Raw genomic sequence first — 288,358 nt, forward strand, 5'->3', positions numbered from 1 at the left:
CTATTTATTGGCTTTGTAGCCGTGGGCAAGTCATTCAAACTCCGAGCAGTTTCCTCCGCTGTAGACTGGGGCAGAGGGTGAACTATGATAGTGGCTGCCATTAACCCAGGGCCCTCTCCTGGGTAGGCGCTGTAGTCAACATTATCCACGAGGTATTTCCTAAATGACTGAGCCCAGTGCCGGGAACATGGCTAATATGCAACAAATGGCAGCTGCTGTTACTTTATTAATCCTCAGAGCAATCCTATATTTAATGACAACAAAGAACTAATAATAGTTGCTAGCATTTCCTGAGCACTATTTATGTTGCCAGCCATTGTTTTTAACTTATTTAACTTATTAACTGAATTAACTTATTTAATTTTCCTGGCTATCCCCCGAGGTTGGTTCTATTTTTAAGCCCATTTGACAAATGAGAAAACCTGAAGCACAATTAAGTTAAATTTATTGCCAAGGACACATAGCTAGAAAGTGACATAGGTGCTTTCACTCTTTCCTTAGAGACGGTAACTGAGGCATGAAGAGGCTGAGTGCCATGCACAGGGTCACAGTGGGCAGAACCCTCCCCTGGGTTGTTAGGCAGGTGAAATGACATAATGAATTGGAAACTGCTTTGTGAGCTCTTGTTTCGTCTGCTTCAGCCAGGAGTGAGTAAGCTTCACATGTTCTGTCTTTTCCAGCTTAGACCCACCAGCTGGCCTGACACCACAGGGCCCTTAGGAAGTCCTGCTTGGCCCTAGCTAGTTATCTAGGTGTGTATCAGAAGACAGTTGGGTGGATAGGCCCTGGACTTACCATCCCTTTGAGACAGCCGGCGAGCCACTGCTTGTCTGACTTCAGAGCTGCTACCCAGCTGGAAGCCGCCAGGAGGAAGCCAGCTGGCAGTAGGCCACTATCACATGCAGCTGGGTTACTAGCGGTCACCCTGTGGGCTTCCTCCAGCTCACTCACTGTCTCCAGTGGCTGAGCCTTCACTGCAAGCAGCTAGGCAGGGGGAGGAGGGCTTGAGGCCCCCAGAGGAGTGGAGATAATCAGGGCATCAAGGAACCTCTCTCTGCTCTCTCTCACCAGCTAGTGCTCCCCATTTTCCTCCTCTGCCACCTGGGAATATTCCCCCTTCCCAGGTTCCACTTCCCAGGATGGAGTGGGGATAACTGTTGGGTCTTTGTGGAAGGATTTCAGAACCCCCAAACTGTGGTCCTCTTTGAGAGCGGGTCACTGACACACGCCTCTAGGACTGTTTCCTCACACGCCAATAGCTCCTGTGGGCAGCGGCTCAGGCTCTCCCCTTCCTTGCGCCTGCTCAGGGCCAGGGCAGGGATGGCACGCAGTATAATCACCTTTACCAAGTGAAGGATACTTCCAGCGATTGGGTCGGAACTTGGTATTATGTGTGTGTGTGTTTGGGGCTAGGGAGGGACTTTTAGGGGAAAGGGAACCAGAGTCAACGTCAACTCAGTCTGGAAAGGGCCAAGCATGCCAGGCCTGGCTCTCCTGCTCAGCAAACAGGTACATTGCAGGTGTGGCTGGAAGCCCTTGACTTTCATACTCAGATGGATGTGGTATTGACTTCTTGCTCCCTCTCATACAGTCTGAAAGAGATGGCATGCAAACCCTTCCCCTGAATCTCTTCACCCCTAAAGGGAGGGCAGGTTTCCTCAGTGTGCCAACTGTCCTTGGTAGAAAGGGTGAGAGTCCTCCTCCTGTCTGTCCTGCTGCCAGTGTCTTTCACCAAACCAGGGAAAAAGGAGGTAGGGGAATAAGAGACTGGTCCAGCATCTGACTGGGGCTGGCATTTGCTACCCCTTAATCCTCTGTGCCTGGAAATCCTCAAGGGTAGCAGGGCAACTTCTGCCAGGAGATTAGGTACAGGTGAGGCCCAGCTTCCTAAAACAGTGCTCCCTGAGTTCTGCTGGAGGTTTGAGCTGTTCTCTAGTAAAGGCCATATCAATCCCTGCAAAGAGCCTCAGGATGGGAGGCAGAGATTTGGGACTCTGACTAAGTCATCCCTTGAACTGCACCACGGGGTGGGGACAAGTTTCACTGTTAGGGCACTTGAAGGAGGTCTCACTTAGGTGCTCCCTTGTTCCCCCAACTTTATATCCCTAACCTTCACTTGTCCTCCTTCCTCAGCCTCCTTTTTAAGATGTCCCCTGTGTGGCAGTCACATTCTTCTCCTTCCGGATCCTCTATTCCACTCCACGTGACAGAGTCCCACTAGTTTTTCCCTCATGTCTTTCAGACTCTGGACTGCAGGCTGCAGCTGTATGTGAACACAGGTTTTCTCTGCCCAGTTCCTGCTAATGCTAAAGGAAATAGCATGGGTGGGAAAATGGTCTCATTTTCCTCCTGATTCATCTTAAGGCAAATGTGTATTTAGAAGTATTTTGTTATGAAGGTCATACAGTCTAGCACAACATGAAATTCCTCTAATTGAGGTGACTTTCACCCCAAATGTTGTGAAAGATTAACCTTGACATTATCGTGCTGATGGGACATTCTCTTCCTTCCAGGGCCTATTTTCACTACAGAGGGACCCTGAGTCCATGACGATGGATGGAAACTTACACAAAAATCACCTCCATGATCCCAGGTCTTCCCTGGGAGGAGCTGGAGGCGGGTGGAGAATCTCAGTTCACGTAACCACAGATGTTAGTTCCCTTCACTCCCCTTTCACGTGCATTATGTGAAATCCTTAAAGCACATGCTTGGCGTAAGTGTTCTCCCCATCACCAAGTTGTAGATAAAGAATTTAAGACTCAGAAACAGTAACTGAATTGCTTGGGGGTGGGGAGGTCACAGCCAATAAACAGCTCAGGACCCTCACATGCCTTGTGTGCCCTCTTCCCTAAGCTCCGCTGCTCTAGCCTCCCCTTTCTGTGGGAGGCCACAAGCCACCAGCCTCCAGGCAGCAGAGGAAATACTCAAAAGATGCCCAGCTGTAGCTGGCACAGGGCTCAGGGTGGGGGCGGGGGTGGCAATTCTTCCTGCAGCTGACAGGATGGGGGAGGAACAAATGTCCTGTAGGCTGAGAGCCTATCAGTCACCAGGGCAGCACAGGAGGGCTAGAGGGAACCGACCCATCAGCTGCCCCCACGCTTGTCTGAAGTTCTTTCTGTGCCTCACCAGAGGATGGCCACACCATACAGCCCACCTCCGCTTAACTTTGGACCTGCTGTGATCCTGGTCCTCAAATCCTCACTACGATCCTTGTATCCTCTTGACTCACTTGCCCTGTGAGTCACCAGCTTGTGTCCAGTCCACCTGTTCCAAAGCTCTCTAATCGTCCCCTCTTCTCCATCTTCATGGACAGCCCTCTGGCACTGTGAGTCTGCTCCCCAGTCCGTGGGCTTGGGGACTCTGCCTCCAGGGCCTCTCCCCTCTATCCATCCTCAGTGGGGTCCTTGAATCAATTTTTAAAAACAAAAAGCATTCAAATCTATTTGGGTTATCCTTTAAAATCCTTCACGGACTCCTTGTTGCTTTCCGAATACAGTTTAGCTGAGGCATTAAACCTCTTGGGTTGGCCCTGCTTGCCTCTCCAGGTTCACTTCCACACATGCATGTTCTGCTCTACAAATGCTCAGTTTGCCAGGCCCTGTGGGATATTCCATCACCCTTCACCCTCTCACCCCTATTCCTCCTTTAGTTGTCACTTCCTCTGTAAGCCGTTCTCCCAGCACCTCCTCCAAGGCTGGCTTGGGTGCTCCTCCCTGGGGCTCTTCCGTGTTTATCCCCACAGTAGGACCGATACTGTGATTACCTGGTGTAACAAAGACAAAAAATGTATCAAATAGTTGGTACCATGAGCTTGGTTCCAGGTGACACTTTTCTAGAAATGCCTTGTGGATCTGGGTGGAATGTGAAGTTCAGGCAGCGGGACCCCAAGCAGTAAAAGATGCTAGCCAAACTGCTCTGCGTGAGACAAGGAGAAGAAGGTATTCTTTTGTGCCTGAGAGCAAAGAGGCAGGAGGGATGAAGTGAAGAAAAGAGAAAGTAGGGGGTAGGCTGGGGGGAGGGAGAGACGGAGAGAAGCTGGGGAGATGGTATAAAGGACTTGTGGGTGACGGGCCATAGAGAGACCCCGACAGTGGGTTGCCCAAAAGTCACTTAAAATAGAGAGACCACATGTTTGATGTCAAGTTTGTTTGTTTTTAAGTGAGGAAAACCGCTTCGACCTCCTTGCCACCGGTCCCTCTTCGGTAATGTTAATGAATAGTCACAGTCATAGTGCGAGTGGGTTTGTGTGGGTGTGCACCTGTGGGGAGGGCTGCACTATGGGAAGGACTTTGCTAAACACCTGGGTCAAACTGGAGGTCACAGGTGTGGAAATAAGAACCAGGAGAGAGAGAGACCTTTGGAGTGCCGGGAGCCCTTGGGGGAGCTAGGGAATCTCAGGGAGGCCATGGAACTGACACAGGGCATTGAGTTGGGATTTGGGGGCCAACTTAGTTGGAGGATTTAACCTACTATGTATGAATTATATTAAAAATTAAAGTAAGTCTCCAAGGGGGGCTGTAGAAGTGAGAATAAGGTACACTTCTGTGTCTTAAAAATTTAGCTGGTAGGCCAACGGTTGGGGTTGGAGGGAGGGTGGGGGGCTGGACACCTCCAGATACTTTGGCCCCTCCCTCACATCATTCAGGTCTCTGCTCATGTGTACCTTCCTCAGAGAGGTCTTCCCCGACCAACAGAACTACTAAAGCAACCCTTCTTCATTCCTCCTGATCCTGAAAATTCTATCCCTGAATTTCAGTGAATGTAAAGTTATGTTCAGTTCAACGTATTTGGAGAAAGTCTTGGTCCTGAACGTCAGGCCTTTATTCATCCCCCCATTCAACTAATATTTATTGAGCCCCTACTATAATCAGACACTGTTCTAAGCACTTGGGGGTCCATCTGGGAATAAAACAGGCAGAAGTCACTGCTCCTGTGAGTCCTGAGCATTGAGGCAAACACAATCTAAATCCCAATAGTCCTAGCCCTGCACCCCAGGAGTTTGTCCTCTCGGAACTCAAAACACTCTAAGGGCTTGCTAGTTAGGTTGCTTCCTGGTAATGGATACATGTTCAACTGCCAACACAGGAAGTATTAAAAGTATCAGTCAACACAATAGTTCTTCTAAAATGTTAAGGTTATGGATTTCGTGCTTGCAAAAAGAGTAGTTTGAGGAGTCACATTTCAAAGGCTTCTATCTTACAACTGTAACACTCTGAATCGTATCTTTTTATCTATCTATTGATCTGCCAGTCATCTACCTCTAATGGGTCATTTGATTCAAGTAACACCAAACCTAGCTAATTCAATTTATTTGTTATAATTAAAATCCCCCCTCAAAAAACCCACCCCACAAACCTAGAATATTCTATGAAGAGAGATCAGGTCAAATCCAGGTTGCTACCTGTTTCGTTATGTACTCCAACCATCGTCCATTCAGCCAGGCAGTAAGAGCTCAGCGAGTGCCTGAAATTGAACCAATGTCCTTAAGATGCTTGTGATCTAGAGAAGGGCCATGCATGGAATCAAGCCAGAAACACACTGCAAAATGGGTGCAAAATGCTACAAATACATAGAGGAAAGAGTTCCATGTTCTCTAGAGGAAGAGAGCTGATGACACTTAACCTGGCCGAAAGTGAAAAGGAGGGTTTTGTAGGTGGATGGGTCTAGGGCAGAACTCCGGGCAAAGGAAACCAAAGGAAAGCAAGTGTGAACAAAAAGCACCATGAGGGTTCTGCTGAGTTCCCTGTGACTGGGGCGTGTGCCGTCTACACTCAGGGGGATATAGGCTGTGGCAGCAGATGAAGCTGGAAAGATGGGCAGCGTCTGCATGCTGTCCTGTGAGTGACGGGAATCACTAAACCTTCCCGGTAAGGTTTAGTGATTCAGACATGTTTTACAAACTTTTTGGAGCAATGTGGGGAATCAGACTAGAGGTTGGGAGACCAGTTAGGTGGTTGTTTCATCAGTCTAGGTAAGAACTGACAAAGGCTTAAACCAGAGCAGAGGGGGTGGAGACAAAGATCACAATAGAGAGAGTTCAAGAGTAAAACTGGCAAGACAGTGTGGGAGCTAAGAGGAGACCAGGTGGCAAGGAATATCCTTGTCTGGGGAGCTGGGTAAAGGGTGGAGCTCCCAAATTGCATCCCCATCTCCCTTACTTCTTCCTGGCAACATAAGGATGATAATTAAACTAAGTTTATTCTTTAAAATCTAGACATTCTTAATTTATATACTTACCCAACTTGGAGAATTCTTCACCTTTTAGGCCCATGCCAACCCAAGGTTAAGGCCAGAAACTTGTTTTTCCAGTCTCCTTTGCTGGTGGGATCCAGACACAGTAATCCAACTTCACTAATCAAAGATACTGGAAATGTTTTTGGAGGCTGGTGCCACGAAGAAGGGGTGCCACAAAGTCCACTTTGGCGATGGTGGTCCAAATGGATGCAGTTTCCATAGCAGTGTGAGAGATGACCTCCGGACCCTGCCTGGGTGAATGAGGTGAGCTGGGTGTCTCTGCCCAGTGGTGCAGCGGTTATGCCTCTCCTGGGTAGCTCTGCGGCATGATTTAGGGGTTATTTCTGGAGACATAACCTTTAGCCCTCCCAGGCATTCTGTGAATTTCCTAATAGCCTTTACTAAATCTCTTTTCTGCTTAAACTAGGTCAAATGTTTTTGTTTGTTACTAAAATCCCTGACTAATGTACCACTTGTCCCTGCAAACAGCAGAAACCTCTTTTCATTTTAAATGGCTAACTGGTTACCTCAAAGTAAAGGTTATGTAACGACAGCACCATCATTATTACAAATGTATAGGAAACCTCACTTGGTGTCAGGCGCTTTCCTAAGCGCTTTACACAGACACTTCATTTACTTCTTGTATAAATTGTCCCAATTCTACCAGTGAGGAAACAGAAGCTGAAATATCGCAAGATCACACAGTCTTAGAGCTGCTGTTTGAATCTTGGCAGTCAGACTCGAAATCTAACACTCGTTGTATGTGTGTGTGTGTGCGTGTGTGTGTTTTAAAAAATATGTTTAATTACTACCCAGCAGCCTGGGGTGGTGGGTATGCTGGACTCAGGGTACGTGTGGTGTGTGAGGAGATGGTGATAATTGGGAAGCTGGAAAGAAAGGGGGTGCATCTGGAAGCCAGCACCAAGGGTTCCTCAGATATACTTCTGGCAACGGCTAAAGGATGACAAGCTAACGCCAGGCCACCAATAAAATTAAGATTAATCTAGCTTCCCATCACAGTTGATGTCCAATTTCTTCTTCATGCGGTCAAGGATACCGGGATCCTTCTGGTTCTTTGTGAAAGCAGCCAGTTCTGTTTTCATGAAGGTTAGAGACTCAGTCTGGGAGCGTGCGTAGCTGTCACCATCCTTTCCAGCATACCTGTGGAAAATGAGAATCAGAGACTTGGTGAGCTCCTCAGGCTCCACAGAGCTGGACATTTTTGCCATGTCAGAATGGAGCAAGGCACGATGAGCTCTCAAATCTAACACCCCTAGTGACTACCTTAAACTGTCTTGAGGTTAGAGAAGCTCCTTGTTTGTACAGCCATAGAGTTCACTCAGTCCAAATTGTATCCCATACTCAATGTTCTCTATTGCACCCCCAAATGAGTGGAAAATGATTAACTCTCACTAGGGGAAGAGGGGTTAACTTCCAAACTGAAATTTTAAAGATTAAATAGAGCAAGAAGACATCCTTGAAATCACTCCAGTACCAGGTGGCAGGTACCAGGAACCAGGTACCAGGCTGTACTAGTTAGAATGGTTTGGGATGCAAACAACAGAAAGCCCAATGAGGAGTGTCTTAAATCTTACGGATATTCATTACATCATTTACCCAGAAGACAGGAGGTAAGCAGTTCCAAGTCTACTTAAGCAGCTCCATGCTATCACAGAGCCAGGCTTTGTATCCTTCTATTCTGCATCTATAGTGCATTGGAGTTGGGGCCTCAGGCAGACAAAGTGGCTGCCTTAGACAGCTGCAGGCATCCTGTCCTCCCAAGACTGCTGTCAAAGTGGGAAGTGGGGTATGAGAGCAAAAATGGGCCTCCTCTGCATGAAATCAGTCACTTTTATTTATTTATTTTTTAATTTTTGTTTGTTGATTTTAGAGAGCGAGGGGGGGAGAGAGAGAGAGAGATACCGATTTTGTTGTTCCACTGAGTTAACATCCATTGGTTGATTCTTGTATGTGCTCTGCTGGGAGATCAAACCCATAGCCTCAGCATATTGGGACAAGCTCTAATCAGCTGAGCTACCAAGCAGGGCTAAAATCCCTCTCTTTAAAAAAGGATTTATTTTTATGAAGGTAACCATGATTAATAACATTATATAAAATTTTAGGTGTGCAACATTGTGATTCAATATCTGTATACATTATAGTTTGCTCACCACCAAAATCTAGTTGTCATCCACCACTGGCCATAGCTTTGTTATGGGTCCTCCCCAACACCAGTCACGACAAATGGGAAGGGGATTACCACGACCGGCTTAGATGATTCATCACCTGGGGGAGGCCTGCCTTCCCGGAGCTCTCTGCTGTCTACTTGATACCTGAACGAAATCTGGGTTACGAGTCAAGGAATGGGGTGTGCGGAAGTGGTTGTTGGGTAGGCTTTTGGTCTGGGCTGATTTGTTTATTTGTTCAAGAAATAGTCCTTTAATTAGTGTTGAGCGCCATGTGACCTTTGGACTTGCTGTGTGTTTTTGACTTCTCTGGAGTTTGGCTTCCTTGCCTCTAAAAGGAGAAAGATTTATTCATTCTGAAGAGAAACCAGAGTATATGGTTCCTTATCTGTAAAATGAAATGGCTAAAGTAGATAAAGTAGATAATGAAATATGAGGTCTTTCCTCATATTTCACTCATTTATCTATTTTTTCCCTTTATAACACTTTCATAGAGCTATAATTATTTTCTGTCAAAAACCTTTAGGAGATGGCTAGTTTTGCCAAAAAACAATGTATTCCCTTTCACCACCTAACGCCATGCTTTTTTTCAAGGTGGGACTCCTACATTTCTGGGATATGAGTGGTGAGTAGGTGGATATGTGAAGCCATAGGGTAAGCATGGAGTGTCTTCCAGGACTTTAACTAAAGATTTGGGAGAAAAACCTTTGAAATCTATGCATTATTTTACATAAATGTGGACATATTATGTAACACAGTGCAAAATTCTCAGACTTGGACAATGCCCGTGTTCCTTTAGGGAATATATTCTTGTCTGGGGGTCTGTAGATAAAAAACTCTGTGTGTTACAATGACTAATATTTACTCAATTTAAAAAATTGACACATAATTTGCATAGCAGTTGGGTCTACCATCTGTATTAGGATTTCTCACCCTCAGCACGTTGACATTTTGAGCCAATAATTCCTTGTTGCCGGGGGCAGTCTGTGCATTGTAGGAAATTTAGAAGCATCTCTAACTCTTATCCACTAGGTGCCAGTAACAATTTCCTAGGTGTGGTCGCCAAAAACGTCTCCCAATGTTGCCAAATGGCCCCTGGGGGCAAAATCGCTTCAGCTGAGAATCAGCGATGTAGATGGGTTAATATCTGAATTCTTACTCTGTACCTTGCTTAGGATTAGTAGTCGTGTTGCCTTGAGATAGGTATGTAATATCTGTAAACATTAGCTTGTTTACCTGCCAAACAGGGCCAGTTCATAAGGTTATTGTCTACATTAAATGAGGTCACAGATGTGAAGAGTATAGCATGATGCCCAGTGGGTATTGTAATAGGCCTTCCATGAATTTTAGTTCTCTTCTCTTTTCCCTTTGTTTTTGTTTGTTTGTTTTTCTGTGGCTTACAGGGACACTAGATGTCATCTCACCAGAATTCTTCATTTTATTAATTAAGAGACTGAGGTTGATAGAGATAATCTGTCTTTTCAACCCTAAAGCTATCTTTATACGCAAGAAATACAAGAGATGTTGAAATGGAATTGTGCCCAGTGGGTGAGTTCAGAGGCCCTTTCCTGTCAAGGCTGATTTGCAAGACACTTGCTCCTGTAGGCTTCCTCATGATACATTACCTCTGAGAGAATTCCTGAAGCACTAAATCCCTTGTGCGACTCAGACTGAGTTCAAATGTTTGGTTTTAGGGACCATCAGTTATCTCTTTAGAAGCACTTGTTCCATGCAGCTTGGATGTTGGGGAAAGTACACGTTGAAACAAAATGTATGGAATAGGAGAGTTAATGCTCAAAGTTAAAAAATTTTTTTTTACACTCACCAAGAACACATGACAGCTGTTCAAGAACCAGAGACTAATAGGTGATTCCAATTTTGCTGTTTCTTCTCTCTCACAGACAAGGCTGTTCCTACTAAAAAGATGGAGACTAACTGATAAAAGGGACTGAAGCCCCTGAGAGGGGCAACATGGGGGAAGAGCTGTCCTAAGGGAGTCTGTGTGTCCTGGGCTAGACAGATCACTGTACAAGCAAGCTATTAGGAGATTTGCTGGTGAGATCACAGTACCTCTATAACACTTCCCTCTCCCCCACTTCTACCAACTACGGATTCATGAGTTTGGCAGCAGTTGTAGGCAACATTCTGTAAAAAATTATGCTACTAATGACTGACGAGTGTTTACAAATTAAGCAGCAGTCCCACTAAGCCGGTAGCATTCTAGTAAAACAGGTCATGCCAAAGTAATGTCATTTCCCCTTTTTGATTAAGGCTATTCGAATGGCTGAGCAGAAATGGAGTGAGCACAGATATCCAGATGACAGCAAGGCATGTCTCTTGAGACATCCTTGGCGGCAAGATGCAGGGCGATGGGCTGGATACAGACACTGTGTGGTGACTCTAACTGTATCCAGTGGGTGCCTCGTGACAAGGAAGCAGATTCTCCGTGGCTGCCACAGGGCTTTGACCCTGGATCTGTGCTCTCCACATTTTGTAGCGTATTAACCAGGCCAAGCAAAGAATGTGTCATAGTTTTGGCTCTTTTGGGGTCTGCTTGGCCCATAGTCCTTGAAGAAGAGATAGAGGTACGCAGGCATGTGCCAAGTGACCCCATGTTCTAGGGTACTTACTACTTATTGCACACATTGCCTCAGGGATAAGTATTCCATGGTATCGAAGATCCTTATAGTTCTGGCCCCTGACTACCTCTCTAGTCTCACTTTTGCTACCCTCTTCCCCATGCTCCCAACCTTTAGCCACACCAAAGTGTGGTGCCCTGCATATACCATGTTGTGTTATGCTCCCATGTTTTGCACCTTTTCCTGTATCTGACTTGAGTACCCTTCTTTTTTCATCTGCCTAGTTCTTCATCAGCCTGACATATTCCTACTCGTACTCAAGACTCAGCTCAATCTTCCTATCCTCTGTAAAATCTTTTTTTCCTTCCCATGCTTTTCTGGCACCATCGCTAATAAATTCTTCCCCATTGGAATTTTGGTAGTTGTGCCCACCACTGTTTTAGTAATCATTACACTGTCTGAATAACTTATTTGCTTGTCTGTCTTTCTTGCCCATGGCTCTCTGCCCCTACCAACAGCTCCCCAAACAAGCACTTTCAGCTCATTGAGGGCAAGGACTAGTTCTATTTCAGAGCCTGGTACATAACAGAGACACTCAGTAAAGAAGATAATGAATAAAAAATGAATGAATGGATACATGGCACATATAATACCCATTATTCTGGCTCTGTGTCACTGAGTCTCAGCCTGCTGAGAATCACAATTACATTTCCATATAGCCTGGCTCCTTAGATCCAGCTTTCCAAACGATTTTTTAAAAATACACCAAATAGGATTTCTTTCCCCTCTAGGTATCCGCAGTCTCAATAAGGGCTTATAAATACATTGCCGCAGCAACAGAACCCTTTATCACGGCACAAACAAACCACACTGCCACAAACTTATGGAGCCTCGCAGGGCTATCAGCGTCTTGATTCACTGGGAAGCACACACCAAAGTCCAATTTTCCAAGGCTCCCCTCCTGTGGCATCCAAGGAGCTATATCTGTATCACCTAGACAGCAGGAGGCATTTTTAGAGCTGTTATCTACACTTTTGAAAAGGAATTTGAGCCTCACTCATCTCTTTTCTTCTAATTGACTTAGAAAGTAAGTCCTACCTTGTTTAAGTACAACCAGATCAGGGAAGCACAAAGAATAATTTAACCTTCCTGGTGCTCTGGGAAGAATCTAATTATTATGGGTCTTTCAAAAAGGTGCTCTGTTGTGTAATGAAAGAATTAAAATTCGAATGGGGCACCAAACATAAGCCAGCGGGCATTTATGTCTACCAATTCTTCAGTTCTAGATAGCTAGATCAGGCAGTCATTGTTGCAGGTTGGCTGAGTCACCTGACCAAAAGACAGTCAGCCTGGCACGTCTCTGAGTCCATTCTGGTCCCCAGGTAATGGGAATAGGCATTTGGGACCCTCCAAAGTCAAGGGGTGGTGATCCTTCTCACTCACAGCTAGGTCTGGCATCACATGCAAACTTCTGCCTAACCAGGGGGCGAAAGCCTGGGGTTCTGGAGCCAACAGAGCAGAATGTGAATCTTTAATGGCATCACAAAGTCATAAGAAAGAAAACTCAACTCAGATCTGATTAATCACCTTTGAAAGGGCATCTGAATTTATTAATAATGTATATATATCAAGACGTTTCTGTTTTGATCACAAAGCAAGAGTGAACCACTTATAAGCTTATAATCCTTATTATGTGGCCTGCTTGTGAGGCTTTCATCTGAAGTTTTCAAAGTATTTAAATGGCTAGTACTTATTCATAATAATAATATTACATGTGTAGGCCAAACGTCACCCGGCCTCCTTATCCTCACAATGCCCTGGCTGAGAAACTCTAGAGCGCTTGGATTCTGCTTTGCAGTTGAGAAACAAGGGTTAGATGGCTTGCGAGAGTGAGACAGTAAATAGAAACTTAACATATTTGTGGCTCTTTCCAAAGGGAAAGTGTCATGGACAAAGGTCCCCCCAGATATCAGGATCAGGCATGCCTTTTATCTGCTACCGTTCAAGATCTCCACTTTTGGAGACAAGAAGACAGTGGATCATACCCACTGCTCTTCTCAATTTGTGTTTCGAGGTCTAAGGGCCTGAAAGACAGGATCTAGAGATGGAAAGGCTGGGCTCAAAGAGAGGAAATTTGTCGTAGATCTGCTTGTAGACCCCTCAGCATAACAGAAGAGAATATGAAGGTATTGAGGCTTCACAGATCCTACTTTCAGAGGTTAGGACAAAATTAAAGTTAGATTTCTGACTCACACTATGATGGTTAATTTTATATGTCAACTTGGCTCAGTCAAGTTGGTCAACCACCAATCTAGATGTCTCTGTGAAAGTATTTTTTAGATGAGATTAATATTTAAATTAATATACTTGGAATAAAGCAGATTACCTTCCATAAAATGGGTAAACCTCATCCAATCAGTTGGCAGCCTTAAGAGAAAAAAAGACTGAGGGCCCCTGAAAAACAGGGAATTCAGCCAGCAGACAGCTTTGGGACACAAGCTGCAATGTCAACCTTGTGGAGGTTTGCAAGTGCCAGCCTCTTCTACAGAATTTGGACTTACTAACCCCCACAATCACATGAGCTGCTTCCTTAAGTCAACGTCTCTCTTTCTCTCTCTCTCTCTCTCACACACACACACACACACACACACACGCATACACATACACACCTCCTATCGGTTCTGTTTCTCTGGAGAACACTAATACACACACCATGTACTAGAATAAACTCAGTTGGATTAAAGATTTAAATGTAAACAAAAGGATAAAAGTACCAGAAGGAAATATTGCTTAAATATTTCGGTAGGCGTGGAAAGGAGTGGAGGCCATTTAAACAAATGCACACCACAGGCAGAAACCATGAAGGGAAAGATGGACGGATATGACTAGGAAGGCTGTATCTTCTAAATGCCCAGTGCACTATAAGTGTATAAGATGGCAAATGACAAACTGGGGAAATTAGCAATATGTGCATCAGGCTGAAAGTTAATATACTTAGTACTGTTACAAATAAACTGACCATCCCACTAGAAGAATGGGCAAAAACAAGCAAGTCACAAAAGAAAAACAAGTGACAAACACATGGAAACATGTTCAATATCAAAGAAATACAAAGACAAATAAAATGTAATTTTTGCCAGTTGGGTCATCAAATACTTAAAAGGATGCTCACATTCAGCCTTAGCAGTGATACAGCAAAGGAGGCCACTGTTAGTGGGGGATAAATTAGCAAACCTTGTCTTAGACTTCCTTAAATTTTCACGTTTAACCCTGTGCAAGTCACAGCTGATCTGAGAGATACAAACTCTTTTCTTAAATGTTGTTACATATGTAGGGTGCATAGGTTCAAGGTCATGACTAGCTGTGTGTTTGTCCATGACTAATGTTAAACCATGACGTTTAAGCCATCAGTTTGGTTATAACATGTGTTTCGTAAGGGTGTGTGATATTAGATAGTAAATTGTATCAGAATATTTTGCAAGTGCTGTGAAAAGTGTTTATGCCTTGAGCACAGCAGCATTGTTTGCGATGATGTTACAAAGGTTTGCAAAGCCAGCTATTGAGGATTCTGATTAATTAATATTAAAGACACTTTTTTGGTTGTATTTTTTAGCAATATCCATGTTTCTGTTATTTGAAAAGAGACATTTTTATTCTTTATGTTTTTATATTTCTTTAATAATTTCTAGATTGTAACTGAAAATAAATAAAAATCATGTATTTTATTATATAAATATAACAAATGCAAATTTCAAGTGTTTTTAATTTCTTTCTGCATTTCGGCACATAGTAGTGATGACTGTATCTCTCGGATATGTGCGACTTATGCTATTATTTTTTTGACGTGACCTCTGCAGGGTTAAGGTTACTGCCAGTCAGACGCAGACCTTTGGAAGTGTGCTAACCCTGGCGATATTTATGACAGTGCACAACTGAGAACAGCTTCAGTGCCCATCAATACGGTGGTAGTTAGATAAAGTGTGGTAAATCCACATAATTAATTAATTAAATTGCCATAATTATGGTAGCAGATAAAGTTGTGGTAAATCTATATAATTAATTATGTTTATTTACCTAAGCAGATGCCAATTCTATATTAAGTAAAAAAGGACAGTTACAGAAATATGCACAGTGCAATTCCAGTTATGGAAATACGTGTAATATATGTGGGTAAGTCAACATTCTTGAACAGAAGAGAGTCTGGAAAGGAATACATGGACTGTTAACAACAGTGGGTGGAGGGATTGTGGATGACTTAAATTTCCATCTGAGTGTGGATATGTGGTGGGGAACGGGGAATATTGTCTGTAATATTTCCACTATAAGTTATATTGCTTGTATAATAAGAAAAAAGCCATTCTTATTATTTTTATTTGGTTAGTTCCACAGTACAGTATGTATGGGGTGAAGGAGGTGGCGAGGTGGGGGTGGGGCCAGTAGAATTGCGAACCCAAAATGAGGGGCGACAATGTACCAAACGTTGTTAAGAGTTCAGAAACCTCTGTCCTAGTTTCACATTTGCCATTCTTCTGCTTCCCAGAATTGATTAGCATTATACTTATGAAAAATAAGGCTTACTTTGGGGAGCAGATAATGGGGAAGCAAAAGAGACTGCATCCCATTCCATAACCTGTGTGAGGGGGTGAAAGTAGGAGGCAGCCCTAGAGTGGGGATACGCAGCCTTTCAAGAGTGTAAAGCAGGTGGTCCCAGCGGCCACAAGAAGGGGATGAGTGTGCCAAACTGCCCTGGAGGAAGCAGGAGAGGTCTGCCCATGGAAGCTGGGAGTTTGGGGGCTGGATACCTTTGGGTTAGACCCACCCCAAACACTTGCTGGCCCAGGGCCATATACCCTTATATATATCTCCCCATGTGCACTGAAGTTTGAAAACCACTGCCTAATCTATTCACAAAAATCCCAGCAGCCCTGAATGTACCAGGAGAAAATGGAAAGATTCTTCTCTGGAGACACTGTTTCCAGGTGAGAGATTTGTACACACTGACACCCCCTGGGAAGAAAGCCAGCTTGCCCAACAGTCAAGCCCACCGTTGACCAAGCCTTGGCCAGGAAGATGTAGCTTCCATCAGCTTTTACATCCCCCTCACTAGCTATGAATGGGCAATGAAGTATTATGAAATAGTTAAGGAAAGCCTTCAACAGTAAAAAGAGAGACCAAACCAAGTAGAGGGGGGAAAAACAATATATGGAGCAATACCTACAAAATTAGGCTTAAAAATTCTCCAAGACAGAGGAGAAGATACTGCATTCCTTAAACAAAAGCAGAATGGTATGTTTTTTAAAAAGAGGGACCATCAGAGAACAAAATGGAACACACAGAAATAAAAAAGCTGTGGTAGATGAAAGTTTTGAGGGTTCCCATGACTACTCACACATTCAGTGATTCTCCAGAAGGACTCGGAGGCAGTTGCAATCATAGTTATTGTTTATTACAGCAAAAGGCTGCACAGCAGGATCGACAATGGAAAGACACTTCCCAAGTGTTCCCCCTGGGCCGTGCAGGGTTGTTGCTCAAAACTTGCTTTGGTCTTCAGCAGTGAACTGTAGAAACATGTGCAGTGTTGTTGCCCAGATAAGCCCTTTAAGACTTAGAGTTCATATTTACTTTCTACTTTAAAGAAAAGGAAGGATTTTCAAACATTGGTATTTGAATTTTTAATAATGAAGCATCTCTAACAAGCCTCTACACCTGAGTGTACTGGGACACTATACTGTGGAGAGTTATTGGGCTAATCAAACAGCTCAGGAATTTTTGCTAAACTTTGTTTTATTTTCCTATGTGACTATTTCTTCTTTTTTTTTTTTTTCTTAATCTTGAATTATTGAGGAAGTCTCCTCAGCTCTTCAGTTGGCTCATAAGCTCTTTATCTTCAGACTAACCATTGATGTGTACGTTGTTCATGGGGTGTGACTGGCCTGTTTTTGGCCAACACAATTTAGGGACTAGGGATGTTCATCTGACAAAGGCTTGGATACCAAAGACCCCAGGGTTTTTTTGTGGAGACCCCAAAAAGAGAGTGCCAGTTACAGTGTAAGTGGGCATGGTTCTTCCTTTCTTCAAGAACTGTGATTCCTCTCCTTTGTCCTGGAACTCAAGTGGTTTTATAGCTTATTATTTAAGAGAAGTTATTCAGATATTTTCTGTTTAAGACATCTTCCAGCGGTCTGAGGATCAGGAAGATATTAATAAGTCAGTCATATTTTACAATTTTATTCACGAAGATTTATTGTGGTGTGTTGGGTTTCTGTGAGTCTCTCTGTAGAAAATGAAGAAATCGAATTCATATGCTATATGATTCACCCCCTCAAGCATGCAATTCAATTGTTTTTGGTAGATTACATTGTTAATTTTTTTTAGTTGTGGAGAGATATACATATGTATCTATATACAACAGAAAATTTGTCATTTTATCATTTTTAACCATTTAGGCATGTAATTCAATGACAATTATATTCACGATGATTTCCAAAAGTATTTTTTATTATCCCAAACAGAATCTGTGTAACCACTAAGCAATCCATTTACTTTTAACATGTTAGAAATTATTCTATTTTAGATAAAACTCTTCAAAGCCCGTCAAGTCCAAACTGGAAAAAGACTAATTTTAATTCCCAGTCCCAGTGTTGTTAGGTCTGTTATGTGCTATTGCACGTTTACACACACTCTGCGCGTTGTTCTAAGCCCCATCTTCGGCACAGTAATGGCTCTGAGGAAAGTCAGAGCCAAAGAAGTAAATGAAATGTGGGGTTTTAGTGGGATATTATAATTATGAGCCACCAGAGAGTCTTCATATTCCCATCACCAGGTTTCAGTTAACTCTCAAATTAAACCAGATGGCTTTCAAAAAATATTCACTACGTACTGGTGAATTTGGGAGCATTTGGAGGCAGCAGCCACCCATTCTCCCCAGGAAGTTACGGGAAAGTTGATACCGACACCCACTGCCGAGAAAAGCTCCATGTGTCCTGGATATTCCTTCAGGGTTTGTGAACTATTGGTTCTGGACACAGGAACTGGCTATTTACTTGCTGGTCCTGAGGAGTTCAGATATCTTTACACATTGGTTGCTTTCCTTGTATTATTGCTGGATTAATATCTGCATGAGATGAGGGAGAAATAAACCTGGCAGACAGGTTGCGTCTGTTTGCATATTGAACACATAAATTAAACACGCTGTCCTTGGAGTTGCCATCTTTTTCCTTTCCTTGTTCTTCCGAAGTTGTTTGGTGACACTGCTCCATTATTATCCAGAAAGTGCACCAGCGAGTAGAAGACTTGGGGAAGTGAGCTTCACTACCCTAAAATAACAAGTAAATTAGACGGTAAGCTTTCTACCACTAGATGTTCAACTTAAGATTGGATCATTAGGTATCAGAGATGGAGAAGATCATTCCTGGATGCAGTAGGGGATTGAGAAGGATAATCAATAAGTTTCGTTCAAATTCTGAAATTTTATGACGTCTTCAGCAACATCGCATTATGGTAAAGAACTTGGACTTAATCACACAGACCTGGATTCAAATTCTGGCTCATTTACTTAACTAGCTATGTAGCTGTAAGTGAATTATTTAACCTATTTAACACTCAGTATCTTCATCGGTCAAATGAGTATAATCATGGGATTAAATAAATTAATGCATGGAAATGCTTAGAATAAGTGATTGGCAGTTTGATATACACTTAGTAAATGTTAGGTACTATTATGACCTGTAACTACATTAGGGGCAATAAAACCATTGTGTAATGTCACCGGTGAGAATGGGTAGTTAGTTGGTGAATTACTTACTATCTGCAGAGTACGAACCTAGAAAATTTAAGATTTCTGAATTTGGGTGTCTAAACTACACAGACATTTATTTAATTTAGTGCTCTGATTGCAAACATAAATTTTGGGTTATAAGGAATTAGGGTGGTAGAGTAATGCCTCTTTGCCACATTTATAGGCCCTAGTTGGGTTCTTCCACCATCAAAGAGAATATCAATGATCATTTCATGAAGTCAAACAATGTAAATAAGCCATTATTATTACAGAAGTCCACCCTTATCCACAGAGGATACATCCCAAGACCCCCAGTGGTTGTCTAAAACCATGGATAGTAACAAACCCTAGATATACTGTTTTTCCCTATACCTACATACTTATGGTAAAGTTTAATTTGTGCATTAGGCACAGTAAGAAATGAACAACAACTAATAATGGAATGGAACAATTATAACAATATACTGTAATAAAAGTTATATGAATGTAGTTTCTCTCTCAAAATATTTTATTATGCTGTACTCAGCTTTTCACTTGAAGGAAGCACTTTACAGCTTCTCCTTGGCATATTCAAACTGCCGGCATCACTGGTCTTGTGCTCTGGGGCCATTGCTAAGCAAGATGAGGGTGACTTGGACACAAGCACTGTGATATGGAGACAGCTGATTTGATCATTGAGACTGATGGGTGCTGACATACAGGTGAATATCCTGCACAAAGGGATCACATCCCAGGTGGGATTGAATGGGACATCATGAGATTTCACCTTGCTACTCAGAATCATGCAATTTAAAACTTATGAATTGTTTATTCCTGAAATTTTCCACTTAGCAGTTTTGGATTGCTGTTGACTATAGGCAGCTGAAACCACGGAAAGCTAAGTGGTGGAACAGGAGGGACAACTGTAATTAGGAAATGCTGGTCGACAACGAGGGCCGTGAACAGCAAAGGGAGTGTTGAGCTCCCAGATGCTAGAACCAGCAGAACCTTAGTGATCATCCAGTCCAAGCCTTTCATTTTAGAAAATTAGGCAGGGACCCACCCAAGGTCAAGTAGCTACTTCATGCCAGAGCCAGCATGAGAGACGCCAGCCCTCGATTCTTAGAAAAATGTTCATTTTGCCTAAATTCCCTTTGTAAATCTGAAGGTAGCTCACAGCCAATCTGGACATATGGGGACAAAAGTGTACTTGTTTTCTTAAGTAAACTCACGTGCTTATTGTCAAGGATCCTCTTTTCCTTAGGCCTCACGCTCTCATCTGCAGATGTCAAAAACTAATGGATTTTATACCCCGATCTATGCAGAGACACAATTACATTGTATGGATATACCAGGCTAATTTAGCTATTCTCGTATTGATTGACATTCAATTTGTATTCAGTTTTAAACATTGTAAACAATGCATACGGTGGACTTTTTAAAGGTTAGAATTTTAAAGTTTTCAGCTTACAATTGATTTATTGATCAGACATTTGTCAAGCATCCAGTGTGCCTGGCACTGTGCCTTTTTTTATGACATTACCAGTTAGAAGAAAAAACTCTGCCTGTCAGTTCACAAGGTAAAAGTGGATTTCTGTAGAAACTGCCTAGCCCATAATAACCTTCATCAGGAGAGCTGTAATTCCAGGAGAGCCTGCTCTGTGCGGCTGCTGTCAGACATTTTACAATCCCTTCTCCACAGATAAGTCACTGGTGTTCTCATGGTACAGATGAAGCGACTGAGTTGTAGAGAGGTTAAGTGAACTGCGCAAGGACACAGTGAGTAAGGGATAGAATTGAGTTCACTCATTCATTCAACAAGTTTTTTGTTTGTTTGTTTCCCAGGAGGGTCTACGAATGTCAGACATTCTTCTAGAGTCGCACTGGGAAGTAATACAATGGTAAGTGAACCAGATATGGGGCTCACACTCTGGATGGCCGATGATAAACAAGTAAACAGAGGTAAAAATGCACAGTCATGAGCTGCATAACGATGTTTCAGTCGACATGGACTGCAGAGTGGTCCCATATGATTATAATGGAGCTGAAAAATTCCTATCGTCCAGTGACATGGTAGCTGTCATAACACCATAGCACAATGCATTACTCACATATTCGAGGTGGTACTGGTATAAACAAACCTACGGGGCTGCCAGTCATTATAAAAGTATAGCACACCTGGCTGGTGTAGCTCAGTGGATTGAGCGGGGGCCCGTGAAGCAAAGGGTCTCAGATTTGATTCCTGGTCAGGGCACATGCCTGGGTTGCAGGCCAGGTCCCCAGCAGGGGGTATGCAAGAGGCAACCGTTTCTCACCCTCTTTCTCCTTCCCTTCCCCTCTCTCTAAAAATAAAATAAACAACAAAAAAGTATAGCACATGTAACTATGTATAGCACATAATACTCGATAATGATAATAGACAACTATGTCCCTGGTATGTCCTGCACTATACTTTATCATAATTTTAGAGTGTGCTCTCTCCGATTATAAAGAAGTTCACTGCGAATCAGTATGCCGTGCTGTGCTGGCAGCAGGCTCATACGTCCCGTGTTTACTGCATCTCATGATTGCATCATCTTCTCTTGTGCTTGATCTGATCTAGTGTTATTTTGTCCAGTAACGTGCAGTACAGGTTTGTAGCCTACAAGCAATCGCTATATCACATGGCCTGGGTGTGGAGTTGACTACACCATCAAGCTTTATGTAAGCACACTCTATGTTGTTCGCCCAGCGACGAATCACCTAAGGACACGTTTCTCAGGATGTATCCCTATTATAAAGGGGCATACGACTGTCATTACAAATTGTGCTATGAAGGAAATGATGGGTGTGGTGATAGAGAGTATTGGGGGCAGGGGCAGGAGGAGGATTGCTGCTTCGATTGAATGGTCAGAGGCCTTTCAAAGGAGATGACCTTTAGCTGAAACCATGAAAAGGAAAGACAGAGTTCCTGCAGCAGTGTCCACAAATGATCTGCAGGTTCTGGAGTGGGAAAAGGCGTGGCGTGCCTGAGGCACTAGCTAGAAGGACTCTGATGTGGCTGCAGGGAAAGTGGTGAGGTGAGGGTGATACAGGATGAGGATGGAGAGAGGGCAGCTCTGAGTCTGCGGGATTTCCTAGACCCTGGAGAGGAATACAGATTTTATTTGAGGAGGTGAAATGGTCTTATTTACGTTTTCAAATAATCACTTTGGCTTTTCTATAAAGAAGGGTTAGAGAGAGGAAAGAGTGGAACTGTGGAGACGAGTTAGGAGGACACAGCAATTACCCAGGTGCAAGATAACCAGAGCTCAGGCTAAGTGGTCTATTGAGGAAGGCAGGAACGAGGAAGATCTACCTGTTTTTTTGGTGTTAAAAATGACAGGAGTGTGTGACACCCTTCCCTGCATCACAGAAACCTCCCTGGCTTGGAATGCGGGAAATCTTATGGAAGATTCTTATTTCTGAAAACGTTTAAGTCTTCTATTTGGCTTCTGCAAGTTGAATACTCTTTCAAAAGACTTGAAAATTTCCTTGCCCTCAGTCACATCACCCACCTTTATGATGCACTGGTGAGACATTTCTGCAGACCAGGGGTAATGCTCACACTGACTCCTGACTTCCTGCTTGTTGCAAACGCACAGCTCAGTGAATGCGACTTCCTGCTCTTTGTGGCTTACAGTGCTGCAAGGGATGACTTTCCGTGAGGCAAAAACTGATAATGGTCTATTATTTTAAGTCACAAAGAATTGGGTGGCAAAGAAGGTGGGGACGGAAACCCTAAAAGCTTTGAATGAATTATTGGACTTAGAGAGTCTGAAGGGACATTTCTGTTTTCTTCTTTTTATTTAAAAATGTTTTCTTTTCTCAAAACAATGAATATTGATTACCAGAGAATAAGAAACTACAAAGAAGAACAAAACGTAAAATTCCACTCACACTGGGTATCACCATAATGCTTTAAGTGCATGTAAAGTTAACTTCTGAACAATCAATTTGTCTTATTTTTATTAATATGAAAAATCAATCATTCTCATTATGGACAGTTAAGAGAATATAGAAAATTACAAAGAAGAAGGTAATTTCCTATCCAAGGGCAGCTATTAGTGACATTTTAATATGTTTCCAACTCCTTTTGAGTGCAGGTAATATACACAATTGATATCATGCCATCTATTTATTTTCCACCTAATATTGCTATCTAACAATTTCCTATGTTATTACAAGCTTTTCATAATTATCACATTTAATCATTACATAGAACTGAATTCAGTTTTTGCTACAATGTGCCTTGAATTCCTAACTGTAAGACAACAAATACATGTAAATATAACACCAACCTCACCGGGCTGCTGTGAGAATTACACAGACTGGATGAGTTGACGAGAGCAGCACCTGATGCCTGGCGAGTATTCAACCAGCGTTCACGGCTGTCATCATTTCCTTCCTACAAATTAAGTCAACTTCATTTTTCATAATTATATGTAAATCCTTAAAGAAAATCTTTGTGTATAAACCTCTTTCTGTGTAGATTATTCCCATTTCTTTTAGAGTTAGTTCCTAGAAGTGGAGTTAGTGGGTCAGACAGTGGGCATCATGTCAAGGAGCTGAACATTGTGTTTGCAAGTGTCCCCATAAGATTATGTTGGACATATTGAGATCTGATGTGTTATGAGTGGCTGCCTTGTTGACAATAGCCATGAGCAGACAGGTAGTGTCATAGGAGATGACCCACGGGTTAATATTCTGTACTTAGAACAATATTTATTCTCAGTTACCACATAGGGGAGAGGGAGAAACGCCTTTGTAACTGGCTGTAGCAGAATCACCTAGGAGGTTTCTAAAATATTTAACTCTCTCTTTTGCCTCCTCAGCATCATTATATCCCTGCCATGACAGCCTAGGGCATGCTTTTTTCTCCTGAAAAACCCACCATCTTTTCCCCCAGAAATCACTGTTGTAATAAGCACTTTACAGATAGAGGTGTATCATTTCCCTCAGATGTGTTGGATGGGAAATTTTTGAGCAGCAATCACTGGGTTAGGTGATAGCATATAGTTGTTAGGACTCAGGGTCTGAAGCAAAAGGAGGAATTGCATCTGTCAATTTTGAGAAAGACTGCTTGGTGCGTTCCTGAGGCTGCCCTTAGTGGTCCACAGCTTTGCTCTGGGCTCCACTTTAGATGCCCTGGGAGACTATCTGCTGAATTTAATGTGTATGGCACTTAAGTCTGCCCTGGAAACACAATGTTCTTTTCATTCAACTCAGATCAATTTTCAGGCCCTGGGCTGTTCCCTTTTAATTCCTGCATCCTCAGCCTAGTGAACTCAGCTTAGCTGCTTTTTCCTTTATCAGAGCTGCTATTCCACATCTACCTCCTCATCCTCTCTAGCCTGACTATGGATGGCACACAGCTTTTTGGTTCCTCCTTTCCATGTTGTTTGGGTGGGGCTTAGCTTACCCCAGCCCCTGATCTGGCCAATCAGACTATTTCATCTCCTTGGCCACGATGATTGGTGCAGAGGCAGGAACAGGTCGCAAACTATCAGGAAAGACAGAAGAGACTTCCTCTGAGGTACAAGCTGTACAAATGATGTAAGACCAGCTGCTGGAAGCCGTTGTGAAGCTTTCTGCCATAGGAGAGAATGAGGCCAAATGACAAAGAGAAGCAGAGCTGAGGTGTGGAAGGAGAGATGGGGAGCTCCAGGACATTGTTTAAGCTCCTGGTTTTAGCTGTAGAATCTGGAGGCTTCTTTTGAGTCTCCTCATGTAGTTGTTTGTTTCTTTGGTTTTGTTTACAGTCAAAAGCAGTGGTTCTCCCAAAGAGGACTGACCCATGGCTGAATACATGTTCACATTAATTTACTTCATTAATTTTTTTAATTGAGGTATAACTGACATATAACATCATGTGAGTTTTAGGTGCACAACATAATGCTTTGACATTTGTCTATATCACAAAATGATCACTACGGTGAGTCCAGTTAACATCTATCGCCATGTGTAGTTACAATGTTTTTCTCGTGATGAGAACTTTTAAAATCTACTCTCTTAGCAACTTTCAAGTAGGCATTACAACATCATTTTTAAAAATTGTATTGAATTTATCGAGGTGACATTGGTTAATAAAATTATATAGGTTTCAGGTGTATAATTCTGTAATACGTCCACTGTATATCGTATTGTGTGTTCACCACCCCAGGGGAAGTCTCCTTCAGTGCAATGTTATTAAGTATAGTTACCAAGCTGTGCATTACTTCCCCATGACTTATTTATAGCCCTAAGTTTGTATTTTTAGACCACCTTTACCCATTTTACCCACCCCTTACTGCCCCGCTCTTTCCCCCAGTGCCTCCTCTGGCAGCCACCAGTCTGTTCTTTGTATCTGGGAGGTTGGTTTGTCGTTGCTGTTTTCAGATTTCACATACAAGTGAGTTTATACAGTATTTGTCTTTCTCTGTCTGGTTTACTTCACTTAAGGTAAGGCCTTCAAGGTCTGTCTGTGTTGTTGCAAATGGCAAGATTCCATTTTTTATGGCTGAATAGTACTCCAATGTGTATATGCCACATTTTCTTTATCCATTTATCCATCAATGAACACTTAGGTTGCTTCCATATCTTGGCTATTGTAAATAATTGTGGTCATGAACATGGGGTGCATATATCTTTCTGAATTTTTGCTTTCTTTGAATAAATACCCAGAACTAGAATTGCTTGATTGTAGGGTAGCTCAATTTTTAATTTTTGAGGAACTTTCATACTGTTTTCCATAGTGCTTTTACCAATGCCCAACAGAGCATATAAGAGTCCCTGTTCTTAACATTCTCAACAACACTTGCTATTTCTTGTGCTTTTGATAATAGCCATTCTAACAGCTATAAGGTGATATCTTGCTGTGGTTTTGGTTTGCACTTCCCTGATACTGCAATATTGAGCATCTTTTTATGTACTTGTTGGCTATCTATGTTTACACTATTTTACTTCTTGATGAGTAGAGAATATTATGCCTACTCATAATTCCTGGTGGGCATGGGCACAGGGATCTGGAAAATTGTAAGTGCTCAACAAATATTGGGAGAGTAAGTATTAAATGAATGAATGAGTCAATGACATAGTATCCCTAAGTAATTCGGTTTCAGAGTCAGAGTTTTAAAAATGAGATCGTTAACCAAGAATGGGCAGCAGAGGTTTGATCCATGACACTCAAGAAGTTCGTCTGGCTATTCAGAGCTCTAGACAGTCAGGGTCAGGAGAACCGAAACACAGAGCTCCATGTAGTGAGTGCGCCGCAGCTCACGGCTGGCTTTGCTGTGCGTCACAGCAGCACCTCCATACAGCTGGCACTGTCCACGTTGTCAGGACTGAATCCTAGGAGCATGCCTGTTTATACCTCCAGGACACAGTCTCTATTTCGCTCAGACTGCCCCAGCCGTCCTGGACTGGGGTGTCCTCATATATGGCACCAAGTGAGAGGAATGAGAATCCCAGGACATGCAAACCATAAAGCTCTTCAGAGACTAAAGCTGATAAAAAGCATTTGGACATTTAACCCACTAGTTATATTGATGAGGGTCCTAAGCTCCGGAAAGCTAAATTAACTCACCAAAGGTCACACGCCTGGGAAAGAACTAGGCATAAACCTACATTCCATGACTAACTAGCTGTTCTGAGACCTGGGGACATGCACATATCCTCAGGTGCAGCAGACCTATTAATCTCAATGGGGGGGATGGGCAGGATTTCTCACAAAGTTCCCCATTTGATTGCAATATGTTGCAGGCTTTGGAACCACTTCAATATCCTGTGTTTTGCTCTTTAACTTCCAAGACCCTTTGTGACATCAACCCAAAGTGTGAGACTCAGTTCCAGTCTGAATAGTGCCCCGATGCGGGGCCAGCTCGGTTTTCCCTTGTTTTATGTTTAGACGGACAGACACACGGAAAGATTTTATTACTGAGAAGCAATCTTATACTCCGTATCTCATGTCCTCCCAGTAATAGTATATTACCCCTACATTTCCCCACAGAAAACAACACCCAGCGAGGGAAAATCACTTGTTTGAGGTCACCCTGGCTGTAGACAGCAGTTTGAACCCAGCCTCTCACTCCAAATTGTATATTGTTCCACACTGAGTTTTCTTTTTAAAAAATGTTATCATATTTTTTGAACAGGTAAATCCCACAAAGGGTAAAAATTCAAAAGTTACAGTGGATTAAAAGTAAAGAAAGTCCCTCATGCCCTGTCCCAGTATCTCTCTGTTCAGTTTTTCTCTGCAGAGATAGCTGTTACCTGTTTCTGTGCTTTCAGAAGTGTCTGTGCATTTTGAAATGCCTACGTATGTATTTCTTCACTCCTACCCCTATAAGTGCTAGCTTAGTGTTCATGCACAGCACCTTTATTTTTATTTTATTGTATTATCCTTACCTGAGGGCATTTTTCAATGCTTTTTTACAAGAGAGAAACATCGATGTGAGAGAAATATTGATTGGTTGCCTCCCACTCACGCCCAGACAGGGGATCATATGCACCAGGGCCAGGGATCGAAGCCACAACCCAGGTATGTGCTCTGAATGGGAATCACACATGCAACCCTTTGGTTACGGAACAGTCCTCCAACCAATAGAGCCACACCAGCTAGCATGCACCTTTGTTTTTTTTAAAGAACACATTTTGGAGTTCTTTCCACCGTGGTATACACAGAGCGGCCTCATTCTTGTTAAATGTTGCATAGAATTCATTGTCTGGATGTGTCATATATTACTTGACCAGTTTCAGTTTGACATATAAGTGAATGTTGTTTATAAGCTTCCATTTATAAACAATGCTACAATAAATATCCTTATACAGTATATATATATATCGTTTCAACATGTGGGAGTGTATCTGTAAGCTAACTTACTAGAAATAAACTTGTCAGTAAAAGGATATGTACACTTAAATTTTTGAGAGAGCTTGTCAAATTACCCTACGCAGAGGTTGTGCTGTTTTGCACCGCCTACAGAATGTATGTGAAATTGTGTGCGTTTCCACATCCTTGGCTACAATGTGGTTAGTCGTTTGATCTTTGCCCGTCTGATGGGTGAAAAACTAGTAACTCATTAGAATTGTATTGTTTTTAAATTTTTTATTATAGTTGACATACAAGATTTTATTAGTTTTATGTGTACCTGAATTTTAATTTGCACGAAGGAACTTTTAAACTTAAAAAAGCTTTAGGAGATTGGATTACAGTGTGCGATTCTGAAAGTCAGAACACTTAGACTATCTCTTGCTTCTATTTTTGGGAAACAGTTAACGTAGTCCTTTCCTTAAGCTGGAATGATCTTTGAAGTTTAGAATCTTGCAACCCTAACGTGCTTTCTGGTGTGGGTTAGTTCTAACGGGAACTGTAATTCAGTAGCTATTATGTGTCAGATCCTCTATAGGTGCTTTTATGCATGTGATCTTATCCATCTAGAATACTCCTTATAGCCTTATGTGATAGATATTATGACCCACAGGTTTCAGTTGAAGAGACAGAAGTCAAAATAATACTTGCCCAAGGTCCCAGAGCTAGTAAGAGGCAGAGGCACGTGCAGCCTGTACAACCTGATTAGAGTCTGCACCTATTTTCCTATTACAGCATGGCACGTCTTGAATAGGATTTAAAATTTTTTATTCAAGTCTGTTATGGAATACCGAAGAGCTCCCAACTCTGAGTCCTGAACTATACTTGTCAAAACCCTTCCCCACCTCAATTATTTTACACACTTAATTTGCTCTGGAGTCTCTCACAGGCCAACCTGCCATATTTCTCCTTTAACCCCAGCTGCATTTTCTCCTCCTCCTCCTAGTTGTGATAAAAAACAACAATAACAAGGATAACAGCAACACTCACACACAGAGCATGAGATCGGGCCTCCTCACAACTCTTAAGTGTACAGTAAAGTAGGAACTATAAGCACGATGATGTACCACAGATCTCTGGTACTTTGTCAGATTACAGAACTCCAACTTTATACACATTGGATTGCAACTCTCCCCCTCCCCCGGCCTTGGAAATCATCATTCTGCCCTCTTTTTCTGTGAATTTGGTTATTTTGGATACCTCGTATAAGTGAACACAGGCAGTATTTGTCCTTCTGTGACTAGCTTATTTCACTGAGCACACTGTCCTCAGTGTCTATACTATTCCACACCCTCTCATTCAACTATTCCCATCCTTGATGTAATTCAACTTGACATCTTTTTCTTTTCTTTTCTTTTTAATTATTTTATTGTTGTTCCATTACAGTTGTCTGCATTTACCCCCCACAACTCCCCCCCACCCCAGCCATCCCCACCTCCCTCCCTTGCTTCCACCCACCCTTGGTTTTGTCCATGTGTCCTTTATAGTTGTTCCTGAAAACCCTTCCCCCCTTCCCAATTTGATATATTATTAAGTTCTTCCTATGCTTCTTAGTCATAGCTCTACCCATTCTATAGATTCTGCTTTTTAAAACAGAGGAACTGGCCCAGTCAAGAGAGGTGGAGAAACTAAATGGAAAGTAACAGAGATTCCTTTATCCAGAGTAGATTATAAACATGCACTTACTGAATTTCTTTTGTGATAGCCACTAATACCTGTCTGAGACCAAAGAGACCTACAGTTTTAATGGAGAAGATGAGAGAAAAGTCAGACTAAGATAGAGAAAGGAGGCACAATTGGAACACGTTGTATCCTGGAACAGCAATATCCAACACGGCAGTTATTAGCCACATGCAGCTATGGAGCATTTGAAAAGCAGCTGGTTCAAATTGGCATGTGCTGTAAATGTAAAGTGTATAGTGGATTTTGAATAAAAACTTAGAATAAAAAGAAAATGGAAGTATTTTACTAACAATGTTTAATACTCGTTATATAGTGAATTGATATTATTTTGACTTTAACAGCAATTTTTGCAAGCAAAGTCACATTCCATGTCTAAGGCAAATTGGTCCAAGCTTCTCCAGCATTTACAAAGCATGATAGACAGGATGCAACACAAAACCAGGGCATCAGAAGGATTTTTCCTTTATTCTCACAGATGACTGGAAAAGAGAGCTGTAACCAAAACATAGCCCAGTACAAATAGTAACCAGTCTACTTATCACACTGCTTTTAATAGAAAACACTGAAAACTAATTATCTAATTATAAGGAATGGCAAAATCAATTACAGTACCTTTATACTATAGAATAATAACCAGCTTTTAAAAATTCATGTTTTTGTAAAAAGCTTTTAAACACATGAGAACTTGCTCATATGGGGTTGAAAATAGGATACAGGCATTGTCAGAGATCATCACATTATATGTATAAAATTTTTGCATTTAACTGTATATGGCACACAATGTATCAAAAAAAGAACTCCAGTGTAAACAAATATACTCTAGTCAATAGATTTGCTTTTTGTAGTGGTATAAATTAACAACTCTTAAACTACCTTCCATGTATCCTAGGCTTAAGCAAGTGAGTTGATATTTGAGGGCAATGGAAGCCAGTTTCCTTCAGTGTTGAGAAGGGAGTTACAACTGTAACGGTGGAAGCTGAGAGTGTACGCAATAAAAGGAACTAAGGCTCCTTGGAGAAATAACAGATTCTCAGATTGGGTCAGGGAAACACGAGATGAATCATCTTGTACCAGGAAGTAAGAAATTTCTAACACAACAGTGGGAACATAAAATAATACAGAAGCCAACTCAAAGAGCTCCCACTGGCCAAATATGGCACAATGTACACATCATAATAAATAATGACCATAATGGGTTATAGCCCATTAAATAAAATTAAAATCCATGAGGTCATACTTATATCAATAAATGAATAAATAAAAAATGAGTAAATAAAAAATGAGAAAGGAAGAGCTCTGGCTGGTGTGGCTCAGTAGATTGAATGCCAGCCTGTGAACTGAATGGTCACTGGTTGGATTCCTAGTCAGGGAATATGCCTGGGTTGCAGGACGGGTCCCCAGTTGGGGCGTGTGAGAGGCAACCAATTGATGTATCTCTTGCACATCAATGTTTCTCTCCCTCCCTTTCTCTCTCTCAAAAATACATAAAAATCTTTTTAAAAAATGAGAAGGGAAAAGAGTTCTTTAAGTAATATGCCTAACAAATATTAAAGGAATGATAGAAATAGAAAAATCATTAATGGATGCTAAAACTAGTGGTTGAAGGTTTAATGAGGAATGGAATATTTACATAGTCTCAAAGTATCTCCTCATACATCACCTGTTACTTTAAATGGGGAAACAGTGATGGGAGAGTGGAGGAAACCGGCAGACTCCACTTTCAGAAAGTGATCAAAGTTGACAAACCGGTATCATTTGTCTCCTGGTGAGATGCACTGAGGACAACGCAGCATTACTTTGGTGCTGTTGCTGCCAAAAAGGCAAAACCTAAATCTGATCAGACAAACCCAAATCAAAAGACACTACAAAATAATGAGCTTGTGCTCTTTAAAACTGTCAAGGTCAAACACACACACACACACACACACACACAAGCTGAGGAACTGTTCCAAATTAAAGGAGATTAAGAGTTGTGAAAATTAAATGCACCTAAGATTTACCTTGGGTCAAGAAAAGACAATCTATAAAGGACATTTATGGGACAACTGATGAATAGAGATTGTAGGCTGTGAATTGCATCAATGTTAAATTTTCTGATTTTGATCATTGTACTGTGGTTATACAAGAGGATCGATGTCTTTATTCTTAGGAAATACACATTGATATCTTTCACTTACTCTCAAATGGTTCATACCAAATAATATGCAGAAATAGACATATACATGAATAGAATGATAAAAGAGAGGAGGTAAAACGTATTGGTGAATCTGGGTAAAGGGTTTATGAGTCTTTGTGCTGTTCTTACAACTTCTCTGGAGGAAACATTTGAAATTATATGAAAATAAAGTTATAAAAATTGGATACAAACCCCTATATGGTATGATCATAAGTTTGAAGAAATAAAACACTAAAAAGTATTTATTTACCTGATTTATATACATAGGAGAAAACTGGAAGGAAATACAACAAAATATTATCAGTGGTTATGCCCCCATTTAAGTTTTAGGGTTTATTATAAATTTCTTTATTTTTACTTTCAAAAGGTTCTGGCCTCCCACCACACTCAAAATAAAGTCCGATGCCTTTAAATGCCCATTGACCTTTTAAGAGGGAGGTCTTGTTTACTTCTGCATGTAAACAGCCGCCCTCCTCTTCCCCATTATTTCTGACCCTCTTTTTCTGTGTTAGCGGTGTTAGCTCCTTTTAATGGCAAAACTTTGGAAACAGTCAAACATCCAGTCTCAAGGGATGGTTGTACGTATTATGATACTGCTGTATTCTGAACCAGCAGGCGGTCTGCACTCTGGAAACCTGTACTGTGTGTTATTTCTTCAGAAGCACTTGGCTGTCCTGTGTGGTGTGGGTTTTTGGGTTTTTGTTTTTGTTTTCTGTTTGTTTGTTTTTTTTGCTTTGCTTATGATCAAGCTATTAAAACAAATTTCTTTCTTTTTCTAGCTTTCTTCCCTTCGCTTTTGGGCAATTAGACATAGCCAACAGGACCCAGATTTTACTCCTCACTGCTTCTTTGCTTACTAGCTGTATGACTTTCAGGCAAATTTCAAGTTACTGACGCTCCAAGATGTAGTTTTTCCATCCACATAGTGGGGAAAACAGTTAAATGCCTCAATGGTCAAATGTTGGTTATTTTACAAACTCTCATTTGCTACTTTTTTTTGTGACATCTATACACAGTCTCAAAACAAGCTGCTTAATCCTCTGTGCTCCAGAGGCTTTTTCTTCCTTTTCCTAAAAGAACATTTTCCAGGATGTGTGGGATTTTTTTTTCTTTTTATGTTTCTTTTCCTGGCCAGGCTGAGAGTGTTTCCATGAGCACAGATGCACCCCCTTTATCTCCGAATCCCGAGTGCCTGGCACAGAGTGTGGCCAACAGCAGAGTTCAATAAATGCTCATTGAAAGAGGGGAATTCCAATTCTAACATTTCTCTCATAAAATCATTTTTTTCCAGGTTTTAAAACTTTTCATTTGCATATTAAAAAAACTGTGCATTCCAATCATTAAAATCATCTTAACAAAAAAGTTGGCACTCTGATGAAACTGCATTTTACAGCCTTGGACCAGCTTGGTTTTTACTCTAGGTCTCACTGTCATCATGCCCGGCCTCTCCCTTCATCCACCACATGCAAGTCCTTTTCCTTCCCTGCCTACCAGACAGGCAGATGGGAGAGGCAGGTGCAGCCCTCGTTGTAACTAGTTCTCTGATGTGAAAAAGGCAGCACGGTCATTTACACTGATCAAGCCTCTTTGCACTTTACGAAGTTAAACAGCTGAAAGAAGGAAAAAAGAAGGCAATGCTGTGGAATATACACTGTACAGTGGTGCATCTTAGTGGTGTGTATCTCATTACGATTCACCAGCTTGCTTCTCCTCCTCAGTTGTTTCTTTGGAAGGCAGTGGATTTTTCTCTTGTGGTTCTGTCTTTTTCAGTTAGACTTATTGAAATTCTCAATCTCTTCTCTATCTGGTTTGTCAGCCATGGTTGCAGAGGAAGCGGAACAAGGCACAGGATGAGGGGAGACCCATCTGCTCAGTGACCACTGCCCAGTCTCTCATAAAAGTTTTTGATCCTCTAGTAATAATTTTTCCCTCTGGTGGGAATTGAGAGCTCTGATTGCGGGCTGCCTTGAATCATAGTTGTCTGTGAGTGTTTGTTTTTATTTTTAATTTACCCTCCCACTCCCTCATGCAGTGCCCCAGTCATGTGATTTCTGGAACTGCATCTTATTCATCTCGGAAACCCCAGCAGTGTCTGGCCCATGCATTCCATCATTTGTTTAAGATACAATTCTTCTTGAGCAAGAAGCAAGGGATATGATTCACACATTTAATGTGTGAGACAGTTTTTGCCTTTTTTGTGTCAGGCTGCTCAGCAAACCACTTCCCCATTGCACAATGAATTGGGGGCAGGGCTGCTGCCAACGTTAAAATCAGTCAGGGTTACCAGAAGTCATTCACCTTCCTCTGAATAACACATTAATTCACAACTTGACCCCGAATCCAGGCCTCTCTATTTAACCTAGAATATCAGGGTAAGAATCTGAGTTATTATATAATGCACCTTCTGAGCAGGACGGGATGGTTAGAACTGATGAGAAGATAAAGTAAAATAGGAATGCAATGATAGTTTTACAGTTCCTATGGTCACAGAGTTTTTAAAATGTTGTCTGACCACGGCAGCAATTACATTGCACTTGTACGTATGGCTATTTAAGATTAATTGCATTGGTTGGCATTATATTATATTGAACTTTACATTATGGATATAGGGCAGCTGGATAGAGATTTTGCCTGGGTCCAGCAGCACCTTGGTGAAATTTTCACCTGTTGAACAAATGATTACTGAGTTTTTATCATGCAGTAGCTCTATGCTAGCAGTGGCTGATAGGTAAATAAGAGAAACCCTACACTAGCTCTTGTTTTTTTCTTTCTCTATTAAATAATCCAAGTTGACTATATTTATCCTGCTCAACAAACTTGCCCAGTTGCTATTGGAAATGAAGAGACATTTATAAAGCAGTTCAGGTGTTCTGATAGGCCCTATGTAAGGACTCTGCGTGATTATTCTCCAGCACAATATTAATGTGTTAAAAATCAACCATGAAATTGCATTTCTAAGGCTCTTTTGCATTTGACTTTAAGGTTTTTTTTATTGTTAAGTCCACTGAACCTCATTTGCTATCAATTTTTTAAATTAAACTTGTTTGCACCATTTAACAAAGAAATAGTGTTTTGATTACTGTTGGGATATAAATGTACTACTCTGACTAATGTTTCATAGAGTTGTTTTTCTTTTTTTCTTTTTATTGAGGTAACATTGGTTAATAACACTATATAAATTTCAGGTGCATAACATTGTCATTTGATATCTGTATACTCTATTGTGCTTTTCTTTACTACTCATATTTCCTCCTCAATCTCACCAAACACTGGAACTAGAAGAGAGTTTGGGTATCAATATTGGTCAGACATTTCCATTTGTTTAAATAACATTTGAAAGTGCTTCTTTTCTGAAGACCTGAGGTTCTGGAGAATTTTTACGTACCAAACTGTATTTCATTATTAATTACTAATATTTCATTTTCTCATTTTCATTAAAGACATTATTGCCAATCAGAGCTTCCCATTATTATGAGGTAATTAGAATTAGCAGTGGGCAGTGTGGCTATTGATTTGGAATCAAATTACCTGGGTTTGAATCTTCGCTCCACTACTAACTAGCTGTAGCCTTGACCAAAGTCCTTGACTCTCTGTACCTCTTACTCTCGTCTGTAAGTTAATGATAACTATAGTACGTACTTCGTAAAGTTGTGAGGATGCCTGCATTATCACAGCCTAAAAAAGGAAAAGGGCCCCCTTTGTTATCCTATCAAACCTAATGGGCTTCTCTTTAATATTAGGGTTCTAATAAAATATTATAAATACTTTAGCTTGTGCATACTCATTACTACCTTTGAAGACTTCAGATGAAGTTCTAAGAACTCAGGTTGGGAATTTCTATTTGAGAATAAACTTCTCTTTTAAAGATAAGGAGCTCAAAACCCAGAGAAGTGAATTGCCTGAGGACTCCCACGCCAGAACCAGGGCTAGAACCTGGAACTTCCAGATTGTAGGATCGTGCATTTATCAGTTGAATCAGAACCTTGTTCCTAAAGCACCAGATGTGAGCTGTGAAACAGACCCAGGAGGAGGACCTCAGAAGCACCACTGTCCTGGGCTCTGCAGACACTGAAAGCAATCAAGTAGTGAAATTCCATTTCATCTGGAGTAGCAGAAAACTCTTGACGTGTCCAGAATTAGGAGATTCTAAACTATCAGATATTACTAATGTACATATCTTTCTCTAGACAATGCATTAAAGGAGAACTGAGAAATTGAAGGAATACCAAACAAAGTCTATAAATATTAGACAAACGTAAGTGATAAGGCTCTTAGGCAGAAAGTGATAAGGTAGAAAATAAATCTGCCGCAGACATAAACCTGATACTCTGTTATGATATAACATCATTTTTGAAACAAAGCAAACCATCAGCTTGCCCAATGTCCAAAAATTCCATTATGATGACAGGTGCCAATGACCAGTGCTGCCCATAATGTGCTGACGGATGAAGGCCGTGACGAGAATTGGTCACGCTGCAGGATGAAGTCAGCAAGGCCCTGCCGTGGAGCTTCTACCCTGACTGCTGACTCTGGGCCCGCAGCTGGACTCACTGGATGCTATGTGACCTCATCAGCCAGTCCTGAAAGTTTCCCAGTCCTGCCATGACTGCATGGCATGAGCCTTCTGGGAAGTCCCTGAGGAGCAGACATATGCAAATGAAAACTCAACAATGCCCAGGGTCTACTGTGCTCAGTGCTGGTGAAGACACATTAACACTAAATATACTGTTGGGGGGACTGTAAATGGGTACAAACTGTGGGGAGGGCAATTTGATATTTTATTATTATAAGTTTAAAAAATATCCATTTCCCTTGACCAGTAAGTCCACATCTAGAAATCTATTTTAAGAGAATAATTAGAGATATATTCAAACAGATATTCACAGCTCTCCAGGAACATCATACAGTAGCAATATATAGGAAATAGTCTCAATGGCCATCAACAGGAAAATGATTTAAAATTATTGCATATTCATGCAGTGTAAAAATAAACAGCCATTACAAATGATATTTTAGAATAAAGTTTACTGGTGTGGGAAAATACTTAGAATATAAGACTGAGTCGAAAAAGCAGAATACAAATCTGTACAAGCACGTTATGATCTCAATTATAAGAAAAATGTATACCCTCAAGTAGCAGAAAGACAAAAAGGAAATACACCAAACTATAAACAATGGTATATTTTAGAGGTGGGATTATAAGTGATTTTTACTTTTCTGTATGTTATAAAAGTTCCACGCGGAGTATGTAATACATTTTAATTAACTGGTTTAGTTAAATAATATATGTACATATTTTGAAAATTAAATCTGGAATGAAAAGGACTCCTGGTTCTTCTTCACAAAAAGAACACCATTAACAACGCCTTGCGTGTCTTTCCAGAGATTCTATGGTATAGAAGAACCAGGTATAGAATCTATGGTATAGATTCTATGGTATAGAAGTTATGTGTTACACATACATGTTTGCACGTGTTCACATTCAGTCCTTTACACATGGGAGAACACTACAAACACTGTCTTACCCTCCACTTTTTTCACTTAGAAGTACATCTTGGAAATCATTCCACATTAGTGAATATACAGCTACTTCATTTTTTTAATGGTGCATAGTATTTCCTAGTATGGATGGCACAGAATTACTTTCATCAGTCCTCTATTGATGGGTATTTGTTTCCTTTTTTTTTGCTATTATAAACAATGTTGTAATAAACAGCCTTGTATACATGTCTCTAAGAACAGGTACAGGTATATCTGTACAGTGAATGTCTTAATATCCAGTCATTGAGTCCGAGGCTTATACAACAGGAAAAAATACACACTCAAATTTTAAACATTGATTTAATGATCATAGCACACAATCCAGAAGCACAGTTTTAAAAACCCTAAATATAATATTCCTAAATAGCTTGTTAGTTTTTGTTGAATATGATTGTTTTGTCTATTTTATTTATCATGCTTTGTCTCTCCACTACTGAGCAGTATTCATTGTTGTTTGTAACAGAGGCAGTGCCTACCTAGTCCATCTCTATATTTGTAACAGTCTCTGGCTCATACTGGGTAATTCATTAAGTATTGATGGAATGAATGAATGAAAAAAATTCAAATTTGTTTTCATTACTGGCCACTCACAATAACAGCACCTTTTTAAAAATCCTCACGGGAACATATATTTATTGACTTTAGAGAGGGAGGGAGGGGGAGAGGGAGGGGAGGAGAGAAAGGGAGAGAGAGAGAGAGAAGCATCAATCCGTTGCCTCCCGTTCGTGCCCCTATCAGGGATCAAACCCGAAACCTAGGTTGTGCCCTGACAGGGAATCAAACCTGCAAATTTTGGTGTACCAGCTGACGCTCCAAGCTACTGAGCCGCTCCCCCAGGGCAACAGCACATTCTCAGGTCAAGTGTGTTAGAAGCAGAGCCTGAGCCAGGGATTTGGGTGTGAGTGATTTACTGAGGAAATGCTCACCACAGAAACTGTAAGGGAGTGAGAAGGCAGGCTGGGCAGAAAGGAGGCAGGAAAAGATGTCGCTTTAGGGACAGTCTAGCCTTGGCCTGAGCCAAGGGGAGCTCTGAAGCATAATTCACACCACAGAGTTGTTCCACCCAGGTATTTCAACCCTATTATCACTCAATTTTTGGCTGCAGGCTGAGGGTGAGAACACCCTTGTGGGAGAATCAGCTCCCATTCTTCAGAGGGCAGTTTCTACAAGCCATCAGCAGCAATCACTCGTGGCAACTGGTGGACAGAGAGGCGCCAGCAGGGTGCCTCTCACTGGTGTTTCTAAACTATTGACCCTAAATTTCCTCATTCCTTATCTACCATACAAGTATGTGCAGAAAGGTAAGCAAATCAATTCATTGTTTCCCTCAATTAATAAAAGTTGATACAGTATTATCTTTTAATAAAGTATACTTGCTTTCTTTAAAAAAACATACTCAATACATAGTAAAATAAATAAATTTAGCAAACAAAAGAGTTAAATTTAGTTTAACTTTTGGCAAAGAACTAAATAATACTTTCATTATTCTCCAGTACGTATTTTCCTGAAGTGGACTTTGTTATTGGTTTATGATTGGTGTTTGTGCTTGAATTTTAATACATGTCACATTTTAGAGGCCCTTTTTTCCCCTGAGCTTTCTGAAATACTTGCTTCTAGTTTCAAAACTCTTCCTTCAGATAGAGTTTTGGGGGCAGGTAGCACAACTTGAAATACACAGCAGAGGTGATTGAGAACTGGGAAGAAACCTAAGGATGAACTTATCCAAACCTCTAAGCTCACAGGGGCAGAAACTGAGGCTCGGAGAGGGGATATGGTTTGGCCGAGGCTGCACGTTGTGTTGAGGTGGAACCTGAGTGAGGACCCCAGTCACCTGGTTCCCCTTGCAATCTCTCAAAATGACTAATTGCTGGTTTCCCCAGTGGAGCCATTGCGATGGGATTAGCTTGAATTCAAACTTCTTGTTTCTGTTTTTATAGCCTTGACAGTTTTTCCCAGTGACAGTTAACTCTGGGGGCGGGGAGGAACCCTATAGGAATTAAAATTTTCTGTACTGACTAGTGTATTCAAGTGTGAAATGGGACAAAGAACAGAATGGGTTAGACTTGGATGCTGCGTGGGGAAATTTCTTGATACTTGAGCACTCTGGATTTTCTGAGAAATGCCTCTGGGAGTTGACTTTCCTCTGTGCTGTTGTCCTTGGAATTGCCATGAGGCTGGGCAAAGAAATTATTTACAACAGCTTTCCATGGGGATCACAGTTTGTCCTTCTTGGACGGATTTGAAGATCCCAGCCCTTCTGCATCTTCACCCTAAGGAGGCTGGGCTCTGGAAGTTTCCCCTGGGGAGCAGGGGAAGTCTCAAGGCAAGATATCTACACAGAAGGTAATTACAGTCTTCAGACGGAAATAGAGTTATGCTTAATTAACAGAGTTGCTTCTTTCCCAAGGGGTCAACACTTGCACAAGTTTTTCTGTGGATAAGAAGGAAGAAGGCAGATGTTTCTGAGTCTAGAAGGATGTTCAAATATCTTTCTTGGACCTATAATTTAAAAAGAGGATGCAAATGAATGAGCTTAGCCCTGTTGAGTTCTGACCTTCCATTCTGGTAGGGAAGAAGAAAGAAGCTACCATTTATCCAGAACTTATCAAATCCCCGATATCATGGTGGGTACTTCACCTTCATCATCTCATCCAGTACCCTCCACCACAATGCTGTGAGTTAGGTATGAAAGTCCTTATTTTATAGACAAGGAAACTGGCTACACAGAGGGTGACTGGCCAAGGCCATAGAGCTGGTGAAGTCAAACTTTGATTGTAAAGCTTTAGCTCCTCACTTTCATTGTAAGATGACCAAGATCTATTTCTAGTGTTTTCTTTTTTTCTTTCAGCCCTCTAAAATCTCTGGGTAAATCAAAGAAAGAATTCGGTATGGCCAAAGTGCAATTCTATTTGTTTTTGTTTGTTTGTTTGCCAAAAGGTGTAAACCCATTTTGCTTTCCATCTCAGGGAAAATAGGCTCCATCTTCATATCTCAGCCAAAGGTCACCTCCTTGGGAATTTCTAATTGCCCTGTGTGTTCAGTTTCTCCCCTCTTAACCTTCAGGTAATCCTCTGTTTACACGTTCTATATTTGCATCAGGCTTGCCCTGAGTTTTTAGGCTCTGGCATCCAGGAAAGGCTCAATAAATGCCAGCTGCTGTGACATCAGGCTGAAACTGAGCAGGGCAGTGGTACGGTGACCACAGTGAGACAGTAGAGTCCCCACACATTCAGCTGCTCCAGGATGCTCCTTCCTCCTGCAGCCACTGGATTCAAGCCACAAGTCCGTATCTCTGCAGGGAAGAGGAAGGCAAGCCTGAGTGAGGCTCAGACACAAGGCCCAGAGGCACTGCTGAGCTCCTACACTGCTCCTGGGCGATATGACTCTGCCCTGTGCTGCCATGTCCTTCATGCTCTGTGCTGCGTGGAAACTCTCCAGCCCAGAATCCTTCTTAGATGTCAAGTGTACAGCTCTCCACTCCCCTTCCCTGGGGAGGAGCTAGGCTTGGTGCCTGGGACAACACTCCCCATATTTGCTCTGAATAAAATTAATAGCATTTATCACTTATCAACCCCTCCCTTTTTACATAGTATATTATTCAATTATTAAAATTACCCTGTGAGGTAATATTGCACCCATTTCACACATGGGAAAACCAAGGGTTTCTAAGGTTAGGTAGTGTGCTGAAGAACAGGGGCTCACCTCTGAGACGTCGGCTCCAAACATCAGGTTTTCTCCACTGGGGAGCAAGGACCATACTTTATGCACTTCATAACCTATGTTGTGCTTCATAAAGAGTACTGTCTCTTACTGAGTGGAATGAAAGGCCTTTCCTGTTGATGGAGGCCCGCAGCATAAATCACACGCAAGAAGCACCGCAAGAGGCAGTTCAATAGGATGGGGAGTGTGGGCCAGGGCTTCACTCTATTTACTTTCTGTATCTCTACTGATAACCTCCTGGCACCAGTAAGCCTTTCACCTTTAATTCAAAAACGAATTTCAAATTCCAACATGACTACAAACTTTATCTGTGAGTTTACGTTTGGGAGATTATTTCCCTAAAATATTTGCATCTGACATTGAAATTCCTCCATACTTTAAACTTTGACTTCTTCCTCCTTTATTAATTCATTTGGGAGGTATTTATTACCTACCATGTGCCAGGCACAATTCTAGGCACTTCATCCATTTTATTCTCTGCCTGCATCCATCCATTCATTCATTCCTCTGGGAAGTCACTCATTATTTAACTGTGTGTAAGATAGGGAATTTCACTTGTTCTACATTTTTATTAAAATATCTCTAGGATAATTAGTGTGAAAGAGAGAAACCTAGGGACAGTTTCCCCAACCATCCCAAGTACCTGCCCTATAGGGGGTGTAGGGTCCAAATGTGTAGGGCAGTGAAAAGGATTGAGTTTCAGCCATGCCTTTTACTGGTAGTGTGATGTGGGGAAGTCACTTATCCCCTCAGAGCCTCAGTTTTATCCTCTGCAACTTGGGGATAATACCACTTACTGGATAGGGCTGAGGGGGATGTAAGGGAGTTCAAGTGAAAGTGTCTAGCAAAGGGCCCAGTGTGGCCAGAGTTCTCAGCACACAATACTCTCAGCAGGGTGATGATGTAAGTCTCCAGGCAGCTTTCTCCCTGCCAATACCACCAGGCAGGCAGCTCAGAGGCATCTTGAGAGCACTGGGCAGCACATGATCTCCCCCAGTCACCTCGGAGAGGCTGCGAGGCAGGGTTACATTAGGGCAAAACACAGTCCATTTGCAGCCTTTGTCTTTTTCAGCCTGAGCAGAACACAGTTTTGAGTCACAAGGCAATGAAATTCCGATTCTCTGACTCAAGGGAGGGGATTCTTGGAAAGAGATGAGGGTGGGAGGGGGCTGACCAGCCACTGTGAAGCTTTTTCTGCCTCCCTGTTTCCAAGGCCTCCTCAGAAGAGGGGAAGAGCTGCTTTTGTTTTTGTGATTCTGAGAAACAGCTGGGGCCCTGAGGGGCAGGTGGGGGTGGGAGGGGTGTGATTTGGTCCTATGTCCCTTCCTGGGTGATGATGCACTTCGAAGTTCTATGGCTTCCACATGCATGGGGGGGGGGGTTGGGGGGGGTGTGAAAACTCCCAGAATCAGGAGGAGCAAGGCAATCCTGCCTTTTGAAGCTCCCATCCTGTTTTCCAGCTGTGTACACAGCGGAGTAGGTGCTAAGGATGTTTGCTGAATGAATACAAGAACCCTAATCCAGGAAAAGTCATACACACAAGCTGTCATTTCACCACTGCCACACACAACTGAAGCTTCCCTCTGGGGTAGTCTGGGTTGTAAATGTGTTCATTCCGTTACAAACTCACCCAGCAAACACCAAGTCCAACAAACCATAAACAGTGTGTTCTGTCTCTGTTCTCAGTGAGCTAACAACTCCACTATCTCCTAGAAGGGGAGGTCACTACATAATTCTGTAATGGAAACCTGCAATCAAAGGAAACCTTCAAGATGGGAACTTCTTTTAATTTTCCTTGTGGCCTAGGCCACTCATCCCATAGAGCTTAAATCCCACCATATTGTCCAAAGGTCTCTGGGGTAGGTCTCTTTCTTGAGTCTCAGTTCCCCCGACTGCAAAAGGGGGATATTAATAATTCCCACATCAGAGGTTTCAGGTAAGGACGGAATGAGTGATGCCTACCACGGTGCCTTGTAATATGTGTTACACTTGTCAGTTATTAGCACTAGGGCCAAAAACCAAAAAAACACCAAAACAAACAAACAAAAAACTCAAAACAAAACATCTTGAATCAGGGACCATTTGTAGAAACTGCTGTTTGTTGATTGGATGGCCTTGGGCAAGTTGCATGAACTCATTGAGCCTCAGTTTCCTCTTTCGTAAATAGGAGGTCACATTGCCTCCTTCATAATGTGAGAATTAAAATAATGCAGTGACATGCCCAGCACGGTGTGGGGCATACTATGGCCTTCAGTACGTGTTTTTTTTTTTTTTTTTTTTTTTACCCTGCACCAGTCCTGGACTTAATTTCCCCATAGAGGGTGGAGTGACAAGAATTTTCTTAGTCTGCGCAATGCCCCCCACCCCCACCCCCAACCTCCTATCGCCTCATGCATGACCCCTGCCACAGCTACAGCAGGATGAAATACAGACTTGGAGAAACTTGGGGAGGACCCAACAAGCCTCTCAAGCCAGAGCCCGCCAGCCAGCACAGGCGCGCCGAAGCGATCGCCCAGTGCAACGCCTGCTAGTTACCTTTCACCTAGTTCGCCCGGCTAGCGGCGCGGGGTAACTCGAGGGCAGACGGGAGCCTTACGCGCCTGCGCGCGGCTCACTCCCCTCCGCGGCTGAGTTTTCGGACTTTTTTTTTTCCTTTTCTTTTTGTAGTTTCCCTTTCCCTCTGAAATAAACGGTGTGGGCTTTGAGAATCTGCCCTAATTTCTGAGTTTGGCGGGCTGGACACAATCTCAGGCCCCCTCAGCCGTCGCCCCCACGCGTCCCCCCTGGCCCGGACCCCCCATTACTTCTATTTCCCTTTCCCCCATTTGTTGTCTTTACATTGTCCCTTCATCCACAGCTGGCCCCTATTCAGCTCTGCTGCCTCCCCATATCTTCTCTTTTCCAAAAAGGCAGTTACGGGATGGAGCGCCGGGCTTCCGAAAGGAGCACAGGGCCGCAGAAAAGCCACGTGGACGCAAAGTTCCAGTTCCCATTTCTGCCCGGGAGGGGCCCCGACCTAATGACCAGGTTTGCAGCGGAAAGGAGCACATTCTCTGTCCTCCTCTTCCCAAACGGCTAGTTGGAGGCAGCCTGAGCGCACCCCGGGGTTACTGCCGGGCACAGGCGGGGCGCTCTGGGGAAGCGAAGGCTTCCCTGTCCTCAAAAACCGCATTCGCAGAAATGCTTTTTTTTTTTTTTTTTTTAAACCATTTGGTGAGAATTTGAGCTCCCTACCACACAACCCCCAACGATGGTTTTCAGGGGTCCTTGTTATCTCTTCTGATCCAGGGGCTCCTCCATCTCCTGACATCCCTCTGATTTAGGGATAGGAAACACGGTCTGGGGTGAATTATAAGAACTCAGTATGTGCATACAAGATACCGTTCTTCAGTCTGGTGATGATATGTGGTCTTTTGGAAAATATCTCTGTAGAGGAACATCCCTCACATAATAGAAGGGGAGAAGAGGGCAAACAGATATATATGTATTTTATGTTTATAGAAAATTTCCATGGAAGATACATGCTTAAAAGGCTTTAAAATTATTATAAAGATGGTGGGAATTAAAATGTAAAACATGAGTATTAGTTTTTTATGAAAAAAAGAACTAGATATATGCAAAGTAAACCTCTTCCTCCTCTGGCCTGTCCCCTCTTTCCTACCTCTGGTTCCTGCTGAGCTGAGTGCCTGGGCTCTGCCACTGCTTGGAGTGATTTGGGATAAGTCCTTTTCTCTCTCTAGGATCATTATCTTCACCTGCAAGATGTAGGGGTTAGTCTGGATGATACTCCAGGTCCTTCAGCATTCAAGTTAGGTGATACAACCTGAAATTTTCAGTTCCATGACGTCATGTCTTCTCCATTTCAGATGGGCGCAGCAGGGAATGCCGTTAAAGAGAATGACCATCAATGTGACAAGTTTGTTCTGTGACTGGACATTTTGAGGTTTTCTAGGTTTCTTTGAAAGGTTGCCTAACTGTCTCAAGACATTAACATGTAAGGTCAAGTACCTAGGTCATTTCACCGATGTACTAATGGACGTGTGGGGACCCACCCGGAGTTACATTTCTTTACTCTGCCATTGCCCCAGCACCGTATGCAATGCAGCCAATTGGTGCAGATTCATTCTTAATCAGTAAAAGAAAATTTGTGACTGGGAGGAACAGGGTTCCTAGACTCTTAATTTTATTATGAAGAAATTTTCAAAGCTCGTGAGCAGATAAATGTGTCATCTGAGAAAAAATGTGAAGGCTGAACATAGAGAAACCATTTAGAACAATGTCAGTCTGATAAATCCTAAATGAATCTGTACATTTTACCGGAGATTGTATAAAGTCTTTAATTTAGTTTTAAAAAAATCTACTAACATACTTTGTTTGTGGAATGGAAATAAGGTAACAGTAAATACGGAGCGTCTTTACATTGCTACCTTATGTAATCCTTCTGATAATGCTATGAGTTAAGAGTACAAAATTATAGTTTCTATTTTTAAGAGGAAGAAACCAAGGCTAAAAGAGGTTGAACATCTGGCCCAAGGTCACATAGCTAGCATGTGATAAAACTGAATCCAAGGTTTCTAAGGCCAAGCCTCCTCCTTTGGGAGAATGCCTTCCGATACTAGGGTTGTGTGTGTGCGTGCATGCACAGGGGCTCACGTGGGGGCGGGGGAATGGAGAAGCGGAGAGATCGGATTTGTGGGAGGTAGGGAGAAGATGGGTGTTTATAGTAACAATTGTTATTACAGCTAATATTTCTTGAACTTTGTAATGTTCCAGGTACTAGGTTAGCACCTTGCATGCGTAAATTCATTTAATTTTTCCAATAGTCTTATAAGGTAAATAATATTATCATCTTTTATAGACCATCCAGGAAAACTGTGGCCTAAAAAAGAAAGGTGAGTTGTCCAAGTCTCACAGGAAGTGGGGAAGCAAGGATTGACTGTGGGACTGACTGCAGACTTCAAGGAGGACCTTTGTTTTAGAGGTTTCTGTTGGCTGGAAACTCAGGATGAATCAGCAATGAAATGTGGGTTGAGGGAACCAAAGTGACCTCAGGCTGTGTGACTAGAAATCCAGAGTAAAGAATGCAGTGGAGGGTACTGCTGTCCCGTGTGCTAGTTAGATCCTACTTGGAAGGCTGGGTTCAGGTCTGGGCGCCATCTATGAAGAAAGGGACACTAAAGATGGAGGCCAAGAGCACAGCTGGGACCTGTCCAAGATGAAGGGCCCAGGGCGAAGCTGCATTTAGCTCCTCTGATCTCTGCCACCACCTTGAGACCCTAGAGTCCCAGGGCCCAGCACAATGTATGATGCAGTGTGGTACAGTGAAAATAGTGAGGGATTCTGACCCAGACCCTCATGGCCTTAACTCTGTTCAGCCCTTCCTAGCTAGACGATCTTGGGTATACTCTTAGCTTCCCCGAGCCTCAGTTTTCCCAGTTATAAAATGGGGAGAATCAGACCTACCTTGCAGCATTGCTGTGAGAACTAATTGAGATACTATGTGTTTAGTACCCACCCTCTGCCCATTTCCCTCCCCCATACAAACACAGAGCAAGGATGAGTTTAATGTTTGCCAGTAATTTAATGAAGTCCTTAAAAAGGATAATCTCAAATTGTCACCAAGGTCATGCCAAAGCAGTGGCCTTTAAGGGTTTATACACATTTTTTGATTTGTTTTTTGTTTTTTAATGCAGTGGGCCTGGGAGAGCTTAATGGATTTTCCTGCACAGTGGAATAAGAAGAATTGGGAGTTTCAGGCCATCTGAGAGTAAAGGCTGGAGGAGGAGAGGTATTAGGGAAAAGGATAGGAGAGGGGGACTAAGGAGCCTGGCAGGAGGCTGGATCCTAAGATGCGGACATGGTCAAAGGCATTACACAGAGCAGAGATGACCGATGCTGACTCTAAAAGGGATTGGGTTGTTGCACGGTAACCGTTCCTTTCCTAAAAGGTGCAGTAAAGTTTGCTACACACGTGTGCACTTGAATAAATTTTGCGTGGACATTACTTTGAGTTAAGCATTTGTGGGACACAATGTGCATAACGACAAAACAACCCCCACACAGAAACTTCTAAAGGAGCTGGCGTTTAGAGCCTGAGCTAATCAAGAAATGTAAAATACACTTAGGAATTCAAAGAATTCTTGGGGGAGATTATTAGGTTTTTCCATACCCGTGGAAAGGGAGATGTAAGCCATGTAACTACACCTGAAGGGTCGGGGTAAGTCCATCTGAGTTTCAGATGTAAATAGCCTAGGGTGGAACTGGTAGTTATAAAAAGTAGGTAGTTTTAAAAGTTCAGTTTAATCTTTACATAGTGTTTTTGAGTGCTAGGAACTGTTCTAAATACTTTACATATGTAGCACTTTTAATTCTCATTCCTACTCTATATGTATTACAATTACCCTATCTGAAGATGCATACATTAGGCCACAGAGAAGGTAAGTGATTTTCCCAAGCTACCACAGCTAGCAAGTGGTGCTGCCTGAACTCAAATACAGGCAAATAGTTACCAGCTAGTAACTCTTATGGTCTGCTTAGCTGTATTTGGCATTACTTTGCACTGCCAAGCGTAGGCAAGGGAGCTCCCTCTTCTCCGGGTATAGGCACAGTTCTAAGCTCATTGATGACTGACGATAGAAGAGGTTTCTTCAGGCCAGAACATTATCAGAGGAGGAGGAAGTGGAGAAGTAACTTCTTCTGGAGGCTTTCTGTCCACAGATGAAGGGGTATCTTTGGTGTGGTTAAGGATGACCCCCTTTCCCCAGGCTGTTTGTTCCCCATGTTGGAAATTCTCTCAAGGAGATAGTAATTTGCAGTAAGGGACTGCTCTCCTAACCACTGGCTGAGGTGCCCAGAGGGAGATAGAAGTAAGAGGGCCTTTTGAGGGCTGAGATGCATAGGATGGCTGAAGGGCAGCCCAGGGGCTCTAGGGAGACATATGAGAGGGGGCTGCAAGAAGGATAAGCTGCAGAGGAAAGTGAGGCACCAAGGATACAGGGTCCTCAGAAGCCCAGGGAAGCTGTAGCTTAGTTTCTGGTAAAGCTGCCCTGTTCTGTTCCTCTCCTAGCACTCGCCCTCATTTCAGGTCCCCCATGTGACCTCAAGTAGGCTCAGACGGGCCCTTAAGGCCTTTGAGAGATGTCAGGGCCATGGAATTGGCCTGGAGGGAGAAACATTACTGAAACCTAGTGTATGTTTGGCAGAGTTGGGTCCCCAAAAAGCCCGCTGTAGAAACTACAGCCATGGATGGACATTTATTGGAGGAGCCAAAGAGAGGCAGATGGTAAGACACAGCCGGGCATGGATAAGGCTGTCAGTTACCTTCTCTAAACTTCAGTTTTCTCAAGCATAAAATGTGCATAATGACACTTACCTCACATGGTTATTTGTAAGGTAAAATGAGATGATGCAGGTGAGCACCCTTTCAAACTATAAACACACCACATAAACGTTATTTTCGTTGCTGAGAAAAGCGGGTTTGGGGACATTGTTCATCAGTAGTCAACTCAATCTCTAGCTATTTTGGTAGTGAAGATCCAGCCTCACCACTAAGAGAAATCAGTAGCGTCTCATCAAAACAGAAAAAGAAGAACACTTAGATTTGTTATTAGTTTGTATCAGCTGGTTCACTATTATATATTCCACAATGTGTCACATGGAATCTTTCCACTGTGCTACAAGCCAAAAGAGAGATGAGGTGAGCCAGCTGGCCACTGGAGAAAATGCTTTCTCATCTATTAAAGCATCTTCCTCATCCATCCAAAGGGTGTACCTGTGATTGGATGCTTTTTTCATTTGCATCCTCTATTTTCCCTCTGGCAAGTCTTTCTGTCTTTCAGCAAAATTGTAAATAATTTCCCAGATATAGACTACCTCCTTCTCTCCAGTCCTTTTCCACCATCCCAACAGCTTTCCTTTAAGTACTGACGCACTTGCCCTCTCTCATTCTGGCACCCGTAGCTCCCAAACAAAGATATTTAATAGCCAGTCCTGTTCTATAGCAGAAAGCAATATACTAAAGGGAAATATAGATTTTCAGGGTGGAACAAAAAGGTTCTAGGATGCAGAACACCTGTCACCTTCATTCACTGTGCCGAAGTTTCTCATAAATGACACAATGAGAATTCATTGCCATTTTCCCTTGACGTCTTGCCCTTCATGACCATTTAGGGTAAAGAACTATGACTACTTGTTTCATAGTCATTTGCTGGATTCAGAATCACCAAATACATTTGTGAGAAATACAGGATTTAAAAACATACAAATTGGAAGGATCGGTCACGAATCTAGCATCATCTGAAAACAAATAATGGTAATCAGTGTGCAAAGTGTCTGAGCTGGCGGAAGAGGGACTATCCTTTTTTAAATTTAAAGCCGATATTAAGTCTATAAACTGATAAACATTGGAAGCAGTTACGTAGGTCATTGTATTCATCACTTTATTGACCATTTGAACCTACTACTGCTTTAACTTCCACCTCATTTGACTCTTCCATCCATAACCAGATTTAAGAATAGATGTAATTATTGAGCATTCATTTTCTTCTGAGCACTGGGCTTATCATCCTATATACTTTATCTCATTTAACCCTCATAATGCTACCCAATAAAGTTCTACTTATTTCAACTTTGAAAAAGAGGATTGGAATTTAGGGGGGCATTAGGTAATTTGCTCAACATCACCATTTTCTAAAATCTTCACCCAAAGATACAGTTATTGATTTTTAGAGAGAGAGGAAGGGAGGGGGTAGAGAGAAAGAGAGAGAGAAACATCAGTTGCTTGCCTCCCGTACACACCCTGACCACAGATCGAACCTACAACCTTTCGGTGTATGGGATGACATTCCAACTGAGCAACCCAGCCAGGGCCCAACACCACCGTTTTAATAAGTAGCAGTACTGCCGCGTAGACTCAGCTTGTCTGGCTCCAATGCTCTGCAGCATTGTTTAGAAGGCCTTCCCTTGTTGCTGACACAGTATCTTCAATTTTCCCCTCCATATCTGACTTCTGTATTCCTCATTCCAATAAGCTACCATTGTATTACTTTCCTCTCGAACAAAACCGTTTGTTGTAGTGATAACGACAGCATCAGTTATATTAGAGGGTCTTCTAGAGGCCTGTGACAGCGCTAGACTCTCACAGTTAAATTCAGATTCAGTGAACCCCCCACACTCCGATCCTTTTTTCATTATCATCATGTGTCAGGAAATCAGGAAACAAAAATGGGGAAAAAATTGGACTGAGAAGCAAAAGTCCTGGAATTCCTTAGGTGCACAATTACAATAGCCACTTTCTGTTTACTTCATAGAGTTATTGTGAGGACTAAATTAGATTATGAATATAATAGTGCCTTGAAAACTGGCCAGATTGCTCTAAGCATTCTTTAAACTATGTTAATATCCAGCTGTGAGACCTTGGCAAGTTCAGTCTCTGAACCTGTTTCATCACCTGCAAGGGGAATCACATAATCCCTACCACTCAGGGGTGTTGTGAGGATTAAGTATGGCTTCGTCCACAATGCAGGGCAATTAAATCCACTTACCTCCCCAAGTCAAGTCTGAACCCACAGCTCTCTGGCCCGACTGTCTTCATTTCCATAGGAAGCTTGATGAGTTTCAGTAGCCCAACCACCACTTTACCCAGAATACTCTCCCCTCTAGTCCCTGTTCTGTGCTACAAGCCTCTTCAGTTTCTAGCCTTTCTCTGTCTAGCCCTGTCCTGGGGATTGTGTTAAAATGCAGATTCTGATTCAGGAGAAATGAGGTTGGGCCTTAATGTGCATTTCCAACAGGCTCCAGGTGATGCAGATTGTGTTGGTCCAGGACCACAATTGATAAAGTGAGAACCTAGACCATGTGCTACCCCAGGAGCAGCACAGCTCTGATCCTGGAGTCTACACAGCAGCTTCCTGGGTCTTTGCAGCTTTTCATAGGCTGTTAACCCTCAGCCCTCCATGACAGAGACTCCTTGGTCCACTCTACTCCTTTCTCCGTGGTGAGAGAGCCTCCCCTTCCCAATGTTAGCTAGGTACCTGGCCCCTGGAATAAAGACGTGTTTTATTCTCTCCTCTACAATAGCTATGTATGGCCACAAGACTGCCTTCTGGATGTGAGCCAAAGTGGTTTGTGCTGCTTTTGTGAAGTACCCTTTTGGGATGTGCCCTTTTCCTCTTTCCTGTTGGTTGTGACGTAGTCATGGTGGCTGAAACTCTTAGGCCATGAGTGGGCCATGGCATGCTGAGCATGAGCAGAGCAACGGCATCGAACAAACCTGAATTCCTGACACTGTGGTGAGCCAGCTACCTCCAGACTTCTTCCACGTGCGCAGGAAATGCAAGGCTTGCTTGGTTAAACCGCTGATATTTGGGTTCCCCATTTCTCATAGTTTAATCCTGCTCACCACCAAACTGCTCTTCTTAGGTGTGTCATGCGGTGGCAGCCTGTGTGCTCCGCCCCAGCCTCTGGGATATACAATAGTTCAGTCCTCCTCCAGCCTCCACACACTGTAACTCATTTGTCCAGCCCAGAGGTCTTCTCAATTTCTGTTTTCCACTAAACTCATTTCCCCACACAGCCCTGTGCCAGTGGTCCTCTAGGAATCAGCTGGTGGCCTTGTTTGAAATACGGACTGCTGGGCCCAAGTCTGCAGATAATGGTACAAGGTCTGGGAAGGGGCCCCAGGAATCTGTGTTTTAACATTTATCTTCAGTGATTTTGATGCAGGTGGTCTGTGGACCAAATTTGAGGAAACACTGCCCAGGTTCTGTTTTGTTTTGCTAATTTATAAAATTATGAAATGTTTCAACCAAACAGAAAAACAAAATGAGCAGTATAACAAATACTCTAGTACCTACCACCTGGCTTTGTCAAATTTTACTCATTTTAACGGTTGTAAAGAATTCCACACTATATGAATTAACCAAAATTGATCTATTCTTCTGTTGATGGACATGTAGGTTTTTTCCAAATTTTGGCTGTTACATATAATTCTGGAATGAACATTCTTGAATGTATCTACTTGTGCACACTGGGAAGAATTTAAAACAAACTCTATGTAGAGTTTATCACCATCATCACAATTATACAGGGCACTTTACATATGTGGTTCCACCTTAAGACCTTAAAACCCTGAGAGATTCCATGGGAAGCTTTTTAGCACCAGCTCTTCTTCCTCTAATTGTTCTGGTCACCCCTCAGCATGCTCTTTTTTCTGCACCACACATTCCTGTGTCTCTAATTCACATCGGAAACAATCAGTATGGTGGATATTGCTCCTTCCTACCTCAACTCATATCCACTTGTTCTTTTTTTCATTATTACCAGAATGTCAGCTTTATTTGGAATGGCAGTATTCCCAGTTAAAAACAAACAAACAAACAAACAAACAAACACATTACTCTATTCCCTTATCCCCCATGCTGCTGAGTGGGAGGTAGGGGTAGGCCAGAGTGGAGAAATGTGGTCCGTGAGGCTACAGGGCTTGCTGGGGAGTCTGCTGGACAGTTACTGAAAAATCGTGTTTTCCTGTTACCTGTGCTGTCCCCCCTTCTCCTCCTCCCCCCACTCCTCTTTATCTTTTTTGTCTGAAACAAGGTTGAGAGGCTAGAGGTAGACCCCCACATCGAATCATGGGATTGAGGCCACATGTGACTTTGCTGAAGCAAAAGACAGGGGAACCTGAGTACTCACATGTGCCCCATCCTTCTCTGAGCCCTTTACTCAGCCCTTCTTTGAGTCCTGGAGCTCTCTCTCCCACTAGAACAGGTTCTTAGAGTGTGCCAATCTGAATATAAGTGAGGACAGGTGACTCTTTGGGGAAAACTCACTACCATTGGATCTTTAAAATGGTAATTTCCAGGCAATTCGAAACAATCCCATCCATTTAATCAAATAATTCAGATTCTCTGCCACAAGAGCATCTATTTTTTATCTTAATCTGACTGTTAAAAAATTGCTCTTCCAAGAATGCAAATGAGTTACCATACGGCAAATACTGCCTTAAACATTACCTTCATTAACTTAGACTTCTGTGTACTTAAGTCTGAAATAGTAACAAACCCTAACATTTAAAGATCTGATATAATAATCACTTATTTCCTTCACAACTAGGGTTTATTTCTGGGGTTAGAAATCTAATGATATGGAAAGAGGTTTTGGTAATTTTGCTAAAATGTATCTAGAAAAACTAATGTTTTGAGTATTGTGCTTTAGTGTTCATTGACATTTCACTTGGATCCTATCAGCATCCTTCCGGTAAGTGTGCACTTATTTTTATGCTTGGCTTCAGTAATGCTGAGCTACTGTACAGGAGGGCTTTGCAGAAATCCTAATGAGCATGATTGTCCTGCACTTTGGAAATATAAAGTGCCACCAAAATGCACAAAACAATAATATTCAGACTGAAGTGTGCTGTTCAGTGCAACCCTGGAAGAGGTACCAAAGTATTAGAAAACAGTAAGCTAGCTATATTCAATGGACAGCCAAAGCTAAAAATCTGAATTGCTGTTTTGGAGGCATCATGAAATAATACTGTTAGTTCTTCCTTTTTAGTTGCTACTCTTTAGTGGTATTTTGGTACAATTTTACCTGTAATTCAAACACTAATTCATTTGAGAGTATCGGATTCATATAGTACAGTCATTCATATAGAATGAACTATATATTATTACCACTGAATTAACTGTTTAAAATTGGAATTAGGTTATAGATGAGCTGTTCTGTATGAAAATTTAAGAAAACATTAAGATTCGTCTTAAAAACAGGCTCTGATCTCCCTCCAAACAAGGCATTCTTTGTTTTCCCAGCAACATGGTTCATTCATTAATTCAACCCATACGTAGATGGCTGCTACAGGCAAGGCAGGAGGAGAGGAGCCAGGGAGAGGTGGGGTGGGACTGAATGGCACGACACATGTGAGAGCATCCTGTACACTCTTGGTTGCTATTAAAGAGAACCAATAACAGAAGGGCCTCAGAAAAACAGAGGAGGCTGTCTAGGATAAGGAGGAGATGGAAATAATGCCATAGTCTGTTCTGATAGGGGCATTGAAACGGAAGCTGAGAATTTGGGGATTGCTCCCTGTAACAGTGGGCAGGTTCCTGCAGTGCCTTAGGAAGGGAAGCGCGGCCAAGGAAGACTACAACTGTAATGCTCAGAGGGATGGGGGATGGGGGTAATGGATCAAAGATGAACTTCTGCCATGGTTTGAGAACGTTTGCCCAGTGACCACTGGCTCTGATCAAGAGGACTTTAAACTGACCATGGAAGGGGAAGGGAAAGAAGTCTAGATAAACCTGTTGAACAAGTTACCATGAAATAGGAATAGGATTGAGAGCAGAAAAATAAAAAGGTGTGGGAGTTGCCAACTGAGTCACATGAGAAAATAATTGGAGAGCTGGAAATAATGCTTAGAGCTTCACAGATCCACGTGCCAGTGGCTGTGCATAGGTAATAAATGACGTGCACTTGAAACAATGATAGAGGACAGTAAATACTGTCTCTTAAGCTTCATTGAACTGTGGTGGTATGGGAATCAAGCTGCTGACAGTCCCCATTGTATCTGATAAAAGTACTCCTATGATACTGGATGTGAATCACCTAGGACAGTGCCTGGCACAGGGTAATTATTTGGAATAGGAAAAAATAGCTGTAAAGCCCATACAAATTCTTGATCTTCTCTTTACCCCTTCTCCAGGACCTCAGTTTTCAGTAAATGCACCAGAATCTATCCAGTTTTATAAGCCTAGAAACCCAGCACCCTCCTACCTTTTCCAAGCAAACACCAAATTTTGTTGATGCCACCTCATAAACGTTCATGGCACAGGTCCATGTCTCTATCTCTCCACTTTACACTCCCATCATCTCTGGGTCTTTTCCAATAGTTTCCTCACAAGGCTCCCTAGTTCCACTATTCCTCTACTCCCAACCATTCCCCAGAATACACTCAGTGCCTTCATTTTAAAACAAAATCCATTCATGTCACCTCCTAGGTAAAAACCCACCCACTGTTTCCCATCACTCAGGGTGAAAGCAAGTTAACACAGCTCACAGCAGCCACATGTCTGGCTTCCACCTGACTCTCCATCTCTGTCCTTGTCCACCAGCCTTCAGCTCTTCAAATGTCAGGTTCCCTCTTGCCTTAAGATATTCGCAGGTAGTTACTTTGTTTGCCTAAAGCCCTTCCCCTGTTATCTTTCCTCCGTCATTCTTACATATCCTTCCAATCTCAGTTTACCTGTTGATTTCTCTGGGAAAGCCTTCCTTGACCACTCACACTAAGGGAGTTCTCGTAGTATACATGGTTATAGCATCCTCTGCTTCTCCTCATCACAGTTTGTAACTACTTTTTTGTAAAATTATTTCTTTAATGGATCTCTCTCCCACTAGACCATAAACAACGTAACAGCAGAGACTATGCCTACTTAGCAAAGACAGAGCAAAATGCCTAGCAAATGGTGAAATGCTCACCATATATTTGATGAAAAAACAAAGCATCTATGTACTTCTGATTTAACGACTAGATTAATAAAAACCATCCTGGTGCAGGATGTGTGGGGGCAGGGAGTATGAGAACTGTGCACTTTCAACTCAATTTCTGTGAACCTAAAATTGCTTTAAAAAATGAAGTCTATTTTAGAAATGTAAAAATATTATAGAAAACATTGGCAAGGATAAAAATTCTGAAATGTTCTAAATTGAATTCATAGCAGCTGAAGAGTGAGAATAAGAGACAGAACAGTTAGCCTGTTAATAGCTGTGGACCGGTCCTGACAAAAGGCTGCTCACATTCCTGTGTATCTGTTGCAGCTTTGGAGTAATTTCCAGTTGGCCATTCCAAGATTATTTTAGCCAAGCACCATGGAACTCCAGGAGCCTCCACCCCCTGTTTATATGGGAGCTTTAGGAACTCTACTGTTGACTCTGCTGCAGATTCTGCGTCTTTCCCAGAAGATGCTCCACTTTAGCTCCTCCCATCCCCTCTGTCTATCGCTAATGCAAATCCTTCCAGAATGGCTTACATCTTCCTCCTCTCTACTTGACGTATAAAAACACTTGTGAAACTCTGGGACGATGAACACATCTACCCCACCTAGCCCTGCGGGCAGTGATTTAGACGCTGAGCCCCAAGACCAGCCTTCTTTTTTTTGCTAGCAATGGCCTACGAAACTCTTTCTTTTAAAAAGACTTTCAGCTGTGAAAGTTAATTTGTTTTGTTTAACAATATCAAAATATACAAAATTATAGAGAATAGTATAATGGATTTCCATGGACCTATTACCTTAGATCTTAATATAATTTGAGTGTTCAGAGTGACTAGTGAAATCATTTCACAACCGACATAAGATTTAAATGATTTACATTTATGTATCCTGTGGAAATGATAAAGGATCATTCCTTTATAAAAAAGCATGATAGGAGCCTTCCCATTTTAGACTTTTCAGTCCTGAAAAAATACTAGTGTACTTTACCAGCTTCTGATTTTACGGGGCAGCAGGGCTATGACATCGGCCACTTCACTAGGTCATTTGAACATCAGAATGCACTGGTCCCCTCAAGAGCATTTGAAAGCAACATGAAAACCTTAATGCATGTCGATAACCACTCACCTTACACTCTAGCACTTTTAGACAAAGCAATTAGCCACTGTGAACTATTTTTAAAAAGCTTTGAAAACAAAATTACTAAGATATTTAGCTAGAGAAATACTTATATCCAATGCTTTGCATATGTTGGGCTGCTTCCCACCCCTAGGCCTTCGTACTTGCTATACCTCGGCCAGATGATGTCCCTGGCTTGACCTAGCAACTGCCACTTATCCTTTAGGTCTCAATTCAAGTGATCCTTCCCCAGAGAAGCCATTGCTGATCCTCCTACTGTCCCCCACCCCACATAGACAGCCTTCTCTGTGTTCCAGTGTTGTCCTTTGCTCAACGCTGACCTTCTACTTGATTAGCTTTTACTTTCTAATTGTCTTTCTAATTGTAAGTTGTATGAGACTAGAACCATTGGACGGTATAGAGGGGCATTATAATGTAGGAATTAAGCAACAACATGTAAGCTACTGAGTTTGTGAGACCTGGGTTCAAATTGTGACTCCAACACTTACTGACTGTGAGGTCTCAGGGAACTTCTTGAACTGGAGCCTGGGTTTTATCATATTTTAAATGAAGATGCTAAGACTTACTTCACAGCGTTGTTAGGAGGGCAGTGAGAAATTACGAGTATAAAGCACTTAGAAGAATGAGTACCTAGCACATGCTTAATGCTCATAAAAACATATTGAAAGAAAGAAAAAGAAAGAAAGAAAAAAGAAAGAGAGGAAGGAAGAGAAGTGAACAACCACACAAAAAGGGAATGGATGAAAAGTTCCCACAACTGTTAATAGATTCTACACTTGAGGACTGCTGTTCTCTGTTTAGCTACGGTGAAATTAGAGGGACTTTTAAACATTTTTTAAAAAGATGTATTTTATTCTCATTCTCATTCTCATTCTCATGAGAGAGAGAGAGAGAGAAAAACATTGATCTGAGAGAGAAACAAAGGTTGCCTCCTGCATGTGTCCTGACTGGGACTCAAACTGGTGACCTTTGACCTTTTGGTTACAGGATGTGGCTCCAACTGAGCCACGCCAGCCAGGGCAGACTTTTTAACATTTTGAGGTGAAATGCATATATTGCACTCCATCTTTTATGGGAAAGAAAAGATGCTTTTCGATCTTTCTTTTTTCAACCCTGACCTGAGGATATGTTCACTGATTCCAGAGAGAGAGGAATGGAAAGAGAGAGAGAAGAATCAATGTGAAAGAAACATTGATTGGTTGCCTCCCACACACGCCCCATCTGGGGACTGAACCTGCAACCCACGTATGTGCCCTGACCAGAAATTGAACTCGCAACCTTATGGTGCACGAATGATGCTCCAGCCAGCTGAGCCACCTGGCCAGGGCACTTTTCAATTCTTTTTAAGTTGTTATCTTGAGGGAGAATGTGCTTTCCATTACTTATTGGTTAATGTGATTTTTGTCTTTCCTCTGCTCTTTTGTAGCTTTGGGCACAATTCATTCTTGCTGGGCTTCCTATCCTTATTAATCTGAAAATTGCATTCACTGGGCACCTGCTGATACAAAGTATTACAGTTAACATAAATGTGAAACAACGTGGTCTTTTCAACTTTGCCTTCCTATCGCCCAGGAGCTGGCAACACTGAACATGCATGAGGCAAAGTGCTGGGTTAAGAGAGTCCACATGTGTAGCTCATGTATTTGGGCGTTTCACTGCTGGAACAGGGGCTCTGAATGAAAGATACATCATCTGTAACAGAAAAGCTCAACTTTGAGCATCTGCCGTATGCCCAGCACTGCAGGAGATACTGCAGGAGACACCAAGGGAAGTAGGGCTCTCAACTCCTGCCTTCAAGGAACTGAGCACTGAGGAGGGGGATCAGAGACTGAGAATAGTACAAGCTAAAGAAAATGTCACAGGATAAACACAGGGAAAGTGTTTCAGGTTTCAAAGAAGGGAAAGGATATATCAGGTTAGAGACATTATAAAAAGACTATTCATTAATACATTCATTCATTCAGTGAAAAGTATTTATTGGGTGCCTATTATATGCCAGGCACTAAATTACCTATTAAGAACAAGAGATAAATGAGCCCATTTTATTAACCTCAAGGACTTAACAATAAAGTGGGAAGGACCCATATGTAAAAGAACTATGTAATTTGTCCATTCACTTACTTATTCATCATTTATTGAGTGTCTGTTAAGTTCTAAGCCCAAGGATGAAATAGACATGGTCCCTGTTGTAAAAGCATCCATAGTGTACTTCAGCAGATAAACGCATAAACAAAAAGTTTCAATACAGTATATTAGGTGTCATAATAGGTATGTTAAGAATTACAGTCACAAGGTGGAGGTTGAAGGGGCAGTTAATTTTTTTCTGGCATCAGGGAAGGCTTCTGAGGGGAACACAATGTACTACATGAATAATAAACAAGAGTGGAGACATATTAAAGATAGAGGCCAGATTGTAGAGGGCTGTTAAGCCCTCGCCTGAAAAAAAACGGAATGTCAAGAAGCAATGACTGCTCTTACTCACCTGGCCCAGGTGAATAACAACAGCCTAGGAGGGCCTGGAGGGAATGTCAGGGAAAGGCACAGTGGAGCTGGCGTCCAAGAGTCTTAAACGATGCTTAGGAATGTCCAGACTTGCTTTTAAGGCCTCCAGCTCAATAGTGACTGCTACCTGGCTTGAGGGCGCTATGATAAAAACGGCCTTGAGGCTCCACTCCAAAAGTGACCACTGGGCTTAGTCCTCCCTTCCGGCCCCCCTCCAGTTCTACCTTGCACTTCGTATGTGGAGACACTGAGGCTCCGGGAGCTTTAGAATCCACTGAAACCGCACAGTAAATTACAAGAGAAGCTGAAACTTGCCCTCTTCTCTTCTAACACAAAATTCTCCTTCAGAGCCAGCTCATAAGCCACAGAAGAAATGATCTCATAACTCTATGGTAGTGGCTGTTAAACTTTTTTGAATCATGGAGTCCTTGGGCAATCTGATACATGCTAAAGACATGATCCATCAGGAAAATACATATAGTCAAAACTTCCACACATTCCAGGATGAGAATCCCTGCCCTATGTAAAACACACACACACACACACACACACGCACTTCCTGAAATTTCAGCTATTATGCAGCATGATTGTCTTCCTCATCCAAAATGACTTCTGGCTGTTCCCAAATAGCAAATCTCCGAAGGACGAGATGTTCCACTGCTGAGGAGTTAGAGAAGGATGTGGTGTAAGCTGGAAAAGTATTTCCACAAAGAACATTCCAAAGATGTTTGAAGAAAGCCAGGGTCCTGGGAAACTGCAGCTTCTGCAGATGATCACCTGGAAGAGGGTAGCATTTGCGTTCCTCTCCTGCTCGGCACCTAATCAGCCCCTTTCCCTCGCACACAAAGCTCACATGCAGGCTTTGGTGTGAAAACTTCCTATTTGTTAATTCAAAGAAGGACAGTTCCAAAGCTTAGCAGATACTGCTTCCTCCATGCAGGCAGGCTTCAGGAACTTCTCCAGGCACTTATGTTCTTCTTCCTTCCTGTCCCAAACCTTTATATAAATCTGCATCTCTACTTTCATTTCCACCTCTCCCAAAAGATATTGGGTGCAGACCCGAAGGCCAGACAATGGATTCACGTATTTCACCATTTGACACTCACTGAGAGGCCGCTGTGTGTTAACTGCAGGCACAGTGGTGAACCAAACAGCACCTGAGACTCTCAGGAAAGGCAGACAAACAAGAAATCCACAACACACTGTGCCTGAAGCTGTGGTTTGACGTATACAGGGTGTTTTATATTCCTGAGTTCTTCAGCCAGGCACACGCTGTTCTTTAATATACTGATGCCCCTTCCCAGAGCAAAAGAAGCTATAAAAGCCATTTGCAAATTTAAGGACAGTATTTATCCATCCATCTAATCTATCCCCCCCCCCTCCCCGAGCTGGTCCCAGCTTTGCAGGGGAAGGAAGAGGGCAGGGTAACCATAAATTTAAGAGAACCGACAAGAGCATTGCTTTGCAGGGCCTTGCTTTGCAGGGTTTGTGCCTCAAGCCTTTCGCTGTCTCGCGTGACCTGGATCTGGCAGGGAGGGGATAGTTTGAATTCCAAGCGGGCTAAAAGGCCTTGGCTGAGAAACTCTGGCAGATTTCACAACATAGAAACTCAAGGCTTCCTACGGAGAGATGGCTGGGGTAGGGGGTGGGGTGGGAGAGTGGGGGGAGGGTGACAAAGCAGCAATTCGGCAAACTGGGAAAGGGTAAGAGGTGGGAGAGTCCCGAGAGGCGGGATGAGGCAGGTCAGGAAAACCCGCCCCCCACCCCCATTAAAGGATAGCTCCCCCGATCTCTCCGTTCACAAAAACGACCTGCAAGCGGTACTATCTCAAACTTGACAGGTGCCCTTCCTTTGTGCCCCGCCCCCCGTGTCTCTGAGAATCGCGGGTGGAGCCGGAGGCCTCCCCGTCACTTGCGCATGCGCGCCGACTGTGCTCCACTAAACACTGTTTAGACAGTCATCCACGGCGCTCCGGTTTTCTCCTTTTATCTCTACTTGTGTCTCGTGCTCCAAGCACAGCAGCTTCAGAGTCCGCTGCGGTGGAAGCAGGAAGAAGCGAGTCAGGGAGCGCACGGGCCTGGAACCACAACTCCCAGTGGACAGAGCGCCGGCCCCTCCTTCTTGTGGGCGGGCCCGGGGCTCCCCGCGGCTTAAAGCGGCGAGGTCTCCGCGGCCGCCGGGACCTGTGGCCGCTGAGCCAGCGCTTTCTGTTACCCGCTGGGCAGAGTGGGACAGTGGTCGCATCTCTCCGTTTGCCAGTCTGTGTCTGACCTAGCCAACAGCCCAACACAAACAATACTTAAGCCGGTTTAGAGGTTCCTCTCGGGTTCAGCGGCTTGTTGCTTGTGTGTTACATTTCTGTTAAGATGAATTATTTTCCATATGAGGGAAAGCACCTAATAAAGGTCGGAGCACCTTTATTTTCTTTTTTGGTTGACTTATGTTTATAGTCTCACTTATTTTCTCTACACAATAAGTGAAGGAGGGAAGACTGTTGAAAGGAATCTTGCAGTAAATTATCCTGAAAAAAAAAAAAGCTTATTTACTGATTTGATAAATTTTCTACTTTAATTTTCTAGGTTTTAACTTTTGTAATGAAGTGTCTTTACAATGTAGCACACTTAAAATCCTGTTTTAAGATGTATGTGTTAAAAATCTACATTCAATTGTAACCTTATCTTTGAATAAGATGTAGAGGGGTGAAATTTAAAACTGCTACTTTATGCTTCCTGCTTTACGGGGGAAATGAGGTTCTTAGATGGCTTGAGGAAGAGCTACCAGAATCGTGCCAATAGGGTCTGTCCTAGGCCTTCCCAATTAGAGAGGGTTTCTTGAACAAAAGTAGTCCTTAGTGAATCAAGGATTGTGCAATCAATGCTTCAAAAGGCCAATAATGAAAAATTCAGAATTTGAAAATAAAAATTATTTAAATTTAAAAAAAAAGCAAAAAGAAAGCATCAGGAGTAAGAAAAAGTGTATTGTTGGAGAAGGCACCAACTTGAGAGGATGGGAGGCCTTAAAACTTCCTTAAATCCATCTTAGGAAAGCCCAGAATTCAGGCTTCTTTTATGTCAAGAGAAGGGAGGATGGATGGGGCAAGAAGTTTGTGACTCCTCAGCGCCAGCAGGGATCAAAGGAAGGGCACGGATCTCTAAATCTCTTTGTTCCCCAGTCTGTTGACCCCTGCTGATCTGAGTGCAGCCTGGAGGCTCCTGTAAATCTTTGTGGAAAGCTCAAGCCTCAAGCAGAATTCCTCTAATAAACAGCACATCTATAGCAGGAACTATTCACTTGAAGGCCGCTGGAGAAAAGCAGTCGAAAAGAGAGTGTTTTACTCTGTTACATAGATATTGTGATAAAAAACAAACAACCACAAAAAAAAACTGATTTAAGATTTTGTTGGCTTAAAGCACTAAAACTGAAGAACTTCCCTCCTTTCTTCCTAACCCTGATTTCACACAGCCACTAATAAACCACCTCCACATTCTAACAATGAACTCCTTTTGTTTTCTGCAAGCAAGTATATTTGAAAGGCCTCGAAGGGAATCCGTTCAGAACTGGAATGCAGAATAGTTTTAGAGTTGGAATTTTTTTTTCCTTTCTTGTTTGGATGTCTCAGCTTCAGCGTGTTGCATTTTGTGACTATGATGCATTCAGTCTCTGTTCAGTGTGACATTTGACAGATAATATGAAACTGGCCAACTTTGCAAAAAATGAACAAGACATATAATTTTTAAATTTGCTAATTGTGTGGGGGTAGGCAGCAATAGGCTGGAAACCATAGTGGATGTATGGGGACTTTGGAGATGCCTGAAGCAGCTGTTGTGCTCTGAACAAACCCTCCATACATTCTGAGGCATCACAAGGGTGAAAGCTGCGCTCGTGATATTTGGTAATATTTAAATTTCCCCCCGATTCTCGAGTGTTCTGTTCATAGTCATGAACAGAACAAGTTTTATGGCCACCAGCTCTTCAATGAAACATTCAGTTTATCGAATCTTCGCCAGCAGAGTAAAACAAGAAAGCAGAAAAGAAAGATAAGATATAGGAAAATACTACTGTGTACAAGGAAATTTTAAGAGAACCTACGAATTATTAATGCTTTTAAGAGAGAGCAGCAGGAAATGAGTGCAATATGTAGTAATCAAATTTATTCCTTTCACCATGAACAAAGGACAAACATCAATTTGACAAAACATACCACTTAGAGTAACAACAAAAAACATCAGGAACCAAGAATAAATCTAAAACAAGAAGTGCAAACTTTTAATGAAAGGAAGTATAAAACTTTATTGAAAAGCATTTAAATAAATGGAGGGATATATCATATTCATGCAGGAAAGGACTCTTTTATAAAACTATCAACTCTCCTCAAATCTATAAAGTTAATGTAACCTAAATCAACCTCGCAATTTTGTTTTTAGTGTATGTGTGTTTAGTTTACATACGCAAAATAAATATTTAGTGTATTTAGAGGTTATGTGTGTGTCATGCTTATTAAATAAAATTTATATTTTAACAAATAAGGTGGGGGCCCTACTAGATATCAAGGGTTTGCCCTACTAGATCTCAAAACATCTTATAAAACTGTAGTGATAAGACATTGTAGTGTTGTTGCTGGAACAGGCAAACGGAGCAGGGCAGGGCCTGAGCGTACACGGGGACTTCTGTGTTAGTTCATTGGGAAAAGGTGGACTCTTCAGTCAGTGGTGCTTGGAATAACTGACTAACTACACACACACACACACCATCTCTCTCTCTCAACATACAAAAATAAGTAAATTCTACATGAATTAGAGAATTAAATATTCTCTAAAAGTATTTTAGAAAAACTTAAAAAGAAAAACTTTAAAAGTTTTAGATGTTTTTCTACATATTTTTATGAACTAGGTCTAGGAAAAGATTTCTTAAACAAGTCACGAAAATCTCAGACAAAGAAGGAAAAGACAGGTAAATCTGACTGCATCATCGAACAGTAAGCAAGCAAGCAGACAAAACTTCTGTACATTAGAAAACAAGTGAAAAATCAAGGCACACACTGGGAAGACATTTGCAAAAGATTAGCATTCAGAACACTTAACTACTACAAATCAGTAAAACAAAGACTAATGATACAATGTAACAATATAATATAATAATAAACAGAGACAGGACTTGGCAATTATGAGAAGAGAGGAAATCTGGCTAATTGTGAGAAGATACTCAACCTTTCTGGTAATAAGGGAAATACTAATTAAAACAACAAGAAGACATCGTTTCACATTTATCTGATTGGAGAATTTAGTAAGACCAATAATATTCAGTGGTGTCAAAGATACTGAGCAACAGAGACTCTTGTCTACTGCCAATGTTAGTGTAAATTGGTTCAGTCTGACAATATCACAAAAGTGAAGATCACAAAGCAAGTCCACCTTGGGCACACAGTCTAGAGACGCTCTTGTTACACATGCATAAGGTGACATGTTGGGAATACTCGTAGTAGCACTGATCATAGCTAAAAATAGAAAGTAATGAGGTTGTTTCTCAAGAGAAGAGTAAATCAATTCATTCAATGGAATACTATAAAGCAGTGAAAATGAATGGATTAGAACTGCATTGTCAACATATATAAATCTCAGAAACATAATTTGTACAAGAAAACAAATGATAGAGTGACATGTACGATGTCAATATAATACCACTAATAAAGTTTGGAACATACAAAACATACTAGTTATTGATTATGGACACTTTCATACATAGAGAATGTATAAAAAACACTATAGGATTAATAAACACCAAATTCAACGGAAGGAAGAAAATAAAATTGGAGGGAGCTTCCAATGGGGCTAACATTTCATTTCTTTATGTCTTGAAATTAGCCATTAAAAGAAAAAGATGGGCTGATCCATTTGGTGAACTGAAGTTTCACTTGCATTTTCAGATAACTTGGAGTTTCCCTTATTATTCAACTCAATGAGTCATCGCTCTCCACAGGACCCCTTGGCACTGAGAGCTGAGGCAGGGAGGGGCCTTGCTGACAGCCATCTGCCTGGCTTTCTGTCTCCACAGGTCTACAACACAGTGGGACTAGTAGAGATAACACGGTTAGCTGGCACCGAGGAGCTGAAATCTGGCTGAGAATCCTTCCTCTAGGGGCAGGACAGGTGCGAGCTAAGAACATGGCTCTCTGCTACTGACCTGTAGTGGATGCAGATAGAAGCTGTAATTTTAAGCAGCTGAACTCCTCGTTTTTCCGTGAAAATCTTCCAATCAAAATGGGCAAGTTAACCTGTTGGAGGCCAAGATCCTAGCGGGGTGGCAACTGAGCCAAATCTTTAAACAAGGTTTCCCTTTTCCCCCTCAGCAGTTGTTTTTCAGTTTTAGAAAAGATACTTTTAGGGGTGGGCAAAATGGACGAAGGTGGTCAAAAGGTACAAATCTCCAGTTATAAAATAAATACTATAGTTAATAATACTATTTTGTATATTTGAAAGTTGCTGAGAGACTAGATCTTAAAACTTATCACACAAAAAAGGTTTTGTAACTATGTATAGTGATGGGTGTTAACAACTTATTGTGGTGATCATTTCATAATATGTACATATAAAGAATCATTATGTTAGCACAGGTGGCTAAATATTAATAAAGGGAGAGGGCAAAGGGAATCAGACATCCAGCCTAATAAACCAGGGAGCTGAGTCAGCCAATAAGCCTGCTTCACTAGGAAGTTGCAGCACTATAGTGTCCCCAGGGGACTGCAGCAGTGCCCCACCAAGGGGATTAACACCCTTACCTTCCCTGTGTAGGGAGGAAGGACGGGCTTTCCAATCTTCTCCTTGTACCACTGTTCTACTTGCCTGGACTAAGTGGTAAGGGTAGGAATTAAACAAAAAAGAGAAAATTCCTCTGCTGGGGGCATGCCCAGTAAAGGCCAGATGGCACAGGGGGGAGGTAAGCGCACCTGCAGTAGGAACTAAGTTGACAACTACAAGGGGCAGAGCCTGGCCTGCGGAAAGGATCACATTGGATAAGGGACGCAGAACCCTAGAAGATCTAGAAAACTGATTGGTTGGGGGGGGTGGGCCCCACAGCACCCCAGGAAGAATTGGGAAGTTGACTGGTTTGTTCGAAAAGCACCTGTTCTTTCTCAACGCGGAGGTGATATAATCAGTCTAACAAAGATAAGCTCTCTCTGTCTCACTGGATAACACAAGTTGGCCCCCTTCACTCATGCGTTCTCTCTCCATAGCAGCCGTAAAGGCCTAACAGCCGCCTAGGACCCTAGGCCACCTAGGCAGATGCACGGGCTTCAAGTGCAGGCTCCAAGTGTGAGCCTGGGCGCAGCACGGCCGCACCAGCTGGAGCGCAGCCGGGAACAGGACTGGGCTGGCCAGACAGGGGCAGAGGTTGAACTGAGCTTAACTTTGTCATGGCACAGCGTTTCTGCATACTGCCCGTTTTTCTGGGCCTGACGAAGACAAGGCTGGACTTTTTCCGCAGTGGGACAGACAGAGATAAGACACCAGGATCCTGGGGACTGTCACTGACTTCACCCCCAGTCCGTCTTACCACTGCTCTATGTCCTCCCATGCATGGGTCTCTGGAAATGCTTTTCTCGCGACTCCCTGAAAGAATTCCGTTTCCACTGACAACAATTACTCTATTCACCTGAACTAATATAATGTTTATGTCAATTATATCTCAATTTTTTTAAAAGGTAATTTTTATGTAATTGTAAAAGATTGCAATGGCAAGACATCCACCTGCAGAGAACATATTATATCTTCTTACTTTACTAAAGATACTTACTGGGAAAAATCAGTTTGGAGTTTCAAGTTTTAATCTGTGTTTTCTTATTATTTTGATAGTACACAGTCACTACCATAATTGACTATTGAAAAAAAATGTATCCAATTCCCAACCCTCTTCTCCCCCCCCCCCCAAAAAACCCCCACAGCACTTGGAATGAACACTTCAGAGGGCTCATTGGCTCTTTACCATCTTCACCTTTACACCTTGAAACACAGGTCCTCCTGGATTCTCAAGTGATGTGTATAGCCTTGGAATGTTTTCACACTTATCGGCAAACAAGGTTTATTAATTAAATAAACATTTAATTAATACACATTAGTACACATTTGCACAGTACTCTACTGAACACCTAATAAATAAGTTTTAAAGAGACACTGTCTCAGCCCCATAGAGTTTATAAACTAAAGTCCTCCCAGTTGTGCAGGGCTGTTCGGTCTTCTTTGGCCACTCGGCCACTGCTCAGCCCTTTGTAACCTCCAGATTGCTGGAACCATTTGAGCCCTGGACCGTAGGGTATCCACCCTCCACTCCCATCGCCCAGCCATGCTGCCGGCATTCACCACATGCTTGGGCTAAAGGTGGTAGTGAATGGTAGAAACACTTCGGGTAAAGTGTTTCTCTGTCTTTAGGGAAAATCTGCTAAATTTTTGCCTTGGGCAATTGGCTTTGACCATCTCAGTTTGTTTTAAACACTTGGTTTTCTACAGGCAAAAAGCCAGACATAATTTGTTTCAAAAGCGTTGCACACGGGGAAGAGAAAGTAGTCCACATTTAGACTGCAGTATCGAGCTTCACCAAGCAAAAGTCACCAAGGCAATACCCAAAGTTAATAACACCCACCCACATACACACTTGAATTCATTTTATTGGGCTTTTTCCCATACGTGGTAAAGCCCAAAAGCATTCACCTGCATAAACATGATAAAGTTCCAGTATAATACCACTGAAATAAATGCAGCAGTTTAGGAAAAAAAACAATTTCTCAGTCAACAGAGATATGATCAACACAGTTCAGTGTGAAGAGTCAATTTCCATCAAAACACAGTGATGATTGTTAAGACGGGTTCCTGTCTTCTGGCTTGTTCTTCAGTTAGTTTATCAATTTACGGTCCAGGCTGCCCCTCTCGGGAAGCAAGGCTTTCCAAGGCAGGGGTTTCTGACTCCCAGGGAAGTGAGGAGAGGGACTTAGCTCTCTTGGAGAAGTGCGTAGTGAGGCTTTCTCGTGTAGAGCAGGGAGTCAGGCAACTGTTACGGAGGGTCCTGGTGACTTGTGGAGCCCAGTGTACTGGGGGGTGGAGAAGGGCTGTCAGCAAAAGGCATTGGAGGCTTCATCACCTTTCCAGGAGGAAACAAATACTCTTTGTTTCTCTACCTTTTGTTGGTGGAACAATGCAACATATTATTAATCATCAAATGAATACTATCCACATAATAATGGAACATTTTGTCAATGTGGGAGGGGAGAATTGATGTCTGGATTCATTCTCCCACTTCACTGGGAAATTAGAAGTGTGTCACAGTACAGTCATTTCTAATTTCCAAGTACTCCATCCACATGATATCAAAAAGAACTATTTTCTTTCCATTTTTCTCTCTCTCTCCTTCTCCTTCTTCCTTCCCACTCATCCATCCATCCACCCATCCATCCATTGTCCGTCCACCCAGTATTTACTGAGGACTCTCTATGCACCAAGCTCCTTAGACCATGGCTGTGGTCCAGGAGTTGAAAGAGTGGAGGCTTATTTAAGGGCAGGGCTGTGGAGATAAAGAGTAGGGCAGAGAGGTGAGGGGGTTGACAACCAGTAGGAGATGAAGGATGATAAAGAGAGACCCAAGGATAAATCCTGACAGGAAGCCAACCCCCTGCCCCTACCAAATTTCACAGTCCCTGCCAGACACTCTGGAACTTGGGTGCCACCTGAAACACACAAACTGTGAAAAATATAGCAATCTTTGTACATATACAGCAGGGTCCAACACAAAAAACACCCCCCTTTTTTATTACAAAATCTTTTATTACAAAATCATGAGCATAATTCTGTAACATAACAATATCACATTCAAGCACACCATGTGACATTTTAGGTGAAATGTTCAAATTAAAAGTATAAACTATTACACCCATATTATTACCTTACCAACCACACTCAGGCAGGCCTCACTTCTGCTGGACCCTGTACTTATAATGCTTAAACATGCGGCCCCCACAGTTCTCCCTGGCAAGTTTCCACTTACTAAGTACAGTCAACCACTATGCTACTGTCCAGTGATTGTGTAGCAGTTTACATATTAAAAAGTTATAAGATGCTTAAGTGGCTAAACGGTATACTTTTAAATACATTTTTGAGCCCCCCAAAATCACATAAGAAAAACGAATAAAATATAGAACAATCAGATAGTCCAGGAAACCAACTCTAAAGACAGAGACCACGGATGAAAGAGAGAAGGTATCAGACACGAGACTCATGAAAACGCCCCGGGATGAATCACACAGAAATCCTGAGGGCAAATCATGAACACATCTGGAAAAGCATGAAAACAAATACTTGTTATTACAAAGAGTACTTTAATGCCGTAGCTAAAAATAGACACTAAAGACTGTTAAGACAGGAGGATTTCTCTGGAGCCTCTGCTTGAGACACCACAAGCTCTTGTCCAGGGGACACAAGCAGAGCCCGAAGCTGCGGACAACACGTACAGAAGGACAACTAGTATAGACATCTCTATGTCGCTACATGTTGTCACAAACAGTCATATGTTGCTCCCTCAAGAGCCTGCTTATTGAACTTGTTAAGCGCATCTAAGAACCTAATTGTTAATTGTGCTTACAATGAAATGTATGAATAAATAAATACACTAACACGTTAGTAAAATCTATTAAAATATGATGGCTCGTGGAGATGTAAAGCACCAGAGGAAGACCAGGAAGGGAGAGTATTCAGCTGGGAAGAGTGGTGGTGCCATGCTGGTCGCTCCCTCCTGTGTGCCGGGATGTGTAGGTCCCAAAGCCATCAAAACATGACACAGTTGACATTTTCCCCCTGTATGCTCTTCTTTGTAAGGCAGGCATGTCTTCTAGAATCAGTTTGTTTATTTAGTTTTCTTGAGGTTTATACATTTGTTACTGCTTCATTTCCTAAGTTAGATCAGGTGGTGATCTTGGAGCAAGAGATCTCTGAACAAAGGCGATAGTGGTGGATTGCTCTGCCACTTAGTAGGGGTGAAGCAGTTGGAGGCAGAGGAGCAATTCCTGAGGGTAGAGACGGTGCTGGTAGAGCTCTGGTGGGGGAGACGGCCCTCCATCTGCCTGTGGATGAAGTGAAGAAGTCCTGGAATTTATGAGCAACCTGCAAGTCCATATTCCTTGGTTTGATGTTGCTGGAATGGTGTTCCAAGGTCTTTCAACTTTTAGTTCTGTTTTTGCAGCTGTTTTTGAGCTTATGGTTGGTTTCGGAATTCCTCATTTTTCTTTAATGATCACCACGAACAGCAGTGTGAGATCAGTATCTGATCTTCATCTGTGCTTGAACTCTGGTCCACCCCTCCGCAGCCCGGCAGGAGCTCTGGGTCCCGCTATTCCTTTTTCTTACCAAACTCTGACCCAGCTGAGGCCATGCCCGAGGGAAAGACCAGGTCCGCTCTGCTCCTCCTGCAGGGCTGGCAGACTCCTAGAATCATTTCAGAAAGATTGCTAGTGATAAGAACAAAAGCAAAAATAACTTTTGTCTGCAGTGCTAGAGAGGGGGATGGAGTGAGTAAAAAAGCAACGTACGTCACCTGAATCCCAGTCCAGTGGCCTTCCTGTGACATCTCACGACAACCTAAAATTTTACATTCACTTATTTTTATATGAGGCAAAATGTACTCTTTGTAGTGTTCTACTGGTTTTTAAAACCACAGTCATGCAACTGTCACCAAAATGAAGATGCAGAATAGGTCTGTCACCCCCAAAAGTACCCTGCAGGCCCCTTGTAGTCAATCCTTCCTCCCACTTTTAATCCCTGGAAACCAGTGACTTAGTCACTGTCCCTTTAGTCTTGTCTTTTCCAGAATGACATGCAAATGGAATAATACAGTAAGAAACAAACAAACGAACAAAAAATAGAGCTCATTTCCTGATATTCTAGCTAAGAAAAGTTTACTGAGCCAGAAAATTCACATCGTCCTAATGCTTCTCAAAATATTTTTCTTGATTGAAACAAGTTTTGTTTCTCTTTCCTTTGGTCATCACCCTCAAGAACGATTGCTTAAGAACGTGGTGGGGGGTAGCTTTGCAATTGTTTCCTGTGTGGAGGGCGATGCTGATGAGTTTAACTGTACAGAGGAGACTTGCTTTGTAATATTCTGTCTGAGAGAGGGGCAGTATTGTGTTTTTTCTAAAAAATGTATAAATGAAGTCTGAGTTGCAGAGAACTCATTCCATGGAGTTCAGTTAGGATGTTCCTGCAAGAGAGCAGACAAGAAAGGTGTGGGAAGCACAGCTTGGCACACAAAGTTAGAGAGACTCTCAGGGCTCTCATTCACAAAGGTCATCTTCCTCCATTTGGGAATGTAAAGTTCCTGCAACACGGAATCGTGAGGCATGCAAAGGAAAACCAGAGCCTGTGGGTTTGTGTGGATGTTCCCATGAACTCCAGGCATCCACCAGACCAGCTCTAGGTACAGCACGAGTTAGTTTCCTTACTCTCCTCATCACCCTTCCTGCTCCTGCTCTTCCTGATCCAGGACCTTAAATACAAAAACAAATGGCACAAGAGCTGGATTTTACCTTGAATTTTCTTTGGCTACTATTGGTTTATAAAAAGTGGATTTGGGAATGTTGGCTTGTTCTGTGAAGTATGGAATTGATAACAGTTACCTATTGGGGGTAAGGATGGGGGAGGATGCGGGCTGCTCCCTGCCTTCTCCATCTTTACGGGTAGGGTTCCTGGTACACCCATACTTGCCTGGGGCAGTTGCTGCTTGGCTGATGCTGTCATAGTGCAGTTATTTTCTCTCTTGCGTGTCACCTGGGTTTCCCCACCAATTGCTCGATCGTTTGTGACAAACCACTGTGTAGGCCTGCTGGCGTGGGCACTGCCATTGTGCTAATCACCGGTCATAGAGAAAGGAGCAGTGAAGGCCGCTGAGGAGAACACTAGAGAAACATAATAATGAAGATAGTGGCATGGTGACTTGTGGGGCAGCATAGGCATACGATACCCACTTTTCTCAGCTTTCAAGTTATGATAAAATCGGGGCCTTGGTGAGGCATTAATATATATTTTTATTTGTGAATGTATTGTGTAGAAAGTCTTATCAAATCTGTTATGCCTAATTAATAAAAATAAAACAAAATTCAGTCTTTCACGCAGTATAGCTAACTTATATTCATTGAACCGGTGGGTTTGATGTACAATCACTGGTGTCAGGTGGTGGAACAGATGGTTTGTGAGCACATAGCAGAGCAAACGGCATGAGTCTACTGACAGCAGGCCATGCGATACTCACCTTGTCCTTGTTGGTGGTAGGGTTGACGTTGACAGAAAAGAGCAATTCCTTAAAATCAGTGTATCCTGATTTCAATGAGATTAAAGTGTTTCCTTGAGGACAAGATGGAGGAAACTCACCTGAATGTGTAAATATGTTGCAAGGTAAGCAGGCAGCTAATGGGCCAAGGGCAACGTTGAGGGAGGCATATAGAGGCATGTCAGGACTCTATGTGTACATGCCTTTACACAACATTTTGAGAGATACTGTACACAATGAATATCAGAATCAAGGGTTTTTTAAGAAGCAGAAAAAATGGTAAACTGAAATCGCACACCAAATTAATAAATGATTTTTTAAACATTTATTTTATTTTATTTTTAGAGAGAGAAGGAGGGAGGGAGAAAGCAGGAGAGAAACACCCATGTGAGAGAGAAATATCTATTGATTGCCTCCCGTCTGTGCCCTGACCAGGGACCGAACCAGCCACACAGGCACATGCCCTGACTGGGAATCAAACCGGTGAACTTTCACTTTGTGGGACGATGCCCAACCAACTGAGCCACACCAGTCAGAGCAATAAATGACTTTTAATGAAGACAAATATAAAGTCTTAAGCCTGTGTCTTAAAAAATGCACAAGTAGAGGGTAGGGGAGAATTGACTTCTTGTTGGTTCATGATAAGAAGACATGGCTATTTTAGTCCATTTTAAATGTAATGTGAGTCAACTGTCTAAAATGGTTGCTGAATAATAGAAGAATAGTACCCATATTATATGCAAATGTCCATCCCATTGTACTTTCTAAGTTCACACCCATAGTAATACTATTTCTAGAGCTACACGTTTAATTTTAAGAAAGATATTAACAAACTGGAGCAGATCCAGAGGATCTGACATGGCTGGTGAGGGGTGAAGATCCCATGACGGGAAGAATAGGGGAAAGCATCAGCATGTACCATGTGTCTGCTTTGAGCCTAAGAGAGAAGGAGACAAGGCTGGAAGTAGAAAGGAAGACAGAGTAAGAATAGGTCAGCGTCCAAGAGGTTTATAATAAGTAAATGTGCTGGAAGGACTCTGGAACACAGTTATGTAGAATAGGGAAAGAGTTAACTGCATTCCACAGCTGTTACTCTTTTGCCCTGAATAAGGGTAAGAGTTGTGTGCCTGAGTGCTTGCATGCATGTGCACACATGTATGTGTATGTTGCACGTCCAGATAAGTACGTAGCTAGGAGATGATCAGAATGTGTGTTTTAGTCAGATTGGGCTGCTGGAACAGACTACTATAGAAGGGGTGGCTTGAAAACAGCAGAAATGTATTTCTCACAGTTCTGCAGGCTAGGAGAACTGTGTGCCAGTGTGGTTCTGGTGAGAACCCTCTTCCACATTGCAGATAGCCCATTTTTTGTTGCATCCTCACATGGCAGAAAGAGGGTGAGAGAACTGTCTGGGGTCTCTTTAATAAGGGCACTGATCCCATTCCTGAGGGCTCCACCCTCATGATCTAATCACCATCCAAAAGCACCGCCTCCTAACACCAGGACATGCAGGGTTAGGGTTTCAACATAGGAATTTGAGAGGTACACCTACATTAAGACCATAACAGCGTACACTCCTGCTTCCACTTCTCCCCCAGTGGCTTCCCCCAGGAGAATCCTGTTTTTCCTCAGACACATATTTCATCATCCCATGTTCATTCTTGTCACTACCTAGTAGTCCCAGGCCCCGTGGTAGGAGTTGGAGAGCAAGGATGAGTAAACCTAGATGCCACACAAAATGAGCTCACAGTCTAGAGGGGGAAACGGACACTGGGCCTGCAAAGCGGCCCGCTGAGAGCCCTGGCAGTAAAGTCAGGAGTCCAGATTCACTCGTACTGTAGAGTCACTCAGTGACCAGTGAAGTGACCAAGTGTCCTCTTCACGGACCTTCAGAGCAGGAGGGAATTTTGCTCGTCTGCTCAGCGCATGGTTTTCCAACTATGCCTTGTGGGATCCTAGGGTTTTTCCAAAGCTTTCATAAAGGTCACTGTGTGTGAGAAGGGAGGTCGAACCAAAAGATGTTTGGTGTCCTTCCTGACTCACACCTCTACCAGAGCAGCTCCACTTCCGTTCTGTTTGTTCATGATCCATTTATGAATTACCGGGAAGAAAGGGTTCTGCTACTGCTAAGTGCTGAACCACACCCCACAGGGGAGGATCGACAGTCACCAAAAGGTGTTGTGAAGTGCTTGATATAAGTAAAGAAATGCTTTTGTTGTGTACCTAATGTGTGCTTATAAAGACTATGAAATCTATTCATTTAGTGATTTATTGAAATGCCAGATAAGCAAAGGTTCTTAGGATGGTTTACATGCTTCTAAACCATCCTAAGATTTTCCCTTGGAGTTTAGATTTTTTTCATAAGACTTCAAACTCCCTGAGGGCAAGAACGTGGCCTTACTTATTTTTGTTTCTCAAAGAATGACAAGGCATAGCACATATGGGCATTCCAATTTTTTGCTGAATATGTGAAGAAGGAATTAAAATAATGCACTAACTGGACCCAGAACAGACCTTCTGACTGATCATGGAAGACAAAATAAAATTCTAAAACCTTATTTAATTCTTATTCACCCTATATATAAATATAGTACTGCATTAGCAGAAATTATAGCAATTAAATTACATATTGATTGGTGTCAGCGAAGAGCTGAACATTTGGTTCTGGAGCAGTCTCACTTCTTCCATCTGTGCAAACCCAGTCTCTTGTCCCTTCTTAGTGAATCCTGGAATCTAAGTCATAAATAATAATAGAATCCTGCCAAAGATATGTCTCAGAGGAGGGATATGTAACCAATTTCCTTTCCTGTGATGCACTGACTCACTGAACAGCTATCCTTGTGAATTCCAATTAGCAACAGTCCCTATTCTCTCTCGTCAGACTTTCAGGCACATCTGAAAACTTCAGGATTCCTGTAGCCATTTCTGAGTGTGGGCAGGACGCATTCAGACACCCCAGAGGCGCTCAGTAACCAACTGATCTGTGACTGTCTGGCTTGGGCTTAGCCAGATTGAAAGCTGGACATTGTGGGTCTCCTCAGAGCAAGTGCTTCTTGGCTGTGAAATAAAGACAACGTGCCAGGACAGTGCATGGAGAGGGTGCTTTTTCAACCTCTACCGGTTGAAAAAGTGTTAACCGGTAAAGCTACACACATACACCATGCACGCGCACACGAATAACCACTGACGTGGTCATGGAGACAGTCTTTAGTTAAAGATGAAAGCCAAGATGCGGTGTATAGACCAAAAGGGGGGAGGGGGGATGTTCTTAGAAGGGAGCTGACAGGCAATAAGCTATAGGTTACCCCAAGAAAGCAAAAGAAAAACCCTAAAAAACTAGGAAAGTGGTTAAAGATCCTGCTTTTGATGAGTAATTCATAACCCTTGAATTTTATACAGTCTTTTAAAGATGTCCCCCCTTTATCTAGAGTAGATGGAATACTTCACGTGTTGTTCCTCACGCTCATATTCGTACATTCTGAGACCATGACTTTATAGGAGGATGTGATTTTCCTCATTCTGGTCAACCAGGTTCTATAGCTCAGCACACCGAGACCAGCCTTTGGTCAAGCATAGGAACGGGCATATGGTTTCTTTTCCCACGGACTGAAGTAGTGCAGACAGCAGAAGTCCATTTTTTAGCTGTGGGGCTTATGTCCACGGTACCTGTTTTCCTCAAAACAAGTCCCAAATCTCAAAGATGGCCTCTATCTTTTCAGTGAAGCTCATTCTTCAGAACTCGCGTTTCAAAAGCTGGAATAAGCATATTTTGTTCTTTAATCCACATTCAATACATATAAAGCATGTATCCTAGGCCAGGTTCTGCAAACCTATTAGTTACCCAGCCACTGCGCTCATCTTCAAACACATACTGGGAGAATGGACAAGTGTTCCCAATACATATTGCTGCCTAAAAAGCCACCTGAATTTAATGTTGAAAACAAAAACCAATAATGTATTGTGCTCATAAATCTAACTTTGGCAGGTTCAAAGCGCCAGCTCATCTCTGTTCCATGTCTTGTGGGCAAGTTCAAAGGCTGGGGGGCTGGAGTCACCTGATGGGTTGCTCGGTAACCTGTCTGGAGGTTGATACTGGCTGTAGGCTGACATCTTCACTGGGGCTGTGGCCACAGCACCTAAATGTGGCCTGTCTGTGTAGTCTTTCTGCTTCTTCACTGCTTGGTGATTGGGTTCCAAGAATGAGCATCCCAAGAGAAACCAGCAGAGACTGCGTGGCCTTTCCCGACCTTGCTTTAGAAGTGACACAGCACCACTTCTGTGCATCCCATTCCTCCCGGCAGTGACAAAAGCCCACCCGCATTCAAGGGGAGGGGAAGTAGGCTCCACCTCTTTGTTGAATAAGTATCAATACACACATATGTTTTAAAACTACCCCAAGAAAAAATAGACCTCTACATGCAATGGGCCAGTGCTAAGCAGAAAGGACAAGCACTGAGGTTTGGGGAAGACCTAGGACTAACACCTAACTCCATGCTGAGGGGCAGAAAAGGCTTCCTAAAAAAAAATTATACATAATCTAATTCCTGAGGGGTGAGTTGGGATTAGTCAAGAGAATAGGGGCAGCGTGATGGGAAGAATGGTACATGCAGAGGAAATTAAGAAAGAATCAAGGAACTTTACAGAAGTACAAGTAATTTGGTAGAACCAGATGCATAGTGTGAGTAAGAGCGACAGGGTATGAGGCTGGAAAGGTGCTAGGAAAGACCTTGTAATTTATTGTAGGGGTCTGGACTTTATCCTGCAGCCTTTGGGAGAGTCGTTGAAGTCATTTTAAGTAGGAAGTGACATGATCAAATTTGCACTTTATAGAAAACACTGTGGCTGTAGGGTAGAGAACTTAGTACAGAGGAGGGACAGGGGTAAGACTGGCAGTAAACAACCAGTTCAAAGGCTGTTGGAGTAAACCAAATAGGAAATGGTGATGGAGGGGGTTAAGGTAATGTTGATGGAGGAGGAAAGAAAACGATGAAATCAGGAGATCTTAAGAGTTAGAATTGATGGGATTGGGGTTGGAGGGAAGGAGAAAAAAGAGTCAAGGGTAAGAACAAGATTTCAACTCTGAGTAATCAGGTGATATTACTCACTACTGTGTGGGACACAAGAAGAGGAATGCTTTTGGGGGATGAAATAATGGGATGCTGATGAATTCTGTTTGGTGTCTGGAGTACTTGTGGGACTTTCAAATGGAGCTTTTCAGTAAACTGTGGGATATGTGATTAGAACTCATGTAGGATGTATGAGCTTTGAAAAAAAATAGAGAGTCATCAACATATTGAATTTATAGATGGTAATTGCAGAGTTGGGTGAACAGAATTAAAAAGAAAGCAGGAAGGAACCTGAGTTTCACCACTATTTAAAGAATAGGGAAATAGGAGAGAACCCCATATCATGCATGTTAGAATATGACAAAAATGTAGACAGAAAGCCAGAAATTGTGGCATCATGAAAGCCCAGGGAAAATTGTTTCAAGAAGAGAATGTGAACAAATGGAGGCTGTAGGAAAAGCAAATAACTTGAGAATTGAAGAGGCTTGTGGGTAACAGAGACAATTGGCTCCTTCATATTTTATGTTTTTCCCTGCACCCTCTAGAGGTTAATCTCAGAGCACTGGGGTAATCCAAATAGCTGTCAAAGTCGACTTCAATATTATCAATGAATAATGTGAGTTTTATTGAAGATTTTGTGGGGAGGTGGAGATACAATTGCATACCACCTAGCACAACTTCAGGAAGATCCTTTTACCCATCTCTTTTCTTTCTCCAAAATTTACCTTTTTTTTTTTTTCTCCTCTCACTCTTCTCTATGCACAAGCCTCTTTCTCCAGCTTTTTAGTACAACATTCCCCCAACTTTTGTCTTTTATCACCCCTTTGCATTTCATGGAGCCATTAGTAATAACCAATTTTGAAAAATATAACAGTTGTGTTTAGTAACTAGTTTGGAAACTAGGCCAAGAACAATTTTAATATAGTGGTTGGGATGGAGGACACGTTATCACTGTTGAGAATAAATTAGACTTCTTTGTTAAACATGTTTGATTAAACATATTCATTTGTCTCCATTCCCTTTTCAAACCCCACTAAAATGACAGCTGTGGTTTTCATACAAATGTGCTCTTCAGATTTCCTGCTCTTGGGAGCTAATTCACCAACGGCCTCAGTTGCTACCCCTCTAGATCCACCACTGCCTCCAGGCCAAGGACGCACTTTCTGCAGGCTGTTCTTGACGGTGCAAGCCCATCACTGTGAGACGTGCTTCCTCCAAAGGGAGACATTGGCAAAAAACGCTCCTCACTGGCCTGATCAGATCTTTCTTGGAATCATGATGTTAATCCTGGGCTCTTACTACTCAATCTTTAACTCCTTCCCTCCTCCCTTCCACAAGCATACTGTCTGCATAGCAGATAGGAAGGCTCTGCTTCTCTGTTTTCCCCCAAATAACTCTCTTATAAATCTAATCTAATCTAATCTAATCTAATCTAATCTAATCTAATCTAATTTGACATCTGCTTCTTAAATGACCCAAACTAACATACTGTAAAATAAAAAAGGCAGAAGTTCCCAAGGAAAAAGAGGTAAGATGGTAGCAGGGGAGAGACATCAACAAAATTCTCAAGGCTGGAAAGTCAGTGCATGAAAGGTAACAGCTTTACAGAGCAGAAAGATAAAACCTAGATGCAAACAGAGGAATTAGCCAACAGGAAGGAAGCTGACGGGAGTTGCGCAGTCTTCAAAAGGCTGAGGAGTTAGAGGCAGGAAGCACTGGGTTAGGGCTGAAAATACAAGGAAATGAGTTGAAAAGTCTACATGAATGAAAAGCAGTAGATCACTAGATTCCTCATTTCATTTAAAGAATGCAGGGGAACTGCCTCTCCTATCATCCTGTAAGGAGTCTGGAGGTGCCAATCTTAGAAACATGGGGCACAGGGAGAGGATGATTAAACGGTAAATCCGCAAAGCGGTGAGAATTACTCCCCCAATCGCTGGCAAACCAGCAGCCCTCTCCTTAACAAACGGTCTCAGAATGTCAAATGCCAGGCTTATATCTTCCCAGACAAGAGACTTAAGAATTCTTCTCTAGAGACACTGGTCTACTCAGCTTTGGGGGGTCTCTAGAAAACCCAAAGAAAATAACTAGTTCTGCTATTGTCTGGAGTCCCCCCTACACAATCCTTAGGGCCAGGTCCAGTCATCATATGGTGAAATTCACCAGTCCATTTGCTAAATCTCTAAGAGAAACAGACAAACAGAAGAGATAAAAGTAACTTAGAGGAAAAGAGAAACAGCACAGCAGCAGGAGAAACATTTAAATATAAACTTTTTGTTTGTTCGTTTTTTGTTTTTCCAATTTTTAATTATTTTTATTTCCCTCCAAAAGGATTTTCTGTTCTCAAATTATATTTATTGCTGAATATGATGAAATTAAAAAACACATTACTAATCTAAATTTGGTAAGTAACTTAGAATTTTACTTATCTTTTATTTGTTATTATTTTTCTTGTTTTTTATATTTATTGAATTTATTGGGGTGATATCGGTTAATAAAATCACACAGGTTTCAGGTGTACAATTCTGTAATACATCATCTGTATATTGTATTGTGTGGTCACCACCCCAAGTCAAATCTCCTTCTATCACCATTTACCCCCCTTTACCTTCTTCTATCTCCCTCCAACCCCCTTTCCCTCTGGTCATCACCATACTTTTGTCTGTGTCTATGAGTTTATTCGGTTTTATTTTTTTGACTTAACCTCTTCACCTTTTTCACCCTGCCTCCCAAACCCTCCTCCCCTCTGACTGCTGTCAGTTTATTCCCTGAATCTATGAGTCTGTTTCTATGTTGTTCATTAGATTCCAGGTTCATCCATACAATTGCAAAGGGTAAGATTTGTTTCTTTTTTATTGCCAAGTAATATTACATTGTGTAAATGTACCACAGTTTTTTGATTCACTCATCTACTGATGGACACTTGGGCTGCTTCCAAATCTTGGCTACTGTAAATAATGCTGCAATGAGCACAGAGGCTCATATATATTTTCGAATTAGTGTTTTGGGCTTGCTCAGATATATTCCCAGAAGTGAAATCGCTTATGTTTATAAATGTTTATAAATATAAACATTTTAGTTAGCAGGCTCAGAGAAATAAGAGTAGTTTTTGAACCATGAAACAAAAATAAGATTTCTTAAAAAAAAGAAAAAGTCACGAAACAACAGCAACAAAAATCTTTTGGAAATTAAAAATATGAAGGCAGAAATAAAAAAAAATAAGTAGAAAGTTTGATGAATATAATTGTGGAAATACCCATTAAAATATAAATAAAAAGTCAATGAGATAAAAAACAGGAGGAAAAAATAAGTAAGAAAATGGGAAGATCAATCTAGGAAATCCAAATTCGAGTAAAAACGACTTCCAGAAGAAGAACAAAAAGAAGAATAAAAAAAGGAGGAGGAGGAAAAGGACATTTATCAAATAGAAGAAAATACCCCAGGACTGAAGTCCCCGTTTCCAGAATGAAAGGGCGCACTGAGCATCCCACGCAAGGAGCGGCACACTTCTGTGAGTTTCAGAACACTGGATCACAGAGGGAATCCCAAGGCCTCCCAGGGAGAGAGGCGGAGAGATAGTGAGAAAGTGATCGCACACAAAGCATGCTCCCAACAGCAGCCTAGACTTCTGCAACCCATGATGCAGTGTTCTCAAAATTCTTAGGGAAAATGTTTTCCAACCTTATATGCTGTACTCAAACAATTCTACCAGTAAAATATGGAATAAAGATAGACAAGATTTAAAAAATTTTCTTCCAATGTGACCTTTCTCAGGAAGCTACTGGAGGATGTGTTCCGCTAGAGAGAGAGAGAGACAGAGACACAGACAGAGACAGAGAGAGAACCAAGGGAGGGCTAGGTGAAGTGACCCAATACGGGAAAGATGTGAGTTTCTTTATTCAGAGGCCACCAATGAAGTAACACCCAGGACATATCCGAGGCTCCCCTCTGCTATCATCAATTCTTTCCCAGCCCACCCTTTTGTCTTGTCCCAGCCTTGCAAATCTGAAACCCTAACCCTTACACACATTTTACTAATGTCTAAACTGAAAGGATAACGCCATCACCATTTGCTATCCTGGCACCACTGCCGAGCAGGCCTGTGACCTTGTTAAACATGACTGCCATTTTACTCTTCTCAGCTTCTGCCCCCAGGACTGCAAATTACTGGAAAGCAAGAACAGAACGTGACCAATTGCTCCCTACAGTCACAGGCAGAAGATAACTTTGGGACAAACTGCAGCCTCAAGTTACACCACCCCAACAGCCCAGGGGCCACACAACAGCAATCCCCCACCCTTTTAGTCCAATTATAATCCAATAAAAGCTCAAAGCCCCCGCCCCTCAATGCTGGTGTCTCTCTCCTTTCTTGGAGAGTGAATAAAACTTTACTCTCTCCACTTTCTTCTCTTTGTGAATTCTTTCACAACCAGCATCACTGACCGCCCTAACATGAATCCCTTCTTCCAAGATTTCTTTAATGAATTTCTTAGTTCACTCACTGAGTGCCCATACACTACAGTTGAATTTGGAAGGGAAAAGTAGAATGAACAATCTTTGTTTTGCTTCTCTTTGCATTTCTATTAAGCCTTCCTTTTTTGAGGCAGAAGTCTAATTTGAAAGAGGAACACAAAGAAGGTAGATAAAGGGATTTCTCCTGCTAGCTAAGACTTTTGCAAAAAAGAGGTATATGTTTACCTGTCCTTTAAGTTGCAGTGAAACCCACTTCAAGTGCCAAAGCCCTGGAAAGAAGGAAATACAAAAAAACAAAAACCAAAACAAACCGAAAAACCCCTTTCTTCCAGAGAAATTATCAAGACCCAAATAATGCCGCAAGCTGTGTTAACTTTTTAAAGTTTGTATTTCTGAAATCTTAGCTCTGGCCATTTAAATTCTGTACTTCTAAAGGCAAAATGTTTTTGCCTTCAGCCTGATTTGAGTTTTGAGCGATTGACTGAGTCATAGGAGGCCCAAGCATTTAGCAATACTGGGGTCTGCACAGGAGTTTTATAACGTTGACTTGTTTTCAGGAAACTGTTGGTACTTGCAGGGCATGTACAGATGCAGTGGACACTGCTCGGTCCCCTCTGTGCACCCGAGCTCACTGGCAGCATGGACAGCTTTCCATTCTGAGCCCATACATCTCTTTTTCTCTGCCTTGGGGCTTTCCTGGCACTGTGAAAAGCTTGCAGAGGCTCAGACAGACTCAGCCCAGGAAGTGTAGAGCCATCAGCACCCCGGGGACAGGGGATAATTACCAACCAATGGGAGGCAGACGTCCATGAATAAATACTCCACTCTTCTCATCCTCCAGGGTGTGATTCTGAGCAGGGCTGACTTGAACTTGGCAGACCTTGAGAGTGAGTGCCCCCTTAAATTTTGCACCCTGATTATCTCATGCACCCCACAGTGGTCCTGGCTCTGATTGTGAGGCAAGTTCCTAACAGTTTCTAAGCCCTAGTAGCTCATAGTTAATAACCTATGTTTACCGTACCCTTCACAGGATGTCACTCCTTTTCTTGTCTCACTTTCCCTACTTTCTCACTGGTGCATCCTGGGATTGTCTTTCAAATTCAGTACTTGCCCCCATTTCCTTCTCAGTTTCTACTTCTGGTAAACTAAGGCAGGCATTGCTTAGAAATGATGTATCCTCTCTGCCCACCCCCTTCCCTGAACCCACCCCAAAGATGATTTATTTAAGCTTATGACCACTTGGTGATATGATTCCCATAGCTGTAAAGGCATATCTTCTTTGCGGCGGAGCTGGGACTCAGATGCTTCTGGCACTCAGGGTTAGCCAATGACTTCCTTGCAGAGAAACACACATGGGCACTTTTTGTTTTTTGGGTGATTGAGGAAGGAGTTGTTATATGTTGTTGATCCTGGTTTTTATTATTATTATTATTTTTTTGGAGAGGCATTTGGTGTGATGTGAGGGCAGATAAAGACCAAAAAAGGATAGGAAGGCAAGAATTGTCTAGGTAATTGCCCCCAACTTTTCCCTCACTTTGATCTCATGGCTTAAGGGTCTGGTTGTGAGCCCCTGTGGGAGGGGCAAGGTGCCAGAGCAAGTAACAGAGTTTGTGTTTGTGAAAGAGATAGAAAGCTTAAGGTACACGCAGTCCTGCTTTGGGACCAAGGTAGCTAAAGGCAGCACACAACATGTCCTACTCAGTCCTTTCGCACCTTGGCCTCATCCCTGGGCCCCAGACCTCAGTACTCATTCTAGGGCAGAAGCCGGTCTGCAGAAATGTGCAGAACTCAGTGCACATCAGGGAAGAGCCAGGGCGGGGAAGACAGAGGCAGGGCAGCTGGATCTTCCTGTAAGGGGCTGGTGAGCTGCAGGTTCTCCCTGTGCAGGACAAAGCAAAGACCCTAGGTAGGCGGGACTTTGGGGTAGGGATAAATAAGTTCCTGAATGAGCAGGCAAAGGCACCAAATTGACAAAGTTTAGGAAACTGTTCATGTGACCTACTTTGTACTCACAGGCAGGTGAAACCTGGGCTATTTTCAGCTATGTGATTGCCATAAGCTCGCTGGCATCCACATGATTTAAACAACCTGTCAAGCAAGAAGTCTGGCAGTCAATTATCCAGGGCTCTAGCTCTGTCGTTAACACTAACCTTGGGCAAGTCACTTGACTTTTCTGCGCTTCAGAGTTTTTCATCTTACAATGACCTCATTGGGCAAGATGAAAACTGAGGTTCTTTTTGATGTTATGATAATGAGTTCTTTCTCCAGAAAGTATTGGTGGACCCATGGAAGCCTAGAGAATGTCCCATCCTATGGCACCTGCCTTGGAGTTCAGAAAGTGGCCGTGGCCTGGGACCCTCTTTCTGTTGGCTAAAGTCCCAGGTTATGACCAGACACTGTGCAATTGAAGAACCGTGTCAGTCACAGCTTTTGCGCAAATGTCTGCTTTGGGGCTTGGTCTTAAATGTTTGAGACACAACGCTTCAAAAGATGTTTTATTGTCCTTGAGCCACAATGTCTTTGTTGAGTCAAAAGATGTTTTATTATCCTCGAGGCACAATGCCTTTGTTGAGTTCTTCGTAGATCATAAATTTAAGCATGAAACACAAGTTTGCTAGACTGGCAACCAACTGCACTCATTTGTGGTTGGTTTGGAATGAAACCGAAAGTAGTTCTTGGAGCTGTCTGCTTATTTTCTGCCTGGCCTCTGGTTTCTCTCCCTTACTTTATACCTGACACCTTTTTATTATTTTACTTCCCACAGACTTGGCAGATTGCTGCTTTAGAAAGTTAAATGGAACGCCTCCAGTGGAGGTGTGATATCATGGTGGTCCCTGCTTTGGAGAGTAGAAAGTCCATTTCCACAGTGCCATACTCTGGGGGCCGCAGGCTGAGATTTCTCTGTTAGTGGCCCCTCCCAGCCCAGGCTGTGCTCTGGGGGGCAAGCTTAATTGGCTGTGAACTGTCCATTCATTTTTCATCAGCAGCCAGGCTGGACAGTGATCACACGAGACCAGTCTGATAATAGCAAAGGGTGCTCTGCTTCAGAAGTAATTTTGAAGGAAGGATGTTGTTCAAGGAAGGGTGGGGAGGTGGGTGGGGGGAAGGTGGGGCACCCAGCAGGAATACTGAAAGAAAGCAAAACTCACATGTGATCTAATATCAGGGTCAGTGGGAAAGTACATGATGGAAAAGAAACTTTTAAAAGCATATTATTAATTTCCGAATATGCCAGTACAATCTCATAATAACACTATTTAATATTTATTGAATGTTGACTAATTATCAGCTATATTCCATGTACTTCTATATGTATTAATTCAGTAACCCTCATTTCAAATCTGTGGGGTAGGTACTATTATCCTCACATTATAAATGAGAAAACCAAAGCACAGAGATGGAATATAATTTGGCCAAGGTCACTCAGCTACTGAAGAGTCAAGGCTGGGATTTGAAACCAGACCACATGATTTCAGAGTGTTCACACTTAATCACTCTACTGCTTCCGTCCACATGTCCAATGAGGAAAAGAGCATCAACTATAAGCAAATTTCAGGCCAAGTCAGAAGTGGAGGAGACATAAGAAAGAAAGACATTTAAGAAAATTTATATGAGATGATGGAGGTTAATAAACTTGTTGTGGCAATCACGTCACAATATATGTAAGTCATTATGCTGTACATCTTACTCTCATACGGTGCCGTGTGCCAATTACATCTCAGTAAAACTGAATGGAAAAAAAGAAAAGAAGCGGAGGGCCACAGTGAACCTAAGCCTCTGGCATGGCTTCCCTGCCTTTCCCCAGATGGCCTTGGCCAACCTTCTACCTTGTATGCTGCCACCGCCCACTGAGCGACACGCCTTGGTTCCAGCTGCAATAGGCGACTTTATTTGCACCTATCTTGATTTGCTTTTATGCCTTTATATACCTGCCATCTAAGTTGGGAGAAATCCTCAGGTTTTTAGACTCATCTCTAATGTCAACTCCTCCTTGCAGCTTTCTCAGGCCTTTCCGGCTGGGTTGTTGCTCCTTCATGCTTCCTCAACACCTGGCTTATCCCTTCACTGTATCTTGCTCAGGTAGTATTGGAATTGCTCTCTCTCTCTCTCTCCTCACTAAGCTGTGAGCTCCTTCAAAGCCCGGTAGCACCTGGCACAGTGTGTGGCACATAGCTGGTCCTCCATGAATGCTTACTGAAAAAAAAAATGCCTAAAGCAAGTGGTACCACCATCAGACAATTATGGGTATTCAGAGATTCTGTCTTCAAGCTTATGTAAAGAACTTTAGTTTTGACCCTAATTATCTTAATCATTTTTCTCAATCCGTTCACTTATTTTGACTTGTTTGCATAAATTGTTGACACTTACATGTACTTGGCTGGTGATGAGATGACACTAACATACGAATTAAGCGACATCACTCTAATGGTGATGTAGGTGACAATAAAACATACGGGGTGGGGCAAAGTAGGTTTACAGTTGTTTGTATGGAAAATAACACAGTAATTAATAAATAACAATACTAGAATAAAGTCTGTTTTGTGTACTCAGCACTGTGAATCTACTCTCGCCCCACCCTGTATATCCAAGTTACACCCTCATTTCCAGGGCCAGTCATGAAACCCTCCCTTTTCATTCTATCAGGTAGGCAGGTGTGTGGGTGGAAACTTCTGGACATGAGAAGAATCTGGAATTTCTGGCATAACTAATGAGCATCGGAGGTTCTTAAACAGTCTATACAAATGGAATTTGTTTGAGAATAGTTTGTTAATGAAGTATAGGCAAATGGTCAGTGGATTTTACTCGACAGTGAAAATCACGACTGATTGTAAATTCTGCCTTTGCGCCCGGTCTGGCTCCCCTCTTTCCCTACACGGTTGCTGACCTCGGCAAGGGTTCCTAGCTCAGTGTGGCTCAGTCCCCTCAACTTCTTCTATCTTGTTTCGGCCTTTGCCATGGAGCAAGCCGTCTCCTGCTACAGTGCATTAATATCTAATCATTTGCTTTGCTGCCAATCCTTACAGACGCCTTTCTTACCCCTGGTTTCTCTTTACTATGTTTTCTTCCCCTTGCGTGGTTTACTCTCTTGCATACTAATTTTTTCTCTTTGTGGTTTGTTTCCTTGGTTCTCCTCAGCACTTGACTAGGATTTTAGAGCCTCTGCCTCTACCTTTCTCCTGCAGTCCACCGTTGGGCAGCCCCCGATTAGCTCAATTAGGTCTGCGTTAATCCTATTTACTCACTAAAAATGTTTTCTTTGGGGTGTGTGGAGTTTAAATCAGGACTTCTAGTAATTAACGCTTGGTTTTTAGAGAGGTCATTTTCTCAGTCTCTGGGGGAAAGAGATGGAATTTTTGGCAAAGTTGCAGCAGGGAGAGTCTCTCTCCACCTTCACTTACATCCTTCCTCAGAACAATCTCCCTACCCATGAAATATCTTGGCTTATTCCCTTAAAAGCTCAGCAGAACATTTTACGTAATGTTTTCAGCTGGTTGTATAAAACTGATCCCTGCTGATAGAGAAACAGATTTGAAAAAAAGTTTTAATTTTCAAACAATGAGAATAAGCTGACTACCCTGACCCTTACCCTATTTCTGAGCCTCCCCGCCTTGGGCTATGGTGGAAGCGGTTAGTAATAATAAAATTCAATGTTTACTAATTCATGCAAATGCTTGAAGAAATCTTATTGAGTATTTCTATAATCCTGAAATGAAGAGGGATCTATAAACCTCAAAGCCAGAAGCCTTAAAGGAAAAGATTTATAGACTTAACAAAGTTAAAAAAGAAAAAAGAAAGATGGCAATCTGGGAAAAATATTTAAACACATGTAACGATCAATGCGTTAAAACACTTGGTTTAACCAAGTGCTCAATAAATAAATCAGGAAAAGATAGACACTTGGATAAAAAAGGTCAATAAACACATGAAAAGATGTTCATTCATATTAGTATCAGACATATAAATCAGAACAAAAAATAAGTTAGATTGGACATAATTTAAAGACTGATAAAATGTTAATAAGAGGGTGAAAAAATTAGACATCTTTATACCAATGTACACCTATTGGAATAGCTGAGGTAAAACAATACTGACAATATAAAATGCTGACGAGGATGTAGAGCAATTGTCACTCACATGTCTGCTGAGAATGCAACATGGAACAGTCACCCTGCAAAAAGTTTGGCAGTTCCTTGCAAGCATACACCTACTATTTGACCTAGTGCTCTCACTCCTGGGTATTTGTGCTGGAGAAATAAAAAACTTATATTCAGATACACACACACACAAACTACATGCAAATGTTTGTTGTAGCTGTATTCATAATTGCCAGGAACTGGGGAAAAAATATCCTTCAGTGGAACACAAACTGTGGTATATCCATCTAATGAAATACTACTTAGCAATTTTTAAAAATCCCACTGGAACTATTGATACATGCAACAACGTGGATGAAGCTCAGCATTATGCTGAGAGAGAGGTCAATCTCAAAAGATTGCATACGATGTGATTCCACTGATATGATATTTTTGGAAAGATAAAATTAGAGGGACAGACGATAGATCAGTGGTTGCCAAGGGTTTAGATGTGAGGGGAAGGAGAGGTGTGTCTATAAAGAAATAGAATGAGGAAGATTTGGGGGAGATAAAATGGTTCTATATTCTGATTATGGTGGTGGCAACAAATCTATATATGTGTTGAAATTCATAGAACTTTATAGCAAAAAAGAAAAAAAGTAAAATTTACTCTAAGAATACTTACTTAAGTAAAGTAGGTATTCTGATACCCTATTCACACATTGGTACCAACTTTATGGAGAGTAACTTACCTATATGTATCAAAATGTAAAGTATGTCTATTCTATTACTTGATAATGCCAAATTTGCAAAAATATTCTAAAGAATCTTTGCATCTATGCAAAGATAGTACGAAGATATTCATGGCTATATCTTTTATGCTATTAAAGAGAGCTACAAACTATACGTCTATCTGTGGGGATTAGGTTTCAAGTCATGATACAGTGGACTATTATCCATGCATTTGAAATAATATAAATCTACACTTGTTTACATGGAAAATGGTCCCTAATGTGTAGTGAAATAATAGTTTACAAGTAGCATATATGGCATGCACTTGTTTTAAGAATGGGAGGAAGTATATGTCTAAATGTATATTTATTTATAGAAAAACTTCTGGAAGAATGTACATGAGACACGTTGACAGAAGTCATCTCTCCGTCATGGGCTTACAGTGATTCTCCCTTTTCCTCTTTATACGTTTTTCATACTTTTTTTCTTTGTACATTTTTTATAGTGTGATCATTTGACTATGAGCATGTATTGCTTATATATTTTTAAAATTTATATTTTTAAACAAAAAACCCATGCAAAGTTTGAAGGTTTGGGTTTTAGACTATGGAAAAATGTTCTCAAGTCAAACAATGTTCTCAAGTCAGGTTTATTTAAGCGTCATGCACACCCCAAAAGTATTTTTCTAGGAGTGCTGAGACCAGCAATATTATTTCCATTGCTTAACTTTTCACCTCCAATATGTGCTGTTTACTAACCCTTCCTCATTTTTGAGGAGCTGCCTTTGATATTTAAAATGTAATTCTTGGGCTGAAGGAAAATAACCTCACGGTGTTTATAGGGTTAAATATCAAATAATGCACCTTATTTAGCACAAAGTACAAAATATGACTTTATGCATATGGTGATTGGAAGGATAAAATGGAAAGGTTATCTATTACTAAATTTAGAAATTATGTCCTGATAGATTTGATGGTTGATTTAAATATAACTTCTTGTCAAGCATCTGTTTTTAGAATCAAATTACTATGACTCTACAGTTTCCTTGAAGTCCCGAAGTCTCACATTTCTGTCTGCCTTTGCATGGCTTCATGTAAAGGGAGTGTGAAACTGCACAGTGAGTTTTCACTGTGAGACACACTGGTCATCTCATAGACATGCAAGGTGACAAACGATTGTTTGCAGAAGAGGTAATTGCCATTATCTCGTAGAATCTTAGATCATTAGAGACTCTCTCACACACCGGAGATTCATTTGGGGATGCTTTTGTCCTCTCAGCTGCTCGCCTGTTCCTCTGATCCGTCTCTTCTCCACCTTTGCCTCACTGCCCACCCCCAGTGGCGTGCTGCCTGTTTTTTCAATCTTACTTCTTTTGTTTATCTCCAGGGTTTAAGTCAATAAACAAAGAGTCTTGGATCCATCTTTGAACTCTTGCGGGTTTGGATGTATTTCTGGTCTCATTTGTAGTTACCAAAAGAGAGTGTTGCTTCTGACCCCTTTGACTCTTCCCTGCTGACTTTACTAGGCCTTTGATACTAGAGAAGGGTGAGATTTTTGAGAAGCGGAATCTCTTTTGGTGGAGGTGGTGATGCCTTTTGCTGCTTTGTGACTCAAGTTGTGTTCAGTTCCAATCATAACTGTATGCCTTGAAAAAATCAAATTCATACTAGCAAACTAGCAAAATTAGCAAAAAATCAAATTCAAACTTACAATCTTTAAAGAAAGATGCGATTCTTATGAATGCAGAGATGAGAGTTCAGCTACATCGTAAAGGGACTCTCAGCTAGATTTAATTTCACCAACATTTAGGTAAGTCAAGCTGTCTAAGACATGTAGGCATCACTGGGGACTTGGGCAAAGTGCAAATGACATATTCCATCTAGAGAGAATCTCTTTTCAGTGTCAGATAATTGTTACTATGTAGGAATAGGCCTCCTGTGGTCAGGCCCTCCACCTTTCCAATAGAAGCCAGAAATAAAGATTTTTGTGTGATATTTCCAAGCTTGTCAACTATTGCAAATAAAATATCAATAACTTTAATCCAAACCATGTGTCCGATTGCTGGATGCGGCCATGGGCTGCCAGGGTACAAATTCCGATAGAAACTAAAGTGCATAAACTTTGCGAGTCCAAACGTAGGGAACAATGAAAGCTGTTCTGAGGTCAGGACATAATTCCAGCAGTGAACTTTGAGGGCCCAGGTTTCAGTGGTACTGCTGTGTGCTAGTGACGGAGCAGTGGGTTGGCAATAATGAGATTTCTCTGGAAGCCTCCAGGACTCTTAGGCTATTCTGGCGGAGAGAGAGAGGGAGGGAAATCTCAAGAAAGAGATATTGAACTTCTTGCTAATAGGCAAGTGGGGATTTGAGTAATTAAATAAAAGATTAAAAAGGGATATGACCATATTTGTATTTGAACTCCAGGCTGATGAAGTAGGTTATATTCGTTTATCTAATTTAAAAATCTATGAACTGGAATTTTGGAAAGGAGTCGCATTTATTAAGTTATTATTAGGCATTCAGGAATAGTTATATTGTTTGGGATAATAATAGTAATGATAATAAATGGTAACAATAATAACCACAGCTGTCATTTGTTGAGCACTTACCATACGCTAGGCATAGGACATGCACTTCACATGTACTGACTCATTTAATACTCACAGGGTAGAGTCTACTGTTACTTCCATCGGACAGATGAGCAAACCGAGGCACAGAAAGGTGAAGCAACATGCCCACGGACACACAGGCATGTTACACAAATAAGGAAGTTTCACTTAGCAGTGGTCCCCTAGGGCGGGTTTAAAATCCTCTCATTTTATTAATTTTTTTTAACAGTTATAAAACTACTCACCAACAAGTTTTAGCTGCCTTAACCATTTTCATCTCTCCACATTTTCTTCTGTTTTTCATTACTGTGTATACATTCTTCTAAAATATTTGAGGATTTACTGTTTCCATGTGGTAATTTATGGTTTGCCTTTCGCAGTTGTAAACTTATCTCCTCCCACTACTTATCTACAAACTCTGTTCTTAATGCCGTGTTTCTTAGCTAAAAAATGGAATATGTTTATCCTAGAAAAATTGTAAAATATAGACATGTATAAAAATTTGCTTCTAATCCCACCATCCACAGAAAATAGCTATTAACTTTAGATGGCATTCTTCCCATTGTTTCCTATGCACAAACATTTCTATGAAAATGAGTGGAAATATACTACTATTTTTACCAAATGGAAATCACATGTACACATCACTACGGCTTTTCTTTTTTCAATGAACATTTATCATGAGCAGTTTCCCATATCACTACCTTTAAAAACATTATTTTAATGGCTACATGGAATTTTATCATATGGGTTTATCAGAGTTTCTTTGAGAGTTTTCAGGACATTCCATGATGAAATATTTTTAAAATGTCCACTTTTGCAGATAACGTAGTGAGAAACATGTTGAACATAAATCATTGACCACGTATTTGGTTCTTTCCTTGGCATAAATTCCTCTAAGTACAAGTAGTGGGTCAAAGGCTCTCCTGCATACTGCTAAGGTGCCCGTCTGAACACTGGACCAAGCCACATGTCACTGGCACCCTCAGATTTTACGATCTTCGTTTTTACATAATCTTCCTCTTTCTTTAACCTCTGATTTTATTCCCTTAGATGTCTTAGGACTAGCCCCTCATTTTAGCGTTCTTTCTCATTCTAGGAGTGTGTTCAGGACTGCCTCCTCCCAGTGGTGAGTAGCCAGACGTGGGGACTTCTAGCTGAGCTCCTCCGCTCGGTAATGGAGTCAATCAAGAGGAAACCAGCTCTAGGGTCAGCTCTGTGCAAAGCCCCTGGCCTCTGGGAATGGGGTCCATCCTCTACCAATTTACATACTTGGGGGTGATTCTACATGCGTAGGTTTCTAGAACAAGTAACCACCTAAGAAATTGCTCACACTTCACTGGACAATGTCAGTGACCAGAAACATGGCAGCAAAAAAAGGAGATAAAGGCCTACTTCTATGGTATGGTCACAGCACATCATTTGGGTAGCCAGTCTTCGAGGAGGCCAAACATTCATTTTGCCCCAACACACTGCAGAGGCCATGAAGGGTACTGTTACAAAGACATGTCAAAGACCCAACACAAGACCACTGAGGGGCACAACAGAGGGAAGACCCTGCTGCTTCTGAAGGAATGGTCCCCAAAGTGCTGAAGGGGAAAAGAGAAGCTTGGGCCTAAGAGAAAGGAGAAATTTGGAACATTTTCTAGGATTTCTTTTTTTTTTAATGATTTATTATCTTATTAATATGCTAGAGAGAAGGAAAGCTCCTGGCTAAGAAATAAAACAGTCTATCACCCCAGAAGTCACAGCCAGAAATACGGATTCTTAACAAGTGTCAAAGAAGTACTCTGAATAAGGAGCGGAGAATGCAGATGCATCACTTCTGTTATAATACATGCAGTTTCTTTCCAACCACAGAGTCCAGTTATGTTTTTTCTCAAACTTAAGGGTACTGTCTCCCCTCTAAATCTATTGTTACACATACTAATGGATCTGAGCCGAGGATATTATTTGTCTATTAATTTGAGTAATATTTCTCTCTCATCTACCCTCCACCCCATGCTTTCCATCTAATGGGGGAAGTAGTTTCTATATCTGTTCTCTGTTCCTTTTGCCTCCTGCTTGCAGAGTAATAGTACAGCAGAGTTAGTTAGTATTTCCATCCATCTCTTTCAATATGTACACTTAAATAGAAGGCCAGGGTGAAGATGAGAAGGATTTCCAAGCACTGGGAAACTGCAGGAGCAGAGACATGGAAAGCTTGTGGAAGGGGGATGGGTAGAGATGAGATAGGGAATGAGGACCTACATACAACTAGGCTTCATAGGCCTCCAAATGTCATGTTTTCAAAGGTCTTTGTAGGTTTTTTTTTTTTTTAAAGGATGTTTGAGCATATTTTTCTCTTTGTAAGCAATGGAGGGTGGCAGAAGGCTTTGAGGAGGAAAAAAATCTGATTAGATAGTTTTGGGGCTTGTGTTGGTTTGCTTAGCTTTTTTCCTCAAGCAAAAATGACTCCCAAGTGGTAGGGAAGATAAATAAGAAGAGGAAGAAGCTAAAAGCAGGCAGGAAGAGGCATTTGAAGGTTACTGCAATACAGAAGCCCAGATATTTGGCTTGGACTTAGGCAGTGGGGGTGAAGATGAAGGGACAGATTTAAGAGATATTTAGGTTTAATTGACCTGACTTCAGAGCTTTTTAGAATAAGAAGAGACAGATAGAGACAAAGCGATGAAAAACTAAGCAAGTATGACTATGATTTCCCCCAGTCGAAGTGTGGATGATGATGTCATTAAGTGAAATAAAAACTAAAATGCAGATGGAGGAGGGAAAATTAAAGGCAAGCTTAGAAAATTGGCTTGGGGTTTACTCGTAGAATGTCCCGTTCGGTGTTGTGCTGGCAACGGTCAACAACTGGCTTTCTGAAAGAAGAAAAGAAAAGAGCCCTGAATGGATTGGATTTCCAAGGGTATAAATATTCCCACCACTGGCTGGGTTTAAAGTAGCCTAGGGGAAGTCACTTATTGCTGAGGTGGGAAGAGATATATGCATTCAGCTCTTCTGCGTTGGAGAGAGCACATCACAGGTCCTGCTGGCTGCTCTATGCGTGTTAGGGAGCACGGAACAGGAGCTCAGCAAGGAGGTGATAGCTGGTGAGACAGGGTTTAAGTGAAGCCACGGGAGTGGAGCACGTAGAAAGAAAAAGAGAAAGCCAGTATCAGGGGATGTGTACGGAAAGAGGAGTCAGGAAAAGAACATTAACTGACAGGCAGGAGAGTCAGCAGAGAACCAGATTCAAGCAAAACAGGAGAACTGGTTTCAGGAAGGAAGGTGTGGTCAGCAGTGTCAGATACCAGAGATCAGGTGGCCTAAGGACTTAAAGGAGGTCATCGGCAATGCCAATTAAGTGGGTGTTTTTTTTATAATGATAAAAAAGGAAAGCACTTAGCCTTTCCTGCTATCTTTTTAAGGAGGTCATAAATGAATTTGGACAGCACAGACTCAGTGGTGGGGGCAAGAGTTTGCCTGAATGGGGCTGGAGAGGGAATGAATGGAAGGGGTAGAGATGAAATCTTTTCAGCAGTTTGGCTCTTTAGGGAAGACGAGTGTGAAGGGAGGCAGCTTGAAAGGATGGCTTTGAAAAACGAGTTGTAACTCATTGATGAATTAGTAAGTCAGGGACTATATCTGTTTGTAATTCAGAATAATTTGTTGGTCCCAATGATAAGCTGAACAACTTTCTTACTCAAGTCCAGAGTAGTAATGGTTTTGAATCTTGTTTCGATGCCAGTGGGAGTCACATCAGTATGAAAGGGGATTACACTGGTCCAATTAAATTGAATTTGTAGGTATTGAGAGCCTGTGGGACACATGGCTTACTACACAAATAATGGTGACTTCTCATATTTTTATTTGTTTGAACATTGATTATGTAATGATTTGTTTATGTGTCTAACCGTGTATTGGAATTAAACTGACTCAAACATGAACTGTAGCTGCTTTTATTCTTCCTTAGACAATATAAAAGAAGGATTACCTATTTTTTAAAATTTTTGAGGCACTCCTCATTATCCAGGAATGCTTAAAAAATCCAGCTATTAGGTCTTTTTAATTGTAACAAATTCAACTTGAATTTAGAAAACTTAAGTTTTTACTCTTCATTGACTGCCTGTCATACTCAATTTTTGTTTTCAGAGTTTCCCAGGACCAAACAGAACACATACCAACCAAACTACACGTGTGGTGAAAATCATTTATATTTTAAGCAATGTGTATATGTACATTTATGCCCAGCAGTTATCAGATATTGCATATTAAAGCAACCTCTAAGAGAGCCTTTTTGGTAATCTCTAACTGAAAAGCCTCAATGGAATGGTGAAATCGAGCTTCTCTGTAGCTCCACGACTTCTAGCAGGGTCTCCAAAGTCACAGCTGCCTGAAGGGCAATTCTGTGATTAGGAAACGCCGGGGTCATCTCAGAACAGAACCTCAAGCCACCTGGGCTACATTTACAGAATCAGCTTCTCCAGAGCAACAGCAACAGAGAAGGGTTTTCCTACTCTTTGGAAAGGCTCGTGTCGGGGGGAGAATTGGAGTTTTGGTGTCGGTGTTAGTAGGAATCTGAAGTCTTGGAGGAAAGTTCACTACAGTTTGCTCAGGAACAAATCAACCCATGGCATTCAAGGGAGTGAATTCACGTTCTCAAGGGACATATTTTCTTAGGCTCTAACTTTCGTAGTTCAGTGTTTTTGTCATATGAATTTGTCACACCTGCAAAGAATCAGTTTGGTGTCATCAGACTTATGTCCCTGCATCACCTGGCCAAATCACTTAGCCTCTATGGAGGCTTGGGCTCTTTTATTGTTCAAAATCAACGAGACTCATAAACAGGCCTCAAACATGACAGTGTGTGCATGTATTCATTGTAGAGGTGACATGACAGATTGTTCTTAGTTAAAAATAATCAAGTTTGGCTTTGAGGCCATTGACATATGCAATTATAATCAATGGCCTTCCTCTGTCTGGGGCTTCCGTCTTCTTCTTGGGCTCACCTTCTTTCTCCAGCATCCTAACTTTGTGTTATTTGTACAGGACTTACAGTTGCTCATTCCCCAGAAGAGCATTCTAAGGGATTACTTTCAGTAGGGTGCTCTTGGGAACAATAGGCTTCAAAAATCCAAAAGGAGTAATTTGGTGGTGGGATTTTAAGCACTGCGATAAGTGGGTGGCAGTAGGGGTGGGGGTGGTAGAGTGGGTGGAAAGTCAGGGAGACCTAATCACTCCCCCAAATCACATGTGGAGGTGCTTTACTTTATATCTAGAGGGTCAGAGAGTTACTTTTAACTTTTGCTACACCTGGAATTTTAAAAGTTTGGCATGAGAACAACGTTATAGGCCATGGCTGGTGCCTGAAAATGACATTAGTAGTCACCTAATAACACCCTCTTTCTTTACAATGCCATTCTTTCCAGAAGCCTAAATGAACAAAACTCACTTTCAGAAAACCCTGGTGAGGCAGGGAGAGAATACAAATTTTCTCCAGTTTTACAGATGAAGAAATGGAGGCAGAAAGTTGTAGATCATGTGGTTCAGTCAAATTTGACCCCAGAACCCAGTCTCTTGGCCAGGGTTGTCCTTTGACCCAGGCAAGAGGGACCTCTCTCCTGCAATGTGAGCTTCAGAAGGCTTGGCTCTGGCCCTCTGCAAACTCCACCCCTTCCTAAGTGTGAGCAGTCCACAGAGCCAAGGGACCCTGACGCCAGAGGTCTGGAATCCTAGAATTCCTTGACTGAAGATCTCTTAGTGCACTTTCTAGGGTCTGCATGGGCCTCCTCACTGGTGTACGCACCTGATCTCAAGTTGTGGCGGTGACTGTGTGCCTGGAGGAAGCTTGCGCAGCTGGGGGTCCAATGCACACAGTGGAGGTTCTTCTGGGTTAGGATGGGGCTGGAGGTGGGAAGAGAAAGGGTCTGGGGCAGGCTCTCTCATTTCTCCACATACTTGTCAAAACTCAGCTCAAACTACAAGGAGTCTGAATGTGAACTGGCCCTTCCAGATTGCTTCCAAGGTATCTTTGTCCAGGCAGGAGACATTTATTTTACAGTTTGTTGGCTTGATTTATAACTTAAATATTTAGACATAGTATGTGAGCCTCCATTTGAAATCTTACCTCTGTTTGTCAAATTTTATGGGCAGTCTTCCTCCTGGCTGTCAATGCCAAGGCTAGAGGAAGAAGTTGGAGATTGGGATGGTTACACGATTTTACACAACTATGATTCTTTAGCTGCACTTTGCAAATCTATGGAAGCTAAAATGCAAGCCTTGTGCATTTAGCACTGGAACGCTGATCAACACATTGAAAATAAAAGGGGGCTGGGCCACATGGACCTGTCATTTGGGCCTCTCTCCTTCCCGCAGTTTATGAAGAGAAGAAGCAAGACGCTTTTCATTGGCCCACCCAACGACCTGGGAGGGCCAGGGTGGAAATCCCAAAGGCAGTAAGTTGCCTATTGATTACCAAAGTCCGGGTTTGTGGTGAAAAATAAATAAGTAAATAAAACAACCAGACAATTATCTAGAGGGCTGTCTGCCTTTCTCCACACCCTAGACATTCGGAAACAAAGACTGAAGGGGTGACGTCGGTATGGTTTTCAGCCTTGCGCTCCCAATTACTGAGTAAACTGACAAACAAAAGAAGAAAATTGCTGAAAGCAGGAGTTTAGAGGAAGCGATGTTCACTAGTGCTGTTAGCTGCCAGGAACATGGATGAGACAGTCTCTAGCGCAGTCACAAGCCCCTTGTTTCCAGCTCAGGCCGGGTCACAGGGTCAAGTCGGAGGGGCGCGCACTGCTTGCGGCAGCCCCCATCCCCCTACCTTTCCCCTGCAGCTCCGCTGGGAGCTGCGGGACATCGCCCGTTTAAGGGGCGGGGCGCGGCTCCACGTGCTTTCTGCTGAGTGACTGAGCTACAAAAACAGAGGCTGGGGAAGGGGGCGGGGAAGGAGGGAGTGCGAGAACAGGCTTTGACCGATAGTAACCTCTGCTCTCAGCGCAGGCGAATCTATAAAAGGAACTAGTCTCGTCAAAAGCCCGGTAATTCGGAGGGAGAGTGAGTGGGGCTGGGACCCGCAGAGCCGAGCTGACACTTCTCTCCCCGGGCGCGAGGCAGGGCAGGGGGCGCCGCAGGACGAGGGCCACCAGAGCCAATTTCTTGGGGCGCTTTGCTCCTCTTGCCCCTAATTTCCCTCCCTTCTTCGGAAGGGTTTTTCAAGGGGTGGGGAAAAGAGACGAAAACACAAAAGTGGAAAACAGGTAAGACGCTCTCCAGTGATTTAGGCGTTACTGTTTTATTTTGGGGCTGAGGAGGTTTTGGGAAGCGCTAGGTTTGGGGGAGTTGAGTCCGAACCCCCATCTCTTGCAATGTAAATGGTGCGAGGATGGCATAATGCGGAGAGGACGTCCTAGGACAAGCTCTGGCGACCCAAAGACGCGGTGCTGCTGCGTTCCGGGATTGCCCTGCGGTGGAGCCCGGGAGCATCTGTGGGCGTGGAGACCCGGGCGCAATACCTCGGGCGCAGTGGGTTGGGGGGCTCCTGGTCGTGTTGGGGGCGCTGCTGCCGGAGTGGGAAGACTGGCAGGTCCTGCACCGAGCACGTCCCAATGTTTGGAAGCGCCTGAGCCGGCTAGAAACCCTTCTGGCTGTGGGTCGGCGGGCACCCAACGGGATGAATGCCCACACCTTGTCCCCACTCCGTTCTTAAGAAGCCGGTCTGAGTTGGGTTCCGATCTGGGGATCCGCCCCGTGCGCCCTCAGACTGGAGCGGCGCGTTCTTGTTTTCTAAGAACCCGACTGGGAGGTGTCCCAAACGGGGTCCGTGGCGGTATTGCTCACTTGAGGCCTCAGGGGCTTTGTTTGACTTAGGGGTCCTGCTTACAGTCTCTTTGCGCTTACCGGAGCTGGCGTCCCAGGCGCCGCTGGGTGGACGTTTTGTTATTTTTAAAAACATGACTTGTAGAGCCTTCGGAAACCTGGAGCTGGGGTACCCATTCCCTCCTCTTCACCACCCCAATTGTTCCTGCCCTTTGCTGCTTGTCTCTTGGGGCAGCCTAAGGCAGGACAGACGGATGGAGAAGCTGGGGCGAGATGGTGCAGCGGAATGACCGAGAGTAACCCCGGCGGGCGGCGCAGAACAGAGCTCCGCGGCTGGGCTGGGCTCCGCGGTGGGGGTGGCGAGGGCTGGGCTCCGGCTGCCGGTGGCCCCGGGGGACTGGTCCGCAGCGCCTCCTGGCCCCGTGGCTTGGGAATCGGCCCGGTGACCGGAGCGGGCCAGGCTCTGCAAGGCGTTGTCGCTCGCGGGTTCCAGTCGAAATCCTGTGAAGAAGGAAACCGGGGAGATCAGGCAAATTCTGGTTGTTTTTTGTTAGAATGTTTCCTGACTTCCAGACCATTGCTGTTTCTGAAGGTTCTTGGGGTGTGGGCTACTGCCAGGATTGTGGGTAGGTGCCTCTTTTCAGCACTTATTAGAAAGAAGGAAACAAGATTTTAAAAAAGGGTTGAGGGGGCCAGAGAGAAACTTCTGGCACTGGAAGTAATTGACCTTTATCTTTTGCATTATTTATAAAACCCAAGGCTTTTCTGTGATACCTCACAAAGCGCGTGGGTGGTATATACATTCATATAATAGAGCACAAATTTGATACTTAAAGAAAAAGTCACTATCTAAGGCCTGATTCCCTCTCCCCGCCGCCCCCGTCCAAAGGAACACCTCACAAAATTTTCCAAGTTCGAAAGCGAAGTTTCCCTGTTTCTTTTAGTTGGGGACGAAAACCTAAGTTTTGATCTTCTTTTCACACAAAACTTAAATCTCAACTAAAAAGTGCTTAATTTTTCAACTCCCCATTTATTTCAGCCCATTGTTCATACCTCCCACACAAGCAATGGAGGCTTTCTGTTGTTCATATACTGGCGAGACGCTTCTCTCGAAGCAAAGAACGGGTGAAAGTTTGGAGAATGTTCCGTAGTAGAACCTCTTCAGACGTATAATAATTTCCAAGTACAAAGTTTCCATTGCCAGCCTGTTCCCCAAATGCTCCTATAAAGCATTAACTTAATGCACGACAGGGAGAATTTGGAAAACATCAGATCCACTGAGCCAATCGTTACCTACTTGAGCAAAAGCAGTAGAATCCGAGTGACCAGCCTTGGTGATGACCACAGTCCACGTAGGTGGTCAGCCAAATTCACAAGCCCCCTTTTAAGGATGAGCGGTGTATTCTAGAATGATGTTTGTGAAGGAGACACCTGTGATAGTTGCCTCCCCTCCAGATGCTCATTTGAAATCTCAACCCTTACCAGTATTTTGGTTTACATATAAATAGAGGCCTGGGATGGACACTGGACACATTTTGACTTAGGGCATGGTTATAGTTCATGTAAGCCAATGACCAGTCTAGAATAGGAAAAGGGTGATTGGGGCTTGGTTGTTTTAAATCTTTGCTCTAGGAAGTCTCAATGTTTACATTATTAAAAATCAATGAAACTGGATGAAACAGTGGCAGCTTTTTATTATCTTCTGTATTATTTACCTTAAATAGAAGTTGTAATATTTTCTCAGTTAAATTTTTTTTTAGGGATCTTCCCTCTCATAAAGCAAGTTGCGTATTCTGTATTTGTAGTGACCACAAATTGTTAATATCTTCATGATTTCAATTTTTAGCTCCTAAAATAATTAAATGGACATTGTTTTATACTCTTTAATTATGAACCTTTTGGATATCTAGAAAATACCAGTAGACATGTGGTTTTTGCATTTCTACAATAGTATCAAGTCCAAATACATATTTATTTACTTATCTGAATACTAAAGAGATAATACATGTATAATGCTCCATACAGTCCATCACTCCAGCATCAACTTTTAAATGATCTTTCTGAAACCTTGTTTTATTTAACTCCCCTGGGAGAGGACCCTCTTCAAATCTGCAGGTGGCGATAATCTTAAATGCCCAAGTTATTGCAGTGTTTATTTAATAACCACTGTTAAATAGCATTGTGTGCTAAAGTACTGTTCCAAATACCTTTCAAACACCAATTTAATCTTTACATCAAACTGATTGATTATCCCTATTTTGTAGATTATTGAACTGAGAGGTTAACTAACTTGTCCCTGGCCACACATCTTTCAAGTGGCAGAGCTAAGATTTGAACCACGCCAGTGAGCTCCCATTGTTTAACTCTCACTCTGAGTGGTGAGGTCGGATGGTTTCAGCTGCTGCTCACAGAGGACTTTCCAAGGATGTTCTGGTATGTTCATCTGCTAAGTCCTTATCAGAATCTACAGCCTGTATCATATTTCCCTTGTTTCTGAGGGGGCCAGCCAAACTCTCTCCGGCTTGTTGGGACATTGCGTGGCTAGGGATTGCAACACCATGGAAAGAACAGACAATAAGATTTATCCAACTCAAATTCTTGGTTTAAAATGAAAATGAACTATTGCTTTAGCCAAGTATTTGTGAGTAAGTATACCCTCTCAAAATGTTTCCCTGCGTGATACACAGAAGATGGAATGACAGACTATTTGGCTATCAGAGTGTAAGGAATAAAAGAAAGAACTATCAGTTTAACAGACAAACCTAACTTTGGTGAAATTTTTTTTTTTGATTATTATACAATACAATTCCTGCCTATTTTATCCTTATTGTGTTGTGGATGTTTTTAAAAATTTTTATTTTGAAGTCATCACCTAAGTATACATTTATTGATATTAGAGAGAAAGGAAGATGGAGTGGGGGGACGGAGGAGGGGCAGAAAGAGAGAGAGAAAAACGTGAATGTGTGAGCAAAACCTGTAACCTAGGTATGTCCCCTGACCAGGGATTGAACCCACAACCTTTTGCTGTATGGGATCACACCACACTCCAGCTAACTGAGCCACCTAACCGGGGCTGTTGTGGACTTTTGAAATAAGCTATTTCTCTTACTGCCGTTACTGTCTAGGAACCAAATTTAGCCTTTTCTTAAGTCTTTTTTCTCTGAAAGTAAGTACAATTTCTAAGTCTGCTTTATAAAAGTGAAATCATATGGAAACTTTATTTGCTATTAAATTGGTGTAGCAAATTAGAAATAAACTCCTAGAAAGCATTTCCTCTTGGTAAAAACTTGGTAAGTCACATTGTTGATTTTCTGTATGCTGGTGTGTTAAGCATTTTACATGTAATAATTCAGTTCATTCTCAGGAGAACCACGGGAGGTGGCTACTGTTACCATCCTCTGAGGGATGGATGGTGAGGTAGCCTGATCACGGAGTTTGTGAATGGTGGAGCTGAGGCTGCATCTCAGGCAGTTTGGTTTCCGTGAATTTACCAATATCAGGCTAAGGACCTATCAACGTCAAGGTTCTGATGACTGAAATACCAACAAGAGGCAAAGAGTGAATGTCCTTGTGCATTGGGATTTTTTTTTTTATTTACCTAAAAATAGCTCCCTGAATAGGTAGCCAGCCTAGATGTTGTTGGAGAGGTACATTTTAGAAATACGTGAAGCCAGAGAATGAAAATCTCATAGTAAAAATGGTTTTCAGATAGAGCCTTCTGTTACTCTGCATTCCGTTGAGATGCTAAACTGTATCAAAGAGCATTTACTCTAACAAACGCGTGCAAACGCGAAAGACCTGGATCCTGAAACAAAATGAACTTTAAAATCCTGCCTTTTTCTGTTTTGAAAACCTCCTTTAAGACCTGATTTAAATGCCATCTTTCTGATAAACTCGTGTGGATTCACTCTTCCTTGCCAACAACAGAATTAAAATGAACTATCCCCTTCTTTTTACTCCCCTAAGATTGGATTACAGAGCTATTCATGTCATGTATTTAATTGTGTTTTGATATGGTAACATTTATTTATCTTCCTCTAGCGTGTATCCTTCTCCAGGAGGTCTTTGATTTATTCTCCCAGCCCTTAGTTCAGCCCCTTTGATACGGAATGTGGAGGGTGTTCACTAAATGCTGACTTAAACAACTCAAACAAAGAGAATGGGAAAGTGATGTTTGTTTTCTGTATCGTAAATAAAATAATGGGATGATTATAGAAAAATACTAGAAATAGAATTACTTGAGAAGTAACTGTAGTTAAGGTTTTATGATTGAGAACTTTCAGTACTTACTGAAATTATCTAGGCCACCTCGCTTTTGTGGGCCAAACAATTCGGGTTCCGTTCAGTTTCACTTCTCTTTTTGAGGCAGCTGCGATGTTGAGGAGCTGCTGTAGTCGGTGACACTTCACATTCATGTACTTTGATTTGCACATTAGTTTATTTTTAAAATAAGAATGAGATGATTTACAATTTAAATACTTTTTAAAAACCAAAATAATCTTTATGCATAGCATATTATGCTCAGTGAAATAAGTCAGTCAGAAAAAGCTAAGAACCATATGATTTCACTCATATGTGGGATATAAAACTGAAACTCACAGACACAGACAAACAACAGCACAGTGATTACCTGAGGGAAGGGGGGGGATGGAAAAGAGTAAAGGGAGCCAAATATATGGTGATGGGAGATTTGGCTTTGGGTGGTGGGCACACAGTGCAATGTACACATCATATTTCAGAGAAATGTGCACCTGAAACCTATATTACCCTATGACCCAATATCACCCCAATGTAAAGCTGCCACCCCCCCAACAGCCTTTTATGCATAGGACCTTTTATTCATTCTCTCCCTCTCTGTCACTCTCTCTCTCTGTGTATGTGTATGGGTGTATATATACATGTAATTCTTATATAATATATATAAAGCCAATCAGTGGTTATGTTTATTAGGTAAAGATTTTTGACTACCTTGAGAATATGATGAAAGCTATGGATTTTCCAGAAAAAATATACATATGCTTGTACACTCCAAATTTTACATATAATTAACAATTTTACATATATATATTTTGCATATAATTTTAGTAACTTACTAAGGAGCCACGCACACAACCTTAGGCAAGTCATTTTACTTTTCTGAGGTTTAGGTTCTTGGTTTCTGAAATAAAGGAGGCTGAAGTACTTTTAAGGATCCCTTCAAGCTTTGACGTCCTGCAACTCTAGGTCTGTATTTAGGAAAAAGGATGCTGACCCTTTGATTGGAGCTTCCCAGCAATGTGTCTTGAGGGAGAGTATTGTAACAGGGTTTGAGACATAGAGGGGAAACACCGGGAAAGCATCAGAGAGCCCCCAATGAGGATAATGACAGAAGAAAGGAAGAGGAGGGGAGGAGAGGAAGAAGGAAAGAAAGCTGTTGAAATTGCCTATTTATGCTTTAGGTGGACCAAGACCTCAATCATAGAACCAGAAGGAAATTCACATCTGAAATGCAAAGGGGTTGGTTCATCTCAATAAATTTCAATAGAGCAAACATGATGTAGTGAGACACTGTAAGACATTGTTCTTACCTTTGACTCACCGTTTGGAGAATCTCTCTGGAACACATTCTTCGTTTGGATTCTCCATCCTGGACATTTGGGGTGTAGGTTTTACTTTGTATACTTCAGTTGCAGTGCTGTTAAGCCAATATGTAATACAAAGATGAGCTAACCTAAGACTCATTCATCTTTTAAGAAAGGAATGTTAATGTTCCTTTAGAGCAGCGATTTTCAGCCTTTTTCATCTCTTGGCACACAGAAACTAATTACTGAACTTCCGTAGCACACCAAAAATACATATTTTTTGCCAATCTGACCAAAAATGTAGATTCAATTTTGGTTCATTCACACTGGATGGCAATTGTTGTGTTGGCTGTTGTCATTTTTTTATTTGACAATCTAAGGGAAAAGAGGTCAGTGCTCCTGGCTAAATAGTCAGGTATTGCTTTAAAAAGTCTTGCGGCACACCAGTTGAAGATCACGGTCCTAGATAATTGGACTAACCTTACAAGGATATTTCTGAAAACCTCAGAAGACTCATGGGGGGCAGATGGGCAAGACACAAAGCTTTCTAAAAGCATTGTCATACATTTGTTGTTTCAGAAGTCATAATAAATTAGGAGTAGAGGGAAGAAGGAGGGAGAAAAAGAAGCAAAAGATTTCAGGGATGGAGGAGAAAGTTGCCGCGAAGTTGTTTGGGTTTCATATCCTTATTTACACTTGTTTTGCAGAATTCCTGTAGGATGCCAGGTTGGGAATAATTGTTTGTGCCAGTAATCAAACCAAGCAAGTCCCCAAGGGTATGGCAGCTTGAGATTGATTTGCTCTGGTATTTAGATGATACAAATTTGACATAAAGGGAACACTGATGGAGGGAGCAGCCCGTTGGAAAGGCAGAGAGAAAGTGAAGACTCAGACTAATGAGTTTGTGTTGAACTGTACCCTTCTGCAGTCCCAGGGGTAGGTCCTTGTGACGGAGGTGGCAGAGTATCTCTGTTGGGGTGAGGTGTGACGTCTGGTACTGGAAAAGGGAGGGAAGAAGAAGATTGACTATTGAAAATATAAAAAATGTTATTTATATTACATGAATTATAAAATATTTAAAATATATATTAAATATATAAATGAAGTGCATTAATATTCAAAACATACCATTGAATTTTTCAAACACTATGTAAAGTACTAGGTGCTGAGCCAATGTCAAGACTTTAAGGATCTACCACCATAATAACCTTTAGTTTGACATTCAAGGCTCTTTGAAATAAGACTGACCATTTTTGACAGCTTTGTCCCAGATTATAAGAGGCATACTCGAAGGAACTACACCTGGTTTTCTCACCAGTGATTAGCACGTAGTATGGCTCAATAACTGGTTAACTGAATCTCCCTCTACAGGTTTTCTCTGACTTCTACTTTCAGAATACCTTCTTGCTGTTTCTTGGCTCCTCCTTGTTTTGGAAACTCGCATCCATCCTCTGTGGTTGCTTCTGTTTGCACACTACCCTGTGCTCACAATTCCTGCCTGACTGGAGTTGTACCCATCCGCCGTGGCCAGCTGAAGGCCCAGCGTGGACTGGGCCTTCCCTGCGTTTCCTTGTTTAGGCGTCACTGTAGCCCCGAGATAGGCAGCGTATAGGCCACTCGAGTTATTTAAATTGATTCACGTTTTCGTAAGCACCGATGTATTTTTAAAAGTTAACCTTATATTGGGCTTCTAAATCGGAAACCAGTGTCAGTTGTCTCACAGAGAAGGTCATTTTAAAAAGAATTAAAATAAAAATCACCTATTTTTTAAAGTCTGTCTATAAAATAAAATTGCCTTCCGAAGGCCCTAGCTGACCTTGAGACCTCTCTTACTTTGTTAAAAAGGGAAAGTAACTGGTGTTAAAGAGGTGTTGAAGAGAAGACCAAGCAAAAAATGTTCTCTTTAATGTAATAAAATTTTTATGAAGGCTAAAGAAGTGCTGAAAAGAACAACATTTTCTCATTATATGATGCAGTGTTTAATATTGTGCCTGTCCACTTCCTAAAATCTAAGTACCACTTGCATTCATCTTGTATAGCTCTCCCCGCTGTGGGGAAATGTACTGGGCTGGCCCCTTTGTTCAGGTGGTGCACCTGGTAGAGAGAGAAGTTAAATAACGTGTTTGTGGTTTCCATGTTTGGGCAGAGCCAGGGACTCAAACGAGGGTCTGACATCCAAGCTCTGGGCAGTTGTCTTAGACTCTGATGACCATCTACTGCAGCCTCCTCGTCACATGGGCGTGTTTTCTGTTCTGTGGCTCAAAGTGGTGGAGTGGATTGTCCAAATTCACTCCTCGGTGGTCACCGACTGGAGGTTAGTATCTTGACCTCTGGCCTTTTTAATCTGGACTTGTTTATACCAGAATTTTGGGTAATATTTACAGGGTCCTTCTAGGCGAGAAGAGATTGTGTCTACTGAAGTCTATCTTTCTCAGCTTAAAATGGACCCCGAAGCCTTGAATATGGACTGGCCTCATTTATTTATTCTTTCTGTCGGTCCAGTCTGAATCTTAAGGGGTTTCTCAGCTGGATTTCTTTTCTTTCTTGCAAATAAAAATTACTCTTTGGTTGTAGATTGGAATTGGAAGGACATCTCCACAGACGTCCTGAAGGTTGAGTCTTTCCTAGGAACTGTTTCCTTGACACAAAAGTACAAAATCCTGTGCTAATTTGGGCCAGTTAGGATTAACTGTGATTCAAGGCAAGATTTGTATCTTTTTAAAAAAAATTTTTGTGTTAATTATAGTAAGGATCTTGAATTCAAGAAAAAGAAAGCCTTTAGTCAAGTAGTGTTTATTCAGTTGTCAGTCCTGTTACAGGATTTGCAAATTTAGGGGAATTAGTACCATTTTCCAGTTTCTAACGCTAGTCACATTTCATAGGATGACAGCCTGGCTTTCTGCTCTGCTGAGCAAGGGGAGGGTTGCCTGACACTTGGTTCAAATGGCCTTCATGAAGGAGTGTGTATGCCCTGGAGGCTGCAGAGACCAGCCAGCCTCTCTGTCCTTAGGTGGGGCTTCCTCTGGGGACTCCCTGGGACTCACCTGATGTAGACACTTAGCACATGGTCCCTTGGGAGACTGAGTTATTTGAACTTTTAAAAGCCACTATAAAACCACAGTTGGAAGGAAGAGGCTGACAGGATTCCCACCCCATAGTTTAGTTTCATTTTCCCTTGAACACTTCCTAACCTGGCACAGAAAATGTTTGATTCATGAAAATAGTGCTTTCTAGAAGGATCCTCAGGATCATGATAATATTGGCACCATACAGATCTGTTTCCTCTGAGAGAATCCTCCCAGACCTCAAATAATGGAGTTCATGGTGCCAGTATATATATATATTTAAACTAACAGCCTTCAGTTTTTGTTTCTCAGAATCATAAGCATGTGGATTCAAACTTGTGATTTTATTCCTCTTCTCTTAATTTAGCAAGACAGCTAGCAAAGTGATTTGTTTTGGTTATTGTAGAGAAGCTCAGTAGTCAAGTTGGGAGGATGGGGCTTTGATCCCTGCCCCCCTGACTGCTCTGGAACCCTGACTAGATCCCCAGCTACTGAGCTAACTGGTCCATTTGGCCAGGCTGCGGAAGCAGAGGTGTCTGGGACACATGACATGCCCGCACTGCCTGAAGACCTGGCTGGTGAAAGATGACCTGAAGAAGGTTGCTGGGTTGGGTCACAAACTCTATGAGCTAGAACTGGACAAAAGCCCGGAGATTAGACAGCTGGTTTTGGCCAAAGGAGAGGGCATAAAGTGTTGAGGTAGAAGAACTGTATTCAGGTATAGATATGCTTCATTAAGCGAGTTCTTGACTGGAGCCTATGACTTTAGAGTTCACTGTTCCTGACCAATGCTGACAGTTCTGGTTTGGGGATAGAGCTTCCGGGGGGTGGGGGGGTGGGGGGGTGGAGGCATGTTTACAATGGTTCTAGAGCCCCAGTCTAGTGAATGATAGGTTCTGCTTTGCTCATATGAAGTCAATGAAAATGAATGTCCTTTCAAACAAATTACAGTGGCTTTGAGAAAAGCCAAATTAAATGCACTCCTGCTTGAACTTGCGTTTCTTTGAGCACAGCTGGAAAACCTGTCATGGTTTTAGGCTACCTGAAACCATGGCTACCCTTTACTTTTAATGAAATTTCTCATTTGTTGCTGTAGGGAACCTGTTTTAACTATTTTTTCCATCCCTGGGGTCTGACTTCAGAGGCTCTTGTTCCACAAATGTTTACCAAGCACCAAGTCATTCTGGGCACTGGGCTCAGTGTGGCAGGGAGTGAGAAGATGCTGAGGCACATTAATTAGCTGGCTTCACATAACTTACAGGGAGCACCTGATAAATTGGTACGCTGGGAAAGATTGTGGGGAGAGTCGAAAAGATGGAGGAATTATAAGGCCCAGATTGCAAATAGGTAATTGACACAGAGGCTGGAGGAAGTAGGGTGGAGAGGAAAACTGAGCCAGATACTGAAGGCTTGAAGGAAGGTGGCAGTGTGCCTGTATGGAATAATATAAGTGAGCGGTAGGGTCCCCCCCAAAAGGGGTTTTATGGTAAAACAATGGCAGAAGTGGCACCACAATACTCAGGTAACCTTTTCACACCTTCCACTGAATTGGGCATGAGAGAGATCTTCAGTTTGTTCTGGAAAGGCCCTTGGAGTGTGAGGAGCCATAGTACCTGTGGACAAAGGAGAAGAAGAGAGATTTGCCCACTCTGTGCCCCACCCTTGAGTGCTTTCTCTTGTGAAATCCATCACACTAATCATAATAGCTACCATTTACTGGATACCTACTTGGTTCCAGGAACTGGAATGATGTTTTACATACATTACTAGCTCTATTTTAATGGAAAGGATACAGGGTCTCGGAGTCCCTAGGGTCCCAGAGCTGGTGAGTAGCAGGATTCAAAGCCAGTTTTCTCTGACTCCAAAACCTCCTTTATTTCTGCTGGGCCAATTAATTCAAGAAAATAAAAAGATTAAGGAGGTTTGGGGGAGTTTGCTTCATGGTAGCACAGGGCGGAACGAAGAGGAGCTCCATGGAGGGATGTAGGTTGGCCTGTCCCTCAGATCCTTTGAGCCCTTTTATAAAAACAAACCCTTTAGGCTGGGAGGCGAAGGCCTGAAGATGACCCTTTAGAGATGTAAGCCAAACAAAATGGTTTTTGCTGATACAGTCACTAAGCCTTTTATCTTAAAATTCTCTTGGAAAACCCTCCTACAACATGGAACATTATCCAATCAATTTTTTTTTTTTTGCAGATAAAGGACGGTTTGTGGAGGCTTGTTTGCTTGTTTCTATAGCTCAGGGTGTTTATGATTTCAGTAGTTTCTCCCCTGCAGGTCCCACTTATTTTGGCATTTTGATTGTGGTTGAAATATTTTGATTTTTTTAAATGACAGGTTGATTTCTTTTCTAGGGGAAAGGTTCTTTTCCCTTTGTTCTGTGTACCCCCAACCAGGGGAAAGGCAAATAGTTGTATTGTTTGATGAAGTCTTCCTTTGAAGGTTGTTCTGTGTGTGTTTAGCAAAAATCAGCAGGAGAAGAGGAGCTATCTCTTCTAACACTTTGTTGGAATTTCTGCATAATTCTACAACGGTGCGACAAGAACTTGGTTACAGGACAAATTTGCTTTCAGAAACCTTGGCCCTTGACAATGTTAGAAGTCTTAAGACTGTTTTAGCTGGTAGAGACTGGAATGTTGAGTGTTAAGTAGGAGCTGTGGTTATACAAGTATCAGTGACATGATAGAAACAGATTTAAACCTTTTGAGTTTCTTTTAACAAACATAGAATTAAAATTTTTTTATTGACTTTTAGAGAGAGAGAGGACAGTAGGGAGAAAGAGAGAAACATCAATTTATTGTTCCACTTGTTTTATGCATTTATTGGTTGATCTTATATGCGCCCTATATGCGCCTTGACTGGGGATTGAACCTGCAACATTGGCATATTAGGACAATACTCTAGCCAACTGAGCTACGTGGCCAGGGCTAAAATAGAATTGTTGATGCCCGAGAAATTATGCTTCTCAAAGGCCGGTTACAGACTTGTACTGTATTCGTGGATCTCTTCTAACTGTTAGTTTTTGTGTATTTATTTCATAGCCCTCATTTTGAAAATGAGCCATTAGCAAATAATTTTGTCCAGGAAATTAAATAATGTATTCCAGGGTAAAAAAAGAATATGCAGTTATCTATAAACTTATTGCTACTAATAACCAAGCAAATGTGATACCTTTGGTAATTTCAAAACAGTCCCACTAAATTACCGATTGCTGGAATTGGTAAAATTCACTGGGTCTACATTACTTAACTGAGTAGTGCAATACCAGAGAATCTTTTAAAATGATAGAATTCTAGAATGGGAGAATGGTTTCATTTTATTCTTGGAGGACTTCTTACACCAATTGCCTCCTCCAATTTGAGTACTTAAATGTTACAGTTTAAGTAGAACAAAATTTCGTGGGTGACTGAGTACTAGCCAGTGGTCTTTCTGCAGGCCTCTAAGGGCAACTAAGGGTAGTTTCCCAGAAATCGTGGGGAGCATACGGGGTAGAATTTAAGGGTTAGCAAGGATAGCCTGAAGGGTAGATGGCTCAAAAGCAACCGGAGGCCAGAAAAGTTAAACTGAGGCAGTTGAATCTACTTCGGGCTTAAAAAAGTTGCTGAGTCAGCCTGGGGGAGATCACAAGATGACTCACAATCCCCCTTTACCACCACAGCAGCCACATCTTCAGTCATGGGTGGCCTGCCTTCAGTCGTGGCTGTAGGGAGACTCTTCCAGCCTGGTTTTCTGACTTTCAGCAACCTCATGAACCTTGTTCCTGAGTGTGGCTACTGATCCCGCAACATGTGCTCAGAGGCAATTAAAGAACAAACTTTGCAAAGCAAGTGTGCTCTGTTGGGTTTGCAGGTTTCATATTCTAATTCTACAGGACCCTCTGCATCTCTCTGGAGATGAGATGCATAAACATCTGTAATTCTTGCTTTTGCATCTACATCTCATGAATAGGCAATCAGTTGAGCTTTAACGCCAATACATTTTCAGTTCATACGTGATGTAGTTAAATCCTGCCTTACATCTACCTCCTGCATTGTAGGTTTCTGGCTAGCTGTTTATTGATGTAAGGCATCTAGAAACAATTTCATGTGATAGATTTCAGAAATATCAACTTCTGTCCTACTTTTGGTAACCGTGTGGAAATTAGCCTGGCAGAGAATAATACACACACATACACACTTATTCATTAATATCAAGTTTGGAGAAATAGCTGTCATAAAACCACTGTTTTGATGGATGAGAATTAGTTGCTGACCGTACATTCTGGGTATATGAACTCTTCAGAAGAACAAACTATTGTAGGCAGAACATCACAGTGGGAAAGGGCATGTAACAGTTGTTGAAAAGTTATTTCCTGAAAAACCCGGGGGTGACTCCGGGCAAGTCACTTGCTTTTTGGGGACTTCAGCTTCTCTAGCAGATTCGAGCAGGTGTGTGGCGAGAGTGGGTCTCCAAAGCCCCATCGAATTCTTTCTATCGGCCAATAGAAGATTTAACATCAAAGGGAATGTAAGAAGGAAAAAAATGCTCGTGTTTGCACTGCTTCCAGAAACTCTCAGTTTGTGCAGTAAGAAAAGGGTCAGCTAGACTTTTTCCTCCCTGCAAGAACGCTGGGGGCACCTGAGGCCGTACCCTCCAACTTCAGGGTTGAGCTTCCATCTAAGGAAGACACGCTACAAAGAAAAGGCAGTTGCAGGAAGCAGTTCCTAATTTTTTTTTTTTTTGGCTTTGCTAAATTGGGAAACAAAATCCCCAAAGCCCTCCTACCTTGTTTTTGGCATGTCTTCCTTTCCTTTCCCTTTTCTTTTCTTATTTATTTCTCTTTGACATGTGACATTCAGAAGGGCCAGATGTTTGGCTGAGAAGGGGGAAGGGGGCGGTGTGGTAGGTGCTGACTAGGGTATTCATTTCCCCTTTATACCAGCTTCCTGTGAGCCCATATGTTTGCCTTTTGTCAGCATCACTGAGTCTGTCTGGCATTTCTGGTTTTGTTTAGAAAAAAGTTAAAAATTCACAATCTTAGCCATCACTTTGTGACCCTTTTACAAACAGCATATGGCCTACCCTTGCCTTTCACTGTCCCCAAGACGCTTCACCAGAAAGGAGTTAGCCACCCCATGACTGTCTGTCTGCTTCCTCTGCTTTGCTTTTCTTTATTATTCCTACCGTACTCTGCCTTCACAACCTGCTGTTACTTGTCTACTTTCCACTTCCTTGCTAGAACAGAAGTTCCTCGAGAGCAGGAACTCTGCTGCGTTTGTTCACTGCTGAATCACCAGTGTCTAGGACGGCACCTGACACATAATAGGAACTCGATCAATATTGGTTGTGGTGAATAGGAGCCCTGTAAAGGTAAGGTTGCCGTTGTTGGTTGAATGAATAGGTGGAGAATATCTTATTCACTAGTCAGCCTTCCTAGGGAATCACATAATGATCCAACTTTACCCTCAGCGGTGCTTAGGTCGTCCCAGGTATGATTGGACTTGTGGAGTATGTTAACTGTTATAATAGAAGGCAAGGTTTTATTTTGGTGGGAGTGGGGGAGTCAGGGAATTGATGTATAATTTACATACGGATATGGTTTTCTTCTTTAAGTGTATGGTTTGATGAGTTTTGATAAATGTAAGTAGTTGTGTAACTGCTTCCCGACGAAATCGTGATGTAGACTAGTTCTGTCACTCAGGACATTTACAGTCTGTCCTCTCCCCCACCCACAACCACTGGCCACTGCTGACCTGATTTCCGTCCCTGTTGTTTCACTGCTGCAGAATGGGAACTGTGAGTGGAGTCCTACAGTATGTAGTTTTTTTATCTGGCTTATTTCTCTCAGCATAAGGCTTTTGAGCTTTGTCCATTCTGTAGTATGTATCAGTAATTCGTTCCTTTTTATTGCTGAGTAGTGTTCCGCTGTAATTTATTCACTAGTTGGTGGACATTTGGGTTGTTTTCAATCAGGCTATTCTGTGTAGCACTTCTAATAGTCACATACAGTTATGTGAACATAGGCTGTCATTTCTTTCAGATAAATACAGTAGTTTCCCTCCATCTGGGGTTTCATTTTCCAGTTTGTTACCTGTAGTCAACCACAGTCCAAAAGTATTAGACGGAAAATTCCGTAACAAAACAGTTCCTAAGTTTTAAACCGTGTGCCATTCTGATGAGTGGGATGAAGTCTCGCACCGCCTGTTCTGTCCCGCCTGGCATGCGCATCACCCCTTTGCCGAGCGTAGGGATGCGGTACGTGTTCCCTCCCCGCCTGTTCGTCACCCCGCCATCTCCATGACCAGTTTGACTGTCACCGTATTTTGGTGCTTGGGTTCAAGTCCCCTTGTTTTACTTCATAGTGCCATGTTCACATAACTTTTACTACAATACATGGTTGTAATTGTCCTACTTTAGTATTAGCTCCTGTTGGTAATCTCTTACTGTGCCTAATGTGTAAATTAAACTTTATGATAGGTATGTACGGATGGGGAAAAACATACATGTAGGCGTCGGTACTCTCTGTGGTTTCAGGCGCCCACACTGGACGATAAGGGGGCACTCTTACGCCTGGGATGGGGTGACCGGGCTGTGTCATCAGTCTGTGTAGCTACAAGACATTGCCAGGCTGTTCTGCAAAGTTGCTGTTCCAGCTTGCCTTCCCATGAGCCGTGTGTGAGGGTGCCCATGGCTTCACATTCTCTCTAACAGGTTAAAACTGAAAAAAGTTTAGTAGTTCTAGTGGGTTCGTGGTGGTTGTTCATTGGGGTTTTTACAAATTGAACTGATGTTTTAAAATTACAACTAAACCTGGTTTTGCTCGGGTGTTCTCCTCTTAGCCCAAGTAAGATCTATAGGGCTGCTGCAACAGCAATAAGAAGTGTAGCAAGATTTTGGCTGGTTTTTCTTTCTTTTCTTTTTTTTAATTTTATTTTTCAATTACAGTTTACATTCAATATTATTTTGTATTAGTTTCAGGTGTTAGGCAATCGTACTTTACAAAGTATTCCGCCCGCCTCCCTCCCGGTATTTCCAGTATCCCCCTGGCACCAGACATAGTTACAGCAATATTATTGAGTACATCCGCTATGCTGTACTTTACATTCGTGACCATTTTGTAACTGCCAGTTTGTACTTCTTAGTCCCTCCACATGCTTCACCCAGTCCCCCCAAACCCCTCCTCCCTGGCAGCCATCAGTCTGTTCTGTGTTACTGTGAGTCTGTTTCAGTTTTGTTTGTTCGTTTATTTTGTTCTTTAGATTCCACATGTAAGTGAAATCATATGGTATTTTTCTTCCTCTGAGTGACTTGTTTCACTGACCATAATACCTTCTAGGTCCCTCCATGCTGTCGCAAAGGATAAGATTTCATTGTTTTTTGGCCAAGTAATACTCTGCCACTAATGATGTTGACCATCGTTATTTAGTTTAGAAGGTCATGTTTTAGCAGGCTGTTGTATTTTCTAGATATGAATAACGTTAAAATACCAGTGGCATTTGAAGTGAAAATTTCTTTAAAAAATTGGCCCAAGTTTGCACAGGCACTCCTTCCAGGCCCACACTGTACAAAAGAAGGCTAGGGTTTGGAAACTACCCATCTGTTGAATTCAGACAAGGGGTGATCCATCTGGGTGACTGATAACAAGACCTGGAAAGAGTACACGCAGGACTTGAACATGCAGCTTGGCCGAAAGCATGTTTCATGGCTCCCCTGGCCTTGGGAGGGCCTGCTCCATGCTTAGCTACACCCGCCGATTGTGGGAAGCAGACCAAGATTCAATTAGAGTTTCCCGGGTGCCCCAGGAGTCACCGGGGAAGCTCAGCAGTCCTCTGTGGCCGACACGAGTGAGTGGTGGAAGTCCGTTGAACATAGAGCTCCCTCTCTGGGGACAATTTGTCTGAATTAGTTAATCACATGCGAGAAATCGGTTACCACAGGCCCAGAAAGGCCACCACCCTTATATTCTATAACCCTATTTCTCATCTCCATCTCTTCATTAATTAATTAAGCAGACATCCCCTAAGTGTTTACTACATGTCCCGTACTGTTTTTTTCATACGAGGGACAGGAATGGCTCCTGCCCAGACTCAGAATGTGGGAGAAGGGCAGCAAGGGGAAGCGGGCTGCCCAGGGAGTTCCACAGAGGGGCTCCTAACTGAGGTGACAGTGCAGGGGGAGGGTCCTGGGTAAAAGACAGCTAAATGGAGACCTGAGGTTGTGGAAGAGTTAGCCAGGCTGACAGGACAAGGGGCACACCAGGAAGTCCCAGTGACAGGAGAGAGTGTGGCCCATTCAGTCCCTGTAAGTGGTTTTCCGGGGCATCAGGAGGTGGGGAGAGGGGAGACGGGAGACGGGAGACGGGAGACGGGAGACGGGAGACAGGAGTGCCCAGGGACACTAGGTAAAGTACAGTGAGGGTTGGGCTTTATCCCCAGGGGGCGCTTTTAAGTGGGGGAGTGACACAGCCAGATACCTGGTTTAGTAGAATAACTTTGGTGGCCGTGTGATAAAGGGATGGAACAGGGCAAGATTGGGAGGCCAGCGACATGGCTGATGTGGGATGAGAGTGTCCTGTCGACTGGCAATGACTGTGAGGTGGGACCCTTTCCAGCCAGTGACTGGAAATGTGCAGAAGGGCAGAAGTGAGTGTGCTACTCGCTTTGAAACATTGAGAAACCTCGTTCATAGTCCTGCCTTCTTTTTCGTTTTGGCTTGTTTGCTCACTCTTTTGGAAAACTGATGTAGAAATGTCCCTTTGGTTTCAGTCACCTAGCAGAGGGGTTTGGCCTTTGCCAAACCCTCCTCAGCCCAGCATGGCTCCCCGCCAGTGATCACTGCCTTACGTATGAAGTGGGAGGAGGGGGTTACGTAGGCACCCAGGGCCATGCCAAGGTGGGTGGGGGAACTGGGGTAAGAAGCCTGGCTGTTTGCACCCAGCAAACCCAGAACAAGCCTCCTCCTGCTGCTCTGGGCTTCTTCTTGCCAGCCTTCTCTGTGTGTCTCCTGGCGGGACCCGGAGGCAGAACCTATAGCTGGAGACCCAGAAACTCTAATTTTAGGAAAATACCCTCCCTGAAATCTCCTCCTGATTTTTCTCTTCTCATGCACCTTCTATAGAGGTATGTCTTTCCTTCCTCTGAGATTTTCCACTCACATTTAGCGGAGGCACTTTTAATCTACCATGTACTGTGTTGGAAACATATGTATAGCTAATTATTTACTTCCCTGTTTCTGGAGTGCAAGTCCTGTCCTAGGCCACGTGAAAGCGTTTTGGGATCACAAACACAATGGCGTTCTGGCTCTCTGGGCTCAGAGGCCAGTTATCCTGGAAAGAACAAATTGCAAACTGACTTGCTTGTTTTGGAGTGAGACCCTTGGTGGGTCTGTGTCTTTCTATAGGTTTGCTGAGTAAATATATCCTAAGTCTTGAGTACTTCAGAGGAATTGCTGATTTGTTGGATTGTCAAGGAATGAATCTGAATACATAATGAATGAATGGGTCATTCCTTCTCCCCAGATTCTGCAAATTCCCTCCATTCTCTTTTCCTCTCTGGAAGTGTTTAATCTAAGTCCTTGTTGGGGGGAGGGACAAAAGCAAGATCCTACTAAAGTTGACCTTTGCACGAGATCTGATTTGGACGCCCGGACTTTCCGTCTACTGCTTTGTTTTGTATCCACAAGTGGTGGCTACATTCTTAGCTCTTTTTGCTGTTTCTCACGCGTAATGCCCCATTCCCACCTCTGTTCCGCTACAGACCGCGATGATTAACCGAGTCATTTTAGAAGTAAAGCTGGTTTCTGGTTTCTGCTGAGGGTTCCTGACTACGAAGTACCAGCATGGCCTTGCCTTAACCAGTGTATCCCTCTCTTTTTCCACTTCCCATTTTTCTGCTCCTCCCCCCAATTTTAACTTTAGTGTGACTACTTGGAATTATTCCAGCATTAAATAAATACAGCTGTGGAGTGGGCAGTGAGGATGCATAGAAATGTTGTATCCCCCTGTTTACGAGAACTTCCCCTCCTCTTAGCATGGCGAAACAGTCCTCCAAGGAGGCACCTGTGACACCTGACAAGAAGCAGCTGGCCACTCTGTGCAGGTGCAGATGGAGCAAGGCCAGGGGGTACAGGTGTCTGGACAGTGGGAGCTTGTCAGTTTCACAGGCGATGCTCCCCGCCTGCCTCCGCTGACTTGTTTCTCCACGGGATGCTGTTTTCTTTCCACAGACACACATCACTGGGGTTGGCCTCAACACCTGGGAGCCAGGTGTCGCAGCATTTCCTTGGTGGTTATTTCCGGTCATCTGAGGCACACAGTGGCTTTCCAGATTGGGAGACTGCTTTCCCAATGGTGCCGTTTATCATTTGAACAGCTCAACTTTGCGGCCAGGTGAGAACGTGGTCTGCAGAGAATGTCAGGGAATAGCATAAATGACTCCAGGTTTGAGGCCCAATTTGTGAATGCTGCTGACATTTTATGTGAGGGGAGGCATTTTCTCAGAGAAGGGAGGCAGGTGTCCAGGATTCCAGTATACCACTTCCAACCTCAGTGCTTTGACCACCTCAGATTGCTCACTTAAAGCTGTTTTCTTAAGGGTAGTTTTCATTCCCAAATGATCACACCAGTGGAGGTAAAATGAATCCCTGTTGACTGGAGAAGGCTGAGGCCAGAAGTCCAGGACTCATGACCTGTTGAGAAGCAGTCATGATACAGACCCAGGATTGAGGTCTCAGGTGAGGGGGCTGGAGCCACAGCCCTCATTGGCGTACGTCTGGCTTTGCAGCAATAACTGACAGCTCTCTCTCTTCCTGCTTTATCTTTCAGTTAATGACCAGCCACAGCGTCCCTGCTGTGAGCTCCGGCCACTGCCTCCACGGATTCTGAGCTACACTCAGGCTGCTGTGGGCGCCCGCTGAGGTAACATGGCTTGCTGGCCTCAGCTGAGGCTGCTGCTGTGGAAGAACCTCACTTTCAGAAGAAGGCAAACAGTAAGCTTGGGTTTCTCAGAGGTTGGGTGGCGGGGATTCTCCCATTCATTTCTTCATGGTTTTGAGTTGGGGATTGGAGGAGGGAGGAAAGAAAATCTTGGTTTTCTCAAAGTGATTGAATGAATGTGGCTCTGGTGGCTCTATCACTTATCACTGAAGGCAGGTTTGCAACCAGGCAGAAATGTTAGCTTTGGTGTGTGCTACTGCCGGGCATGAGTTCTGACCCCTGGAATCTGCTGCAGACACCCCTGACCATCCCACCGGCTCCTTTCCCTGCAGCCTCGGGGGGCATCTGGCCCCCCAAGAGCACCTGCTGGGCCCCTGTATGTCTGGGGTATGGGGATGAAGTGAGCTAATGGCCCGGCTTTTAGAAAGATGGAATCTTCTAGTGTCAATGTGGACTCTCTCAGCTTGGACTGCAAGCCTGGAGGAAGATAAGCCAGAGACTTGTTTTATTTCTGTGGAGGGTTCTAAGCTATTCACCCTCTGGATGGCATGGTAATTCTTGGGGTAATCCTGAGAAAAATCATCTTTAATGCACAAGTGAATGGTATTTTTCCCACAGAGGAGGTTTGAGGCTGAGGCACAGTGAACTCCTGGAAGCTCAGATGCCAGCTCTCTGCTTTTCTGTCTCTGAACACTCTTAGAAATCACATCTAGTCTCCTGAGTTCAGCAGTACCTCTCTGTAGCTCGCTGCTACATCTGTTTGCTGCCCTTCCTTTTTCCCTGAATTCTGAGCCTGCATTCCCACTTGGCTGTCTCAACGAAGCTTAACATGTCTGTAGCCAAAAATGATCATTGTTTTCTTAGACTCAAAGAGCTATACAGGACCTTGGAGATAAATTAACATAGTGTTTCTCAAACTAGAATAATGTGTGGACCTTTTTTTTAAAGAACAACAATGTTAAAAGAATGCAAATGTCCCTTTGTGTTCACTAAATTTCTTTTTATTATAATGTTACTTAATATATACATATCTGAAACTAGATACAAACCTCTTATTGTTATGCTATTATATAACTGTATGATTCATAATACTTATAAATTTAATGCAAACAAAATTGCAAAACCGATACAATTGGAGTGATTGTAGTAAGACAGCTCACGCTGTGTAGCTGAAACCAAATCCAAGCAATAACATGAACGTGGCAGTGCACGCTGAGGTGCCATCCCTTTGCGTTTGGACAGTCTGTGTTCTAAGCATTCAGCTCTCCAACCGTTTTTCCTGTGACCTTCATGTGATACCATTTCACTTTCAGTTGGACCACCAATTTCATCATTCATAAATCATGTCTGCATCTGTTCCTTTCTCATTAGTCTGCTACAATTATGCTGGTGCCAACACAATCAAGCGCAAATAGAAACTTAGGCTTTGAAATCTTGTGCCAAAACTTGTTATGAAGTAGGCATTTAGAAAATCCAGATATGTTTATTCTGATTTGTGTAGGTGACCATTGAAATGAAAACAAAGAATGGTTGAGATGCTCACAGGGAACTTACATAATCCATCAGGAATATGTACACATGCACCCAAACACACACACACACACAGATTCCAGTTTGAGAGACAGTATTTTGTTTAGCCCTTCGTGTTACTCGTGGGGGCCTGAATCCCAAGATCATTAATGAGAGAGTAGGAACTAGAATCTAGGTATCTAACGTCCTACCTGTCTTAGTAATAATAATAATGGTAAAATATAAAACCTGATGTTATATAGGGAAAGCAGACAACTAGAATGAGCTTCCATGTGCTAGGCACTAAATAGTGTGATATTCACTGGATTAATCTTTTTGTGACTCCATGAAGTACGCTTATTTCCTCATTATAGCTGGGGAGGTTAAGTAGATTGTCTGAGGTCCACAGAAGCACATGTAGGGTTCAAATGCAGACCATCTGACTCTGGAGTTGGTATTCTAAACCAGTATGTCAAATTGCTCTTTGGTGTTTTTTTTTTTTTTTTTTTCTTTTTTTCCTTCGTCTCAAGATCTTGACGTTTCTGACTTCTTCACCTTTTCTCCTGCTTTCCATGTGGCTTTTCCAAGGTTCTGATGTGCCAAGTCCAAATTCATCTCCCATCCTCATTTCTTAGCTACTGTGTGGTCCAGGTCTCCTGCCTCTTCTCATTCTGGTTGTAACAGCCCCTATGATAGGAAACCATTCCTTCTGTGGTGTGTCCATTAGCCAATGAGTAGTGGAAAGAATCGTCATCTTGGCAGTGATAGGAGATCCCAAGGGCAGTACAGTTCAAAGCCTCTCATTTTACAGATAAGAATATTAAGGCACAAAGCAGGGAAGGAATTTCTCCAGGGTCAACCAAGGAATCGTTCCTGGAACAGGTTGTGGGGGTTGGGCCATTCTGGTTGGGCCAGTCTCCACTGTTCTTGAGCTTGTTGCTTCTTGCTCATTATAGCTCATGGGTTTACAAAGAGTTAAGACTGGAGAGACAGGCAGGCTTGGGCAAAGGCAATTTGTTTTCTTGTGGCAGAGTTCCTGTTGAAGGAGGAAGTAGGGACACAACTTCCTGACACCAAAGGGCTTTTCTAGATGATATGTCAACTGCCTGCTAGCTTGTCCTGGTGACCTCCATTCCTGATTACTAAAGGAAATGTATGTTGCTGAATGAGAAAGAAAGGTGGTTTATTTCAGGTTGCTGGTGCCCAGATTGTCAGAGTTGGAAAGATCTGGCCTGCCCCTGTTACAGTTGACAGAACTGGGGTTTGCGGTAGGGGACAGGGGTCCAGAGTCAGTCATTCGTGGAAATAGCACTAGAATGAATTTCCTGGTGGCCCTACAGGCACAGGCCCTTCTTAGCAAGCTTTGCTTTGTCTGCTTTAAATGTCTCTGGACCCTAAGTTCTGACAAGTAGCTGCTTCCCAATGCACCTGGCGTGGGTTTCTGGATTATGCTGTTGAACAGTGGGACCTGTGAAGGGGTTTGGTGCCACTGTGTTAGCTCATATAGTCAGAACCAGCCGATGTACAGAAAATCATTGTTCATTTCCCATCTTTTGAGATCCTGGAGTCTACACGTGGCCCCAGAGCCTGGCATCTGGGATATGCTAAATAAATAATTGCTGAATGAGTGGTAAATGCATTAAATGAGCCATTAGTTTGCAGGTCTCAAGGAGGCTTCCTTGCTCCAGGGGCCAGGAAGAACAGAAAGAATTTGTAAGAGCTGGTGCCTGCCGGTACTCGGTACTCGCCAGAGTAACCCCATTGAAGGGGGGCTGTTTGGCCTTTCGCTCTGCATCCTTGTTTGTGGGTGAATTCTGGGGACCTCTCTCTGGTGCCCCCACTGTGCAGGCTCATGGGGACCATCAGCCAGGGTTAACTTTCTGCTCCTCTTGTTGGGCGAAGAATTCATTGAAACTGAGTTGCGAAAGTTAGGTGCAAAGCTCAGTTTGGGTCCAAAGTAACAGTTAACTGGTGTGGGTGGCAGTCATTCAGCACAAACAGGACAGGAAGGGCGAGGGGCTTCAGAGTTTCAGGATCCTTGTCTAGTTTTAGGATGAGCCAGAGGCCAAGGTCCCTGTGGAGCAGATGGGACAGAGTGCGGCTATTATCACTTTTTTTTCCCTTTGCTGTTAAATATTTTCTCAATTAGATCTGACTAGCCATAAGGCTGGGAAAATAGATAATTCTAATTTTTTTGCATAAATTAGAGTATTGGTATTTGGGCGTTGTTCAATGACAGGAATAAGCTGTCAAAAATTAAAACTCTTTGAAGAGCCATTATAGAATTTCAAAGAATAGATGAAAACTTCCCTCTCCCCTCCCAATTTCCATTTTCCCCTGACACACTTCTTCCCTGTTCTTAGTCCTGGCCTGGCAGTGATGGTTCAAATCCAGATAATAATTCTAATTATCTAATTCTAATTCACTTCTCACTCCAGGTTGGCCACCATCTGCCATCGGGTTTAGGGAAACACACTTCTCCTAGGTTTTAGTTTCCTCTTCTGTGGACTGAAGAGCATGAGAACAAGTAGCCATTTATTGTTTCATTTGGGTAAATATTGACTGAGCATCACTACCCGTGGGGCAGTGATCTGAGTATGTGGCGGTGAACCAGGGAGACATGATTCCTACCCTTATAGGACTTGCAGTTTAGTGAGAGAAGCATCACACAAGTAAAAATGATAACACGTTGTGATGTGTCACGAAGAAAAACAACCCAGACAAGCTGTGGTACTGTGTTAGGTACTACCAGGCTGTGGATAGGGGCTTAGTTTACAAGGGAGGGTCATGACATTGAAGCTGTGAACCCTGAAGTCCAGCAGCAGTTCGCCAGGGGAACATCAGGAGCCCCGAGATCAAGGGCACTGTATTCTAGGCAGGGCCGGATCATGCAGGGCTTTGCGTTTGGAGAAGCGCAGTTGCATTTTCTTGTATGTGCAGAAGGAGCTCCTGGGGGTCAGGTTGTGTGTGGTCCTTGGCACTGAGAGGAGTTGAGTGAGGATAGCCTGAGACAACTGAACTCATGACCTTCATGGTTTCCATTTTATGCTGTTTCCTTCTTTCACTTAACATTATTTGGTATGTTTGTTCCCATATTTCCAAATAATCTTCATATTCACAATGATGATTTTTTGTATACAGGCTGCATTCTGTAGTTGAGAGTACTTTTATATCCGTTATCTTGCTTTTCGCGGCAACCCTGAGAGGTGTGCCCTGCGGTTCCTTTCACAGTGAAGAGGGTGTTACAGGTTAGTAAGGTAGTTAGGTTAGAGGAAGTGCTGAATCTTTTGGTCCCAGATTTACTCTGGGCTGATTCCATTGACATTACTGGTAGCTTTATAGTAATATATCAATATAGTTTTTATTTTATAAGTTCATATTCTATTGATGACATGTAGATTGTTTCCACTGCTTGCTGTTACAAATAAATTACTATAAAGATTTTGTACATCTAGCCTTTTCATCCTTTTGTATTATTTCCTTAAGCCAAAATCTCAGGAGTACGATTATTAAGTCAAAGGGAAATGGCCCTTGAAGTCTGTGATCAGATGTTCTTCCAAAGGATTAAACTAATTAAAAAAGCCACCATCAATACATGATTGTATAGTTTTAGGAGGATGGCAGGTCTGATTTTAAAAATTGTTTTTCTCTCTGGCATTTCTCTGGTCTGAACTTAAAGATTTCACCTCGGTTCACTCAGACCTAACTGAAGTGCATAGTTTCAGGGATGGGCCTAAAACTAATTTTTCCTTCATTCCTAGCATGTCATTCCAGCAGCTTTTGTTAAACAGTGATTCCTTTTCTAGTTATTTTGGGGACATTTATCAAAATCTTATGTCTTTAGGGAGCTGTTTAGAGGTTATTTATTTGGTCGTTTGCTAAGTATTTTTTATTTTGATGCTGATACAGCACAGAGCGTGCTATTGCTTTGAACATTCTGAGATCTGGGGTAACTCATTGTCTCAGTTTTACTCTTTGTGACAGTATGGATGGACCTGGAGAACATTACGCTAAGTGAAATAGGCCAGTGAGAAAAAGACAAATACCACATGATGTCACTCACGCGGAATCTAATGAACAAACTGAACTAACAAGTAAAATAGAGACGGACTTATAGATGGAGAGCAGGCTGACAGCTCAGGGGAGGGTGGGTAAGGAGGAAGGGATTGAGCAAAAATGAAAAAGGACTCATGGATGTGGACAACAGTGTGGTGTCTGCGGGGCTGGGGTATAAGGGAACTAAATGGTAATCAGAAAAAATACAGTAAAAAAATAAAACTTCCCCCCCAAAAGACCATACTTCCTTTTTTGTCTCAGAATATACTTTGATAGTTTCATCTGTTTCTTTTTCCCATTGAATCTTACTACCTTGTCAAACTCCAAAAAGTATCCTATCACTACTTTAATGCCCATGGCCATTTGGTAATGTTTGGAGATATCTTCTGGTTGTCACTATCCTGGGCGGGGGGTGGTCGGTGTGGCTGGTGTCTAGTGGGCAGGGAACAGGGATGCGGCAAGCATCCTACAGTTGGTGAAAGAGTCCCCGACAACAGTTACCTGGCCCGAAGTGTCAGTAGTGCTTCTCTTGAGGAACCCTGCGTGCTCAGATTATCCATGGGATGGCTGAGGAAGGACGAGGCAGCTGGTCTGGAGTGGTGCTTCGGTGCTCCCCAGGGCTGCTCAGTGTAGCCATTCACTTCAACACCAGAATCATTATTTTAATACCCAACAGTACAAGAAGGCTCCGGAGTTTCTGACTTGGGTGGGAAACACCTTTTGAAGACAGTGGTCCTCTCTCCATGTCTCCATCCTTCTGGAGGAGAGATGGGGAGGTGGGGGGGTAGGTACCAAAACAAGATTTCAAAGAGTTTTCTATAGGGGTTTATAAGAGTAAAGCATCAGTTTTATTTCCAAACTCTTTATGAAGGCCTCTATGAAGGAAAAGTACTAAGTTTAGGGGTGGGGAGACATTTTTGGGGGGGAAATGAGTGAAGCCAGAATGGCAGGCCTGGCAGTAGTCAAGTTAGGTTCCTACAGGGAGGCTAGGAGGATGAGAAATGCTAGATCATCCCCCTGAGTTTGGAAGGTGAATTTGTGTTCAATGACAGAAGTCACTTTAGAGGTACAGGGTAAAAGGGCATGGGTTAAATTTTGTCTCTCAAGAGTTGGTTTTGGGAGTGTGAGCTTCGTAAGCAGTCTCTTCATTCATGCACACATGTTAGTGACTCGGGATAGCCAGGGCTTTGCAAGATCAATAATCTAGATACTCTGATAATAGTGCAGGGGCATAAGGAGGTTTGGGTGCACAGTGGCTAAGAGCAGGGACCCTTGAAACTGACTGGCTTTGAATCCTGGCTCTGCCATTTACCAACCTTATCGCTTTGGGTAATTTATTAACTCTTTAAGCCTCCGTTTTCTCTTCTGTAAAATGAATATAATAATAGTAAAACCTGTTTAAGTGTTAGCCATTATTATTATTATCATGCCTTTTCTTACCTCTTTTCCTGATCTGCTTCTGTCCACTCGCTTCAGAAACTGGAAATGATTTGTATGATTTTCCTTGTTCCCTTTGCTGTCAGTGCCATGGGGGAAATGCATTCACGTTTTCCAGTCAACCAACATATATTGAGCATCTCTTGCCCTACAGGGCCCTGGATGTGGGGGCTGCAGAGGGGGCCAGGACCATAAGGCTTGATTCATTGGGTCAGATCAGTGCTCGGGAGGGCTAGAGAGTGACAGGCTAAGTGGCCATCTTAAAAGGTACAGGTCCCAAACATGGTTCTGTCAGAAACTGGAGAGTATTGTGCTAAGTGAAATAAGCCAGGTGGGGAAAGACAAATACCGTATGACCTCACCTATAATAGGAACCTAATGAACAGAACAGACAATTGAGCAATATAGAACCAGAGGCATGGAAACATGGAACAGACTGACAGGGACAATGAGAGGGGGGTGGGGAGACAGGTGAGGGAGGAAAGAAGGGGAAGGGTCTAGTTAAAGAACAAGTGTAAATGACAAATGACTCATGGACATAGACAACAGGGAGGGGATTGACTGTGGTGGAGGAGGGCGGGGAGGTAGGGCAGGGGAGAGCAACAATGGGGGGGATTGGGACAACTGTAATAGAGCAACAATAAACAAAACAAATAAAAAATAAAAGTAAAAAAAAAATGAATGCAAAAGGACACATTTAGGGGTCCGTAGATCTGAGTCCCAATGCCAGTGGGCTCCCGTACCAGGCTATGGCTCATAACCTCTAGAACCTTAGTTTCTTCACTTCTGAAATGGTCAGGACACAACCTACCCCACAGAGTTATTGTGAGAATTAAATGTCAGAGATGAGGTGTATAAAAATTCCCAGCACACAGCTCAGTACTGGCTGTAACGCTAACAAATCTTCGGGCCATGAGTTCATGTCACCTGTATGGAAGGCGCTGATGTTTTTGACCGTGCCGCCTAGTAGAGTCGTTTCCCACCTGGGCCTCGTACTGCGTCAAATAGAATTTTATATGGCTTCTGGGGTCGAAAGGAACTGGGCACTAATCTCAGCCCTGCCAGTGACTAGCTCTGTGATCACCTGTCCTCCAAGCTTTGGCCTTGACCATTGGAGACAATAATGGTTCCCACATCACAGGGTTCTCCTAAGGATTTAATGAAATAATCCATATGTACCGTGCCCACTACATATTGGACTTGAAATGAGTGGTAGCTGCTATTTATCCTAAAAGTACAAATTGTAGCTTCAGAGCTTTAAGGTTGATGACGATCTTACTCATGCTGTTCATTTAATTGTTTTTCTGAGTGTATTATTCTTTTCTGAATTCATCCACAGCTAATCCATTTTAAACAAGTTTTATTCCTGCCTGTTAATATTTGTGATTTTATTTAGCTGTAAGCTGGGAATGGATACAATTTTGTGTTCTTTTTCACTTAATTTTACATGGTTAATAGTGTCTGTGTTTCATAAACATTGTTGTGATGCCTGCATTCTACATTGTGGAGTAGATGTACGATAATTTAATCATTTCCCAATTGCTGTGCAACTGTTTCCAGTATTTTTCAATTACAATGTTTCACAGAACAAATAATTTCATATATGTAGCTTTCGATATTTTGAATTTAGTTCTGTAGGATATATTCCCAGTGATATTACTTGGTCAAAGGGGATGAACATGTCTTTTGCTACTTATGGCCAAATTGCTTTCCCAAAGGGCTGAAATGATTGGTGTTTCCATCTTCATTATTTTATAAACTTCAGCTCATTCTCTTACTCAACAAGCATTTTTTAAGTCCTCACTGTGTGGTAGGTAGGCTTAGTGAGAAGAAAGGGACTGAGGGGAGCAGCTCCTGTATCAATAGGGCCCCTGCTGTGCCTAGTGCTGATAAAGGGGAGAGTGCCTGGGGAACTCTGCCCAGGAGGGACCTCTGCTCAGCAGGTAGAAGCGGCAAATGTCGTGGGAAAGCCTGGGGATTTCAGCGTGCATTGCCGCCTCTTTGGAATTATTTATAGAAATGCGGAGCAAGCCCAGTCCCATCTCTGGCCTTAGAGACCCCAGTGATGGTGTGTCTTCTTTCAGAGAGGGACGTATTTGTCTCTTGTTCTTGCCTGGTGTGCTGTCTATAGCAACCCGTTCTTCGTAGCTATATGGCAGCAGTAGTTTTTTGTTCTATTTTTGGAAAATTTAGGAAACACAGGACAGTATTTTAAAAACCACTCATTTTCTTATCACCTCAGGACATCCACTGTTATCATCCATATATTTCCTTCCTAAAAGAGGGGTTTTTTTAAAAAAGAGGTTAATGTGGAACCATATCAAACGCATTTGGAAGTTAAAAATTGACTGTTTAAAATTCTAAAAATCCAACAACAACAAATAAAAAGAAACCTCAGAACAATCTGAAGCACCAGCAATAGCAGAAAGGTTAACTTAATTATGATCCATTCCTAGTGTAGAGTATTAAGTGGTCTTTAAAATCCATATTTTGAGAGAATATTTATATCCTGGAAAACACTCCCAGTGTGATACTAAATGAAAAAGCAAAATACAAAACTGTATATGATATATAATCTCAATTTTGTAGAGAAAAAATATTTATATATACATAGAATAAAAGACAAAAATAGTAACAGAACTATTGTTAGCTCATGTTTCTAGGGATTTACCTTGGGAAGTAGGATTAGGGGTGATTTATATCTATTTTTTAATTTTAATTTTTCTACAAAAAGTATATATGGACTTCTGGATCAAGAAAGAAATTCTGTTAAAAGAAAAGGGGGGGTTTCATATCGGTGTTCTCTTGGCTTTATGGCTCTGAAGCCACAGTTGTGATTTCTCAACCACAAGGCCCCACAACTCTCTTGGGCTCTTTAGTGTTCATCCTAATTAGAACACTGGAGTCTAGAAATGAAAGGAGAAAGAGATGAGAGTCTTCAGGCAGTGTAACTACAGACAGTCCATGACTTACGATAGTTTGTCTTACAATTTTTTGACTTTACAGTGGTTGGAAAATGATACTCAGTCGGTAGAAACTATAGTTTGAATTTTGAATTTTGACCTTTTTCTGGGCTAGCAATATGCCGTCTGGTGCTCTCTTGTGCTGGTGGACGGGCGGCAGCCGTGAGCCGCAGCTCCCAGTCCGGCTGGCATTCACGAGGGTCCACAGCCCCTACTCTACTGTGTATTCATTGTGGGAGATGATTTGGCACCACGATAGGCTGATGTAAGCGTTCTGAGCATGTTTAAGATAGGCCAGGCCGAGCTATGATGTTCAGTAGGTTCAGTGTATTAAATGCATTTTTGATTTACCTGTTTTCAACTTATGGTGGATTTGGAAGTTGACATAACTCCATTGTAAGTAGATGAACATCTGTAGTTGTCTGGATACCTCTGGTTCAATTAAATTATGTCTAATGATTTCCATCCTGTCCCTGTGACTATTCCTCCCTTGGTAAATCATTGAGGCAGGGTTTTTCTTTAGAGAAACCGTATTGGTTTACCCAGTGGATTGTGTTTACTTATAAGCTAAATGATTTTCTAACCAACCAGATGGTGACCAGGCCTTGCTGGATGCAGGAGGACTTGTACTCTTCCCAGCAATTCCCAGTCCTGGTTGTGTGGAGGTCAGAATTCTGTGTGAATTTCCATCATTCTTTGGAGCCCTCTTCTCAGCCCCTCAGGGGCAACTGTGTGTGCATTTGGGGGAGCAGGGCTGGTGTGTATTTAGCACAGCAGGGCCCAGTTGCCCTGGCTCTCCTCTCTCAATAAATAAATGGTCATCACATACCTGAAACTGTGCTAAGGCTGGGGATGCAGAGATGACTGGGACCCAGTGCTTGCCTTTAGGGTGCTCGTATTGCAGTGAGGAAGCCAGTGATAGAAACAGATGATTTTAAGGGCTCGGCTACTGTGGGAGCACAGGAGAAGGGCTTCTAGCTCAGCCTGAGATTTTAGTAAAGGAAGTTATACCTGGTTGAGTCTTAAGAATGAGCAGAGATGAGCCAAATGGGGCCGGATGGGAAGCATCTTCCCTTTCTTAGGGAAAGCAGAGATATGGAAGAGTATGTTACAAGGTAAGAACTGCGAACAGGAAAGTGTTAGGAGGGCTTAGAGAGTAGTGGGAGGGGCTGGAGACGTTCATCAGTCGTTTAACTTTTCTGTGGATTTCCCAAAGCTCAATAACATCAGACACCCACGTTACTATTTAAATTCACCTTGCTCTGTCTTATTTCCCATTCAGTGTCAGCTGTTGCTGGAAGTGGCCTGGCCTCTCTTTATCTTCCTGATCCTGATCTCCGTTCGGCTGAGCTACCCACCTTATGAGCAACATGAATGTGAGTATCTGAACGTCCTGCCTGAGACTCACCACTGGCAAGTCACACCCAGGCGGTGGGCATGGGCTACATTTGGCCTTTCCCAAGACGCTGCCTTTAGGAAACACGGCAAAACGGTTCGGAACAGGAAAGCTAGGCTTCCAGTTTTTTTGATAAGGCATGAACTCAGGAAACTACTTCCAGTCCTCATGAATGGTTATAATAGTAACTGTAATAATAGCCAATGTCTGTTTCATACATTATAAATCATAAAAGTAAAATAACCTTACCGATACTTCAGAAAGTGGTGATTCAAAAAGACCCCTCGGGCAGTCCCTTCCCGCCACTGTCATCTGGTCCCTGCCAGTCTTTTTCACATGCATGATGTCTTGGTTACACAGGTGCAGATCATGGGACACGTAGTTTTAAGTGGCGTTTGTGTAGAAATTCTCAGATTGACTGCTGTTAGTTGATTGGATTCTTATAAGAACCTTGCATAGCAGACTTCATTATCATCATTTCCTTTTTCAGTAAACTGGGGCTCAGAGAAGGGCAGGGACTTGCACAAGGTCACACATTAGTAAGTGGTGACAGAGATGAAGTAAAGCCTGGACTCTCTGACTCCCAATCCTGTGTTTTGATGGCAGCTTTTACAGTGAGTATGGAAAATAGAGCAGTGGCCAAGAATGTACACTTGAGATGTCAGGTTACTTGGGTTTGAATCCTGGCTTCAGCCATGACTAGGTATATCATGCTGGGCGAGTGACTTAGCTTCGTGGTACAAACCTATGTTCTATTGCTGTCATTATCCCACAGTCACATCTTCCTCTGCTGGCTCGGCTCACTGGAAGGATTGACACTGCAGAAATGGCCCGGTCTAAATGATCAATATTCATGTAGCATGTTTAGCGGGAACCTCTGTTCCATTGCCCCTGTAATTTTTCCCACCATTAACCAGCTCCACCCACGCCCTGCCAGCCTCATACACTTACAGGATACTGTTCTTCAGGAAAGGGATGGCTCCAGGGTCACCTTTGGATTTTGTTCTTGATCTGGTCGACAGCACATAGAGGCAGTTCTTTACCTGCTAATTTGCGAGTATGCATTGTATTCAGAGGTGGGCAAAAGTAGGTTTATAGTTCTGAGTATGCAAAACACTGAGCTTATTCGTGTACTATTTATTAATATGAGAACTGTAAACCTACTTTTGTCCACCCCTCTATATTCAAGTTTTTAAAAACCTTACAAAACCTCTGGGACATTCTACCAGAAGTGATTTTCAGATTTTACCAAAAAGGAAAAGAATATAAAATGAAATACACTCAATTTGTGGGCCCAGGAGATAATTTCACCTTCCCTTTTGGAACCCAAAAGACGATGAGCAAATGCATGTTTGATTTTATTTAAAAACTCACCTGAGTTCCGCTGATGTGCATGTTTCAGGGAAAACTCAGTTTTTCATCTGCTCAGCTATTCTCTCTCTGGAATGGTCATAGGTAGGCAGCGTGGCGTAGTTGAAACAGGCAGACGTTGGATCAGACAAATTGGGGTTTCCTTGTATCCTGTCTCTGACACTTGCCGAGGCTGTCATCTCCAACAAGTTCTTGAATTTTAACCCATAGTTCTCTGAATCTAGACCATAGATTCTTAGAAATGTGGAATTGCTATACCTATACAAGGCAGATAAGACTTCTGCCTTCCACCTATGCGCTTCTTGCAACCTCGCCTCCTGTTCTCACTACCTCTAGGCACCTCGCTGGAAGGTGGATTGCTAAGGTGAATCTTGCAGAGGGGTCTTCTTTCTGGAAATAAAGGAATGGTGCATAATTCGTCCCCATAATATTTCCCAGCTTGACCCAGAGCCTTCAAGGTGCCCATTACTTCCCTGGCTCCTGGGATTCCATTATGCTGTTTGATTGTCATCCTGTGCACCCATGCCAAGTCCTTTTCCAGCTTTTCCTTGCAAATAAGGTGGACACAACATAGAGGGAGGGGTCTTTGCTTCACCCACCAAGGTATAGCCTGAAATACCTTCATTTGCTATTGTCCTGTGCTGCCTGGACCACCATCACCCTGTCCTTGGTGCCAGAATCTCTGGGAGGTTAAGGGGGAGACTCCCGTGGTCCTTCAGGTACTTGGTTGGGTTACGTAAATCTTCCCTGTATGAAGAGCATCTGACTTAGGCCAGGGACCTTGTTTGGTTTTCCTTGAACTATAAACAGGGAGATAAGGAGGTTAACTGAGTAAATGTTAAACAGACCAGAGTCCCTGCAGAGTAGCCACAGTGATCAGATCTTGTTGCATCCTTGCTTTGGATGTTGCCTCTCTGCTTGGAATATGGATAGAAGAAAAAGATTGGTAGAAGAGAAAGACGGATTGAAGTGCTGCAATACTGAAATGCTGTGTAGCAAGTCCCGGATCTGGGTTAAGTTCTGGGGTGACTCTATTAGCATATTTGCATGAAAATAGTAAGATGAGTAAAACGGTTCCTGCTTTGGAGGAAGGGTGTGGCCTTGAGATTTGGAGTGTCCCTAGCAGGACCATAGCAGCGTGAGTGCTGTTGTAGGCCCACTACCACAGGTAGCCTCTGTAACCCTAATAGGCCCATTCCTTGAGCCTTTCCAGTCTGCCAGGCACTCTGCATCATGCTTTGCCTATCAGAGCTCATGAAATATTCACAGCATCTCTATGAAGTATATTGTATTTTTATCACAATTTTACAGATGAGGAAACTGAGAATTATAGGTTCAGTCACTTGGCCAACGTCTGTGCTTAGTGTGTTGTAGAGACTGGATGAGAATCCCAGTTGGTCTGACCCCAGAGCCCGTGGAGCTCCACCGCTCTTTGCCACCCAGAGAGCCATGGTTCTCAGGGGTTGTTACCTCGCTGGGGTCACAGACAACCCGGAGAACATGATGCAAGCTGCAGCCATGGCCTTCCAGTCCGAAGGAATTCACACTTGCTTGGTCCTCAGATTAAGAGCTCCTGCTCTAGGGCACATGGGCACATGTTTTTCTTGGTATCCTCAGAAGCAGCACCCAAGGCAGACTGCCACAAACCAAACTGTGCCTTGGACTAGCCAAACACACCCAGTCATGCTCTTTGTCAGAACCTCCTCCATAATGAAGGCAAAGGAGAGAGAGCAGATGACCTGTTGAATGGGGCTCACAGTTTCTATGAGTGACACAACAGCATCAACAAATGTGGCTTCGCAGAGGACATCTCACCCCATGTTAGCATGTTTATCAGGTGCCTTTGAGGAGCTTGTGAGCTGGCAGAGGAGGTGACACTAATGTAGGTTTGGCCAGCAGAGGACAGTACAGAGGGGACTGAGAAGGGCTCAGGTATGAAGGGGGTGCTGGTAGGAGGGAAGGAGATGGATTTGGATCATGGAAAAGTGGGTTCTACCCCAGTCCTGCCCCCTGATTCCTGCCACTGACCATGGTTTCTTGCCATAGTTTGCTCCTTAGAGAATGAAGGTATTGAATTGGTTTAGGTCATCCTCCGGGTCCCTCTGTGTCTCTGAAAAGTGAGGTGGGCCGTGGCAGATGAACTACCGTATTTTTTGGACTATAAGATGTACCTACCTCCCTTCCCCACCCAATTTGGGAAGAAAATGGGGGTGTGTCTTAATAGTCCAAATGTAGCTTACATTTACATTGGTGAAATATTACATTATTTATGTTATTAAATATTTTACCACATTTTTTGTTTCAAAAATTTTTTTCCTATTTTCCTCTAAAACCTAGGTGTGCCTTATGGTCCCCAAAAATATGGTAATACATTAGGCCCTTTCTGTGTATGGTCTAATCCACCCCTCTCACCACTTCTCCAAGGTTTGTGCCAGGCATCCCATTCTACAGATGACAAGTAAATTAAGAATCGCTCTCTGATGCCAAGTTTCCCACTCACATCGGAGTAGTCAGAGGTGGCGGGTCTCTGCGATACGGGGAATGGGACAGGAAGACTTGGGCTGGGGAGTATATCGAACCAGTAGAGATAAAGATCAAGTCCCAAAACTGCTTCAAAGAACTAATGTTTCTCCCGTGTTTTTCTTCTCCTCGCTGTCAACAGGCCACTTTCCAAACAAAGCAATGCCCTCTGCAGGAACACTTCCCTGGATTCAGGGGATTATCTGCAATGCCAACAACCCATGCTTCCGTTACCCGACTCCCGGTGAGGCTCCCGGAGTCGTTGGAAACTTTAACAAATCCATGTAAGTACCAGATCAGGTTTTCTTTCCTCTATTTGCCGGTTACCTCTTTTCCTTCCCTTCTCAACCTATGGAGAATTTTGATTGGTTGGCTTTGAGTGAAGTTGCTTTTGGAAAGGTTTCTGTATGAAGTCTGCGGAACGAGGGCAGGGAGGGTTGCTGTCAGATTTAAGACCTTCCTTTCGTATGTTTCAGGAGTATTGGTGTGTAGCTAAAAGCCATGTGGCTGGGGTGAGGGGGTGGGGCATTCCTCCAAACACTGGCGGATGAGATGGGAAGGGAAGGCGAAGAGTGGGCTGGCCTCCTGGGTAGACATCTGCTCCATTCGTCAGTTAGCCCACTCATGCAGCAGACCATCACTGTGCATGCCAACTGCCTGGCCTGGGGGCTGGGGGAGGGGTGGGTAACAAGTTGTGCACAAGCAGGGGCCTGCCTTCCAGGAGCTCACAGCCAAGGCCCTCTCTGTTCTCCGATCAGCTCTCTTGCTCTGTGGGAGCCTCTCACACTGCAGTGTCCCACTGTCTGCTCTCTCTCTTCCCTGGTGTGAGCTTCCTGAGGGTCGGGATGCCACTGCCTTTGCTTTTGTATTTCTGGCTCCCGACTTCAACACCACATATAAGTATGGGCTTAGTAAGTGTTGGCCGAATGCGCCATTGAAGATTCTTGAAGTGCACAGAACCATGGTGTGAGCTAGAATGGACTGTAGGAAACATATCAAGACAGTTCTTTTTTTTAAATAAAAGATTTGATTTATTTTTAGAGTGAGTCAGGAAGGAAGGGAGAAAGAGAGGGAGGGAAACATCGACATGTGGGAGAAACATGGATTGGTTGCCTCTTGCATGCCTCCACCTGGGGGGCCTGGCCAGCAACTCAGGCATGTGTCCTGAATGGGCATAGACCAGCGCCCTTTCAGTTTGTAGGATGATGCCCAGTCCACTGAGTCACACCAGTCAGGGCTCAGGACAACTCTGAGGAAGCTGCAGCTAGGGCAGGTGGGGCCACATTACATGGATCTTGGGCTTGGTAGCTTTTGTGGGTCCCTTCTTCGATGTCGAAATACTAAAACCAGTCTAAAGATGAATATAATCCAGGTTGAATCCATCTTACGCATATCCTGAATTTTGGTTTTTATTCTGAATTTAAAAGAAATTAAAATATTTTTGTGGACCCCAAGAGTGTCCTGTGCCCTAGGTCCTGTGCCCATGGTGTCTCACGGATAAGTTGGCCCTGGGGAAGTATGTGTGTGAGTGTGTGTGTGTGTGTGTGTGTGTGTGTGAAGGAGGGCTTCCTGGGGAGGAGGCACGTGGGCTGGGTCTTGAAGGAGGTGGTAGAGTCTGGTGGACACGTGGGAAAGAGCGTTTGGGGCAGGGCTGGTGGGTGGTGGTTTAGAAGCATAGCGTTTCAGTGAAGCGGGGCATGGGGAGCAGCTGGAGTGGAGGACCAGGCAGCCAGGCTGAGTGTGTGTAGCAGGCAGGTACTTGCTTCGTGTGGGAGAAGCAGCTGGCCTAACTAGAGCTTTTGTGCTTTTCCTGTCCTCCCTGCAGTGTGTCTCGCCTGTTCTCAGATGCTCAGCGGCTTCTTTTATATAGCCAGAAAGACACCAGCATGAAGGACATACACAGTGTTCTGAGAACATTACAGAAGATCGAGAGTAACAGCTCGGGTAAGCAAAAGCCTTGCTGTGTATTGGTTTGTGATTGGAAATTGACCTGTACCATCGAGAGAGCAACTCAGGTGGCCTAGTGCTTGTCCGTTTTAGTTCTTCCCTGCTGGGATTTCCTCCTCCGAGGCTGGGCTATAAGGCTTTTCTGCAGGAGGTGTTTGAGAAGAAGCTGGGAAGACAAGTGTGCTGGCCTCCTTTGGGTTGACAGGAGAAAACCCCTCAGAGAGGAATGTCGCAGGCCCAGGTTTAGGACAGTTAGGGGTGCAGGTTGCTTCCAACTTCTTTCCTCTGGAGTTGGCCATATGGTTACAGTGGATGAGCAGTGAAAGGGGAAGTATCCCCTTTATACACGGGGATCCTTCTGCGTATAGAAGAGCAATGAAGTTGCAGTTCGATATGGATAAGTGAAAGTAAACATTTCTTTCTAAAAGGAAGGTCCTCCTAGACATTTGACTTAGTCTGATGGACAGATGAACTCTGATCTTTAAAAAGTGAACTCTTGATCTCTCATCTGATGAGTGCCAGGAATGCCATTAAGGAAGTGTCTGGGGAGCAGGCAGTCTGCTGACCCAGGCGCTGGCTGGGTAAGTCAAGGAGCAGCCTCCCACGCAGTGGCCTCCCAGGGGCCAGGGGCGTGGGAATGGTCCCCTGGGGGTAGACAGTGATGCTGTGCACGGTCTGTAGAGAATTTAAAAGCAATAATAAAGCCCACAAAAGTCAGTCTACATTCTACCATGACTGTGCATCAGTGGCTGTAAACAATGTCAGTGATAAATTACTCCCCAGCTGCTGTTGCTGCCAGCTGTTGTCACTGCTCCAGGAAGGTACTCGTTACTCATTTTGGTGTTGGGACGGCTGGGGTGGACTGGCCTTCTCTGAAAGGCCCCCCAGTTTTTGATCTACTTGGCAAAAGAAGAAATGGTGAAAAGTGTTAGTGTTTAAACCAGATTTGGATTGGAGCTCCCTCTTGGTCAGACAGAACTGTCCTTTTTCTGGGCTGGAAAAGAGGCAGTGGGCAGTGTGGGGCCCAGGAACAAAGGGAAGGAAAGACGAGTGAATGCTGGCATGGAGGAGGTGTTGCTCACATCACAGAGAGGTGTGACGGTGCTTAGGGTCAGATTTGAGGTGCCCCAGCTGGACCGCTTTTGGCTGCATGGCCAGGCCGTCTGGATGCTGCTTCCTTGCCAGGTAGGCCCCTGGTCCTGCACATGTGTGTCTGTCCCAACGCAGGACACAGAGGGGAAGCGAGCACCAAGCACAGCATCAGTCCTTCCTCATCTACTGCAGGGCACCTGCCTGGTAGGTCAGAGGCAGAGCCCAGGTAATTTCTTCTACTACAGAGAGACAGTGTGGCCCAGAGGAAAGAGGAGAGAGTGGCAGGATATTTTACTTGGTGGTTTTGTGACTTTGTGAATAAGTCACTTAGGCCCTTTCAGTTTCTCATCTATGAAACGGGGACAGTAGAAGAACCTACCCCATGGGATTTTTTTTGAGGAATATGTGAGATATAACATTTAATTGCTTAAATGTTAAAATAGCATCTGGCCCATAGGAAGCATTTAATCACTATGAGGTATGATTATTTGGGAGTGGTGACATGTTGGCTAAGCCATTTAACCCTTCTGAGCCTTAATTTCCTCAGCTATAATTAATAGGTAACTTGCAACATAAAATTTAAGTGTTGGGCACATAGTAGGTGTTCAATAAATGGGAGCCAGTATTATTCTTATGTGTCTGTGATGCATTTCTGAGCACCTGGCCTTGCTCCTCTGCTCTCACCTTCACAGCTGGAGAAATAGACTGGCTGACGGAGGAGGGGGTGTGGCGCAGTGAATAGTTAAACCGTTTCAGATCTCAGTGTGGGCTTCCTCAGACACAGAACTATGTTTTTTTCTTTGAGCAACTGGCTCTAGGAGTTAGGGTAAGGGAGAGAAACAAAAAAGGCATTGGAAAAACTTCATCTGCACAGCTCCTCCAATTTTGATGGTTATCATATCAGTGCTCACCTCTCCATTCACCTAGCGTGTTTCCTTTTCTGCCCTGCGGCTGATTCTTAAGCCTCTTTTCCCCTTTCTTTGCTGGTCTGGCAGCACAGAGCCAGGCCTCAAGGAACTGCAGAAAATGCTGCTTCTTCCTAGGTGAGGTCAGTCACCTTTTGCCGAGTTTGCCTAGCACTCTGGATTTCAGAGAGGATCACAGGCCCGGGTGTGTCAGTGCAGGTCCTGACTTAGAGGCGTGTACTCAGCTCTCTGGCTCTGCCACCATGAGGGTGGGAAGGATCCTTGGTCAGAAGCCTTGCCCTCCTGAGCCTTCTCTCCCATACACCCACTTCCCCAGCCAGAGACTTCCCTCGAACGCAGAAGCTCTTTTTTGGGTGTTGACAACTTTAAGTATCAAAAAATACCCTCTATCCTCCTATACCTTACAGAGAATGAGGCTCATTGTGTTTCCCTTGAAATATTTAAGGACAGCTCTCATTTTTTTTTCCCCCTCTCTCTCCAAAGTTTGTGATTTTTCTAGACTTCTGGAAGGATTTTTTTACCCCCTCTAATTTCTGTCTCCCCTCTGGCTGGGTGTCAGTGTGTCTCTGCCTTTCCTGAAGTTTATACAGCAGTATTCCAGCACAGAGTAACAGGGACTTGTGCCTCCTTTGTCCTGCGTCCTGCATTTCTGTGCATGCGGTCTGAGATTGCGGCAGACTTTGGGGCACGCACGTCACCCTGTTGACTCAGAGTCCACATGCCGGCAACCAAAACTGCAGAGTCTTTGAAATACTCACTATTGCAAGTTACTTGTTCTCCGTTTCTTAACTGTGTGGTTGGCTTTGTGAACCTAAGGAAAGTACCTATCTCTTTTCTATGTTACATTTTTAGATCCTCTGTGTCACCTCGTCCTACCAAACTCGTTTAGATTTCAATTGTGCCGCACACTCTACTTGCTGCTTCTTGTCATTTCCTGTCACCTAGGTTTTTGATAAATAGCTCTTTCTGTTCTCAACCAAGCCAGTGATGACTGTGGGACTGGGGCTTGCAGTTTGGGTCAGTCCACTGGAGGCTCAACAGCAGCCCCTTGGGACACCACCACTCAGCATCTTCAAGATGCACCAATCTACGCTATCATCAGTGCTCGGCTGCTGAGCTCTCGCTTCTGTGACCCAGTTGGAGAACTTACCTGGTTCTTTCCTTCAGTTTGCATCTGCTAAATCCTTTGGGCTATGCGCAGATAATTTGTGCATATGGGGAGGTTTCTACTCAAACACTGTCTTTTAGTCCATGGTTTCCTGGGCTAGAACATTGCTTTATTTTCACTTCCTGGGCAAAAGTTCAGGGGCTGTCAGTTCATTTTATAGATAAATGGGCTGCTTGATTCAGTCATTCGCCCCGAGGTGCTGGACTCAGTGCTGCACAAATGAAACTTGCCCCGTCCCTAAGGAGCTTCCCTTCTAGACAAGAAGAGGGCAGGGGCTTTCTCAGTTTTCACAGACACAGGAGGGATGACCTGGAGTGGGAAACAGCAAAACCTACGGTTTTCTTCCACCAGCTCTACCTTGTGATGGCCTGATAATCTTCCAAACAGGAAGGCCTCTCAGTTCTACAGCTTAGTCATAGACAAGTCTCATTATCCTTGAAGTCATCCTAATGAGAAAGCCACGTAGCAAGCCTTCCAGAGGGACTGTACTGAGCTTTCTCACCACTGGGACTTTTTGGAGATTTTATTACTTTCTTCCTAAACCTACAAACAGACAGGTTGAGTGGGGGCTGACTTAATGCTTGGGAGTCCCTGTGAGGAGCAAATATTCTTCGCCAGTCCCTCTCATGGCCGCAACCCAGTGGAAATATAAAAAATGTGCAGATTTCCAGAACTCTAGAAAAAGTGACAGGTCTAGATTTTGTTGCTGTGAGATGCAGACTGTTACAGGGTGTTTCTCTGAGTGAGTTTTGTGTGATTTCAGGCAGCACACAGATGACAAGTTTTAACTGTAACCCCTATCAGTGGTAATGTCATGGGTATTACTGCTTAGGAGGATGTTAAACAGGAAAGAAACTTGATTTAAAGAAGACATTTTATGTGGGTATGGCAAAACTGTGAGAGTAGTTTGTAAATGGCTGGAGATTGGAAAACGCTGGTATAAGAGAAAGATATTTGGGCTTTGTGTCAAGATTCGTTTTGGGAATAAATCCAGCCTGACTATGTGTGAACCTTGGGCATGTTTTGATTCTCTCTGACCTTCCGTCTCCCTGCGAGTGTCGATTCGCTGCCCCAGGGATGGGATCTGCAGATGACTGATGGTGGGGGCGTGGTGCTTTGTTGACGCACCATAAATCTGAGTTGGTGGACCACCCCTTCCCTTTCTGGCTGCCTCTTTGGCTTCACCAATTTGTCTGACCTCTGTGGGCCTCAACTCTCCTTGCCTCCAAATTGGGACTTTGGCAAGACAACCTGAGAATGTGTTGTCTCAGAACCTTGGTCAGTACTTGGATGGGGGAGCACATAGGACTCACTGGTGATGTGGGGTATCCCCTGCACAATGACCCCTGAGGGTGGGACTGACCCTTACTCCTGGCTCTCTCCCAAGCATCAGCACAGTAGCAGGCAGGGACTAAGCAGTCAGTGAATCTTTGTGGAATGATGGGGAAAGAAGATACCTGCCCTGCCCTGACTGGTGGTATAGCTCAGTGGGTTGGGAGTCGTCCTGCAGACTGAAAGGTCGCTGGTTCGATTCTGGTCAGGGCACGTGTGGGCCAGGTCCCCAGTTGGGGGTGTGCAAGAGGCAACCAATGAATGTTTCTCTCACGTGCCAATGTTTCTCCTCGTCTTGTTCTCCTTCCCTTCTCCTCTCTCTAAAAATAAATAAATAAGTCTTTAAAAAAAATGAAGATATCCACCCTTCACAGAGATTTTAAGGGTCAAGAGAAAGTGCTTTGAAAAGTATAAAATCCCTCTGTGTGTAGTTTCTGAGTTGATTTCCTTGTGTGAACCCATATCAACAGGACTCTACATTAATAATAATGAAAAAAGTTCTTAAAACAGTCGGGCTTTCTTTTTTCACAAGGTTTACCTTCCAGAACATTATTGGAAATGTGGCCATGAACCCAGAGGCCTGAAGTGGATTTACGGAGAAGCAAAAAAAGATTTCCATTCACAGTCCCCTTCCAAGGCCCTGGTAGGGATCTTAGCAATCAAAAATTGCCAACGCAAAATTTAAAAAAATAATCTTTTTCTTAAAGCGAGCCCCCCAAATCTGTGCCTGCCAGAGGTACTGGAGAGAGAGCTGCCTCCTTCCTTACCCTCCTCCTGTGCTCTGCCTGTCCGCCTCTCACCAGCCGGCCCACCTGACCCCACCTGACCCCACCTGACCCCATGGTGGTGGGTCCATCAGACTAGCCAGTGCTAAGGCCTGCTGGATGGGGCTGGTGCCGCTTGGTCAGGACTGGGCTGGAGAAGGAGGGATCCCTTTGCTTCTTTGTTTTTACTGCTTTTCCTTTGAGCTACTTGACTGTATCATTTTGTGTTACCTGAAGAGCTCATTAGCCTCCTTCTGCCGAACATTCTGCTCAGACATCCGCTTTGCCCCGATTCCTTGCTTCCTTCTCAAATCCTTCATCTCCAGGTAGTACCACAGGCCCAAGCCCCTCCCAAGTTTGTACCATATATAGTGGTCAGGGCTTCCTACAGGGCTGGAAGTGGGAAGGACATGTCCTGGGGCTGAGCCTCTTGCCATCCTTGGGTGGACCATCCTGCACATCTCCTCTGCGGTGTTCTCCAACTCCCCCTCTGTACCCCATTCCCAAGGTAGCTGGGCTGTTGTCCACTGCGGCATCCTGTGGCTGCTCTCTAAGCATCACCGTTGCTTAGGCTGGCCAGGGACAATTCCTGGGTGCGTGAGGGTGCTGTGAGCATTCTCTGTCTTTATCAGCTGGGGCCTGGCCCAGCAGACAGGGCTGTGGGTTCTGTGGTGGGGCCAGAATGCAGATCCCCAGTCTTCCCTGTGCAGGGAACTCAGCAGCTTTCATCCTCAGCCACGATTTTAGCTTTCCAGGTGTCAGGCCCTGTCCCAAATTATAGCTGCATCAACACCTCATAACAGAAACCCCGTATATGCTCTGTGGGAATTCAGGAGATGATTTTCCAGTCCTGCTAAATGAGGCCAGGCCAGGTAGGTGAGTAGGGATGGCTTTCAAGCTATACGCAAGGCTGCCACATTATACATTTTGGTGCTTCCATGCACATACCACGGTCCACGTGAATGGCACTTCCCATAAGAATGGTGCTTCTGAAGTTAGGTGGTGCACAGCCTATGTGGCTCTTTGCCATGGCCTAGAGTACTTTATCTCAGCTTGCTACACTGAGGACTAGGGTACAACTGGCCTCCCATAGCCCCCGAATAGGGGTTCCTGAAATACTTTCTGCCCAGGATGTAGGGTCCTCTGAAGCTTCTGATAACTCAGCCGGGAAGGAACAAGAAAGACCTTCGGGCATTTTGTGGCTTGGCTGGTGCTGTCCCTGTGGAGGACATCCCACATCACTGAGGTCAAGCATGGAAAGGGGAGGGGCTGGAGGAGAGATCCGTGGCGGCGCTGCGTGCATCCTGACATGCTGACTTGGGGCCTGGGCTTTCCCATCCCTTCGGCCGGGTTTCTGCGTGTCAGTGGTGTGCCTGCCGTTTTCTGTATTTTCATGGTTCAGATCTGGCTTGTTTGGCCTGTCTGCTCTGCTCTGTAAGACTTTTGTGAAATTAAGTCCTGAGGGTTATGCTGGAATTTATTTAGGGGAAAGGGTCATAACTTCCTGGCTGTTGGATTGCTGGCAATACTGAGAACTAACTATGGACCTTCGATTCTGCTTTGATCTTTCACAGTCAAAAAGACACGATCCCCAGAGGGCAGGGCAGGCTCCAGTGACATGGCAGTGTGGTTGGCTGTGGCGGGGTGCTGGGGGAAGGAGATGTAAGATTATCATCTTGTAAACATCCACTGGGCAGCACAAATTAGTGTTGACTTGGAACAGACTTGGCAGCCAGACTTCCTTGGTTCAAATCTTGCCCTACCGCTGACCATCAGGTCATTCCGTAATATATCTGTGTCTCAGTTTCCTCGAGATATTAACAGAGCCTCTCTTAGACTTATTGCAGGGAATGGGTAAGCTAATAACAATAAAGCATTTAGTGTGTTATCTGACACATAAGCTGTACCAGCTTGTACTTTAGTTCCCTGTATTTTCATGACCATCATGTGAAGTAGGGAATTTTGTACCTTTTTATGCACATGAAGGAGCTGAAGTTCAGAAAGGGGAAGTAACTTGCCTAAGGTAGCACAGCTGTCAAGAGGCAGGAAAAGGGCTACAACTTTAGTCTTTCATACTCTGCTACTATTGCGTCCTAAAGAGAGCAGCCCACTGTAGCCAGAAACGTCTCCAAGGTCACAGGACGGGATGGAATCAGAAAGGAGACAAGAGGGCTTCCGAAAGAGAAATGCCAGACTTGCTCCACTTCCGGGCTTCGTGGGCAACAGGCATGGGTGGAACGTTCCCTGAGGCCCGTCCGGAAAGAACACCCTGTGACTCACAGCCACGGCTCCCTCGCTGCCTGAACCCTCTCAATCCCCCGAGCAGCCGCTGAAGTTGAGGCTGCAGCCCCAGCTTTGTTTCTTGCCAGTGTGGGCCCCCCGTGTGCCATCTTGTTGGAAGAGTTGATGGCATGTGTCAATATTACATCATCCAACTGAAAATTGCTTTAAATCTTTGGGTGATTGCAGTTCATTTCCTGTATGTATGTGTCAAAAGTTCTAATTTAGGGTCATAGGGTGTCATGTTTTGAAACCTTCCCGCCTAACGTGAGAGAGTTTTCCTAGACCTGTCCCAGCCAGGCTGGACCCCGGAGTCCAGTCCACTGGTTTCCATCCGGGATAGGAGCTGCTCCCAGCCAGGCCGTAATCAGGTGGCTGCCAGGCCACAACGCTGTGTTGAAATATTGCTTGAACTAAGTCAAATCAAAGGTCAGCTTTACCCAGGCGAGAACAGAAAGCACAAGTGCGCTCGACCACAGGACAGTGTGTACCCCACAATATTGGACTGCCTTCCAGCGTTTGGATGGTTATCATCAAGAACAGTATTGAAAAAAAAAAACCAAACACCAGTATTTTATGACTCGTGTTTCCAGCTTAAGATTTATTTTCAACCTTATAAACTTAAGATTCTATGTATAGTCTTGGGTGACAAAGAGCCGTTTGGGAGTCCAGTTTGTTTCTAGAGGGGAGCTTCCTGCTTCTGGCCCTCCGATGGCTGTTGTCCCGAGGCACAAAAGGGCAGTGTCAGAGCGACACGTCATCCAGCAGATGAAGGTGCATTAGGTAATGATGTTGTTTTACATTTTAATACATTGTGCCCTTCAAGACTTACACTGGCACTAGCAGGTTGATGTTAGCATCCCCATTTTATTGACGAGGAAACAGGCTGGAAAGGCTTGTGTCTGCTGCCCAAGGTCATAAAGCTGTGAATTGAATCCAAGTTTGTCTGACTCTAAAACTCAGCATCCTCCCACCATACCATGCTCTCATTTTTATTCCAGTACTGAGAAGTAGGGGTGGCATCATTAGCTTTTGATGCCAAAATCATGATGGAGCATTTTTTAAAGAGTATAAAGAGATTTACTTAATTCCCGATGTAGAAAGAACCAAGGCTCTGTAGCCAGAGCTGATTGTGTTCAAATTTACCATTTGCTTGCTCTGTAACCTTGGGCAAGATATTAACCTCTCTGGGTCTATTTTCACATTTGAAAGATGGGAATAATACATTTCTTGTAAATTTGTTTTAGGGATTTAAAAACATAACACATATAACGGGTCTGATGATCAGTAAATACTAATCATCTTCCTCTGGCCACAAATCACTACCTTGTCTCTTCATATATTTCATTGACTTTAAAAGAAGAAAAACGAAGCTATTTATACATTATGTATATTAACACTTCTTCCTTCATCCAGTCCTGGGAAGGCTCCCTTCTCAGCCCCTAGCTGATGAACTCATTTTCCTTTTAGTTCCAGAACTCATTTGGGCCAAAGCTGTCTCCTCAGTGTTACCTTCATTTCCTTCTGGGCTCCCAAACCAGCCCTGCTGTCCCTGCTAGGCCCGCGCATCAGGAGTGCTCCTGGCCAGTGCCAGCAACTCACCCTCATCCTTTGGGGCTACAGTTTCCACTGGCTCTTTGAGGACCTGGTGACTGTTCAGGTGCTTATCAGTCGATGCGAGTCCTCATTCTAGGGGCTGCCTGCAAACTCTCTCACCTTGGCCACTTCCCAGTGAGGCATGAGTATGGTATGGCCTCACTGGATGGATCTGGGGACAGGTGTGTAGCATCTCTCTCCAGCTCCCGATTTCAACAAGGACTGATTCTGGAGTGGCAGAGGGTGCTGGAGGCTGACAGCTCTGTTCATCGACCCTCTCCCCGTGTCCACTTGGGAGGCAGGAGAGGGAGGGGTCCTGTCTTCCTGTAGCATCTCTTTTGTTACAGGCTCCTGCCTTCAGGCAGCACAGAGAAATGTTGCTGCTTTGAACAATAACACTAGTGTTTGGGCTCAGGTGCCATTTAAACGTGTGTTCAATGAATGCAAGTTCACATTACATGTAAAATATTTTAAGGACTATGTGGCTCCTAAAGTTATAGAACCGCCATTGGTTTCAAGAGAAGGCTCTGGCTTCCCTAGGACTTGCTCAGAGTCCAGGGAGCATAACCCTAAATTTTCTGGTTTCTCTTGGGAACCCTTTGCATAATTGTTATCAGGACTTTATCAGTATTTATTTTGAACTTGTTTAACGTTCAGTTTGTATTTTCTCATACATAATGAGTCAGTATTCAGGGTACTTTACATACTTAGTGTCATTAGTGCTTACCTAACCCACACCCCCAGTGGGATAGACCTTCGTTGACAGAGAAATGCAGGCTCAGAGAGCCTAAGGGACCTCTCCAAGGCCACATAACTGGAAAATTCTAGAACTGAGATTTGAGCCATGTCAGCCAGATTCTAGAACCTGAGATCTTTTTGTTATATCTCAGTATCCCTCAGCCAGCCTTCCCTGTAGAGGAGAAGGAAGGGAACCCCAGGCTCAGACGCCTAGCAGGGAGGTCCTGAGGCTCCATGCACCCCAGGATCCTGGCCTTCTTTCACCTGCCAAGGGGCCCCCCCAGGGAACAGCCAGGTCATGCTGCTTTCCTTGCTTCTCCAAAGCCCTGAACTCCCCAGAGGAACCCTGGTCCCAGAGGAGGGTCCAGCCATCTCAGTGAAACAAGTGGTATCCTTTAAGAAGAAAATACAGCCCTAGCATCCTAGCATTGAGAAAACAATCAAAAACAACAATAAGGAAAAAAAAAACCCCAAGAAGACACTTGAGTGTGTTTGTTACTAGCCCTTTTATAGCAGAGAAATGTTTCAAGGTCTTGTTTATAAAGCCAGACAAGCTTAGGCTGGTTAGAATTTGGCCCAGGTCTCTCAAGGCCATTTGATAGGGCGGGGGCTGGGAGACCCTCCTGGGGTCCTTTTAAGAAGAGTATCTGGGCCTTGGATGCTGACGTGATCTCCTTCTCCACTTCTCCTTTTTTCATTTGCCTTCTCCACCCACTTCTCAAGCAGCTGATTGCTGTGGTTCCTTTTCATGTTGAACAAAAGAGACTACAGCGATCTTGAAATCTGAGCTGGGGACTGGAGGGCGCTGACCGACAGTAACCCCAGCTCTCTGGCTGAGGGCTTCCCTCCTCCGCCTTCCTGCCTCTGCCCTCCCTTCTCCCTCCTTCCCCCTCTTGCCTCCTTACCTCGTGCCTCTCTGCTGCGCTCAGGCAGGCTGGAAAGAAGCAGAGGAACACTAAGTGGCTGTGAAAGCATCCCCCAGGTGCAGGGCCTCTCCTGCCACACCCGTCTTCCTGCTCTGGAAGTGTGTCCTTAGCTTGGTCAGAGAGGTCTGGCCCAGAGAATGGGCAAGAAATAGGATTCTGTCCTGTTTTTCCTCAGCCCACAAAATACACACTTCACTTGTTTTGTTCTTTAGACTCCAAGGTCCTAGTTTTTTTTTTTTTTTTTCCCTCCTTTCCTTTGCCCCACCTCACCACACCCAAAGAAAGCTCTTGGGAATTGGACAGGCCACCATTTGCTCCTCCAGGCAAAACGAGTTCAGTGGACCAAGTATTTTGGACCATAGTGGAGCGATTGCAGCAGGGAAGTGCTCTTGGCCTTTTGCTGGACAATGACTTTTGGTCGTCGGCAGGCAGCAGGGACTCACGATGTAGTGACCAGTCCAGCTCCCTGATGGCCGTGTTCTGTGACAGCATTCATGCCTTCTCAGTTACTGTGGAAGCTCTTGGGGCTCCTCAGCTCTTTCTCTGTAAAAGGCTCCTTTCGCATCCTTGATCTTGGTTTTTATGACAGCCTCTGAGTGTTAATAGCCCCCTTTTATGTTTAAGAAAACTGAGGTCCATGGAGATTAAGAAAAGAGGAAGAGTGAGGCTCCTGGTCCCGCAGTTAAGGGACAGCAGAGCTAGGGCTTGAATTCAGATCCTCTGACAGTATATCCAGTGCTGATTCCCTTTCACCCAAGTGTACCTTTCAATACCAGGGGTGAGAAGATCCCCTGGGATTATCTTCTCATCCCACATTTTACGGATAAGAAAACAGGTCATGTCAGTTCACTTGGGCAAAGTTAAATGGCTAAGTGCTTCTCTTTTCCCCATAGTGTTCCTGTCTTACCTCTAATAACTGGTCTTTCTCACTGGTCATCTTCCACCGATGCTAATATCCTTGTAGTGACCTCGTAGATGTGATCTTTCCCATTGATTCTCTATAAAAGGCTAGTTGTATTTATTCTATAAAGTTCTGAATAGACAAATCAGTCAGTTTCAACCTTTTCTTTATCTTATGGACATTATCAGCAGAAAGAATTCAGTAATTCTGTTGGACTCAGGAATTCAGCCAGGCAAATACATAACACAGACAAACACGCGTGTGTGGAGACACACACCCTCTTAGATCATAAATTCAGCTTCTCCATTTAGTTGGCAAAGTCCTTTCTGTATTTGAAAGTATTCTAACAGCATATGCTTTGGGGACAGTTTGCCAGGAAGCTAATGAAACCAGTTTTTCCTGAAAGCGATGATGATAGTAGCTGTCTTTATTGAGTCCCTTTCTCAGTGCCTGGCAGTATATTGGGGTTCAGGTACATTTTCTCATTTAACCACCAGCTCCTCAGCCCCATGAGATATATGCCATTGTCATCCCCGCTTGCTCTCTTGACACTTCCCCACTCCCCGATGCTGCTGAATGGGCTCAGGGAAACTTCAGAGCTATCTTGATCTGGTTTGTTTCGCCTTCATGCCCTGTTCCATTCTTCCCTAACCACTGCAGGGTGAATTTACTTCTCCATAAGTGGCCCTTTTCCAGATCATCTCAGTTCATTGGTTAATTCACTCATTTGTGTTCATTCATTCCTTCACACATCTGCCATTTACTGAGTGTCTCCTCTGTGCCATGCGCCGCCGCGCTGCAGAGTTGCTGAGTCCCGGCCCTCAAGCCACTTGTCTTCTTCTGGGGAGAAAGATGTGTGCTCAGCCAACTGCACCTTGATCTGTGCGGTGCTCGAGGGAAACATAGGATGCTGTGGGGGCACCTAACCCAGCTTGTGAGTGGGACAGTCAGGGCAGGCTTCCTAGAGGAGGTGAATCATGGCCCAAGTCATGAGTTAGGACTGTTTCAGGTATCTGACTTCCTCAAAATTCTTGGCTTCTCCACTCATTTTCCTGCCAGCCACATAACGGAGAAAACGGAGATCAGAGATACACAGATACCCGCCCCCCCCACCCTGGCCTCATACCACATTCCTTCCTCTTCCTTTTCACCCTCATTTGTTAGGTTTTGAGGAATCTCTTCTCTATGTTCATCTGCCTGTTGATAATTTATTCATTTGAAAACCTTTTTTGAGAGCCTGCTCTGGAGGGAGGAGGCTGTTCCAAAGCTCCCTAAGATGATGTCCACACGCTGTTCTGGCTTTTCACCCTCAGGAGGGATTGATGGCCTCCTAGTTAGTGAGAGTCAGCTCACGTGTGTATTCTTTTCTGTTGGGGTGCAGAGAGGTCTGACCCTCCGTGTGGTGCTTTTTCCTTTGTTCCCCAATGCTTAGCATCTGGGTTTTCATGCCAGGCCTCAGCTGAAGCCACCCGCTTTCCTATGACGATAGGGCTTCTAGGCCCTGCCTCATGAGAGGCCTTGCCCTCTTCCAGCATTTGGCATCTACCTGACTCCCCACCATGGAGTCCTTGCAGATAAACCTCATCTTGGCTGTAAGCACATCAAGTGCTTCCAGAAACTCTCTTCCTTGGGCTTTCTCATCCTGCCTTCTGTTTTATTGATCTACCTCTTCATCTCCCTTATCAGCCTTGGGCGTTCCCTGAGGGCAGGGTCTGTGTCCTTACTTTTTCTCTATACTTCGTAGTGGCACATTGGTAAAGATGAGTGAAAACCCCTTTTCAAAATGATAAATTACCATGTACTGAGCATCTACCAGGAGTCAGTTGCTTACTGTTTATATTTTACCTATGAGTATCTCTAATTCATATCTTTGAAAGGTAGATACTGTTGGCCTTACCTCTTAGGTAAGAAAACTTGGGCTCAGGAAAGCAAAATGAATTCCTGAAAGCCACACTGTTAATAAACGGCACAGTCCAGCATTAAATTTAGGTTTTTCTGGTCCCATAACCCTGAATTTTCTACCGTATTATTGTCTGGAATCACCTGGGGAGTTTTACAAAATTCTGATGCCTGGGTCTTAGCCCCAGTTCTGATTAGTCGTTGGAGGGTATGGCCTTGGCATTGGGATTTGTGTAAAGCTCCCTGTGTGAGTCTAATAGGAGCCATGGTTGAGGACTTGTGCACTGCCCCACATTGCCTTTCTGCGTCCACGATGGCTGAAGCTGCTCTTGGTGGTGTGTGAATCTAAGTGTCTACATGTGTGGTATCCATGTGACCAGAATACAAGTTCTTTGTAGCCAGGAATCTTTGGCCTCCTTGCTGCTTCCCCACCCCGTGACCTCACCACCTCTGCACGTGCACTGCCAAGGGTCCTTGACTGTTTCATCAGCTTCTTGGTTCTTATGTCTCATCCAGGGGAATTTACTGATAGGTGGTTGGAGTTTGATCACATCCAGCTGTTCTCATCCTCAGAGCCTGTTGACATAGCAGAAGAGCCTTATAAACACACTGAGCACACTTGCTGGTCTGGAGAGTGTTGCTCATGACCTAGACCCCTTGCAAGTGCAGCCAGAGCCGGCCCGCCCACACTTTAGCAGCCCTGCTCTGGAGGGGGGAGGCTGTTCCAAAGCTCCCTAAGATGATGTCCACACGCTGTTCTGGCTCTTCACCCTCAGGAAGGATTGATGGCCTCCTAGTCCGTGAGAGTCACCTCACGTGCATATTCCTTTCTGTTGGGGTGCAGAGAGGTCTGACCCTCCGTGTGGTGCTTTTTCCTTTGTTCCCCAATGCTTAGTGTCCAGCTTTTCATGCCAGGCCTCAGCTGAAGCCACCTGCTTTCCTATGTTCCTTCCTGTTTCTCCTACCAAAGGGATACTGGGACACCCCACATGTCACTTCGTGTCCCTGAGAGTATAATACTGGCAAGTGGGGATACTTTTTACTGCTGGGGGTGGGGTTATCCTGACACCTCTAGACCCTTGTTGGACCTTCTCAGCTGAAAGGACGTCTCCTGTGATGCTGCCCAGATCTTCTGGAATCTTCCTAGTCCTAACCCCATCTCCTAATATTTATTATTCAACCATCATTCACTGACCAACAATTCTTTGGCAGGCCCTGATCTGGACACTATGATACAAAAATAAAACACATATCCCATGTCCCAGAGGCATAGTCCAGTGTATATAGTATACAAATAAAGCAACATTCCTAGAAGTTTGGTCCCCAGAACCTCTAGGTGACAGGACAATGTCATATGTGACAGTGAGCACCGCGCAGTGGCCGTCTGCAGGAATATCTGTTCTGAGGAGGAATACCAGCTGAGCAAGGAACAGCAGCTACCTGAAGGTGTCATGAGGAATAACTAGATGTAGCCAGAGAATCACTTCTCTAGCGATGTGAACTGTGCCGAACTCCTTTCTGTGACTCTGTTCCTCATGTCTGCTTAAACAGAGCATGCTCGGGTCAGGCAGCACTGGTAACAGTCTGCAGGGGCTCTGGGGTCTCCAACTGTATCTCTGCACATGGCCCCTTAGGTCCAGGTTTAACTCCTGTCCTCTTTAAGCCTCATATTGTAGCCCTGTTTTCAGATCTAACCTCTATTTCTCTTCCGTTAAAAGATTTGGGTTTGCAGGGTTTGCCCCCTAGAGGTCAGATGGGGCTTGGGCCTGTGGGCTGTGGTCTGCAGGTGTTGACTGTTCAGCCATGTGCTCCCAATCAGCTGGTTTTCTCTTTATTGGAAGAAGTTGGGTGACTAAGAGTGTGGAGCAGGGGAGAAGTGGATAGTCAAATGGAACAGGGCAGGGAAAACGATGGCATTGTAAAGTCTGGGGACCATGTGCTCAGAAACCTCTCAGTTTGGAGGTGAGGAAGCTGAGGGTCAGGAAGATAGTAGGTAACACCCAGAGACACCACCATAAAAGTTCTGGGGTTTCTGGCCGGTGCCTCTTCTGCTTCACTACACTGGATAGCAGCCTTTTCTAAATACAGCTGGAGGGCTTATTTTTTAAAGGGGTCTGGATAGAACCCTGCAGCACTTCAATCATTAATAGGGGTGATTTTTAAATATATACTATATGTTTTCTGAAAGCCCGGCACACCTGGATTTTGGAGCTTTGTGTTTGGAAATAAAATGAGACCATGTCTGTGGAAGCAAGTTGATATGGTTTTTAAACTGGGGTCCCTGGACCTGCAGCATCAGCATCATCTGGAAGCTTGTTAGAAATGCACATTCTCCAGTCTCATCCCAGGACCCCCGAGTCAGAAACTCTGGGGTGGCAGCCAGCAATCTTTTAAACAGGACCTGCAGATGATTCTGATGCCCGCTCAAGCTGGAGAGCCATGGTTCTTTAAGAGGAAATCGGCCCCGGGGCTTTTGGGAATAAGACTTCACAGACCTCCAACTGTAGCCGTCTGAGATGGCAGCAGGGAGGCAGGAGCAGTGGGGTTGGTGTCATAACTCTCAGGTCGGTGGGTGAGATCATTGAAAAGGTTTGGCCTTTTCTTGAGAAGCAAGGGAAGTGTGTGTGTGTACGGGACTATCATGCTGTTCGAGTCTAGGAGCGCATGCTGAGTGTGGCTCTCCACGTCTTCAGAAAGCAACCTTTTCACGTCTCTCCCAATATGGTGAAGCTGCCGAACCTCGTTTCACTGTGTGCTTAAGCCAGAAGCCTGTGGTTGTCCATCGGTTTAAAACAAGGCAATCAATATTATGATATTTTTCTCCACTTGCACAATTAAGCTGACTTTTTTTTTTTGGAGTTACTTATTAAATGAAACTAAAATGCTATTTCTTGGCAGGTTTGACGCTTCAGGATTTCCTGGTGGACAACGAGACCTTCTCTGGATTCCTGAATCACAACCTCTCTCTGCCAAGGCCTACTGTGGACAAAATACTGGGGGCTGACGTCAGCCTTCGCAAGGTAAGCTGCAACCTGCGGCTTCCTTGGTGGGGCTGATGGCAGTGACATTGTTGGAGAGCGCCTGGAAAGAAGAGAATAACCCCCTATTTTTGTAATGGTGCTAAAATTCACCTAGTTTTACTTCCCTGCTCAGGCTGGCATTGCCACTATTCAGAGAGTGAACGTGCAACCTGCCGTCCTGGGCCAGCTGGCTGAAATAAAACTCATTTCCTGCCCGTCAATGGGCATTTGTTCCTAACTTCCTCCTAAAAGGGGCATGGATGTAAGTTAAGATGAATTAAACATTTCTTGTAAAATTTCACAATTTTGAGACGATAACCAGGATTTAGGATTATTGAACTGGAGCAGCTCTGTCAGTAGATAAAAAAACTTTATGTTTCCTATAAAAAAGACATATACGGAGACAATGTTTATTTGTTTTTCTTGTTTACATAACCAGGAAGTAATATTAGTGTTCATAAAAAATATTAACCTTATATTCTTAGGAAACTTCCTCTGGCATCGTCAGAAGTCGTATAGCTCCCATGTAGTGGGCAGTAGACCCAACTTGTGGAGTTTATTGATTTTCACGGAAGCTTCTCAAGTTTATTCTCTGGCAAGAAGGGGAACTGCTTCCTTAACCTGTCTCATGTCTACATACCAGCTTGCCTTTTCAATAAGCAGAAGTAGAGGAAATGTTTATGCCTAAAAATAAGATCTTTGCTGTACATGCTCTAGAACTTTTAAAATTAGAAAAATGTGCTTACTGCTTGCCCTTGTGACACTAGGAAAAATAGGCCTTGTGTTTAGCAACTGTGTGGTTGGGAGATGGGCCCAAGGCAGCAGGTGTATGAAAATAGTTGCGTTTAGCGTGATTTCCCATTGCCGCCTGCCAACTTCATATCTGTCACATCTGATCAGCTTAAAGTACGGGGTACCCTAGGGATGGAGATGGTCCTTGAGTGGTACGTAGGTTCTCTGTGTTGTCAGTGCTCTTAAACACAGATACTAAAGGTAAGCTGACGGCCTGAGTCAAACCGAAGTGCGCTTCGGTATCTGGCAGTAGGTGAGAACTTCACGGACAGTGTGGCAGGCCAGGTGCTCTGCGGTGTGAGAAAGCTGCATGGGTTTTGTGAAGCTTTTGTCTCATCACTCACAAAAGGTTGTACTACAAGCAGGCCAAGCTACACTAATTTAAAACAGAAGGGGAAATAGTAACGGGGTAATAAAGACTCTGCATCAGCCACTCATTATTCCACAAATATTTACTGTTTACAATGTTCCAGCACTGTGGACACAAAGTGGGCAGGAAAAGCAAGGCCCCTCATCTTACAGAACTTGCTGTCTAATGAACAGTAAAGACCGTATATGAGGCTCTGTTTATTTAGGCCCAGAAAAGCTAATCAAGTAAACAAAATAAGGTCAAGCAGAAGCTCTCTTGGGGGGTAGAGGATGCTATAATGAATAAAGAATAACCCAGCATTGACTTATTAGTGAAATGAGAAGCTTAGCTGCTGGTATTCTGCTCTGGGGCAAGTAAAACAAATAGCTCCACATTCTGAAATTGCTTGAATAGGTCTTTACATCAGTTTAATATCTGTATCTGCAAATAAATAGTATAAATGCTTTTTTCCTGTAATTCAGCCCAACCCCGGTTTGACATATTATAAAATATGTCAAAATATATGTCCAAAATAACAAGAATGTTTTTCTCTAATAGAAGTGGTTTCAGGAGTTCACATTCTAGATTCCTAGTCACTGAATCATGGGTCCCACTTTTGAGAAAAGAGTTGGACTCAGAATTTTCCTTCTCAAGGACAAGAGGGTGGGAGATGATGAGTCAAACACAACATTCAGATTTTAAATGTCCTGTCCGATCATGCCTTGATACAATCTGAAGTTCATTGACGTGGTGTCCACTATTCAAAGCTGTGCGGATGTGAAGTCCCCCAAAGGCTTCAAGGAGCCAGCTTCCCATCTTTGTAATCCAGTTTTGCCTGTCTCTCTTTGCATGAAATGCTTCCAGGTATTTCTGCAAGGCTACCAGTTACACTTGACTGATCTGTGCAATGGATCAAAGTTAAAAGAGGTGATCAACCTTGATGACCATGAAGTTTCCACGCTTTGTAGCCTGCCACCAGAGAAGCTGGAGGCAGCCGAGCAAGTTCTGCGTTCCAGCGTGGACGTCCTGAAGCCCATCCTGGTGAGTAGGCGTGCTGTGTGGAGAAGCTTCGAGCACTAATTCTTTTGGAATGTGAAATTTTTCCTTGGAAAATGGACTTTGTTTTTGTAGAAACATAGAGCTGGCTGAGAGTGTGAGATGTCATATAGCTCAGTGGTATTCTAACTGTTCTTGCAAACTTGTGGGCTGTCTCCCAAAGAGTTGATGGAAGAAGAACGAGTTGGGTGTGGCTCTGAGTCTAAGCCCAAGGTCCCTTGTGCCTGTTTCAATCAGAGAAGACTTGTTTTTTTAAAAATGTTAATTTGACATCACAAGAGTTCATTTGAAGAAGGGTTTTCCAGTTTAAAAAAAAAAAGTCTCAAAACCACTGATGAAAAGATAGATACCTATTCATTTTAAAAAGCTCTTCAGAAGGCAGACATTATGAGCTGTCCAAGTGGGAAAACCTTAGAACTGGATAGAAGCACACTCAATAATTAACTCAATCAATGACAAAACTGCATTTAAAAAAATAAATGCCAACAAAGTCCGATTGGTCTAGGAATCATAGTTCGGAGAAGCAGTCCATGAGAACACATGTTCATTCTTATTCAAAGAATGGGGGAGAACCTGAGCATTTGGGTCATTGGAGTGTTGTTGTTGTGTATAGTTCCAGAACAGGTGCATTTGGGGGAGTTTTGCAAGACCTCTGGTGAAATGCCCCTCCAACAACATCATTTAACATGCAGTGTTCTGGCTTTGTACTCACCAGATAGAGCTTTGATTTGTCAGTAGTGTCTCTTAAAACCAGGGAAAGAGGCCTGGAAGAAAGACATGCCTGGAAAGAGATGTTCCTTATTATAAATAAAAAGAATTTGGAGTCCTCTGGGACTTCGTGACAATAATCTCTTTATAGAGAGATAGGCCCTCCCAGGGAGTGCTAAATACCTCTTGACTTCCGTTTCTGCCACATCTCTCTGCCCTAGCCAGGGAAAGTTCACTGCCTTTCCAGGCTGCTCGTGATTAGATTGGACCCATCCAGATAATGCCGATTTTAAGGCTGAGATGGGTAACTTGAAGAATTTCTCGCAGGTGCTGGGGTCTGTAGAGTGAGGCCTGCCTTCCCATCCCATTTTCACCGATGACCTCCCAACAGCTCCCTGACAACAGCCTTGGCCAACACGGGACACTGTGAGCCACAGTGCAAAGAATGTGGGGTTAGCGAGGCTTGGCCTCTAGTGTGGGCTCACCATTGTCTCGGTGATGTGAAGGTGGTGTCGGGTCCTTGAGGTGAGGAGATAGAGTCTGAGTCTTGAGCTAGCAAGGGTAGGCATGCAGATTTACCTCCATTTCAGTAACAGCTTGGATTGCACATCCACGGGACTAGATGTTGTCTTGACCTCTCATGGTACGTTCACCCTAAGAGGGAAAGTTCTGTTCACATGTCTTCTGATTCATGTAGCATATTCTTGCAAGGGTGGAACTCTGTCTGTGGGACAAAGGAGGTGCCGTGAGTGGTGCCTTGAGGTTCCCCAGAGGGCCAGTGATCTCACAGCTGGGCTGTGTATAGACCAAGGGAGCAGATGGAGAAGGGTCAGCAGAGTCATCCTTGTCTTGAAGGGTCTTTGTTTGCTGCCTTTTTGACTCTTAGACCAGGACTCCAAATACAGAGGGGGCTTGGCTTGTGGCTTCCTTCAACTTGTCACTTACGGTTCTTAAAGAATATGTGTGGCTTCTTTTGCAGGAGAAAATGCTTGCTTTTTTTCTTCTTCCTGAAATTCAGACATTTGTGTGAAGTACCCGATTTTGTTTGGGTTTGTTTGACTTTATTGCCCACCTGTTTACAACATGTGCTTTCGCTCAGCAAGCAACTGCAATCCTCATCATTCGGTAAATGGTGGAGAGACATGCTTTGTGGATTTGCTCTTCAGACTCTGTGTTCACCTAATTCCTGTGGGAAAGGGGGGCCATAGAACTCGGGATAAATATTTGGTGAATTTAGCAGTGTGTTTATATGACCACTCAACCCTATCTGTACATTTTTGCCTCAATTATATTGTCTCTTCCTTGAAAAGTACTGCCATTTCTTAGAGGGTTGATTTTTTTTTTTAAATCCTGAGCTATGTGGTAGTTGGTATATTTAAATGTGTTTAAAAACAGAAAAAAAGGGAAGAATTTTAATGCATTAAACATAATGACTTTAAGAGTTAATATTCAAATTGTTGAATTATTTTCAAACAGTTAGTACCCTCCTCAGGCATAAGGTTTATAATTTCCTATGTTAATTAAAAACTGTTAAAATGTTCCTCAAAGGAATGCTTTATTGTCAGGTAAATCATGGGAAAGAGACAATTATTGCTTCTGGGTGGTGATGGTCATTGACGCTGGGATGTGCTTTATTTTCACCCTGAGCTACAACGTAAGTCCTGGTCCTGAGTTGGAGTTTCTGAGTATGGGCAAACTGAAGTAGCAGTTCTAGTTTCTGTATGAGTGTATTTAGGGGAAGTTTGAAATGTCCCAATAAACACATGGTAACAGGCGTCGGCAGGAGGAAAACGAAATGCTGTACTATATTGAAAATACACCCACATTTCACTTTATTTTCTAGTAGGGTCCCAGGAAAATGTCTGTGTGGATAAGACTTGTGTAAATTGGAGAGAGTTTCAATTACATTTTTATTTCACAGATGTTCTGTCTTCTATTCCTAGCTGGCCGTGACTTCTAATGCATTAGTAGTAATGCTTCCCAGTCTCCATTTGGTATAGTGGTCATCTTAAACAACCACGTTCACTCAGTAAATACTTATTGAACCCTGATCTGTGCCATGTACTGGTCCAGGAAGGCGGGGGTGAGCAAGGTGTACTTTTCTCTGAGCTTCCCTGCTGGTGGCGGAGTAGACGGGACAGACCAAGCAAGGAGCAGATACTGTGCAGAGCGATAGCCCCTCTGCTAGGGGCTGTGCAGGCCCTGATGGGGCCTCTTAACCTGGTCTTGGAGGATCAGGAAAGAAGCGCCCTCTAAGTTGGAATCAAAGAATAGAGGCGAGCCTGGAAAAGAACAGGAGAAGGATGTTCCAGGCAGAGGATAAGGGATGTGCATGCATTTGGGGAGGTGGGGAGAGGAGAGGGTGGAACTTAGGGGAACTGCCCAGGATTGAGTAGCTCAGAGTGGAGTGGATGTTGCTATGGGGAATTTGATGGGAGGAGGAATGTAAGACATGATGCTGTGGAGGTGGGTAAAAGTTAGCTGGTCATGAACCTGTTAGGCTATTGGGCCTCATCCTTAGAGCAAGGGGAGCCGCCAAAAGACTCTAGAGGGTGGAATGACTTGATGAGGCGAATACAGAACAGAGTAAACCCGTGAGTATGAGTGACCTTTGAAGCAGGACTCACACCAGTCCATCTAGCCCTCCTAAAGTGCTTTTCTCCCTTTCTTCTGATTTTCCTTCTGCAAACATTTGCTGGGCATTGGGTTATTATGTGCTAGGAACGGGGCTGAACACTGAGCTGAAAGAAAACACCAGCTCAGAAATTAAAGTCGAATTGCCTTTTAAATTTTCAGTCTTTTACAATTTGACTATTAAGCCAGTGAAGAAAGGAAAAAATAATGGAGTTGTCTGTTAAACTCAGAAAGGATGGGACACAATGGCCTTTGTCATTCTGGGTTCAGCGGCACAGAATGCCAGGCTTTTAGGAAATGTTACTGTGTTGTGATTCACACATTTTGCAGAAGTAGGTGGGAGCCTTTGAGTAATACAATAAGCATTTGTGGATTCTTCCTCTAATGATATTATAGTATTTAGTTGTGATCAAAAACTATTGAATAATACATGAATTCCTGTTAGCTCAACACAGAATGTACAGTCCCTTCACTAAAGGTTTTATTTTCCCTCTTTCCCCTCCTTTCCTTACTTCAAACAAGAAAATCACTTGCTTCCAGTGGTCAATAGGGACCTATATGAGTTCATAGCCAAGGGAATGTTTTTGGTTAAGAAAAATAATAATTGGAATTCCAAACTGAATTGTTTACTGGAGCTCTCGGATGAAGGATCTGGCAGGGTTTGCTGGCCTTTGTCAAGTATGAGCAGGAGACCACAGCTAACAGTACTGCAGGCACATGGTTCTCAGACACTTTGTGGCCTAGTTTCAAAGCACGTTTCCTGGGGTTAATGTTATTCAAGGAAGTTACATCTTTCAGATCCGATATGTACTCAAGCCAGCATACTTTCTTTGCCCTTCCTTCATTCCTGCCCAGTCTCCCTCCATTCCTCCTCCTCCTCTTGCTTATCTTTCATTGAATTAAAAAGAAATGCAATAGTTCAAATATACAAAAAGGTACAGAGAATACCCTGAAGACAACCCCTGCACCACGAACCACCATTTGATCATGCTTGCTTCAGAGTCTTTGCAAGAAATAAAACATTACAGATACAGTTGGTGGCGCCCGTGGTATTCCCCTCTCTTCCATCAGCGATGGCCACTGTTCTGTACAACGGTGTGCGCATTTGCATTCTGTTAATACCGTGCGCTGTGTTGTCGTGCCCGTGTTTCCATGTATAAATGTGCATATTCATCTGCACCTTGTCTTTCTCCCCTCAATATTGGATTTTTGAGATTTATCAATGTTGATACGTGTGGCATCTGGTCGATTATAACTGCTGCCTGGTATTCCATTTTTATACTAAAATTTGAAAAACATCCATTCTTCCAGTCTTCGCCTCCCCCCTCCACTCCCACATTGATTTATGGTGTCTTTTGGTGCACAGTGTTTACTTTTGAAAGTTGGAGGGGTGTTTTCTTCCCCCATTTGCTTTGGACTTTTTATATTTTGTGTAAGAGGGCTTTTCCTACCCCAAGTTCACAAGTATATTTTCTTCTGTATTTTTGAAACTTTCATTTTTACTGTTAGCTCTTTACTGAATCTACCCCAAATTTAATTTTATATGGTGGTGTGAGATGGAAAGTTTATTAATTTTTCTTACATGAATAGGTAGCTGTCCCAGCAACAGTAATTGAATAACCCATCCTTTCCCCACTCATTTGTAATATTAAGTTTGACGATTTGCATCAGTCCATTCTTTGTATTTTTATAATGTCCAAGTACAGAAAAGTAAAATAAAGTCTTGAGCAAAATAATAGCTCAGTAGATAACTGGAGGTTTAAACGTGGTCTAATTTGAATTGTGTATGTCTTTTTAAGCCTGCGATGTCAGCCTACACTTGTGTGTGTGACTCTAGGCAGCACTCCCTTGAAAATGGAAATTTGTATTGACTACAGGTTGCCAATACTGTTAAAGAATACGGATCATCTATCTCAAACGATTAGTGTAAACAAGATCCTAGAGATGGCATTGACTGTTCTACCTATTGCTTATGGATGGGTTTAGCCAATTTCTCTGAAACCAAAACCTAAATCAATAAATTAAACAAATATACCAAAGCCCACACTATTGACAACAAAGTCACGTAGTAAGGGATGGCATTGCATGGGGGTCAGACAGCCACAGTACGTGTCACCAGGTGACACTCATAGGTTAAACAGTCATGCAGGAGGCCCTGCTGTGTGCATGGGGTTTTGCTGAATTGTGTAGCTGTGAAAGAATAGCTACAGGAAGAATAAGCTTGCGCCAAAGTTAAGACACGCAAGTTGAAAAACCTGAAGGAAAAAGCCATTACTTGTGCAGATTTAAATTCGTTCAGATGGCAAAGACACATTCTAGGAACAACATGAACGGCTTGCTCGCTGATTTGTACCCTTCAGGGGAAAGAGGACCGCTAACGATGGCAGGGGGCCGTGTGGAGTGTGGAGTTAGAGAACCCCGGTCTTTGGCACTTGGTAGTTTATGTACACGGTGGGGCTGTACACGAAAGAGTGCTGACTTTGGCAGCATGAAAGAGAATTCCTCCTTCCCAAGCTTTTGGTAGCTTTAAACTTTACAGTTTTTCCCTTTCTTGTTGAGCTACCACCAGCTTGGTTTTCAAGGCTATTTCCATGGTCCCATCTGGTAGAACCCTAGACAGAGTTGGGAATTTGTGGTCAGGGTTCCATTTGGATACACACATCCCCCACATGTGAGATATTTTTACTTATTACATATTAACTAGTTTTTAATATATGTTTCTCCACTATTGGAAAGTGTTTGTCAAATAATTAGTTATTCTTGTAAACAACCTGCGAACATAGAATAATTTTAGTGTCCTGTTTTGGTTAGGAGTGTTTTTGTGTGTGTGTGTGTGTTTTAAACTCAAGGTTGTGAATGGTTTTAATTCGCTTTTTTAATTTCACTAGAGATTCCAGGTTTATATTTGAGCTTTGAAAAACAAAGTATTTTTGTTCACTGCAGACAGGAATAGACACTCTGTCACCCATCCTGAACAAGGAGCTGGCTGAAGGCACGAAAGCTTTGCTGGATAGTCTTGGGGCTCTGGCCCAAGAGGTAAGTTATATCTTTCCATCACCAGAAGGCAGGCCATCCCCTGTCACATTTTTGACCCTAAGTTTGACTAACAGCATTCTTTTGATTTGAATATCATACGAAATGTACAATCGATAGTAGAAGCATCGGTGATCTTAAAAATGATACGGTTTGATCTCCTTATGTTGGAGAAGAAGAAACAGACTCATAGATATCTCAGAGCTAGTTAGCTAGTGGCTAAAGGCCTGATATCTAGTTTAGAACTTTCTTCCATTTTTACTCCCGCCCCTAGCTAATAACTCATTTGGAAAGATGGTATTTCCCCTAATCCCTCCCTGCCCCATGTGCTGTGTTTGTCTTACGAGCAACTTCTCCACATTTCTTCTTTAGCTGCAAGGCCAGAGAATCTTTTTACCAAAGCACTTGTTTGCTAACTAATCCACATCTTTCCCTTGTGTACACCTGGCCTCTGGGGTTCAACTTTGGGAATAAAGTCTTTTGAAGAACACTAAGTTGAGTTTGCTTTTGAGGTCCCCATGTTGACAAATGTATCAGAATAACCTTTGTCATGGGATCAGTGGGCCTGTAGGTGCTTACAAAAGCAGTGCACCTCTCCTTTGCTTCCAAGCTAGGGTGTGCTTCACCTTCTGACACCCAGCCTTGCTTCCCATTAGGCTTGGAAAGGAGGGGCTGTCTGGGGCCCAGTGTGTGGGGCGCTACCCAGTGGGCGATGATCAGAACAAGGCAGGCCTTAATGTATAGGACATTGGCTAGGACTGAGGTGGGGGGGAATTTTCTCAGACTTGGCCCAGCCTGATTTTAGTTGCTTCTGTAATTCATTTTTTTGGTGTTGGTATCATTTTTCTCAAATATCAAAATTTACTTTGTTTTGTGGGAATAAAAGTATTGTATGTTCACTGTAGAAAATGCAGTGAAATGTTTGGAAAATATAGAAAACACCAAGATTAAACAGTGGACACTTCAGTATATCATTTTTGGTTTTCCCAAAAAGCAAAATATTTTTAATTATGCTCATGTGTCTGGCTGAAGAAGCTTGGATTTTGCGTCCCTTTCAGGAAAATAAAAGCCCTCTTCCAGCCTGCCATTTGTTAAATAATTCGGTTTTGAATTCTGGTGATGGTTCAGTAGGTGGAGAAGCTGGGTCACCTGGGATTCTTCCAGGAGGCAGAAAGAGACACAGGAATTCCCTGCAGGCCCATCACCATTTCTCTGGGGTCCTGTTAGCTGATTGGATGTCCCTGAACTGATTACTCTTCCAGGTCCTCTCCCAGCCTTAGAGAGGGCAGAGCAGGGACAGTAACATGGGAGGCTGCCTCCAAACTCAGGGCCTGGGTGCAGCCATTTCCTCTTACATCACTGGCCTGCCTTTTGTCTGGGGTTAGAAAAAAATAAGTAAAAGCATGTGATGTTCCCACTGCTGATGTGGTGGAAACTCTCCAACTGCGCAGTATACATTTTTCTTGGCAGCTGCTTCCATGTGTACTCCTTGCTCCCTGGTCCAGGGCAAACAGGGGCCATCTGCTCTCTCAATGTAAAACCCTTAAGTCACTTTGGCCTCATGCTACTCATTGTCTCACTTGCTATTTCTCTGGGACAAATGGTAGAAGATAAATAAGTGTTCCGTACCAGGGAAGGGTGGAGCATGAGCTGAGGAACAGAAGAATGAGTAGGCCTTTGCCCCTAAGGCCTTTGCACCTGCTGGGAAGAGTCAACGGTTTGGAGTAACTTCATCATTTATGGTGCCTCTGTCCAAAGATGTGCTCGTTTTATATGGGAAGAAATTTATTATTTTGGTTGGGGCATGGCGGGATGGTGGTGTTGAGGTCGCCTATGGGAAGAGAAGTGAGTGGCTTTTATTTACTATTATTCAAAGATCTCCAGGGCTGTTCCACCCACCGACCAAAGGAAAGGTGGTCTGGCTATCTCTCCCCTGTTTATGTACCTCATACAGGCTATGAAAAGATACAGTAAGGAAAAGCTGGCCACCTAATTGTGTTCTAGGGGTATGTGTTAGATGTTCCATCTCTGGAGGGGCAAATGTGGGACATCCAATCACCCCGGGAGTGTCTGGTTCCCCTCTGGAGGCCGAAGGCAGTTAGGACCTACAGCATCCAGGACCATGCTCCCTGCCCCACCCCCAGAACCAGCAGGCTCTGTGAGACAGGGCACACAGAGTCTGATTCTAGGCCTTCTCGAAGCTGTGCTCAGGGTCCCGCAGCCTCTGCCCTCCACTCTTCACAGCTCAGTCTTCCACGTGGTGAGAACATGCAGTGACTTTTCAAGGGATGTCGGGATCTGTTAATGATTTATTGTGAAATGTGTGGAAATACAAAGTGCTCTCTAAATATTTAATTAGAATAGCCATTGGGCCAAGAACTCCATAAGGTGCTTTGTCTTACATTTGTATGTGAGACAAAGCGCTTGTCTCGTGGAAGTCACAGACGCAGCGCCTGGCTGCCTGGAGATTCTGACTCATCACTTGCAGGGCCTGTTCAGTGCAGGCCCCCTCTCGTGTATCATGTGATTTATTCCTCGCCACCACACTCTGTCAGCGTGTTGATGATACGTTGGGCCTTAGAGGAGGGACCTGTCTGAGGCTGCATGCTAATGAGAGACCTAGCTGGGCCTCATACTCTCCGATCTTATGCTTTTTCCGTTGCCCAACACCTAACTGAGGCCGCACACTGTAGATCTTCTCCCAAGGGGCAGAAGGTTCCTCAGTTTCCGCACTGGAGGTGGAGGTGTTTTAGACAGGCATCAGTGATTGAGGGTGTGAGCAGTTCCTGATGTGTGTATATGAACACGTCGCTGTTCAGAGAGGGCGTTCTCTCCTATCAACCAGAAGATAATCGGAATGAAGTAAAGCCCATCACCCGGGCTTTTCTTCTGCTACGCTGTACTCCTCCATCTTTAATGTGCATCAGCATCTTGTGAAAACGCAGGTTTGAACTGCAGTTTGACAGATCAGAATCTGTGCTTCAAACCTCTCAGTTTCCACTGATATTGGTGGTCCCCGGGCTACCCCCGGCACAGTACGGGCAACCCTATCACAAGGCCTTGAGTAGATGATGTCATACAAGACAGGTTCTGGGATGTGGTCTTGGTGAGGCCGAGAAAATAAGATGTTTCTTTTTCTCTTCTGTCTCCACCCCTTGCTCTTCCCCTTTCTTCTCTTCCCTCTCCTTTTCCTCCTGATCCCTGGCCTCAGCTGTTGAGCATGAGGAGCTGGAGTGACATGCGGCAGGAGGTGATGTTTCTGACCAACGTGAACAGCACTGGCTCCTCCACCCAGATATACCAGGCTGTCTCCCGCATCGTCTGTGGCCATCCTGAGGGTGGGGGCCTGAAGATCAAGTCCCTCAACTGGTATGAGGACAACAACTACAAAGCCCTCTTTGGAGGCAATGGCACCGAGGAGGATGCTGGCACCTTCTATGACAATTCTACAAGTGAGTGTCTGTGCAGACCGAAGCCCTGGCCCCAGCCCACCTTCGAGGCTGACTCAGTCAGCCCTGTGTCACCTCCGCCCTCATGCTTACCCTCATCCTCTGTAGCAGCATTGGCTGTTCACATGTCTGCTCACCAGGCCGAGCCCCTAGAGAAGAGCAACCTTTCCTGAGTAGCTGCCGGTCTCTACTTCTTTGAATGGGGCCTGGCACATCTTGGGTACACAGTGTGTTTGTCAAATGAATGAATGATTGAAAGCCAATCTCTCAGTTTTCTGGGGGACATAGGAGAGTGGTTCCCAGAGTAATCAAGGTTCTTCTCCTTCTCTCCCTTAACCTCTCCCGTCCCCTTGAGGTATGCCTTATAATGAAAACAATAACAATAATAATCATAACATCAAAGTCAACCTTAAGGGAACATTTCCTATGCATTCTGTTTCTTATCTCATTGAACCCTTACAGTAACCCTTCGAGAAAGCTTTCAAAGCCCCACATTTTATAGGCTCCGAGAGGTTAGGTGACTTGTTCAAAGCCACAGGGCAGGCAATCCACAAGAGTCGGGATTAAGCCCAGATGCTCCTGGCTCTGTGCTTCCCCTGCCCCCAAACCACACAGCCTCTGAAATACCTGTTAGTGGTGGCGTGTGTCTACCATCAGACTCGGGCATTGGATCACCTGTTTGTTTTCGGGTCTCAGCCGCGAGGCCGTGTTAAAGAACCTTGTAACTCCATATCCGCTCCTCACACCTGGGCAGTGCTGCGGGCATGTGTGTCCTGTGTCTGGTGGCAGCGAGGAGCTGGTGTTACAGTTTCAGACAATGGCATCCTTTTCCTTGAAAACTTGATGCAAGCGAGCCTTTCTCCATTTCTGACCGCAGGTGTGTCTTTCAGACACTGAGTGAGGCAGCTTTCTGTGCGTTACTGTAACCCAAGAACCTTTTATTTTTCTCTGGAGTAAAGCACTCCAGACATCGCAGCTTGCTTTGCAAGCCGGGGGATGGTGTTACAGGCAGTTTTCTGAAATGCCATCCCCTCCACGCCCTTGCTTTGCCAGTCCACCCAAGGGAACCTTCATTTTTACAACACATGTGAATGTGAGCAAATCTTGGGTTTTTTAAATAAAAAATTATATTGTCTTTGCAGCATGTAGAGAATACATGGTATCTATAAAAACCCAGAATGAAATTAAAAAAAAAATCAGGAATCCTTTTGGAAAATCAAATTCTATTGTCTTTTATAACTTTGGTTTTCTCATTTTAGGATTATTATTACATTTATTACATATACTTGTGATGTCACCTTATTAACTAAAAGGAAGTATTTAGTTTTTGCTTGAAAACTAAAGTCTGAGTTCAGCCCCCTGTTTTCAATGGAATCAAAGTGGTGAGGGCCTGCATTCGAGCATGAACGTAGAGAGGTGCAGGTGTGTATGGTAAAACCATTTTCTACATCATCTCGGTTGTGAGTTTGCCATCATTAGTGTTGGAGGAAGCTCTGATTATTTACCAACCATTGTTCTAAGGGCTGTACAGGTAATATCTCAGTTAACCCTCCTCACATGTCTGCCAAGTAGATGTAATTAACTTTATTTTTACAGGGAAGCAAACTGAGGCTCAGACTGATGATGTTATTTATTCCATAGCTATTAAGCAGTAGAGCTGGGATTTGAACCTAAGACTGTCTCACTGGCTCCAAAGCCCTGTTAGTTCCCACAAGTATATCACCATGTATATGAACATTTTGTCTTTCATCTTTATAGCTCCATATTGCAATGATTTGATGAAGAATTTGGAGTCCAGTCCTCTTTCCCGTATCATATGGAAAGCTCTCAAACCTCTGCTTGTTGGGAAGATCCTGTATACACCTGACACTCCGGCCACAAGGCAGGTTATGGCTGAGGTAAGCTGCCGGGCCCAGGAGTTCCTGTCCAGAATCTTGCTAGAATTACAGGCAAAACAGTAAAGGTAGTTCCAGATGGAGTATACTGAGCAAGCTCCTCGCTCTTCTGGGATTTCCAGAGAGAGAGCCTCTAGACCGACCCAGGCTGACGGCACAGGTCGCCTCTCCAGCCTTGGGTGTTGGAGCTGCAGGCGGCACCCCTTGGGGATGACAGGAGGACTGGGAAAGGGCTGCTGTGATGGAGCCGCTGCCTTTCTCATGTCTCTGCCTCTCCTTTTTCTTCCTGCTCCCCCTGGGGTCCCCTCTTGACTCCAGGTGAATAAGACTTTCCAGGAACTGGCTGTGTTTCATGATATAAAAGGCATGTGGGAGGAACTCAGCCCCAAGATCTGGACCTTCATGGAGAGCAGCACAGAAATGGACCTTGTCCGGGTGAGTGTCCTGACTACTATGTGTCTGCATGATGCCGGAGAGGTGGGTTTCTGGTCACCTTCCCAGAGGTAACTGAGGTGAGAACTCTTTACGTTTAACCGGCTTAGGCATACTGAGTAGAGCTCAAGCCACAGGCCGGCCCCTTTGTAGAGCAAGAGGCGACAGTGCTCAGAGAACACTGTTTTCATGTGCATCGTCATCAATGCACCTGGTGGGCACAAGTCAGTTTTCTAAGGAACAGAGTGAGGGCTGGTATTTGGAGCAAGAGTTTGATGATTGCAGGATCCTGACTATTTTCATTTCTGGCTCCTGAGCCAACCACAGCATCTTGCTTAGCCTTCCTGTGTCTCAGTAGAACTTGGACAGATGTGTGGGAGCATAGGGCTGGTCTGACCCATAGACTGGTGTGAGATACTCCAAAGTCACTGAGTGAGCGCAGAGCTGCTGGTTACCACAGGGAGGGGAATTGCATGCACTTAGTCCCTCCGAATCACTTGAAAGGGTTTGGTGCTCTAGAGACAATTGGATTCAAAAGCGGAGGAGTCTGAGCAAGAACAGAATGTCTCCTTTGCTTGAGCCCGAGTGCCATTTAATCACATCATCCCTGCCTTAGGCTGAGTCAGAGAATCATTAGACTATTTCCTATCTCCATGGTGAGGGAGGCTGCTTCCTGTTGCGTGTGCTGCCATTAAGAAGCAGGAATGGATTTGGTCAGGTTTCTTGTCTTTGACAGCTCATTCCTCAGAGGGGCAGCTGGGTTTTAGAGGCAATTCCTTTCTGGAAGGTACTCCCTCAGGCTTTGGACTGTCCCGATCCCCAGGGGGCCCTCCACTGATGGGAAAGCTGGAGTCACGTTGTACTAGTCCTCTTACATACGTGGGACTCTTAAATCCGCGCAAAAGCCAAGGGGCTTTCATAAGAATAGGAGCAATGATTTTTATGGATTTACTGAATAATTCCTGGGTAATGTTAATGGCAACTCATGCCCTTCAAGTATGGGTCTCTGTCTGGCCCCAGTCTCTTCTCTGTAGAAGGATTCATATGATCCAGCCACGGGCAGCGGCCTTGACCTAGGTGTGATCTTAGGCCTCGTCGTCCTGGTCCTCTCCTTGGAATCTGCATCTCTCCCTGTTGGACTTCTCTCCTACTGAGTCTCAGAGGATTCCATGAGTTTGAAGGGATTCCATGAGGTTAGATCTGCAGGCAGATCGAAGAAGCTTTCCCTGCTCTGAAATGGAGAGTTTGGCTTGGATGTTCCAACCGCTCATAGGCTCCCAGTTCTTTGGGACAGGACCTTGTAAATATGGCTGTGGGATTCACCAGGAATCCTGCTGGGAGAACCCCGGATGTGCAATAGGAGACGTAGGAGTTGTAGCTGGGGAGAAAGGCATGGCATGTGGTTTTAAAGACCTTTACTTTAAGCTCTAGGAGACCGTGAAAAGGTTTTAAGCAAGGGCAGATGTAGATACATTGCTGTGTGATGAGTGGATTAAAGGAGGGGCAGATGGAAGGCAGAGGCCAGGATGGAAGCCATCCCAGTGGGTGGCCAAGGCATTGGCAGGAGGTGAAGTGTGATGGCTGCCTGACTGTGGAAGGGTGAAAGAGCGGGGGGCTTTAGGATGATTGTTGATTTCTAGCTGGTGGATTATGGGGATGTACCACAGGCTGATAGATAGATATTGGGGCCTGGAGAGCAGGGGGTGGTTACCCTGGAGACACTGACTAAGGACTTATCAGCCTGTGGGTGGAAATTGAAGGAGCCTCCTCCATCTTTCCTTTCTCTGTTAAGGAATGTTTATCTCACACCACAAGCTTGGGCTTCTCAGCACTCTGTACCTGCTACAGCATCACGTCTGGTACATGAGGCCATGCGTGAGGTTTCTGCTTCTGTTCCGGTACTTGTCTCTCTCTTTCTCTCCCCCCACCCCATCCCTCCCTTCTTTTAGCTTTACTGAGGTATAATTGACAAGTAGAAATTGTATCTATTTAAGGTGAACAACTTGATGTTTTGATGTGCATATCCGTTACAGAATGACAGCCACAATTGTTAACATGCATCCTGTCACGTAGCTACTGCTTCGCAAATTCCAAGTAGAGAGTATGGTCTTGTTAGTGTAGTCACCATACGGTACCTTTGATCTCAGATTGTATAACTGAACCTTTGTGTGCTTTGACCTCCCCGTTTCCCCCACCTGCAGCCCCTGGCGATTACCATTCTACTCTGTGACAGCTCGTATTTTGCTTTTGTCCTTGGTTCTGTGTACACCCATTGCATCACCCTACAGATCCGAAATCACTTCTCTGTTGCATCATGGAACCCACTAAATGGTTCTGATTGCTAGCTGTTCTTTGCCTTCTTCATCTCAAGGCCCAGCTTTCTCCCTGGCTACCACCCCTAAGGGTGAAATTAGGCCTCCTGGTCCCCGCAAGTACCCTAGAATGGCCACACGATCAGGGATTTCACTAGGCTCATCTCTCTGGTCTTGTTTATTTGGCCACATTACTCAAAACCCACACTGGGCAGGGCCCGTCTTGCTCCAAACACCACGTGTCTTCACTCAGCTCTCATTCATTCACTTCAAGTTTCCAAATAAAGTCATTTCAGAATTGCTAACCCATACTCCTGTGAGCATCTGTGAGGTACAATTTTGTATCTATTTATGTTAGCAAAAATACATATCTTACTGATGACAGTATAAATTGTTTTTCCCTATTGGAAAGCAATTTGGGATGAAAATTGCAAGAACCATAAAATATGTGCTATTCTGTTTACCTCCATTCCACACACCCTCAGGGATGTATCCTACAGAAATAATTTTAAAAGAAAGAAGTCACTGTAGGACAGAAAATGTTATTGCTATAATAATTGTTATTGTGAGAAATTAGAAATGGGCTAAATGTTTAGCAGTATGAGAACAGTCAATGCAATTATAGTATATATAATCTATGAAATCATTATGCTTCCATTAAAATAATAAATATGAAGCCACCTGGGGAAAGAAGCTTATGTTACTGGAAATAAGACTGATTTAAAAAGTAGCTGTACTTGGTCCCTTAGAGGTTCCATTTCAGCAGAGCAGGGGTTTCATTGTCCCCCTCGAAGCTGTGACAGAGCTGCAGCTGCTGCTCCCTGTCCATGAGCTGGGTTGGAAGCTGACCGTTGTTTGGCAGCACACCTCTGCAGGCCTCGGCCCCAGCCCTCTGCGCCTATTGGTTGAGCACCAGGTGGGCTTGTCCTTGTTTTCCATATTCACCCACGTGAGGGCCAGCCAGCTAGGGAACAAGGAATGGCAGACTGGCCTCCTTTGCATCATGACCTACGCGTCCTGCAGTTGGGAAAGATCGTATTTTACTTGGTTCAATAACAGCATTGTTTTCCCAAACTCAGTAGCAAAAGTGGGTTTGTCTTCATTCAGTCTAGGGATAGGGTCTTTGCGAGGAGTCCTCAGACAGTGTCTGAAGACAGGAAGGAAATACAATGCGGTGGGAAGGTGTGGTAGAACCAGAGAGCCCATGTTTCATATTCTGGCTTTGCTACTTATTAGCTGTGTGACCTTATGTTAGGGACTTGACCTCTCTGAATATCAGTTTTCTCATCTTTACAATGGGAACCATTAGAATTACCTTCCTCATGGAGTTGTGTGAGGTAAAGCATATAAATAATTCAGTATAGTAATTGTGAAGAGTAACAACAGTATGAATACTGTTGTACTGTAGTTAATACTGTTAAGCTAGCTTGTTTGGTACAGTGGAAAACGTGGGGACTCTGGGTCAGACTGGTCTGGCTTTGAGTCTCAGCTCTGTGGCCATTAGCACTGTGACTCAGCCTCGGTTAAAATCATATTCATTTTTTTTTTCAAACCCAATGTTCTCATCTTTAAAATGGGGACATGTTTACTTCACAGTTTCCTGTGAAGATAAAAATAAAAAGGAGACAACATAGGTGAAGGGTTTTTTGCAAGTTATATGCTCATCTAGTCTTAGTTGGTGTCTGCTACTTGCGATTTCTCATTGACATGGCAGACGCTCTTGAACAGCAGAGGCAATGACCGTTTCTGGGAACAGCGATTGGTCGGCTTAGATTGGACCGCCCAGGATATTGTGGCATTCCTGGCCAAGTACCCAGAGGACGTCCCATCAGCCAACGGCTCTGTGTACACCTGGAGAGAAGCTTTCAATGAGACCAGCCGGGCAGTGCAGACCATATCTCGCTTCATGGAGGTGAGGATCTGTTCTGTGGGTCACTAGAAAAGGCCATGGTGTCCCCTGTGCCGCCCTCCCCCCCCCCCTCCGCCTGAGATGGTGCAATAAGTCAGACTGGAAGAATGTTGGAAATAATGTGCAGACCTATTTACAGTAGCATTCCTCACACCCAACACAGGACTTGGTGTACAAAAAGCACTCAATAAATGTCAGTTGGAGGATCGAATGAGTAAATAAACAAACCTAACTCAAACTTTATTCTCTCTGACTCAAGAGTGTTTCTATCCATTGTCTTCTGGGTTTTCTTATGTTTCCATATTTCAATACCTAATGGCAACAAAGCAGTCCCTTCAGGCATTGTTTGTGAAACTTAACTAAAATCTAATCAGACAGACTGCATTTTTAAAAATTGAGTCTTAAAAAGTATGTCACTTAAGAGGGACAAATAAAAGGTTTCTATTTTTTTCTCTATTTATTTGATTAGTTCTTAATGACTCGAAATTGCTAAGAATACAAAGAGGAAAAGGAGACGTGGTCATTGTTTGAACCTCCTTCCTACCACAATAGTCAGTATAGGTAACTTATCTCTAAATTTCAGTTAAAAAAATAGGACCCATTTTTGGTTGAACATTGGAAAATGACTTTTGGGAAGATTTGTAGTAGAGTGAGCATAAAAAGTCACACTGGGAGCCTTTCCCTCTTAGGGTAGGGTCTGCCCCGGCCACCACTTGTTTGTCTGGTCCCCAGAATTCTCATGGCGGCTGTTTCTCCTTCAGTGTGTCAACCTGGACAAGCTGGAACCAATAGCAACAGAAGTTTGGCTCATCAACAAGTCCATGGAGCTGCTGGACGACAGGAAGTTCTGGGCCGGCATCGTGTTCACCGGAATTAGCCCCGGCAGCGTCGTGCTGCCCCGGCACGTCAAGTACAAGATCCGAATGGACATTGACAATGTGGAGAGGACAAATAAGATCAAAGATGGGTAAGTTGAATCCTGTCACACCAGCCGGCCTTGGGGAAGTCAAGAGCAGCTAAGGTGACTGCAGGTACTTAATTTTATCGACTCGTTGGATGGAAGCTCCAACAGGTGGCATGATTTTGGTGAAATGGCCACACTTTTTGGGTGGAGGCAGTTATTTCAAAGGTCATAAAATATCCTTATCTTTTTATAAAAATACTATTATCTTTTGATTGAGCATTCTTACTCAAGGGCATTAGTCCCAAGGAATTAAATCAACAGGAAAAAGAAGAAGAAAAAAAAAAGACTTAGGTTCCCTGCATTAGCATTATCTATTTTTACAAAAAGGGGCAAACGATCGGTATGAAAGGGAGTGGTTAGGTAAATTTTGGTGTGTCTACCTAATGCAGTGTTAGGTATTCAAAGGAGGGGAAGAAACCAAACTAATACGTGATACGTTCTTTCTGGTATCTATTTAAAAATACGTGTGCATAGCACCTGACACCAGAAGGTAAGATACAAAAACAAACATAGTGGCGCAGGAGTGGCGATGGATTGTGGGTGACTGGATGTTTTCATTGTATGGTTCTAAGGAATGTCTGGTCCCCTGTGGCTTGCTTCTAGGTACTGGGACCCTGGTCCTCGGGCTGACCCCTTTGAGGACATGCGGTACGTCTGGGGGGGCTTCGCCTACCTGCAGGATGTGGTGGAGCAGGCAATCATCAGGGTGCTGACGGGCTCCGAGAAAAACACGGGTGTCTACGTGCAGCAGATGCCCTACCCCTGTTACGTCGATGACATGTAAGTCAGGGAGCCCCCGTCTTTCTCTCGCCGGCCGACCCTGTCCCCAGGCGGAGTGCAGACACCCGCACACCCCGTGGGAGGAGACAGTGCTTCCATCTTATTTACTTCACATGGCTGTTGATACCGGTCAGATACTGGTTTTGAAATTCTGTGAAGATTTTTCAGGAAATCAGATGCCAGGTGTAGGTAGTTGACAGTTTGAGCCACATCAGAGACAGCCCCGTGCACACACTGGTGATCCTCCTTCCTTTCTCGTTCACGGTTACCAGAGCTCTTCTTTTTTTTTTTACACTCTACACTTTCGGTCAAAACGTCCCACTCCGTGTCTGGGAACACATACATGCCAGCGCGTTGCGAATGCACACATTCCCCAAACCCAGAGACAGCGCTCTGGGCCTATAAAAGCTGACCGTGTGCACATTTGTCTATTCCCACTCTATAAATTTCGAAACAGTCCATATAAAACTGAACAAGGCCTATTTTATTTTAGACTGTTAAGATAGTCTTTAGTGCTTAGTACCAGGCTGCCAAGTTCTTGTTGTGTGAGGTGTGTCTTTGGGTGGAATGATTTCTAGTGAGAGGGAATGCAGAGAGGTGGAATTATTGCAGGCATCTGAAATACGTAACGTTGCCTCCAGGTTGGAAATTCTCTCTTCTCCATTGTTGTTGTTGTTGGTGTGTGTGTGTGTGTGTGTGTGTGTATACAGGCAGAGATCAGAGTGTGGAAGGGCAGGGTTCCTCCCCCTGTGTTTGCTCTCTGCTTTGCGTTGAATAATCTGTCTCCTTGTATGGCTCACTCTAGCTTTTCCGCATCACCCAGAATTATCTTGATTTTTATCTTTGGAAAGATTAGCCAGAATTTTCCAAAGGGAGACTTTTCCAAAGACCCCCTATGCCCAGATTTACTGTCGAAGGGATGTCTAGGATGAGGATGTGGTGGGAGCTCAGAGGCATTAAGAGCCTTTGCTGTTGTCACGGGGCAGTAAGTGCAGAAGTGGTAGAGCTGGAACCTGAGGCTTGAGTTTCAGGATCCAGATTCTGTGTCCCATTTACTTCACTGCATTTCCTGTTCTAGTTGGGAAATATTCCCGGCAAGAGCTGCCTGATGTGTATTTCTGCATTCTTTGTTACAACGGTTATGCAAGGCAGCTTAGTAATGAGATGAGATGACCTTGGAGATGTTGAATTTTATCATGAGAGAATGAGTTGTTTTTTTGGTTTTTCTGTTTCAGTACTTTGAAATCACCCTCATTTAGCTTAATGACATCACACAGTTACCTGGTTACTGAAGCAGGCCCCCCAAGAAGCTTATTTTGGCCGTATTTTGTTAGTCTAAATTTTATCACTACAACGCACTGCTCATGAAGCATTTGGTAAAATAACCTGGACGTTTCAGCATCCAGAGGGCCTGCCATCTTTGGCTCAGTCGCGGTGCTTTCGCTTGCATGTAGGCCTGGAGGCACTGGCCTCTGAGTCTGGCTCACACTTGTCTTTAATTTTCCCCGCCCTGCCCTTCCTTGGGCCTCCAGCTTCCTGCGGGTGATGAGCCGGTCAATGCCCCTCTTCATGACACTGGCCTGGATTTACTCTGTGGCTGTGATCATCAAGGGCATCGTGTACGAGAAGGAGGCGCGGCTGAAGGAGACCATGCGCATCATGGGCCTGGACAATGGCATCCTCTGGTTCAGTTGGTTCATCAGTAGCCTCATCCCTCTGCTCGTGAGCGCCGGCCTGCTGGTGGTCATCCTGAAAGTAAGCTGCCTCACTGGGCCCTCCCCGCCTGGGCCTCCTGAACAGCCCGACATGGGCTGTGTGAGGAGAAGAAAAGCAAATATTCTCTGGGAGGGAAGGGGTCCAACGTGCCATCTCCTGCAGTACCTGCATTTTATAGTCGGGAAAATTAAGACCCAGAGAGGGACAGTGACTTCGTCAAGGTCAGCCCAGCTGGTTAGCAGCTAACCAAGGTTAAAACGCAGGGTGCTCACTTCCCAGCTAAGCACACACTTAATTGTGCCATTGGCAGAGGTTCGTGGCAGCATCTGAGAGCTATTCAGTGCTTTACTCATATTGGACAGTGATTCTTCTGGAACATCTAGAAACTATAATCAGAAGGATCCATATTGTTGCAGGTTAGGTTTCCTGGAAGCAGAGACTAAAACAGAGCTTGGCATATGATTCTATATCAGGGATCATCGTCTCCGGAAGGGATGGAGAGGATGCAGGATTGAGCAGAGGGAGCTGAACTGCCCCGGACCCCTCAGTCAGTTACTGAAAGCATGTGACCCCCAGGGCCAGGGGGCTCTCTGCAGCAGTGACAGACCTAGGGGAGTTGATACCTGGAGGCTGTCTACTGACAGCTGGACAAGCCCCCAGAAGGGGACTGTGGGCACGGTTCTGTGTCCACCACATACGTTATTAAGTTTATATGCCAATTTTCTTTGCCCATAATTATTTCATTTAAAGATGCATCAAATAAAAATAAATGTTTTTAAAGAGGGGGGAGCACAGGCCCTGGCTGGTATGGTTCAGTTGGTTGGGTGTCTTCTGTGAACCTAAAGGTCGCCAGGTCAGTTCCTGATCAGGACACATGAATGGGTTGTGGGTCTAGTCCCCAGTAAGGGTGCATGCAAGAGGCAACAGATGTTTCTCTCTCACATCTCTGATTCTCTCCCTCTCTTTTTCCCCCTCTGTTTCCCTCTCTCTAGAATCAATAAAAGAAATTTAAAGAAGGAGGAGTGTAGTGGGACAGGAACTAACATTTAATTTAATACTAGTTACTCTTCATTACAAATGAGCACTTATAGTGGTTTCCAGGCACTGTTTAAAGCACATCACATGTGCTGTCTTAGTATATCCCTACCAGGTAACACATTTAACGTACGCGGAAATGAGGCCGAGGAGGGTTACGGGCTTCCCTGAGGCCACCCGACAGTTCAGCAGAGCAGTTCTTGCTAATGTCAACCCCCCTCTCATGCTCTGATATCTGACTGCCAGGGATGGAGCTCTGTGGCGGCGGTGGGTGGTGGTCCTGTGGCAGGTGCACGAGAGCTGCTCTGGGACAATGCGTGTTGGCAGGTCCTGCTCAAATATACGCAAATGCTAGAGATGAGCTTAAAAAAGTCCACAAGCATTGGGCTGACTATGGGAATGCAGAATCCATGACAGGTGATCAAGGGGGATGTTAAGATGGCCTTGGCTTTTGGAGGGAAAGGTCACGTGGGTTGCTGTCTCTCCCAACCCTTTTCTTGGTGCCAAGAGTCATAGTCCTTATAAAAGAAGAAACCAGGTAATATTTCTTGGAGAAACAAAGAATGAAACTGTTGAGATGAGCCTCAGTGACTATCAACCCTGGACTCTGTTCTGGTCCTGACTCGACTACTGTTTTGCTGTGTGGTCTTAGTCTGGTCATTCCTCTTCTCTAGCCTTCAGTTTCCTCATCTGAAAAATGGACATCACTGTTCCTTGGTGTTACCTCTAAGATGAGTAGGAATAAGCCCTGCTTCTTCCCGTAGGTCACGTGAGGATGTGCTCGCTTGTCAGAGCAGCACGTTTATTGAGTTTCTTCCCTCCCAGTTTGGAAACCTGCTGCCGTACAGCGACCCCAGCGTGGTGTTTGTCTTTCTGTCCGTGTTCGCCGTGGTGACCATCCTGCAGTGCTTCCTGATCAGCACGCTCTTCTCCAGAGCCAACCTGGCGGCGGCCTGTGGGGGCATCATCTACTTTATGCTGTACCTGCCCTACGTCCTGTGTGTGGCGTGGCAAGACTATGTGGGCTTCACGCTCAAGATCTTCGCGGTGAGTGACTCTGGCCTTTGTGCAGTAGCTGCTGTCACAGCCACCCCCGGTGTCTCACCTCCGTATGACAGTCCTAACTGAGGTGGGGGGATGGGGGTCTCTTTCCCATGAGGCATGAACGTCAGTGCTGGATTGTAAGCTTCTAAAAGTCAGGGGTTGTGTCTCATTAAAATGTTTATCTTTAGTCCTCTCAGTGAATGCTGGTTGAAATGAATTGGGTGGAATTTTTCAGAAAGCCAGAATGTCCCATAGACGCAGCTGGAGATATGTGGCATTGGGGACCCCCTTTAGACAATAGATGCCACCTTCACCCACATTGATCATGTTAAGCTCACCATAAGTCACAGCTGCAAATAGAACTGAAAGCTCTTGAGGTCACAGCTGGCCCCTTCTCGATCCTTGTCTTCCTCGTGTCCAGTATGGGGTTTCGCTTGAGTAGTGTTTGCTGAACTGAAAAAGAGTGAGGAGCAGGTGCCCCATCTCCCCACAGACCACTGATTTCAAATACTTCCTTCCCCTTGTATGTAGGAGGCAGGACCTTCAAAGGGCTGGGCAATCCTGTATGAATCAGGGAGAGCTGCCAGCTCTCCCCTAGTTCACTTGTAAGAGTCACCCACAGGGTGCTCCAGGTGCCTCAGTCTGGACCCCTTAAATATCAGCAGTCCCTAGCAGGCTCCTCTGACCTGAGCCATCACTAGCTGCGTAGGACATTGAGGGATGTACGAGTGTGTATGTGAGACACAGGACTGTTGAGCCCTTGGGGCGTCTTTGGAAGCAAAACATTTTAAAAGTTTCACACTTCATCTTACCTGCATTTCTGAAATGTGTGTGCATAATGAGTGGTTATAAATAGAATCATTTCATATGCTGCTATGGAGCCCACTCCCCTAAAGGGACTCTGTAGGTGAATGCTTCTATGTCTTATAATTGATCCATTTTGCAAATTCAGATTTTTCCAGGTGAAATTTACATTAGAAGTGTTAGAAAAATGAGACAGGAGCTGGATAGGTGACTTTTCCCTCTTTCTCACAGAGCCTGCTGTCCCCTGTGGCTTTTGGGTTTGGCTGTGAGTACTTTGCCCTTTTTGAGGAGCAGGGCATCGGGGTGCAGTGGGACAACCTCTTTGAGAGCCCCGTGGAGGAAGATGGCTTCAACCTCACCACCTCGGTCTCTATGATGCTGTTTGACTCCTTCCTGTATGGGGTGATGACGTGGTACATCGAGGCTGTCTTCCCAGGTACCCTGAGCTCCCACCCTGCTTTAGCTGTCTCCTAGGGAAAAAGGAGTTTTAGGGGCAGAGCTGTTTTTCCTTTTTGCTGCAATTTCTGTAGGGCCTGGGGCTCCCTGGAAAGTAGCTAGGATTTTAGATCTACAGCAAACCCATAGACAAAGAGAAGCAGCCGGTGCTAAGAGTACAACTCTCACCACTGGTGTAGCTCATATTTCTTGAGCACTGTGCACCAGGCACTGTACAGTGTTTGATATACTTTGGTTCATTTAAAGTCCTCATACGACTACTCTTACGTGTTTGCAAATGAGAGAATTGTGAGTCAAAGAAGTTAGGTAATTGCCTGTGGCCACACAGCTGGTTAGTGTTGGTGCTTCAAGGGGGTACTGGGCTATACTGAGTCAGCTGGCCCAGGAAATGCCTTCCTGTGCTAACCCAGTTCTCTAATTCTGCATCTGCAGAATCACCACCCGTGGTGATTCTATTTCTTCAGCACAGATTGGGAATAATAAGTATGTTGGCTTTCAGCCCTGGCTTGTGGTTTAATCGAATTAGTATTCGTAAAAATTTCTTTGATACTTCCCTTAATAAATCTCCTTGACCAAGACCTGCCTTGGATGCATTTTTTATGTCCGATCAAATTCTGAGAGAGTAAGGTTTAACTCTTTCTGGTTCACCTTCTAATTTTCCTCTAAGGGGGTGGGCTATATGTGGAATGTTTATTTATCCCTACCTGAACTTCCTGCAGAGGATATGGTAGGATATGATATCGTATTATGCAGATCTGGACTCAAATGCTGAATCCTCCACTTAACTGGCTGAGTGATCTTGGGTCAAGTACCTATCCCCCAGTTTCCTCATCTCTAAAATGGGGATATAGCTGCTTCATGGGGCTGCTGGGAGATTCAGAGAGGTGCAGAACTTAGGTCGTACATGGTAGGTCTACCAAATGTCAGCTCCCTCTTCTATTTTTGTTCCAGTCTGTCTTACCTCTAAGGCAGCATGAAGGAGAGAGTGGGGCTGGCTGCGATATCTCCGGAATGCTGGAAAGTGGACGAGCTTGATTCATACATGTGCTTTGCTTTCAGGCCAGTATGGAATTCCCAGGCCCTGGTATTTCCCTTGCACCAAGTCCTACTGGTTAGGCGAGGAAAGTGATGCGAAGAGCCATCCCGGTTCCAGCCAGAAGGGAGTGTCTGAAAGTAAGTGCTGCTGCCCCCTCTGATTGTTGGGGGCAAGAGTCTAAAACCACTGCAGGGACAGGGCAACTACATGCGGTGGCTCACTGCAGATTCCCCCATGCTGTTGGGTACAGTGCTGTTGGCTTATCAAGGAGTCACCATCTGTGTCCCGGAGGGATGTTTTCTTTGTTTTCTGGGCTTCTTGAAAAGTGACTGTAGACTTCCCCCTCCCCGCCTCTCATCCCCAGTTTTCATGCTATCCTAATAGCTGGAAGGAAGAGATAAAGAAAACTGTGATTGTGGAACGATAACCTTGGCCTGCCTTGTCCGTGGTCGTAGATGCAGAACCGGTGTAGGCTGCCACCAGGTGGCGGCCACCGAGCTCAGCCTGTGCTTCTTGATGTTCTCACCCTTCACTGCCCAGAGCCCTAACCCTCTCCTGGCCTTGGACCTGTGGTTCAGGAAAGGCTCTGCCTCCTGGACTCTTTGCTCAGGTTCTTGGAGGGGAATCCCCTCTTTGTTTTCACTGTGGCTTCTTCAGTAGCTAATAAGTCTCCCTTCTGAATCCTTCTGTATCATTGCATTCTCATCACCAGCGCCAGTGCCCAAATAGGCCCTAAATAAATACAGGTGGGGCAAAAGTAGGTTTGTGGTTGTGAGTACGCAAAGCAGTTTATTCTTATATTATTACTTATTTATTAATTATTGTGTTATTTATTATTATTAACCTACTTCTGCCCATCGCTGTATTTCTAGCCTGCCTTCCTTCATGAAAACCTGAAGTAGCCAGGGAGCGAGAACAGGCCTGAAAGTACACAGCTGCTGTGTCTTCACACTCCGCTCGTCATTGCCTTCTGTGGGTTCATTCCTGTTTTCTTTCCTCTCTCAGTCTGCATGGAGGAGGAGCCCACCCACCTGAAACTGGGTGTGTCCATTCAGAGCCTGATGAAGGTGTACCGAGATGGCATGAAGGTGGCTGTCGATGGCCTGACCCTGAACTTCTATGAGGGCCAGATCACTTCCTTCCTGGGCCACAACGGAGCCGGGAAGACCACCACCATGTAAGAAGAGGGTGCAGCTCTCTCAGATTCAGCCTCAGGAAGGCTCTGTAGGACAGTTAGACTTTCAAACCTAAGAACATTGTGTTGGTCACCAGGGTGAGGGCCGAACACGTGAGGAGTTGAAGAGTGTAAAACTATTATCTAATCATGCCAGTGCTTTCCAAAGACTGGTTTTTGCTATATATTATTCATTCCACCTGAAATAGTCTTGGGGATCTTTTTGTGACCATTCCCATTCAGATCTCAGAATTTGGGAGTGTTGTCAGAACCCGAACCTGAGGCAGCTCTGAGAAGGGTTCTTCTGTGGAGCTGATTTGCTCAGAACAGTGAGGCCAGGATGTGGAAAGAAAGGTTAGACGTGTTGGAGGGAGGTAGTGATTTCCAGGAACTCTGTGTCTGGGCAGCTGGCTATAGGATTGTCTTCCCTGGGACCTACAAGGACCTTGTGGTGGGCAGCTTCAGAAGGGTGTGCGGGTTAGAGAAATACCAGAATTAGCCTCAGTGGCTCTCCATGTGGTCCCTCAACTGTTGCAAAGGTTTTGTTGTTGGGGGGGTGACCCTATTTTCCTATTTTCTCTTTTTTTTTTTTAATGAAAAACCAACACATTATGAACATTGCAGAAAATCTTAAAAAGGCGTACAAAAGTCCTACCACTTAACCCAAACAAAGTGCTTTTTCTTTTTGAATAATTTCTTATTATTTATCCGTTTTATGTGGACATGATCTTACGCATACAAAATGTGTGCCTTAAAGTGTACTTTCCACTGCAACTTGGAATTCACTTAACAATGCTCACACTGAGATGGTCATTTTCAGCACATGGGCCCACTCCTAGTTATTTGCTAAAGCAAAGGCTTTTTTGCTTTGTGGGGGTGTCTGAATCTAGTAGGAGGGAATGGGATGGGTTGGGAGGCTTGATGCCTCTGCTCTGGGGGGCTGTGTGCCTGGAATGGAGCATTTCTGGGGAGGCAGGGTTAACACTGACTCCTGTGCTTTAAAACTTTTGTCCTCAGGTCCATCCTGACGGGGCTGTTCCCTCCCACCTCGGGCACTGCCTACATCCTGGGGAAGGACATTCGCACTGAGATGAGTACCATCCGGCAGAACCTGGGAGTCTGTCCCCAGCACAACGTGCTGTTTGATATGTGAGTACCAGCAGGCACACTGAGGAGCATGACCTCTCTGGACGTGTGTGTTCAGAGCCGTGGCAGAGTAGGACTTAAGTGTTTTATATTCTTTGGTTGTAGCAGGCTTCCCCTGGACACTTTGAGACCTAGTTATCCTCCGATTTTAGGAAAAGGAGGAGGTAACTGTTGGATGGGAGAGGTTGCATCTGTCCAGCCAGTGGATGTGGGCTTGGGAAGTGATGCTCTCCATTACTGTCCTTCAGGAGGGTCAGGTGGCCCATCCTTTCTCCTGCCTCACCCCTCCCTGGTGCCAGCTTGCTCCATCAGCAAGTAAGGGCCCTCAGCGGCCCTCAGGGTGGGGCAGAGAAATACCTGAGCTCTGTAACCTTGGCCAAGGACTTTTGTCCTTCTGAGCCCCAATTTCCTTCAGTGTAAAGTGAGCAGCTCAAGCTCATTATCTCCACAGGGTATGTCTCCCTTCTCCCGGCTTCTGAGATCTTTTGAAGTTCAGGGAGGCTGCTCCCGGTTAATGCAGAACCAGCTTCTCAGTTGAGGGCTCTTTGAGGACCCACAGTTGCTTGATGCCCTGCTCAGAAAGGTTGGAAGCGACCTGTTGCATCTCAGCTTTGCCTTTTGAAGCAGCTCGTCTGGTTGCTTACTGCTGTTCTCCCTGGAATCCTTCCTGACAATTATTTCTCAGAAGTTGATTAAGTTAGAAAGGGTGGAGAAGGAAAAATGTGCCCATTCTCTTTTCTCCTGGATCAGGAGGCACTGTATTCCGGTACGTCCTGCAGGGCCCAGCACTGACCTGCCCCTCTGTTCCCAGGCTGACTGTCGAAGAACACATCTGGTTCTACGCCCGCCTGAAAGGGCTCCCAGAGAAGACTGTGAAAGCGGAGATGGAACAGATGGCCCTGGATGTTGGTTTGCCACCCAGCAAACTGAAAAGCAAAACAAGTCAGCTTTCAGGTGAGGCTCAGAGCTGCCTTCCCCTCCCCTCTCTCCCTCTCCTACACACACACCCGCCAAACAAAGCTGCCCCAGGGTCCCCTGTTGGGAGGGGGTCAGTTCCTGGCCTGTCCCCAGATGGTCTGGGTGCCTCCATTCTTCTCTCACCACTTCTACTTTAACTCATTGTGTAGTGCTTGTCCTTAGCCTCCCTCTCTCTTCCTTACAGGTGGAATGCAGAGAAAACTGTCTGTGGCCTTGGCCTTTGTTGGCGGATCCAAGGTTGTCATTCTGGATGAGCCCACAGCCGGCGTGGATCCTTACTCCCGCCGGGGAATATGGGAGCTCCTGCTGAAATATCGACAAGGTAAATGATGTGTATTTGTTCTGTGTCATGGGCTGGGAGGGATGGAGGGAGGGAGGGAGAGGCCTGAGAAGTATGGCAATAGTTAGTGGATGTTCTTGCTGGAACAACAGAATTGCTTCTCAGAGAAAATGCAGAACTCGTTTCCTTAAAGCTCTGTGTCACCCCCGAGTGGAGGTGGGAGTCCTGGTTTATCAGGTGCTTAAAGTTTATGCCTCATTACCTAGGGGCCTGCAAGGAGAAGGGAAACGGGGATAAAGGTCATCTCAGGGCTCCCTCCAGCCCCCAGCACCATCTATAGCAAAGAACTTACCCGTGTGTCTTATAACCATGTCCCCTACAGACTGAGGGTCCCCAGAGCACAGGCTGAGCCTTTGTTCATCTCGGCCCCCAACAGGGTGCATTCAATTCATGTTTGTTGAGAGTAAATGAGTGGGTCGGGGAGGTGAGGAGCACCATGATTGGCAGTCTGCTTGGAGACGCAGAAGGTAGGTACGGTTTACCACCTTATGGTAACAGGATGAGGCTTACGGGCTTTGGAGCCAGCTGTGGCTGGCCCCGGGACCTAGGAAAAGTCATTTAACTCTTCGCAGTTTCTTCATAGTAGTGCCGACCTCATAGAGGATTCTGTTAAGGGAGAATGTGTGTAGACCACTTAGCGCACTGCCTGGTAGGTAGTAGTTCCCAAATATTCCTGTTTTTATTTTTATGAGGATGCAGTAACTGTACTCACTCACAGCTTTGCCATTGTAGGGGTCATGGCCACGCAGGATTCCGGGCCCTTCTCCCGTGCTTGCTCCTGCTAGCATGTCTTCAGTTCAAGCCGCTGTCGTCGGTGAGAGTTCACAGGTCTCACCTGCCCCGTGTCCTTGTGTTTGTGCCCGGCAGGCCGCACCATCATCCTCTCCACACACCACATGGATGAAGCAGACATCCTGGGTGACAGGATTGCCATCATTTCCCACGGGAAGCTGTGCTGTGTGGGCTCTTCCCTGTTTCTGAAGAACCAGCTGGGAACAGGCTACTACCTGACCCTGGTCAAGAAGGATGTGGAATCCTCCCTCAGTTCCTGCCGAAACAGCAGCAGCACTGTATCATACCTGAAAAAGGTGAGTTGCAGTCTCTGCGCTGGGCTGGTGCTGGGGCGGGGGAATCAGGACTTGCTGGCTGTGAGTGGCCAGTCTACCTGTTCCCCTCTCTGCCACATGGACGCCACCATCTCTCTGCGCTGTGGTCCCTATGGAATCACACCAGACCGCACATGTGGAAAGCTCAGGAGACTTCTGTTCCCATCCTGCTAGCTCTGTTGAATCCCATTTGCTTGTTCCTGTGGCAGCCCAGAGGAGGAGTGATGGAGAAGGTCCTTAGAGGACTTTATTATGCTGGAGAGAGGAGACTTGTTAAGAGTTAAGAGCCTTGGCTGCAGGATGCCCTGCTGTTTCTGCTCATTACCTTGAAATGTCATTGACTTTACCTTTTAAACTGCAAAGCAGCAGACATTTATTGAGCACGGATTTCATGCCAGGCACTCACTCTAGCAGACTCTGGACAGAAAAGAAAATAATGATAATAATTAATTCTTTGTAGCATTTGTTGTTACTTACACATTTTTTTTTTTTAAATATCATCTCAAAGTGCAGAAGAGTAACCCTGGGAAGAAGGTACTGTAATTACTGTCCCAGATGAGGGGTGTGAGTCTTGCAGTGATTTGCTAAGTTTATTCCAGTTCACTCGGCAGGTAAATAATGTAGGTGGGACCAGGTATGTTTTCCTCTGTTCCACAGTCCACGCCTGAGATTTATTTGTGTGTTGAAACCAGTGGTACCTAAACTGTTCACATCCGAAATCTTGAACTCCAGATCTCTTATTTACCTTTTCACTAGTACCTGGTTACCCCAAGTGTGTTCTGAGGACCAGCCACATTGGGGATCCCTTGGGACCTTGTCAGAAATGCAGAAACTTGGGCCCAACTCAAACCTGCCTCAGAATCTGCTTTTTAGCAAGGGGCCCTGGTGATGAGATGCCCATGAAAGCTTCAGAAGCACTGAACTAGACAGCTAGCCAGGTAAATCCCGTGCCTCAGACGGTCAATGAATGCACGCGTAGAGTGGTCAGGGGCAGGCCGCAGTTCTGTTAGCTCTGCTTGCCGACTTCCCGCTCCAGGAAGTGAAGCTGTCCCATTGCATGCCTCTCTGGAGAAGCCTTATGCTCTAGGTCTCACACAACAGAGCCTCTCAGAAGCCCTTCCTGGCAAAGGTGGTGGTGGCTGTGCCTTGCTTGGTCCCTGACCCATTCTCACCTCCTTCTTTGCCATCAGGAGGACAGTGTTTCTCAGAGCAGTTCTGATGCTGGCCTGGGCAGCGACCATGAAAGTGACACGCTGACCATCGGTAAGGATTCTGGGGTTTCTTATTCAGGTGGTGCCTGAGCTCCCCCCAGCTGGGCAGAGTGGAGGCAGAGGAGGAGAGGTGCAGAGGCTGGTGGCGCTGACTCAAGGTTTGCTGTGGGGCTGGGGCTGGGCGGCTGTGGGAGAGGGTGCAGCTCGGTGGCAGGTTGGCTTAACGCTTGCTGGGAAGCCTGGGGCTTGGCCTGGGAACTGACAGGCAGTGTCCCAGAGGGCTGAGATGATTAGGGTTGAGGAGATCCCTTAGAGGGATGCATCTGGCTGGACACTGGAGACCTGGGATATGGAGCTTAGGGAGGGACTAGGGCTTAGGATCTAAGGAGGGTGAGAGCCCAGGAGGTCAGGAGTAGTCTGCTGGGTTTTGCTCTGGAGGTATGTGTAGGAAGCCAGTGTCACCAGTAGCATAAATGGGACAGGAACTGTTACCACGGTCATCTCTGCCCAGTCCTAGAAGCCGACCTTTTCCAGGAAGACTTCTCTATCCATGAACTGTTTGGTTAACCTTCTACTGAGGTAACTAAACGGAGACTTCTTTAAAGGTTAGGGAAGGGGGAAGAATCATTTAAAGTTTGTTTAGTCAAGTTTTCTATTGAAGAATCCTAGAGTACAGGCAATACTTACCAGCTTTCAACTTGTAGTGTACCTGGTTCTGGTGATACAAAGCCAGAGTCCTTGTCCCCAGGAGCTCGGGCCAGAGATGAACTTGTGGAGTGACTTACGTGTCTGAGACAGGCATAGTGTATGGCCAGTGGGCTTCTGAGGAGTGGGCAAAAGGAGAGGCAGGGACTGGCTGGCCCTGCATGTGGCGCTGCTGAGCTGGCTGAGCCGTCTTTGTGCTTGGGTCCCTACAGATGTGTCCGCCATCTCCAGCCTCATCCAGAAGCATGTGGCGGAGGCCCGGCTGGTAGAAGACATTGGGCATGAGCTGACCTACGTGCTGCCCTATGAAGCTGCCAAAGAGGGAGCCTTCGTGGAACTCTTCCATGAGATTGATGACCGGCTTTCAGACCTGGGCATCTCTAGTTACGGCATCTCGGAGACTACCCTGGAAGAGGTAAATTCAGTGACCGGTTGTCAGAATATAGCAGGGCCAGCAGTCTGGAGGCCGGACATGCAGCCTACATTTCCACTGGAAACAGGATTCCCATGGAACTGGCCATTGAGTCCTCAGGTCTTTGGCATCTGGGTAATGTTGGTCCCGGTTAACCCTTTAAGGTTGTATTGGGAGATAGTAGGAAAGACGTATTAGGATTGCTCCCTGGTGTGACTGTGTTGTGGCCACGAATAGGAGATGGCTGGCATTTGTGGAATATCTATCTGTGTCAAGTGCTAAGCCTGGTGTCTTTTTTAAAAAAATCATGGTAACATACTAATCCTCATAACAAGATGAGAAACTGGACACTCAGGGATGCCGAGCTGGGATTTGAATTAGGGCTTCAGAGCCCATGTTCTCTTTACTGTGCAGCAGCACCTCCCTTTAGAGACATAATATCACAGGCCTTGAGGGCTGGAAGGGATAGAAAAGTTGTCTGGCTCAGTGGTCCCCAGGCTTGACTGTGCAGCAGTATCAGTCCTGGATATTATTGACAATAAAAATTCCAACGCTTTGCTCCAGGGTCTCTGAAGAATTTCTGGAGGTAAGGCCTCCAAGTCAGTGCTTTTGTTGCGTGCTTCCCAGGCAGTGGGCTGTAGATCAGAGTCTGGAAATCACTGGTCTAGTTCAGATTCTCTTCTGATCTTTGAACCCCTGCCAGCACATTTCCGGTGATGGGGCACCATCATCTCCTGCTTGTCCTGCCCCGGGCAGTGTATCGCGGTGCTAGCCCACTCAGAGATTGGGGGTCGTGCACCTGGAAGAAGCCACTGGCTCATTTTCTGTAGGTTCAGAACAAGCGTCTGCTGCTGAGGTCGTCCTGATGCTGTAGCGTTAGTGTGAAAATGATTGTCTGGATTGGTAGTCTCATCACTGAGGATATGTTGTTTGGTTAAAAAAAAAAAAATACAGCTTCTCTCCCAAGTGACTCTTGACAAAGTGGTTATAATAAATGAAGCTTCTACTTTTTGTCTTTAGGGCCTAGCATACCATCTAATAATGCAATAATCACAGCGGTGCTGACTGCTATCATAACATGATGCTTATAATGTTCTCGATTACTCATATTTTTCAGATATTTCTCAAAGTGGCTGAAGAGAGCGGGGTGGATGCTGAGACCTCAGGTAAACCTCCAGGGGCTGCATGCTCTGGGCTGTGCTTCCTGCAGGCTGTCTTAGCTCATTGGTGTTAGGCCTTTACCTTCGAATTGTTTTATTCCATCCTTATTCTTAGCGTACAAGTTTGTTACAATGTGGAGAGTTTATTTTGTTATAAATAAAAGAAAATGTGGGAATTCTTCCCCTTGCCTGCAGACGGCACTTTGCCAGCGAGACGAAACAGACGCGTCTTCGGGGACAAGCAGAGCTGCCTTCGCCCGTTCACTGAAGACGACGCTGTTGACACGAATGATTCCGACATAGACCCAGGTCCGTTTGGGCAAGGTCTGCGTTCCATCACTTGAAAGCGACTTTCTCTCTTACGTTCTTCTCTGGTGTTACCTTTTGGTGGCCTTGAACCAGAGTGATAGATGCCTGCAGGGTCCAAAGGGAAGTGAGAAAATGAGAAAAGCGGCTTTCCCTTTCCTAGTGTCGTGCATGCAGTCAAACCTGAAAGCCTGTCCGCATAGCTGACTTCCCTGCGCTGAGATTTCTCTCTAGATACACATCGGAGAACAGTCCCTCAGTCCTCAGAACCTGATTATTATCTTTTCTGTTAGAGCCCCAGTTTCTTGCATACATTAGGTGTTTAATTGTTGACTAAATATTCTTTGAAAGGCTGGATGATTTTGAAAGAGCCATGGAGTGGTGAATTCGCATATAGACTTAACTGTACCCTAGGCTTAGATATTTTGGATGCGTGCGTCTCCGTGTGTGTTTGGGATGGAGAAAGGGAGGCAAAAAACGAAGCCAATACTGGTAAGATATCAAAGCCCTACCGCTAGGAATCGTTTGTTTAAGATGAGGATTTCTGTAGTAGATTTTTAGGAATGGAAACCTTTCTGGCTCACCCTGCTCATGTGGGGGTGTGGCTCGCCTGTTCTCCCTGACTGCATACACTGTCTATACCTAGATTACTTGAGTGTGTCCACCTTTTACCCCAAGTATAATAGATGGGAGGTAAATCATCATTGCATGTTCTCAAGTGTGTCAGCCCGTGTACATGGTCTGTTTCATAGAACATTCCATAAGGAATTGAGGATGACTTGATTCCTCTGAATGACTGGATGTAACACTCGGTTGAGTGTGGACACGTCTCTTCAGTTGTCTCAAGGCACCTGCATTTTCTGTATTCATCAGACAAGGGCTGGAAGGCAGAGTCTGCTGAGGGTGCACATTTGCGGACCTAACATTTTCTTGGATGTGAAAGCCCTTGACTCCTGAGATACTTTTACCTTCAACCTCAGCCTCCAAGATGGTGCTGAAGATGCCGGAGGGAGAGCACGGTGATGTCAAAGTGCTTAAGATGGTAGGTGACCTTCAGTGTTGGCTTCTTGCAGAATCCAGAGAAACAGACCTGCTCAGTGGGATGGATGGCAAAGGCTCCTACCAGGTGAAGGGCTGGAAACTCACACAGCAACAGTTTGTGGCCCTTTTGTGGAAGAGGCTGCTGATCGCCAGACGGAGTCGGAAGGGATTCTTTGCCCAGGTGAGAAGTGCTGTTCCAGGCCAAGGGCTCAGTGGTGGGCTGCAGGCTTCCTGACCAGTGACCCACCAGGCACGATGGCATCAGGGTTATGAGATGGATGCTGGAGGCTGGCTGTCTGTATTTCAGTCCCAGTGCTGTGTCTTGCCGCTCATATAGCTGCTGGCAAGTTACCTCTCCGTGCTTTGATCTCCTCATCTGTAAAATGGGGATATAATAGTACCTGTGACATATAGTTGTTATGAAAATTAAAATGAGAAAGTACTTGGAGTGGACCTCACATTAGTAATTGCTGTGTGTGTGTATTTATGGTAGAGGACAGCAGAATGAGGACTAAGTTTGGAAAAACTGGCTGGGAAAATTAAACTTTCATAACTTGAAAATGCACTTGACATGTCAACATATTGGACATGTCAGATGCACTTGGCATGTCAACATATTGGAAACTTGATTTTTCTCTAAATGAGGTTTAACTGCAAACTGATAAAGATAACCAGAGAAGTCAGAAAATATTGACAGAGAAGACTCATCACCATATTGCCTGCATGTCAGTGTTTGCACGCTAGCTCACTAGGTGAGAAGGGGAACAACTATTCCTCTCCAGAAAATCAGGAGGTGCAGAGAAAGAAACTGCAGAGGTTCTTCCCTGCAGACTGTGTGGGCAATGCAAAGAGTATGAACTTGGGGCAGAAAGACCTGGATTTGAGTTCTGGTTCTGCTACTTATTGGCTGTGCAAACTGGGACAAGGTACTTAGTCTCTCTGCGCCTCAGCTACCTTCTTTGCTGATTGGCGAAAATGATACTACTACTTAGGGTTGCAATGATCATTAAATAAGAAATTTCTCTTAATGGTACTTTTCCATTGAGTTAATCATTCAGTGATAATTTTCATTATTGAAACCCAGAACATTAGAACCAGGGGTATAATTTAAATCTTTTAAGTTTTTTAAGGATAAATATCTTAGGAATTAAGTGGAGAGAGCTTAGAGTTTACTTATAAAGTATGTATAAGTAATCGTTTTCAGAGAAGGTAGGAGTGTAAAGTTTGAGGTGGTTTGATAAGGATGTAGGTAACTATACCTTTTGAGGCCATGGGGGAGACAAGGGCAGCTATTCCCTTTCAATGGAGATGTTGCTGTAGAGTGGTTTTATCACATTATAATATCTGAATGGGTCAGCTCATCTCAGGCTACAGATTATAAATGAGAAAACTGGAAGTGACTTACAGAGACAGAACCAAGCTCACATGCTCTGGCTCCTAGTCCAGGGCTTGTTCTCTCAGCCTTCCTCTGAGCTGAGCTGGGTTCACGGCCCAGGGTGGCCTTTCTCAGATTTTCAAGGGGAAGAGGGCACGACCCAATGTTCCAGATCACTCTGACATGTGACTGATGTTCACTCTCAGCTGGGTGCCTCTGCCAGGTGGCCATAGCCTCTGGCCTTGTGCATCCAGCTTCCAGAAATGCCCTGGAGGGAAGAGGTTTAATTTTCAGGCTCCATGCCTCCAACCTGCTAATAGTGCCTTGGTGGAGTTTGGCCACGGGCCTTTTACTCCTCCTCTGCGTGCAGGCTGGTCTGGGAGGCTGGCTGGACTGATAGGGGATTGTCCCACGGCTGCCTTTCTAACTTTCTACAATTTCCCTTCCCCTTCTCCCCTGACTATAGATCGTCCTGCCAGCTGTGTTTGTCTGCATTGCCCTGGTGTTCAGCTTGATTGTGCCCCCCTTTGGCAAGTACCCCAGCCTGGAACTTCAGCCCTGGATGTACAACGAACAGTACACATTTGTCAGGTATGTATTTGCCTTCTATGCCCAAGGAAAGAGGAGAGCTCTGGCAAACCAAGGGCGTTTGCTATGCTGAGAGCCAATGGAAAGGGGACTCAGAAATCACACAGTGGAGTGGATTTTACCAGCTGGGGCTGAAGCCTGCACACAAACCAATATTATGTGCTAAGAACATCAGGGAACAAACCTGAAGGAATAGGCCCGTCTTCTGTTGCCGCATTTGAGCTCCTTTCCTCCTCTTTGTACTGGTGGTGTCAGGGACAGGCATATGTGTTTTATGTAAATAGCCTGCCCTTGCAAAAAAGAAAAAAAATCTATAGTTGAGCTATAATATATCTGGATTTTGTGGCTTAACACAAGGCTTCCAGACACTGTCAACATTCTTATTTTTTGCACCGTACAATCTGTGTATTTATTATCTAGTCTTTTAAGTTGTAGATGTTAGCTGACGTGTGTGTGTTAGACAAAAATAGCAGCTCCTCTATAGGAATCCAGTCCATCAAACAAAAGGACAAAGGAATTTTTTCATCTCGTTGCCCAGGAGTTTTCTTCAGTCTGGTAGTATTTGTGGACCTTTAGGTCTGGGAAGTGTTTCAGTGATGTAAAAGAGAAGCTAAACAACAAGCGCACAGAAAAATAATACATAAACATGTGAATCAGTCTGTTTCTCTAACCCAACCTTTCCTTCCTATTTAGTGCAGGTTCACTTCATTCTTTCCTTTCCCAGATGCTGACCCCGAAGTGCCCAGGGCTGTGCCCTGTGGGCTTGCTTTGTGTTTGTAACCTGAGCCCTGTACTGTCTGCGTGTTCCAGTGATCACGCAAACATGCAGCCAATAAAATCGGCCTGCCCTCCCCTGGAATGACATCCTGGTTGCGTGTGCCTAATGGGCAGTGTGAAAGTATTTTTGAAATACTTATCCTTAATGAATTCATTTAGTTCATGTTAAAATATGTATGCCATTGTATGTAAGTGTGTGTATACACATGCACACACACCTCCGTACGTATAACTTACTACACAGCTCTACTTTGGGGTGCTGTATGTCAACGTGATACCAAATAGATGGTCTGAATCTGAGCTCCTTGTGGGTGGGCTCTGTTTTATTCATTTCTGTTTTGAGCTGGGCCCACAGGAAGTACTTAATAAAGCATTTATTTTTTAAAAAAGTTTTCCTCCTCCAAATTTATGGTTTTAATGACTTGCTGAGCTGGTTGCCTCTCGTGTACCCACAGTAATGATGCTCCCGAGGACACGGGCACCCAGGAACTCTTGAACGCCCTCACCAGAGAGCCCGGCTTCGGGACGCGCTGCATGGAAGGAAACCCAATCCCGTGAGTACCACTTCTGCGATGGTACCCTCCCCACTGGCTTCTCGTGCTTGTTGCCCGGTTTGGTCTCGGATACACTGCCTTTGTCAGTTGTATACCACACTGTGACTGCCATCATTTGCCCTTCAAACCATTTTTTATGTTTAAAAAGCTGATACAGTAATCTAATAAGACCATCTAGAAACAAAGGTAACACACTAGGAGAGTATTCTTACATCCTGCAAGGCAAGGTGCTGTAGATGCTTGTTTCCTGCTTTAGAAATTAGTGCTTAATTTAAATAGCACTTTATACTCACTGAACAGATGCTTTTCCCTTCTTCCCTTCCCCCGCAAACCCTCTACCTCAGTGCAGAGATAGGCTGCCATTATATAACTTGGAGTTTTGCTTACCAGCTTCTTTACTTTAGCAGCCTGAAAAGATGATGTAGTTTGTTTTTTATAAAAGTAGACATTTTCTTCTTTTAGAGTTACATATTTTTATTGTATTCTCCTTCAAGATCCTTTAAAAAAAAAAAAAAAGGAGGCAGTGTATAAATAAATTTAGTTGAATACCCATAGACGAAACAGGTATGCAGGGAAGGTATATCCAAGAGATTTCTGTGAGTAAAGACAATGGAGAGAGGTGAGCTCCAGGGAGAGCCCAACGATGGTAGAGGGAGGTCCAAATTTCCAGGCTCAGGTAGAATTTGCAGTTGAGGTTGTTAACCCCAAATGGAGGAGTTAAGGAAAGTGTGGGAAGGTGCAGACATATTGGGAAAGGGCCAACAAATTTCAAGTTTTAAAGGGAAGATATTGCCCCCGCCAGAGTCCCAGACCCGTGCGCATGGAACCTGTGTATGCAAGGTTGTGGAGCAGATTTCTGAATGGACAGCTATTATGCACTTATCTCTTATTAATTGGATACTTACTGAATGTTTGTTAGTACTTAATATTTAATGGGTGGTAAATCCTAGCAGCCAATATCAGTTCCTAAAGGACAAGATGACTTAAGTGGAGAAGGACAAGGAGACATCCTGTCTGGATTTTTTAAGACTTTTGATGAGATTCCATGTGGAAGTTTTGTAGGCGAGACTGAAGAATGAGACGAGATGAAGTGGAGTTAGACGGATTCATCACATGCCAGCCGAACAGTGTGGACGCCTAGACTAATGCCAGCCCCCCAGGACCCTGGCACCAGAGGGCTCCCAGCCTCAAGGCTGAGCACCGCTGAACATGTGTTCAGGGCAGTTGGATGTAGGGGTCCCACTCTGGAGACTTTCTGGTTTTTCAGAAAGTAGTGGCACAAAGGGAAGTTTGACGGGGACATTTCCCTGTGGCATTTAACTTGCTTTCAGCCAATCATTTTGTGAAGGTTTTAGAATGTGAGATTTAGGAGGGCAGCATGTCTTAGAAGCTTCCATTGCATTGGGGCACTTTACAGAGAACTAGAGCTCAATCCATGAAACTGTTCATTTGCTACAAGAATAATGTAAAGACTGTGGCTCTGCTTTAAATTGTAGAACTTGGGGACTGGAAGAGATACTAGAAATGACTTGTTGATTCATTCTCTACTTGATATTCATTCTATACTATACTCTTTGTTGATTCATTCTATGCTTTTACTGGTGGAGAAAATAAGCAGTGAGAAGGCAAGGGACTTGATGATCTCACAGTAATTCAGAGCTCAAGTCAGGCATAAAAGCTTTGTCTTTTGTCACCTGGGGGCTGGTGCACGAACAAGCTCTTCAGGCACCAATGGCTCTCAGCCCCATTCAACCCAAATTCTCTACTTGCTTTGAAACGTAAAGTGAATCTTGACATTCTCTACCAGATTATCAGCACATTAATCATAAAATTGAGACTCCTTCCCAGGCCTATGTCATCTGGCTTCTGCCTCCTCCTCTTCCTCATGGCTTGTCACGTTCCAGCCACCCTGCTTGCTTCCTGTTGTTCCTTAGACATAAAACTCAGGGCCTTTGCACCTGCACTTCTTGTTGCTTCTGCTTGTAATGTTCTTCCCCTCCAAATGTCTGCCTGGCTATTCTCCCTCATTGTTTATGTTTTGGACAAAGTATATCACTTCTTCCAGTGGCTCCTTTCTTACCACTCACTCTGCCTTTATTTTGCTTCATTTTTGGCCATCTACGATTATGTTATTTAATTGTTATCTAACTCTGATGGGAACACCAACTCCATGAAGGTGGGGACTTTATCTTGTTCACTCATATCTGAGATATGCCGAAGAGTCTCTGGCATTAGAGCTGATGCTCAGTGAATATTATGGAGTGAACACATGGGTGAGTGATTGAATGCTGGTGGATTGGTTGGACTTGAGTTCAGGACATGAGCATTTAGGCCCTCTTTTCATTCCATTTTTCTTATGTGTGAAGTGAGTTTGCACTTACAAGTCTATGGAGAGATCAAATAATCAGACAGTGAGCGGGTAGAAGCATGTCTGCAGTTGATATTGGTGGATCCCATGCTCTGGAGGCAAGAGGAAAGGCCAGAGCCTTTTCCGGTGACTCTACCCTTGCTGTCACCTTTTGCAGAGACAGGCCCTGCTTGGTAGGGGAGGAGGAGTGGACCACTGCCCCCGTTCCTCAGACCATTGTGGACCTCTTCCAGAATGGGAACTGGACGATGGAGAACCCCTCCCCCACCTGCGAGTGTAGCAATGACAAAATCAAGAAGATGCTGCCCGTGTGTCCCCTGGGGGCCGGGGGGCTGCCTCCTCCACAGGTGAGTCCCTCACAAGGTGTAAGTGAGCAGACAGGGTGCAGAGTGGGCTAGGGAGGAAGGAATGGGTGGCACATCAGGAGGGTCTTTTATTAGTCTTGATCTTAAATTCTTGTCATAGGGAAAAACATGTGAGTTTTGAGGGGAGGGGCTTCAACCACGTTGTTCCTATATCTGAGGGAGCTTATCCTGTTTCTTTATTTTGAAAAGTTAGCCTGGGTTACTTGTTTGAGTTAAAATCAGGACACTACATCCTGGATCAGTGGGCTGTGGAAGACACACTGTGGCCTCTCCCAGACTGGTGGTGTCGCAGGACAGACTGTGACAGATGCAGCTTCATCCCAGGCTCTGCCACCAATGTGCTGGTGACCTGGGACAGGCCACTCTGAGACCTGGGCCTGTCTCCTCACCTCTGAATTAGGGAGGCTGGCCCATGATAGTTCTGTGGGTCTTATCAATGCTGGCAAATTCTCTGAGCGTCTGTCTGAGTGTGGGATGTAGTTCGGAGTCATTTTTTTCTGACAACAGTTTCAGGATGAGGCTTGCTCGTGATAGCTCTCTGCTGCTTTGTCAGCAGCCAGGTTGCAGGGCAAGGAGGAGCAACTTTAAGTGTGTGTGTGAATTTACATTCTGGTTCCCTCTCAATAGCTAACTAATCCAAGACTGTACTTTCAGAGATCATTTTATAGTTCGTTAAAATAATAGCTACTCTATTCCTCAGCACAACACATTGAACAAAAGAATTCACAAAGCATAGTCCATGATGCTGCTCCCTAAAAACCTGTTGTGACTCTGAAGAACCATCTCGTACAGTCCATTGTTGAGTTGTCCAGAATAATTTCCTGGGGAACTTCTTGGCTTGGCTTAAGTATATGGCCAGAGCCAAGGGCAGAGTGAACCGTGCTTTGGTGGTGCCTGGGCCTTGTGAGCAGGGTCTGGTCACACTGGTACATGTTTGAGGGACATGTGTCAGGGTAGTCCTTGGATTTGCTTTCTGTCTCAATTCTGGCCCATAAAAACACGTGTGCTTGGTTTTCCTGTGATAACAGAGAAAGCAGAACACTGAGGACGTCCTTCAGAACCTGACGGGAAGAAACATTTCGGATTATCTGGTGAAGACCTACGTGCAGATCATAGCCAAAAGGTCATTATTTACTAAACTTGGTCTTTGCCTTATCATTGCTGATCAGAGGAATGTGAGACCTAAAAATAGTAGACTGTGTAGCGGGGGAAACATCAGATTTTGGCCTGATGACAAGTGAGAGCTGTTATGGACATTCAGTTGTCAGCTTTAAGATCGAGTCTGCCTGGTTCCAGAATGAAAAGAAATCTGGATTCAAATTCTAATCCTGCCACTTACTAGCTCTTTGACCAGGGGTAGCCTGTTATCCTTTTAAAGCCTTAGTTTGTATAAAATGTGAAAGTAACATTGCTCTTATGGGTCTGTTGTGAGGATTAAATGAATGATATACCGTATTTGGCTGTGTATAATGTGCCCAAATTTTTGAGGGGAAAAATAAGGATGAGTACTATACATGGGTATAATGATTACATACCACGGGTATACTAATCCCACGTATAATGTGCACAGAAAACATGGGTGCGCATTATACATGGCAAAATACGGTATATGAATACCTCTCATGGATGGAAAGCATGAGAACCTTGGCTGTGGAGCCTTGGAAAGAGCCATGTAGCTCCCTGGGCATTGGGGCTTAATGTTAAATAGTTCGCTGATGCACAGAACATGTTTGCTCTGCTTTCCTTCCCATGGATTTGGTTAGTTGGGCTTCTCGGGAGTTCTCAGTGACTTTAAATGACAAGGGTATACTTGAATGACAGTTACTGTGCGTTTCTAAGAAAGAGGCATTACCTTTCCATGTGCCATCCATAACTGATGTATTTCTTTGAATTTAAAAAGTTTCTAGTTTGATCACATCTTTGTCTATAAATTGGTTTCTGAATTGGTTTAATCTGAGGCACAATTTTCATATACATAAGTTTTTAAGAATGGGAGAAGAAACAGCATGCCAATTAGGGCTTCTTTCCTACACCACCTACACCACCAGCCGATCATAGGTTTATTTCTGCCCCAAAGAATCAATGTTTCTTTGAACTGATTTTTGCTTTGTCTTTGGCTTCTGCAGCTTGAAGAACAAGATCTGGGTGAATGAGTTTAGGTAAGTGACCTCCTTCTGTGCTTTCCTTTGCTTTCTCTGGAATCCTGCAGTGTGGGAGGCGGATGTTGATGCAGGTGTCTTGGATCCCGGGAAGCTGTTAGTATCGGGATTGTGTTGCCCTTAGTATTTCTGCTCAGTGCCCAGCTGCCACTTCAGAGGCATTTGAAAGGTTGGCATCCTGATCTCCTTGAGGAGACTCAGAAGTTTCCATGAGTCTCCAGTGATTTAACAGGAGGCACAGTGCTGTGAAAGGAATACGCATGCTAACTGCACTTTGCCCCCAAATCCGATTTCCAGGGGTCCTCTTGAATGGCATCAGAGGCATCGAAACCATATAGTTTCACTGCATTTCAACCCACTTATGCCTCTGGGTTTTGAAGGAACAGGTGGGACCAGGGAAGAAAAGAAGGAAATATCCTTAGAGAATGAACATCTTATCGAAAATGGGACACTGTATGTGGCTGTCTCACAACTTGGCTCTTTGGCACTGCTTTCCATTCTTCCTCTTTGCCTTCTTCCCGAGGTTCAGGATCCACAGAACTCTTAGCAGAGCAGACTGGGGCTCCCATAGTTGTTCTCATGACAGGAAAGAGTCAAGGCCAGCTTCTAATAAACCCCCTCAAGCCTCTCTTGTCGGTGTCCCGCACTACTTGTTCTGACTTCCTGTTTGCTTGCCTTGAGGCCCAAGTTCAGGCCTGAATAACCAGGGTGGGAGAAGCTTCCTGGATATGAATGGCCATTTTTTCTGTCTATAACCAGTCTCAGATCCTTCCTACGTGGGCAGGAACCATAAAGGTAAAGAAAGAGGCTGTCCAATCCATTAGAGAAGGTCAGGTTGTAACTTTCCCTGAGTCTAACTTCGGCCCTGCTTTGAATAAGCAATTCATCTACATGAAGTGTGTATACAGCCAGGTGGGGTCTGTATACACCCAAGTTATACTGGGTACTGTGCTGTCTGTGTTTTAATGTCAGACTGTCCTTCCAGGTACGGCGGGTTCTCCCTGGGTGCCAGAAATTCTCAGTCACTTCCTTCAAGTCAAGAAGTTAATGATGCCATCAAGCAGATAAAGAAAATCTTGAATCTGGCCAAGGTACAGTATCTATCCCAAGACATGTCAGAAATGGGCCCAGAGTTGCTGGTGCATGGGAGCAGTTGGCAGGTAAACCCGATCACCCAACACCTTATTGTTTTAAGACTTGTGAGTACAAAGTCATCACTGGCTCATAGTGTATTGTGCCAGCCAAGACCGAGCTAGGACTCAGCGAACACTTGACATCTGATAGTGTAGACCCAAAACAAATGCGGAGGTTGAAAATCTCTCACAGTAACTTAAATTTATGAATTTAGCCAATAGGTAAATAAACTGAGCATAAAGCATACTTTTTAAAAACAGTCACTGGTTAAACAAGAAATCAATCATTTTCTTTATGTTTTCATCAGCTTTTAGGGCCCAATGCACAGTGACCATTTCTCTGTATCTGTAATTTCCTATTTTTGTAAGAGGTGAGGGGTCAGATGACGTGGACGCTGGGATCACAGACAGGAGTGATGTTCCCAGAGTCTGTATCTCTGCTCTGGAGGCACCGACCCCATGAGTCTGACACATCTGCACACTGGGTGTAGTCTTAGGTCTTAGGATGATGCCAGGGGAGCGTTTGGAAGAATCTTCACCACCCAGTTATAGAGAGACGCTGGTGTCTTGGGACTTTGAGCCACAGGGGAGCCCTGTGATTCCTTCAAGACTCATGGCAACATCGGTGCTATAGACTTCTGGTCTCTTGCTTCTCAGTGGCTTCAGAGTTCCCCTTCATGAACAAGGAAGTCGTGGTGCCCTCCCCAGGGTTGTGCTGTTCTCGTGAACCATCTCGACTGAGGCAGGTTTCTGTTGTTCACAGGACAGTTCTTCAGATCGGTTTCTCAGCAGCTTGGGCAGTTTCATGAAAGGACTGGACACAAAAAACAACGTTAAGGTAAAGCGTTTTGTTCTAGGAGCTGCTCGATGAACAATAATCCTTACGGTCCCTGAAGTCCTTTGCAGCCAACCGTTGGGACAGAAGAGAGCAGCCTAGTAGGTTTACCAGTGAGGACGTACAGCACAATGATTAAGAGAATTGCTTTGCCACCGGGCACAGCAGATAAACTATTGAGACTTTGGCCAAATGACTTAATCTTCTAAGCCTCAGTTTCCTAATCTCTAAAATGGAGACAGTACTCATGGCTCTCTCCCAAAGCTGTGGTGAAGATTAAACAAGTTAAAGAGACCCAGGCACGCTGCTCAGTTCATCCTTGTTGCTGTTATCACTTTGCCGTGTTCTCTGACCATAACGTGTTGGCTTGGTGTGTGATTGGAGTTTCTGGAGTTTATAGGCATTTTTTGTGTGTGTGCGCGCCCACCTGAGGAGCAGGATTTGGAAACATTACTTGTTTTATTTCAGGTGTGGTTCAATAACAAGGGGTGGCACGCAGTCAGCTCTTTCCTGAATGTCATCAACAACGCCATTCTGCGGGCCAACCTGCAGAAAGGAGCAAACCCTCGCCAGTACGGGATTACTGCTTTCAATCACCCCCTGAATCTCACCAAGCAGCAGCTCTCGGAAGTGGCTCTGTAAGTGTAGCTATGTCTGAACGGATCAGGCGGGCGGGAGAGGGTGTTTGGGGTGATCGCGGAGTGGCGGAAGGCACCAGGAAGCTGCTGGTAGAGTGACAGCTGGGGAAACACTGACATTATGGTGTGTCTGGCTTGGTCCCGGCTCTGGACAGAAAGTGATCAGTTTAGGAATCGGCTGGCAGGGATTAAAGTGCAGTAGATAAATGGTTCGAATATGTAAAAACCATTGCATTTGGGGAATTCATATAAGGAAAGTTAAATTGCTAATAAAATCCTAAAAATATTTTAACTCACCATCAATACATGTTTAATAAAAAAAATCAGTTTTGTTTGTTTTTACACCACTGGTTTTAAACTTGGCGAAACATATTTTTATCAGCTTGTGTTTTTAAGTCTGGAATTGTGTGTGGTGTGTGTGCACGTGGGTGTGCATAGTTAAAGCCAATATGAGATAGGCAAAGTGTAGATAGCCTTTGGAATCATGAAGATCTGGGTTGAACCTGGTTTCTAAACTTTCTGGATGTATGGTGTCAAATGAGGCAGGCAATTCGTGTGCATTGCCAACTCTAGCACTTGGTACATAGTTGGCATTCAACACATGTTGGGTCCCTTTCCTGTATATGGGGCATGGTGCCGTTATTACTTTTGCTTAACTTGTATAAAATCTCAGTATATGTCACTGGGATCTTTATACCAAACTTATGAGAATTATATATGTAGTTTATGCTAAACCTTATTATTGGGCTTATAAAACTGTTCTTATAACCATCTGATAGATGTGTTAGATTGTATGTGTTAGGTTGATATGCCACATGCTGGCGTTTTCAAATTTACTTACAGAAATGGACTCCTTTGAGTAGTTTCACACTGATATTTCTGCTTTATTGAGTTTTCAAGCTACACTCGTCTTTTGTGTGTAAACATTTACAACTTACCGCTCTTACAAGGTCAAGAGCAATGGGGCAAAGTGAATGCCATCAAGCCACTCTCAGACTTCTGTAATCGCTTCATTATGACAGTGGACTTTTTATAACCTCATTGAGTCAGTTTTGCATTTGAATCATCAGATTTGGGGGGGGGGTTGTTTTATTTTCTTTTTACTTGAAAATAATAATCTCTAATCCTGAAAAAAACGTATTTGGTGAACAGGTTATTTTTCCCTGGGCTGTGCTTCGCATGGGTGTGTGTGTGTGTGTGTGTGTCTCGCCCTGATTGAGTCCTCAGTCGCATTAGGGGCCCCTCATATCCTCATTGCCTTTTCTGTTTCCAGGATGACCACATCGGTGGATGTCCTCGTGTCCATCTGTGTTATCTTTGCGATGTCCTTCGTTCCTGCCAGCTTCGTTGTGTTCCTGATCCAGGAGCGGGTCAGCAAAGCAAAGCACCTGCAGTTCATCAGTGGAGTGAAGCCCGTCATCTACTGGCTGTCCAATTTTGTCTGGGACATGGTAAGAGCGCCGGCCTGCTGCTGCCGTGTACACCTCCGTCCGGGCTGTGGATCGGGTGCAAGAGCCAGGGGCTCTTACAGAAGTGAGATAGCCAGTCTGAAGATGAATGAGAAGGGAAAAGATGGAGACAGTTGTATACATTCACGTCACCAAACATGGTATTAAGTACAGAGCTGATCTCACACCAGAGAGAAAAAACATCCATCCACACTGACTGCAATTAATACTACACCACTAGCTAATTTCCTAATGGAGAACTTTTCAAAAAACGTTGAAGTGGAAGACTTAAGCTTGTCGGATAGGTTTTAACCTGCAGAGTCAGGCTGTTCTTTGTCTCACTAGGAAATCCATCATTCATTTGAAAACACGACCCATTTTACCAGAAGCTTATTCATCTATTGCAAATAAGTTTTCATGGCAGCTAAAAGGTATTGCTTTTGTTCAGACCAATATGGAGAACTTCCAAGAATCCTGAAGTTCTAATTTTTGTACAACGGAGCTGAAATGTATCTCCCTGTGAATTCCATTAATTGTAAGCCGTACAGAGCAAATTTCATTCTTCTCCCGCTGGATAGCCCCTCAGATATTTGAAGGCAGCTTTCAATTTAACCTAAGTCTTCCCCGGATAAGATGATATATGAGACCACATTTTGTGTTCTCTGGAGCACAGTACACATGTGAGTGATGATGATGAGTGATGATGGTGATGATGATGATGGTGCCTGTGCTGATTTGCACGAGCCTCTCAGATGTGCCACTCTTCGGATGTGAGTGCCTTTGTATGGCGGTGCTCTGTATTGTTAATGTCCCTTTTGAAGAGCAAAGCCCAGGATTAACCTTGTACTCAGGCTGCGGTCTGAGTGGCTACCAGTCTAGAGGGAGCTGATCTTTATCTTGTACTTCTGTTACTCAGCCCAGGAAGTAGCCCTGTCTTGTTGGCAATTTGGTAGTGAACTAAAATCTGTCTTTGACAGGTAAATGGGTCTCTTTCACTCTTTCCTAATGCAGTTGACTTTTTTGAGCATAAATGTTATATTTATCCCTGTTAAACTGCATTTTGTTCGTGTCCATTTGCTTTTATCTTGATTCAATAATTACTTCATTCAGTAAACACATGCCCCCTATGTGTCTGCTTCTGCCAGGCATAGGATATTCAGAGATGAAAGATCAAATCCCTAATGCAGGAATGTCACTTATCCTTCTGATATCTGTCCCTCCCATGCTTCAGAGCCTCTGAAGTTCACTATAATCATGTCTTCGTCTGAGTTGTTGATGCACACATGGAGCAGGATGAGACAGCAGCAGGGCCCTGTGGTCTGAAGCTGCAGATCCTTCTCACAGCTGACAAACTCACTGTCACGTCCCCACCTGTGCTTTGTTCTGCCAGCAGCGAATTCTCAGAATTGTCTTATGCTCAGGTCTTTACTTGTGTACTTTTTTACAATTTATATTTTTAGAGAGTTTGTATGAGACTTTATTTCAGCCAAACCGATGATATACGCTGTGGAGCAAGATCTCAAATGCTCCCTATTTGTGCCTTTTAATTCTTGACACTCGGTCAGGACAGACTTTAAAATTATTCTGAGTGTGATGGAACAGTTCTGACATTCATGTTATAAGCACTTACCTCATAAATAGATTACACATGAGATTGAACTTGGGCAGACTATAATATTGCATTAATGATGAAACAGACACAGTCATCTTCGGGAAGAATAATGAAAGCTTATTTGCTGTCTGTGAAATTGAAATGTCTCTGAGTGGGAATCCATCGTTCAGTAAGTTTACTGAGCGTGACACCTTGGCTCAGCTGTTGGGAGAGACAGAAAGGGCATTCAGTTTATAAAACCAGCCAAGGGTAAAACACTTGTCAAAACGTATTGTCCGGTATATTGATTAATACTTTATGTGGCTTCATTAATTCAAAGTTATGCTCCAATATGTTTATCTGCCCTTTCCTGTCCGACGAGGGTGAAGACTTGGGAGGTGTTGTGTCTTTGATGTAGGGGTGAACCTTGTTTCCTTGTTTCACTTTTAGTGCAACTATGTGGTCCCCGCCACGCTGGTCATTATCATCTTCATCTGCTTCCAGCAGAAGTCCTATGTGTCCTCCACCAACCTGCCTGTGCTGGCCCTCCTACTGTTGCTGTATGGGTAAGGCGCCTCCGGGTGGTGATGTCAGTGGGGGAGGCACGTGGTGGTGCCCAATGTCAGAGGGAAGGCCGGGGACCCCCAGTGGACATTTGTCTTTGTGCCTCACCAGGTGGTCGATCACACCTCTCATGTACCCAGCCTCCTTCGTGTTCAAGATCCCCAGCACCGCCTACGTGGTCCTGACCAGCGTGAACCTGTTCATCGGGATCAACGGCAGTGTGGCCACGTTCGTGCTGGAGCTCTTCACCGACAACGTGAGTTCTGCAGGAACAGCGGCTCCGGCTGGGAGGAGCGTCGGCGAGGACAGGGTTTAATCATGACCTTACACCCATTGTCTGCGGGACTGACACCACTCACCGCTCAGTCCTTTTTCCGATTCTCTCTTCCTCGGGTTTGTGTAGTATCTCTCTCCCTCTTTCCCTTATATGTCATCAATCAAACCTTCCTGTTTCCTTGGACAAGTTCTGTTTGACTTCTCTCTGTGTAAATGTTGCTTTTCCGATATTTTTTCATCTGCCATCTTTGCTTTCTATTTCTGATGCCATCTCTGGGTGGCGCCATTCATTGCGGAGGCTCTTCCCACCACCTCTCTTGGTGTCTGATGTTGTTCTCTCCCAGCTCTATGCCATTAGCCCTGATGAGTCCTTTGAACTGCAGTCTCACTTTCTCACTTGCCTAGTGCATAGCTCTGTTTTGGTAATTTACAGGTACCCCAGACTCGACATGTCCTAATTATCCTTTCCCTCAGAACCTAACATTTCTCCTGCCTTCCCTGTCCCATTCTCCCGGGTGCATTCCCATCCACCCAGCCCCGCACGCTGCAGCATCTGAGTCGTCTTACATGCTTTGCTTTTGTTTATTTCCCACACGCCACTGGTCTCCTTGTCAATTCTTGCAGTTACAGATCTCCTGAGCAAGTGGCCCTGTCCATTCCTGTTGTCATTGCCTTGGTCCAAACACCTTAACTTGGCACATGAGGCCTTCTGGAGGGGCACAGCCTTTCCTGGCCTGTTCCCGTCATAACCCTCCTTTCCCAAGAGGCTGCAATCTTCAGCTGACTTGTCCCTTAAACCCACCACACTCCTGTAGGCCTGGCTCCAATGCCCTTCCTCTGTCACAGGTCTGCTAGTGTCTGACCCTTTAAGGTTGATCTCGAATGGGAAGCTTTCCTTTCCTGCCCTCTGGGAGGTGCTCTCCCTTTCCCCTGGCCTCCCAGAGCCCTCAGTTCATGCCTCCATACAACACATACGCAGTTGTGTCGTAATCTCCTGTGTCCATGCCACTGTCCCTCAGAATGGAGACTATTTCCTGTTAACCTTTGCTCTAGCATGGTGCCCTAGCATGGTGCATCTGGCATATAGCAACCTACTCAGTTGTTGGATATTTGGATACTGCTGGCTCAATATATTTAAGAATTACTTAAATTTCCACAAAACCCTGAAACTGAAATATTGACCCAGACAGGAGCAATTTGCTTTTACAATGTTAAGCAGATGTTTTGATGGATTTGCTTGTGGTTAAACATAACCATGTGTATAACTTTGCTCCTATTCCTCCATATTCATAGTATCATTCCAGATTTTCTAAAGAGAAAAATTTTTAATATGTTATGTATTATCAGTTATGGCTGCTGCTATTTTACTGGTATCTGAATTCAAAGGTTCAGCTTGACCTCAGGGTATCACATATTTCTCTCCACTCCCATACCTCAGACTTTGATACATTTTTAGCTTCAACCACGAATGACATTCAGCCTCCCTCTGCCTTACTTTTTTTCAGAAGCTGAATAACATCAATGATATCCTGAAGTCTGTGTTCTTGATCTTCCCACATTTTTGCCTGGGACGGGGGCTCATTGACATGGTGAAAAACCAGGCAATGGCCGATGCCCTGGAAAGGTTTGGTGAGTGACAGCAGTGGTGGGCGGGGATGGTTTCAGTTGAGATGGCAGTTTGCATGGGCCTTGCCACCCTGGCCTTTGTTTTGCAAAGAGGCCTGTGACTGGGCACAGGCCTCCCCTCGACTGATAGGGCTGATGACAACATAGCTGGTTGTGGCATGGGTCCTGTGACAAAGCCATTTGTGCCCAGGACAGCAGTGAGAAAAGAGAGAGGGCAGTTTTGGTGGTAAGGAAAATACCACCTTTATCTTGAATCCAGTGTCGAATGCCAGTGGTTGGGAAAGTCAAGGTCATTGCAAAAGTCAAACCACAGCTTTGAGAGTTAGACACAGGCTGGAGAATCAGAAGGAAAGATGCAGACCTTGGCTCATTAGGAAAATCATGGGTCTGCAGATGTGGCCATATATTATCTTTCACATAGTCTGTAAAAGGTAATTTACTGCAGCTTTCAACCCTCATAGTCTCTAGAAGTATTTCTCCTGTGGCCACATTACTGCTCTTTATCCACTGGCTCGTATAAGTTCGATGGGCGTTGTTATTTAAGGGACATAGGGCAGAAGCTTTTTTTTTTTTTTTTTTAATTTGGAGGTACAAAGGAGATGCATAAGGAATTTAAAAAAATATTTACATAAAACCAGGTGATTTGATTGAGTCACTGGGTTAAATTACATGCTACTGATGGTGCATGTTTTTAAAGTGCTCTCTAATCTTAGTGAAACTTATAATTTGTTAAAATACCGACACTAAAAATTACCCTGGACTGTTGCCTTTTTACCAAGGATCTTGGCGTCTCACTAAAAAGGAGACATTACATATCTGAGATGACGTTACTGAACTAATACACGTTGGCTCCAAAATTCTGATTGAAACTGAATCACAGTGTGTTTGCCCAAAACCTTACCTGCGTCACACTTGGACAGTGGTCACTCCCTTACATTTTTTCTCTTTCTCATGGGTGATGACCATTGGTGTTTTCAGGAAGAGAGGTGCATTTGAACCTGAACTTGAGGAAGGGCTATCGTGTTTGTGCTACCATTCTGACTGGACCTCTGCATTGTGTCTACCAGGGGAGAATCGCTTCGTCTCGCCACTCTCTTGGGACCTGGTGGGACGAAACCTCTTTGCCATGGCCGTGGAAGGGGTGGTGTTCTTCCTCATCACTGTTTTGATCCAGTACAGATTCTTCATCAGGCCCAGGTGAGCTTTTTCTCAGAACTCATGGAGCAGCACCTGCTTGGGGGTCACAGAGGAGAAGCACATGGACAGACTTGTCATGGTGGGGGAACCTGATAGAGTTCCAAGCAGATAATCAAACTATTCCTAGTGGGGTTGTCCCCAGGCCCCAGCACTGCCAGTCCTGGGCACTGTGGAGAGTAGGTTTTCTAGGACTGCTTTAGAAATGATCTTTCTCTTGAAAAATAGCTTGAAAGGTTGACTTTTCTTAAATTTGTCTCCCTAAGACCTGTAAAGGCAAAGCTTCCTCCTCTGAATGATGAGGATGAAGATGTCAGGAGGGAAAGACAGAGAATTCTTGATGGTGGAGGGCACAATGACATCTTGGAAATCAAGGAGTTGACTAAGGTGAGGCAATGGATACGGGCTGTAACAACACGTCTTTAACTGTTTTCAGATTTGTATGTCGGAAACTAGCGTTGTGCTGACTTGCTGAATAAAAGGAGCGTGCTTCTCAAAATGTGCATCTACACCAAGCTTTGTCAGTGTAATCTTTTAAAATCTGTAATATCTTTATATATTAAGTAAACGAAAAATGATGTAGACATTAATGACCAATATGTTTTGTAAAAGGTCGATACTAGATTTAAAATGAAAAGAATTTCCCATGTATGTGGAGCTTCAGAGTCAGACAGAAACCGGCTGCCACAGAGACAGACCCAAGGCCCAGGCTCTGAGCACATCTAATATGTGACTTAGTCTTATCGATTGGTCTTACTTTGCCGTGTGTTTGGACTATAATTCCCTCCTCTGTGGCTGCCCGGGACAGCTGTGAATCACGGCGGCTTGTGCATTTTTGCATTTTGTTTGTTGCAGATATATAGAAGGAAGAGGAAGCCTGCTGTTGACAGGATTTGTGTCGGCATTCCCCCCGGCGAGGTAAAGGTGGTTTCCCTCCATTGCATTTGTCCCTATTAGTTCAGACCGTCTCTACCCAACTGAACAACAGTGTTTGTAAGGGAGGAAAAGGGGCTTTTAAAGGCTTCTCTATTTGTGTCCATGGGAAGCAGTCAGTCATTGACAGGGGTGGGTGACCCCACATGTCAAGAGAATGATTTGGATAATCTCAGGCAGTGTAAGAAGAATATGCATTCCCAGCCTGTGATTTTTGTGATCTGTTCAAGATGATGAAGTTCAAATAGATTTTTTTAAATTCGAGTTTCTCTTTTCTCCTTCATGTTTGTGTTCTTTCATGCCCTTTAGCCAGATTACACAGTGAAATTTGATCGGTTGGCCCTCATTACTATTTTTCACTCATTAACTTTGGCCTCCACTTAAGGACTCGATAATATTACAAAGTACAACCACACTTAAAATGACCCCATTCATTGTCAAATATCTGTTTAAATGCCCATGTGATAGCTTCTTGGCCTTTTGGCTAAGATGTAGTATAGTATCTCTTCTTACCAGTTTAATATCTGGTATGTCCTCTATCTGAGGACCATATATTAACTGGAGTTCTGGAGCTAGGAGATGGGATAGGGGCTTGTTCCATCCACTCCACACATCGACCTGTATTGTAGTACTTCCAGGAACGGTGCACACCCCCCTCTGCCCCCCAAATGCCTATGTGATTCCTGAAGACCAAGAAAATATATAAAAACTAAGCTGAGGTAACTATATCATAATAGTCATTTATATTCAGATTTTTTGTAATTTGCTTAAACCACTAATTTAATCCTTTTCAGTGCTTTGGGCTCCTGGGAGTTAATGGGGCTGGGAAGTCATCGACTTTCAAGATGTTAACTGGAGACACCACTGTGACCAGAGGAGACGCTTTCCTTAACAAAAACAGGTGGGAGAGAGGTGGTCTGCGTTCTGTCACAAAGACTTTGATTACTTATTTAAATAAATTGCTTTTCTTTTTAATGATCACACAGTACCATATAGAATTTACAAAAATGGTGAAACACGGTAAAGTGTAAAGAGGAAAACCAGAATTGTCCATGATCACACTGCCTAGAGATAACCACTACTTACATTTCCTTTCAGTCTCGCTCTGGTTTGTAACAGCTTCATTCGGGTATAATTCACATACTGTACAATCGTGTGAGGGTAAAATTTATGATTTTTAGTAAGTTTTTGGAGTTTTACAACCATCACCACGATCATGTAAACATTTAAAACATCCCCATCCCCCTCAATTTATTTTATATATACATATAAGTGTATTATAAAAATCGAATCATACAGTATCTCTATTTTTAAAATCTGTTAATGAATATATTATGATCATTTCCCCAAAGATTCCATATTCTACGGTATAGAATTATATATTCAGCATAAGATTCCCCTGTTCCCTATACCTACAGTTTATTTTATGAATTTCCTGTTGTTGGACATTTATCAGTTTTTGTTCTTTACTATGAAAGTATGTCCTTGTACCCATCTATGATTATTTCCTCAGGGAGAATTCCTACAAGGTAGAGGGTATGCACTTGCCAAGTTGCCCTTTCTGAAGGTTCTGTCAGTTTATGAGGCTATTATCTGAGAAGGCACAGGTCACTAGCAATCTGATCACTAGGGGTTCAGCTGCACTTCAGAGACCTGTAAGCAATGGTACCAGGAGGTGGCTTTTGAGCCTTTCCGACCGTGACCCATACTAGCAAATACATTTTACATCTAAACCCAGTAAATACAAAGACAGATACAAGCATATAATAAAGTGTTGTAAAACAATACCTACTCCTACTACTTGTAGGGCACTCTGACATTTCTTATTCTACTCTGTACCCCATGTTGTTTAAAAATACTGGTTGTGACCCAATAAATTTATTTCCCAAGCCACTAATGGCTGATGACTCACAGTTTGAACAATGGACAGGATGGGGGTGGGTACTAACCAATAAAATTGAAGAGAATAAGGAACTTAATGTGCTTATGGATCTCCTCCTGTGTGTCTAAGCACTTTTCTCAGGAGCAGTGTAAAGGAGGTTTAAGAGAACAGAAGTCTAGAATAGCAAGCCTAAGGCCGCACACCTGCTTCCCCAGGCTTGTTCCTGGCCCCAGGCTCCTGGGGCATGTACCCATGAAGGCCAATAAGTGGCCCAAACAAAGGCTGTAAGAGCTGGCTTCGGGGGTATAGCTGTGAAAGCCAGGCCATGTCCATGGGCACCTCAACCATAATTCTGGAAAAGGGTGGATCTGGGAGTACTAATCAGATATGCAGAGAGGTACGAATACTGCTGAAAGGCCAAACTCAGGGCTGCCCATCAGTTGTGGCTGAAGTGCAGCCCTCAGACTGGATGTGGACCTCGAGCTTCTCCCACATCAGGGGCTCTTAACCTGAGATTGGCTTTCGTGCCCCAAAGCCACCCCACCGATGTATGTAAAATTGTGTTTGTAGGTATATTTTTTTCCTGTCACCTTAAAGACCAGGATGGTGCCTTGGTTGGATATTTAGCAGGACCAGGGGTGGTGGCTGAACGTGCTGTGGCTGAGTCAGTGTGTGGGCAGCAGTGTGCAGAGGGAAGTCACACCCAGAGTTGCTGGGCCTGCTCTGGATCTGGACGGCCAGGAAGGAGACTTTGGAGCAAGCGGGCACTTGGTGCATATGACTGGACCAGCATCAAGTCTGGGGTAGAAGTTTGTGGTACAGCCCCAGAATTGTATGACTGGGATTATTGGTAAAGATACTGCTGTGCTTGGGGTGGACTCAGGAATTCTAAAATGGGACTGAGCCTACAGATTGAATTGTTGGGGGAACCAGATGCAAAGACTGGACAGGATAGGGGCAGGGACCCTGATTGCCAGGAGGGGCTGGCATCCAGGGGCAGAAAGGCTGTGTCTGCAGCAAGTTTGCTCACTGGTATTTTTTGTCACAAACATACTTTATAGGAACATCAGGCAAGATTGTCTGATCAGAGTATCTCCAAATGCCCAAAACCTGAGCAGTTTTGTTTTTCTTTGCAGTATCTTATCAAACATCCACGAAGTTCATCAAAACATGGGCTATTGCCCTCAGTTCGATGCCATCACAGAGCTGATGACCGGCAGAGAGCACGTGGAGTTCTTTGCCCTCTTGAGAGGAGTCCCCGAGAAAGAAGTGGGCAAGGTAACCGTGGGCACCAGCAAGCTAGCCTGCCTCATGTGGCATCCTGACAGTATACCTTCTGGCTTTGACTTTCACATGACCGTCAGCTCCAGGCTCTGTTTCTTCATGGATGCACCAGCATGAAATGCTGGCTTCTTGCCCCCACTTTCAGGGTGGGACTCCATGGAGATAGTGCTGGTGTGGGGAGCTGTGGGCAGGCACATGCTGAAGGGCAGAGAGGAAGTGCCATTCTCCCTGCGTTTGGCTCTGTGGCACTTGCCAGACCATGATGACAGCATTTGGTCTTACTCAGCGAAATAAGTTTCCTATGTAAGTGTAGGAAAGCACGATAAAGTTACCAAGCCAGATGAACGTCAAGTTGCTTTTCACTGCGCTAGGTCGGTGAGTGGGCAATTCGGAAACTGGGCCTTGTGAAGTACGGCGAAAAATACGCTGGCAACTACAGTGGAGGTAACAAGCGCAAGCTGTCGACAGCCATGGCTTTGATCGGCGAGCCTCCTGTGGTGTTTCTGGTGAGTGTGTCTGTAAATGGAAAACTGTTCTGGCCTGAAGGGAACACAGCGCTTTTCTAAACTGCTGTATGCCCAGGGATGAGGCATGACTGGCTGGCCCGTGACAAGCTCCCCTCCTCTGACCAGGAACAGCCCAGCAGCCTCAGAGAGCCAGAGGGAAGCCCCCTTGGCCTCTCCCTGATACACCCCGGGGTGGCTCTGCCATGCCCTCTGAGGCTCCGAAAGGGAGATGCTCCTGGGACCTCGTTTCTCTGGCATGGAAGCGTGCCGAGGCTGGGTGTGTGGTTTGCCTTTTCTCTGAGACATTCTTTTTTACTGTCTCTGTGTTCATCCCTGAATGTGGAGAGTGTGGACACAGCTTCAAGATCCCCAAAGTAGCCCCTGGGCCATAGTCCTCATGTGCTGATAGGAAAACGGAAGAGTAGATGGGATGGTGGCCTTTGACCCCTTTCCTTCTGTGGAGACAAGCACTGAAGTTACTACAGGAAGAAGCTTTGGTTGAGGCTTTAAAGTTAGCCAGGCCATTTGGGCCTGGCATTTAAGACTAGCAAGTACAATGAAACAGGCTAAGCTGGAAGAAGAGTGAGCTGGAAGAAGAAAAGGAGACAGCATTCTACCAAAACCTTATACTGACCTCTGTAGAGATTTCAGACAAAAAGAATTTTTAGTATATACTTATCAGTCTTGAAAAGATGATTGGAACGAAATGGCTTCTTTTCCCTTCCATTTCTGTTTATTTGGGGAAATTTAATTTCATAAAAGTATAAGTTGAGTTTCATGCTTCAGTGAGACATTTATGAAAGTGAACTGGTTCTGGTATTTAAGGTCTGGGTATCTGGTTAACTCAACCATCAATAAATAACTACGATGGTTGAGTTAAAATTCAGGCTATTGCAGAGATGCTTCTGCATCTGAAACCAAATCTGTGTTTGATGGTTCCCCCCCCCCCCGCCCCCCGCCCAGCAAATAATAGGACTTATTTTCTTCTAATTACAGGACGAGCCGACCACCGGCATGGATCCCAAAGCCCGGCGATTCCTGTGGAATTGTGCCCTAAGTGTGGTCAAGGAGGGCAGATCAGTAGTGCTTACATCTCACAGGTCCGTAGTAAAGACCTGGCTGGGCTGCTTCAGGGTGTGATTTTAAAATTTCCAATCATTACATATGATCATTGTTTTTCTCTTTGCCTTTTTGTACTTTTAGTTTTTATACAATCATAATCGTCTGAATTGCATCACCTGTAGATAACTATTACTATCATTGGGTGATAATATGTCTGCTGTTTTCTTATGCAGATCTAAGTACACAAGTGTGTGTAGTCTGTGTGATTTTTAAACAAAAATGCAAGCTTAGTCTAATAATACTGCCCTTTTTCATTTAACAGTATACCGTGAACATTATCCCAAGTCAGTCATTTCTTATGGCTGATAGTAGTCCATCTGGATATGCTCCAGATTTATTTAATTCTACTTTTTGTAGACACTTGGATTGCTTCCAGCTTTGTCCCAATTGTAAACAGCACTGCAGTGAACAGTGTTTGTAAGAGGATGCAGTTATACCTTAGGAAGCTGGGAACGTGTCTTTGAAATGTCGGATGTTGTGGTAATGATCTAAAGGATATAGGAGCATCTCTCTAAAGCTTAAATCTCATTCTGTTTTCTCACAGTATGGAAGAATGCGAAGCTCTTTGCACTAGGATGGCAATTATGGTCAACGGGAAGTTCAGGTGTCTTGGTAGCGTCCAACATCTGAAAAATAGGTAACAGAGATCATTTCCTTGGGATAGCACCAACTGAGAAAGCTGTATTTCTTTCTTTCTTTTTGTGTGTGTGTGTAAACGGTGGCTCTAAACTAAAGGGAAATAAACAGAACAAAATGGCATAGTGGTAAGAATGACGGCTTGGAGGTCAAACAGAGCTGCATTCCAATTCTGTCTTTACCTTTGACTGGTTGTGTGCCCTTAGGCAAATCACTGACTGGTTGTGTGCCCTTAGGCAAATCACTTAACCTCTCTGAGGGGCTGTTTCCTAAGGAATATGTACCTTCAGCTTTGCTATGGAGATGAAATGGAAAAATTGGTACCTGTGAGGATGGTTAGAGCGCAGGCTTCAGAGTCATCCGCAGACGGGCCCACACCCTGGCCCTGCCCCTTATGAGCTCTGTTCCTTGGGCAGGTGACCAAGTCCCCAGGTTTTGGATTCTCTGTAACACCTGCCAGGCTTTGCAGGTTCAGGTGCGGTGCAGATTCAATGAAATCATGTGCCTGAGGCCCTCAGCATGGTGCCTCTCCTAGAGCAGGTGTTCAGTCAATGAGAACGGGTTCCTTCTCTCTGGTACTTAATTCTGGGGCTATCAGGGACCAGGGACCTCTCTTACTCTTTTGAGAAGCATCCTGAGGATCTTCCATTGGGACTTCATTTTCCTGCTTTCAGGTTTGGAGACGGTTATACAATAGTTGTGCGAATAGCAGGGTCCAACCCTGACCTGAAGCCCGTCCAGGAGTTCTTCGGACTCGCCTTCCCCGGAAGCGTCCTCAAGGAGAAGCACCGGAACATGCTGCAGTACCAGCTCCCGTCCTCCCTGTCTTCCCTGGCCCGGATATTCAGCGTCCTTTCCCAGAGCAAAAAGCGACTCCACATAGAGGACTACTCTGTTTCTCAGACAACACTTGACCAAGTAAGCTTTGAATGTCAAAAACAGATTTATGTTACAGGGTGAGGAGTCCTGCTCCCTTCCTCACGCCATCATGGGCCCCAGAGCAGGGTAGACTACCGGAGTTGAATCCCCATCTTCTACTAGCTGTGTGTTTTACTAACTGTCTCTGAATCTGAAGAGGGAGATGATGCTGTCTACTTTATAGGTTTATTATGAAACGAGACTGTAATAATCATCTTAATAACTACCATTTATTGAATACCTACCATGGGCCATTTTGCCAGGTGCCTTAGCCCATTTCAGTAACAGCAAACAGATCTTGGCAGTTAGTAGGTAGTCAATAAATGTTAGTGTTCCTCCCTCTTCCCTTTAATCAAACCTATATAAGCCAAAGTAAATAGAGGATTGAGCAGTTGGTGATTTGGGAGTAAGTATAGACGGTTTTTAATTTTTAAATGGTTAATGCTTTCTTCAAGTACTCCCCTCTCTCACACAATTGTCTAGATAATCTATGCAACCTTGTATTTTCCTACCTGACCTCATGTCCACATAGGGAAACACAACTAAAGTAAGAAAGAGAAAATTGTGGGGGTCTTTATCAAGGTCCATTGTTCTTTCTCTTTTGACAGGTATTTGTAAACTTTGCCAAGGACCAAAGTGACGATGACCACTTAAAGGACCTGTCATTACACAAAAACCAGACAGTAGTGGATGTCGCAGTTCTCACATCTTTCCTGAAGGACGAGAAAGTGAAAGAAAGTTACGTGTGAACAATCTGGTCACACAGCATGGCTAAAAGAAAGGAGGAACTTGCCCTTCCTTTGCACCAGGTGAAGAGTCCCAGAGGAAAGAGCTGGAAGTTTCTGTGGGAAGAAGTAAACTGGATACTGTACTGATACTATTCAATGCAATGCAATTCAATGCAATGAAAACAAAATTCCACGACAGGGGCAGTGCCTTTGTAGCCAATGTCTTATGGCTCTCGAGTGAAAAAAGACTTGAATTTAGTTTATTACCTTATGCCTATGTAAAACTCTAGTATGGAACCCAGTGGACATTTGGGTTTGAAATCATACTTTTTTTTTCCTTTGCATTCTCACTGGGGTTGCAACAGTAATTCATCAAGTAATTGTGGCCAGTGATCATTTACCCAAATCAAAAGGCATGCATGCACATCGTCACTCAGTAAGCTGTGCCACGCCAGGAGACTGGTTCCTGGTGACACCTCCGTTGATGGTAATGAGTGCACCAGAATTACTAGTGCCAAGTTGTGCTCAGAAAGGCCGAAGCACCCTGGTGTGTCAAGCACTCTTTGGTGGAAGAGTGCTACTCAGACTCTATCGACATCATCAAATATCAGGTGACAAAATGGTGCCATGTGTGGGGGCAAAGTCCTGCTTTGATTCCCTTGTCACTGAGCTGCTCTGGTGGTGGTAACATGCAAATTGCAGATGGCTGTGGACAAGTGAGACTTGGTTTCCCCGTTACATTGTCCGTCGCTTAGAGCCATGGGCTCCAGGGTCATCTTTCTGGGACTCTTTAAATGCACTTACGTCCTGGTAAGCAACAAAGAACCAGCAGCCAAGTTGTTGGGGCTGCAAGCTGCTGTGGCCAGGGTGTGGGATTAGAGAGATGGTGTGTTCACACCTGGGCAGGCCTGTGTCTGTCGTGTTCACTTGTCCTGATTGTCTGCCAGCACGGTACACGGCGTCTCAGGCTCTCATCTGACACAGTGTAGTAGTATTTCTGGCTTTTTGAATTAATCTAGCATCCGAAAAGATGGAGTTGTATTTTGGCAAAAATCTTTGTACTTTTACTGTTTAGAATTTTAAGTTCTGTCAGTGACTTCTGAAACCTTAGAACGGCCTCTCTATGGAAGCCTGTGGCAGAGGGGAGTATGGCCGCATGGCCCTGCCAGCTGTATTTTCTCATGTAAGTGCGCAGATGGACCGTCTGACTCGTGCCTTGTGACTAGAAAACAGTGCGATGCTCAAGCTGTCATGACATTATATTTAAGTTCCTTTAAGATCATTTCCAATACTCTTAATCTCAGTTCATTAATCAAGTTTATCTCTTGAGTCTGTGTTATGGCTGAATGAGTGTGGGTGGATAGATGGGGTGGGGAGGAACTAAGACTCAGACTTCCTGTGCCATGTTGTTTAGCTACCTGGTTTACCAATACAGGGTGTTCAGCTGTGGTTGTGGGGTCCAAATGAAAGAGAATTGGACCGCCCACTTCTTGAAAATAGCAGCAATGCAAAAGTCAAGAGTGTTTAAATGTCCTAAGGGTCACAGGACTTAAACAATGAATATTTTTACAGAGAAGACAGCTAGTTTTAAAAGTTGTTGAGCAAGACAATTTGTGCTTATGGCTTTAGTAACTTCAAATAATTGTCTTTGAAGGTCTTGATACTGCATTCACACAATCCCAAATTTTTCATCTCTAAAATCACTAACCTATCATGAAAGGAAATAAAGTAACAAATGCCCTCACATGAAGTATATTTCAGGTTTTCCCAACCCAGTTTTATATTTTTAGTAGGTGAACACTTTAAAAATATTATTTTACTAATGCTTAATGGTACCTGCCTTGAGACAGCAAACATATGAGTGAACCACTATTTGGTGAAGTTCAAGTAATCTTTCATTACTTGGTTTCTAAAGTTTATTAACTCTGAGGATGTAAGATTTCAGATCTACTTTAAATTTTCAGTTTTTAAAAAATTTACAGAATGTTATTACATAACTCATTGACTGGAAAAGAAAATGACTTTTCGAAATTAATGCCAAAATTGTTTTTCTAAAATCATAAGCAAGTAATGAAGGCATAGTTCCCAAAACTAGAGATTCTGATGAGATCATTTTTATTTTATGCTATCTAAAATGATATAAAATTCATAGAATAGTTTCTCCTTGTTCAATATTTTTCAAAATTAAACTTGTTATTTTCCCATTTTATTGGAATCATGTTTGGATTTTCTACTATATCAAGTCCATGAGCAGATCCTTTAATTTCTGACATCAAGGCCATATTTTAAAAAATTTCAAAAGACACTGTGAACTATTTTGAAAAATATACAATGTTTGAATAGAGATTTAAAACGATCTCTTCTGAAGCTAGAAACAATCTACAATTACACATCAACTTCATTAATAGTTACCTTTTAGACTATTTAAATAGTAATCTTTAAAATTCTCCTGTGTAAACATAAGTATAGTGGAAATTTTTACCAACTCTATACTCAAGTAAAATTTCTGTATATTCCCTGTGGAAATGTAACTATGTGAGTTTCAGACATTCCCAAGTGTTCGAAGATTTCGGCTTTTGCTGCTTTTGGACATCTTGGAAACCTTAGTAACAGCTGTGAATATGAAACATACAAAAGAAAACAATAACAAAGCCTTCTATACCTAAATGCCTGGCACAGTTCATTGTTTGTTTGTTTAAACCAAACCTCAAACTACTGTATTTCAGTATCTGTACTGAAAGCAATGCATTGTGACTATTAAATGTTGCACATCATTCATTCACTGTAGAGTAACTATTGACTAAAGGGATTTGTCTGTGTTTTCCTCTTGTGGTTGTATATATCAGGAATTGTTTTTCCCAAAGAGCCATGTGTCATAAAATATTGAACCACTTTGATACTGAGATAATTAATTTGTACCCTTGTTACTATTTACTAGTAATAATATAGTACTATAATAATATTGTTCTAATTCTCATTAAAATTGTTGCATCCCTTTTATAGAGTGTTTATATTTACATAAGGGTTAAGTATTCTTTCTTCTTATACCCGAGGATGAAGCTATGTTTTTGTGCTTTTTCTTTGTCATTGGCCCTTCATTCCAAGCACTTTATGTGGTCTGTAATGGGATCTATTTTTGCACTGGAATATCTGAGAATTGCAAAACTAGACAAAAGTTTCACAATAGATTTCTAAGTTAAATCATTTTCATTAAAAGGGAAAAAAAGAAAAAAAAATTGCGTTTGTCTGTAACTTTATATGAAGTATTAAAGGCACATTTCTGTGTTGTCATGAGTCTCGAAATAAAGCTGTGATAGTTCTGTTGGTCTGTATGCACTGTGTGTGTGTGTGCATTTGTAGCTCCACCTGCTGTTAAAGCAGTTTGGCTCAAAGGTAGAAATTTTTGCAAAGGCTAAATGCCCTGTCCATCACAAAAGAGAACTGAAGGGATTACGTGGAAATTTTTAACAGGGCATTGTGCACTTTCATGATTCAGTTAAGAGAGTAACTGAGATTAAGTAAGTTTAAACCGTTTTTAGTTAAACTTACTCTGCTTAAAGATGATGAAGCTGTGGAGATTTCTGAAAATCCTCTGTAGCTAAGACTATTTAATAAAAACCTCATTTCTTCATTTGGTAGTAAGGAAGCTACAAACGCAGCCTTTAGTGCTCTTTTGATTTTTCAACCAAAAATACAAGGTCACGGGGTGGCAAGTGTATGGCCAGGTGCTGGGTGTGGTGGAAGGGTGCGCACGTGGGGGAAGGAGCAGAGTGTGGGCAGAGAAGTGATACTAACATCAGAGACGCCTTCCCTTTCTCTTGTAAAAAGTGCTGTGCAGTCTACACCCGAGATTACGCAGTGCTCTGTTGAGACATGTGGATGTATTTTTCACAGCTAATAAGCAATTAAAGTCTCAGAAATGACATCTGTTTATTTTGGTACTGAAAGGACAAACACCCCCTATTAGGCAGCACGGTGGAGTCACGACTCTGTATGTGACCTTTTCTGCACAGCTATGGTGTCGTGGAATGGGCAGTCCTTTGCCTAAGGTATGGATCTGAACTTTGAGTGCACCTGGCGGACCACTCAGCCTCAGCATCGCACCATTGTCTTTCCCCCCTTGACATTCATGTGCAGCGTCTTCAGTGAAACTGACTGAAAACTGTATTTCTTTGTGAAAAATGACAACTGAGGGAAAGGAATAAAACCATTGAAAAATGAAGAGTTAATTTAGATGAAAATGTTACCCATGAGTCTTGACCAAAACTTTCTCTTATTTACAGAAGAACCAATGTAAACATTTACAGATTTAAAAAAAAACTCTGGAAACTTTGGAATACAAATGACTATATTAAATATAGAAAAGTGTAACAGAAAATTAGCTCTCTCTTCCAAGTGTTTATTGCGTTTCCAGGCACGTCATTTAATCCTCAATTTGTACCTGCCCTATGAGGTAAGCAGCACCATTTCACACACAGTAAATTGTGGCTCAGAGGATAAGGAATTGTCCAAAATTATACAGCTAGTAACTGGAAGAGGGTACTTCTTTTTTTCTTAAGTAATTTTCTAGAGGGGGATGGGAGGGAGAAAGAGAGGGAGAGAGACATTTGAGGGAGAGATGACCTGCAACCTAGGCATGGGCCCTGACTGGGAATCGAACCAGCAACCTTTCGCTGTGTGGGATGATGCCCAACCAACTGAGCCACACTGGTAAAAGCCAGAGGGCTCTTTCTGGTGAAGCTGGGTATCAGTTAAAATTATCCTGATCAGTATGGTATCATTATATGGTATTTATGGACCTCTGTTGTGTGCCAGATACTTTGCCAGGTTCTGGGGATGCAGTGTTGAAGAAGACAGAACTCCTGCTCCAGTGAACTTAAATTTCAGTGGAGAAATTACATTCACACTCACAATGGACATGAGGACAAACACAGTGAATTCAGACAGCGGTGAACACCAAGAAGATGCAACATGGTAATGGGATAACGATGCCGAGGAATCCAAGACGGCCCAATGGAGGAGTGACATTTAAGCTCAGATCTGAATAAAATGAGCAGAAGGCACCAGCATTTGAAGGTGGGCAAGAACATTCCTGGAAGAGCGAGCACCTGGTACAAAAGCCCCAAGGGAGAAAATGCTTGGCAAGTCGGGGAGCAGCGGGGAGAACCTCAATGTCTCTGGAGTGGGAGGGATGGACTCAGAGAGGCAGAACCATGGTAAGGTACCTGGACTGTACTGTCAAGTGCAGTGAGGAGCCACTGGAGTTTTAGACAAGGCGGTGGTTTGACCCAATCTCTGTTTTCAGAAAGACTGCTGGCTGTATGGGAGAAAGGACAGTAGGGAGTCTAAGTAAGAGATGGTGGCGGAAGGTGGTCACAACAGACATAAGGAAGAACAGGAATATTCAGGGTCTGACAGGCTGCATGGATGGGAGCAGGGAGAGACAGCTGTCAAGGCGACTTTAGTTTGTGACCCCCAAACTAGGTAGGTGGCTGTTTTGAGGCAGTTGTATTTCAGATTGGAGCTCAGAGGATGTGATAGGAAAGAAGATAAAAATGTGTGAATTGTGAGCACATTTATGTGGTATTTAAGCCTGGGGACTGAATGAGCTTCTATTGAGCTCTGAGACCCCACCATGTTTAGAAGAGCAGCCAGCAAAGGGAACAGGGACAGGAAGGTGAGGAGGAAGAAAATCGAACAGTATGACACCAGAGACGGATGCTCAGAACCACGTGTTTCAGGAAGGCAAGAGTGGTCAGTTGTGTCCAACGCTGCTGAGAAGATGAGCCAGCAGAAGGCAGTGAGAGGCCACTGAATTTGGAAAGACAAGGTCCTTAGTGACCCCCAGAAGTATCATTTCAGAGACTGACAAGGATGTAGGCCTGAGGGGCACAGGGAAGAATAAGAGGCAAGGCGGGGAAGGTGGTAAATATACTCAACTCTACAGCGTCTTGTGTTGAAGGGAAGCAGAAAACATGACAATAGCTGGATTATAAAACTTTTATTTGGATTCTTGTCTGTTATAATAGTATAGGCTGCAACTGAGCAATATCTCAGTTTTCTGATTGTTTTTTGTTTTTTAGTCCTTTAGCCATTTCTCCTTTGAGAAACCTTACACTCTGAATGTTATTCAAATTTCCCTTAGACAGCTAATTCATAATTTGCTATTTTACTTATTTCTAATATGGCTTAGAAATGTAAAGTAATACCACTGTAAACACAGACTATCAAGAGTGCTTGCAAGTACCAAACCTAATTTTAGAAAGCAGAGCGGCACTCACAGATGGAAACAGAGTGTTTCCAGGAAAGCCCTGCAGTCTGTGGTGGCACTAAAGACACTGTCCCTCTGGTATGACTATCATGCCGGTCTCTCAGTGTAACTTAACGTTCTCAATTATATTGCTAAGTTATTACTGTCATTCATTACCCTGCAGGAAGGGACACAGTGAAAGCTCTAAGGAAGATAATACCATTATAAAATGCAAATTGAAAAACCCAGAATGACTACATAGGCATTTATTAGGGCAGCATTCCCATAACCATAAAATCTCTTTAAAAACAAATAGATGTTTCAAGTGTCTCTGTTAGTGATCCAAAATGAACAAAAATTAATAAAATTAACTGTATATGAACACATTTCAGCATATGAAACAAGTCTTCTGAAGTTTTTTTTTTAACATTGGGACCTAACTGACTAATAATTAACGTGAAAACCGTAACTGGTAACAGATGACACAGGTGTTACTGTACCTTGCCAAGGTAAAGAAATACATTTTTTTCTAATACTCTTATAGTACAAAATAAACTTTACTGGGCAAAAAATTATTTTAAATCTCAGAAAAATCAGGCATGTTGAAAATATAGACATTGCATGTACATAATTTCAAAACACTGTCAGGCACAAAAATGTAAAAACATCATTTAAATACAAGAAAATGGTATAAAGCCAAGGGTCATCAAAATAGACAGTAAGAGATAACCTGAAAGAAATGAAAACTCAAGACCATGAATAGTGGCAACTACTACTAATGTATAATAGCTCCTGAAACGCCACGGGGAAAATGAACGGAACTGTTTTCTGAGGTGGTAATGACAAAGAACAGAGATGACTTTAAAAATGCAGGGACGTAATGAATTAACTTACCACCTTCTTCAAATAAAAGTGAGATTCGCTTGGGAGAACTGAAGTACCATTAGCAGACACATCTTAAGACATTTAATGAAATGCTTTGCACTTTGGTGGAAAACTATTTCAATGGTGAAAATGATGTAGGAATCAGAAGCATATTCTGCTGAGACACTAGGTAATTGACACTTTCCCGAACTGGAAAACAAAACATTGTATAAGAAGGCATATCAAGTTATTGACTAAATCAAATTTGCCCTAAGAGCACCTCATGCCTAGTGACACAGCTTACCAGCAGCCACGACCCTGGGGTCCTCATGAGACTGGTGTCTCCCAGCGGCACGGTTGTCTGCATTCTCATTCCACCAGAGAGCATGAACTGTGGAAAGAAACCCAAGAAATTCTAAAGTCTGTAGCGTTACTAAAAATAAATACAGAAAAGTTAATCAGATATGTTCAGTCTTGTTCTTTAAATCAAAATAGTATCAAGAAAGTAAAACCAAGTGTGTCAGTGGTAAGATCTGAGATGGGTCAGAGATGTGGGAGAAATATTTATGAATTGATTAATAACCTGGTTTTATAGAAGAAACAGAAAGTTGGACAGGGGAGGTAAAGTAATACAACAAAAGACATGGAAAATAAAGACTAGACCCGAGTGTCACTACTTCCTACTACATTTTACTTTTTTTAAAAAAAGCAAGATCATAAAAAAAATTGTCTATTACTGAAAATTTGGCTACAGAGAATAAAAAGTAGCATAATTTTAACTGCCCAGGGAAAGCTTCTATTAATATTTAGTGTATTTTCTTTAAAAAATATGAGCAAAATAAAATTAGGGTTTATAGATAGATGATGTATATGATGGATATGTATGTCTATTTGTGTATTACAGGTGTATTTTATATATATACTCTGATTCCTGTGCCTTACTCCCCTAGAGCAGCATAACAAAGGTGAATTCCCTGAAACCCTGGGGTGCACAAGTGAGACAAAAGTGGTTCCCTAAACATAACAAATGATTAAATCTCAGAGCTGAGTGCTGCCCAGAAGTTAACCATCATCCCCATCAACCTCTATTGCCCTCAAGCTCCTATATGTCTCAAGTGTTTCCACGGAAATCCTGACATTCAGTGGTAGCTTCAACAACAAATAAAAAGAACTCTCCCCTCCTTTTAGGATCTTAATCCACTTGGGCTCTTACAATTACTGCTTTAGATTTTTCACAAATCATCTTTATAGGAATCTATTTTATTTTTTTCTGAGAATTAAAATCTAGTCCACGATTTTATGATGTGACATACTAGATGCCATTTTCGATAACAAAGATTTGAGCGAGGGGTTGTTAGAGGCATACCTAGCACTGGGAGGAGTAATCAATGAATTTTTGTGGTTCTGCTTTAAAAAGTTAAACCTGTGTGTATTTATAGTAATGTGTATTTATACTATAGTAAGCCTGTAGAGTACTTACAGATCCAAGAACTAAGTCACATGTAACATCTACCAGGATGAAAATCTGCACTGAATACTTAAGCCGGTGACTCATACCATACTTCCAAATATGAAACACTTTATTCATTCTGCCTCCAAATTCAACACTCCAGTATCCAACCAGTTCAGAGTGAGCTGTCCGAAGACGTACGTTCTTCCCTGCATCATTTCTTCATTTGCTTTTTGGCTTAGAAATATAGTTCTTATCCCTATTGTTAAATAAATTCATCCATATTTTATTTTTGTAACTCTATTCCTTTTTTTCTGCCCCCAAGTGATTGACAAGGATGTAGGCCTACCTGAAGTAACATTCTTTTAAAAAATCAAAAAAAGTATATTGAGAGGGATATAGGATAAAAAGGATAGACATTTTCTGGAGGCTCCTTGCAGATTTAAATTTTATCATTTTGATGTATCATGGAAAGCAACATTCAGCTTTGAAACAGGCTTCATAAGGTGTCAGCATTCTAAATAGGAAGAGTAAAACAGGTTTTTTCAACCCTTACAATTACAAAAAACCCTGAAAATTTGGCAATAAAAATCAAAATATATGCCATAATGAAAAAGGAGAGACTGATTGACCCAAGGAACTTAGAAGCTCACCAACATCTTCTGCAATTGCGCAGAAGAAATGGGCAACTGTACCTCTGTTGAGTGTTCCGTATTCGGTGTGGAAAACTCCGACTAGTTTTGAGTAGCCTAGATTGACATGGGCAGTGATTGCCCTTTTAAAGGCATCTCCCCACAGAGCGGGCCCACCTGGTTTCATCTGGAAAGTGACCAGTTCGTAGACTCCTGGAGTAGAGAGAAAAACCATTATTTTACAAAAGATATTAAACAATTTCTAATCAGGTTAGTATGGTTCCAGTGGAAGGCTAACATACATATACAAATTTGGAGGATCACACATGTATCCATGTTTATGTGAACATATTTATGAATTCTTTGCATTATTTTTCCTTGTTTTTATGTTTAGAAAGTCCTTGTCCATGTTAAGGGTCAGTTGTTAAGCTTATCATGCAAGACAGAAAGGAAGCTATATCAAGATTCCATCTGAAATATTTCTAATTATAAAATTTGTCAATTAAACAAATATTGAAAACTTGTAACAGGAGTAGGACTTTTGAGCTGCCCAAGTCTATACTTTTAGGTAAGAAATGAGTAAGAAAAGAATTTTCTGATCTTTATTTCCTTCTTCTTTCCAATTCTGAGAGGAAATACTTTTTTGTTTGTATAATTTCCCTCCATAGGATTCCATTTCTAACAGGAACAGCAAGCAAACAATGGGCCCAAAGTGATATATGAAATTTTGAGGGAAAAAACTCAAAAAAACTGAAGGAGATAGATTTATTGTTCCTAAAAATCCACTTCAAAAGCATTTTACCTGTGGTAAGAAGGATGGAGCAGATAAAGAGAAAGAAACTAAGGGACAAACAGATTTGAGAAGTAAAAGAAAAAAAGTGTAAAATTACTAAAGAATTACGAACGAAGAGGAGGAGAACCAGGACTGGACCTGTTCTAGAAGCCACGGGCAGTTCATTACATAGCGCTGAAAGCTGGGGGAGGTCTGGGTGGGTAAGGATCAAAAGAAGACTAAGGTAACACTACAAAACTTGTGTTACGGGAGGAATGCAGTAATATTTAAATTAGTTTATGCTTTTTAAAAATCTGACCTTTGTTTAAAACTAGGTTGAGGTATTTCCTTAAAGTCAGCAAGAAAGTGAAATCAGCAAGAAGACAGAACTTTAGTAATTATTTTCAAACTGAGAAATGAAGAAAACAGAAAAGTTAAAATATAGTAATAGAGCTTAACAGTTTTAAGTTAATTCATTCCCCGTAGTCTTATAAACCAAGGTGTACTTAATGTTTTGAGTATTATTAATTATAATACTAAATTATACTAATTATAATTATACTAAACTACGACAAAATTTCATACATTATCCTTCACCTACCTATACATATATTTCCTCTGTTGTAAATCCCCAACTTCTCAACCTTTACTCCCCAACCCATGTCAACTTTTCATACTCACACCGAAACCTTAAGAGCTTTTCAAAAACTGGAGAAACACTTCTAATGCGTATTGTCTTAATGAGAAACAAAGAGCTCAACTTCATGTCTATAATCACAACATATTCCTAAGACACACGATTGTTGTATTTTCTTCAATGAAACTTTAGTTTTTATAGTTTAAAATCTTTGGTAATTTCTTTATCAAAATTCGCAGGGGCCAGGAGGAAAGGACTTACCTTCCTTTGGAGGCTTTTCTAATTTGCACCACGGCACCAGATAGCTAATCTCACTCTCTTGTTTATCAATAAGAGCCAAATTTGGAATGAGAAATTGTTCCTGCCATTCCTTATCTTTGGCTAAGGCTTTCCGAACTTCAGTTCGATGCGCATAATTATCTATGGGAAGAAAAAGAGTAAGACAAGTAAAATTTTTCTATTTTAGAATCAGTGCCAGGAATGGCCAACCTGTGGCCCGTGGGCAGCATGCGGCCCAACACAAAATCGTAAAATTTACTTAAAATCTTTTTTTTGCTTATTGGTTTTCATTAGTGTTTGTGTATTTAATGTGTGGCCCAGAGGTGCCAAAAGGTTGGGCACCCCTGACAGCCCTTTTCTGGATTTCATTTAATCCAGCAAATGTTCATCAAGGCCATGTAGGAGCACCGAGTTATTGCCCTGGTGATACCATCCCTCCCCCCAAAGTAGATGTGACATCTGTCCCCAGGTTTCTCATGGCCTAAAAGGGGTGGAGAAATGTAAACAGCTAATGATAATGCCATGAGTGGGCGTTATAGTCTCTACCGTTTAGTACGTCATTGTGTGACTTCGGTGTTAACGAATCTGTTTCTCACTGTGAAATGGGGATAATGATACAGTATCTATACCTCCAGGGTTGTTGTGAGGACGAAATGAATTAGTACACAAGAGGAGCTGAGAACAGTGGTTTTCGGCAGCTAGTTAGTACTCAGTATATGTGAACCGTTCTTGTTGCCTTAACTGAAACACTTATGCTGCCATTTGGGAAGACTATTTCCTTTGGTGGTTGTGATGGTGGTGGTGGTCAGGTCGAGGTAGACCTCGAGTTCAGTTTCACATAAGTGAAATTAAGATGCAGCAGAGACGGTTACAGCCTCATCTTCCTTGAACAAACAGCTTCCAAAGAAATAGTGCTGATTCTTGTACTTATTGTCATCCATTCTTTTACTCAGTACTATTTGTTACCCAAACAGGTGTATGTATTTTACTAACATGTGGGCCTTGTACTATGTTTACATTAGGGCCCCGTAAGACTGATGGTAAGTTTTCCATCATTTATGCTGTAGATGAAGAATGACATTCACCTCAGAGCTTAAGTCAGTTAAACCAGGACCTTTCTAACAGTTTTTAAATGGGACACAGTTGCACATTAAAGCATAGACTGTGTTTTAATTGGGTTTGTTCTGTTACAACAGGGAAACTCCTAAACTGTGGCCATGATATGTAGAGAATGAGCACCTTTCATATTATGGTAAATAAGTACTTTGTATGACCAATCACTAGATGAAATTATTAAAAGTCAAGTCCTGATGTGGACTTCATGAAGATTTGACACTGGAGTAACATTCTGGGGATTCCTGTAACTCATTCTGCTTCCTGTACTAGGCCAGGGGTAGGTCAGCTTCAATATGGGGAGAACGCTGATTCCTGTGCCTTACTTCCCTAGAGCGGCATAACAAAGGTGAATTCCCTGAAACCCTGGGGTGCAGAAGTGAGACAAAAGTGGTTCCCTAAACATAACAAATGATTAAATCTCAAAGCTGAGTGCTGCCTAGAAGTTAACCATCATTCCCATCAACCTCTACTGCCCTCAAGCTCCCATATGTCTCGACTGAAATCCTGACATTCAGTGGTAGCTTCAACAATAAATAAAAAGAACTCTCCCCTCCTTTTAGGATCTTAATCCACTTGGGCTCTTACAATTACTGCTTTAGATTTTTCACAAATCATCTTTATAGTAATCTATTTTATTTTTTTTCTGAGAATTAAAATCTAGTCCACAATTTTACGATGTGAAATACTAGATACCATTTACGATAACAAAGATTTGAGCGAGGGGTTGTTAGAGGTATACTTAGCACTGGGAAGAGTAATCAATGAATTTTTATTGTTGTTGTTCTGCTTTTTAACAGTTTAACCTGTATGTATTTATAGTAATATAGATCCAAGAACTAAGTCACATGTAACATCTACCAGGATGAAAATCTGCACTGAATACTTAAGCCGGTGACTCATACCATACTTCCAAATATGAAACACTTTATTCATTCTGCCTCCAAATTCAACACTCCAGTATCCAACCAGTTCAGAGTGAGCTGTCCGAAGGTGCACATTTTTCTTAAAATTTTCCAGAAACTCATTCATCTTTGAAGGCTTAAGATAATAGGTACGGAATTCATAGAATGTTCCATCGCATTGTCTAGGTCCTGTGGCAAAAGATAAGCACACCTGAAGAGAGATAAGGCAAATTCAAATATTTGGGAAAGGTAGGTTTATAATATTGTGTTACACCTGAACCTGAATTAGGAAATAAGGGACACTCATTGGACTCATAGTCCATGTTTGTACCTCTGCTGTCATCTCTCTTTGACCCTTTGTTTAGAGATTGGTCAATAAAGGTAACTAGTCTTCACTATGCTGAATAGCTACTGTTTCCAGGCAGAGGTTCACCATTAGCCACCTTTTCACAAGAAGTTAATCATAAGGAGGCAATGGGGTCTGAATCAGCGTCCTTTACCCAAGAACTACAATTAGGGCTCTAATAAATTTACAAATGTTTTACCTTAGTTAGCCAATAGTCTATGTTTAGTAGATGCAATATGTGTTACAGTTATGTATTTAAGTGAACTTTATAAAATATGCAGGTGTTCAGGGAGGCATGATGAAAATGTGTTTACTAGCAGAAAACTCTATGAATGTTGTAAAGAAAAAATCAACAGGTCAGAATTGTCTGAACGATTATTAGGTTTAATTGCAGATGAATTGAAGAAGGGTATTTACTACATCTGATTTCACCTGGTTGATGGAAATATACCGTTAGTTCTTTCTGTATTAGTTGCATGCTCATTATATAAATTTTGTTTTAATTTAGTCCCCTTAAGTCTGAGTGAACTGAACTTTAGGTAGGAAATGTCCTGCCAGAAATTATCCTCTGTGTATTATATGTGTGTGTATGCATACACAGGTGTGTGCACGCATACGCAGGTGTGTGCATACACACGCACATGGCATTTGTATTTACTAGCCCATCTTATTGTAGGTTCGGTTATCATCTGCCAATTTTCTGAAGCTGATTAATCAGAATTACCTATTAAAAGCTTTGGTGTAAAGTTATGCACAAAATATACTGACTACTTCGTATGTCAAATGAAATCAGTAGACTACTTTCTCCGACATAGTTTTGGTTAAAACACACACAAGCATCTATGTATGTTATTTAATTGTGTCAAATGTTATAATTCTAATTATCCATTTCAGTCCATGTCTACTAAAGTTGTGTTCCTGTTGCCCAAGTGTCTAAACTTCCTTAGAAAGCAGGTATTCCCACGAAAAACAGCTGCAACTACTCCTACTTTTGGATGAGAAGCTTTTTGTGTCATTTTAACTAAATTCTAATAAGACAATGTTATGCAAATAAACAACTGCTTAGTCTTACAATTTAAAAATAATTATAAGTAAAATGTATCAGAAAATGGGACAGCGGGGGTATTTGTAACAACTACTTCTTAGGTTTAGATTCTCAAGGAATTTGTACTTGGAAACAAATATGTGGTCAAAGGTATGAAAGCAAGGGTCCTTACGACTTTAGTTAGATAACAGTTTTAAATCCTACTCTAAAAATAATCTTTCTCTCTGTCTATACCAGTCAGAGACCTAGCCTTTCCACCAGATAATCAGCAACCCCTGAGATAGCAGACAATAGTAGTCCAGACCTGACTAAGAGTCACAGATAACATCTTGACCTAAGTTTTGTTTCATTTCCTTTTCTCTAAGGTGGTACCATCCCCTGGCTACTCTCCCATGAGACCAGGAAGCTAACCTCAAGGCCTGAAGAAAGGATTCATTAGCTTTACCTCGTCTCTGCCCAACAAGCTCACACCACCACCCTGAACCCTTGAACCACCGCGTCTGTCTTGGGATTTTGCTGTACGTGCCATCAGGGAGTTTGAGCTTTTGAGCATTATTAGCTTCCCATTCTCCTCGGTGGCACCATTCCTAGTAAAATAGACATTTCTCCACTGCAATTTTTGGCTCTGCTAGCACCGGGAGGAAAAACTCTTTCTGTTCTGTAACAGGTGCATATTTCCACCTTTTGCAGGAGGAACAGTAACAGCGGAAACCCAGTGAAAGGCTAAACAGCAGTGAAGTGTGTGTGTGCTTGGGAGGAGGGGATTTTTGTGGCATGCCAGAGAGTAGAACTATGCTGGGGAAGGATTCAGGCTCCCTTATTTTCCAAATTCCGGCTCATCTTCTGCAGCAATAACATCCAATTCACTTACAGGAGAACGTTGGGTAGACATTTAATAAAGTTAAGAATAAAATTGTAAGGAATAATTCTTGGCCCTATCCCAGTGGATTTGAGAATCGGAAAGATAAAGACTGCACAGCTAATCTTGGGTGAGTGGGCCATTACTGACTCCTCTTTAGCCCTCACCAGAAAGTCAGTCCCCAGGTTAATAAACCCTTCCAAGCCTGGCCACAGAGTAAGGAGAAAAGTCTAGACATTAAGAGGAAAAGTATCTCTGGTTAGATCTACAGACTAGACCAATTTCCAACAGTTAAGGCTGAATCACAAACTATTTTGTACATCACTCATCTAAGGTTAAATGAGTTTATCATCGTACAGGGTGTGGCAAAAGTAGATTTACAGTTGTGAGTATGTGAAACTTACTATTTCGCATAGAGTATTATAACTTATTAAGTACTGTATTATTCCCCATATGAACAACTGTAAACCTACCTTTGCCCCACGCTGCACTTGCCACGAGGTTCCTGACCCCTAGCTCTGGCACGCAGGGCAGCCCGTAGCGGGCTGCCAGTCTGAGCGTGGCAGTTGGATGGACGCATGCGCAGGGATCTCCCGTCCAGGCGAGCCAGCCTGTGGGCGCATGTGCGGGTCCAAACCCATTCTGAAGACACCCCTCCCTCCTCTAGGCAGCCGCTTGGCCACGCTCCCCACCCCCCGCCCCCCGCCTCTCCTCAAGCCCCGGCTGATACCTGAGGCGTCAAGGACCGCGCGGCCAGAGCCCTGGTCAGTACACTGCAGAGAACAAGCATGGCGCTCGGCTTGGGGCACTGAGAAAGGCAGCAAGCCGGTATTCTTTACGAGATTCCTCTTCCTGCAGCTTCGCGACTTAGGGAAGCGACCAGCAGGACAACGGGCAGGACGCAGGCTCGGGGCGGGGCTCGGCAGGGGTAGCTCCGCCCCCCGTCCCGGGACGTGCGGCCGGACCGCCCAGTGCGCTTGGCCCCGCGGCGGACCCATCCCCACAACCCCAGTGGTGTTTGGTGTCAGCACGCACCCTGGGGGCGCCCCATTGTTTCTTGAAACATTCTAACGCCAAACGTGAGAGGTACCGTTGGAACTAGCCAAATGCTGAAGTCGTTCCTGTACCACCCTCTGGCCGCGTACGTCGTCACCTAGGCGCAGTTGCGTACAGTTCCTAAATGTTAGAGGGGTTGAATTTGGCTCGTTGGTCCACTGACCAGGAAGTGTGGGTGCCTGCGTGCGTGCGTGAGAGCGTAATGCTTTGCAATTAAAATCGTGGGGGTTATTGCCTGGTTAAGTGTTTTTCGGTGTGATGGACATGAAGTCGACCGGGAAGCCTTCATCTTTTCATGAAGTGCACTATTCTATCGCCCCCTCCACCACGACCTTGTAGGGCTCCTGGTAATGATTTAGATTGTATTTCTCAGGAGCTCGGAGGAAGGGGAGGCACCGAGCTAGATAGGAAAAAGTCAAATTTGAACATACTTAGGTTGAAATAGAATGGGTTTTTTTAGCGTTGAAAGCAAAACGGGAGACCTATGATGTTGCTTCTCTATCCTTTATCATTGGTCCCTAGAGTAACTACTTTGAACATTTCATCTGTTTAAGTTGTTTCCTTTTTTCCCCTAAATGGTAGGGATTTTCTGGTATTTCTTGATGTTTTCCGTTATAGATATATCTATTGCTTGGAAAATGAGTATTTAGGTCTCTTACCTACCACTCGCTCCAAATACACTTCTCTTCCCACACCTGATAATGCTCACATTAAGAAGTTAATCATCACATTAATTTACATTATATGAATGTTCACATTTTTCTTACTATATTATTACACAATACATAATTAAACACGAAATTCCCACAATAGATATCTTGTGTAACAGCTCACATTGAAATAATACTGCTTACATTGTTAAGACTGGTAACTTATTACATGGCTGTCACCTGTGGCTGTAGCGGTCCTGCCTTGTGCAGGCTTTGGAATCATCTATTCAGAGGAATGGAGGCTTTCTAAAATTATGGGCTGGCCAAAAAGTTTGTTTATTTTTGTCTGTAAGATGGCTGTAGCACTTAGTTGTCTTCATTTGAAACAATTTTGTTAGATTGTACTGTGACAGCTGTCATATCAGCATGCATTAAAAAATATCAAAATTGGTGAATTTTTGTGTAGGCATTTTTTAATATTGAAGATGGAAGAAAATAACATTTTTGGCATACTATGCTTTATTATTTCAAAAAAGGTAAAAATGCAACTGAAACGCAAGAAAGACTTGTGCAGTGTATGGAGAAGGTGCTGTGGCTGATCGAGTGTGTCAAAAGTGGTTTGCAAAGTTTCCTGCTGGAGATTTCTCGCTGGGTAGACCAGTTCCATGGTTTGGGTAGACCAGCTGAAGTTGATAGCTATCAAATCAAGATAGTAATTGAGAACAATCAATGTTATACCACCTGGGAGATAGCTGACATACTCAAAACATCCAAATCAATAAGTTATTAGTGAAAATGAAAAATTTTACAGAAAAAACCCTAAATGGACTCTTGGCCAACCCAATGGTATTTCTCAGAGGGGGTAATTCCGTTTTCCCAGTTGATGGGCAGCCATTTCCACCAAGCAACACAAAACAACGTCATCTGTGCTCAGATAGGATCTTTATGTTTAAATTTATTTTTTAGACAACAATGGAGTTCATTCATTCTCTCATTCAATCCGTATTTATTAAATTCCTCCTATACTTGCAGCACTTTTCCAGAAACTGGTACAGAGTTGAACAAAAGACAAAGGCCCCATCCTCTTGGAACTTACAGGTTGGGGGAAACAAATAAACAAATGGAGAGAAAATATATCAGAATAATAAATACTATGAGGAAAAACAAGGTAGAATATGGAAAATAGAAAAAGCTGGAGGAAGTGAGCGGAGACTGATAGCCATTTTCCAATATCAATTGTTCCCCTCCTTTAAAAAAATTAGTAATAGAACCTATGCAGGTCGATGCAGCCCTGTGACTAAGTCCTGGCCATTGGGATGTGTTAGTGTATTTATGACCTACTGCAAGTGATCTTAAAGCAGTGTTGAGGGTTCATTTCCCGTTTTGTCCCTTTCTTATTTCTGCTTGCTGGAATGTGGATGTAATGGCTTGAATTCTTGCATTATGAAGTAGAATCCACACCCTGGAGATAGCAGAACAACAAGAGAGAACTAGGTTCTGACACCGTGGAACACCATACTAGGAGCCCTGGCCCCTGCCCATCTCTGGACGACTGATGCACGAGAAATCATCTTTTAGTTGAAGCCACTACTATATGGCTTAAACCTATAATCTTGAACAACGGGAGGATGACTATTTCTTTTTCACCTTTTTTTTTTGCTTTGTTTTCCTTATACTTGTCATTTATTAATCACGTTTTTTTTCCCCAAAAGAATACATTTCATTTCAATATGATTAAATCCATTTATCAGCTCTTAGTTTCATCTAGAGATACCTTTGGGGAGTCCTTTGCTCTCTGGCTCCAGTGTGGACTATTTCTCTAAGATAGCACGGTAGCTCTCTGGGGCCTCCTTTCACTGACCTGGGGAATCTCATTTTTCTTCTGTTGGACCTTCAGTTTCTAGGATTTTGTTATCTTTTCTTTTTGTTTTACTCCTAATTTTAGGAGAGGGTATATGTAAATTAGACTTTTGAAGCTTGCATCTCTGGAAATATTCTGCCAGCTGTCTTGATTCATATTTTGGGTGGGTATAGAATTCTACATTGGAAATAATTTTCCTCATATTTTTAAAGGCAATGTTCCATTTTATTATAGCTTCTTGTAAGACATTCATGCCGTTCTGGATCCTATTCTTTGTTTGTGACTTAGTATTTCTCTCTCGCTCTCTCTGGAGCCCTTTATGTTTTTCTCTTTGTCCGAGTGTTCTGAAATTTCATAATAGTATTAGTTGAAGTATTTGTTTCCTATCCATTGTTCCTCACCCAGTGTACCCTCTTAATTTGGACACTTTTCAGTTCTGAAAATTTTGTGTTTTTTGTATTTTTTTTCTTGCCAATCTCCGGAACCTCTGTTGTTCAAACATAGTACCTCCACTGGATCTTCTCATTTTCTTTCCTCTGCTATTTTACACCTCTACTTTTTTTGGTCTGGGTTTTTTTGGGTAAAGTACAATTTTATCTTCAAACTCATCTATTGAATTTTAAACTTCTACTTTCACAATATTTATTTCCAAGATCTCCTTTTTAAAAATACCTTCCCCAGAATATTTCTTTATTTCTCACTCTCTTTTTAGAAATACTATCCTCTTTTTGTTTCATGGGTTCAATATTTCTATCTCTGAGAACATAATTATAGTTTATTTGTTAATATATTATCTTCTGCATTATTTCTTTCTTTTATGTTTTATTATGTTTTCTATCCTTTGATCTGTTTTTTGCCTAGATGCTAATGTTTTTCATAAAATATTTTTTGTTGTGATCCTTGGCTATCAGCTCATGTTTTGAAGTGAGACAAAAAATTGAAAACTTTTTCCGTACGAGTGGAGCCTGTCAAATACTGGTCCTCACTGTGGAATTGTCTGACTGGGCTGTTTCATTGAGGGGAAACGTCCCTATCTATTAGCATCTGTAAATCATTTCTCATGGTCTGGACAGTTACCCCGTCAGGAAACTTGCAGGGTCCCATCTGTGAGTTACAGGCCTTGTTGCCAGTTTCCTATAGCTGAGGAGGGAGTGGGGCTGGGTATCTCAGTATTTTGTAGGCGGCCACTCACTTTATATGTTCATGACTGAGTCTCACCCCTTCAGCTGTATCTGGTACTCATGAACGTGGTTCAGCTTTTTAGGAATATATTAAATAGGATAGGTTCAACTGTTGTAACAAATAGACCCCAAAATGTATAATATCTCAAACACAATAGGATTTTATTTCTTATTCCTTAAGAACCTGAAACGTGTTTTCCTCATTGGCAGGCAGCTCTTTTATATGTGGTGAATCAAGGAACCCCCAGGTTTCTTCTACCCTGTGGCTTTGCCACTGTGGGTGCCCACTGTCAACTGCATCTAGCCCCCAGGAAGGTAGAGAGAATTTTCAAGATGAAATAACTTAACAGATAGTGAAGATTAGACTTCACGACTGCAACTTAGAGTGGGAAGTGTTGATAAATGCTGCTCAGTGTCTAAAACAATCTCATAGTCACTGTCTCACAGGTGTTAATAGTCAGGCTCTTTGAGTTAAGCTTTATCTCCAGGTGAGAAAGGTGATATTCTGAGACATAATTTCCTCAGGTTCACTGTTGCGAAGTGACACATGCAGGGTTTAAAGCCAGACTGTAAAACTTGTTTCACGTACTGTTTGTTTTTAAAATAGTACATGGTGTGTACAAGGTGTGTGATCTTTTAGGTAAGTTTAGATTTGTGGTGGAAAATTGCCTCTAAACAGCACTTAAAAAGAAATGTTTTTCTGTGACAAAAATAACCCCTAAACTGCCTGGAAGATACATAGAGTAAGCATTTTGAAAATTATTGTGTACATCCTAAATTTCTGACAACCGATCCAAAGGACAGGTAGTCCAAAGGTAGATAAATCTGTATTATTAAAATAGGATACTGTGGTGATATAGAACAACAGGAGAGTTATTTTAGATTGGGTAGACTAAGGTTGCCTATGTAAGAAGGTAACAGGAAACGTGTATCCTAGGTACAAAAGTGTACATAATGTATCTGTACACTTTTAAGAAATACAGAAATGATCCCTGAAAGTATAGTCTTATCTGTACACTTTTGAGAATAGTAGAATGTCCTGGCTGGTGTAGCTCAGTGGATTGAGCACGGACCTGAGAACCAGGGCATCGCCAGTTCGATTCCCACTCAGGGCACATGCCTAGGCTGCGGGCCAGGTCTCTGGTTGGGGGCCATGTCACACATTGATGTTTCTCTCCCTCTCTTGCTCCTTCCCTTCCCCACTCTATAAAAATAAATAAATCTTTGTAAAAAAAAGAATAGTGGGATGAATGCCTGTGCCTCCGCCACCAAGTTTAAGAAAAATATTGTCAGTAACTTAGAAACCCAATACATGTTCCTTTCTGGTCACATGCTCTTCCCTATGATACCCTCCCCAACCTCCCTCAAGTAGCTTTGATTGCACATTTTATGTTAATCACTTCATTCATTTTTTACAGATTCAAATACATTTGTTTATAGCTGTAAACAATATATTGCTTTGGTTTGCCTATTTTAGAACTTTCTGTAGATGGAATCAAAATATTATTCTGCCACTTGATTCTTAGGTCTGACAGGTTTTTGAAAACCATGTATTTTGGTACACAGTCTTAGTAATTAATGTATTTCTCTGCAGCATGCAATTCAATTGTATGGATATATCTTTATTTTTCCATTTGATTATTGTAGAAAAAGGTATTTTGAATTTTTTAATAGATATTTCTTGTTTCCATATTAAGAGCTCATCTAGGGCAAATATTCTTAACTTTTTCATGTGCAATAAAACCCTTTAAAAATTTTGTGAGTCCGTGGAACCCTAAAAGTTTTATGTACTTAGCAAATGTACAGGTTTACAAAGAAAACAGATTTTACTGATCCAGAATCATCAAAATATACAACTAAATTCTTTTTGACAGAGAAATAGACATGCTTCTTTATTAAGGTACTAAATAACAAGATCTATCATTGCACTTAACAGCTATCATAATTTCCAGGTAGCAATGAACATAAAAGAAATTTTTAGATATTTGCAACAATTCTAAATGGAATTTGACATTGTCTATGTTGTTTATTGGCCACAAAGTCAAAGGTCCTGTTAATAATATTGTGATTCGTTGCTTATATTTCATATTCAAAGGAAATACTTATTTTCAGCTAGAAGTTGATGACAATAAAGGTGTAACTTTTCCCATTCAAGGTTCCAGACCCTCTGAATTCTATCCATAGACCCCCTGGGGATCTGTGTACTGGAGGTTACCAAACACTGCTCTAGAGTATATGCCTAGGAGTGGAATTGCTGGGTCATAAGACATGTATTGAGTACATATTCATCTTTACTAAATTGTGCCAAATTGTCTTATAAATTTATACCCTTGATAACAGTGGATAAGGTTTGTTAGACCAGTTTTTCTTATTATTATCCATTTGGTTCAATGAGTGTCAATATGCATTTTTACACCTCACATAACATATAGGTATCAGTTAAAGAGTGGAGGAAAGTGTATCTCATGCAAGGACACAGTCCACTTAATGGTGTTTCTGCTGGTTTTATCCATAAGTCAGGCTCGTGCAGATCTGCAGAAGGAAGTGAAAGAAGTGAATTCAATGCTGGCCCAGTTGAGTAGGAGGGCAGTTGCTCTTTGTGTAAAACTCGAGATGCTTGTATTTCAATGACACGTTCCTGGCTAAGTGCTTTCTTAGTGCTGCATTCTAAGGCCACTAGGTGGTGGTATAGATTAGTTTTTCCCTAATTAGGTCTCAAATTGGGCACAGGTCTATTTTTGTTATTTTTAAGTTCCTATAACTGAAGTTCTAGTTATTTACAGTTCCTTTTATTTTTTTGCATGTGTTCTACAGAATTATGTATTGGAAACATTTTCAGTAAAGGAAAGTTACTATCATAATCTATATAGACTTCTTCCTTTTTGTTATTCATAAAAGTAACTGGTAATAAAACTAATTCAGTTTTAATTCAATATTCCTTAAAAAGTTTTCTATTCACATAAATGGATATTTGTGGAAGCTCCTGTTGTGTATTGAGTATTGAAGTAAATGCTGCCGGGAAGGAAAAAAGCCTGGATGCCTTTTCTTGAGCTTGTGAACATGCCTTGAAGTTTCAGTATCAGCCTCTTTGCTCTGAGTCTTATTACAAAAAGTAGCAGGAAAGGTTTGTGAGCAGCTTAATATTAAGTGTGGCAGAATTTATGTAATGTTTCTATCAACAACTCTAATTGTTGTTATTACTAAAACTCGTGAACCTAGGAGTTTAATATGTGTTCATGATACCCGCTTTTAGATATCCTACATTAACTAATTTTCTTTATGTTTTGCATTTGAAAGTAAATTTAGTGCCAATGAGAGTTTAAAACTTCTCTTTAATAAATGGGATTATTTCCCCAAATAGGCTTCACAAATGTACTGTTTTGAATAATTCTTGTTCTTTGCAGCTGGAGTTAGGGAGAGATGTTATGGGAGAAGTATTTCTGGGTATGTGCAATTTGTTTTATATACTTATTACTAAATATAGCTGGTTTCTTTTATAGATATAACTTGAGATATCTTTTAGCTTTAAACATTGGTGTACTTACTTTGTAACACTTTTTTTCATGGGTTCCTCTGTGAAATGAACACCAATTACCCAATGCTCTCTTCCCCTTCACAAGTTGTCCCAGATACCTCCTGGCTGAGTAATCAATTCACTTTTTCATTTGTTTAGGCCCCTTTGACCATCATGGATTGCTTTTGCAGCATCTTTATACTTCGTTGTTTTATTTATTCTCAATATTGTATTGAGGGCCTGGGCGGTAATGCAAGGGGTTTGTAGGCTGTGTCCGAATACAGTGGGCCTGTGGTCTCTTTTGCCCTTTGGTAGGTCCTTTAGGATGTCACCTAGGATTTTCCCACACACACGTTGTGATCTAAGTTCAAATGTCCCTCTGTCTCTTATGCAGGTTGACAGACGCATATCTTATGGGAAATCAGCATTACGCAGGTTAAAATTCCCTCTGAAAGACATTCTAAGTTTATGTTTCAAGATAGCTTAATAGTTCTCTGAGAAGTAAGCTTCATTTTCAAGATGATTTTCTTCTTATATAAAGACACTGGATATTAAAAAATATAGTTCCCTACTCCTTTAGAGTCATCTGAAGCTCCCACTCAGCACAACTGAAAATAGTTAGTGAAAAGTCGTAACTTTACAAGCCGCCTCAGTATAAATACTATTTCATAGTATTTTTCATTGAATATTAACTGGTCCTGAGCCTGTATGTTTTTTGGAATAAGGCGTGTTGGTAGATTCATGCTACTAGAGTCTTTTTTATGATTACTTCCTTAATGAGACGCCCTTACTTGATACGTTGAGCTTTTCTTCGTTCCTATTTAGCTGTCCTCTCATTTTCAAGAGATTTTGATAAATATCTACTTAAAATTCTCAAATCATATATCCCATTCCTATTGCTCTTTCTCTCAGAACGTGAATGATACCTATTTCACAGACAAGAGGACAGCAGATTCTAATAGGCCTGACAGAATGTAGAAGTCACGGATATTGTCTTCTACTTAATCCTTCTTTTTCTCTTTCATTCACTTGGTGAAGTTGATATTTCCATTTTGCAGATTAAAATAAAAACAGCACATACGAAGCTCAAAGAAGCTAAGTGACTATTGAAGGGTAACACAAGGAAGTTAGAGCTTGCTCATTTAATTATTCTGTAATCCAAGTGTTTGAATATATTGTAACTTATTCTTCCCCATGTTGATATTTAAATGTTCCCATATGTTTAGTTTATAAATAATGCTTCAGTGAGTAACTGTACATATTTCCTTGGGCATATGCCTATACATGGAATTAGTGAATTTACTTCACACTTCACTGGCAGTGGATGGGATTTCCTCCTTCTCCATATTCTTGACAATTCATACAAGAGTTTAATATGTCATATATCTTATGGCTGAGAAATTTCACTGATTTAATTTACATTTCTTGGATTTCATGTATATTGAATATTTTAAAATAATTTTATAGGCCATTCTGTTTTCCCTTTCTTTGAGGTCCCTGTTTATACCTGTTGCCCACTCTTCTGTTATGTTGTTCATATCTTTCTTATGAATTTGATTGATTCAGAAAATATTCTGATATTATTCCTTTTTTTGGCTGTATTTGTTACTGATACAGTTTTCCGTTTGTGCTCTTATTTAAACCTTCTTAATGGTGCATATTTTTTGCCATATAGATCTTTCTAAATTTAAATTATCAGAATGAAGACATTCTCCTGTATTTTCCTCTAGATGTTTTACAGTTATGATTTTTGCATTTAGGTATTTGAATCTCTCTAACATTTATTTTGGTCACAGAGTGAGGTTTAATTTGATCTTTTTTTCCATTTTGGTAGACTGTTATCAAAGTTTAATTTATTAAATACTTCATCCATTCCCTACTGATTTGCAATGTCATCTTATATCAAATACCATTTATTTAGGATATAAACATTCACATATTCCCAGACTATTTCTGACTTCTCTATTCTCTTTCATTGATGTATATATTTTTACCTATACCAGTATCATGCTCTCTGAATTATTATAGCTTTCTCATCCATCTTATTCTCACATTTTTCTTGTCTATTTTTAGTCTTTACTATTCAATGTGAATTTTGCGGTAAAATTCTAAAATTAAAGAAAATAACATTTTGTAACATGAACAAAATATAGCTCCTTGATTTGTGAGAGGTTTTCTTTTATGCACTTTAATGAAGACATACTTCTCTTCAAGAATTCCTCATGCAGCTTTTATTTATTTTTATTTATTTTATTAAAAAATTTTTATTGTTATTCAATTACAGTTGTATGCCTTTTATCCCCATCCCTCCCCCACCTCCACCCTCCCCCTTGATTTCGTCCATGTGTCCTTTATAGTAGTTCCTGTAATCCCCTCTCCTCACTGTCCCCTCTCCACTCCCCCCGGCTACTGTTAGATTTTTCTTAACTTCAGTGTCTCTGGTTATATTTTGTTTGCTTTTTTCTTCTGTTGATTATATTCCAGTTAAAGGTGAGATCATATGGTATTTGTCTCTCACCGTCTGGCTTATTTCACTTAGCATAATACTCTCCAGTTCTATCCATGCTGTTGCAAAGGGTATAAGCTCCTTTTTTCTCTCTGCTGCATAGAATTCCATTGTGTAAATATACTATAGTTTTTGGATCCACTCATTTGCTGATGGGCACTTAGGTTGCTTCCAGTGCTTGGCTATTGTAAATTGTGCTGCCAAGAACATTGGGGTGCACAGGTTCTATTTTTTTAATGGAAATTTTTAACTTTTGTTGATGGGTGGTGAGATAGGCTTTTTGAAGTACGTTTTCTGATTAGTTATAACTGTTGCCAAAAATACTATTGAATTTTATGTATTGATTTTGTATTTAGCAGCTTTGCTAGAACCTCTTACTAATTTAAATTTTGATTTTCTTGTATAGATATTTTTCTCATTTTCTATGTAAACAACCTTATTAGCAGGCAGTAAAGACAGTTCTGTTTCTCCTTTTCTAACCTTTACATTTCTCCTTCCCTTCTTTCCACACTCACTCCCTTGTTTTCTTCTTTCTCTTTCTTATTTTTCTCTTTTCTTCTCTTTCTCTCTTCCTCTCTCCTTTCCTTGTTCTCTCTTGCTTTGTCTTCTGCGTTTACCTCCATCTCTCCATTTCTCACTCCCCCTTTTCTTCCTCCTCCTTTCTCTTCTACATCCTCTCTCTCTTTTTCATTTGTTCCTCAGTCACCTAGTTGTACACATACTCTATCTTTCAAAATGCTTTGGAATTTAAACCTTCTGATCAGAAGCATACAGTTTACTGTCAACAGACCTTTTATCACTAATATCAGTAGAGTTTATTGTATTGAGTAATGTCTCATTCTTCATTTTTAAATAATTTTATGTATTCCAACATACATATTAACATTTATATTCTGTAGTCACCTGAATCATTATTATAACACAACCACTGTTGGTGTATTTTATCTTTATTCTATAATGCCTCACATCTGTAATCATTATTTGTCCTACATCTGACATGAAAATATAAATAACATAGAAAAGAAATAGGTTAGTCAGTTTACAGGTTAATCATTTGAACTTTAACTTCTTAATTTTTAGCAAAGTTTCAGATCAAAAAAGGCCCTGGGAAATGTTAGTTATTATGCAACTTGCTTGTTTTAAGAATAGCAACATTACAAGATATAAAGGTTATTATCATGTGAATATATAGGAATGACATAAGAAGCTTATGGCTTCAATCATATTGAAAAGGAGGAATTGCTGCTTGTAAGAAGGTGAAGCGACTAGCCAAAGAACATGTATGAAGGACCCATGGACGTGGACAATGGTGTGGGGATTGACTATGGAAGTGGGGGGTGTGGGCTGGACAGAGGGGGGCAAAGTGGGAAAAATTGGGACAACTGTAACAGCATAAAAAATGGAGCATTACAAAAAAAAAGAAGAGGAGGAATTGCAGAATAAATGCTATGGAACAAACAAAATTTCTTTTGCTGAGGTCTGTACAATCGGACGTTCTGGGGAATCAGTAGTCCCTTCAGTAACAGCCAAAAACACACGAAGGAATATGACAAACAGCACATCACACTGAAAAGTTTGCTTTTTTTCTTTTTCCTTATTGCATTAGGACCTGATTCTGGTAAGTCTTCTGATACATTTCTTTCTTCCCTTTTTTTCTCTTGTCCCTGTACCCATCCCCCAGGAATAGCAACTGAAACCCTGACAAGAGTTCAGTAAAAGAAATTAACTTTCACAGGGACCATTAACATTATTTTTAATTTCTTTTCTGTAAAGAGACATACATAACCTATTAAAAAGCTTTGCCTTTATATTAGTGAAACTTTTTCCTAAATTAGTTTTAAGAGAATTTATAATGGTTTTATTTTTTATTCAATTTCTATGCTTGCCTCATTCATTGGTAACAACATTTATTCAAGAGCTATGTTCCTGACAGGCTTTGTACAATTTTTCCAAGAATGTATTAGGAAAAATTTCAAACGTAAAGCAATATTAAAAGAATTTTACATTGAACAGCGTACACTCAACAACTAATTCTACCACTAACATTTTAGTAGATTTGCTTATCTCACATCTATGTGTTTATTCATTTCTTTATTCCCTCATTAAATCCATGTCATTTTTTGATGCATTTCAAAGTAAATTATAGATATCATTACCCTTTTCCATAAATACTTCAGCATGTATATCATTAACAAATCTTAATGTAATATGCATAGTTTTGATGAACGCATACCTGTGTCCTCAAATTTTATCAAGATACAGAATATAAACATAACATCAGAATAGTTCCCTCGTGCCTCAAGCCAGTCCACACTTCCTCTATCCCCTCCCTGACACAGGCAGTCACTGTTTTAATTTTTATTTGTTCAAGAACTTCAGTATGTGGTTTTCTGAAACAACAGTCTGGTTGCTGTGCAGAGAATAAATCGTAGGAGAATGAAAGTGGAATCAGGGATGTGATTTGGGAAGCCACGTCAGTAGCCTAGGTGACATGAGGGTGGTTTGGACTAGGATGGAGGCAATGGGAGTGCTCAGAGTCAGAGTAAATTAGAGTTTGATGGAAGCTGCTGGTGGACTGGATGTGGGCATATGGCACCGCCACTTCCTGAGGTGGGGAAGCCTTGATAAGAAGTAGGTTGGGATGGGAAAGTTCAAGGATTCTGTTCTGAACACGTTATATTTAAAATGCCTATCAGATTCTATCTCAGGGTTGATTATAAACTCAACAAACTAAGTTACCATATGTATGTATAACTGGGTTTGTTGGACTCTGCCTGATCTATTACAAGCATTTCTTTGACAATTTCCTGAATTTCTTTCCCGTAGCTCTAAAAGTAAAAGCTGCAATCTGTTCTGAGGGTAAATTCACTGTTTCTTTTGGGAAGGACCATGTTGAGTGTTTTGAGTGAGGTATCCATTTTTTTTGTTGTTGGGACAAGTGCTGATTTTTATGGAAGAAGGAAAGAATAGACAATGTAAAGAATTTTGCTATCATTCTTGTAGCCGAACAGGGGCTAGAGAGGAAAATGGACTTCAAAGGGCCTATGCGAATGGGAATGGCTAAAACATCTCAAGAACAGTAATATTTAATATAGGTTTATTTTTCTTACTGACGATAATCTCTTTCTTTTATTTTCAAGCCTAAGTAAGGGTGTTATACATAGTGGCCTTTTGAATGTGGATATTTAAGAGACTTGCGTCTTTTCTTTGTGGATACAAGGTCCTGTTGGAGCTTACATGACACCAAGATGTACGGGATTACCAGAGAGGAATTATGGAAAGTTCAGAACAGTAGTGTGGTGTGGGAAAGGAAACCAGAAACTAGGAAAATATAAACACTCTTCGGAAATTATTAGGGAGATGATTGGAGTACCTGCAGATTAGAAATTAGATTATTTAGTTGTTAAAGGGTAGGGGAGCCCCTGAAGGCTAGAGAACTTGGGACCATGTAGGTAATATATTCTCTTTTTTTTTTGTTTTGCCTCAAAAATGTGAAAAGAGAGGGGGCACAAAAGAATATTTTAGTTAGGACTATATGCTTGAGTATGTGATGAAAATGCAATTCAAAATTAGTGTTTTATAAAAGTAATTTGACTCATATAACTAAAAAGAATAATTGTGAATCTGAGTTTAATAACAGGATCAGACACACTTTCCCTCCATCTTTCAGTACCTCTTTGTCTCTCAGGCTGTCCCCACATGTTGATAAAAAGTGCCTTAAGGTTTGCACTTGACCAGTTTAGCAACTCTAGCAGAAAGAATGCCTCTGTTCTCATACTGAGACAACATCCTTGGGTTGAGTTTAATTAGCCTGGCAGGACTCACTTACTATGCAAAATGAATCACTGTGACTGCAGGGATTTGCTTCTTTAATTGGCTAAACTTTTGTTCCACACTTATCACTATTTCCAGAGGTTAGGGTCAGCCCCATCTAGCACCACACAGACCTACAGGGACTGACTGTTTAATTATCAAAAGAAAAAAACATGCATTCTTTTACCAGAAGAGGAATGCTGGACCATAAAACAATAGAAGTACAATTCAAAGTGACTGAGAAAAGACCAGGAAAACAAGGAAGAGAAAGGAAGTAGATGGAGGAGGGGAAAGGACAAGGAGGAGGAAATGGAGAAGAAAAGGGGGGAAAATGAGAAAGAGAGGAGAAAGGAGACAGTAGAGAGGAGAGAGATTCATCTTGAGGAAAAGCCATATGCCCCATATGGCACCAGTGGGCAAAACTACATACAGTTAGAAACCTCAGACAAGACACTGCTCAGAGGGTTTTACATGATTGTTCTGTGTTGTGAAGAAGGGAGACCCGCATTTGGGTTTACAAACAGACTGTTCATGACTTCACTTGTGAATGCGAAAGATTTGATCTGGTCCCACATTGAGGATATCACATGTCTCAAGTCCTTTCATGGTTTCAAAAAATGCAGGTATCTGCTCAGGACTTTCTTCACTGCTTCTTTTACTTCTTTATTCCTCAGGCTGTAGATGATGGGGTTCAACATCGGGGTTACCACTCCATAAGACAGTCCGATGATTTCATCGGATACTTTTGTGTCCTTTGACTTGGGTTTCATGTACATAAAAAGGGCAGAACCGTAGAATAAGATGACTACAGTCAGGTGGGCTGAACAGGTAGAAAAGGCTTTTGTTCTCCCTTCAGCAGAATTAATTCTTAGGATGGAAGAGAGGATGAAAACATAGGAGATAAAAATTAACAGTAGAGGAATCATCAATAAAACAATACTTGCCACGGTCATGATAAGCACATTTGTGGAGATGTCTGCACATACGAGTTTAAGAAGAGCCAGAATCTCACAGGTAAGATGGTCAATGATGTTATTCCCACAGAAGGGCAATACCATTGTTAGGACAGTTTGGGCTAAGGAGTTTAGACAGCCTATGATCCAAGACCAGGCAGCCATGTGCACATAAAGCACCCTGCTCATGATGATGGGGTACCTCAGCGGGTTGCAGATGGCCACATACCGGTCATAGGCCATCACAGCCAGGAGGACACACTCAGTGGAGCCCAAACCAAGAGAGACAACCATCTGCAGAGCACAGCCAACGAAGGAGATGGATTTTCTCTCAGACCTGAATATGATGAGCACTGGGGGAATGGACGATGACGTGTAGCAGATGTCCAGGAATGAGAGGTTCCCAAGGAAGAAATACATCGGGGTGTGAAGGCGAGAATCTAGGATACTGATGATAATGAGGAGGCTATTTCCCAGGAGGATTATCACATACATGATGAGACAGAGTACCAACAGAAAGAGCTGGAGCTCTGGGTATTGGGAAAGTCCCACCAGGAAGAATTCGGTCACTGCTGAGTAATTCCCTGTCTCCATGTGTCATGTCACCTAGGAGGTTTAGAAAAGGATAAGACTCTGGGAATTTTGGTTTTTTAAATGTAGATGTATCACATGACTTTCACTTACATTATTTTGTTTTATTCTTAGACCAAAGCCTGGAAATCAGCAAGAATAGGGACATTAAGTAATTTTATTAATGATGGAGCAGGCACTGAGAGAGCAATACTGCCGAGGTTCACGCAATGGCAGAAGCTGGAAATTGTGCTGAAAAGTTTCAGGCTTCCAGTTAAATAAAATATAGGGACAAATTACTTTCAAATGTGGATATGTAAGAATCTCTTCATTAATGAATATTTTGAAGTATAACTGAATTCTAATAAAGCTAGATCCGATTGAAGTATATCTATTCAGTACCATGCCACTTACTTTCCATATGGCTATTTTAAGTTACTTTTTTTTTGAGTCTCAACTACCTCAGCTACTAGTTTTAGCTAGTAAAATAGGGCAAGGGGCAGGACAAAGCTATAGTTCTGGCAGTTTGTTGTGAGACCTAAATTAGATAACATCTGTTAAATGACAGGCATAGTAGGCAATTCCAACACACCATCTAAAATTACATATAACATAATGGAATATAATAGATATATAATACAATATGACAATGTTAAGTATATATTAATAAATATTTTAAATTATAACTTTTAAGTCTACTTGACTGACCAAGAAAGAAATATTGCTTTAGAAAAAAAAATCAGGGCAAGAGGATTGAGGTTTCAGACCATAGTTAATGGGATGTGAATATTTTCTGATTCAAGAAATAGTCTGATCCAGAGTCAGGGGACATCTATCCAGTTAAGAGTGTGGGAGTCAGGGCCTGGAATCTGCTCTACTTTAATGTAAGTCACTTTATATAACATTTCTTCCTAACTTTTGTGATTTTCCAATGCTTTTTTCCCTTCTATTCTTCTTTCTTTACCACTTACCTCTTAGATGCATATTTTATGTTTTTCCAGGTAACTTTATATCATTTTATAAGTACTTATTAATATATACTTTTCCTGAATTTTTATATTTGATACTTTGGAATGCGCATACAGGTCTTCCATATTTTAAGTTTTATCCATGAGTCTTCCACATGTGACTGATTGGTAATGGCTAATTTTTATTGAGCACTTTGTTGTAAGCACATTACAGTGTTGTAAGCTCATTACATGGAATTCATTAACTCATTTAATCTTCAACGTACCTCTAGATAACTTCTTTTACTCCCACTGTTCAGGGGCAGAACGGAGACAAAAGCTTAAGCAATGTTCACAGCAATGTTCATGAGGTCACAAGGATAAATGCTAATGACAAAATCCAATATCCAGTTGTCTGGCACCAAAGTCAGCCCTCTAAACCACTTGACTACCTCTCACAGTTTCTGACACTGATTCAAAGCAAGATAAGACTATTTTAAAAAGTGTTCCTCTGCTGTGTTTAACTGAAATTGCGAGAATTTCTTGCCTGTGTTATTTCTGATTGTAAGTGATGTGAGGGGATCTCTAAAGTCTGCATCCCAGCCTTTTTCCTGTAGGCTTTGGAGCACGGTGTCCACAGTTTTCAACATCTCACAACTATATGTCCATAGTTTTCTACCTAGTTTTCTCGCAATTACAAGAGTTTGCATAATTAAGAATAATGATGTGAGATTCCTTAGCATTACATTTGTTTCTACCAGTCACACATCTGGAATCCTTTAACTTTTGTCTTTATTCTGTAGATTAGTATATACTTTAGGACCTGTAATTGCCCTAGTTCTTGCCTTGTATGCCTTTTAAAAATCAAACTAATCTTTTGCTAAGCTCTGACATTTTACAATTTCACAATATTAAAAACTCAGCTTTGCTTCCATTGTTTTATGTTTATTCTAAGATGACCAAACATGATTATAGACTTACATAAAGGACTAGGTAAGCTCTCGTATGCTACCACACATTATTATACCACTGTCACAGCTTGTGTTTTAGTAGATTGTGGTGGTAGGATGAAAATATTGCTGATCCTACCTTCACCCAACAACCACGCATCCTCTTTGGCCTTTGGTATGCAGAGAGTTTGAAGGCATGGATGAGGGGCTTACTCCTTGGCTAGTCATAATGACAGAACTTCTCCAAGTATTTCCTCTCCACTCCCTCTCCGTTTCATTTTCCTTCCTCTTGGAGTGTTTGACCTAGACAGTGACCGTGGTAAGGTTGAAAAAGAGAGATGATGGCACCCACGTCTTAGTGTGTTGGAAAATATTCCCTTCTTCGTGAACCTCCTTTCCTGTCTCTAGTCACATTAGAATAATTTCCGCAAAGGAATCAGATAAGGCAGAAGGTTTAATTTGTCTGAAGATACTTGTGAAGGAAGAGAAATAGAAAGGGGAAGAGAATGAGGCAGAAGAGAAAAGAGGAAAAGGAGCTAATATTTACTGTTAAAGAAAATGCACTATACTAAAAATTTGTATCCTAGACGTGGGATGGTTCAGGACAAAGGGGTGGGGGAATGATTGTCTTTCTCTCTGTTCAAAAAAGGTTTCTAGTGAAGAATAATATTTTTCCAGAATAATATAGAATCCAGGATGAATAAGAGAAAACAAAAACAGTGATTTCCACAAGGACAATTAATCTATCACAAAAAGCCTATCTTAATTCCCCTCAATTTCCTTTCTGCCCACTTCTGCCATTGCTCCTCTCCTGCTAGAGTCAAGGAAGAAATTATTCAGTGAGTTTTCTCCCCAAGAATCATCTGCCTCCCAACAAAAGTTATCCTAACAGAGAAATACAAGCTAAGAGAAAACTGGGCGCGTGCTGTGCAACAGAAGTAAAGTCCTCTAGCCACTTCTCCAACCACACTGTCACCCCAAGTCCCTCTAATGTGGAAATTCTGAAGCCATTACTGACACTCTCAATTCCCTGAAGTAGCCATGCTGAATTTCTTCTGGTCTCCCCTAAATGCTACGTTATTTCTTTATGCACTTGTACGTGCTGTTATCTTAAGCAGGAAGGGCTTCTCTCAACTTAGGTATTACCTTTTGTAGGACAATTTTCTTACCTCTTTGTCTGAGTAGGATGGCCCTGCTATGTGTTATCACAGAAGCCCTGCACTCGCCGCTCTCCTTGTATCCTTCATTTACTCTTTTACTCAACACGTACTACGGCACATGTGCTGTGATGTATGAAAAGGACCCGCTGTAAACGCCAGACTTTCAGAATGGACCCTGGATGCAGAATGATTATGATAGCTATTTTATATTTTAAGAAACAAATAATTTATGTGCTATATAACATGTTTCAATGTGAAAAAGTTTTAAAACACTTCGTAAATTATTTTATCCAACTAAAATTGCCCTTTTTAAAACCCAGACTGTCAAAAAAAGAATAAAACTATGTTCAATCCCACTTATGAATGCATGTGCAAAGAATAAAAAGTACATCCAAATTGAATACTAAAATGATGTCATTATTTTTATTAATGCATGGAATTCTAAATTAATGCTTGGAAATCTATCAATATAATATACAAAACAAATTGGTAACAAAATAAAATACATTGTTATCTAACTAGATGCCCCAAAGCAATGATAGAAGACAACATTAATTCTTGATAAAACCTCTTAGTAATCCAGAGCTGGGAGGATTAATCATTAAGATGGAAATGTGTGTCTCTTTCAAACTACTGGTCAACACAATTCCAAATGGTAAGATGCTGGAGATAATTTTCCTAAAAGTCATTTGTAGGTGCATTATTATTATTATTTTACATTTTTTCCTAAGATATTCAACAATAGAGGAGAAAAACAGAAATAAGTGACATTGCAGGTAATATATTTCAAGTTCAATCATGTTTCAACAGTTGCTATAAGTTTTTTCCCTCTAGGATGCTGAAATTCTTGCATGTAATGATTATGGTATACGCGTGAAAAGACAATATCACATGTAATCTTACCAGTGCAAAGTGTAGTCTTGGAGAAGAGTTAAGGACAAGGTATAATGCTCATAATATGATATTACACAAAGAGGAGAAGCTTTAATAATGTTTGCAAATATATATATGCAACTATATTTCAGATTATCTATATCTATATATACATATAGCACGTATGTATATATACACTATAGTTTCTAAAGAAACTACTCCAAAATAATTACTGTTGTTTTCTCTGGAATATGGGATTTGAGGCATTAATAATTTGATCTATATTTTTATATTTTCCAAATAATTTTAGTTATTCTATATTTTATTATAAATATCAGAAATACTATTTTCAGATTTTTCTTGGAAGGGAATGATGGCTAGGACATCCATAACTTTGGCCCTTGTTATCTTTAAAACTCAAGTAGGAAATAAAACAGCCAATGGACAGGCAGCTGGGAGGGGATAGGCAGTTGTTGCTTTATATTACATAGACTAATTTAATGCAATGCAGTGTTCTGAGTTCAGCCAATCAGTCTCACATGTCTCTCCACCATCATCAGACATATTGACACAGCTTCAATTGTTGCAAAGGGATTCTAGAACTTACCATTTAGAAAGTGACCAAGCTTAGTAGTGCAGATGGATGCACTATAAAGCAACCACCAGTGCCATACAGGAAAAGTGAAAGACAAAGGAGATCCCTGGTGGGTAGGAGGAAGCATGGGCGAACATCAGGAACTTCTTGTACCTATGCTTTTCCTTTCTGCCATAAAGGAGTGAAATTTTAGTTTCTTCGTTCTCCAGGTTTTGTTCATCTCTCTTCAAAGTCTCAGTTCTTAGCTGTGTCCTCACCACTGGGCATCACCTATGGAAAGAAAAGAAACTCTGTTTGAGGACTTTGGATCATGAGGCATTCACCCTTCTTTCCCTCCCACCCTGACTCCCCACCCTGTGTTAATTAACTGGAGAGAGTAGCAATTTGTAAAGCACTTGTACTCATCCACACTCCCTGATTTTAACCCAAGGAAGTTTTTGAAGCAGGGTATAGCACACTCACCTTGGAAGATTTCCTCAAGAGGAAATGTTCAGCACTAAATATTGCATCCCTATATCCCGCTTCATCCACTTTTTCCTGCTGCTTGTAAAGAAAGCACTTGTCACAATATAAATGATCCCAAATGCTCTTTCAAGTAAATGACCCTCCAGAAGCTCTAAAAGAAGTTGATAATAAGTAATGCTGGATGAGTTAGAAATAAGTCCTCATCTCCTTTTTCTACATGGTTTTGAGAATTATTCTGAGTTTTTTCACTAACATTGTTGTGTGGGTACCCAGTGCAATTCTTTGTTACGGGGAACAGAGCTGAAATTTTATGCTCTTGTAGGAGCCTCTCTCTGAGCCATAGGCTCACATCTGGGACTGATTAGAAAATGCACTTTCCTCACTTCTGGGGATGTGCCATAGGAGCTCTGCCCCAGCCCTCACTTCTTGGTGCTTATTGTCAGTAAGGTATCTTTATACAGATGTGCTATGTTTTAATTGAAAGAACAGTTGTGTTGGAGTCAGGGGACCAAGAGCTCAGGCTTGGCTCTGGGGCTTCCTAGCTATACCAGCCTTGAGTCAGACACTTAACGTGAGTATGATGTAAAATGGAGTACAGCACTTTGTAGGGTTGTTGTGAGGATGAACATAACATACCTGGAAGATGTGGGTAGAGAGGGAATGCACAGTGTTAGTTTAATCTGAACTCCTGAGCTATCAGTTTTTCCTTTCCCATGGTAAAGAGAAACAACTAATACAAAGATCACTTTATGTTAGTGATTAGTTTATAAATACCCAAGGTGTTTCTTTCACCAACAATCCTCATTTTCCATGATTTTTCACTCTTTTATTCAAAACTTTTAAAATAAAAACATTCGGAATTCCTTGTTCCCATATCTTCTCTCCTTTCTGAAAGTAATTCTGCCCAATTCTGCTGAAGTCTGTCTCATTTAAGTATCAGCGTGGGATCTTCAAATGCTCACAATAGGTAGCTTGGGTTACTGGGAATACCAGCCTCAAAAACAAGGAAGCCATTTAGACACAAGCATGAATATCTATTCCGTGTTCCTTTTCTTCAGTGTTTCACTAACTTTCTCTTTCTATATATGGAAGTTTCTGTGGGTATTCCTTCTTAGATTAGTTCACATCTTAGCTACCTTCTCTTTAATCTATAGCCATGCTATTAGGGCCCACAGGCAAATATCCACAATTCCAGAAAACTGCTAGTGCTGCTGAGGGGAGAGACCAAAAATAAAGTGGTCATCCCAAATAGGCAGTCATGTTATAATTTTATGTCAATAGTAAATCAATCTGCCACATAAGTACTCTCTAACCTCTTGGCCCTGAACATTTCTAGAGGGCACACTTGTGGCTCTGATAGCCAATTTAAACACTTCCGTTTTCTTCTAAGAGACTCTGTTATCTCAGAAGTGATTTCAAGTTGAACTTTTAAATCTTGCTGAAGATGGTAACTTTTAGATGTATGAGAAATAATGTCTTTTTAAAAAATTATTTTATTGTTGTTCAATTACAGTTGTCTGCACTTTCTTCTCACTCCTCTACCCCACCCCAGTCAAACCCACCTCCCTCCCCTGCTTCCACCCTCCCCCTTGGTTTTGTCCATGTGTTCTTTATAGTAGTAGTTCCTGAAAACCCTTCTCCCCACTGTCCCTTCCCCCCTCCCCTCTGGCTATTGTTAGATTGTTCTTAACTTCAATGTCTCTGGTTATATTTTGTTTGCTTTTTCTTCTGTTGATTATGTTCCAGTTAAAGGTGAGATCATATGGTATCTGTCCCTCACCGCCTGGCTTATTTCTCTTAGCATAATGCTCTCCAGTTCCATCCATGCTGTCACAAAGGGTATAAGCTTCTTCTTTCTCTCTACTAGAAATAATGTCTTAAAGACCTAAATTGTACCTTACTTATTAAAAAGCAATTTTTTTCTTTGAATTAATTTTTCCCAGATTATATGTATAATGAAATAATACATATTCATTATAGAAAATTTGGGAAATTCAGAGAAGCCTGATGGAGAAAATTAAAGTCACTCACAATTTCAGATATAATGTGTTGATATATTGATTATTATTTTAAAGATTTTATTTATTGTATTTTTAGGGAAAGGGAGGGACAAAGAGAGAGAGAGAAAAACATCAATACAATGTCTACTACCCATGTGCCATTTATTAAATAGTTCATTCATTTTTTCCTGCTTACTAATGTCATTTTAATATCAAATATCAAATTTATTTGGGATAAACTTTTATATGTGCCCATGGTATCTCTGAATTCTGTACTCTGTTCCTTCGGTATATCTGCCTTTACCTATACTGATGGCACACTATCTGAAGTGCTATAGCTTTTTGTCTTGATATGTGGCATATTGAGTACACATTTCTTTTTTTCTGCATTTTCATGGTTATTGTTGGCCCTTTTCTTTTTTATGAATTGTAGAATCAACTTAACAAATGTAAAATATCCTATCTTATTTTGTTTGTAGTTACATTGAATTTTTTAAACTTTATTTTTATTGTTAACAGTATCACAGATGTCCCCATTCCCTCCTTCTTTGCCCGCCTCAGCCCAGCCCCCACCCCCTCCCTCTGGCCATCACCACACTGTCGTCTGTGTCCATGTGTCATGTGTGCATGTTCTCCGGCTCATCCCTTCCCCCTCTTTCATCCAGCTTCCCCTCCCCCCTCCACTTTGACAGCTGTCATTCTATTTTTTTCCTCAGTTTATTTTGTTCATTAGATTCCACATACAAGTGAGATCATCTGGGAATTATGTTGAATTTTTAAAAATTGGGGCAAATTAATATATTTATTTTTAATTTCCTAACTGGAACAACATAGAGCTTCACAATTTACTTGGGTTATTATTATTATTTTTTAATATGAGAGAGAGAGAGAGAAACATCAATTTTTTGTTCCATTCATCTATGTATTCATTAGTTGTTTCTTGAATGTGTCCTGGCGGGAGACTGAATCCACAACCTTGGCACATGCGTATGATGCTCTAACCAACTGAGCTTCCTGGCCAGGACTTTACTTGGGTTTTTTAATGTCCTTTAATAATTTCACATTTAATAGTAATTTTATTATCATTAAATTTTCAATATTTTGGATTTTTTCAGTCTATTTCTAACTTATTATTTTTAGTATATTTTAAATTTCCAGATTTAAAAGACTATTGAGGGATTATATTTCCAATATTTATTTTTAATACTTTTGTGTTGTGGCTAGAGTTGAGGTTTGCATGATACTGATTCTTTGGTACTTAATGAGACTTGCTTTCTCTTCTAATGTTGCATCAGTTTTTATAAATATTTCATTTGGGTTTCAATGCAAAGTTGTGTGTATGTGTGTGTTTACTCACCTGGTTGAAACAGATATATTAAATTTTCCCTTTTTATTATAGAGTTGTCTTTTCCTTGTAATTCTGTCAACATTCAGCGTGTTCATCCTGAAGCTGAGATGTAAGGTTCATAAGGACATTTTTTTTCTTAGTGGTCAATTCTCTGGTAATGCCTTTGCCTCAAGGTCTTTTTAGCCTAATTTAATTAGAACAGCACTTTCTTTTGATTGGGATTTGTGTGGTATACATTTTTTCATCACATTACTTTGCAACTTTCTGTATCACATTTTAGAAACTTTTCTTATAAATAGCATATAACTGGTTAGTTAAATTTACCGCTGGGATGAAAGATCATTTTAGCATTAGAGAATACATTGATGTAATTCTCCATAATGTCAAGTGATGTATTCTAACTGGTGGAGGGAGCCTCTGGTGTCTAGCGTATAGGGCCAGGGTTACTGCCACATGTCCTGCAATGCCCAAGGGCAGCTCCCCACAGTGGAGAATTATCCAGCCCAAAATACTAATGGTGCCAAGGTTGAGAAACTCTGATGTAGAGGAATGGCATCGCCAAAAACCTCTTCATAGACTTAGGGCCATTTAAAAAGTTTAATTAAATAATAAATGTTGTAGGAAGCACCAAACTCCTATTGCTACGGTGCATGCAATTTGGCATGTGCTAGGGAACTAACAGTCCCCTCAAGTAGCTAAAAATAGGTGAAAGAACTTTCTAGATAACACAGTCTGCCAAAGAAGTTTGTTGTTTCCTTTTTTTTCCTCATTATTTTAGAATTTGATTGTTGTAAATCTTCTGATACATTTCTTTCCTTACCTGTCCTCTTCTTGTATCCGTCTCCTAGGAATAACAATTAAAACCCTGACTATAGATGACTATAGAAAATTAAGTTTCATAGAGATCATTAAAATTATTTTTAATTTCTCTTAGGAGTTGTAAAACAGTAAAAAGTTTTATATTTTTAAAGTACTATTAATTTTTATTCATTTTGTATGTAGACAATTGTATGGGGTAATGAAAATTTCATTTCTTCCTTTATAATCTGTATATACCTAATTTCTCATTTAAAAAAAAAATTTGAATTCTAGTCCAATGTTGATAGAAGAAAAAAACACATTTTTTTAATCTCATTTTGAACACTAAAAGGAATATATGTTTAATATTTCATCATTAACTATGGTACTTGCTGTAGATTTTTGATAGGTATCTTTTAGCAGGTTGAAGAAGTTCCCTTCTGTTGTAATTTGCTAAGATTTAAAAAATTATAAGTGCATGTTGAATTTATTAATATCAATTGGTTTTTCTGGATTTATTAAAATGGGCATGCTTTTTAAATTATGAAACTCTGCAGGAATGTCCCTAAAAGTCAGTCAAAGATTACTTTATTAACATCATCATCATAATTATTTAATATTACTTTTTTCTGAAATATCCAACTGATAGATCATTGTAATTTTTTTTTCTAGAATGCTGAACATCTCATATGTGGTGGTAGAACATGCTATAATATGTGAGAAAGCAAATTCATTTGTTATAGCACTAAAAATTGTGATCTTGGAGAAGAGTTAAGGATAAAGAAAAATGCTTATAATATAATATGTGATAAAAGCAAGTTTTGTGGCATTACAATTGCATGTGTATATATATATATATATATGAAAGAATCCATACCAAAATGTTAATTGTGGTTTTCTCTGTCAGACTGAATTTTGAAGCATATTTTTCGCACATAGTAGGTAGCATGTCTTATTCCAAGATGGCATAGATGCTTCTCCCTATTCTGTTGAATACAGCTAAAAGTCTGGACATTTTATATACATATAAAAGCATGGGAAGACTCTGAAACATGGAGAGAAAAAAAGACCAGCCAGGGACTTTGGGACCTAAGGAACCATAAGGAAGTGGTTTCCTTGGTTTTCTTTTTGCCTTCTACATATTCCAGACTGAGTACTAGGTAAGCCAACAACTTGGAAATAACTAATGGAAACAAAAGAAGGACCCAGAAAATCTTACTCTCTCTAGTCATAGGACCAGAAAAGGAGTGGTTTAGCAAGACAGAAAGCGTTATGGCAATAGTTGCCCTATTGCAGCCAGATACCAGAGAAAAATACTGCAACCCTTCCTCCTCTCCCCCTCTTTCAGCTCTAGACAGGGTTTTGTAAGAGGAATCGTGGGAAGTCAGGGCTTTTGCCATAGCCCAGTGCTAATTAATCTTTCCACTGCTGTGTTAATAAAGATCATATGAGAAGCCTAGACTTCCACCCCATTTGGAGTGAATGAGCTAGCAGCTCCTTTTCCTAAAGGGCATGGTTTTACAGGAGCCCTGCTAAAATGGAAGATTTGAAGAAGATTCAGATTTGCATTGTTCTTAAATAAAAAAGGTACAGGTGAATATTACTCTTCATACAAAGATTAGAGCACTAATTAGAGCACTAGTGCTGGCAGAAGCCATTGTTCTTTTGATGAGTCCTGCCCCAACAGAGCCAGCAGGTAGGTGCCATATCTGAGGCTCCATCAACCTGGCACCCACTGTTTACCCCACCCTGGTGATTCTCTGATGTCCTGCCCACCCAACTGTGGACCCACCCAAGCTGTTTCCTGTGGCTTTTCCACATGAATGGCTTGTCTTGGTCCGTGCTTCAGATTTTCCAAAAATCCCTCAAACAAGCAACATCTGCCCTTGGTGTGCCCTGTTCCTTTCGCTAAGTGGCCCCAGGCCTGGCACTAGCAGCAACCATCCTTGGTTCACAGTTTGGCCTCACCTAGGCACCTCTAAGCCCAGCAAAAGTAGCAGCCATCTGCAGATTGCTTTGTAGCTCATGCCATGCGGCCCTGGGCAGCGCACGGGAGGTCATTGACCTTGGCTCATACCTCCCAGGAGGCCCCAGAGTCACCCAGAGGAGAGCTTCAGACCACATTGAAGCACCACCCAACCACCTCCGCAATTAACACACTTAAGGGCAAACTCAGCAGGCACCAGAGCTCTGCTGAAATAAATCCTGCTCTATGGGGTGGGCCCCTGCATAGCCGATTCTTCAAGGTAGTTGTTTGTTGCACCCAGTCTTTGCAACTAATTGGCCTGGAGGTAAATCCCTCCCATTGATATGCCAACAGTAATCAAGACTTAAGTACTGTAGGAAGGTATACACAGCCTACCTGGGCAAGTGCACATAAGGTGCCCAGCTCAGGTGAAGTGGGAGACTGTGCCACTGGATCCTATAGGACACCTACAACATTAGGCCACTCTACCAAGAGATGTGACAGCTCTACCTAATACGTAAAAACAAAGACAGGGAAGCTGCCAAAATGAAGAGACAAAGAAACACGTCCCTAATGAAAGAACAGAACAAAATTCCAGAAAAAAAATACTAAACAAAATGGAGACAATCAATCTACTAAATGCAGAATTCAAAACATTGTTTATGAGGATGCTCGGTAAACTCAGTGAGAACTTCAACACCATGAAAAAGAACCAGCCAGAAATTAAGATTACACTAAGCAAAATGAGGACTAATTTACAGGGAATGAACAGTAGAATAGATGAAGATGACAAATCAGGAATTTGGAATATAAGGAATCAAAAACACCCAAAGCGAACAGCAAAAAGAAAAAAAGAATTAAAAAAAAAATGAAGATAGGGTAAGGAGCTTCTGGAGCAACTTCAAGTGTACCGACATTTGCATCATGGGGATGCTGGAAGGAGAAAAGAGAGCAAGAAATTGAAAACCTATTTGAAAAAAATAATGACAGAAAACTTCCCTAACCTAGTGAAGGAAATAGACATACAAGTCCAGGAAGCACAGAGTCCCAAACAAGATGAACCCAAAGAGGCCCACACCAAGACACATCATCATTAAAATGCAAAAGGTTAAAGACAAGAAGAATGTGAGAAGCAGCAAGAAAAATGCTGTTAGTTATTTACAAGGGGATTCCAATAAGACTATCAGCTGGTTTCTCCATAGATCTTTGCAGAAATATTCAAAGTGTTGAAAAGCAAGTGCCTGCAACCAGGATTATTCTACTCAGCAAGCTGTCATTTAGAATCAAAGGACAGACAGCTTCCCAGACATGAAAACATTAAATGAGTTTGTCACCACCAAACCACTATGAAAGTCTTCTTTAAGGAAGAGAAAAAAGAAAAATATGCACAATAAAATGGAAATACACACATACATATACATAACTCAACAATTGAATCTAAAAAACAAAATAAACAAGCAAACAAACCGACTCACAGGTACAGAGAATATTTTGATGGTTGCTATATGGGAGAGGGGTTGGGAGGATGGGTGAAACAGGTGAAGGGATTAAAAAGTACACATTGGTTGTTACAGAATGGTCATGGGGGTGTAAAGTACAGCCAAGGGAATATAGTGAATAATGTTCTAACAACTATGTATGGGTGCACGCATGGGGGCATACGTGGGTAGATTTGTCAGGATGACCTCTCAGTGAGTTATATAACATCTAACCATTGGGGTACACACCTGAAACTAACATGATATTGTGTGTCAACCCCAATTGAAAAGTGAAAATGATTTAAACAAAAAATAAGAAAGAAAAACTAATAACACATCCATTTATAAAATATGTCAATACATTTTGTTAATCAAATCATAAAAGAATGGGTTCAGAAAATTCATTTGTGCTTTCAAAATCTGTATCATTTTTCCTGGAATTGTTTTGTATCCCATATGGAATTAATAAGTGTTTTTCCCTTTGCTCATTTTGGAAATGGAGAAAAATTTCATTCTATCACTGTCACAAAAGAATACCTATATATTGCCGTGTATAATGTGCGCCCACATCTTTGTGTGCATTATAAATAAGATTATACTATTATACCATGGTATATAATCATTATACCCATGTATAATGTGCATCCTTATTTTTCCCTCAAAAATTTGGGCAAAAAAGCATGCATTATACATGGCAAAATATGGTACTAATCTTTTTACTTCCTTATTTCTCTTGCCGTGGCTAGTTTTCATAAATCTTCTGAATAACTGCTATTCTTTGCACCTGAACAAAAATTAGATTTGCCATCCTTATGGCAGGCAGGCATTTTTTTTTTGCAACAAATTCAATAAAAGAGTGAAAAGGAAATTTTAGAACTGCAAAATATAATGATGGAATAAAAATTTCAGTGAACGGGCTCAACCGCAGAACAGAGGTGGTAACATGCTGGATTTCAACAGTATTTGATTTTCTGTTGTTTTTCTAATTTAGAGACAGAATCAAAGATCATTTTCTAATACATGTATTTCGAGTGATAAATTTTCTTCTGTTCACTGGCTTTAGCTGGATCTGTAAGTTTTTGTTAGTTTCGTCATTATCATTTATTTAAAAACAGTTTTACATTTGTTGTGATTTATTCCTCACACTGTATGTTATTATGAGTACATTATGAAAATTCCTAACATTCAGGGATTTTTTTAGTTACATTTTCTCTAAAGTTTTAGCTTAATTCTGTATGGTCAAAGACATTCAATAAATTATTTAAATTGAAAGTATTTGAGGCTTATTTGAAGACCCATTATTTGTAGTATTCATTCTGCTATCTATCCCATATACTGAGTTTCTTATTTGAACTGTTCTATGTTTTTTATCTAGTCTTACCATGTAAATTTTTTTTTTTTGGTAATTGCTTCTTTCTGCTTTATGATACCAATAGTCTCCCATATCTCATTAAGGATATTTATTTTGTTCATTCAAAATGTTTGTTCTGTTCAATGAATTCTGCCTCATATGATCTTGGGTTGTTCATCTTACTGTCTTTTATAATTGTTCTCACATTATTAGTCTCTATGGAATTCATTTTCCAAAGTAAAGGTGAAAGTTCGGGCCCTAACTTGAGGTGGGTTCAAGGTTTGGGGATCCCCATTTGTGTATAAGCAAATGTGTTTCTTCGCCTGGAAACCACCACCTAAGGGTACATTCCTTCACCTCTTTCTGGACACTGTTCTTTCCTAAGTCCTTTTTTCCAAAATATCCCAGCTTTTGCGTGAGATAAGGCAGAAGGAGGGACCTCTCTAGGTAGGCTGCTTTGTGTGCCCTTATTGTGAATTGTTCATGCTTTATCTGTTCTTAGTTCTGTGCTACTCTCATGTCACTTTGTCTACCTTAGCTCGTGAGGGTTAGAGGAGGGTCAAATGTAATTTCCCCATGGCGATGCAGGAAGTAAAGAAGAGTTAGACTCAAAACTACTCCCTCAATCGATGTCTTGTCAGTGGCTACACTGCTTCTTTGTGTTTCTTCTAGTTTCAATCTGTTCTTCAGAGTGGTACATTTTAAATCTTATTTCTATGGCATTTCCATGTTTGAGTGAGGAAGACGTTAGAAGATTATGTTAGTTTGCTCTCTCCAGAACTGGGAATATATGACTTTCATAATAAGTTGTTTGAGGAATGATTAGATTAAAAAGTTAATAGTTCCTGGAACAAGGAGGTCTCAATTAGTAAACACTGAATGAATGAAATCAGAAAGGGAGAAGATGAGGTAATGGGCTTGGGAATGTTGAAGAGCAGTAGTCAATCATGTGTCTCAGTAAGTTCTTCCTAGTTGTTTCTTCTTAGCATTTTTGCCCTAGAGAAGGATAGAAGGTTGAAGCTATAGGTGATATTTATGTGGTGGGTGGGTACATTTGAGCCAACAATATATAATTGTGTATCTACTAGAATGCCTTAGGGAAATACACTCAATATTCTCCTGTCTTCCTCATTTAAAAACTCTGAAAATAGTACTCTCATAGGATTGTTGTGAGAAGTACTGCCCAGACACCAGGGCTTTAGAAATGGCCAGAACTGGCAGTGATGCTGGGAGGGGCAATGCAGGCTTGGACTGGGGTCTGTGTGAGTCCTGGTTACAGCAAGTTAGGGTTGCAATGTAAGCAAATAAAAAAAATGACTCTCAGTTAAATTTGAATTATTCCTAATTGCCTTTGCATATGTACACTGGGATAAAAGAAAATATTGCTTAGGACATACTATACTAAAAATTACTTGTTTATCTGAAATAAATTATAAGTATCTATATTACATACCGCTTTAATTTTATTTCTGTAATTATTTGGCTCTACTCTAACATTTCTTTGTTTTACATAATTTGCCCATAAAACTTCTTGCAGTTACATTTGCAATGTAATATAGCTTTACTGTGGCCAAATCAAAACTATTTAATTCCTTTGTCCACTGAACATTCATTAAGGAGAAAACATGTTCAACATTTGCATTACGAGCCAGTGTACTGAAAACGTATTTGCATAAAGTTAAGAACTCTGAGAATTGCTTTTCAAATTTGATTTGTTGAAGCATATAATACCATTTTTCATGACACAAGTTGCTTTCCTATTGTTCACCATTATGGTACATCTTTCGCTCAAAAACTTTTGACAAATGTCCCCTGACAAAACTGAGTGCAGTTGTCAAATTTTATTCCATTCTCTTTAGCAGTACACACGATGATTTGGACTGTTTTCATGCTGAAGAGTATTTCATAACCTCCATGTATAATGATTGAATTCTTCAAGATTTGACATTGATTTCAAAAGATAGTCATGCCAAGGGTCACAATAATTACCCACTTTAAGTCAGAAGTTCTTCCATTGTTCTAAGTAAAGTATGGCTTGCTCGCCCCATGGAAGTCCCTGATTGTGTTCTGCTCCGTGTTGTCTCGCGCCAGTGTGGGCCTGACTGAAGGACAGGTTGGGTAAGTCTGGGGAATTGTGTGTGTGCAGGGTGGGGCAAAAGTAGGTCTACAGTTGTTCATATGGAAAATACAGTAATTCACAAATGATAATACAAGAGTAAACTCTGTGTTTTGTGTACTCACAACTGTAAACCTACTATTGATTCGAGTTGTTTTAGGGAGACCAGTGATAACAGAATGAAGATTATGGGTTCTGAGACTCCAGGATGTAGGGGTCAAAACAAAGGTGATTAGCAGATAATTTTATTAAGAACAAAGCATCATTTTTTACTTATGTGTCACAGATTACTATTGCATCTCTCCATCAGATATAGTCAATTTTAATTTCCATGTCTTGAAATTCCATTTTACCAGGGTTGCAGTTTTAAATTTGTTCTTCCCGGAGAATGTAAAGCCAGGAGAATTATTGCTGTTTTGTGAGTTATACTTCAATTACATTGTATTAGCAACTTTGTTTTAATTGCTGCTAAGGGATTTCATCCCCAAAGTACTAGAAAGTTTCTAAATTCTATTCAATCCACACTGTGAACTTTAAATTGCTTTTGGGATTTAGGAACATCCTCAAAGCAGCAAAGACTTCAAGTTGCTCTGGTGCTCTATTGGCTGGTTCTTTAAAGGAGCCTCTCATCGTGAAATGACTGTAAAGAGCCCGACTTTCATCTTTACTGGAAGTCAGTTCTATTTTGGTGCTGGTAAATTATTATTATTTTTAACAATAGCAATGGTAGCTACTTGATGTTAATGAAAACTAAGAAGCAGACTGTTCTTTTAGTTATCTTACTGAACTTGTTGGGATGGAATTTATGAGACTAGCAATCTGACAAAATAGTAGGACTTCTGTTTCTGGCATTTTAATATAGAAATACTGTATATTCCAGTGAAGTGGGATGCAAATAATTATAACATTGCTAATGCTTAATAATACTGTGAGTGACTTACCCCTCTCTGTCATGGGTAATCCGGGTAGGCGGGGGGAGGAAGATCAGCAGAACAGCTGTTGGAATAGAGGGAGCTGATTTCTGGGCAAGGTGAGGGTAACTTGTGTTTTCTCATACTTGGAAGTAAAAGAGTAAATTCCCTGTCACTTAAGTCCTTGGTTTATACATTTTTTCATGGTTTGGCTCTAGACCGAGACATATCCATTAGAGTTTTTCTGAGATTAACTTGTCATTCATTAATATGTATGACCCAGGATAGTTACCTAAAGGTTCCAATTTGTACTGAAAAAGACAAAGTATAACAATTTTATCTAAAAATGTTTTCTTTTACAAACATCACTGATGCCTCTAGTTAATGTTCTTAAGATATTGCAGGTATATATTTCCCCCAAATTAGAAATAACCAAAAGTTCTTTTTCTAAAAATGTATCTTTTTGGTTTGTTCTTTTAGCCACAGAACTCTTGTAAAACCAAAGTTGTTGCCATTGAAGCAGGATTTGTATATACCATTGTGTGTGTATGTATATGCTGAAGAACAGTGATTTTTGTTAAGGCTAACATATTAGTTGTGGAGGAAATATCTATACATATCAATAATATTTTATATGTTTTAGACTTGTTTGGGCAAAATGTTATGGTGACACTGCATTCAAAATAATTTCAAATTCAGAATGTAAGTAACATACATAATTCTAACCCAGTTGTGTGTGTTCTGAATGTTTTTTTAGCACGTTCTTTAACACGGACTTTTTGTTTTTAGCTAAAGTCTCTTTTATGAGATCTTAAAGTCTAAGTGATCTTAGCTTAGAAGATTGTAATATTCTTATCCTATCTGTGTATCCAATTATAGTCCATATGACCCAGAGGGAAGCCACTCAAGGATGCACACAACTCTTATGGACACCTCTTTTACGGATCCACATGCACTGCGGATGCTGCAGAATTCCTTTTGGTGAAAGAAAATATTAACATGGGAAAGACCAATCAGTCTCATGTGACAGAATTTGTCCTTTTGGGGCTTTCTGGCTACCCAGAGCTTGAGGCCATTTACTTTGCTCTGGTCCTTTACATGTACCTGGTGATCCTGCTGGGAAATGGAGTCATCATCGTTGTCAGTGTCTATGACTCCCACCTGCACACCCCCATGTACTTCTTCCTCAGCAACTTGTCATTCTTGGACATTTGCTACACCAGTTCTTCTATTCCCCTATTTCTCAGCAGCTTCTTAACTTCGAAGAAAACCATTTCCTTCTCCGGATGTGGAGTGCAAATGTTTCTGTCCTTTGCTATGGGAGCCACAGAGTGTGTCCTCCTAAGCATGATGGCGTTTGACTGCTATGTGGCCATCTGTAACCCTCTGAGATACCCCATCATCATGAGCAAGGCTTCATACGTGCCCATGGCTGCTGGGTCCTGGATTGCAGGGAGCGTCAATTCTGTATTGCAAACCTCTCTTGCAATGAGGCTTCCTTTCTGTGGGGATAATGTCATCAATCATTTTACTTGTGAAATCTTGGCTGTCTTAAAATTGGCCTGTGCTGATATCTCCATAAATGTTATTAGCATGGTTGTTGCTAATATGATTTTTCTTGTTGTCCCAGTACTTTTCATCTTTGTTTCTTACGTTTTAATTATCTCCACCATCCTGAGGATCCCTTCTGCAGAGGGAAGGCGCAAAGCCTTCTCCACCTGCTCTGCCCACCTAGCAGTGGTGATTATATTCTATGGAACCATCCTCTTCATGTATGCAAAACCCAAGGCTAAAGACTCTTCTGGGGCAGACAAAGTCCAAGTCACAGACAAAATCATCTCTCTCTTCTATGGAGTCGTGACACCTATGCTCAATCCTCTCATCTACAGTTTGAGGAACAAAGATGTGAAGGCAGCTGTGAAGAACATACTGTGTCGGAAATGCTCCTAGAGAGAATGTGAATGCTATTTTTTTTTTAAAAAAAGAATTCCTTTACTCTGAATGCAGGACTAGTTCTTACCTGAAGTCTCCAGAATAAAAATAAATGTTAGTGGTACCATTAATCCCTGAAACTTATTTTTTTGTTCCTGGCATTTAAATGTGAGAAAAATCTAGGGCCTACATGGCTTTTCCCTTTATGACTAGATTAAGGAGAAAGGGGACAGAAATTTATGAGCAAAAGGATTGTCATCCAAACCACTCACCTTCCCGTGGATAACAGTTCAGGAATGATGAGTTCTATAATTTTATGTAAAAGGAAATGTTATTTTGCTAGCTTAACTTATCTTCTATGTGCATCAGCTTTCTAGTCTCATATCTTTTTTTAAGAAGTAGAACATGCCTTGTTAAGGGGCAGAGTATTATATGAACTCAACATCAAATAACTGATAATGAGGTAGTCTTTGATCATTTAGAGGGAAAGGGTGAGCGCTTTAGGGTGTTAGGTGCCTGACCTATGTATATATCATAGAGAGACAAGAGTAGCAAAATGAAGCTATTTTTTCCTAGGCCTGATTTCTTTTGGCTGCAAACTGGCAAGCACACTTCTGTGCAGAGGCGTCTGAGGCAATGTGAGAATTTGTGCAGACAACCCAGCTAATGGGGAAATTTGGTCTGTCTTGGGTTTCGATAGATGAGCTGTGGCATCTTTGAATGAAAAAACATTGTAATTGATAAATGACTCAAAAAAGTTACTTGGTTTCTAAAAACATTGGTTGCACAGTTCTCTACAAACATGGTGATAATGGGCTTAGAGTGTCACATATTAAATATTTTTTCAGTTACGTGAATTTCCTATAGAATATTAGCTTTCCATTCATTCAGTTAGTTGTTTATTCCTTATTTCAGTTATACAATCAACCAGTATTTACTGAATACCTATTTTGTCTCAGGCATTGTGATAACTATTGGTGATATCAAAACACTAAACAAAATGGAAACAAAACCCAAAACATTATGAAAGAGCTCACCGTCTTGTGGAACACAGACGGACACATAAATTAGGGACAAAAATATTCAAGAATATTCATAACTTCTTCCTCTCCCTTACCTTCTAAGCTGACTATTTTGTTTGCTTTCATAGCACGCTGAGTCTTTATTAGGCAGAACAGAGTCATGGGTGGACTTGGAGCAGTTTAAATGGTATAAATGGAAAGGGCTTGGACCATCTCTAAGACACAAATGAAAGAGGATAATGAGAAAGAGGGGATAGGGCAATGAGGAAGAAAGAATTGTATGTTAGAGATTTCAAAGGGAGATAAGGGAGATATCTAAATAGATACTGCAAAAATAGAGGAAAAGAAAAGTTGGCTAACTGAGAAGATTTGATGCTGGTGATTCTTTCTTGGTGTCATTTAAAAATCTCAGTAAAGATGTATAGTACCCTTTAAGACATTTATTTGGTGATGGATCTTGTTTGCTTTGCAGTCTCACCATGCTGACACTGGCCATAAAATTGGTTAACTTAAGTGGGTCACAATTATAATTCAGTGTATTAAGTGCTGTTATAGGTGAATATGTACATTTCCCCTAGAAGGGGGAATTCTGGGAGGGGAAAGGGCTATTTCTGCTTAGCTAAACTGGGAAAAGCAATTCTCCTCATGGTGCAGAGGAAATTCCTGCACAGAAGAAATTTTCAGACAGATAATATGACATGTATTGCACTACCACTAAGAATGCACTAACACTAAGAGTTTGGATTGGTTGAACTTAGGTTGTTTTGTTGGCGTAGTAATAAGTGAGAAGATTGGAAAGGCAGCTTAGAGCCAAACTGTGGGGGCTTCAGATGCTATGCAGTCAATGTCTCAATCTAGGTTTGAAGTGGTCACCCTCGACTCTCTGGGGCTCAGGAGGATGCATCAGGGCTACCACACAGATGAGCACATTCCAAGAAGTCACATCTCTGATACCCCTTACCCTCTACCTGGCTCTGCATTTGTCTGTCTTATATGCCCCAGGGTTCCACAGAATATTTTATTTGGAAAAAAGTATTCTGTTGCTAGGAAAAGTTTTAAAACACTAAGGTGGGCAATAGAATTCAGGAAGAGTTATAAGAAAGAGATTGGTGCTTTTGGATTGGTGTTTTAGAAAGATCATTTTGGCACTCGGGAGGATAAAGTGCTATACCTCTTGCTGATAAGTTCCCAGGGCTGTTTTGTACTTCTTGGCTAGCCACTAGCCCTCATCTTGTCTTCCTTCCTGTAGGCTTCCGGTACTGAGACCTACCCAGCTCCTTGGAGTTTCTGTTCTCTTCCTGACTGGTTGTGGATTCTCAAATAACTTTCATAATCCTTTGGTTTAAAGTTTCACTTTAATTAATAGAGGCAACAGAGAAGAAAAAGAAAGTAACATGAATGAGAATGTTCCACAGGTTTAGGAAGTTCTAGGCATTACCAGAATTGGTTCTGATATATAGATACTGACTATATATATTCACCTCTGCATATTTCCTAGGACTTCAAGTTATTTTTCTTTAGTGGAAGATCTTTTCAGCACCTAAGTCAAAAAGAAAAAAAAATGCCTCCAATGCTTGGAAGCCTGTTCTACTTTATGTTAGTGGAGAGTGGTATTGTTTAAATACTTCTTGTGGTGCAGAGAGCCAATTTGACTGCTGGATGTTAGCTTTTTCCTTCATTCTTTCCTTACGTTTTTGTTCCTTCTTTCTAAAGTGAGGTTGAGGTGCTTAATGTATGTTCTTACATCACTGACTAATCCCTACTCTCCACAGCATTTTCACCTTAGCTGTTCAGTATTCACATTGCTCTGCATATATTCATTTGTGCTCACAAGTATATATATATGTATGACAATGTAAGGAGACCTGGAGTGAAATAATATGACTTTGGACAACCTCTGAGTTCACGCATTGCCTGAAATTCAGTTTCGTCATTATTAAAATCCAACATGAATGGATCACTTGGTCAATGTGAGGTGGTGAGCTAGTGAAATCCTTTATGTGAACATAGTGGAAAACCTTAAAGTACTGGAAAAATGAGACATATTAAATTATAACTTTACTCATTTGTTTTTAATAGCAGGGACTAGATCCTTTATTTCTTCTGTATTCCGCTATAATCTAGTATTATACCATAGTTTGTGTGTTTTTAGGTCTATAACAGGAGCCCCATAAATATAACATACGTTGTTTAGTCGATTGATTTATGAAAATTGGCTGAGTGCACTAAATTTAGAATATATTAATACCAGTGAAGCTGTGCATTTATCATGCTATGGTTAATGAAAAGATAAAATTATCTGAAAATAAAGACACAGACACAAGTGCTTCTAGTCTGTTCCTCCCTTGATCAGACAAAGTGAAGCCGGACTTCCAGAGTTCACCCCCTTTAGCCACATCATCCTCTTTCATCACCTGCTGCTAATGCTCCCTCCTTTCTTGTGCCATATTCAACTGTAAACATCCAGGGATCCACAATTAACTGCACCATTTTTCAGAGTTCAATGAACAAATTAGGAAAGTAAGTGATGAGATAAACAGTAATATTTAAATAATGCAGAATTGGCACATGCTATTTATAGGGTAATATATATACTATTATAAGATTATATGTATACTATTTTAAGTAACTTACTGTTTCATTTAGATAGAGATACCCAGGAATTCTTGCTTAGTGTCCTTATTTTTAAGAACCAGAGAACAAATGAGGAAGGCTGTACATGGGCAAGGCATATTTATTTAATTAATGCACAATGAATACTATCTGGTTTGCTAAATGTCATATATATTCTCCTTTAAAATTGTTTTTATTAATTGATGATGATAGATACTGTTAATAGGTGTTGCCTTTCTTTTTTAAATTTGTGATTACCTCACCCGTTTGTTCAACACTGTGTACGTGTTTGTTAGGGGCTGGAGATTCAGTGCTGGGTGTTCTCGTCCCTACTGTCAAGGATCAGCTCCATATGGCCTTTCAGGCAGATGAGAAACTGTAGGCTCATATTAAAGTCACATAGGTCATAAATGGCAGCTAAGACTTAAGTCCATTGTCTGTCTCTGCTTCCTATATTAATTGTATAATATGTTTGAGGAGTAAGGTAAATATCAAGAGATATTTCAGGAGGACAAGAAGAACGGTGATACATTCTTAAAAAGTGAGAAAAAGATGGCCTGTTAGTGATGTACAATTTTTCTGAAGGAGAATGACAATTTTGATTTTGAATTTTGATTTTAAATCAGGATCTTTTCATTTGTGCTACAAACTGAATTTCCTTTGTGGCAAAAAACAAAACAATACAATTTTTCTCTTGTACAGAATTTTGATAATATTCTTTAGAAATCACCACCATATATGTAGAGTTAATTTTAAATTGTTTTTAAAAGTACAATCTGTGCCTTGGTGTGGCTCAGTGGATTGAGTGCCAGTCTCCAAACGGAAAGGTCACTGGTTCAATTCCCAGTCAGGGCACGTGCCTGGGTTATAGGCCTGGCCCCCAGTTGGGGGTGTGCAAGAGGCAACTGATTGATGTCTCTCACATATTGATGTTTCTCTACCTCCCGTCCCCTCTTTCTAAAAATAAATAAAATCTTAAAACAATAAAATCTGAGTTAATAGTTCAGAATTGGAGCAGAAATATAAAATCGGAGGAGCAATGATATCTTAAGAAACACTACTATATATTACAACTCAATAGTCGTTCAAAGGAGAAATTTTTATGACCTCTCCTGTATTTTTTATTCAGTCCTTTATCTTCCATTACATTTAAAGATTAGTTGCTATTTTCTAAAAGTATTTGGAATTGTAGTTTTGGAGATGAAATATTATTTAAAGTATATTTACCTTGTTTCCCTGCGTCATATTTCAGACATTTGGACTTCGATTTTTACTGTTCCTTTTCCATTTTAATTAATTAAATAACTAAATACAATGATTGCCCACTATTTTTTATTAATTGGCACTGGGTTTTCCTACAGAGAACAGTGAGCCATGGTTCTGCCATTGGTAAATTTCAGAAGCTAACACACGGTTACAGCATAGAAGAAAGGAGGTAAGGGTCAGGGGAGCGTAGAGGAGGTAGCATTAAAGTATGTATATACTATATATATTTTTTGGAAAGGCTTACTTTCAAATATTCTTTTATCTTGTTCTCATAAGTTTACTCATGTTTCTTAAGACTACTTAGCCCTGCATTTTTATGTGATTACAGTCATTTTTAGAAAGTGATATAATTGGACTCTTGCTCTTGAAATTTCTTCTAACTCTGAAACTGTGAGTCAACATAGACCTTCTTTTGTTCTGTTTATGTTTAAAACCCCTGTCTCAGAATATGTGAGCTTTTTTTGTGCAACTGAACTCAAAGATGTCAGTTTCTCATCATTTTCTCCAGAAACAGTGCCTATTCATTAATTTTCATAGCTCCAGGCAGGTACCTCCTTGCTCCTCAGGCTATAGATGATCGAATTGGGCATGGGGATGACCGTCCCATAGAACCAGGTAATCAGTTTATCTGAAGTCGTGTCTTCGGTTTTCACCTTCACGTACAAAAAGAGCATTGTCCCATAAGACACAATCAACACTGTTATGTGGTCTGAGCCCGTGGAAGAGGCCTTCTTTTCCCCTCTTCAGCAGAATTGATTCTCAGTGTGGCACAGATCATGAAAATATAGGAAGCAGAAATTAACACTAACAGACCCCGTGAAAATAATACATTACCCCACATTACTACACTCTCATTCAAGAAAATAGCTGTTGCAGGCCAGCTTTATGAAAGTAAATATTTTACAAAAAACTATTAATGTAATAAAGTTTGAGAGACTCTCTACTAGATCAGTGGTTCTCATCCTTGATTGAATATTAAAATCAGCTGGTGCCTAATTATGTTAGAAAAGTTAACTCATAGTTTAAGTAAAATCTGAAAGACACTTCTCCAAGGAGGACATACAGACAGCCAAGAGACAAATGAAAGGATGCTCAGCACCACTAGCCATGAGAGAGATGCAAATTAAAACCACAATGAGGTACCACTTCACACCAGTCAGAATGGCCATCATAACCAAATCAACAAACAACAAGTGCTGGTGAGGCTGTGGAGAAAAGGGAACCCCAGTGCACTGTTGGTGGGAATGCAGACTGGTGCAGCCACTGTGAAAAACTGGAATTTTCTCAGAAAACTAAAAATGGAACTGCCTTTTGACCCAGCAATACCTGTGCTGGGATTATACCCTAAGAATTCTGGAACAGCAATCCAAAAGAACCTATGCACCCCAATGTTCATAGCAGCACAATGCCCATCAGTAAATGAGTAGATCAAAAAAAAAAAACACCAAAAACAAAACTGTGGTACATTTACACAATGGAGTGCTACACAGCAGAAAGAAAGAAGGAGCTTCTACCTTTTGCGACAGCATGGATGGATCTAGCGAGCTTTATGCTAAGTGAAATAAGCCAGGAGGTGAAAGACAAATACCATATGATCTCACCTATAAGTGGAACCTAATCAACAAAACAAGCAAACAAGCAAAATATAACCAAAGACATTGAAATAAAGAACGAACTGACAGTAACCAGAGGGAAGGTGGTGGCGGTAATGCAGGAGACAGGGGGAAGGATCATTAAAGAACATGTATTAAAGGACATATGGGCAAAGCCAAAGGCGGGTAGGATCGAGAGTGGGAGGTGGGGCTGGCTGGGGTGGGGGGAATGGTGGGGGGAAAATGGAGACAACTGTATTTGAACAACAATAAAACAAAAAGACAGAAAAAATAAATTGTTTAAGCAATTTTGTTAGGCCTGGAGATTACACATTGGGTCTGAGTTGAACTGCATGCCCATTAGAGTATTTTCTACATCCTAGGTCATATAGCTTTAAAAAATTATATTTGGTGTGGGGTCTTATTTGGGTTTATAAAATCATCACCCATGTCCTAGCATTAATGAAATAGGTTGACAAAAGTAGCAACTAAAATTTCTCTGCAAAGAAAAGTAAAGGGATAATTTCATTTGCTTGAAACATTGTTCTGATGTGATTTACCATATTTTTTGGGCTATAAGACACACTTTCCCCCACAAATTTGGGAGGAAAATGTGGTTGCATTTTATAGTCTGAATGTAGCTTACCTGGCTTGCTGCAGGGGGTGGGGGCGGGGGCGGTCAAGTGGGGTCACGGGAGGTCGCTGCAGGAAGTCTTATGGTCTGGTGCATATTATAGTCCCCAAAACATGGTAATTGGGTGCTTCACTTACACAATGTTGGATACAGGATTTTGAGGATCCCCCGTGACTTAGGGAGAAGAAAGGAAGACATGGGTAAAGAGCTCTGCTCTTGGGAAGAAAGCCTAGAAGACTGTCTGGGAAGCAGTTACTTGTCATTCAGAAACAATGATGTTAAACACCCAGTTTTAACTTGCTTCCTATTCATTTTGTCATTTTTTCCCCATTACTTTTAGACCTTAGCAAAATCTATTTTGCCTGGATTAGTGGTCTTATGGTGAACAAACTGCATTCATTACTTGGGTGAAGCAGTTCAAGAAAAGGTGAGCACTGCCTGTAGAAGTTTTGGTTTGGCCCAAAAGATTTTTTTCTCCATAAGATGGCTCTAGTAGCGCTTAGTTGTCTTTAACTTCATTTGAAACAGTTTTGTTAGATTGTATTGTGACAGCTGTCACATCGGCATGCATTAAAAAAAACGTACCAAACTTGGTGAATTTTTGTGTAGCCATTTTAATATTGAAGATGGAAGAATATACACAACATTTTTGGTATATTATGCTTTATTATTTCAAGAAAGGTAAAACCAAAACTGAAATGCAAAAAAAGATTTGTGCTGTGACTGATTGAACGTGTCAAACGTAGTTTGCGAAGTTTCCTGCTGGAGATTCTCACTGGACGATGCTCCATGATCAGGTAGACCAGTTGAAGTTGATAGCAATCAAATTGAGACATTAATTGAGAATAATCAATGTTATACCAGGTGGGAGATAGATAACCAGCATACTCAAAATATCCAAATCAATAAAGTTATTGGTGAAAATAAAAACTGTCTTTTATTTTACAGGAAAAAAAAGAAAGAACCTAAATAGACTGTTGGCCAAATAGAATATGACTGAGAGCACTTCCTGGTTGTTCAAATTAGATGGGGGGTTGTTACCAGGCAGGCGCAGGCCTCCTGGAGTGCTCGGCCTCAGGCCATAGTGTGTGGCTTCCTGACTTCGTACAGGAAGGATTTCACAGCACAAGTTCAGGTGATTTTGAGAATACATTTATGAAGGCTGGGGACAGTGAAACAAAGGAAAGACTTAGGGTAGGAGATGGAAAAGGAGAGCGCCTAGGCGAGGCTGCTTTGGCTCCCTAGAAAAGTTATAGGCAAGGAGTGAGCACGGTCGGGCTTCTGTTAGCTCACCTGGAAGTCAGAGGAAAAGCGGGCCCCTTAGAGACAGGATCAGGGGGTAAGCCTGGATCCAGCTGCCACTGCCCACTGCTTCCTTGGCTGCAAGTCTCCTTGAGACCCTTAGAGTTTAAAAGGATATAAAAAGGTCACATCCAACAAGGGACGAGAGCATGCTCTAGAGCGAGCCCACACTGGGTCTTTGTTCTGAGGGCCTTTTATCTTCTTTTTCTGCAGGTTAGAATCTTAGGGGATGGTTTCAGCAGGATATTTGTCAGCTTTCCAGGTGAATTTTTAATATGCTGATGTGTTAAAATGAGTGCATAGGTGGATTTTGGTAATACTGTTTGGTCTGCTATACTGTTTTACTTTGATCTTGGGTCTGTCTGGTTTTTAATGGGGTTTTTGTTATTTGTTCCTGACTTCATCTGTCCTTGGGTTTAGCTGGCACGAATGACATTAATTGGGTCTCTGTTCTCTATGTCCCAGAACAGTATGATCGCTGGTTAGGAAGGAGAGGTATAAACCATTCACTCTCAAGTGTCCTTGGTTAGGGGAGATAAGTTCTTGGGATTCACACAGCTGTCTGTAAGTTGCTCAAACTGTTTGGCCTTGTTTAATTTTCTTGTCTCAGTTTCCCCATTCCACTTGCCCACAAACTTTCTTAGCTTCTTACTATCCTGCCTCATGGTGACTTTATGCCAATGAATCTGGGCGATAGGTCTATCTGTTTAGGTGAATTCTTTGGGGATGCCTACAGTATGGACTGGGACTGAGTTACAAATTAGGTTGTAGAGTTACAGTAAGAAAACTGAATAGCTTGATTCTTTCTATGTTTTCATTATATGGTTTCAAAATTTCTGAATTTATTGTGAATTTCAAAATGCCACTCATTCACATAAGCACATATAAATTCTGAGTTTGAGTCAAATACAATAATTTTACATTATTTTGTAAAATAAAACCCTTTTGTCTTTTCTCACTAATTTAACTAATTCAAGTTAAATATCAATATGTATAAAATTCTTAAAACAATGTCTAGAACCTTATATATTTTTATTCTTATTCTTCTTACTAATAACCAAGACTTAAGGTAGGTAAATGAGGTATTTCTACTGTATTACCGATAAGGTATGGTAAGATGAACAAAATTCTGGACAAACCAATTAGAATACAAACATATTAGAATATGTTTGGGTTGAAGATTGCAACAGTATCTGATAGTAGACTGAGAGTAGGAGAAGATACATCCTCAAGACTTCTGATTGGTTATTTGAAATATAGTAATGGACCCAGTATAATTAAGTCTTTAGGGGATTATTCTTAAATTTTCAAAAGTTTTGAACATCTTTCCCCTGAAGCAATTTAAAGTTGTGGCTTGGAGAATTGCATAAGTCCCTTAGAGCAAGAAATATTTAAATGGCCTTCCTGAGCCTGAAGAAGATTCTTTGGAGCATTTCCTGGGTCTTCAGAATGGGGCAGTATTTCCACCTGGGCTTGAAGAGCTAGTGAAATCTTCCATATTCTCAAATATTCATTTTCCTCTTACTTTGAACTAGCATCACCAAAATACTGTATACTTCCTTTGTAATCAATGATATTTGGTAGTACTGTGTAGGCTTTAAAACAATTTTGAAATAGTACCTTTGCTCTCAGTGTTTTCCAGACAACAAGTCCTGTGACACTGTCTTCTCAGTGGTAACACCTTCAGAAGTTCAACCTCACAGGAAATTCCGTACAAAAGGCTGCAAATAGAAGAGCAAGGCAAAAAATCTTCTGTGTGTTGCAACCTAGGAGGCGAGTCGACCCTCCGTTGAGAGGTAATTGCTGAAAACATACCAGTAACACAAATCCAAGGGATGTCAGGCCCATGGACTGAGTTGAAATAGGGCATATGTTTGGGGATGTAATATATCTTACTAGAGAGTCTACTGAGAATAGGACTAAAACATTTCTGAGAGGATTTTCTTGTATACATTTAGAAAACAGAGAAAAACTGAGCAAATATGACCAAAAAAGTAATTTGAAATACAAAGTAATTTAAATGCCCAAAAAAGATGGATATGTAGGTGTAGAATTTATCTTACAGAAAATAAAGGTTCATTTAGTCAGAAGATAATTCACTGGTCCTTAGTACAAGTGCCTACATGTCTAATGGTGTCATTTCTCACTGGTCCAATGAGGTTGCTATACAATAGGTGGCAGAATTGTACTCTTGGTCCAGAATGTAAAGTAGGCTGGTGTCAACAAAACTTTGATTCTGTAACAACTTACCGCACAGCCCCGATTCAGTGCTATTTGGTTCAGTCAGCAAATGTTTGTTCAGTACTAACAATGAGCAGACGGTCCCTGTCCTGGAGCCTCTCCACTGGGGGTGCTATTTGAAAAACTTTATTACTTGTTTTTGAATATATCTTTTGATTGGTGTAAGAAGGAAATAAAAAAGAACAGTAAGTCTTAGCTAACAGGAAGGAATTGGACTTTCATAGTTATGTTTGCATGAGTATTTTGGGAATTATTTTGAGTGTGTTTAATTCTTTTTGTTGGTGGTGGTGGCAATGTATTTCTATGGTAACTTAGGCATAATATTTGTCACACTTTAACTTTTATTTTATTTTATTTTTAATTTAATTTTTTAAATTCAGTTAGAGTTGTCTGGATTTTCTCCCCAACACTTTAACTTTTAGATGAATGAATTCAAATAGTCTCTCTTTAAAATAATGACAACCTGTGAGTTCCTTGTTTTAAGTGGCATTGGCCTCTGCTATACTGTGGTTGTATAATGTTCTTCATTGCAAAGTGAATAGAGTTTGGTGTAATGTGCATCCATGTCATACCACACGTGATGAGAATTATTAGTAGGTTGGCTGGGTAAGAAGAGACCAGATAGTGGAACAGGTCTGACTATGAAAATTTAAAGGCGCTCTTGTAAGAGCATGAAACTGGGACCAGAAATGTGAAAGACCTTGAAGAAAGAACAAGTCGAGGGAAGATGAAGGAAAGCAAATAGTGCTTACCATTTGCTAGGTGCTTTCCGTGCCTTGTTTTATTTACCATTCCAAGAGCACTTCAATGATGCTATTAAAATTCTCTGTTAAAAGTAAGGATATTGAGACACAGAAGTTATGCAAATTGCCCAAGGTCACAGAGCTAGTTACTGGCCTTGTAAGCAGTGGGGGCATAGATAAGGGATCCTAGCCCTGAGGTCATTGCTGGCCATAGACAGTTTTAATTCATATAGAAACCAGATAGAGTGTGTGTCCTGAACATAACCAGAGGCCTGTCACCATTGATCCAATCCACTGAACAAAGGCTTTCAGTGGGGACTGAATGGAGCAATGTGGGCTGAAGCTATAGCTTTTTGCTGGTGCAGGCCCCCAGGCAGGACAGGGTTGGGAAGAAGCAAAGCTGGGGAAACAGGAGGTGGAGCCCCCTGCAACTGATTCTGTCTGCAGCACAGACTTGCACAACACCCTTATGCTGGGCAGTGCTTGAGCTTTTCCCTGTTAATTGTGAAAGCCATCTCACAGCATGTTTCCCTCCAAACGTGATAGCTGCCTGCTCCTCTCTGTGGTGGGGACTGTGGAGGAGGTAATCGTATTTATTGTATTGTGATACTATTCACATCCCATGACTGCATGCTAGAAGTTTTCTATACTTTACAGAACATTACTGTAGAAAGATTTGCTCAGAAGCATATCTGCATGTCAGTAAAAATCTCAACTTCATTTCAAAAGTTCAGGTTCTTTTTAATACACAAAGTGAGCTTGCTTTGTGAGGCAGTGAAATTGCCTTTCAGTTATCATTTACCAGGGAATTAGGATTTGGGTGGCTAGCTTTACAAAGGTGATCTGGGACTCAGAGTAAAAGAAGCATGTATCTTTAGTGCATAAAAGAATCTGAAAGTATAAAGGGTAGAATTGATTGGAATAAGGACGAAATAGGATGAAAGCAGTATCCTAATAATGACCAAAGGTAGATATAGGCATTTAGAAGCTAGTTGAAATATGTCAAAAAGATTTAGTTCAGACATTCAAGGAAGACATTCAAGTTTCCTGAATAAGGAGAAATGGTCAACATGCTAAGTGCTTATTTGTTTTGTGAATGAGTTAGAGCACTTTCAATGGATTCTGTGTCCTTGAACAAGGATATTGCTGGAAATTAGTGTGTATGTGGGAGGAGAGCAGGTGGGGAGACACTATTTTGAAGAAAAAATTAAAAGGAATTGCCTGAGACTTTATGAATCAAGATCTTTGAATGCAAAAACCTACCCTTTCTGATTCCTGAGTGATGGCAGTAGTTATTTCCCTGAGGATTCACTCAAGGTAAGAAGTGTCAGTGAACTTTTGGAAGATGTCTTTTTGGTCACAGTCTTTCTTTCAGTAAGACATAAGAAGCAACTAATTAGCCCTGGCTGGTGTGGCTCAGTGGCTGAGTGCAGTCTTGTGAGTCAAAGGGTCGCTGGTTTGATCCCTGGTCTAGGGCATAAGCCTGGGTTGCTGGCCAGGTCCCCAGTGGGGGGGGGGGGTGAGAGGCAATCACACATTGATGTTTCTCTCTCTCTCTTTTTCCTTCTCTTCCCCATCTAAAAAATAAATAAATAAAATCTTAAAAAAAAGAAGCAACTGATAAAAATGGCAACTACAGGTGTTTGCACTAGGAGAACCAGAAGCAAGTCAGACTTGTAGACAATACGTGCATGAGATATCCGATAAGTGATTCATAGCCAGAATATGTAAAGAACTCTCAAAACACCAATAAAAAACCAAACAGCCCAATTAAAATGGGCAAAATACACAAATGACACTTTACTGAAGAGAATATAAGAATTAAAAAATTCCCCAAACATTAGTCATTAGGGAAATGCAAATGTAAATTATGAAGAAATATCACAGCATACATATTAGGATGTGTAAAAAATATATATGCTAACAATGCTGAGTGTTGAAATCATACATTCGTGGTTGGAGTGCAGAGGTGACATAGCCACTCTGGCAAACTGCAGTGTCTAATAAACTTAAGTGTGTGTGTCTCTAACATCCCGTATTCGGCTCATGGACATTTACCCCAGAAAATGAAAACTGTTCACACAAAAATCTGGGCATAAATATTTATAGCAGCTCTATTCATAATTCCCAAACTGGAAATGACCCAACTGTCTTTAAACAGGTGAATAGATAAACCATGCATGGGAATACTACTCAGCAATCACAACTTGGATGAATCTCACTGCTTTATGCTAAGAGAAGCCAGACACCAATGGCCCATATATTTCCACTTATATGACATTCTGGAAAAGGTAAAACTGTAGGGATGAAACATTAGTCTTTGATAGAATTTATGAGTGGACGAAAGGGGTGGCTGTAAAGGGATAGCCCAACGGGGTTTGTAGGGTGATGGAAGAGTTCCATGTCCTGATTATGGTGGAAGTTGCATGATCTATACAAGTTTTAAAATTTACAGAACTTTATACCAAAGTAAACAAAATCAATTTTACTGTATGATGATTTAGAAAATAAAAATTAAAAAAATTACTCTATTTTAACAAAAAGGATATTTACATTGTAATAAAAAGACATCATATTATTGGGCTTTCCATGAATTTTACCTGTTTTTTTTGTTTTTGTCTTTGGCAATCAGTCAACAAACACTGCTTGGCTTTATTGCTGACCTTCTCCCATCAGACTGACACATGTCTTTCAGTGTTTTACTGTGCAGGGCGTTACTGTTGAATTTTCCTGGCCTGGGAGCTAGGTTGTCTTTACAAGTTAATTAACCCAATCTCTGATGTAATTCATTCTGTATTGCTTTTATAGTTCATTGATAAAACCCCATAATTATGGAAGACAAGCAAGCTTGAGTTTGAGCCTGGGCTTTGCCACATGTTAATTTTATGACTTCAGGCTAAAATAAACTCTCTTAGGTTAACTTAGACACATTTCTTATCTTTAAAATGATAAGGATTGTGGGGTTTAAGTGAGGTAATATATGAATAAAACCTCATGAAGTTGCTGGTACAGAAAGAGTGATTGATAGAAAGCTTCTCCCTCATACTCCTCTTTCTGTATTGTTTCTTTCTTTACTCCCTTACTGTTTTTTTCCCTCTTCTTCCCTTGCCTTATTTTTTCTCTTCCTTCTTCTCATTGGGTTCATGGCAAACTCTTATATTTATGCATTGATGAACTTGAAGTTACCATATCAAAGAAATTATTATTATTTTTTAATTATTTGAGTATTCACAGGTAAGAGAGGAAAGTAAAATGGAATGGGAAAACCAAACTATTCTGGTGGAATTCTTTTTAAAGGGGCTTTCTGGTTACCCAAGACTTGAGCTACTCTTTTTTGTGCTAATTTTAATAATGTACATGGTCATCCTTCTGGGCAATGGCACCCTCATTTTAATCAGCATCTTGGACTCCCACCTTCACACCCCTATGTACTTCTTCCTGGGGAACCTCTCTTTCTTGGACATCTGCTACACTACCACCTCCATCCCTTCCACACTGGTGAACTTCCTCTCAGAAAGAAAGACCATCTCCTTCTCTGGCTGTACGGTGCAGATGTTCCTTGGCTTGGCCATGGGGACAACAGAGTGTGTGCTCCTGGGCGTGATGGCCTTTGACCGGTATGTGGCCATCTGCAACCCTCTGAGATATCCTGCCATCATGAGCAAGAATTCCTACGTGCCCATGGCAGCTGGGTCCTGGTTTGCCGGGGTTATCAACTCTGCAGTACAAACTACATTTGTGGTACAGTTGGCCTTTTGCAGAAACAATGTCATCAATCATTTCTCCTGTGAAATTCTGGCTGTCATGAAGATGGCCTGTGCTGACATCTCAGACAATGAGTTCATCATGCTTGTGGCCACGACACTGTTCACATTGATGCCCCTGCTCTTGATCGTCATCTCTTACTCATTAATCATTTCCAGTATCCTCAAGATCCACACTTCCGAGGGGAGAAACAAAGCTTTCTCTACTTGCTCAGCCCATCTGACTGTGGTGATAATGTTCTATGGAACCATTCTCTTCATGTACATGAAGCCCAAGTCCAAAGAGACACTCGATTCAGATGACTTGGATGTCACTGACAAACTTATATCCATGTTTTATGGGGTGATGACTCCTATGATGAACCCTTTAATCTACAGTCTCAGAAACAAAGATGTGAAGGAGGCAGTAAAACACCTACTTAGAAGAAAAGTTTTTAACAAGTAAATGGGAAAGGAACATGTGATTTTTATAATCACAGCGAGGAAATGAGGAAATTGAAGAGTCAAACACATAGGTTCTTGCTGTTGTGTCAAGTTTATCTCTCGCTGCTGTGAAGCTCTAAAATATTATATTTTTTGGGGTGCAGTGCACAACGAAAGTAAGTGAACGTCAGTATTTTAGGAGTGGAGACAATGATTGTAGTTTGCTGTTGTTATGATGAGCCTGATTGTGAGGGCAAGGGGAGGGATGGTGGAATATGGAGAGAAATTTCCAGACGAAAAGTTACATTAGTATTAAAACCTTAAAATTTTTTGATACAATTATTTCCAAAATCAATTTTACATTTCCTTTACAACAAAGAATGAAATCTGGTTTCAGATTTTTAAAACTCAGTTAAAATTATGAATTTCCAAAACCGTACTTAATGAAATAATTTAATTTATTTGAGATCTATTCAATTATGTAATGATGATTATCTTCTAAGTAACTGTATACCATTAAACTTTTTGGTTCTAAAATACTACTATAACTTTTTGTTCATCTCTAACTATGAGGCATTAAATTATTGTTTTCTGCTTTTAGTATATCTGTGGTATTCTTTTTTCCAAAGATATTCTGATACATGGGATCTAACTTCTTTGAGCTTGGAACCAAACAACTGATCTTTAAAGCTGTTTGAAAATTAAGTATAAATAACTTCTGTGTCAAATATTCACTGATAAAAGCAGAGCTACATCTTTTCCTCTGTCCCATTGGCTCTTTATCCATTAAGCATGTTGCTGATCCATGAGGAATTTGATACTAATATACCTTTTTATTAGCTCCACCTTGTTATTAGATCTCCCTTTTACATGGTTTTTACTCTTTACTTTTATAAGATTTATATTTCTTTCCTCTGTTATGATAACCTTCTTCTTAAAAAGTTTATCATTTTGTTTCCTCTTGACTGAATTTCACATTTAAAATTTTTATGTTAGATTTTACTGCTTATTTTAATATTACATCTTTCTTTTTCTCTGTCTGCTATCGAGTTAGCCTCAAATTTTTTATTTTAAATTTTATGTCGTTTAGCTTATATTTCTTTTAGAATTTTAGAAAACTTAGCTATTAAGTTACTTGGTTTTATTCTTTTATTTCTATTTGGTTGCTTTAGCTTTTTAATGCTAATTGAAATCCCACATTATATAATTGTTAATATTTTAACTTAGATTTTAAAATATTCTTGGTTTTATATTTTGTCTTTTAAATTCTTAAAAAATCTTGTTTTTATTTACTTTTTTGCCAACCCTAGAAATTGTCAATACTTTAATAATAAGATGATATAGGTATCAAGAGCACTTTCAGCTTAAATTAGACATCTATTACCCCTTACAGTTCAGAAATGAAGCAGCAGGGAGCATTGCATAGAACACCACACACACCACGAAGTGGAGAGTTTAATGACTCTTTCATTTCATTGTGATCCTATTCTACCACTGCATCCTTGAATAGTCTTTTACCTCTGTTAATTATTTTCTGACAATGTCCCCCAAGAAATTTAAGTGAACCACAAAAAAGACCTAACTGACTTCATGGAATTGTATCCTTTCTTAAACTATATGAGGGATAAAATGTTTTAAGATATAGTTTCTCCGATACATAAAGCTGTTAGATTTGGATAAACTGAGCCAAAATTTGTCTCAAGCCAGAAGCTGTCAGCGTACCCAAGGAGGTCATGAGAAATTTAACAAAACATAGTGGAGATTTTGTATACAAGTTCACAGGTTGCTTTAAATTTTTTTTTTAATTTATTGAGGTGACATTGGTTAATAAAATTACATAGGTTTCAAAAGTACAGTTCTATTATACATCATCTGTGTATTGTATTGTGTGTTCCCCACCCAAAGTCAAGTCTCCTTCTGTCACCATTCCCCCCTTTATCCTCTTCTGCCTCCCTCACCCCCCTTTCCTCCGATGATCACCATACTGTTGTCTGTGTCTATGAGATGTATTTTTCTTTTTTTCTTAATCCTTTCATGTTTTTCAGTCAGTCCTCCAACACACTTCCTCTCTGACAGCTGTCTGTCTATTCTCTCGCTGAGTCTGTTTCTATTCTTTTTAGTTTATTTTGTTTATTTATTCTCTATATAAGCAAAATCATATGATATTTGTCTTTCACTGACTGTCTTATTTCACTTAGCGTAATACCTTCTAGGTCCATCCAGGCTGTCACAAAAAGTAAGATTTTCTTCTTTTTTATGGCCGAGCAGTATTCCATTATGTAATTATATCATAGCTTTTATTTATCCACTGCTCTATTTATGGGCCCTTGGGCTGCTTCTGAATCTTGCCTATTGTAAATAACTCTACAATGATATATGGGTACATGTATTCTTTCAAATTAGTGTTTTGGGTTTCTTCAGGTATATTCCCAGAAATGGAATTGCTGGGTAATAAGGCAGCTCCATTTGTAATTTTTTTGAGGAAACTCCATACTGTTTTCTACAGTGGCTGCTCCAATTTGCATTGGAGCAAATTGGAGCAAAAGTGCACAAAGGTTCCCTTTCTCCACATCCTTGTGAACTCTTGTTTGTTGACTTATTGATGAAGCCATTCTGATAGGTGTGAGGTGGCATCTCATTGTGGCCTTAATTTGCATTTCTCTGATGATCAGTGATGTTGAGCATCTTTTCATGTGTCTGTTGACCATCTCTGTATGTCCTCTTTGGAGAAGTGTCTATGCAGGTCCTTTACCCTTTTTTAAATTGGATTGTTTGGTTTGTTTTTGGTGTTGAGCTGTACAAGGTCTTTATAAATTTTGATATTAACTCCCTATCAGATGTATCATTGGCAGATATATTCTCCCATTTATTAGGTTCACTTTTCATTTTGTTGATGGTTTCCTTTGCTGTGTAAAAATTTCTAGTTTGATGCAGTCACTCCTATGTGTAGCCAATCATCTCTTGTCTCAGACCACTATAAAGGTTTTATTGCTAGCCACTTCTGCCTGTTCTTCATTGTCATCAATGTTGATGCAGCTCTTTCTGCAGTTTGTTTCATCCCATGCATAGGTATACCTTCCCTTTATTTCTTGAACTACAGTGAGCTCTGGGCTTTTCTATTTACTAACTGAACGAGGATTTGAGAAGGTATAAGGGCATGATAATGCTGAAAAGGAAAAAAGAAAACCCTAATTAGACATCAGATGTCACTGTTCCTAAGCTCCAACATAAGCTTTCAAAAAGGTAACTTATTTTCCAACTCTCTCCTTACCCCCGGTGTCCTGTTTTGTTAATAGGGTTCGTTCTGCCTCTGATTAGAATTATATCTTAAATGTATTAGTGTCCTGAGTCCCATGAAAACTTGGTATCTGTCCAGAGGTTGTTTCCTCAGCCTGACTTCACGAACTTTGGTCCTTTGGAAGTGCAGTCCAAAGCTTAAGTAGTTGCTGTCGGCAGGGGCAAAACAGTACAGTTTTGGGGTAATGGCAATCCCTGGTGTAATTAGTAACAGTTCTCCCTTTCATTCTCAAAAGTATCCTAGTTTGGGTGATCTAACATGTGATGAACCTAAAGAGTAGGGCCTATTAGAGGCAACAGGAGCACCAAATTCCAGGGACGTGATAGCAACAGCACATCATAGCCTTGTGACGGCAGTGTCCCGAGGGGGACCGAATGGACACGTGTGAGATACTCCTGGGGTACTTCAAATTAAGTGAGTGGGTTTTTCATCAAATTTGGTGATATTTGGTGGAAAGTTAGGAGATGCTATTCATTTGGCAAATGTGCTATAAATTAGAATTTAAATTTAATTGAAAAATTATATAATGTTCACCCACAATAATAACCTTTATATGAATCTATAGATTTTCTTTTAAGCAATAATTTACTAGAATGGTTATTCTGGTAAAATGATAATAAAACTTCATCATCTGTTTATTAAAATTTTGTGTTTTTTTTCTTTGTATGGAGGAATGGCAACCAGTTCATCTAAAATGATATGTGATAGTTAGATAACAAGTAAAAGTAGGAGGGACCAAAACAAAGCAATTCTGTTTTCCCACTGGAAACGTTAGCACAGAAGATCACTCTTATTGTCTTTGCCTCTTATGAGATTAGGAGTATTAATGGGAAGTCTATTTTGAACTTGTAAACCTTGACCAATTCCTCATTTTTGAATGTTAAATATTAAAATATTAATGGAGCAATATCTACAGGCAAATAGGAACGATTTCACATAGTTCTCTATTCACCTCCATTGCTAGGGGTTCAACGGTTATCTTAAAATCACCTTATGCTTAAACATTTGCACATAGATTTTCTTGTATTCTATCTATTTGTATGTTTCATTGCTTAAAGACATTCTTTTATAAGACATTCTTGATATTCTTGCCATTGACCTCTTAAGGCCATGATAGACTTTCACATTAATTAATTAATTCATTAATTAAAAGGAGAAAGCTTTTTATGCAGTGATATAGAATGATCTCTGAAACTGTTAAGTGAAAGAAGCAAGGTGCAGATCAGTGTTAGTAGTTTGCAACCTCTTTGCTAACTTATGCATATAACACATCTTCAGAAGGATACATAAAAACTGTTAATATTGGTTGTCTCCAACAAAGGAGAGCTGTTTGCTAGGTGGCAGGGTTTGGAAGGTGACTTTTTTTAAAGTTTTTTTCTTTTTTTGTTTTATTGTCATTGAATTACAGTTGTCTCCATTTTATCCCCATTACTTTGCCCCTGCCTGACCCACCCTCACCTCCCACCTTTAATCTCCCCCATTTGGCTTTGTCCATGGGTCCTTTATACATATTCCTTGGTGACCCTTCCTCTTCTTTGCCCATTATCCCCCTCTTTCCTCCACTCTGGTTACTGTCAGTTTGTTCTTTATTTTCATGTCGTTGGTTCTATTTTGCTTGCTCATTTGTTTTGTTGATTAGGTTCCACTTACAGGTGAGATCATATGGTATTTATCTTTCACTGCCTGGCTTATTTCACTTAGCATACTGCTCTCCAGATCCATTCATGCTGTCGCAAAGGGTAGCAGTTCCTTCTTTCTTTCTGCTGCATTGTATTCCATTGTGTTGACTTTCATATTATTTTAAAAGCTACATATCTAGGAATCTTCAAAAATGAGATGTCATTCATGATTCTATAAACTCTGAGGAAGCTTGAAAATATCAAGATGTGTCTGTCACGACTCTGAAGAGACTGACACTAAAAGCCACACTTCCTACTCTCCACTAGACTGGGGAAATGAGTTTCTGGGATCTGGATTAACCTGGACAGAGAGTACTTATTTACTGTGGTCTTGAGTTGCCACACAGATGAAATACATTGCGTTCTGAAGGATAACAAGTTTCTCAAGTTTCTATGAATGGACTGCTAAGTGTCTTTCTTAGGTTACCATGAGGGTCTGGGAAACCATGTCCCACATACAGAGTGAATGCAGATTAACTAAGGCTAAAAGTAAGCTAATCTTTTTTCCCAACAAATTTCCCCACGAGTCATAAAGAATATTATTCTGGACAGATGTAAATTGGTGTCTACAGCCTGCCTGATACTCATGGAAAATATTGGAATCATAAAATTTGTTACCCATTTAGTTGCTGTTAAATTTTGTTAGAATGTTGAGTAAATTAAGAGATTCATACTTATTGGGGAGTATAGGTGTACCCAGTTGTAAATGTTTGGATCCAGTTTGAAGGGACATCAGCCTATAATTAATAACATTGACTCAAATGGTATAGATCAGAAAAGTTTCTCATCTTCTCTGGAAATGAAGAATTTTATTCTCAGGCACATTTTTTTTCTCACCTTAAGTTTTTAAACAAGCTCTATGATGTGTGCAGGCCCATTATCTGGACCCCTGGCAGAAAGTAGCTTATTACATAAAACCTTTAGGAATATGGACCTCGGTCTGTACTAAAATTTGTGAAGGTTTCTACTGAGGTCTTGGATCTCCATCACCTTGGCTCATGTCATTCTATTTCAGAATCTGCTTACATTGCAGATCTATTGGCAGAACACATCTACCAATACTCTATTATAATGATGTTTTCCATAATTTATTTTGAAATTTGTAACTTGCTTTATACTTACTAGACATGAGATAATGACCAGATTTGTTTTCTTATTTTCATTTTCTTTGATTTTAATCTCACTAACATTATTAGAAATATGTTTTATAGGATTCCTGGGACCTCATTTATACCTGATACTACAAAGATGGATATATATTTTCCATAATATTTTGTAGCAAGAAATATTTTATGTATTCTGCAATCTGCTTATTTGTGTTACAGGAGGAATCTTAATTTTTTAATGAATATTAAACCTAATTTTAAATAGTCAATAGCCATTTTCAGGCAACAATACATTTTTCAAATAAAATTCTTTTATTTTACCTTATTTTATCAGTTCCTGAATACTCACTGTAATAGTAAATATTGATGACCTCTGCAACAATCATACCTGAGGTTAAGAAATTCTTCCTAATCCAGAATGATTATTGTAAACAATATACGGTAGCACAGGGAGCAAACAGTATTATAATGTATTTGTTATTTTATTTATTTTTAATGGAATTTATTGGGTGACATTTGTTAATACAATTATATAGGTTTCAGGTATACAATTCTATAATACATCATCTGCATATTGTATTGTGTATTCACTACCTCAAGTAATATAATTTAAATTACTAGACATTTGCAGAGCAATAAGCTGGAAGCAATCTTCCTTTCACAATAGATCATGTACTGGGTCCCCAAAAGATATTCAATTCAATTCAAATATATTTTCTCATGCCTAATATTTTCTTAACAGCCTTCTAGGTACACACAATGCATTGGTGACATAACAGACAGGCATTTTTTTCTCTAGTGGGGCTTACCCTCTAGGAGACGTATTTTTAAAAATGTAAAAAAAAAACCCCTTAACAATAGTGACAATTTAGTTTACCACATGAGGCATTTGCTGATTCTTAGGCTCCTCAGAGTCAGAGACCTATAAATTAGGCAAAAAGGGGCTAAAGACATTAGTTGAGATTTTAGCAGTCCCACAGTACTTATGAGATAAACATTGAGGTCTCAGACTCATGAGAGAGAAAATTCTTCATATAAACTCCTGGTTTTCGATTCAGACCCTAGACAGGTAAATCTTAAAGGGGAGATGATCCAGATTTGACCTCAGCCTTACGACACCTGAAATTCATCCCCAATTTACCTCAATCTTTCTTTGATATATCGTAATCTCTGCTACTCTAGGTTTCTACCTGAGGATGAAGTAATTCTCTTTGTATAAGTAAAACATCATCCAGAGATTCTGCATTTTTTCATATACAAAACCTGGCATTAAGTTTAAAAATTACTGATATTTAAAGTATGAGATCAAGAGACAAGAACAGACAAATTTAATACCTTTAAGTGGTCCAAATATAGAAGTTCTTGGACACCGATGAGGAGTTCACCAAGAATTAGAAATTATGTAAAAAATCAAAGAGGAATTATGGAGTTGAAAAATACGACTGGAATTAAAACCTGCATAGATGGACTTCACAACAGATTAGAGAAGATTGAAGAAAGGCTTAGCAAACTGAATATAGATTAGAAGAAAATATCCATACTAGAGAAAATAGAAGGAAAATACATGAAAGACTATAAGAGCTATATGGAACCTGTTGGAAAATTCTCACATATATCGATATATACAACTGAACACTTATACAGAGGAGAGAAAGAAGAAATGGGGCAGAAGAGAATATGACTCATACTGAATGATTTTCTCAAGATCGTGAAAAATGTCAAGCCACAAACTCAAGGAGATCTACAATATCTAAAGAGAAAGCCACATTTAAGAACCTCATTATAAAATTTCAGAAACCAACAATAAAAGTAAATATTTAAAAAACGCCAAAGGTAAAAACAAAGACACTTTTCCTCAAAGAAGCAGGAACAAAACTAAGATGTGACTTCTCAACAGAAACAATGGATATTAGAATATAAAGAAGAGCATTTTAAAAGTGTTGAAAAAATAATTGCCAAATGACAATTATATACTCAATGGAATATCCTTCAAAAATAAAAACAAAATGAGGACATTTCCTGATCCTGCCTCCTAAATCCTCTTCTATACATACACACAACATTCGTCTCTCTCCAACTTGCCTTAAAAAAATTCTAGAGGGATAACTATTCAAGTGAAAAGAAAATGATCTCAGAAACAAACAGATGGGTCAATCCAAGGCAATATCAAGTTTAACAAACAACAATCACAAGGAGTTGCTAAGTGGAGTTAAAGGATCTCATTTTCTAGAAAGAGATAATTAACATATATAAGTTATGTGTGATATTACATATATTATGACCTTATAAGTCAGGGATAGATGTTTTTATCTCTAAGGTTAGGATTCCCCTAAACAAGTTTTAAAAATGAAGGGGAAATGGCAATTGCTTCAGAGGAAGGAAGAAAGGAGAGACAAAGGATAAAACAGGACATTTGAGACTAATAGAAAACAGTGAAGTGTTAGATAAAAACACATATATAAAAAAGTATTTATGATAAATGAAGTAAGAAATTACAAAAATGCATGATGTTATCACTTATATTCACTGTTGTAGTGAGATTCATAATCAGTATTATAAGTAATGACAAAGGATATAAATGAGAAAAAGAAAAATATGTCATTATTTACTATGTGGTCTACAAACTATTGGAATTAATAAAATGAATTAGCAAGATTGATTAATGCAAGTTAAGCATAGAAAAATCATTACATACCAGCAACAAAAAGTAGAAAATGGAATATAAAGCATGTTATAATAACA

At 42.2% G+C, this 288,358-nt stretch overlaps 5 protein-coding genes, 1 non-coding gene and 1 pseudogene across 11 annotated transcripts; 4 read left to right on the plus strand and 3 right to left on the minus strand.

Annotated features, from left to right (window-relative positions):
• Nucleotides 1–33,166: 33,166 nt before the first annotated feature.
• LOC128779712 (thymosin beta-4-like) lies at nt 33,167–33,300 on the minus strand (annotated as a pseudogene).
• Nucleotides 33,301–98,093: 64,793 nt separating this feature from the next.
• On the plus strand, nt 98,094–217,111 carry ABCA1 (ATP binding cassette subfamily A member 1). 6 transcript variants are annotated; one of them, XM_045195077.2, is made up of 52 exons: nt 98,094–98,366; nt 101,190–101,358; nt 117,755–117,917; nt 118,353–118,516; nt 129,711–129,804; nt 133,858–133,999; nt 135,541–135,659; nt 152,183–152,304; nt 154,310–154,486; nt 160,787–160,879; nt 164,088–164,328; nt 166,084–166,223; nt 166,539–166,655; nt 170,679–170,876; nt 171,635–171,840; nt 172,441–172,617; nt 174,150–174,372; nt 176,194–176,415; nt 177,448–177,652; nt 178,732–178,845; nt 179,714–179,885; nt 180,900–181,031; nt 181,840–181,982; nt 182,191–182,328; nt 183,214–183,434; nt 184,743–184,821; nt 185,581–185,783; nt 186,898–186,946; nt 187,136–187,249; nt 188,320–188,468; nt 190,129–190,253; nt 191,483–191,581; nt 194,107–194,296; nt 195,343–195,437; nt 196,441–196,473; nt 197,459–197,564; nt 198,370–198,444; nt 198,910–199,079; nt 200,353–200,530; nt 202,569–202,684; nt 202,794–202,938; nt 204,464–204,587; nt 205,652–205,781; nt 206,045–206,165; nt 206,634–206,696; nt 207,506–207,612; nt 209,730–209,871; nt 210,249–210,383; nt 211,380–211,483; nt 212,050–212,142; nt 212,816–213,059; nt 213,668–217,111. In XM_045195077.2, the coding sequence occupies exons 4-52, from the start codon at nt 118,451–118,453 to the stop codon at nt 213,806–213,808; spliced, it is 6,792 nt and encodes a 2,263-aa protein (XP_045051012.2). In that variant the 5' UTR covers nt 98,094–98,366; nt 101,190–101,358; nt 117,755–117,917; nt 118,353–118,450; the 3' UTR covers nt 213,809–217,111. The 6 variants fall into 6 exon arrangements, with proteins under 6 accessions (XP_045051012.2, XP_045051011.2, XP_053778075.1 ...); XM_045195076.2 differs by lacking the exon at nt 101,190–101,358; XM_071221278.1 differs by lacking the exons at nt 101,190–101,358; nt 184,743–184,821 and adding an exon at nt 184,643–184,715 and having other exon boundaries at nt 98,095–98,366.
• Nucleotides 207,176–207,365, plus strand: LOC112304647 (U2 spliceosomal RNA). The gene has a single exon (XR_008425816.1). It is a non-coding gene; the product is annotated as a U2 spliceosomal RNA (small nuclear RNA).
• A 3,174-nt stretch (nt 217,112–220,285) lies between the features above and the next one.
• Nucleotides 220,286–229,854, minus strand: NIPSNAP3A (nipsnap homolog 3A). The gene is made up of 6 exons (XM_053922110.2): nt 229,670–229,854; nt 226,690–226,900; nt 224,654–224,812; nt 223,047–223,196; nt 221,206–221,292; nt 220,286–221,111 (listed from the first exon to the last, which is right to left on the minus strand). The coding sequence occupies exons 1-6, from the start codon at nt 229,727–229,729 to the stop codon at nt 221,035–221,037; spliced, it is 744 nt and encodes a 247-aa protein (XP_053778085.1). The 5' UTR covers nt 229,730–229,854; the 3' UTR covers nt 220,286–221,034.
• Nucleotides 229,855–243,942: 14,088 nt separating this feature from the next.
• OR13D1 (olfactory receptor family 13 subfamily D member 1) lies at nt 243,943–245,067 on the minus strand. Its single transcript, XM_024559951.2, has 2 exons — nt 244,149–245,067; nt 243,943–243,989 (listed from the first exon to the last, which is right to left on the minus strand). Exons 1-2 carry the CDS (start codon nt 245,065–245,067, stop codon nt 243,943–243,945), a joined length of 966 nt encoding a protein of 321 aa, XP_024415719.2.
• A 17,933-nt stretch (nt 245,068–263,000) lies between these two features.
• LOC112304520 (olfactory receptor 13C7) lies at nt 263,001–263,951 on the plus strand. The gene has a single exon (XM_024560150.2). The coding sequence runs from the start codon at nt 263,001–263,003 to the stop codon at nt 263,949–263,951; it is 951 nt and encodes a 316-aa protein (XP_024415918.2).
• A 14,631-nt stretch (nt 263,952–278,582) lies between these two features.
• On the plus strand, nt 278,583–279,562 carry LOC112304510 (olfactory receptor 13C9). The gene has a single exon (XM_024560134.3). The coding sequence runs from the start codon at nt 278,599–278,601 to the stop codon at nt 279,553–279,555; it is 957 nt and encodes a 318-aa protein (XP_024415902.3). The 5' UTR covers nt 278,583–278,598; the 3' UTR covers nt 279,556–279,562.
• The last annotated feature ends 8,796 nt before the right edge of the window (nt 279,563–288,358 follow it).

The sequence above is a fragment of the Desmodus rotundus genome, chromosome 1 (genome assembly GCF_022682495.2).
Source record: "Desmodus rotundus isolate HL8 chromosome 1, HLdesRot8A.1, whole genome shotgun sequence".
NCBI lineage: Eukaryota > Metazoa > Chordata > Mammalia > Chiroptera > Phyllostomidae > Desmodus > Desmodus rotundus.

Bases quoted from the DNA above. Each gene is read 5' to 3' on its own strand.
- LOC112304520 (XM_024560150.2), top strand. From the start codon at position 263,001: ATGGGAAAGACCAATCAGTCTCATGTGACAGAATTTGTCCTTTTGGGG.
- NIPSNAP3A (XM_053922110.2), bottom strand. From the start codon at position 229,729: ATGCTTGTTCTCTGCAGTGTACTGACCAGGGCTCTGGCCGCGCGGTCC. The intron at 221,293-223,046 runs GTACAGTTGCCC...TTCTTTCCACAG, and splicing joins ATACGGAACACTCAACAGAG to TTCATGCTCTCTGGTGGAAT. The intron at 221,112-221,205 runs GTAAGCTGTGTC...TTTGTTTTCCAG, and splicing joins CCCCAGGGTCGTGGCTGCTG to TTCGGGAAAGTGTCAATTAC.
- OR13D1 (XM_024559951.2), bottom strand. From the start codon at position 245,067: ATGGAGACAGGGAATTACTCAGCAGTGACCGAATTCTTCCTGGTGGGA. The intron at 243,990-244,148 runs GATACCTGCATT...GAACAATCATGT, and splicing joins AGTGAAGAAAGTCCTGAGCA to AAAACCCTCTGAGCAGTGTC.
- ABCA1 (XM_045195077.2), top strand. From the start codon at position 118,451: ATGGCTTGCTGGCCTCAGCTGAGGCTGCTGCTGTGGAAGAACCTCACT. The intron at 190,254-191,482 runs GTATGTATTTGC...GTGTACCCACAG, and splicing joins GAACAGTACACATTTGTCAG to TAATGATGCTCCCGAGGACA. The intron at 198,445-198,909 runs GTAAAGCGTTTT...GTTTTATTTCAG, and splicing joins ACACAAAAAACAACGTTAAG to GTGTGGTTCAATAACAAGGG.
- LOC112304510 (XM_024560134.3), top strand. From the start codon at position 278,599: ATGGAATGGGAAAACCAAACTATTCTGGTGGAATTCTTTTTAAAGGGG.